General features: G+C 33.4%; 5 protein-coding genes and 2 long non-coding RNA genes across 9 annotated transcripts; 2 read left to right on the forward strand and 5 right to left on the reverse strand.

The window, feature by feature from the left end:
• Nucleotides 1-3,481: 3,481 nt before the first annotated feature.
• LOC126886273 (uncharacterized) lies at nt 3,482-5,947 on the forward strand. Its single transcript, XM_050653143.1, has 3 exons — nt 3,482-3,954; nt 4,016-4,151; nt 5,849-5,947. Exons 1-3 carry the CDS (start codon nt 3,749-3,751, stop codon nt 5,945-5,947), a joined length of 441 nt encoding a protein of 146 aa, XP_050509100.1. The 5' UTR covers nt 3,482-3,748.
• A 9,904-nt stretch (nt 5,948-15,851) lies between these two features.
• LOC126887112 (zinc finger protein 665-like) lies at nt 15,852-45,315 on the reverse strand. The gene is made up of 3 exons (XM_050654455.1): nt 44,975-45,315; nt 23,416-26,152; nt 15,852-16,747 (listed from the first exon to the last, which is right to left on the reverse strand). Exons 1-2 carry the CDS (start codon nt 45,192-45,194, stop codon nt 23,631-23,633), a joined length of 2,742 nt encoding a protein of 913 aa, XP_050510412.1. The 5' UTR covers nt 45,195-45,315; the 3' UTR covers nt 15,852-16,747; nt 23,416-23,630.
• A 31,273-nt stretch (nt 45,316-76,588) lies between these two features.
• On the reverse strand, nt 76,589-78,727 carry LOC126887124 (uncharacterized). The gene is made up of 2 exons (XR_007698962.1): nt 78,320-78,727; nt 76,589-77,756 (listed from the first exon to the last, which is right to left on the reverse strand). It is a non-coding gene; the product is annotated as an uncharacterized LOC126887124 (long non-coding RNA).
• Nucleotides 78,728-82,279: 3,552 nt separating this feature from the next.
• On the forward strand, nt 82,280-86,182 carry LOC126886274 (zinc finger protein OZF-like). The gene is made up of 2 exons (XM_050653144.1): nt 82,280-82,286; nt 84,540-86,182. Exons 1-2 carry the CDS (start codon nt 82,280-82,282, stop codon nt 86,180-86,182), a joined length of 1,650 nt encoding a protein of 549 aa, XP_050509101.1.
• Nucleotides 86,183-102,256: 16,074 nt separating this feature from the next.
• On the reverse strand, nt 102,257-138,461 carry LOC126887116 (piggyBac transposable element-derived protein 4-like). 2 transcript variants are annotated; one of them, XM_050654466.1, is made up of 3 exons: nt 138,172-138,461; nt 110,062-110,172; nt 102,257-104,107 (listed from the first exon to the last, which is right to left on the reverse strand). In XM_050654466.1, the coding sequence occupies exons 1-3, from the start codon at nt 138,281-138,283 to the stop codon at nt 102,324-102,326; spliced, it is 2,007 nt and encodes a 668-aa protein (XP_050510423.1). In that variant the 5' UTR covers nt 138,284-138,461; the 3' UTR covers nt 102,257-102,323. The 2 variants fall into 2 exon arrangements, with proteins under 2 accessions (XP_050510423.1, XP_050510422.1); XM_050654465.1 differs by lacking the exon at nt 138,172-138,461 and adding an exon at nt 125,548-127,861.
• LOC126887128 (uncharacterized) lies at nt 136,706-138,160 on the reverse strand. The gene is made up of 2 exons (XR_007698967.1): nt 137,739-138,160; nt 136,706-136,855 (listed from the first exon to the last, which is right to left on the reverse strand). It is a non-coding gene; the product is annotated as an uncharacterized LOC126887128 (long non-coding RNA).
• A 1,555-nt stretch (nt 138,462-140,016) lies between the features above and the next one.
• On the reverse strand, nt 140,017-219,691 carry LOC126887120 (neuronal acetylcholine receptor subunit alpha-5-like). 2 transcript variants are annotated; one of them, XM_050654477.1, is made up of 8 exons: nt 219,584-219,691; nt 215,922-216,115; nt 199,077-199,186; nt 194,515-194,749; nt 186,691-186,865; nt 181,626-181,778; nt 145,820-145,989; nt 140,017-140,317 (listed from the first exon to the last, which is right to left on the reverse strand). In XM_050654477.1, exons 1-8 carry the CDS (start codon nt 219,657-219,659, stop codon nt 140,099-140,101), a joined length of 1,332 nt encoding a protein of 443 aa, XP_050510434.1. In that variant the 5' UTR covers nt 219,660-219,691; the 3' UTR covers nt 140,017-140,098. The 2 variants fall into 2 exon arrangements, with proteins under 2 accessions (XP_050510434.1, XP_050510435.1); XM_050654478.1 differs by lacking the exon at nt 219,584-219,691 and adding an exon at nt 219,480-219,543.
• Between the last annotated feature and the right edge of the window lie 1,972 nt (nt 219,692-221,663).

A 221,663-nucleotide genomic window follows, 5' to 3' on the forward strand; every position in this document is an offset into this window, starting at 1 on the left:
GATAACTCTATTATAGTATAAAATATCGAAAAAAGTTATTTTAAAAAAATGTAGGCAATGATATTCTCCACGCTTGGAAAATATGTCCATTTCTACAGGGTGATCAGTAACTGCGTGGTATATCAAACATATAATTTTTTAAATGGGACACCCTATATATTTTTTCATATTTATATTCCCCTCATAATTCTTGTTCATATAATATGTGGTTTTGCATTACTATACAGAGTATTTAACAAGTTATGACCATTTTTATTTCGAAATCACTATGAGATTAGCACCCTGTATATAAAGAAGTAATTCGTAGACAATAATTTGTTTTATGTAATAAGATAAAAAATATACTGTAGTTTTTAAATTAAGTCCAATTCACATCATTGACGAATATTTGTATACAGGGTATAACTACAAAACCAAATTACGATTTTCTCTATTTTTTTAAATGGATCACCCTATATTTTATTTTTCAACATTATTGTATTTAATATACTCTTTCATTTTTATATAGCACTCCCTATATCTAAACTTATTACTTTCCGAGATATTTTTAGTTTTCTTCAAATTTCGGGAATACATTCAATTTTTTCTAGTAGAAATAAGTTAGTATTGAGTGATAATTAAACAAACTTATTTTTATTAGATAAATAACTAACACAAAATATAAACCATAGCAATATGCAGTGAATATACTAATAAATGTGATATTAAGAAATTATCATATTTCCGTAATATAAAAGAATCATAAAATTCCTACAAAAAAACTTTCTATTGTATATAATAATATAACAAGATAATTTTTATTAAATAAATAACTTACATGAAACATAAATCAAAACAATATAGCACTGATGTAACAGTTTTTAGATTGGTATATCAACAGCATTCTAAGCCAAGAATTTTTTAGTAGAACATTCATTTTTATAAGCACTTTTAAACTACAAAACCAAATTACGATTTTCTCAATTTTTTTTAATAGATCACCCTATATTTTATTTTTTTTTAAATATTGTATTTATGATACTCTTTCATTTTTATATAGCATCCCCTATACCTAAACTTATTAGTTTCTGAGATATTTTTAGTTTTCTTCATTTGCCGGGAATACATTCAATTCTTATAAATATAATAATAACTTAACAAATAAGTATTATGCAATAATATAACAAATATTTTCATTCAATAAATAACTAACAAAAAATAATAAACCATAACAAAATTTAATGAATGTACCAATTAATGTGATGTTAAGGATATAAGTCTAAAGTAAATGTTGAAAATGACCACTTTCAACGTCTATGCAATTTTGTAACCGATATTCAAATGACCGAGCCACATTTCTAACATTTTTGTAAGTCAATATTATTAAAAGCTTCTTTTATTCTATTTTTCATATAATCAAGCGTTGTTGGATGCTTCTGGTATACAAGGTTTTTTATATAGCCCCACTTGAAAAAAATCAATTTTGGAAGAACTGGAGCACCGTCGTATAAAAACCTGAACCGTCAAAAAATGTGGACCAATCACATAATCTCTAACAATATCAACAATATCACCTTAAACATTTATAGATCACCTAATTTGAGTGTTAACAAAGTAGGGATTTCTTGATGCATATTAATGAAATTTAATATGAAAATTATATTATTAATAACTGCGGGTCACAATCTGCAATTAGGAATGTGTTACTAAAAACTTCTTGGCTTAGAATGCTGTTGATATAATAATCTAAAAGCTATTAAATTAGTTGTATATTGTTTTGATTTATATTTGTGTGAGTTGTTTATTAAATAAAAATAATCTTGTAATTTTATTATACACAAGATACCTAGGTATATTTTTTTGTAGGAATTGTATGATTCTTGAATATTAGGGAAATATGATAATTCCTTAATATCACATCTATTGATACATTCATTGCCTATTGCTATGGTTTATATTTTGTGTTAGTTATTTATTGAATACAAATAATTTTGTTTAATTATCATTCAATACCAACTTATTTCTACTAGAAAAATTGAATGTATTCCCGAAAGTTGAAGAAAACTAAAAATATCTCCGAAAGTAATAAGTTTAGATATAGGGAATGCTATATAAAAATGAAAGAGTATAATAAATACAATATTTTTGAAAAATAAAATATAGGGTGATCCATTTAAAAAAATAGAGAAAATCGTAATTTGGTTTTGTAGTTCACCCTGTATACAAACATTCGTCAATGATTTCAATTGGACTTAATTTAAAAACTACAGTATATTGTTTATCTTACTACATAAAACAAATTATTGTCTATGAATTACTTCTTTATATACAGGGTGTTAATCTCATAGGGATTTCTAAATAAAAATGGTCATAACTTTTTAAATACTCTGTATAATAATGCAAAACCCTATATTATATGAACAAGAATTATGAGGGGAATATAAATATGAAAAAATATATAGGGTGTCCCATTTTAAAAAATTATATGTTTGATATACCACGCTGTTATTGATCACCCTGTAGAAATGGACATATTTTCCAAGCGTGGAGAATATCATTGCCTACATTTTTTCTAAATAACTTTTTTCGATATTCTATACCGTAATGGAATTATCGACCGATCCCGCACTAAAAACTCACCCTGTATGTTACAGTTCAAGTTGATTATCCAGTTGGAGTTGACTTTTCCTAGTTCGAGTCGACTCAAATGGCTGGTTTTAGTAAAAGTTGATTATAAATATAAAATGAAGATTTTTATTCAACTTTACTAGTAAAAGTAGACTCCAACTAGTTAAAGTATACTCTTCCCAATGCCATTTAGTAAAAGTTGATTCACACAAACAACCGATTCTAGAAATTAAATGTTACTGTATATTATATTCAAATCGTGATATTTATAGTCCTGGCTATATCGTCGCCCCTGTTAGGTAAATTATTCTAGTTCGATTCTTTTGCACAAACTTACTCAAAAAGAGGTCCTTATAACGAATCCACAAGGTGTCAGGTGGTACCGTAATCGAAAAATTGTTTAAACAATTTTTTTTTAAACAAATTCACAAAAAAAATCACTTCGGACATTTTTTTACACCATTTGGGTCATTCGGAGCAAAAGAGGTCTTTTGTGATTTTTCTGTAAAATTTATTGTTCTCGAGTTATAGGGTAAAACGCCAGTTATTGGACACGAGACAGTTATTGGACATTACAGTGTTAACTTACGATTATAAGATTTCTGCAAGTGCTAACAAGAGTATATTTCACTAGGTGGCACTACTCGCTTCTATATTACGTACATTCTTATGTCTATGTTCTGCCTTTAACGGGTTCTGTGATTTTGGCGGTAAATATTTTTAGGTTATGTGAGTGAAGTGGCATTTAAGCATTGTGTTAAGCATCTGCTCTGACTTTTTTTTTCAAAACTACGTGTTGTTTTTAAGGTAAGATTGTATTTTTATTTAAAAGCGTGTAGTTAAGACACTTATAGTCCCTAAGGTAGATCGCGTACAGTAATAGGGATTTTAATTCGGATTTAATTACGCCTGTCCAATAACTAAACTAGAAAACTTGCTGAATTCTATTATGGGACACCTGTCCAATCACTAGATAACTATACTTACCACATATTTCTACAATTTTCAACGTGTTTACGTATAATTAACTGGATATAGCAGTAAAATTAATTTAATAATCGATTTGACATTTATTGGACAGCTGTCCAATAACTAAATTTGGCCGTCCAATCACTAAATTGATTTTTAGGACTGTAGTAAAATGCCTAAACTTAGAAAATACGATAAGAATAAACTTATAGAAGCTGTTAAGGATGTCCAAAATGGCACTGAATCGTATAGAACAGCTGAAAAAAAATATGGAATTCCGAAGTCCACTATAGAATTTAAATTAAAACATCCGGAACATAAAGATACACTTGGACCGTCTCCTATTTTAACTTGCGAGGAGGAGAATACTCTGGTTAGGTACGTTCATTAAATTTATCTTGATCTATAGCATTATTTGATTTTACATTCAATATTCCAGATGGATACAAGAAACCGCTTCAAAAGGTTTCCCCAAAAAGGCTAACGATTTAAAAAGCAGCGTGCAAAAATTTTTAACCGAAAATCCTCGCCCCAATAACTTTAAACATAATCGACCTGGAGATGGATGGTTAAAAGTAAGTCGCCAAAAAAATGTATTTTAATCTGTATTTATCGTTTGATTTTTTTAGGGATTTTTGAAGCGACATCCAGAGGTTTCTAAAAGGACCAGTGAAGGTGTAACGGCAGCTAGCGCTTGTGTATCTGAACGAGACATCAAAAACTGGTTTAAAAATATTGAAACCTATGTTAAAGAAAAACATCTAGAAGAAGTTCTAACTGATCCATCAAGAATTTTTAATGGAGATGAGTCAGGATTTCAAATATGTCCATCTACTGGAAAAGTATTTGCTATGAAAGGTTCAAAAAATGTTTATAATGTTGAAAAAAGCTGTTCAAAAGAAAACGTCACTGTAATGTTTACGTTTTCAGCAGACGGTAAAATTTGCGTGCCTATGGTTATTTATCCTTATCAACGTATTCCAGAAAAAGTTGCTAAAGGCATTAATCCTAAATGGGGTGTGGGCAGAAGCGATAATGGTTGGATGACGGCAGAGACATTCTATCAGTATATTGCGAATGTGTTTTACCCCCACCTAATTGAAAATAATATTAAGCTTCCAGTTATTCTTTTTGTAGATGGGCACAAGAGTCACTTAAGTTACCAATTAAGTCTATTGTGTAATGAACTGCAAATTGAAGTAATTGCACTTTATCCTAACACCACAAGGATTTTACAACCATGTGACGTCTCTATTTTCCGTCCACTAAAAGAAGCTTGGCGGCAGTCAGTAAGAGAATGGGAAGAACAGCATCCAGGAGGGGTAGTCAATAAGGTTGTATTTGCTTCTATATTGGAGCAAGCTACAAAAAAAAGTTGTAAAACTGAAACAGTAGTAAATGGTTTCAAGGTTTGCGGATTGTTTCCATTTAAAGCAGATGCTATTGACTACACAAAATGTTTAGGTAAAGAAGTAGTAAGAAATTTAATCATTTCGGATCATCAAAAGAAACCCAAGATGGACTATAATACTTTCGTAAATATCTTAGGTCCTGAAAAAGTTCATAGCTTAGAGAATTTAAAAGAAAATCCAAAGAATAATCTACCTAGCGACGATAATTTGAATTTGTTGTTCAAAATTTGGAATTTTTTTTGAACATGATCCACAACATTCTGATAAACAAATGGTTCTAAAAAATAGAGACACAAACATTAATATTATTCAAAATATAGCTATCACATCTCCCGTTAAAAACACTGAAATAAAAACATCAGAACAAAGTGGTATTGAAAATGTAAATATTTCTGAGAGTAGTAGCACCAATGATATCCATATTCAACAATATAAAACTAATGTTTATGACTTACCCTCTACAAGTAAAATTATTGTTAAACACGAATTTTTAGGCAATTTTTTAACTTCTCCTACTGTACCGGAAAGAAAAAATAAACGTAACACGGAAATCCTTTTGCTATTACATCTGCACGATATCAAGAAATGTTACGAAAAAAGGAGGTTAAAAGAAGAGCAGGAAAAACAAAAACAAGAAAGGAAACGGAAAAGAGAAGAAAAATTAACCAAAAACCAGTGTAGCAACAAAAAGAATTCAAAAAAAGTCAAATGTTCTATTTGTTCAAATGATATTCAATCGAATAAATTAAAATGCGATGACTGTAGTCATTATTATCACGAATGTTATATTCCTGTTAAGCATAGACAGCATATACCTAACGATGGTGATCTATTTATGTCACAACTGCTTCAATCTGCAGGATAGTGATTCCGATGCTAATAACAGTAACCAAGACAGTGAGGATGAAGACATTGACGAACTTTTCACTCAATACAAAGAAGCACAGAAGCAATTATAAAATTTAATTGTGTCAACTGTACATAATAGGTACCCCATACCGCACAGAAATCTTTGGTTTTTCTTGTAATTTACATTTGTTTTTAGTTTTTTATTGTGTTAAAGCAGTTGTCCAATAACTAATTTTGAGTGTCCTGTAACTAAATAAACTGTCCAATAACTATAATTTTTGTAACTATTTTTAATAAATATATATTGACAAAAAAGATTTAACACTTTCTTTAAATCCTTTTAGCCATATTGTAATAAACTGTTTAGACTACGTTTTGTATAAATTTCAATTCAATCTGCAGAGAACAATGTGAATTACGAATTTTTAAAGTTGAAATTTTCTTAAGTGTCCAATAACTGTATGGTTTACCCTACGCGATTTGAAAAATGCGAAAATGACCATTTTTAAGGCTTAATAACTCAATTAAAAATTATTATTATGAAAGTCAGAAAGTCACCAAATCAAATTTTAACGACCCCCCTACAAGGTACTGAAGAAATATTCGGCTGTCAATGTGAGTGCGACTGAGATGCACCATTGGACGGTCGGAATGGAGGATCTTACTCGCACTCACATTGACGGCCGCCTCAATACGCTTTTAGCGCTCATTGTTGATAATTAAAAATAACCGCTTAGTAATAAAATAATGACAAAAATTTCTTCAGGATCTTGTAGGGGGCTTTAAACTTTAATTAGGTGACTTTCTGACTTTCATAATAATAGTTTTTAATCGAGTTATTAAGCCTTAAAAATGGTCATTTCGCATTTTTCAAATTTTAAATCGCGTATAACTCGAAAACTATCAATTTTAGAGAAAAATCGCATGAGACCTTTCTTGCTCCGAATGACCAAAATAATCTAAAAAAATTGTCCGGAGTGAAATACTTAGTTATTTATAAAACAGTACGTGAAGTATGCTTTTTTGCGCACGCACGCGATGTTTAGAGCACGAGCGGGCTGAGTGCTAAAAAACAAATAAAAAAAACTGCAACTCTTCGTCACTGGAATACATTCCTATTTTACAATTTTTTAGAACTTTGACATTTAAAAATTCAAACTTCTGTCAAACCACAAAACTGTCAAAGCTTTTTTTGTAATTTATTGCTCACATGCCATCACCATGACAAGGCGAAAGTTAAGGATATTTGATTATATGAAAGTGTGCTAAAAAACAGTGCGAAAAAGTAAATCCCATTTAAAATACATTATTACTTCAGGCACACTTTAAACCCTTTATGTACTGCTATCTATATTTACAATTTTCACACAATAAAAACTTAATGAGGTAGAGTAGATAAGAATTATTTTTGTGAATTTGGTTAACAAAAATTGGTTAAACAATTTTTCGACCGCGGTACCGCCTGACACTGTGTATTTGTTATAAGGATGTATTTGTTTGAGTAAGTTTGTGCAAAAAAATCGAATCGGAATAATTGACCTAACGGGGGCGACGTTACAGCCTGGACTAATAAGTAGTTGAAACGGTCAAAACAAAGAGACGCACACTCATCAAAAATGCACGTGAGATTATACTCGTATAAATTGTATAATCTACTTTGACTAACAAGGGTTATGAAGAGTCAACTTCAACTAGTAAAAGTTGATTTAAATTTTTCAAATCAACTTTTACTGCTCGTTTCAGTCGTTTATAGGCTTCTTCATAAACCAAAATGGGTTTTTTCCTACTCTCATACTTTATCTCATACTTTAATATATTACGGCTAAATACGGGGAGATTTTCATGATTTTTTTACAAAAAAAGAGGGCCAACTTTATTTTGAGCGTAACTCGCTTATTTTTAATGCTAGAAACTTTTATAAACAATTAAAATAAAGCTTTTTATAAACACTTTTCACCTTGAAATATTCGATTTGGAATTAGACGAATAAGAACGTATTTTTCATGAGCTCCAACTTTGTTTTTACTCGACTGATAGACTTTACTGATACACCATTTTTTTCTGTTTTTTATAGCTACAATTTTGCTAAGGATATTTTTTTCGATTAAATATTTACTTTTTGAGTTATTTGCGAAAAACTGTCTGAAAATGTAGTTTTTTTGTCGAAAAATAAACATTTTCAATCGCGAATAAATCGAAAAGTATTGACATAAAAAGCTCAATACAACAAAACTTGCTTAAAATCAGTCAATTCATCCATTTCCGGTATTATCTTGAATGTATGTTTTTTCACCCACGAGAAAGAGTGACTATCACCCCCCCCCCCCAAGTAAAAGCAACCAACGGCACAATTTCAACTTTGAAGTGGAGGGTAAGTAGAACCTAAATCCAAATTTTCATGCAATTCGGAGTTGCCCCTGAAAATTACACGGTATCGCCGTATTTCCCGTTCATTTAGGTACTGGGCTATTCGTAATATAGTAAAGAATGGCGGTATAGAGCCCAATTTGAGAAATTTGTTAGTATGTATGTGGAAATTGCTCTATAACTAAATACAATATTAAAAAGACGAGCCTGTACCGCCATTAAGAAGAACAAAAAATACACTTTCTTCAAATAAACTTTTTTAATCCCATGACTAGATTTTGTGTCATATTGGAACACTAAAAATTTTTATGTCAGACAAGAAATCGAACATATTATATAGGGGAGTGCATATAGATTTTCACTTCGGAAAAAATCAAACAAGATAGAACTTCTTGTAATTTTATTAAGAAATGTTTAATAAACAACATATCAAAAAGGTCTACTCGAGAAGTGGGTGCTTCAGTTTTTATTAAACAAATGAACTACGAAATTAAGGTAAACGTACCTATTATCGGCACCTTTAGCACGTTAAGCACAATGGAGCTTCATTTTAATTAGGTTAGTAACCAAATTAGCTGAATAAAGTGTATTCAGATTATTGTTTTGGCTAATAAAATCTATCACAATTGCACACAGAATATTTACTTTATCCTAAAACAAACTTATAATATTTAAAAAAATTAATAAAATAAAAAGTGTCGTAAGTCCCCATTATCGGCATTCTAAATTAAATTCATGCTCTAATTTTCGGCATATCAAGGATCCTTTTTTCGGCATGAACTAGATACCCAAAATTTGAATAATTATTGTATAAGATACTTACCTAAATATTTACTTAGATATCTACTATTGAAGTAAATAAATTATTGTATGTAAATACATATTATTTCTAACAATTATTAAAGCTAATTGGCTCTTCCCAAAGCCATAAATTCCACAAAACGAAGAAGAAGAAGAAAAAAAATTCCTACGCATTACTACACCCTTCCTCGAGGCACTTACGAAATTTTTTCAAAATTTCAAAATTTTTCATCAAGTTATCGCGAAAAAGGATAAAATGTGAGATTCTATCTAACGTCGAGACTACTCGCGGGTTAAACACAATTTATTTTAGTAGTCATTGACACAAGCATTTCCTTTTCATTTTCCTCTTCTGGTGTGGAAAACGGGCCTTGTGACATTATTCAATTTAATCTTTGTCTTGCGATTAGAAATTCTATTATTAAAGGTTTGTGCAACTTTTTTTTCTTTTCGTTTTCCAATTTTTTTTGGATGCGCTTTTCTTTCCGTTACATTTTTAGCTGTTCTTCTTGTTTTTCTTTTCTTCTATTTTCTTGTAATATTGTTGCCACTGAGATTGTTTGTATGTTCTAAAAAAAAGTCCTTATTTCAATATATCATTGAAACTGCCTATCCAACAACTGCTTTTTTGTTGCAGGAAATCCACAGGCTGCAATCCGAAATAGTCATGCTATCAGTAGGTTTTCTTCTTCTTCTGTTAGTGTGATACCTGGTCCAGATTTCTTCTTTAAAGAAGTTCTACCGTTTACTTTATCCTGTAGAGTCGATCTAGGTACCTTATACAATTTGCCAGCTGTTTTAAATGGCATTCCTGACTGAACAGTTACAACAGTTTTGTTTATATCTTCTGAAGAATATTGAATTCTATTTTTTTCTTTTACATTATTAATTTCTTAATTTTAGTCTAAAACCAAGAATTTCCAATTATCGGCACGTATAGTCATGTATTATCGGCAGTGTTATACTTGGTCAAATTATGGCTATTTCTAGTATAGATATGGGATGCCGAAAATTGGTACAGAGAATCATCGTTCGTTTTTGCTTATAATGACCAAACATTTGTCACAGTAAGTTAAAAAATGACGCTAAAATCAACATATATAGAGTATAATGCATATAACCAATTATCGGCACTCCAGCCGATGATTGGATCATCTGTTAATATTTACGTACCTATTATCGGCACCCTCAAAATACTGCAAAAAGCTATAGAAAAACAGTTTTTGGCCAACAAATAATCAAAATAAACTATTTCTCAACACAAAAAACTTAATAAAACGGTTATTCGAAATTTTAATCAGAAATTATAGCATTGTATAGCTTACCTGTTTCTTAACACATACAATAAGAAACACTTCCCATGAGAGCTTGGCGCCAACAGGCCAATATATTTTTAAATGTTGTGATTACAGTTTTCGTCTCACAATTGACATATTTTTCGTACGCGTGGATAAAGGTTCTTATAAATTAGTGAAATACTTTCGTTCAACAATCACGCGCAAGAATTCTTATTTTTTTCGATTATGTAGAATTACTGCCGATAATTGGGGTAGTGCCGAAAATAGGATCGTTTACCTTAGATGTTTTTTAAATACCTCCGAAAATATAAATTTTAGAAAAAACTGACTTCATTGAAAAATTCAGAAAAGTTTACAAAATAACCTTATTCGCGGTGTGCAAGTACTCGGAAGGGATACGCGAAACGATCGTGCGCGAATAGCGGAGAAATATTGCAACTTTCTTAAATAATTCATATTGTCAATTGAAATTGTCAAATTGACGTACATTTCATACCTATTGTCATTTAAGAAGAAAAATTATATATTGCTTCACAATATTGATATGATATGCAATTATTATATAAAGGTAAATTTATTTAATTGTATTTTGCTTGCAGTACTGCATTTTAATAACTAATTTTATTTACTACATATAATTGTTTACGTTTTACTAACATAACCTAAATCTTATTTTTCTTCTTATTATTTTTTTGGACTATGGCCTTGACAATTACTCAGTAACCAGGACCATATGATTGGCCAATATAATTAAAAGTGCGAATAAAAGTGCAGAGCGAAGAAACCAGGTGTCGCTTTTCCGAACTTGCACGGTCCCAATATAAAGAATTTTCTAAAATTAAATCTGTATCTTCTATAATTTTTTATTTATAACGCTAAAGTCACCCTTCTCACAAACATTGGCGCACTGTAAACTAACGTACGGCGAAGTGCACGGTTGAGTTATTTTAATGTAATTCTTTAACTAATGGATCAAATGAAATTTTACAAGTTTAACATAAGTACGGTGTGGGCGGAAAGTGAGCCTTACATGAATTTTGTTTAAAAATGATTTAAAAATGTGTAACTAATACAATTTTTCTTATAAAACTCTTAATTTTGCACAACTTACCTTTCAAGCATCTTACTAAATGATGTTTTATTCAAAAAAATCTTAAAAATTTAATTCAAATGATATGACGTCTCAAAAAATGTAATTTTTGACATCTTCGTAGTTTTATAGAATTACCACCACTTTAAGACGGTATTACTCAAGTTTGAACAGATCTATTACAGTTTTATAAGTGCTCTTTTAAAGCTTAGGATGTACTCTTCAAAATGCACTAAAATATTTTACTTTAGAAATGAAATAAACTATTTCTTTTTAAGAAAATTAAGAAAGATAACAAAAATGTAATACAGAAACCGAAAATTACCAGCTAAAAAAATGTTTATACAAAATGATCAAAACTTTTTTTGTAAAACTTACCTAAAATACATTTAATAATAAGCTTTAACAATAATAAATGTTCTGCGTAACTTGGAACCTATTGATAACTTTTTTATTATCAGTTTTACGAAAAAAAGTTATTCTTTATAAAATACTCTGCATCGTATATAATCTAAGATGCAATCATCACATATCAAATTTAATTAATGTTATACGAGGTATGTCAAAAAATATGAATTTCACTCAAGAGTAAAGTACCTTTACATTTCACAATATCGAAAATTGTTATTAAGAAAAGTTGTTTGGAATTTAAAAATTTGTTTTAGTGTTCAATAACATCCTTCTAATTAAAATATTGTGAATAATAAAGTCACTTAACTCTTAAGAAAAATTCATATTTTTTACATACCTCGTATAAAATTAAAAAAGTTTGATATCTGGGTTGTATCTTAGATTTTAGACCAGAGAGAGCATTTTATGAAGAATAACTTTTTTTCGTAAAAGTGATAATAAAATAGTTATCATAATTGTAATAAAATGATGAGTATCCGTAATTTGAGAAAAAAGAATGTGTGTGTACTTTGTACGCACGTAAGAAGTTATAATTCTATTATATGATTATAAACGAAATTAATATACTTTTTATTTATATTTTATTTAAATATTAAACTAATTTATACTTACTACTTCTCAAACATTTTTATTAAAACAGTACCAAAAATTAAAATAATTAAAGAATAAACACACACAAACACATTAAAAATGCCACAAATGATTTCTGAACATTAATTGTCGGAAATTTTTTTAACTAAATACGTATTTTCTGAAAATAAAATTATATAATAAATATACTTACAATCATAAAATGTATAAAAAAAAAATAAAAAAATAAAAGTTTCTATTGGGATTCGAACCAACTTATCAGCGCGGTTGGTATTGGCGTTGTATTGGGGTTAATTCGCATTAAACGCTTCGCCACGGAGACAATGTGTCATTATGTGCGAAGATCGACTAACTAACCGGATTAAACTTTTGACATTTTTGAATTAAATCAAATTATTTTGATTTTGAATTGAAATGATTTAGAAATGAAAAAATACAACAAACCATAGAGTAAGAAAACAGTATATTAGGTGAATATTGATAGAAATTTTGATGGTAATCAAATTCTGTAAATAAAAGTATAACATACTATGTATTTTGGTAGGTTCAAATAGGTAGGTACCTATGATACATTTACAATTATTACGTACCTGTTGCTTTAAAAACTATTTAAAAGTCACTACAATTATAAACTTTTTTGTTTCTGTCCTCACAACAATAAAACTAATATATAATACATTTGTTTACCTTCATATTGAACAATTATTTATTATTGACAGATCATTTCAACACCCAATCAGAGCCCGTATAAAGACTAATACCATACTGTCGGTGTGCGCATGCGCGCAGATTAATATAAATTCACCCTCAATCTCAATCGCGCCTAAAGAAGTATAACTTCAAAAATTAAATTTTTTTTTTCGATTAGAATGATGTAATTGTATATTTAGACATAGTTTCTAATTTCAAAAAAATTTTCATAATAGCATTTTTTGATATTCTGGAATATAAAGGTACTTTACTCTTTAACGAAATTCATATTTTTGACATAACTCATATAAAATTAATAAAATTTGATATCTGATGGTTCAGTTTTAGATTTTTGACTATCCAGAGCATTTTATTAAGAAAAACCTTTTTTCGTAAAATTGATAATAAAAAAGTTTTCCATCTGGTTCCTAGCTACGCAGACACACTGTATAAGAGCTTCTGTATAAGAATTTTCAAATTGCAATGCCATATTCGGATTCAGCATAATCAAAAACAAAATAGAAACATATTTGATCACAGTGAAATGATGAATTTAACGATATTTTTAAAATTATTTATACAAAACAATAATTGTTATTGTTTAAAGAATTAATAAACAATTAGCGGCCAAATCTGCGAGTAGAACTTTTTACTTTAACATGTATATAAACTAACAAAAAAAGTTTTAGAAAAATATAAGCTTATTTGAATTTTTCCGAAACAATGCATGTTTTCGTTCTAATTGCACTCCCCTAATAACTAAATAACTGATTAGACAAAACATAGAGAAATAGCCACTGTCATTGTGACAAACCTGCATCAGATTTCTAAGTGCCTAAGGTAATACCACGATTCTCTTAATCTGTTCTTTTATCTTTATCGATATCTGTTCAGTGCAGTAGTGTAATATTTTAAGAATTCTTTAGTGTTGATCCATAGGGAAGTAGTGTTTATTTCATAATAGGGAACTTGCACATAAAAATATTTTTGCATAAAATTGTTAATTTATGTTTAAAAGTGATAAATTCAAAATATTACGTCTTAACAATTAATAGTGTACGTACAACAACTGATTATAATTCCGCGCCCGAAATTACCGTTTCAAACAACTTTAAAAGCGCGCGCTTGGGTCTGACGTCACCAACCATGATATTTACCACTGTTCTCGTTTGGCTACTACCTAGTGCCAGACGTGCACTCTGCAGATAATATCTTGTAAAGATTTTCATGCATTCATAATATTATTTTTAGTTTAGGGAAATACATTTTTATTTTACAACATAGGTATCTCAAATGCCAAATTATATTATAAAGTTTGAACAAAATTAAATACATACCTACATTAATATCATATTTCTTAAAAAATGTAAGTACATAAATACTACTAAAAAATTACTTATAAAAAGAAAAAGAAAGAATGTTTTATTATAATATATAAATATATATTTAGTTTAAAATATGAATTTCATTCTCACGTAAAGCAATAAAAAATATTTTATGGATGAAACTTTATTTTATCAAATTTTTATTCCATTTATTTTTAATAATTATCAGATCTAAATAGATGAGGGAAAATATTTACACTCCAAAAGTGCTATACTAATCAAACTGTCAGTAAGACCTGCGTCATATTCTATCCAAATATATGTAAATTTTGAATTATTTTTAAAGTGTGTATCTGATACGCAAAATCAACACTTTTTTTTTCAAATAGAAACATTATTTGCAACTGTACTTTTGCACTGTACATTGTAACATTGGTTATTTGGTTGTCTATTGGTTATTAAATGTTCCAAATATATGTACTTCTGGTCGTAATATTTTGTAATAAACAAAACTAAAACCTATAATTTATAAATACTTTAAATTCATAACAAAGAAGAAAGAAAATAAAAATAACTTAAAAATAAACAAAACTTTTAGTAATAAAAGTCAGAGTAACTAAAAACTATTGTTATAAGCAATTTAAACGTGTTTATTAGTAATACTTATAATAGGTACCTACTTATTTGCCTCCTCGCATTTCTCCAATAGAATAACTTTCACTGCTTTTTATAAAATTTGCCACCATGAAGAAATCAACTACTGTAGATTGTCAGATTAACTTTTTGAAAAACCCTAGTCAGTCATGTTATACATTTAAAAAACACTACTTTATAAAGTAGCACTCAAAATGATCAATTTCAGTTTGAAACTAAATATACTCATTATGGAACTATACAAGAACACAAATACCTTGGAATTTCCAATTAAATAATATGATTAAAATGGAATTAATACAATCCCCAAAACAACCTTTTTTTGAACTTTTATTTACAATCAACTTCTACATGAGAGTTTTAAGTAAACGTGAATGAATTTGTAAATAATTTCGAAATATCCTAGCGGTTTTGTTGTCGACTCATAGAAATCTAGCAGGTAGACGTGGGTCGTGACGTCAGACCCGTTTACGCGCCTCTGAAGAAATTTGAATTTTATAGCTTTTTCAATGTCTCGTAATAAGCCTATGGGTTAACAATATTTGTTTTTTTTTTGCATGCATGCGTTTTATGATCATGTTACCTTATATTTTATAATATTATTTTAATATTTAAAAATATATGCAAGTTCCCTATTAATTTATTATATTTTTGTGTAATAGAACTAAGTTGTTGGAATACCTGAAAAAAATAGATTATTGTTCATTGTAAGTTTTACTTACAGACAGGATAAGTACATTTACGTAAAAATTACGTTTTAGGATTTTTATTTAAAAATATTATCAATAGTTTAAAAAAATGGGAAAGTTCATTTAAAGTTCTATTTTAGAAAAAGGGGTTGAAACTAGTTAGAGTGCTTTTGGCGCTCTATGAACTAAATAAAATAAAACGGTTCTTGTTTGGCTTCACAACGAAATGATTATTTATTATTGTTTTATTATTATTTCATGCAAATGTATATGCTAATATAAAATTTTCACCCATTTTGGTTTATTTATATAAATATTTACTAATATTAAAATTGTTTTCTATTACTTTCATTTAGCGCGCCTATAAGTATATTGTCAAAAGGTTTGTTCCAACACAACGAAAACCGTCATGAAACGATCACGAAACTGCGCACAGATAGTAAAATAAGACGTTCCATGGGTTATTTTGTCTACTGTGCAGTTTCGTGATCGTTTCATGACGGTTTGTTGGAACAAACCTAAAATATATTGCCACTGTTGCCAAAGTTTCGCAGAACTTTCTAAAAAGGGTTTGATACTATCTCCTGAAGTTATATTGATGACGCGCTACTGTAGGCTCTTAAGGAAATGTCTCAAGCCGATAGGGATATTGAAAATTTATCCTGAAATTCATTTTAATAATTGTAATATTGAAAATATAAATGTATCAACAGAGTAATTAATTTGACCATATAAACTACTTAATTTTGCGTTACAAAATTAATAAATTTGATTTGAATATATTTTTTTTGCTGTGAATGACCATAGAAAAAATCATGTATACAATTTGCATTTAATTATCATTATGAAGCTCGTATTCTATACGAAACTCACCGCTACGCGACTCGTTTCGTGTCCGTCATATTTGCATCATAATGACCATCATTAAATGCTCGTTGCATAATATACTATTCTGTTTCCCCTTTCCGGTTTTCTCACTCTTACTCGTGGCATCCTAAAACAAACCAAACAGTTACACAAACTATGTTAACAATTTTTCCAACTTTTTTCTACAACTTAATCTACGTCATCTTACATGAACTTAAGGGGGTTATTAATAACACCACTGTTATTAAATTAAAATAGTGTTATTAATAACCAACCACTGGATATCTTAGTACAAAGTAAGATAATAAATGACGCAAAAGACTACCCTAGGGACAATTGAAACAATTTTCAATCATCGTCTATACTATTTTTTTTTTCAATCATCCCCACGGGCCATTTTTTTCTTAAATACTCAAATATATCGTCGGCTTACTGCCAAAACCAACTAACTCCACTTTTTAAAGTTTTGAGGAATCGACGTTTTAAACTTTAATTTGAAATGAAAAATCGTTTGAATTTAAAAATGATTTAATGACTGAAAAATATTAAAGTAAATAACATTAAAAACGAAACATTTTGTTAAAAACCTATTAAAATGAAGTGAAAGTTAAAAAAAGTACAAAAAACATTTTTTTTCGGCACTTGTCGGGTTTTGGCTGTTACAAAGTTAGTCAACTTCTAGGTAATAACTACATCACTATCCTCCATATCAGGCACTTGTCTTGTTTTGGCAGAACTAGAATATTGTAAATGATAAAATACTATTTTATTTAAACAGAGATGTGCAGACAACTGCACATATCTGTTTTTGGCTGAACAAATGTGTCATCATTGGAATTAGTTGTTTTGAGACCCTTCTGTTTCCCACATTTAAAATCTGCTTTGAAGTGTCTGGTTTCATCAGTACATTCTTTGATAATTATTAAGTACAAAGGCGTACTTAACTCAGAATCGACAAAAAGTGGAGTTAGTTGGTTTTGGCAGTAAGCCGACGATATCTTTTCACTCTAGGACAATACAAGTAGTAATAATTTAAACTGTCCCATCTAAAGAATAAATGCCAATTAAACTAATAGGTAAATAATTACACTTTTATAAAAAAGAACTTTTTTATAATAAAACGTTTTTATTATTTATAGGAGAGAATATAAAATAATTTGACGATATAAAATGCTTAAAATTCCAAAAATTACACTATAATAAAAAAGTACTTGTTATAACACCGTTTTGTTATACAGATTCGGCACTTTTTTAACTACCCTATGGGTTATTCAGTGTGTGGAATAAAGATAATATTTAATTGTGTGAATACAAGTGAGATGCAGTCACGATCTCGAATGAGTGGGTTTGATCTTGAAACAGTGTTGCTACGTTTCTGTTACATCTTTCCTTCTAAAATATTAGTGAGATACATAAGAGTAAAATAATATTTAATTTCACTAGAGTTCATTGTAAAATTAAAATTAATATTGTTGAGAGTATGGTTGAGAGCCAATCATGCTCTTACGCCATCTTACATGCATAGAATCGGCTTGGCAGATACTCCCAATTGTACTTGTGGCAAAATCGGAGATCTAACACATGTCATATTAGAATGTCATTTAAACATAAATAACATAAACGACCTTTATAAGGAATTAAAAGATTTAAAATGTTTTTTCCCAATAAACCTAAATACTTTAATATTTACAAATGATATGGAAATTCTTCATCTCATTTATAAACATGTTAAATTATGTAAATACAAGTTGTAAACGTAATATGTAATAAATAGGCATAATTTGTTAATGTGGTTTAAAAAAATTAAAAAAAAAAATATTAAAAAAAAACAAACTAAAATAATAAAAAAAAATAATAAACAAAAAAAAAAGAAAAGGAAAAAGAAAAAAAAGGAACAAAAATAAAAAATAATAGAAAAAAAAAGAAGTAAAAAAGTGTTTCGCACAAATTAAAATATATATTAAAAAAAAACACAGTAAAATAATTTAAAAAAAAAAAACAAAATAAAAAAAAGCTACACAATGTACCAATGTATATATAAAAATAAAATTGTAGAATGTACTTATGTTATAAGAAATTTATGACTATGAATCTGCAATCAATCAGAAACAAGTCTGGCTAATTGGCTCTGCCAAAGCCATTTTCAAAAAAAAAAAAAAAATTAATATTGTCACAAAAAAAACTTAAATAAAGTAGCAATGTAATAGTTATTTTCTAAGCGATTCTATTAATTACTTAATTAGTTAACAAAGAACATTGACTTAAGGAATTGATGCGTGGCAACTACGCGTTATTCCCCTCAATTCGTAGCAAAATAGGCCACGCCCGCCTGCCAAAATTAAACTTCAGTTCAGTCCGATATCCTCTGCCGGTGCGATATGTGACTTAAGGGTCTGCATCGCGCCAAGGGAACCGAATGAAACTAACTACTTGCACGATTGCAGCTTTCTATGCATATCTACGCGGTATTTACGAATGGATTCTTATTTTTATAAGTTTATGGATACGTATTTAAAACATATTTCACCTAAAACATTGTTCTATTTCTTCTATTGTTCTATCTAATAAAAAGTTTCTATTTTTTGTGGCATTTACTTATGTAATTTATTATTCTAAATGGGAAATAAGCCACAATTTAACTTAAAAAACTCCTACTTCGAATGTCGTTGTCAAAATACAAAATATTATCTAATAAATTGAACAAAAATGTTGTAGGTATCCTTCGCTTGATTTCTTCCGTCATGAGGTTTTCTTTGGCGATCAGGTGCCTAAGTATGTGAATTTGTCCACCGCTTTAAAGGTAGAGTTATCAACAGTGAATTGGTGACCGATGTTTCTGGCTCTATTGTTGGGTGTTGATGCCATCGTCTTAGTTTTCTCCTCGTTTACTTGCAGCCCTATATTTTTTGAAGCATTTGAGAAGGTGACATTTCTTCTAGCTTGCGTGTTGTCGGGAAACTAGGTCCACGTCATCTACATATGCCAACATTTGAGATGATTTATTAAAAATATTTCCTCTGTTGTCTATTCGGGCATTTCAACAGACTTTTCCAGAGCTATGTTGAAAATGAGACACACCAGCGCATCTCCCGGTCGCAGCCCAACATGCGTTTCAAACGCCATTGTTCGCCCTGTATTTCGACTTTACAACTTTACGCATTGTAGCCTTAACCAATATTATCAGTTTATCAGGGATGTGGAATTCATCCATGGCTTCATACAATTTAATATTTGTCCTTATTTCGTTGCATATAGGTCGTCGTCGAGATTTCCGTCCAGCATTTTCAACTTTAGATTTCGTAACTATGGATTTTTACGGGGTTGGGTAGTTAACCCAACGCCAAACCCCCTTTTCGGAGGGCCATTTCACCCGCTCTCGTCAGTTCCCGACCCAACTTTCCACCCGGGCTTGGATACCGGATCTCTAGGTTGGGTTGTTCGGTTAAGAGGGGACACCAACGTGAAGGTGAGAGTCGGATTTGAGTAGAAGAGGCTAATTGGAGTAAACTGGAATCAACTCCATGTTTTCGCATTCTACCCCTTTATCCCCAAAAAAAATTTTTAACCTAAATAACAAAATAAGTACTTTTTTTATAAAAATATAACCAACATAACAATAACAATTCTAAATAATTAAATTAAAATTAAAGTCATTTTAAAAAATATTTTTTATAAGAAAACCAACTGAAAAATTTATTCTAAATAATGAAATTAAAATTAAAGTCATTTTAAAAAAATATTTTTTTATAAGAAAACCAACTGAAAAATTTATTCTAAATAATTAAATTAAAATTAAAGGCTAAAACAATTCTAAACAAGTAAATGTTCGAACAAACCACCCTCTTGCAGTGAACAAAAACCGAATCGATCATACAATGACGATCTCATTGCATTCAGCTGATCTGGCTCTACCTCACTGCAGAGCTGAACAATTTTTTATTGTAATTCTGCTAAAGTGGTCGCTCGTTCAAATTCATGCTGATATATTTTGGATTTTAGCATACCCCAGAAATAAAAATCTAAAGGTGCTAAGTCTGGTGATCTAGGGGGCCATTCTATTGTCCCTCGAGTAGAAATTAATCGTCCCGGGTATGTTTGTTCCAAATAATTTCTGACTGCGGCTGAATTGTGTGCTGGGCAAACATCCTGTTGAAACCAGACATCGTCGAAGTTGGGCGCGACGTTTCGAATTGCGGGAATAATCTGATTTTGCAATAATTCTAGGTACTTACGTCCATTCAGATTTCCCATAATAAAAAATGGACCAATTATATGATCGCTATAAAGTCCAGTCCACACATTTAATTTTTTGGGTATTGTGTTCGCACAGCAATACTCAATCGTTTATTTTTCCTAGACCAATAGCGGACGACAGATGGATTATGACGTCTGTGGATGGTGAATGAAGATTCATCGGTAAACACAATATTTTTTAAAAAGTTATTGTCGACATTCGACTTCTCAATCATAGCTTGACAAAATTGCATACGTTTAAAATGATCGTCTGGGAAAAGTTCTTGTGTGGTTTGCACTTTATAGCACTTGTATCCATTTTGCTTTAAAATGTTCCTCACAGTGCTCTCCTTTAGGTCAACTTCGTCCGCAATTTGTCTGCTCGAACAAGGCTTTTCTTCAGCAGCTAAGCTTCGCGTTCGACAGAAATTACTTTCGGTCGTGGTTGATTCGCAGGACGACATTTTCTACAGTGATTTATGCAACCAAAATTTTCGAAATTTTTAATTATTGACCGAACTGTTTTTTTTTTGTTGGAATTGGGCGATTTTCAAAATCACCAATAAATAAATGTATTATTGTCAGAATAGAATGTCCCACATAATACCATTTTATCATTTTGATCTTTTCTTCTCGTTTATAAAAGTTTGGCATGTTAATTATTTTTAAATTTTCAACCTTATGTGACAACAGCTTGTAAATGTAAACAATAGAACCTGAAATCTGAAATTCGACCTGTTGAACGCGAAAATACGAAAAATAGAAGCAAATCATAAGCCCCGCCTAGCCTTTTAGGGAAATGAGGGGAATATTGCTGTCTGTCTAGTAAAGTTGCGCTGTTGTCACTCATCAATTTGTAAAGTGAGTGTTCTGTGTTAATTAATCAAGTAATTGATGGAATCGTTTAAAAAATAACAATTACATGACTACTTCATTTAAGTTTTGTTGGGACAATATTAATTTTCATTCGACAGTAAACTGTAACGGATTTAAATATTATTTTACATTCAATATCCGACTAATATTTTAGAAGGAATGATATAACAGAAATATAGCAACACTGTCGAATTGTCAGACTCGTTACTTGACTGGAGTGGGGAGACGATCCACAACATGAGTGGATTGTGTCTCACTCGCATTCAAACAATTAAGTATTATCTTTGTTCCACACACTGAATAACCCATAAGGTAGTTAAAAAAGTGCCGAATCTGTATATAGGACACAACATGTTTCGAAAGAATAAAATATGAATTTTTAGTAGGTGTATTAACTGCTAAAATTATAATTCCACAAATTACACTAGTATAAAAAGTACTTTTTATAATACCACGGTTGTTTAAAATGGTATATATAATATTTATATAATATAATAACTAACTTATAAAATACGAATTTTAAGTATATAAACTTTTAATTATTTATTAAAAAAAATAAAGGAAGATACGCAACAGCCGTGTTCGAACTAGGGAACTCTCGGTCTGCAGTCTAATGCCACTAACCCAACATCAATTTGTAGATATCGATTTATTAACGTACTTTAAAATATCATTGCATTAGCCACATTTTTAAAATAGTTTGAAACAAAAAAAATCGATTTATCCATTCAGGGTGATGATTAGTGGGGAAAAACTCCGTAGATCTGTTATAGTAATAGGTAGCAATAAGAGTTAATAACAAAAAGTGTAGCCAACTTTGATTACAGATTGATAATCAGTAATCGTAAATTGTCAGTTTTATTCAATTCAATCATGGCTTACCTAAAATTTGGAAAGATTTAGACCCGTAATTAATAATTTGCTCTGAAAAATGAAAATATCTCAAAAACTAATAAATTTAGACATAGGAATGTTTTATATAAATTAACGTAAGGTAATAGTACTTTTCGATAGTGATATAAAATACAGGGTGTTTCATTTAAAATGACTGAGAAAATAATGTACTTGCGTTTTGACTCACCCTGTATTCAATATAAAGAAAATGAGGACTATCAATGATTTATGAAAATTTTGGCAATAAGCAAAAAAATATGGCATCAATAAACCATTGCCGTTGTGCTTATTTTTATTTATACAAGGTGTTGAACTTGTTACGATTTTCATATAAAATTTGTTATAACTTTGTAAATACCCTGTATAACATACCAAACCTTTATATTTTTGAAATGGAGAAGTTATGAAGATTTCGAAAATAAAATAAAATATAGGGTGTTCCATTTAAAAAAACATAAGTTTGATCTGCCACTATGTTATCGAACACCCTGTAAAATTCTAACTAATTTTGTAATGTGAAGCTTAAAGTTGGCTACAATTTTTGTTATTAACTTTTATCGCTATCCGTTACTATAACGGATCTACGGAGCTTTACCCTACTAATCAATCACCCTGTATAATAGCAGTTAAATATATTGCATTGTTAGCTAGTTCAAAGCTATTCTGAAAATTTCAGTTACCTAAGTAGCCTAGAACTATTTTTAAAATGGATTACAAAATTTGCGGAGTCCGTGACACCGACCAAGCCAAGTATATAAAAACGTTTTAAAATAGTCGAAGCTGCATACTTACGTTCCGATATGTTGTGTGACCTTTTGTTGTGCGGTGCAGAAGTTTACTTCCATAACGGTAAATCACGTTAATGAGGATGCACACATGTAATGCAAACGATAATCAATGGCGATGCCGGGCTTCTAGTGGCGCTGCGTTTGGTATAAGCGCGCGCGGTTTCAATAGTGGAATACCACCAATATGGCGGCTGTTTTAATTGTCCCCGGTCTACCCTACTATGATTTTTCTACTCCATGTGTACGCATGTGCTCAACACATAGATTATTTGTACTGAATTGTTCACGACAAATATCACATTCAAAAAACTTTACTCCTGGGTGTATTGTCATCATGTGCTTCTTTAACTTGCATCTTTCAGTAAACGTTTTATGACAAATATTACACTCATTAAGTTTTTCTCCAGTATGGGAACGTATATGTTTGTTCAGGTTTCCTTTGTTTGAGTATTCCTTAAAACAAATAATACAATGAAATGGTCTTTCTCCAGTGTGACTCACTACATGTTTCTGAAATTCACTGTTACCTGTAAACTGCCTGGGACAATAATCACACTTTATAAGTTTTTTGCCTGTGTGGAGTCTCATATGTTTGTTGAAGGGATTCTTTGATCTAAATTCCCTTTGGCACAATTCACATTTATAGGGTTTTTCTCCAGAATGTATGCGCTCATGGTCTGTTAGTGAGTTTTTTGTAGAAAATATTTTTAAACATTTAATGCATTTAAAGGGACGGTTACCTCCAGTGTGGGTATGCATATGTTTAGCCAGGCTTGCTTTGGTTGTGAAGTTCTTGAAACAAACAACACACTGACAAGGTCTTTCTCCAGTGTGGCTTACTACGTGTGCCTCAAATTGAGTCTTAGCTGTAAACTGTTTGGGACAATAATCACACTTTATAAGATTTTCCCCGGTGTGCAATCTCATATGTTTCTTGAAGATATACTTCGATCTAATTTCCTTTTCACACAATTCACATTTATAGGGTTTTTCTCCAGAATGTATGCGCTCATGTTCTGTTAGGGCGATTTGAGAAGAAAATGTCTTTAAACATATAATGCATTTAAATTGAGGATTTTCTCCAGTGTGGGAACGCATATTATGTTTGTTCAGGCTGTCTTTTCTTGAAAACTTTTTGAAACAAATAATACACTGAAATGGTCTTTCTCCAGTGTGGCTTACTATGTGCAACTGCAAACTAGTGTTATCTGTAAACTGGCTGGGACAATAATCACACTTTATAAGTTTTTCGCCTGTGTGGAGTCTCATATGTTTGTTGAAGGGATTCTTTGATCTAAATTCCCTTTGGCACAATTCACATTTATAGGGTTTTTCTCCAGAATGTATGCGCTCATGGTCTGTTAGTGAGTTTTTTGTAGAAAATATTTTTAAACATATAATGCATTTAAAGGGACGGTTACCTCCAGTGTGGGTATGCATATGTCTAGCCAGGCTTGCTTTGGTTGTGAAGTTCTTGAAACAAACAACACACTGAAAAGGTCTTTCTCCAGTGTGGCTTACTACGTGTGCCTCAAATTGAGTCTTAGCTGTAAACTGTTTGGGACAATAATCACACTTTATAAGGTTTTCCCCGGTGTGCAATCTCATATGTTTCTTGAAGATATACTTCGATCTAATTTCCTTTTCACACAATTCACATTTATAGGGTTTTTCTCCAGAATGTATGCGCTCATGGTCTGTCAATGTGTTTTGTGAAGAAAATGTCTTTAAACATATAATGCATTTAAAGGGTTTTATTCCTAAGTGCGTCAGTGTATGACGATCTAAATTTCGTTGTAGTGGGAATTGTTTGAGATAAAAATTGCTTTGAAAATATTCTACTTTTGGAACATTAGAAAAATGATCTAATGCAATATGTTGGAAAGATTTTTCTTCGACATTTAAAGGCATATTTTCCATTGACTGATCAATTTCTGTAGGCATATTGGAATAACAACTATCAAGTGCTTTCTCTTCGAAAGGTTTCCCGTTTATATGTGTGCGCCTATGTACAATACAATTATTATTTTGAAAAAACAGTTTACAACAAATATCACACTCAAAAGGTTTTTCTCCGACGTGCCTAAGTAAATGATTTCTTAGGCTATCTTTAAATGTGAATTGTACAAAGCATATATGACACCTTAATTGTTGTTCTCCAGTGCGTTTTTGTATGCGGTTCTTAAATCTAGCTAAATCTGCGTGCCTAAATATATGACGTGTTAGATTGGTTATTATTGAGAAATGCTTATAGCAAATTCTGCATTGAAATGGTTTGTCTTTTTCTTTATTATGCACAAATGCACGTCGGTTAGGTTTTTCTTTAAGATGATTATCAAATTTGGTTTGTTGCATATGGTTTTCTTCAATATTGAAAAGGGTACTATGTGTTAATTCATCATTATCTGTGGATATATTTGAACTGTTTTTAGACGTTATAGGTTGTAAAGTCTTATCTTCACCATGGAGGTCTTCTTTTTGGGTAGATTGGTTACTTTCTGTTACAATACTGGAGCCACTGTGCAATTTCATATGTCTTTTTAACGTAGATTCTCCGTTAAAGTCCTTAAAGCAAACATCATATCTGAAGGGTTCCTCTTTTGTATGTGTTTGTCTATGTACAAGACATTGGGAATTTTGGCTGATTTTTTTTAAACAAATATCACACTCAAAAGCTGCAGCTGGGTGTTGCAGCATATCACTGTCTATATCATCTTTCTGAACAACCGAAGAAGGAATATCTAAAACATAATTAATAATTATTAATAATATTAAAAATGAACTACGAAATTATTTTATAAAAATAATTTATAAAAATTCTTTTATAAAAATTACACACTACTCTGTCTATTGTGCAAACCATTCAGATGGAACAGCCATCTACACTACGAGATAAAACACTACGAACTTGCTCCGTATAATATCACCAACAAAATTCAGAGTACTATTATAAAAGTACATGCGCTCACCAGTCCATTAACAATAGATTCTATCTACAGCCCACCACGCCACACCATGGCGTGGTGGAGGTATTCCTCAATCTGGAGGAATACAGAGAGTTTTTTGAACAACCAGAAATCTATTAAAAATCATACATTAACCTGAAATACCTAACAGCCGGTACCGCCACATACTGGCCCACTGATAACATCAAAATTCCTGATCTGTTAGACTTCGCCATAACTAAGGGAATGCCTGAAATACACCGCGACATCACCCCCAGTTTTGATCTACATTCGGACCACAGTCCCATCTTGATCACCTAAGTTGTTTAAGGTGTTTGTTTGTGCAATATTATTTGTATTTCACGTTAGTAATAAAAAAAAACAATCACTTTTGACTAAACTGTATTAAAATCAAGATTATACAAAGTAGAATGTTAAGAGTAGCGTCTTTTACTTGCAAGAGCCGAGAATGGAATGGGGTGAATGGTGAATGCCTTCGATCGACGTAAATACGTCCTCCCTTGGGCTTGGTACCTGCTCGCTGTGGAGACATCGCAGGGTGGTACGAAAAAATAGACACCGGCCGTGTATACAGGGTGCGCACAAAAATATTAAAAGTCTAAACTTCACAAAAATATTAAAAAGTCTTAACATAAGTATCAATATAATTTGGAAAACTCTTGCACCAAGGCTATGGGTTCCAGTTACACAAATTGGGTTGAATTCAAAGAAAAAATCAATGAAAAAATATCTCTAGACATTCGACTCAAACACAAGGACGATATTGAAGAAGCTGTGAAATATCTAACGGAACAAATACAACATGCCGCTTGGGAAGCTACTCCTGTAAAGGAAAAAACCATTGATGAAAGTTATAGTATACCCCTCCACATTAGAACATTAGTAGAAGAGAGAAGAACCCGTCTCAAATAACAAAGAACAAGAAACGCGATATATAAAACAAATCTAAACAGGCTCACACACGGACTTCATTCTGCTATCCAAACAGCCAAAAACGAATCCTTTAAAATATGTCACAAACCTTTCACTTGACGACAACTCTCTTTGGAAAGCTACAAAGAAATTCAAGAAACCCGTAGTAATGAAATTACCAATTAGGAAAAATGACGGAACCTGGACTCGATCAGATATACAGAAATCCAACAGATTCGCAGAACATCTAACAACCGTCTTCTCCACCCCACAGGCCAACGATATTAACGACGAGAAAATTAGAGACTTCCTTAATGCACTCTGTCAGCTATCATTACCACTAAAATATTTCTTACCAAACGAAGTCAGTAACGAGATCAACCTGCTTAACCCTCATAAAGCTCCAGGATATAACCTTATAACTGACGAAATCTTAAAAAATCTCCCAAGAAAAGGTGTCGTTTTAATAACAATTATTTTTAATACCCTCCTAAGACTATGTTATTTTCCAGTACAATGGAAATATGCACAAATTATATCGATACCTAAACCTGGTAAACCTCCAACTGAAGACTTTATCAAAAATGTTCGAAAATCTAACAATAAAACACTGAAAACGTTTGTTTTCTATACTTCCACAAAATTTATTACAACTAAGTGACTACAGCTGTTTCGGCAGAGTGCCTTTCTCAAGTGATATAGTTTACAATGTGTTTGCCTTTTTAAGTCTTTAACTGAAGAGGTTGAGGAGTGGGGAGCTGTTTGTCTCGAGTTGGTCATTCAGAATTATATCTGTATTTTTCAATTTATTCATTTCCATAGATTCTAAAAAAGATAGCTTAATGCCTTTATTTTGAATATGCAGAATTTGAAACTCTTCATTGAAAGAATGATTATGATCTAGAAGGTGAAGTGCGTATGTAGAAGTGTCTGTTTTTCTATTGTTGAAAACCCTTTTATGTTCTGCTATCCGTTTGTCAAAGGTTCTGCCAGTTTGACCGATGTAAGTTTTCGGACAGTCCCCACAAGTTAGTTTGTACATACCACTCTGTAGTTGCTTTCTCTTTCGGCTTCTATTGTTCTTAATATATTTGCTTAAGTTGTTGTTAGTTCTGAAAGCTGGTGTTATTCCTTTCTTTTTTATGTATCTGGCTATTTTTGTTGTTATCTTGCCAGTATATGTGAGAGAGCAGAAGGCACTGGGTTCTTTCTGTGGTGGTGGATACACTAATTTCAGGGCTTTCTTATGGAGTTTTTGGTTTAAAATTTTGTTAACTGTTTGTTCGTTATAGCCATTGTTTACTGCTATTTGTTTAATGATGTTTAGTTCTATCTCGAAGTTATTTTTTGTCATGGGAATTTCTGTCAGTCGATGTATCATGCTATGGTAGCCTGCTAATTTGTGTTGTGTAGGATGGGATGATGAATTGTGTATGGTTGTGTCAGTATGGGTAGGTTTATGATATACGAAGAACTCATGTTTGTTGTGTAGTCTGGTAATCGTTACATCTAGAAAGTTTATGGAATTTTTCTGTTCTGTTTCTATTGTAAACTCAATATTACTATGAAGTGAATTAATGTATGATAGAAATTGGTCAAGTTGTCTGTTAGTTCCTGTAAAGCATACACCAATATAAGAACTGTTTAAATACGGGATGTTTAGAAATTGTTGTTTCAAGTTGGTTCATAAATATATCTGATAGAAATGGGCTTAGAGGATTACCCATAATAAGTCCTGCACTATTGTTTGTGTATATTTGATTATTGAATTCAAAATAGTCTTGATTTATGCAAATTCCAAGAAGGTGTAAAATTTCAGATGCAATGATCGGATTTGTACTATTATGGTCTAAAAGATTTTTAACTAAAACAAAAGTTTCTGTAGGAGGAACACTAGGAAAAAGATTTTTTACGCCAAATGAAATTAGTCTGGAGTTGTTGGGTAATTGAAAATGTTGTATTTTATTAACTAGTTCTAGTGTATTTTTTACGGTGAATTTAGGTGAAAATTTAATGTATTCTGTAATAATATCTGTCAGTTTTTTTTGAAAGTTTATATGGCGGAGCTGTATAAAAAGAAACTACAGGCCTTATTGGGTGGTCAGGTTTGTGTAGTTTAATAAAAGAGTATAATTTAGGAGGTTGTGGGTTCATAATATTAAGGTATTTCTGTTCTGTTGGATTTATTATTGACTTTGAATTTTCAATGGCTAGTTTAATTTGTTTTCGGTATTTTTCTGTGGGGTCTTTGTTTAGTGTTATACTATTTTGGTTATTTAAAAATTGTATTGTTTTATTATTATAGTCTCTTTTATCTATAGCAATGGTAGTGTTACCTTTGTCTGCTTTTGTAAATATTATGTCATGTTTTATTGATTTATTTTTAATTGAAACGGCTATTTGGTTCTCTTTGTAACAGGAATTATTAGTTTCACTACACACATCCGTAATAGATTTTGCAATGATGCTTTTTTCTATGTTCTTAGCAGTTTTGTTTAATGCTACTTCACATTCTACACCTAAATATTCTAAATTTTTTTGATTATTATGTTGAGGCAAGTTGTGTTTGAATCCTTTCTCTAAAAGTTCTATCTCGCTATTATTGAATTTAGTATCTGTTAAGTTTATAAATCTATTGCAAAAACTGTGATTTGAAATTTTTTTTGTATAATTAGTATTGAGTTTTTTACTATTGTCAATTAGATTATTTAGTTTTTTACACTGTGTACTAAATTTTTTGTCTATTATATTATCTACTTCTGTTCTTACATTAGAATCTAGGATGTCAAATTCTATATTATCTAATCTATAATGCAATTCTGAATGACATACCTTAAGGTAAACAGCTATAATATCTCGTTTTCTGTACTGGGTGCCCCTATCCCGTTTCAGCCATCTGGGCCCTGATTCTAAATCAAATTTCGAAGTAGAATCAGTAGAAACCAAAGAATACTGAGAGATATGTATTCTTTGGTAGAAACGATTATATTTAAATTTGGTAAATATAACTCTGCACGACCACGCAACTCGAAACACAAGTACGCAAACACGGTTGCGTGAAGCGTGGCTCGCAATCGTGAAATTTACGAGACTTGCTCGACCTGTAGATTCTTGTCTGTGCCAACACCACAGTACAAAACAAGACCAGGTTCTGTCCTTTACTGTGACCAAGGCCCTGATTCTAAATCAAATTTCGACCAAAAACAAGTCGCTTTCAATATGGCGACGGTTGAAATGCGATTGTACGAGCCTTGTGGATTTTAGTTGAACTAACGAAGTGACGTCATGAAATAGCGACTATCGAAATTAATAGCGACTTTAAAAAGGGTGTTGATATTATAATTTCGACTGTCGAAATTATTTGACACGGAGATGAATGAATATGAATGGCCAAAAGCGAGGTTAGGTTTATTTTAGATGTGTTTTGTTTATTTCTTGCAAGGAAAACTAAAGCAAAAGGTATTATAATATAGCTGGGTTTAATTGAAATTGGCTTGTTTTGAGGAATTAGATAGAATAGTATTAAATTAGAAATATAATAATTGAGAATGTCCACAACATGAATCATCAACTCAATGAAAGTAATAATCTGGGAAAATTAGTAAAAAACAAGGAAAATTAATTACCAGTTATTTTATTGCTGGACATGCTGAAATCAAATCTTAAGATTTCCTATATTAGTAATATAGCTGTGCAAAGTCCACAGAAAGTGTGCTATTTTGTTTATAAACAAATTAGCGCTCCGAAATCTTTTTTTTTATTATTGCTCTATAACTCCGAAAATTTTAACTTTAAACCAAAACACTCACATAAAAATTGACAGTAATTTAATTCTGCACATTGATAATTTATTCCAATTTCCTTCGACGGAAATTTTCCTCGGAAAATTCGGGTTTTCAAAACAAAATCTTTAATTTTCAACTAAAATTTGAGGGAAGTAATTATTTATCAATAATTAAATAATTTGGTGACAGTGACATAAATCTTTTTTGTTATGAGTGTCTTGAAGATATGAAAATTTGTATGTACAAAGAGGACCGGAATTAAAAGGTATCTAATGGTTCAACGATTAAAATCCTGTTGTTTATAACTCTGTCGCAAATGCCGGTAAAATTTGACCGGTTATACCTGGAATCAGTCCTCGCAATTCAATTTGTTTTTCTTCGAAAAGGACACAGCCCTTTTCAACAGCGTTAACTTAATTTAATTTAATCTAATATTTTCTGAGGGGTTCTATTTGTTTATAAGCCAAAAATTGTTTCTTTATAACATTCCTGAGACCGCTCAAATGGTCCAATTTCAATCCTGTAAGGTAGGTTGAATAGGTATAGTGTTTTTTTATACGAAAATCATAGTTATTCTGGTGTATCATAATCTTGCTGGTTATTATTTCGACCGAAATTTTTTAATCAACATTTTAATTATTGCTAAACTATTGGTTAGATTGTCGCCGGTCTCCTGATATACAGAGAGGGGCTAAATTACGGAATAAATTCATGTTCTCTAAAATGGACGATTTTAGAGAAAAATCCCGAAACAGGTCGATTTTTATTTTTAAATTAAATTTCTTGGCATATATTTCAAACTAGTGACGTCATCCATCCGAGCGTGATGACGTAATCGATTATTTTTTAAATAGGAATAGGGGTTCGTGTTGTAGCTCATTTACAAAGGCGTTCAATTCTCTATTCAGTATTATAAACATTAATATCATTATTTATCCAGGGAGGCCAAAAAAATTTTTGAATTAAATTAATTGACGCAAGAAAAAAGAATGCATGTAATTTATTTAACTCAAAATACATTCTATTGCTGTCAGAAAATAGAAAAAATGTTTATTTTGCAAATAAACATTTCTTTTAGCTTAAATTAAATGTTCAAACTGCCAATAGGTAGGAGGGAGGCTGTTTGTGATTTAATTTAAGCGAAAAGAAATGTTTATTTGTGAAATAAACCTTTTTTTCTATTTTTTGACAGCAGTACAATGTTTTTTGAGTTAAATAAATTACATACATTCTTCTTTTTGCGCCAATTAATTTAATTCAAAAAATTTTTTTGGCAACCCTGTATAAATACCTAATGATATTAATGTTTATATTACTGAATAGAGAATTGAACGCCCTTTCAAATGACCTACCACACGACCCCTATTCCCATTAACAAAATTATCGATTACGTCATCACGCTCAGATAGATGACGTCACTAGTATAAAATATATGCCAAAAAATTGTAATTTAAAAATAAAAATCGACCTCTTTCGGGATTTTGCTCCAAAATCGTCCGTTTTAAAGAAATGAATTTATTCCATAATTTAGCCCCTCTGTATAATCTACTATAATAAATCTTTCATGTCATCAATTATTTAATTATTGATAAATAATTAGGTATACTTCCCTAAAATTTTAATTGAAAATTGCAGATTTTTTGGGAAAACTCGGATTTTCTGAGTAAAATTTTTGTTGAAGGAAATCGGAAAAAAAATAACTTTGTGCAGAACTAAATTACGGTGAATTTTTATTTGAGTGTTTTTGGCTCAAAGGAAAAATTTTAGGAGTTACAGACCACTAATTGAAAAAAAAAGAAGATTTAGGAGTGCTAATTTGTTTATAAATAAAATAACACACTTTCTGCGGACTTGTCATACCCCATATTACTAAGATATGCAATCTTAAGATTCGATTTTAGCAATAAAATAGCTGGTAAATAATTTTTCCTAAAAATGGCATTTTTTCGATAATTTTCCCAGACTATCAACAAACTCCAATAAACCGAAGCGCCAACCCGAATTCTGAGCAGTCTCAACATGATAAGGTTAATATCCCCAGTTGTAACTAATATCGAAATGAATAAGAATCGCTATACTCTGTGGCTGTCATGGCGGTGTCGAAATGAAATTGCGACTGTCGAAATGAATTAGAATCAGGCCCCTGGTTTGGCCCTGATGGATACCTGCGAGGGCAGCGACACTGCGGTTGTTGGTTTTTAACTTTATGTATTTCGGGAACACGTTGTTTTTCACGCACATGTTAAGAAACCAGATATTTTGTGTTGTTAATCTACGCTTTAAAAGCAATCTTGAAAACAATATGGTCAATAGCCCTGTATTGGCTTCCTTTAAATAATTGATGGATTCGACCGTTACTTGATGGAAGTTCATTTTATCTAACAATAAAACACTGAAAACGTTTGTTTTCTATACTTCCACAAAATTTATTACAACTAAGTGACTACAGCTGTTTCGGCAGAGTGCCTTTCTCAAGTGATATAGTTTACAATGTGTTTGCCTTTTTAAGTCTTTAACTGAAGAGTTTGAGGAGTGGGGAGCTGTTTGTCTCGAGTTGGTCATTCAGAATTATATCTGTATTTTTCAATTTATTAATTTCCATAGATTCTAAAAAAGATAGCTTAAGGCCTTTATTTTGAATATGCAGAATTTGTAACTCTTCATTGAAAGAATGATTATGATCTAGAAGGTGAAGTGTGTATGTAGAAGTGTCTTTTTCTATTGTTGAAAGCCCTTTTGTGTTCTGCTATCCGTTTGTCAAAGGTTCTGTCAGTGTGACCGATGTAAGGGCTTTCAACAATAGAAAAACAGACACTTCTACATACGCACTTCACCTTCTAGATCATAATCATTCTTTCAATGAAGAGTTTCAAATTCTGCATATTCAAAATAAAGGCCTTAAGCTATCTTTTTTAGAATCTATGGAAATTAATAAATTGAAAAATACAGATATAATTCTGAATGACCAACTCGAGACAAACAGCTCCCCACTCCTCAATCTCTTCAGTTAAAGACTTAAAAAGGCAAACACATTGTAAAATATATCACTTGAGAAAGGCACTCTGCCGAAACAGCTGTAGTCACTTAGTTGTAATAAATTTTGTGAAAGTATAGAAAACAAACGTTTTCAGTGTTTTATTGTTAGATAAAATGAACTTCCATCAAGTAACGGTCGAATCCATCAATCTTCGAAAAGTTAATCCTTGACAGAATAGAAACAACAATGCCTATAGTAAAGCTGATCCCAAATCACCAGTTTGGTTTTCGCTCAAATGACTTAACCATACAACAGTGCCATACATTAATCAACAAAATAAAAGAGAGCCTAGACGGGAAACAAATCTGTATATCAGCATTCCTCGATATACAGCAAGCATTTGAGAGAGTGTGGCACGAGGGTCTTCTCTTCAAAATAAAAACTCAGCTAACTAACCAAATCTATCTCCTCCTTAAATAATATTTTTCTGACAGATACTTCCAAGTTAAATACGATGGAACCCTATCCAACTAAAACCAAATAAAATGCGGAGTACTTCAAGGCAGTGTACTTGGCCCATTCCTTTACCAAATTTTCACTGCTGATATTCCTATTAGCGAAAATACATTAATGGCAACATTTGCGGATGACACTGGTATACTAGCATCAGGCATTAGCATTTAACAAATTACAAAATCATCTCAATCAACTCAATCTTCAAACAAAGACAAATATAAATATGCGGATGATGTTGACATAATAAGCCGCAATAAAAGAGTATTAACCGCAAAAGCTATAGAACTGAAACGGGAAGCTGCTACGTTTGGTTTATATATAAATGAAAGTAAAACAAAATATATGGAGTGCACAAAGTCGAACCATCTGAAGGTAGACAACCATACATACGAATATGCCTCCACTATTCCCTACCTAGGGCCAATAATAAATGACACGGATTCTTAGCGGTGATGAGTGCTTTTATGCATACAAAGACTTAATGAAAAGCAAGTTACTGAATCGTGAGTCTAAGCTGAGAATCTACAAAACAGTAATTAGACCAGTGGTCAACTGTGGATATGAAAAGTAGAGCCTGTCAACCACTGATGAAAATCAACTGAGAATATTTGAGCCCAAAATACTAAGGAATACCAACCGATTACAGCGATGGTTCGTGGAGAATTAAAATGAACCACGAGCTGGATGAACAGCAAGCCCTCCTCGAAAACCCGACGTTTAGACAGGATTTTTTCCGCTCGGAACTTTGGTAAATTCCAAAATTTATGCTTAACCTCTGAGTGGCACTTTCTTTCTATGGACGTGGACTATAATTTCAGTGATTTTTTGAATAAGCTCGTCTATATCTTTAGTAAAGCATTTCCTTTAATTACAATAAAGCCAAAACATCGCAGATCTTTAACTACCAAAGGTATCTGCATATCAGCCAAGAAAATGCCTTCACTACTGTATATTAAGAAATTTACTACCCATGTCTCTGTCACTGAATATATCACCAAGTACAGGGCAACCTATTTAAAACTTATCAAATCAGTTAAAAAGGTCTACTATCAAAATCGTCTGGGAAGCTCTAAGAGTGTTGCAAAAGAAACTTGGTCTATAATAAACGATCTTTGAAATAAAACTCACACAGCTCAAACATTTTCCTTCCTGACCCTGAAAATCTAAATGAATACTTTGTTAATGTAAGTAAAACTATAACATCAACTATTCTGCCACAACAAGATCCCAGTTCCTGTCTCCCTAATTAAAGAAAGGTCTCGAATTCATTCTTTATAAGACCAGTTGATAAATCTGAATTGATCCAAACAATCAATAGTATCAAAAGCAAATCTTCCTGTAGTACTGTTGGACTATCCATAAAAATTTTATCCAGAGTAATTTTCCAGAGACAGCCATCATTATTCCTTTTCATAAGGGTAGTGAAAAATCGAATGCCTGCAATTATAGACCTATTGCATTACTACCGGCACTCTCCAAAATTCTTGAGAGACTCATAAAAACCCGACTTATGTCCTTTTTAGTTGTCATTTTATCACAAAATCAGTTGGGATTTTTAAGTAATGAATGTACTCACTGATGCCATATTTTCTGTACTAAATGAAGTTTATCAAGCACTGAACAAAAATCTTCACACTGCCACTGTTTTTGTGACAATGCCAAAGCTTTTGATTGTGTAAAGTGTAAATCACGACATTTTGATGAAAAAACTAAACTACGGAATTCAAGGTATTTATTTGAATTGGTTTCAATCTTACTTGGATAATAGGAAACAACTGGTTAGAGCAAATGATACAGACTCTAGTCTCAAAGACATTGTCTGTGGAGTACCACTAGGTTCAGTATTGGGTCCTCTACTTTTCCTTATCTTTATTTATGACATCACTAGTTTAAAAATCGATGGAAATTTTTTTCTTTTTGCTGATGACACCAGTATTACTTGGAGCAACTCAAATATTGCAACTCTTCATGCTACTATAACTTCTGATCTACTAACAATAATAACCTGGTTCAATTATAATTTACTCTCTATTAATGCAGATAAAACAGTAACATTATCCTATAAAGGAGTTCTTCAACCCTTACCTCTTAAATAACAACCAGATCAGTATTGTTGATTCTGTAAAATTTCTTGGTATTTTTTTAGATAGCAACGTAAATGGTCTCTTCATATCGATGTGTTAAGAAATAGAAATATTTATTTATCCTTTAAAGACATTCTACAAAAATGTATAGGACAAGTCACAGAGATGATTCTACATTGTAGAACAGTAGTTACAGGCTGAACATTGTTCAGCGACAATTTTTATAATAATATAACATATTTAGACATATACAAAACAATTTATACATAAAAATAAGATAGTGGTTTATACAGTATCTTTAAGAAATTCTCTGACTGAATAGTAGCATTTGGCTAATAATAAGTTTTTGATTTTATTTTTGTAACTGTTAAAAGAAGCAATCTCCTGCACTTCACCAGGAAGTTTATTGTACAATTTCATTCCCATAAATTTAAAACTATTTTCTAATCTTGATGTTTTATACTGGGGTATTTGGAGCTTATTAGAATTTCTTGTATGGTAATCATGTCGATGAGCATTAGTTTCAAATTGATTGAAATTTTCTTTGACAAACAGAAGAGTGTGGTAAATGTACAGACTATAGAATGACAAGATTTTGTATTTTATAAACGTTGGTTTACAAGTTTCCCGAAATTTTAGCCCGAATATTTTTCGAAGAATTTTTTTCTGAGTTACAAAAATTTTACAGCTGTCAATAGAATTTCCCCACAGTAGTATGTTGTAACTCATGTGACTGTAAACAAGGCCGTAATAGATATTGATCAGTGCTGATATCGGCATAGTATCTTTTATTCTAGAAATAGCATAAAAGGATTTATTTAATTTTGTATTTATTGCATTGACTTGTTCAGTCCATCTCAAACGGCAATCTATATTTAAACCTAAAAATTTTGTAGTTGTAACTGACGGAATAAGTATATTGTCAAATTTAAATGATAATGAGTATACATTGCTAAGAACATTTTGGGAGTGAAAATATAAAAATTGAGTTTTATCAACGTTTACCATTAATCCATTTGCTTTGGACCAATCTACAAATGACTTAAAAACACCGTTGGAAAATGATATGTCCCTCTTTACTAGGCGCAGAAATCGCTAGTGCAGTATCATCTGCGTAAATAGTAAGAACACGAGATTTAATGTAATCAGGAAGATCATTCATAAAAAGAATAAATATAAGCAGTCCTAAAACAGATCCTTGAGGGACTCCTTTGTCAATATTGTAAACTGTCGAAGTAGAATTCTGATATGAAACTAACATTTTTCTATTGTTCAAATAGTCTACTATCCAGTCCAAGAAATCTCCTCGGAAACCTAGGTTGTAAAATTTATTTTTAATAAAATTAAAATCCAGACAATCAAAGGCACGGGACAAATAAAAAAAGAGACCTGCCACATGCCTTCCCCTGTCAAGATCTGTATATATATAATTAAAAAAATGACATACAGCAGTCAACGTTGACTTCTTTGACCTAAACCCATGTTGATGCGGGGATATAATATCGAATTTGTCGAGAAAACAAACCATTTTATTATATACAACCTTTTCAAAATTTTTTGATAAAACGCTCAGCACTGCTACCGGTCTATAATTCGAAATTAATCCTGGATCATCTTTTTTGTGTATAGGAATAACTCTTGCGCTTTTAAGTGCGTCAGGAAATTTGCCATTAGCAACCGATAAATTAGCTCAAAAGTAGCTCAAAGGAGCAGAGAGGGAAAATATTCCCGATTTTACGACTTTTGTGGATATATTGTCCAAACCAGTACTGGACTTGTTTTTAAGATTTATAATTGCGTCTTCAACGTCTTGATATGTAACGGGTGTAAAGAAAAAGTGCATTTAGTAGATCTCGACAACCCAAAATATGATTCAAGATTATTTTCAGTTACAGTTGCAAAATATTCAGCAAAAACATTAGCGATATCCTCAGAAGATGTAATATCGCCACCGTCAGAGCTGAGAGTTATATTACATTTTTCTTGCTTTCGACCTGTTGCTTTATTTACCAAATTCCATGTTGTTTTAGATGTGTTATCTGATTGTATGATAAGCTGTTCATTAAATTTCTTTTTTGCATTTTTATAAGTTTATTATAATTCCTTTTGGCTTCTTTATAGGCCTTTTGAGAATTACTATCTTGAAGTTTTTTAGATAACCAATATACATTTCACAGGCGTAGCCAGGTTTTAGTTTCGGAGGGGGTTCAAAAAAGCTAAACGACTAAAACTACATAAAATAACCTTTATATTCATAATAAAAATTTGAAATATGTTAATATCTTAACTTTTCGGGGAGGGTTTGAACCCCCAAAAACCCCTCCTGGCTACGCCCGTGATACATTTTTTACATGATGACCGGCTTTCTTTACTTCTGCGGTTACCCATTTATTTTTACGATTTTTAGTACTACTTTTCCGTGTTTTCACAGGACAATAAACATTCATGTTAAAAGAAACTATATCTACAAACTCGTTCACGGCCAAATTAATGTCATTTTGACTATACACTTCATCAAAATTAAGTAAAAACAATGCATTTTGAAACTGAAATAAGCAATGATCCAATAAATCGCGATAACAATCTATCCTTCTTTCTGTTTTACGTAAATTTACATCATTGAGTTCAATTGAAAGTGTAAATATTTTATGATCGCTGAAATGACCCTCGTATACATTAGATTTACAAAAATCAATATTAACATTTGTTAACACGTAGTCAATTTTAGTGGATGATGTATGTCCTAATTTATTTGTGAAAATCCTCGTAGGGTCCACAGAAGTAATGCTCAAGTTATAACTAACTATAACATCATGTAAGATTTGTTTCTGCACAGAATTTGATAAATAATCAACATTGAAATCTCCGCATACGAAAAGGTCTTGATAAGAATTGCTACAAAATTCCAAAATATTTTGTAATTTAATAAAAAATTGATCAACGTTACCCCCTGCAGGCCTATAAATGCTTATCACACACACTTTGCGATTTGAACTCACAAAAGCTAGGGCACAACACTCACAAATCATTTCCTCACTAAAACGAGATATATCTACCGGTTGATATTTAAGCCCACTTTTCACATAAATACAGCTTCCTCCATGAATATGGGTTGTCCGACAATAATATGAAGCGTTTACGTAGTCATCAAGAACCATATATTGTATATTATCTTCTGAACACCAGTGTTCGGCTATACTTAAAATGTCAGGTGATTCCTTTAATACCAATAGTTCCAAATTTATCATTTTGTTTGTAAGGCATTGTGCATTAAGCTGCACTATATTTACGAAAGATTTACTTTTATTGGAAAGAGTCTCTCGTGGATTTAAACTTCCAAAAAAGAATTAGGTTGTCCCTGTTGCACAGATGTTTTCTCAATCTGATCCCCTAGAAACCGTTTACCTAACCTAAAATTAAATCGTTCAAACGAAATGTTCTTTGGCCAAAAGGCAACGTCATATATTTGTTCTTTTAGCTCTGGTTCAACTCCTATCATAAACGATTTATTGTCTTTTCTATTACTAAGTGTGGGAAGTGATTTTATTTGCGGATCAGTGGAGTTTGCATGTTTCTGAAGAAATATCTTAATGTCATCTGCAGTTATAGAGTCAGGAATATTGGATATGTATAACCATATTTTGCGGTTTTTATTTTCTTCTTTGCCATAAAACATAAGTAAGAAACTATCCTCAACTTGCTATGCAATTAGATCTGTTTCGAAGGAAATCAATTTAGCCTCTTCCAAAATAGCATATTTTTCTTTGTTCGAGTCACCTCTTCGATATGGTCTTCCTTTTTGGGGTTCTGGCACAGCTGCCCAATCCGATGTTATTTTTAAATTACAAAAAAGAGCAATAAGATAACTGCTTGGCCTCAGAAGAATAACACATTGAAGAAGCTACTTCAAAGATCACGGGATTTTAACACTTCCTTCTTTACATAAGCTAGAAACTGTTTGCTTCATTCGTAAACATCTACATGTCTTTCCAGCAAGACCTAATCATGACTATTCCACCAGCGATTCTTCCTTTGTTGTCTATTTACTGATGTCGTCCACTGAGTTAATAAAGAAATCTTATATTCTGCAAAAAAACTATACAATCATCTCCCTCTGCAACACCTTTCCCAAGTTTCGTAAAATGACAAAAGCCTATCTATCTGAAAGACCATATTTATTATTCAGTAGAAGAATTTCTTAATCAATAACTAAGAAATTACAGACCTCTTGCGTAAAAGTAGTAGGTATTTGAAAAATTCCAAAATATTTATTTATTAAACTGTAAAACCTTTTTTTACAACCATACATAAAATACTGAAATATTTGGGTATCATATGTAGCAGCTTAACTTATTAACTTATTAGTTCTTAAGGTTGATCATTTGCAATTTATTTAAATTTTACAATAGATTGTTTTGTTTTACTTATTTGTTTTTTTTAATGTATAATGACGATTTATGTAATTTTAGTAAATTGTATTTGTTATTGTTTTTTTTTTACTGTTTTTAAGATTTGTCCATAAAATTGTACAATTTTTGGGTCTGTTATATGAAACCAACACTATTACGATTCAGTTAAACGACTGGAATCATTTCAGCATAAATTCTTTAGCTATATTGCATTTATACATGGATATGCTAGAGGTACATATACTTACGCAGAATTACAAAATCTTCTGAAACTTACATCTCTGGCAAACCGTAGATTGTCAGAAGACTTAATTTTTTTGATTAAAGTTATATCCGGAATTGTTGGTTCAGAAGAACTGTAATCCTTGTTTAGATTTCGTGTGCCTTTAAGAGTTAAAAGGAACAATGTTTTGTTTGCCCCTAATAGTCATATAACCAACTACGGATACGGACAGGTGGACAATCTACTAATTTGACTGTTTTTTGTGTTTTTATTTCTCTTATTGTTTATGAATCAATATATAGTTGTGACATTGTTTTAAGTAGGTTACATTTATTTAAGTAGGTTAAATATTTTATTACTTTATTTTTACTTCTATTTGTGTAATTTTTATTACTTTTGACATTTGCAAATATCAAATATTTCTATATGATCCAATTTAAATATTTTTGTATGTTCTATTTCAACTTTTTACGTATCATTGTAAAACAAGGTTTTACCATTTAATAAATAAATAAATAACAATTTTTATGACAATAAAGCTTATTTCTATTTTATTCTAACTAATGCAGATTTGTAAAGTCACAAAGACTAAACTGATTTCAACGAATTTCAAAGTTATTTCTTCCCACCAGTGAAACAGCATTTTTATGGCAACTAATCAACTCGCCTAATTCGACTCATTTGGACCTGTTTAGTTGCTAAGTCAGTGAGCTCAGCTACATGGTGGGAGGTGGTACTCGCCCGAAAAAAATGTAGAATAAAATAGATCGCCTAAACTAAATTACTTACTAGTCTATTTGACTAAATTTTTATCATTCAGACATGTTTCGTTACTAAATTACTCACTATGTGACTAAAATACTAGCATAGTGCGAACGAGGCTTTACTTATCAGACATTTCACAGCCTCACCTAGTTATGAATTTTTTTATAACTCTATACAGTAAAACCTCCATTAACCGAAATAATTAGGGGGAGGCAGTTTCGAATAATAAGAATTTTGGTTAAAAATAACATTGCTTTTTGTACTCTTTTTGTATCAAATTACATATTAGGTACCTGTACAGCTTACATAGGCTACCTCAGGTAGCCAAATATACCCCTCTGAAGATCTCTAACGAGAGTGAAACGTACATAAGGGCATTTATGGAGCTCTTTGAAAAAACTGAAATATAAGATGTCTCTTAATTTCGTTTTACAGCGAATTATTTTATATTATAAAACAATTCGCAAATTATTGAAATTCAGCCATTTCAGTTAATGGAGGTTTTACTGTGTGTTCAAATGACATTGGGATCGGTAGGGATCCTGGAATGTAAAAATGTAGGCGGTTTGTAGCTGCATTGGTGTTAGTTAACCCCTTAATGTACATTTTTTTTTTAAAAAGACCTGCAAAAAAAATCAATTTATTTCTAATGTAAAAAGCGATCCTAGTGCGCAGCTCAGCCCAACTAGTACATGAATTTATCTGATTACTGAAATAATCGTCACAAAACTGTCACTGGACAATTACAATTTTTGTTAGAATAATCAAAAGGATGTTGATGAATGATAATTTTTTTGTTGGAACATATTTTGTTTATTGCGCAGGAGCGCCATATATGTAAATATATATGTATTGAAAAATGAGCTAATCAGAATATGCATACGCAAATCTTTCAGAAAGCGGCTCACAAGGAAGAGATAAGTCGTAAGTGATAAGTAGAAAAAGGATTATAATTTATACTTTTACAACCTCATGTAAATGATAAATATCAATAAAACAATTGCTTTTTTTTGCTTTCACATTATTATTATTTTTTTTTGAAAAATGGCTTTGGCAGAGCCAATTAGCCAGATTTGTTTGTGATTGATTGCAGATTCATAGTCATAAATTTCTTATAAACATAAGTACATTCTACAATATTATTTTTATAGATACATTGGTACATTGTGTAGCTTTTTTTTATTTTATTTTTTTTTTAATTATTTTACTGTTTTTTAATATATATTTTAATTTGTGCGAAACACTTTTTTTTACTTCTTTTTTTTATTCTTTTTTTATTTTTGTTTCTATTTTTTTTTCTTTTTTTTTATTTATTATTTTTTTGTTATTATTTTATTATGTTTTTTTTTATATAATTTTTTTTTAAATTTTTTCAAACCACATTAACAAATTATGCCTATTATATTACGTTTACAACTTGTATTTACATAATTTAACATGTTTATAAATGAGATGAAGAATTTCCATATCATTTGTAAATATTAAAGTATTAAGGTTTATTGGGAAAAAACATTTTAAATCTTTTAATTCCTTATAAAGGTCGTTTATGTTATTTATGTTTAAATCATTCTAATATGACATGTGTTAGATCTCCGATTTTGCCACAAGTACAATTGGGAGTATCTGACAAGCCGATTATATGCATGTAATATGGCGTAAGAGCATGATTGGCTCTCAGCTGATTAATGGTCTTTATAAAATGTCGTGTTATATTCTGTGTAAAACCATCTTTTTAAGAATATCCTAGGGTTACAATGAGTAAAGTTTGAGCCAGTATTACATTCTCTGTAATGCAATTGCCAATTATTTTTAAGTTTTTGTCTGCTAAAAGTATCAATATCTGAAGCTGGAATTAAATTTTTGTTTATTTTTTCTCAGATCACATAAGCTGATTTAGCAAAATTGTCAACTATTTCATTGCCTTTTATTCCCGAATGACCCTTAATCCAAGCAATTGTTACATTTACTCCTAATTGTGTAATTTCAAACAGAGTTTTAAGTATATTCAATTCAATGTGGTTTATGTGTTTGACTGTTTGAATGTTACTTAATCTGTCCACCACGCTTTTACTGTCAGTAAATATAACATAATTGCTAGTTGGATTCAGTAGTACATACTGAACAGCAAACATTACTGCTATCATTTCTGCTGTGTATATTGAGCATTCAATAGGTAGGCTATATTGATGATGGTAATTTTTATTTTCGTGGAATACTGCACAGCCCATTCCATTTGCGTCTTTTGACCCATCCGTAAATATTTACTGAAAATTTGACCATTTTTCTCTAATAAGTGTATAATAATAATAATAATTGCATTCCAGTGTGAAAAATTGTAGTAACATAAACTACAACACCGCTGGAATTGGTTAAATCACTCAGAACATAATGCTAATAAAGGTATAATGTCATAATGGTAATAAAAAAAGCATTCAGGCAAATGTCCAGATATCTTTTCAATCCATAATAATGAAAAGGCCTTCACCAATGTAACAAAAATTAAAATGATAGGAATTCATTAAACAAAACAAGTATCCATTCAGCTTTCCAGGTGAGGGCTACTTCAGGGGAACACCATTATAGGTGAGAAAAATCAGGATATGATCTTGGAAATCTTACAGATAAGAGTATGGAGTTAGTAGATGCACTTTAACGAAGGAAAGTACGAAACAAGCTGCTTGCATTCAAGAGACAAGTGGAACATATTGGTATTATTGCGTTATTGGTAGAATGTTCTCTTTGGACTACCCAGGAAGGAAGCCTACTACTCGTAGGGTTAAAGGCAAAGAGATTGGTTTAATTTTTATAAATTTGTTGTTTGAACTAGAGGACAACTTCAGTAAGTACCTAGTTCTAATTTTAAAATAAAAGCTGACAAGACAATGATTGTAATTCTTGAATTACAAGGGAGTATTAATTTGCTTACCTGTTTCAGTTCCTTCTGCAACTTGTAAGCCGCAATCAATTTCCAAATTATCAGCAAACGCTACACGATAATCTGCTTTATTTGCAGGGATGACTTCAAAACACACATTTTTTTCACATTCATTTTTAAACAAATCAGCAATATTGACTGTCTCTGGTTTATCTTCATATAGGTATAGGTCCAGTTCGTAGTTTATTTCAGGTAAATGTTCAAATTCCATTTTGTTTTAGTATTAGTATGTTGATTATAAATGAAAGAATTTGCTTTGCAGTTTTGCAGTTGCAAGAAGCGAAAAAAAAAACAAACAAAAACAAAAATTCACTGACACTTATGACTTATGTCAACTTATTTCACGTCCAGTGGTCCAGTAGTGCAGAGTTGCCAATTCTATGAAATATCAGAATATTTAAATATGTCAGGATTTATTGTCATTCATCATTTATTTATCATCCAGGAAGAATCATATTCGCTTATTCTGTGTAATTCACATTTACATACAAAATTAATTTACGTACTATGGTTTAAAATTTTAAAATACAAAAAAATTTCAAATCGCAAAAAAATAAGGACTCCAAAATAAGTTTTGATTGCATACCGAAACCTGTCTAGTTCTATAGGGCATTCAAACATGCTGTCCAAATTAAATTAATATGGCGAACGGGAGGTACACGTATATGGTATTCTATCAGTTCTTATATTAATAATGTGTTTTAGATCATTTTAGTTGCGTTCTTTGTATATACTTTTGTTTTGTACAAGGATTAATTTAACATTTTCACTGGAAGAATTAATTTAATTTTTTAATGTTTTTTTTATTTTTTTTTTAATTTAATCAGTTAAGCCCATTTGTACCTTTCGGTGATGGGCTGTGTACATCTAGTTCAATACCTACACTTCAATACATTTTAATAATTATTATAAAATACTTATTTTAACAATACAATTTTAATGAATATAAATTACTTATTTGACACATCTTTCTGTCCATATAGTTTTGTGGTGCTTTTGATACTTCTTTTCCATGCTGTTCTATTTTGAGCTAATTGTTTTACCATACTCCATTGCAGTCCTCTCTTCTCTGCTTTCTGTCTAACTTGTTCTTCCCATCTCATTCTTGTGCGGCCTACTTTATTTTTACCTTGTACCCTGACTTCATATACGTTTTTTGTTGTTCTCATGTCCTTCATTCTATGGATGTGGCCTAGCCATCCTAACTGTCGTTCTCCTGTAATTGTCTCTATGGGAAGAATTAATTTAAAAAGATAATATGCCTCATTTCTGTTGTGTTTTGAAGTGTGGAATGCGAAGTAATCATGAAATTAAGTTTTATCGGTTACCATCAGTGCTACATTTTAAGCATAAACAACTAGATAAGCTATTATCTGAGAGACGTTACAATGTTAAAACAATGGTTAAATGCTATAAAACGGCCTATAAAAATGCTAAAAATAACTAACTATGTATGTCCATGTTACTTACGCTTGAAAAACTGGCTAAACCGTAGGTTAACTCAGACCCCTTGATTGTAAGTGAACCTATATTATTTATTTTGCCAATCTTTTCCTTGTACCTAGTAGCAACATAAATATTGTTTACCAACAACTTTTAATTCTATTCTATTCACTCATGTTTATTTATTCACTGCTTCATCATCATCAGTAGCTCGACAACCCTTTTTGGGTCCTGGCTTGTTCTAGGATTTTCCGCCATTCTGTTCTGTTCCTTGCTTTGTTCTTTAAGTGGGTAATCTCAAGTGTTTTCAGATCTTGTTCCACTTGTTCCATGTATCTAAGTTTGGGTCTTCCCTTTGACCTTCTCCCTACTGGTGTTTGCTTCATTATGTGTTTTGGTGTTTCGGTCTCCAACATTCGTTCAACATGGCCCATCCAGCGCAGACGTCCGATCTTTATGGGTGTTATGACGTCGGGTTCGTTGTATGCTGCGTATAGTTCAAAATTATATCTTCTGCGCCATACATTTTCTTTCACCCCCTTATATATGTGTCTAAGGATTTTTCGTTCAAACGTACCTAATAAGTTCTCATCGCTTTTTGTCAGTGTCCATGTCTCTGATCCATATATAAGGACCGGTTTTATCAGGGTTTTGTATATTTTGCATTTGGTTTTTCTCGTGATGTTGTTAGATCTTAGATGTTTAATGAGTCAATTATATGTTTTATTAGCAATATGTATTCTTCTCTTAACTTCTTCGCTGACATTGTTATCTGCGGTAACTAGTGAACCTAGATATGTAAAATTTTTTACGCTTTCGATGTTATAATCTCCTATTGTCAGATTCTGTAGGTTTCTTTGGCCTGTCGATTTGCTGGCCTTCATGTATTTGGTTTTTATTTCATTAATATTTAGGCTACTGTTTTGTTCCGCTCTTTCTATAGCATTAAATGCTTCTATCATTTCTCTTTTGCTTCTAGCTATGATATCAACATCATCTGCAAATGCCAATATTTGTACACTTTTTGTTATTATTGTTCCTCTGGTGTTGACTTTTGACTCTCTAATTATTTTCTCTAATGTGATGTTGAATAGAATACAGGATAGGGCATCTCCCTGTCGTAGGCCCGTTCTAACATGGATTGTATCTGTTAGTGCGTTTTGAATTCGAACCCTGCTGTGTACTTTAAGTGTTTCTTTTACTATTTCAATGAGATGAGTTGGGATAATAAACTCTTTCAGGGCGTTGATCAGAAATTCTCGATGGATACTATCATAGGCACTCTCAAAGTCAATGAAGAGATGATGTGTTTCTATATTAAATTCACTATATAGTATTTTCCAAGATTTGTCTCAAAACGAAGATCTGATCTATTGTGGACTTCTGCCTGCAGAAACCACATTGATATCCCACAACTATTTGTTCCGCATATAGTCTCAATCGCTCAGACACAATATTTGACAGTATTTTATATGCCACAGTCAGTAGCGTTATTGCCCGGTAGTTGTTACATTGAAGCTGATCTCCCTTTTTATGTAGTAGAATGATTACTTCGGTATTCACTGCTTAAAACTAAATTTAATAAAGTCGTTCAAGTACTTCTTCAAAGTCTTGGAATGGCCTATTTGATACATAGACATTATTAAGGGTAGACAAGGCATACTGAGCAAAAAAGCGTAACGCGCATGCAGTCGATCGGTGGTCTGTCTATCTCTTTTTACAAAGCGATCCCGCGCATGTGCCAGACATAGATGGCTAGACCACTAAAGTGAATATTGTCCATTGCTATTGGCTTTACACCTTGATGCACAAAGCGGCCCATACCTTGCCTGGTCTACCCTTTATAGGGATTTTCAACAATAGTAATTTGTTTCGAGCTTCTGTCATATGTTGTATAATCTGTATATAATATTCGTATACACTATATGATTTACAACGGAGAAGATGATTTACAACAGAAGATGATTTACAACGTATATTGCACCAATTTAATATAGCTAGAAAATTTAACATGTTAATTTCCCCAATAAAGACCAAATATACGGTTATATCAGCAAATCTAAAGGCCGCGTCTCACCATCAAACAATTTGATCAAACAGTTTGAGCAAACTCCGGAAGTACGTCAAAGTGACGTCACAATTGCAGTTTTTTTGAAATTCTAAAAATCTGTGCTCTCACTATCAGTCTAGTTTGATCAAATTGTTTGTATTGAGTTGCCTAACTTGTTTGTACTTTATTTAAAATTAAAATTTTTCATTATTATCCACAATGAACACTCAGGATGTGACGTCACTAACTGTCACTTTCAGTTTGCTCAAACCAGTTTGATCAAATTATTTGATGGTGGGACGGGGCCTTTATAGGGTGTAAATTAGAGCTGGAGGGTCAGATAAAGAACACGTCAGTGAGTTTAAATATCTAGGCATCACACAATGTTGTAGTTACGGAAAGCTCGAAACCGAAGTAGAAGATCAGGCGATTAAAGCAAACAGAGCCGCAGGCTGCCTGAATGACACATATCGGAAAAGAAGTGAAAGGCAGAATTTACAAAACAATCATCAGACCAATAATGACATACGCGGCAGAAACACGACCTGATACAGAACAGAAAAAAAGAATGCTAGAAACAGCAGAGATGAAAACACTTCGAAGAATCGATGGTTAGACACTATGGGATAGAGCTAGAAGTGCAGATATACGACAAAGATGCAAGTGGATACGACATGAATGAAAGAATCAGAAAAGTAGAATGGAACGACCACATAAGCCGAATGACAAAATATAGAGTAGTAAGGACCGTGATGCCATGATACTATAAATAAAGAGATAGTATTTTCCCGTAGCTCAAATACGTCCGAGTTCGCGCATTGATTACGTAACTGGAGACCGGAAGTTGAATTTGAATTCTTGTTAAAGTTAAAAGGGATTTGTATGCATTATGTGATGAAATTATTCAATTAGCAAAATAACATTAAACTTCAATGTATTCGAAAAGAATTTAGTGTCGAGATTCCAGTCAAAATAACTGTCAAAGATAAAATATAAAATACAACCGCGAACAATTCAAAGTAATCGGATATTACGAATGATTACGAACCATTACGAACTTGCCGGTCTCCAGTTACGTCACGACTTCCGGATGTGCAATATATTATCTTCTTATTTATAGTATCATGCATGATACATGCGTGACGTAACTGGAGACCGGCAAGTTCGTAATGGTTCGTAATCATTCGTAATGTCCGATTGCTTTGAATTGTTCGCGGTTGTATTTTATAATTTTATCTTACAGTTATTTTGACTGAAATCTCGACACTAAATTTTTTTCGAATACATTAGGTTTGTTCCAACACGACCGAGAACCGTCACGAAACGGTAACGCTTCTGCGCAGTAAACAAAATCCGTTCCAACAAAAATATGATCGTCATCGGATCGTCCTTCCCACTGTTCCAACAAGAATTGTGATCTTTCGGTGACGGTTTCGTGATGATCATTTCAGTAATCGGGCAAATGCATAATGTGCTGGTTGGACTGACTTGCGCACTAGGATTTAATTCTTTAAAGTTTTTGAGCCTTTGATCGACTTAAAGCACACAAGCTGTCACCAACAAAAATTACAAATATATGATTACCGTCATGGGACGATAACTGGGCGATACAATTACGAACATGCGCACAACAAACGGTACAAGTAGTTTCGTGACGGTTTCTGGACCGTCCAAAAGTTCATGTTGGAACAAACCTATTGACAGTTATTTGATCAAACTTGACAGTTAGTGACATTTATTTATTTATTTATTTATAGTACTATACAAATGACCTGGCCTCTTGTGACTAATCCAGGTCGTTTCCTGATGGGATTACAGTAGTTTATCTTTACATTATTATTATTTTAAGAATTTTCTATATTTAACTAATTAACAATAGCCCTAATCTACTACTAATTATGAAAACTACAAATTGTAAACAATTCTAATAAATAATTCTAATGAACAAATAATAACAAATAAACAAAAACCAATAAACAAAATATAAATTATTATTTTTTTTTTTTTTGAACATATAATTTTTATAAAAGTGCTCCCATTTCTCATTCTCAGATGAGAAATGCCAGCATTCTTCATCTAAAAATAGTCACGAATAATTTTAAGTGCAGGTCTAATCGACTTTATGATATTCTTAATGGTATTTCGGTGAGCCTCAGACCATTTAGTTTTAAAATTTCAGGCTTTTAGTTTATTTTTTTTTTGTTTGATTAATAATTTTTTTATTTTTGATTTATTTTATTTTATATTTGATATTAATTTTTAATTTTTTATTATATAAATATTTATTTAATTATTCCAATATTTTATTTTATATTTTTATAGGTAATTTTAATTTTTTTTTTGTATAATTTCTTATTTAAATTCAAAGAGGTTGGATATTATTTACTTGATTTCTTCTTCGTCTAATATTATATAATTCTAATTGTTTCTTTGATATTATGTCCGCTAAATTGTTTAATGTATTAAATAATTCTTCATTTTGTATTATATTTTTTATATTTATGCCAAGAAGGTCTCTTCTCATTCTTTGTAGTTCTTGTGTATTTGTTTGTCTTTCGCAAATAAATACTATGTGTTCTGGTGTGCCTATTTCTCCACATTCACAATATTCATTGTCTTTTAAGTTAAATCTATGTAGGTATGTAGGGTACGGACCGTGCCCTGTAAGAAAATGTATTAATCCTTTTTTTGGGTTAAAATAATTTGGTATATTATTTAAATTTGGAATGAAATTATAGAGACGTCTTGCTTTAGGTGAATTATTCCATTCGTTTTGCCATTTTCTATTTAATATTTCTTCTAATTGTCTTTTTGTTCTGATTTCTATTCCCATTAATTGCATTATTTTTTCATAATTTTCTTTTCTTTGCCAATATCTACATGCACGTTTTTGTGCTTCCAAGTGCATGGGCATTACACCAGTCAAGACTGTTAAAGCTGATGTTGCTGTAGTACTGAAGGCTCCTGTCATTCTAACAAGGAAACCTCTTTGTGCTTTATTCAGTTTTTCAATATTTGTATTATTTGTTAGTCTGTGTGCCCATACACTTGCACCGTACCCTACAATTGAGGCAAGTATCGTACTCAGGTATACGCGCATATGCTGGAACGGAATTCTATATTCCCTTTGTGCTAGGCTTGCAATGCAATGCATGACTTTCGCTGCCTTCTCACAGACGCTATTTATATGGTTTGTAAAGAGTCTTGGTTCATCGATTATGATACCAAGATATCTAGTTATTTTTGTTCTTTTTATTGCCTTTCCCCTTATTTGTATACTTGGATTTCTTTCAAGTCTTCCTTTTATAAGGCTATATGTTGTTTTTGTTTCTGATATAGTTAGTTTAACTTTTTTCATCCATTCATTTATGTTTTCAAGTACTCCATTTGATTTTATTTCTAGTTCTCTTCTTGAATTAGCATCTATGATAAGCAGCAAATCATCCGCATACGCTATGCTCCCTAGAACTTCAGGATCCACAGCTAACCGTTCCAGCAGTTCTTCTAAAAGTATGTCCCAAAAAATAGGTCCACACACTGAACCTTGTGGACAACCTTTAGTTATATGTCTCGTCTTTTTATCCATTGGACAACTTAAGCTGGCATATCGGTCTTGACAATAGTTTCTGAAACTCCCGTACAAGTTTCTGGGGCAATGCATCTGTCGAAGTCTTTCGAATAATGCCGGCCACCATAAATTGTCAAAAGCTCCAGAAACATCTATAAAGATAATCAAAACATACTTCTTTGTGCTCCCCCCAATGATATTAAAAACTTTATTAATAGCATCTTCTGTTGATTTTCCTTCCCTAAAGCCATATTGATTTGGATGAAGTCCAGTTTCGTGTCTTATTTGATTTAGTCTTTTACAAAGTAATTTTTCATGTAATTTCCCCATTGTGTTTAGTAAGCATATTGGTCTATAAGATTTAGGTAAAGTTGGATCTTTATCTTCTCCTTTACTTATAATTATAACTTCAGCTTGTTTAAAGTTGTTGGGAAACTTTTGTTGTCTTAGACATTCATTATATAAAGAAGTGAGTATTGGTATTAAGTACTCTGAAAGTGCCTGAAGAATTTCTACATGAATGTTATCTGGCCCAGGAGCCTTTTTTCTTTTCATGTTTTTCAAACATTCATATATTTCTTCTTCAGTAAATTCTTCTAACTGTCTTTCTTCTGGTATCTCATACTCTTGTATCATCAGTGTTCTAATATTTTTTTGTTCTATTGTTTCATTTTCTAAGTCGTCAGGAGGTAGTAATACATCTAGTAGTGTATCAGCTGAATCCTCCCAACTTTTTGTATATGAACCATCTGCTTTTTGTAAAGTAGAAAGCATTGTTGGACATTTAAGTTTTTTAGATACAATTATATAAGAATTAATTTTATTAATAATAAATAAATTTAAATTATTTATTTATTATTATTTATTTATTTATATTTGTTTTTAATTTTAATTATTTATTTTATTGTTAATAATAGAATTATATATAATTAAATATTTTAACATAGAATATAATAACTTTATCCTACTAACTTAATAAATATAATTAATATTTTTCAGTTAGTGACACAAAATGACAGTTAGTATATATAGTTTGTGTCACTAACTGTCAAGTTTGATCAAATAACTGTCAATTATTTGATGGTGAGACGGGGCCTTAATGTTACTTTGCTAATTAAATAATTTCATCACATAATGCATACAAATCCCATTTAACTTTAACAAGAATTCAAATTCAACTTCCGGTCTCCAGTTACGTCATCAATGCGCTAACTCGGACGTATTTGCGCTACGGGAAAATACTATCTCTTTATTTATATCATGGTAAGGACGGCGAGAGACGGTTCCCCAATAGGAAGACGATCAGTGGGAAGACCACGAAAACAATGGAATGACAACTTACTGGAGGCACATTGAAAAACAGACAGTCATGTCTACAGAAAAAGATGAAGAAGACGAAGATGTTCGAAACAAATGACAATCGATGAAAAGCCCTATTATGTCTATGATTTAATATAATTTTGATAGTGCTCTATCGTTAGGTTTGTTACAACACGGCCGAGAACCGTCACGAAACGGTAACGCTCCTGCGCAGTAAACAAAATCTGTTCCAACAAAAATATGATCGTCATCGGATCGTCCTTCCCACTGCTCCAACAAGAATTGTGATCTTTTAGTGACGGTTTCGTGATGATCATTTCAGTAATCGGGAAATAGGATTTTTCATTGATTGTCATTTGTTTCGAGCTTTTGTCATGTGTCACATAATATTAATATATCTGCGGCACACGTCTTTAGCTTTTATCATGATACTAAAATAACAAGATAATATATTGCACATCCGGAAGTCGTGACGTAACTGGAGACCGGCAAGTTCGTAATGGTTCGTAATCATTCGTAATGTCCGATTACTTTGAATTGTTCGCGGTTGTATACTACATTCGCTCTCGCGAGATTTTTTTTGAGACATTCGGAATAGGAAACGTACAACACAAAAATTCCTAACTCACACTATTAACTGCTAAAATCGACTCAAATCAACTTAATCTTTCATTAAAAAAAGAAGAATTATTAGAAATAGTGGGAGTGTCTACTAATCTCATAAAATTTTGTGAAGTTTATTTCTACAAAATATTTTTATTTTGTACAATAAATAATTTTCTCATTTGCTATCAATACATTATAATGGTTTAAATAAATAAATAATGATTGGCGTAAGGTTTATGTTATTTTTATGTCTGTTTACTATTAATAATATTGGATATGAGCAGGTGCGTTGGTTTTGTAGTAATTTCCAGTCACTTCTGACAACTGAATTTTTCAAAAAAGAAATTACTAACGTCAGTGTCAAAAAAAATCTCGCGAGAGCGAATGTAGTATATTTTATATTTTATCTTTGACAGTTATTTTATTTTGACTGGAATATCGACACTAAATTCTTTTCGAATACATTGAAGTTTAATGTTATTTTGCTAATTGAAAAATGTCATCACATAATGCATTCAAATCCCATTTAACTTTAACAAGAATTCAAATTCAACTTCCGGTCTCCAGTTACGTAATCAATGCACGTACTCGGACGTATTTGAGCTACGGGAAAATACTATCTCTTTATTTATAGTATCATGGCTTTTATCATTGGATATACCAACAACAATATACATATTGATAGATAAATCAGTTATCAGTCAGGTAACCGTTCCAACATCGGTTTCCAAATTACCGTCATGGGACGATAACTGGGCCTAGATTCCGTGCACTGTAGATATCTACATGTCGCTTTCTATCGATATTTGAATATCAAAATATATGAATTTTTAGCTTTAATTGAATTATTTTCTAGTTTTGCTCTAGTTTATCAATTAGAGTATCTTCTTCTAAAAGTGCCTATCTTCTAGAGATGTTGGCGACCACATTGACCCATCTTATTCTATTTACGGCAGCTCGAAATAGATCAGTTGACGTTAGACCAGTCCACTTCCTAAGATTGGCCAGCCAGGATATACGTCTACGTCCAGGGCCTCTCCTGCCCTCAATCTTGCCTTGTAGAATCAACTGCAGCAGTCGGTATTTTTCATTACGCATAATGTGGCCGAAGTAAGCCAATTTTCTGTTCTTTACGGTGTTAATTATTTCTTTGTCTTTTCCTAGCCTCTGGAGAATAGTTATATTAGTTGTGTGGTGTATATATGAGACCCTCAACATACGTCGGTAGCACCACATTTCAAACGCCTCTAACCGTTTTATGGCATCTTCTGTCAGGCTCCAGCTTTCAACTCCGTATAGGAGGACACTAAAGACGTAACATCTAAGAATTCTTATGCGTATATTGATACTTAAAGACAAGTTGCAGAGAATTTTCTTAAGACTGTTAAAAGAGCTTCTGGATTTTTCAATACGACTTTTTATTTCGTAGCTATGATCCCAAGTATCCTTAATGTTGCAGCCCAGGTAGCATATTTTCTGTACTCTCTCTAGAGGTGTATTGTTTACTGTAATTTGGGCGTTTATGTTGGTGTTTTTACTAATGATCATTATTTTTGTCTTCTTACAGTTTAGTTTTAGGCCGTATTTGTTACATGCTTCTACAACATTATCCATGATCCTTTGGAGCCCCTGCGCACTATCCGCCAGCAATACTGTATCGTCTGCATATCTAATATTATTTATAAGTTGTCCATTTACTGCAATACCATCTTCTGATTCGTCCAAGGCCTCTCTAAAGATGTTTTCAGAGTATATGTTAAATAATGTTGGTGACAGTATGCAATTAGAGTATAACCTAGCAAAACTAGAAAATAATTCAATTAAAGCTAAAAATTCAAATATTTTGATATTCAAATATCGATAGAAAGCGACATGTAGATATCTACAGTGCACGGAATCTAGGCCCTGGGCGATACAATTACGAACATGCGCACAACAAACGGTACAAGTAGTTTCGTGACGGTTTCTGGACCGTCCAAAAGTTCATGTTGGAACAAACCTGTTGACAACCATACATATATACATAGATTAGGTAAGGTACGAAAAATTAAGATTAGGCAAGAGTTCATCGGTGGTCTATATATCTCTCTCTACCGGCGCTTAGCTTTCTCTCTCTAGCATATGATGGCCGCTGTCGCTGTACTTTGTCGTTCCATTCTGTCTGTTTCGTTCCATTACTCCCACCTCTTGGTAGATACGCTCACACCCCGATGCATTGAGCGGCATATACCTAGCCTGATCTATGGTTAATATGTCTATGTTGACAGCACTAATTATCGTATGTCAACTGTCAACGGTTTTTTTAATAATGACCATTCCAAATCACGTGAGATAATATGGCCGGCGAGTGGGCAAAAATTTAATAATATAGGGTTTACATCAGTTTTTGTAAAGAATATTCTGTTTGGTTTTGTTTTTTATTGTTAATTGTGCACAGAAATTGTGATAGCAAATAAATATAAACTAGTTTATCGCCTACATAACTGAATTATCTCATAGTAGTTATTGACACAAACTGGTAACTAATATGGGATAATTCAGTTCTGTAGGCGATAAACCACTTCATATTTAATTTGTTATCACAATTTCGCAAATTTCCCTACACAATTAACATAAAAAAACAACCAAACAGGATTTTCTTTACAAATTAATGTCGATGTAAGGTTAGATTTAACGGCTAGCGCGGGTGCGGGTGGGAATTTGAACTGTGAGTAGAGTTCTCCACGAAACTTCACCCGTGACGCATTGACTAATAACTCTAGCACGAAAAATAACTAGGAATTAAGAACAATGAGTTCAGATAGCGAATTAGATGATGAAATGAAAAGGAGAAGGGAAGAGGAGGAACATCCCAGCAAAAAATCAAAAATAACAGCTAGAACATCACAAAAAACAGATGAAGATAACATAAGTGGAATGGAACAAATGATGAAAATGATGAGGGAATTAGCAATGGATATAAAAGACATAAAAAAAGAACAATATAGATCTGGAGACGAAATCACACAACTAAAGAATGAAATTAAAGAACTGAAAGATCAACAAAGCGGCTACAAAGATGAAATAAAAAAGCTGCGAGAAACAAACGAAAAAGCTATAAATCAAATAGGTCAATTAGAAAAAGAAATTAGTATAGCAAATGAAAAAATAGAGAAATTGGAAAGAGAAAGAAAGAGAAAAAATGTAATAATACAAGGAATAAAAATTGATACAAATGATCAGAAAGTTTTACGAGGGGCTATGGAGAATTTTATGGAAAAAGAGCTACAAGTTTCAGTAGATGTAAATGGAGCAAGGAAAATAGGAGAAAATACTGTCATAGTGGAACTCAACAGCGTGAAAAACAAAATAGAAGTAATGAAAAATAAAAGTAAATTAAAAACCAAAAAGGACGAAAGAATCTATATTAATGATGATATGTCAAAAGAAGAAAGAATTATTCAGAAAGAAATTAGAAGCAAGGCTATGGTAGAGAGGCATAATGGAAAAAATGTAAAAATAGGATACCAGAAGCTAATCATTAATGGTGAAATATGGACATGGAATAACAGCCAACAACAACTCATAAAAGAGAAAAATATACAACCAAAAAACTAGCAATACAACGAAAGCAGACTGAAATAACGGAGACGACATGGCAAAGTACAGGTACACGAAATAGACAAAATGTACAGATTATTAATGAAAAGCAGCCCATAAAAGAACATATATTAGTAGGAACATGGAATGTAAGAGGAACATACGAAGAAGGAAAACTGAAACACCTAGTAGATGAATGTAAAAAATATAAATTCGAAATAGTAGCACTACAAGAAACGAAACAACTAGGCCAAAACTCAATGGAAATAAATGACTATTTATTTTTCAATAGCGGAGGCGAAAATAGAATGTTAGGCACAGGATTTGTAGTAAACAAAAAGCTGAAAGATCTAATCGTTGACTTTAAACCAATTTCAGAGAGAATATGCATACTAAGAATAAGAGGAAAATACCAAAAAATAACATTTATAAACATACATGCACCGACTGAAGAGAAAAACATAGAGATAAAGGAAGACTTCTACAGTCAAATAGATACAGTATTCGAAAATATTCCCAAATACGATATAAAAATAGTACTAGGTGATGCTAATGCCAAAATAGGAAAAGAAGAAATATACACACCCACCATAGGAAAATATAGTCTGCATGAAACAACGAATGAAAATGGTCACCTCTTAATAGATTTTGCAAAAGAAAAAAACATGATCGTTATGAGCACGTACTTTCAACACAAAAGAATATATCAAGGAACATGGAGATCACCAGATGGAAAAACCATAAATCAAATAGATCATGTGCTCATCGAAAAAGACATGGAAAAATGTATAAAGAACATAAGAACATATAGAGGACCGGATGCAGACACAGATCACTTTATAGTCGGAATACAACTTAAACAGGTTATACCAGTTCTTAGAAATCAACAGAAAAAAAGGTACAAAGTAACTAAACCTATTAGACTACTGTCAGAAGAAGAACAAAGTAAATATGAAAGACTAGTCACTAGAGAACTGGAAAATATTGCAAAAAATGAAAACATCGAACAAAAATGGACGCAAATAAAAGTATGTATGACCAAAGCAGCGCAAGTAAGTAATAGAAATATAAAAGATGGATTCAAAGAATGGTTTGATGAAGAATGTAAAATAGAACTGGATGAAAGAAATAAGTTAAGACTCAAAATGATGCAAGTGAAAACACCAGAGATGGAGATACAATACAACGAACAAAGAAAACGAACTAAAAGAATCATAAGAGCAAAGAAAAGAAAGTACAACGAAGATAAATTGAAATGCATAGAAGAAAACTATAAAAATGGAGAAGTCAGGAACTTATATCAAGGAGTAAAAAATGAGAAAAAGGGGTTCCAAAGAAAACCTGTACACTACAAAAGCAAAAATGGAAGGAATTTAGTAAGCGACGAAGAAATACTGAGCAGATGGAGAGAATACTTCGAAGAGCTTCTAAATGAAATTCCCACAACAGAATATGCAGAAGAAGAAGAAGAAGGACCGAATGAAAATATTGATCAAGAAGAAATACAGGAAAGACCGCCTAATGAAAAAGAAATAAAAGAAATAATAGAAAAACTAAAGAAAAACAAGAGCCCAGGTAAGGATGAAATAACAGCTGAAATGTTTAAATATGGAGGACCAGTACTAATTAAGCATTTGGAAAAGCTGATAAAAGAAATTTGGGAACAAGAACACATACCAAAAGAATGGACTGAAGCCACACTGTGTCCAATTCACAAAAAAGGCGACAAAAGTTTATATGCCATAATTACAGGGGAGTAGCCCTACTAAACGTTGCATATAAAATACTTGCAGTACATATAAAAGACAAGATAACACAAAAGATAGATAATGACATAGGAGAATATCAATGTGGATTCAGAAGAGGACGCAGCACGGTGGATCAAATTTTCCTGCTGCGTGAGATACAAGCGGAAAGCTACGAATACGGAAAATCTACAATGGCCCTATTCATTGACTTTAAACAAGCTTTTGACAGAGTTAAACGAAAAGAAATATACAAAGCACTATGTGAAATTGGAATTAGTAAAAAATTAATAAAGATGGTAAAAGTTACACTCAGAGAAACAGAGAACAGGGTTAAAATAAATGGAAAGGAAACAGATAAGTTTAGGGTCGGTGAAGGGGTACGACAAGGAGACCCACTGTCATCACTGTTGTTTAGTATCCTTCTTGAAATAGTCATCAGAGAAGCCGAAATTAACAGGACAGGACTTGTATACCAACGAAAACACCAATGCTTGGCATTCGCTGATGACATAGTAATGATAGCCAGAAGCAAACAAGAATTAAAAGAAATACTAAAAAGACTAGAGGCGATAGGAAGAAAGAAAGGGTTATACATAAACGAAGAAAAGACTAAATATATGGAATGGACAGAACGAGAATACACACAAGGACAATACCTGACAATAAACACAGAGGCAAAAATATATAAATTCGAGGAAGTAGAGAGATTCCAATATCTAGGAGCGACATTCACTAGGAGACCAAATATAAAAGAAGAAATCCAAGCGAGAATTATGGCTGGCAATCGTTGTATCTTTGCTCTAAACAACTTATTGAGAAATAAGAACATATCTAGAGGGGCTAAGATAAGAATATACAAGACAGTGATAAGACCTATAGTCTTGTATGCCAGTGAAACATGGACGATGAACAAATCCGAGCAAGTCATGCTTAAAGTATGGGAAAGAAAAGTCCTAAGAAAAATATTTGGCGGAAAGATATGGAATGGAATGTGGATAAGAAGACCAAATGTGGAATTGGAGAGGATGTATGGTGAACCAAACATAGTAGGGATCGTAAAATCACAAAGACTGAGATGGTTGGGACATATCCAAAGGATGCCAAACACGAGACTTCCCAAAAAAATACTAACGGGAGGAATAGGAGGAAAGAAGAAGAAAGGTAGACCGAAAACCAGATGGAAGAAAGATGTTGAAAAAGACATAGAAGAACTGAAAATCACAAATTGGAAAAATAAAGCAGCAAATAGGAGAGATTGGAAAGGAATAGTAAACCAAGCCATGGGCCTTCTAGGCCTGGAGAGCTAAACTATATATATATGTAAGGTTAGATTTTGCCCACACCCGGCCATGTTTGACGTTTCATTGGAATGCCTAATTGATGTAGATTCCATAAGTAGGCAACCAATTTTACTACATCAAATTTTTGAGATGCATATCTTTTTAATTATTTTTTTTGATATTTGTTTTTATATCCTAAAATATTAAAGCATATAAATGTGTATTAGAAATAATTTAGAAAATATTGTAATTTCCTGTATCATAAGATAATAATGATAAAATACTGAAATATTATACAATTTAATAAAATTGGCAACTCTGTACTAGTGGTAGTGTAGCACAGTGTAGCATTGCATTAGATTAGTGAGTGTATTTTTGCTTTTGCACTTTTGATTTACTTACTGCAATAATTATTTGTTTCATACTTTCATGTATAAAATTACAAATACTGAAACAAAATGGAATTTGAACGTTTACCTGAAATAAAATGCGAACTAGAATATGAGGATGAACCAGAGCCAGTCGATATTGCAGAATTGTTTAAAAATGAATCTGAAGAAAATGTGCGTTTTGAAGTCATACATGCAAATGAAAATGAAGCAGACTATCAGGTACCGTTTGCTGATAATGTGGAAATTGGTTGCAGCTTACAAGTTGCAGATAAATCAGAAAATGGTAAGCAAATTAGCGTTTCCGTATTACAGTTGTTATCTTGCAAACTTATTTTGTAAGGACCGGTTTTTCAGTGATTTGTTAACACTAGAAGCACCAGAGCGGTTATTTTGACTGCTTTCAATTTTTGACCCTCTGTATTACTTATTCAAATTCACAGTTATTTGAGAAACTTGATAACATAAGAATTTTCCTGGATCTAGTTGACGATTGTAATTTCTCTACAGCTACTTAGTGCAATTACTTTTTGAGATATGTTAATCTCTGCCTAGAAGCACCAGAGCCGTCATTTTGGCTGCATTTTATTTTTGACCCTCTGTATTACTTATCCAAAGTTATTTATGAAATTAGTTAGTGTAAAATTAGTGTAATTACTTTTTGAATGTGTTGGTGTCTTATCTAGAAAAAAAGAATGTGTGTGTGTACTTTGTACGCACGTAAGAAGTTATACTTCTATTACAGTAGAACCCCAATTATCCGTGCTCTTCGGCACTGGATGTGGCACGGATAATTGAAAAGCACAGATAATCTGAACATTTATTTGCGAAACTACAATATTATATTTATTTAATTTATTCACCAAAACCAAATCAACTTAAACCCAAAAAAATTAGTATGAATAGGTATTTCGAATACCTTTTAAACGAGGTATCACTTGCCATAGGGTCCCATTTAAAATTATCGGTCACAGTGGCTCTGTAACGTCATCTATCACTATTACGTCACCTGTCATGACTAGTTAAGAAGCTTACGACCGTTTATTTCCTCCTTCCAAATTTCGCTATTATAACATATTCGCTAAAATAACATCACAAAACATTTTTGACACATTTACTTAGCGAAAAATCGTACGGTGGGGTAGTAGTCACATTTGTTTTTTTTAAGTATTAACTTAGTTTAGACGTTGTTTTGACTAGAAATTTTTGATTTGATTCGTATGCATATCATTGATGACGCATGGGTATTCTTTCATTTTTCCACTGTATATTATTACAATGACATACGATAAATGTCATTAGAATATGAATATTTTTCCCTTATTCCGCGACGATGTGCTGGCCAAATACCCAAGTAGATGGAGCCCAATAAACTAAAGAAGGAGAAGAAGAATATACCTAAATATAACCATAAACATCAAACGTCAAACAGGGGTTTGACCGGGTAAATCACAGGATTTTAATCAATAAGTTGAGAGGTCTGGGTATTCAGGGTGAACTTTTAGAATGGTTGTTATCCTACCTATCTGAAAGAATACAAATAGTAAGTGTTCAGGGTTTTCAATCGTTTGAAATTAGGGTACCTTCGGGAGTGCCACAAGGATCACATCTTGGACCCCTTCTATTCAATATCTATGTTAATGATATTGCCTCCTGTTTCCACTTTGCTTTTTTCCTAACATTTGCTGACGATTTAAAATTATATTTGAAAATCGAGAATGATGGTGACTATCAAAAATTACAATCTGACTTGGATCGGTTGAGCTATTGGTGTGATAGCAACGGAATGGAACTTAATGTTAAAAAGTGTCACTTAATGGTTTTTGGTCGAAATAGAACTCCTACAAATCATATCTATACTATTAAGGATTGTCCTTTAGACTCTGTATCTCAGATAAAAGATCTAGGTGTTGTGCTCGATTCCAGCTTATCCTACATTCCCCATATCTTATCTATTGTCTCAAAATCACTTCAACTTTTAGCGTTTATCAAACGTTGTGCAAAAGACTTTCTAAATATCCCATCCATAAAAGTATTGTATTGTTCACTTGTGAGACCTCACCTAGATTACTGTTCATGTGTTTGGTCTCCACACTATAACACCCATATTCTAGCTATTGAGAGAGTTCAGCACAAGTTTTTAAGATTTGTTGCATTTAAACAAAACCAGAGGGTTGATGAAATTAACTATCCTAATATAGAAAAGTCTCTCAACATATCCTCTCTCCAAATCCGACGCATGCATAAGGATCTCACAATGTTTTATAATGTACTACACTCCAATAATTTTGGTCCTCAACTATTGGAGAAAATTAGCCTCCATGTTCCCAGTAGACAAACGAGGCTAAATCAACCTTTTTATATTAGACCCCATCGCACTAACTACAGACACAACTCCTTCATTTCCAGAACACCTAGGTTTGCTAACCAATATTCGGAGGGTTTAGATTGTTATAGTTTTCCAAATGAATTTAAAGCTCAGCTTAAAAACTGTATGTGATAACTTGATATCCTTGTGTTTTGTACATTTTTTGTTAATGTTTGTTATTTATTTAATGTTCCTAGTTTGTATGATTAAAATTTTTAAATTTACTTTAGGTTAGGTTATAAATCTCTTGTGATTAATGTTTACACTGTATTTTAATTGGGTGATTGCCCGTTGATAAATAAATAAATAAATAAATAAATAAATAAACATAATCTAGTAAAACTATGTGACATCACGGGTCTTATGAACTGTTTTAAATCACAGAAGATTTTAAATTTTTATTTCTAAATTATTATGGGTTTCTGAAGCATGAAATTTTGGAAATCTCATTTTTAAACAAAACTGAACATTATTATGTAATAAAAAAGAATGTGTGTGTACTTTGTACGCACGTAAGAAGATATTCTTCTATTATATAGGTAATTTAAACGAAGTAAATATACTTAACAGGTTATTTGTATTTTATTTAAAAATTAAACTCACTTTCAAAAAATTTTTATTAAAATAACGAAAAATAAAAAAAAGAATGAATCGTCTAGGATTAGAACCCGCGACCTTCCGTGTGCTTCCGTTCTCTGTCCCACCGCTCTGCCAACTATGCCATCGAGCCACTTGAATTGACACGTAAGTTTTGGATATAATTACACAACACGGCGACAAACTGTAAAAATGTTATGCCTACATATTTTATTATTTTACTACAGGGAAACACAAATCCAAAAGCACAAGAATTAAAATAAATAATCTTCTTCTTCTTCTTTAAGTGCCATCTCCGCGGCGGAGGTCGGCAATCATCATAGCTATTCGTATTTTAGAGATGGCTGCTCTGAAAAGTTAATTTGATGTACATCCGTACCACTCTCAGGTTGCGCAGCCACGATATTCTGCGTCTTCCTATGCTTCTCTTTCCTTGAATCTTTTCCTGCATAATCAATTGGAGCAAACTGTATCTCTCTCCACGTGTAATATGTCCGAGATATTCCAATTTTCTTGTTTTGATGGTACTTAGGATTTCCATTTAATACAATCAATTCCATTTAATACATTTAATAAAATAAATAATACATTTCCTAAAACCACTAATATATTCTTTTAATGACTTATTTGCACGGTTACAGATACATACATACCTATCTTGAAAGATTAGCAATGAACTACATACTGTCAGTGTGCGCAGGCGCGTGGTTCATGTACAATTTTACCCTCAATCGATTCGCCGTTAAAGAAGAATATCTTCAAAAAATCTGCAAGTTCCCTATTATGAAAGAAGCCTGCTAGCAGTGTTGGAACAATAAACCGATCAAGAAAAGATAGTCTGCCGTCAATTAAAAACCAAAAGATGGAATTATACAAAACAAACATTTTCAAACACAAAGACTTGACGCTAACTGTGTACCAGGGAAAAACAATCAAAAATGTTCTAGTGCTGAGTTCTCTCTACCCTCAAATAATATTGAAATAGGCACTGAAACCATTACCTACTACAACCACACAAAATATGGAGTGGACATTATAGATCAGATGACCAGACAGTATTCAACCAAATCAGCTTCAAGAATATGGCTGCTACAGGCTTTTTTTAATATTTTTGATATGGTAGGAATAAATGCTTGGATTCTATATAATGAAGTTACTATCACTCAAATATCTAGGCAAACTTTCTTACTTCAGTTAGTAGAATTGCAACAAGATCATATGATTAAGGGCAGGACAACATCAGTGAATACAAATCCAAGAAGAACAACACACCAATCAAATAATAAACGTAGGTAATGCTAAAGAGGGAACTGCAACAAGAATAAAACATAATTTGTCATAAATGTAAAAAATTTGTGTGTGGGTCTTGTACAAGCCAAATTGGAAAATTTTGGTTCACTCAATATAGGTTTTTTCAAGTAAAAAAGATAGATAATTCTCATACCCGTCATTTTGACCGCCCCATTGCTTCTAGGTACGCAAAAAAGTTGGTGCTTCTGTAACAAACTAATATAAAATACTTATATATCACTACAAGTTCTTGTATGGTTTTGTTAACCAAGGATGGTTAATGTTAACTAATGATTGTTAACAAAACCATCTTGTAACAAGATCTTGTACTTTTCCACTTAAAATTTCTCTTGAGTAATCTTTATTATCTAATTATTTTAACTATACTAATATCCAGCGACTAATTTACAATGATTAATGGGGGATGTTAAAATATGCTGCTTTTGCAATTTCTTAAATATATATTTCATATACCAAACATTGTCACTTTGTTGCGCATTCTGACGAAGTTCCGTTTCAACTATACAGGGTGTTTCATTAATAATTGTCCATATAGTAACTGGAGAAACTGTAACCTGTTAGAAGAAGATTTTCTGTTGGAGTGAATGCACAGAGAGTGATAAACTCCAACAGAAGTAGGAAAAAGAAGATCTACTTAATGTAGCCAAAGGAACAAAAATGTGTGGCTTCTACGTTGGAAGAAGCTGAAGTAACTAAAATACTACTTCGCAGTAGTACTTGTATGGGAAGATGTAAAGACAAAGAGTATAGACTTGATATAGGACTGGAGATGGAAAATTATGAATAGATAGATGTAACTTGAATAGCTAGCTCAATATGCAAGAGAATGGCCACTTGACACTCAAGGAAGGATTCGGCCAATTTGCACGGCTATTTCTGGCTGGACAATAAATTAAAGGAAATGACAATGATGGCTAGAAAAGAAGATATTAAGACACTGTTCACAAAGTAGATAAGGTAAATATAATAATATAATGAAAATAGAATAAATTTTTGGGCGCCAGAAGAAGGATAACTGGGTTAACCCTCTTCCAGGTATTCTACGCTGCTATAGAGTATATTAAATTTGTAGTACAAGTAGGTTAAATGTTATTAAAGATTATTAAGTTATAAAATATATTATCAAGATAAAGGAGTAATAAGAAAAAAAATCACAATAAATGTATATTTATTGAATGTAACTACCAGATTTTCACAATCTCCGAGTTAAGACAAGTAACTAGTATGTAACTCTAACATGACAAAAAAAAATACTAGTGAAAGTCATTTACAGAATTACCTTACAAATATAATCTAAGAATAATCTTAATAAGGTTAGAAAATCTGAATAAGGGTACCTCTAATACAGAAAGTACAACTTACACTTGGTTAGCAGTAACTACCCTCACCCAATAACAATGGTACGAATATCATACGTACACTTAATTCAATACTACCTGATAATATGAACAAGATATTTAATATATGTATGTACAACTCAATGAGTTGACGGGTACCAAGTCCCTAAGTGAACCAACGGAGTTCTGGATACCAAAGATCCTTTTACCGACTCGTGGTTCTTAATAATAATGGCAAGTAAAACTAGTACCTTCCTGAGGGGATGGGTACTAGGGATTTATTCGAATTTAATATAAAAATTAATAGTTAAAGTTAAATAATTTGAATAATAGAAATTTTTAATGATATTTGAAGTTAATTTGAAAAATTTAATTTAAAATATACTAAAATAATTAAAGGAGTTTAAATAGTTATATAAAAGGGAAACAAGCCAAAGAATAATAAAAAAAATATAAGAGTACCAACACTATTGTATGGGAAAGTATCTGAGCTCAGAGATTCTCACCATGGAGGTTACGCAGCTTTGGGGAACGCTATCAATTATTATACTGTTCTGTAATACTATAAAAATCTTGAAAAGGGAAAGGTTATGTGCAATAAATTTATAAAGTACCTATATGAATAAACTAAGTATCCTGAAAATCACAAAAAACAGTCTAAATTTTTACTTAGAGCAAACCGAATGTTCATCAACACAAACCCCTTTTCACAATCTTCCAATGTTCCTTGCGGTGCGTTCCTTGCTGTGTATTCCCCAAATTGACCGGGATGCAATGAGCACAAGGGGGTGCTAACTCCCTCTTGCAACTGTCCTGCTGGAGGTACAAGAAAACAGGTGGAAAAAAAAACCAGTTGAAGGTACAGGCGAAAAAGATAGATATGGAGATCTTCCAGGCTGGTCTCCTAGTGACCGTCTCTCTAGAAGTGGTCTACCTTGGTGGTCTTAGGTTTTCTTTTTTTTTTATGATTTCATAGTGGTGGCTAAAAAAACACATATGGTATTACTACCAATCCACCAATGTGTCAAAAAGAAGCAAGAGAAACGAGGAGGTGTTTTTATTCCTATGGGAATAAGAAGAAATAGGTCATTAAGTCCAAAAACTTGAATGACTAGACAGCTCGACTCTTTATTAAGTTGTTATCAGATGACCTTGTTCAAATAACACATGTGATTTTCAATTTGGCTACAAGATATAATTACTGTGAAAAAATATTTCATTATAATATATACACAGGTATATAGATATATTATACAAGGATGAAATATAGTATGATTAGGCAATGGATACTTGTTTGATCATGGTTCAAAAGATAGGAGATCTGTAGACTTGAAAGGAATATAAAAAAAAATTGAGTTTAAATTAGCTCTATTTTCCAACAGAAAGCACAAATTAGCAAAGAATATTCAATTATCTCTCGATGATTTTGATCCATGAAAATAAACCATAGAAACCATGAACATAGACGACATGAAACTTAATTAGCAAGTTAGTCAAGAAAATTTCAATATGGCGGAAAATAAATTAATAAAATTTTTTATTTACCAGGCCGGAACTCATTTTAAATCTGCATTCAAATTCTTCAACTTCGTATTCACTAATAACTTTATATTCCCTAATGCTGGATGGATTCAATCTTTAATTATAATTTGGATCTTGAAATTGTGGGTAAAATATCAAGCTACCGACCTGCCACTCCGACACACTTCTAGAAAGCCAATGTCCTCTCGTTAGCTGGCTGACGATCTCCGTGGGCAATTCAATTCCCCTCTCCCATCGATACGCTGTCAAACGCAAGCAAACCAATGTTGCCACACTTAAAATGTGACGTCACAAGCATTTAAAATTCTGTGATGGTGTTATGTTATATTTTAATAACCATTGAAAGAAAATAATTCTAAAAATAATGAAATAATATCTTCCCATCAATAATGGATTCTATAAGGGGCGGAACGTCACATTCCCTTTTGACCACGAGAAAAAAAAATTTAATTAAAATTTTTTTTTTTTTTCACATATTAAACTACAGTAGTAGTACTTAGTGTATCATTCCCCGTTGATTCGCAAGATTACAAATAATCACAACTAATAATCAAGGGAAAGCAGGATGGTCACTGCAGCAACTAACAGGAATTGCAAAAGATGACCCGAAGTCCTAGTAAACGTGACTGGTTTTTTTTTTTTTTTTTTTTTTTAAAAGCCAAACAACCTACAGATGAGATTTAATTTATAATGACAAATAAGTGTCGAATTGGCAGCAAATCCAAAGTTGTACTATCCCTGGACATCAGATTTATAAAGGGTATATCCAAGGACGAACAACCAGGCAAAGGTGTGAGCCAATTCATACCCTAACGCAAGTAAATATACTAAAGTCACCAAATAAATCAATAACTAAAATTAGTGAAGAATAATCGAACACTCAATCCAAAATTGGAATAACAATGGACACCAGATTTGTAATGGCATATCCAGAGAAGAACAATCAGGAAGATTTATGGAACAATTCTCACCAATACCGAATAATACAAATAGTAAACATACCAAACGAATCCAAACACATTAACCAAACTAAATGTGGAATTGGACACTCAATCCAAAATCGGACTATCAATGGACACCAGATTTATAAGAGCATATCCAAAGAAGAACGATCAGGAAAATTTATGGACCAATTCCCACTAATACTAAATAAATAACTAAATTAGCTCTACATCTTCCCTCATTCGGTAATATGAGCCTATCTAAACTAAATAATAAAAATGAAGGGTAACTTATAAGTACTATGACTCTATGGTAAATACAAAATATGACGGGAACGAGCTCCCAATTTTTTTTATAAGACTGTATATTCATTTGAACATACATAGGATTATCCAGGAGATATTCCTGAATCTAAGCAACAACTAATGCCTGAGGATAGAAGAGGGAATCTACTAAAAAGAAAATCAATAATTTGTCCCGACGGGTTGATCACTAACATTACGACTCTACGTATATGGATAATCAAAGCATCAATATACTATGAACTAAGAGACATAAAATAAGCAAACTAAACTTCCCTATTATCGTGTGAAAACGTGCCTGGAATATCTGGACTAATTACACAAGAATGGTTAGGAAATGTTGCGCACCGTTTCCCGACCGGAAATATTATCATGCATAAACATCCGCATACTCAACCATGAAAGACATGGATTACGAAATCGGATAGCAGTGATCAGTTGCTGAATTTCGAACCCACGTATTCACCAACTTTGAGCATTAACAGACTAGTTCATAAGAAGAAATATGAAAGACTCAAGAATTCATCTATAAACCAAAATTCCAAACTCATTCCAGAATTATACTGTGGAGAAAATAAGGATCTGAATTATTGTAAAGTATCTAACATGTCCGTGACAAATGTCAATAGCGTAACCCAATAACAAATTAAAAACCCCATCTTTCCAATATGGCAAATCCAATACTTACATGATATAAAAATAATATAAAAAAATAATAATAAGTAGGTAATCAAATATCCAAAATATAACACATAATCTAAGATATGGTAGTGTAACATAGTTCCATTTCTATTCAGCAAGAATACTTGTATGAGCCGACATATCCAAATATCTAATAATCAACAGCCCTTTTATTATAAGAGGTTGAGTACACAAACTAAAAGTACAAGTGGGGATTATCAACTTGGTAATACTATTGGCTGGATTAGTACTTGAGAATATTTGTCCATGAATTAAAATGCAATTCATAATACAGAAAAAATGATAAACTCATACAAGCGGTATTACACAAGAATTCGGTACCTAATAAGTAACTAATAAGTGAGAAGTCATCAAACCATGCCGAAGGTTAAAAATTATGCTATGGTCCTGCACTCTCTGGTGATTAAAAATTTAGACTAAAATACTATACCATAATAAAACGAGCTAAAGGCAAACACAGGAAGATATTAGCTTAAACAACCCTAAGTTAATCTTCTTCCGATGAAGTTGAAGAATCAACATCGTCCATGGTATTGTCAGGCAGTAAATCCTTTACATGAAATTGACCAATTCGCTTATTAGTCAAATTGTCCTTTAATTCATAAATCAAAGGAGATATTACCCTTAAGACAGTACATGGGACATACTTCTGGCAAAACTTTGCAGAAATGGCATCACCCTTACTGGATTTGACAAAATTGCGCTTTAATACTCGATCACCAACAAAGAATCGCAGATCTCGTTTCCTCAAATTATAGTGCTGCTGGTTCCTTAGGTAAGAAGTTTTTAACTTCTTCCTAATGTCTGCGAAAATATGAGGTAACGTCTGGAGATCATCTAAGCGATGAAGTTTCTCAGATATTTGAGGAAGATTTTCGGAATTGTCTGAAATTACACCAAAATAATCACCTGATAAAGCAACATTCCTACCAAAATTCAGATATGCTGGAGAGCACTGGGTAACTTCATGGACAGAAGTCCTTATGGCTTGAGCTATGGAATGAATATATTGATCCCAAGCTCTGTGATCTGGGTATGTATAGGACCTTAGAGCTGTGACAATACTGCGATTTACTCTCTCAGTATGGTTTGCTTGTGGATGGTAGGCAGCATTATAAAAGGTCTTCTGAACCTTATATTTAGCTAAAAGATCTTTAAAGGCCTTTGATACAAACTGAGGACCATTGTCACATGACACAATTTGGGGAACACCGTACACCAAAAAGACTTGTTCCTCCAAATATTTCAAAATTGCTGGAGTTGTGGCCTGACGAAGAGGACAAACTAAAGGAAATTTAGTGAAATAATCCACAACTACCAGGCAATAGGTATTACCCTTGTAGCTCCGAGGATACGGTCCAATGAGATCCATTGAGATCATCTGCCAAGGAAAATTGATGTTTCTGAAGGAACCCATAAGTCCAGCTTGTGGTAGGTTACTTGGTTTGCAAGTAGCACAAACCATGCATTTAGAAATGTACCTTTTAATAGACTTCCGCATGCCAGGCCAATAATATAATTCAGCAATGCGGTGATATGTCTTATAAAACCCAAAATGACCAGCTGTAACTTCATCATGAAACATATGCAGAATATTTTCCCTATTTGGCGTAGGCACAACTATTTTCCACTCCGACATGTTGGATAAGGACTCTATCGGACTAAAGGTGTGTTTGTACAGAACATTATTCTCTACCTTAAAATCAGGATATTTTTGTGGGTCTTGAGTAACCCTATCAATCATATTCTGATACCACACATCAGGGGTTAAAGAAGACAGATCTAGGACATTAATATCGTGGACACGTGAAAGAGCATCTGCAACCACGACCCCGTTTGCCTTTCTATGGACAATCTTATATGAATAGGCAGCCAGTTTACATATCCATCGAGAAAGTCTCTGAGAAGGGTTTTTCATACTATGAAGCCATACCAAGGAACTATGGTCCGTAATTATAGTGAAATTACGACCTTCCAAATAATAACGAAACGCTTCTAACCCATGGATGATAGCTAAGAGTTCTTTCTCTGTGGTTGAATAGTTTTTCTGGGCCTTATTCAACTTCTTACTAGTGTAAGCTATTGGGTGTTCAGAGCCATCCTTCAACTGAAATAATACGCCACCAGAAGCAGTATTAGAGCAATCTGTCATTAGATAAAAATGCTCATCAAAATTAGGTGACATCATGACCGGAGCGCTCGTTAAAGCATCTTTAACGCGCCGAAAAGCTTCATCGGCCTCAGGAGTCCAAGTAATGGTCTGTCCCTTTTTCCTGTTCTTCAAAAGATCAGTAAGAGGAGACAACAAGGTAGAGTATGACGGTACAAACCGACGATAATAGCCACACATTCCCAATATCCTACGGACTTGGGTGGTGGTCTTAGGTATGGGAAAATTTTTAATAGCTACTATTTTCTCAGGATCAGTCCTTAGCCCCTGGTTATCAACAACATAACCCAAGAACTTAAGACTAGGACGACAAAACTGACATTTATCCAAATTGATCGTCAGATTAGCTTCCTTAAGACGTAAAAATAACTTATCTAAAATTTCCATATGAAGGGAAAAATCGGGAGTGACAACCAAAATATCGTCCAAATAATAGAAAACATAGGGCTCTAACTGTGGACCAATGACTAAATCCATCAGACGACACATTGTCTGAGGAGCAGAAACAAGACCGAAAGGCATGGTGACAAACTGGAATAATCCTTTACCACTGACAGCAAAAGCAGTATACTTCTTGCTCTCTTCACTCAGTGGGATCTGTAAGAAGGCCTTAGACAAATCAATAGAAGAGATGTATTTGGCATTCTGAAGTTTGCTCAAAATCACATCTATTCTGGGGATAGGATAAGCATCCCTGTTCGTTGTGATACTGTTTAGTTTTCGACCGTCAAAGCAGATCCTGAAGGATCCATCCTTCTTCTTCGTTAACCAGAGTGGGGAACAATAGGACGACGTTGAATGTTCTATGATATTTAAAGCAAGCATCGAATCTACTTCTTTTTCTAAATCTGCCTGCCAGGCTTGAGGTATGGGATACTGATACAACCTAAAAGGAGTGGGATTTCCCACTTCGATAGTGTGAGATATTAACGACGTACGACGTAGTTTGTCTTTTGAAGAAAGAGTAGTGAATTTAGAGATCATACTCTCTAATTGCCTTTGTTCGGAGCTTGATAAACTAGCAAAATCATGAATAGCACTAAGGGTAGATAAATTAAATTCAGATATGGAAAAAGAAAAATCAGAACAACTTAAGGTGCTATTGAAAGCATTGAAAAAGTCCATACCTAGAATTATAGAATTCTGCACGGAAGGAATAACATAGAATGTAATTTCTCTACATAAATCGGCCACTGTGATTTCAATTTGGAGTTTGCCTGTAATGGACTGAACTGTACCATCTGCAGTAGATACTTGCAAAGATGAAATGGGCATAATGGGAATACTAGAATTTTTCAATAAATTTAATGAATGTGCCCCTATCAAGGAAATATTAGAGCCACTATCTAACAAAGCTAAACACGATTGTCCTAGAATTTGAATAGGGAGATATGGCCTATTATCATTTTGTTTCCTAACTAATAAAGAATTAATATCTAGATATAAAGTATTTGGTTGTCTAGAACCGTTATAGGGAACTAACCTAGACGTATCATCATCATTAACAAAACTAGAATCTAATATAGATAATGGAACTACATCACTATCACAATTATTATTGTTACGTTGAACACTACCAATCAAAGAAGAATTTGTAAATGAACATCTGTGATCATTTGAATCAAGCGAATCTAACGTATCATCTATAGAAATTAATTTCTGGTTTAATTTTGTTTTGTGGTGTGTGCTGTTTTCTTGAACGACACCCCTTTCCCTTTTCGTGAAGATGGGTTTGGGTTGCTGGATGTGCTTGGTCCAGCAGTTTCGTTTGACGATGGGGTTGGATTCCCTGATTGGGTGTTGGACGGAGAAACGTTCAGGGGACGGACCTCCGACGTCTCGTTTCCCGAACACTTAGAACAATTCCTTTTAAGGGTGTTCTCTCGGCCACAACCATGGCAGAAAATACGACTTTGAGGAATTGCACAATTGTAAAACGGATGACCTGGCTGATCACAATTCCAACAGACAAGAGAACTAACAACCGAAACATTATGATCATGGCCCTTATTTGGCCAAGAACGTTGCCTAAAGGAAGTTGGCTGAGAAGAAGAGTTAGAATAGGATCGAGATGTGGATGGAGGTTGCGAAGACCAGGATAAAGTTTCCTCCAAACGTTTGCACTTTATAGTAAGGTCATCAATGTTCTGAATGTCCATAAGAGCTAATTGTTGATGATAAAAGGGTAATAGACATTTAAGGATGATTTTAATTTTAGCTAAATCTGACAAAGGAGTGTCTAAACGACTACACATACCTAATATAGTATTAATAAACATAGTAACAGATTCCCCAGGTTTCTGCTTATGATTCTTAATTTGATCTAGTAGGTCGTCCTGGAACGAGTACGGAAGAAAATCTGACTTCAACTTTTTAATCAGATCAGACCAACAAGAAAAATTACCCCTATTATTCCTAAACCAGGTAAAAGCTGTCCCGGTGAACAGTTCAGCAGATGCAGCAAACAAATCCTCTTCAGAAACACCTCTAGATACTCGAAGACATTCAACCCTTTCCAAAAATGACATCACATCAGTGTGCTGTTTTTCACCTGAAAATGAAATACCCCATTTGTGTACTTGCACAGGTTTGGAGTAAGTGAAACTAGATACATTGACTGGAGCATTAGGAGTAGAGGTAGCTATGGGGTTAACTCTAGAATCAAGTTCACCCTCTAGTGTTAATATTCTAAGAGAAACAGATTTCTTGAAAGGTTCCTGTTCTTCGGTAGGACAGTGTAACAAGTGTACACGGGCAGAAATATGGCCTAGACGAGATGTTAATCGCGCATACTCTGTATCCTTTACAGTTCCCCTAAATTTTTCGATTTTTTTAGACAAGCTGTCCAATGTTTCAGAGATTCCTTTCTGTTGTTCCTCAAAAGGGATGGATACAGCTGATATTTGGAGAAAACTCCTATTGCCAGCTTCTTGTTTCAAAGCACCTCTCAGAACATTGCGTTTTTTATCGACAGTTGTCGACTCCTCTGGCATTATGTCCCTAATCTTTAATTCATAATCCAGTTCATCCACCAGAAGATGTTCAGCTTTAAAAGCACACATGATGAGAGCAAAATTCTTGACAAGTAGTCCAAAGAACAGAAGTATGAAAGATACCTAAGTTTGCACGCAAAATATATATACCGAGAAAATATTCGCAACACACCACCAAAATCAAAATGGCCAGCAAAAAATATATATATATATATATAATGAAGTATATAATCAAATAAATAAGATCAAATAAATATATAAGATCAAATAAATGGATAAATAATCCAATAAATAATGTATACTCAAGTAAACCTACTACCTAAATACTGGAAGTAAATTTTTTTTTATATGTAACTTACCACCACTTTGGAAAAAATATATATAATAATAATCAATGCTTAGTTGTACCTCCAACTATACCACTATTGGCTGAAGGAATAAAAATTACCTTATATGAATTATATTATTAATAGCAATATTAAATATAAGTTCCCAATAAAAAATTCAAATTTAACCCAGAATGTAAGTTGCACAAACCTATACTATAATGAGGTCCCAAAATATAAACAAAAATCAAAACAGCGTATAAGAATACCTGATATGTATCAGAAATTAAAAATAAAATAAATAAGTAACAAGATGTGTATAGAGATACCAAACGGAAATAACAAAGAAACTTGAGATAAAAAGAGAAGAATTGACCTAAATAAATACTGTCTCAGACCAAAAATAAGGCCACCACGTTGGGAAGCCGATGTAACCTGTTAGAAGAAGATTTTCTGTTGGAGTGAATGCACAGAGAGTGATAAACTCCAACAGAAGTAGGAAAAAGAAGATCTACTTAATGTAGCCAAAGGAACAAAAATGTGTGGCTTCTACGTTGGAAGAAGCTGAAGTAACTAAAATACTACTTCGCAGTAGTACTTGTATGGGAAGATGTAAAGACAAAGAGTATAGACTTGATATAGGACTGGAGATGGAAAATTATGAATAGATAGATGTAACTTGAATAGCTAGCTCAATATGCAAGAGAATGGCCACTTGACACTCAAGGAAGGATTCGGCCAATTTGCACGGCTATTTCTGGCTGGACAATAAATTAAAGGAAATGACAATGATGGCTAGAAAAGAAGATATTAAGACACTGTTCACAAAGTAGATAAGGTAAATATAATAATATAATGAAAATAGAATAAATTTTTGGGCGCCAGAAGAAGGATAACTGGGTTAACCCTCTTCCAGGTATTCTACGCTGCTATAGAGTATATTAAATTTGTAGTACAAGTAGGTTAAATGTTATTAAAGATTATTAAGTTATAAAATATATTATCAAGATAAAGGAGTAATAAGAAAAAAAATCACAATAAATGTATATTTATTGAATGTAACTACCAGATTTTCACAATCTCCGAGTTAAGACAAGTAACTAGTATGTAACTCTAACATGACAAAAAAAAATACTAGTGAAAGTCATTTACAGAATTACCTTACAAATATAATCTAAGAATAATCTTAATAAGGTTAGAAAATCTGAATAAGGGTACCTCTAATACAGAAAGTACAACTTACACTTGGTTAGCAGTAACTACCCTCACCCAATAACAATGGTACGAATATCATACGTACACTTAATTCAATACTACCTGATAATATGAACAAGATATTTAATATATGTATGTACAACTCAATGAGTTGACGGGTACCAAGTCCCTAAGTGAACCAACGGAGTTCTGGATACCAAAGATCCTTTTACCGACTCGTGGTTCTTAATAATAATGGCAAGTAAAACTAGTACCTTCCTGAGGGGATGGGTACTAGGGATTTATTCGAATTTAATATAAAAATTAATAGTTAAAGTTAAATAATTTGAATAATAGAAATTTTTAATGATATTTGAAGTTAATTTGAAAAATTTAATTTAAAATATACTAAAATAATTAAAGGAGTTTAAATAGTTATATAAAAGGGAAACAAGCCAAAGAATAATAAAAAAAATATAAGAGTACCAACACTATTGTATGGGAAAGTATCTGAGCTCAGAGATTCTCACCATGGAGGTTACGCAGCTTTGGGGAACGCTATCAATTATTATACTGTTCTGTAATACTATAAAAATCTTGAAAAGGGAAAGGTTATGTGCAATAAATTTATAAAGTACCTATATGAATAAACTAAGTATCCTGAAAATCACAAAAAACAGTCTAAATTTTTACTTAGAGCAAACCGAATGTTCATCAACACAAACCCCTTTTCACAATCTTCCAATGTTCCTTGCGGTGCGTTCCTTGCTGTGTATTCCCCAAATTGACCGGGATGCAATGAGCACAAGGGGGTGCTAACTCCCTCTTGCAACTGTCCTGCTGGAGGTACAAGAAAACAGGTGGAAAAAAAAACCAGTTGAAGGTACAGGCGAAAAAGATAGATATGGAGATCTTCCAGGCTGGTCTCCTAGTGACCGTCTCTCTAGAAGTGGTCTACCTTGGTGGTCTTAGGTTTTCTTTTTTTTTTATGATTTCATAGTGGTGGCTAAAAAAACACATATGGTATTACTACCAATCCACCAATGTGTCAAAAAGAAGCAAGAGAAACGAGGAGGTGTTTTTATTCCTATGGGAATAAGAAGAAATAGGTCATTAAGTCCAAAAACTTGAATGACTAGACAGCTCGACTCTTTATTAAGTTGTTATCAGATGACCTTGTTCAAATAACACATGTGATTTTCAATTTGGCTACAAGATATAATTACTGTGAAAAAATATTTCATTATAATATATACACAGGTATATAGATATATTATACAAGGATGAAATATAGTATGATTAGGCAATGGATACTTGTTTGATCATGGTTCAAAAGATAGGAGATCTGTAGACTTGAAAGGAATATAAAAAAAAATTGAGTTTAAATTAGCTCTATTTTCCAACAGAAAGCACAAATTAGCAAAGAATATTCAATTATCTCTCGATGATTTTGATCCATGAAAATAAACCATAGAAACCATGAACATAGACGACATGAAACTTAATTAGCAAGTTAGTCAAGAAAATTTCAATATGGCGGAAAATAAATTAATAAAATTTTTTATTTACCAGGCCGGAACTCATTTTAAATCTGCATTCAAATTCTTCAACTTCGTATTCACTAATAACTTTATATTCCCTAATGCTGGATGGATTCAATCTTTAATTATAATTTGGATCTTGAAATTGTGGGTAAAATATCAAGCTACCGACCTGCCACTCCGACACACTTCTAGAAAGCCAATGCCCTCTCGTTAGCTGGCTGACGATCTCCGTGGGCAATTCAATTCCCCTCTCCCATCGATACGCTGTCAAACGCAAGCAAACCAATGTTGCCACACTTAAAATGTGACGTCACAAGCATTTAAAATTCTGTGATGGTGTTATGTTATATTTTAATAACCATTGAAAGAAAATAATTCTAAAAATAATGAAATAATATCTTCCCATCAATAATGGATTCTATAAGGGGCGGAACGTCACAAAACCTTAGCACAAAATACGAAGATTTAACCTAAAACACTTAAATAAAATGTGGTTCCTTACTGAGTTACAGGGTGTTTTATCTAAAAATTAAAAAAAACTATTTTTGCTCAGCATTTTAAAACTATTCGACGTATCCTTTTCATACTAGGCAGAAAGTGCGACTACTAGACACTACTAAATTATGATAAACAAACGTTTCTAGCTACTACCAGAGGCGTACGACAGGGGATGGTGAATGGTTGACCCTTCTCAAATTCTACGCCACTGGAGGAATTACTATTTTAGTGCTATTTTTAGATTCTACAATACTTTCTACGTAAATAATATACTCTTCATTGGTAACGATACAGTCATTAGTTTTCGAGATATTTGAAATTAAATATGAAACGGCACAGTTATTTTGATTAATTATATTATTTATGATAATATGATTCATATGATTACAATTTAAAAATTATTTGTATCCAGTACTTTAAAACTATTTGGTGTATCCTTATCATACGTGGCAGAAAGTGTAGGTACTGTACACTAGGGTGGAGCGAAAAAATCGATTTTCAAATAATAATTTGCCTATATGCGGAAAAGTGGTCTAGGATTGAATCCCTACTTGTGTTAAAATCTTTGCTCAATCGGATGTTATTTAGTGGTGCCCCCACCCACATTTGTGAATATACGCTTTCTCTTGCTTAGTAAAAATTATGCTATAATTTATTAAATCTGACTCATTTATATCGGTAATTCAAACATATATTTTACATTTTAAAGTAGAAGACTTTAAAATGATATTGCCAATATTTATGAGTTGCGTTCCTGGGACGACTTTACTGAAAGATAGTTTATTCGATTACATGAAATCAACCCCAACTAAAGAATATCCGTCGCAAAAAACATAGCATGTGATCTGTCCTTAAAAAGACAACCAAATGCAACGGTGACAGTAAAATTCTCATGAATTAAAATTAAAATCGTTATTTTAGTTAAATTGTGGCTTATTTCCCATTTAGAATAGTTGATTACCGAAGAACATATTGTGTTAGTTTCAGAACCAAACTGTGAGTATATTGGATATCTTACTTTACAATCTGGTTCAGCAAAAAATATTGCAGACAATTTATTCAATTTCTTAAAATCGAAATGTGACTTTTCTACTTGGGTTGCAATTAGATGCGATGAAACAGCGGTAAATACTGGCGTTCACAATGGTGCAATTCGCAAATTATAACTTCAAATTAAGAAACCATTACGGTGGTTCTGTTTGTCTTTTACATGGAAACGAGCTACCATTACGACATTAGATTAAGTATTTAGATGGAGAAACCGCAGGACCTACCGGATTTTCGGGTGAAATAAGAAAGCTTTTAGAAACTTGTGAAACCCTACCTGATTTTGAATTTCGAAAAATTCAAAGTGAACTTCCTGAAGTAGATATTAATACAGTAAGTACAGACCAAAAATATTTGTACGAAATAAGCAAAGCTGTAAGTAATGGTACCGTATCAGAGAGCTTAAAATATCGACAACCGGGAAAGATGGCACATTCGAGATGGATTACAACAGCAAACAGACTTTATGTAGGAACTTTAAATCCGACTTCCGATTTAAATATTTTTTCAACTTATCTGCAAAATGTGTATGTTCTCACTAGGTTTTTAATCAAAGTAAAGCCAGAAGTTAAATATGGGCCAATTCATTTATTTAATATGATTCAATGCTCGCAATATTTTGCACATCCAGAGAATATTCCCGTAGCCATGTTGGGTGATAAACGACCCCATATATGAGAGCTAGGTTTGAGGCGCATAATGAAGTCTAAGAATGGACAAGAAACCAAGGAAATTCGCTAGTTTAAAATTCCAACTATAAATTTTGGAGCCAAAGAGTATTTTGACCTAATTAATTGGCAAACTGGTGTAATATCAGAACCACCAATAACAAATCAATTGTCGACAGATGAACTTAGAAAAATGATTGATGACACGACTTCAAATAAATTTGAAATTCCTAAATTTCCCTTTTTCCGATTTTTTTCAAACTTTACAGTAAATAATTAAATAAACTATGTTGCAATAAGTTCCGAGTTGTACACAAGCAAAAACAACATTAATGTAAAATAAAAAAATTATGTTTTTTTTTCAATATTTTTTTTTTAATTTGTCAATTTTTAAAGTTCTGGGGGCACCGGAAGATATTGTTCTATTAATCCCAAATTTTGGATAACGTTTTGCAATAATATCTAACCACTTTTCCGCATATAGGACATATCAATTTGTAAAAGAAAATTTTTTTCTTTGTTTTCGCCCCACCCTACTGCACACCCTACTAAATTAAGATAAATAAACGTTTCTAGCTACTACCAGAGGCGTACGACAGGGGATAGTGGCTTGTTGACCCTTCCCAAATTCTACGCCACTAACGAAATTGCTATTTTAGTGTAATTTTTTGATTTTGCAATAGTTTTTATGTAAATAATATACTCTTCATTCGTAACGATAAAATGATTAGTTTTCGAGATATTTGAAATTAAAAATGAAGCGACACAATACACTGATCAAAATATCCGTGTCGTTTAATTTTAACTTCAAAGATTTCGAAAACTAATGACTTTATCGTTACGAATGAAGAGTATATTATTTTCATAGAAAGTATGGGAGAATCCAAAAATTGAACTAAAATAGCAATTTCGCCAGTGGCGTAGAATTTGGAAAGGGTTAACCATTCACTTTCCCCCGTCGTACGCCTCTGGTAATAGCCATAAACGTTTGATTAACTTAATTTTTAGCCGTAACTCAGTAAGGAACCACATTTTATTTAAGTAATTAGGTTAAATCTTCGTATTTTGTGCTAAGGTTTCTCCAGTTACTATATGGACAATTATTAATGAAACACCTTGTATAATGAATCTAACTTCCTGAAATCATTATTAACAAAAGGCCCATATCTGTTAGTTAGCAAGGTTCTGAAACTGTTTTCTTGTGGCATGTTTAATCTAGTACTATTTTTATATAGGATTGAGCCACAATCATTGTTGGTGTAATGAAAATTACATTTCTTAACACGTTAAGCGCCATGGACGTCCCTAGGGATCGATATAGGAAGTGCCCGATACGCCATAGAGGTCCCTAGGCACCGCAGTGTATTGACTTGTGAAATTCCTTTTTTCAATATTGTGTCTGGCGCTTAACGTGTTAATTAACTATTGTTTGACGTCTCGAATTCCTTCCCGGAAATCGTCCTCAGAAAGTTAAAAAGAAAATTAGGTTTCAAAATTCTGGGAAAATTTTATAACTTTTTAGGTTATGTGTACTTTCCATACACATGAAATTTTGGTCTCGATCTTATGGATCCTAACAATCTGTGGTTGAGAAAACATTGTTTGAAATGGTGTTACTGCCATTAGGAGTATAAAATTCTGACTGTTTTTGTGTTAGTTTATTTGTGTAATCTGAATCGTAGATGTGATTGTTGAAAAAAAATCAAACTTTAAATTAAATTCCATTATAAATTTTTTAAATTTAACAACAATATATCGATGGCCTAGAAGCAATGCCTCGTAAGTGCATTTGTCAAAATGTGTGATTTTTAACAAAAAACTGTGTACCGATGGTCTAAAAGCAATAGGTACCTTGTAAGTACCAAATAGAATTCAAAAATCACGCTTTTGGCGCCGCAATACTGATATAAACCTTTTCTACCAATCACCAGATTGGTAAACTATATAGTACAACCTGGCAAAACAAATTTTTACGCTATAACCGCCATTAACGACGTTCTACACCTTCGGCAAAGAATTAAGGATTTGCATGAAATTTTAGTATGTTATAGTTTACTTAAAAAAACTAAGACTTGATTTTTTAAAAATTGTTTTACCGTGCCGTTTAATTACTATTAAGGGTCAAAGTGAAGTTTTAACACGGGCTCTTACGGGAATTCTTAAAAAGTTAATAACTTTTGACCCAAATTTACGATTTTTAATTATTTGTGTTTAAATTAAAGGTTTTTTTGTAAGGAATAACATATTAAAAAATGAGGATTGTTTACCGTACCATTTATTTTTAATTTATGTATTATAATTAATTCCGTAATTTATTCCATAATTATTGTAATTTATTATAATTTATTTTTATAAAGTATTCAATACTGAAACATATGATTTGAGTATTCTGCTTTAAAATGCATTGTTACCAACTTTCGCCTGCATATAAGTTTCCCCCCTTTCCCCTGAGAGGCATACCCCGCAACGAAGGTGTAGAACGTCGTTAAGTACCATAGCAAAATAAACACACACGAGGTATTGCACACAAAATATTTTGGGCGAGGTATTGCCACATGATCAAAAGTACGATATTCATTGCTTTGCGCCTTTATACTTTAGTGATTGGTAGAAAAGGTTTATATCAGTATTGCGGCACCAAAAACGTGGTTTTGAACATTTGGTACTTACGAGGTATTGCTTCTAGGCCATCGATATTGAATAACAGGATTGTAACAATAATTTGTATAATCAAATTCAAAATTTAATCTTTTGTTCGGAGTTGTGTTGTGTGTTACATATGCATTGGGTATGAGACTGTCGATGGTCCGATCTTCATTCCTCTTGTTGGTATTTTCTTGTTCTTGACTTCTTCTTTAACAATAGTTAATTAAGAAATGCAATTTTCATTACACCAACCACAATCATTATTGTGGCCCATATAAACATAATATGTACTAAATATTTATTGTACTCTTATTTTGAAAAATTTAAATAATTTATTTTTCCTATAACCTATACAAATTTTGTCACCCCCTGAAACATGCCGCGTGGTGCACGTGCTCCTAGTTCCGGCCTGGACTCAACACAAATAAAATGTAATAAAATCAATGCTTTCCACAGACTAATATCAGTTCTAAAAACAAAAAAAATCGTAATACCTGACATGCTTACAATTTTAAAGGGCATTTGTAATATACCCTATTCCACGAATATACGACTGTTTTGGATTATCTTGACAATGAATATTTCACTGTGCAAAATATGAAGAAAGAAAGTAAATTGCAAATTAAATTGTTGTTTATTGGAATAATTATTAGAGCCATTTACTTTCGTACTTCTTATGTTGCACACTAAAATATTCGTTGTTGCGATAATCCAAAACAGTCGTATATTCGTGGAATGGCCCATACATGAATATTTTCAGTCAATACTCAAATGATTTTCTCAATTATGTGGGGTTGCATTCAGACCTCGTCCCTCGACCCTAGTGTATCCGACGATATGCTATGTCTGGCTGAAAAATTAACAAACTGTATGTTAACTCGTATACTCGTAACTAAATAAAATATTTTCATATTTAATTATTAATATTTGTCCTTTTCATGAGCATTTTTCAGTGCGTAACAAATGATAGGAAAAAGGGTAAGTCCGTGATAATACACATTTATGACATTTATTCTAACATGACATTTTAGTTAAATTTGACAGTTGTCACATTTTATTTTCAATTTGGAATAAAAACAAATCAAATGTGTTTCTTGCATTTATAAAATGGTATTTTCTTTGATTTGTATAGTCTTATAAATTATACAGATTATATTTGTAATAATATTATCTAATTAAAAAAAAATTATTTTTTTTATTATGGCGCCATCTATCGACAACTATAATAACTAGAATAAATGTTATAAATGTCACCGACGAAATGTAATCACCGACATGCGTTTATTTCTGTCACATACAATTTAATGCGTTAGAAAGAAATCGAAAAACTGACGCACTGAAAGATGATCATGAGAAAACGAATAATAATTAATAATTATGTTTTAGGTTTTCCTTCTTCACTTGCTCAGAAAGATGATATAAACAGTCATATGCTGCAACATCCAACGGGGAAATCACTCCAACGCCAATATAAAAGTGCCAATAGTTCAACAAAAAAGTTTGATGAAAAAAATCAATCAAAACAAAATATGACTGTAAATACTGACAAAAAACAGATTGTTACTAAAACCAAAAAGAGAAAAACAAATTTGTCCTCTGAAAAGTCGTTTTCATGTAATGTGTGTACAATGAAATTTACTGCCAAAAGTAGCTTGACAAAACATTCACTTACGCATGTCGAAGAAAAACCTTTTGAGTGCGATATTTGTCATAAATGTTTCAGCCAAAATTCCCAATGTCTTGCACATAGACAAACACATTCAAAAGAGAAACCCTTCAGATGTGGTGTTTGCCTTAAGGGCTTTAAGGGAGAATCTACCTTAAAAAGACATATGAAATTGCACCCTGGCTCCAGTATTTTAACAGAAAGCGACCGATCTAACCAAAAAGAACACCTCCATGATGAAGATAAGACTTTACAACCGATAATGTCTGATAATCATCTTAAAGAAAAACCTAACCAACGTACGTCTGTGCATAGTAAAGAAAAAGACAAACCTTTTCTATGCAGAATTTGCTATAAACAGTTCTCAGTAATAACCAGTCGAAAACGTCATATATTTAGGCATGCAGATTTAGCTAGATTTAAGAACCGCATACAAAAAAGGACTGGAGAACAACCATTAAGGTGTCATATATGTTTTATAAAATTCACTTTTAAAGATAGCCTAATAAATCATTTACTTAGGCACGCCGGAAAAAAACCTTTTGAGTGTGATGTTTGTAGTAAACTGTTTTTTCAAAATAATCATTGTGTTGTACATAGGCGTACACATATAAACGGAAAACCTGTAGAAAAGAAATTACTTGATAGTTATCCCAATATGCCCTCAGAAATTGACCAGTCGAAGGAAAATATGCCTTTAAATGCCGAAGAAAAATCTTTGAAAAATGTTAAATTAAATCACGTTTCTAATATTTCAAAAGTAAAATCTTTCCAATGCAAATTTTGTTTCAAACAGTTCTCACTACAACAAAATTTAACACGCCATGTACTGAGACACTTGGGAATAAAACGCTTTAAATGCAATATATGTTTAAAGAGATTTCCTGCAAAAGTCACACTAAGAGAACATGAGCGCATACATTCGGGAGAAAAACCCCATAAATGTGAGTTGTGTCCAAAGGAATTTAAATCAAAGTATGTCCTCAACAAACATATGAGATTCCACACAGGCGAAAAACTTATAAAGTGTGATTATTGTCCCGAACAGTTTACAGAGAAGACTAAATTTCAGATACATGTAGTAAGCCACACTGGAAAAAGACTATTTCAGTGTGTTGTTTGTTTTAAGAAGTTTACAACCAAAGCAGATCTGAGTAAACATATGCGTTCCCACACTGGAGAAAAACTTAGTGAGTGTTATGTCTGTCATAAAAAGTTTACTGAAAGATGCAAATTAAAGACGCACATGATGAGAATGCACCCTAGAGAGAAGCCTTTTGAATGTGATATTTGTCATAAACAATTTATTACAAATAAACAATGTGTTGAGCATAGACGTAGACATGGAGTAGAAGAACCATAGTAATGTGAGATTTGTGCCAAGATTTAACGTTTTCTTGTTGTGCCACTTCTAGCGAGAGAGTGGAAATATCTTATTTGTAGTGCAGCCAAACGACTTACTCAAATTTCGTAATGGTGTCAGTCTTCTACGGCCTGGATTGAACAATAGTTGTAACAACATATCCATTTACAAGTGGTTATTTTTATGTTTTATTTTATTTTACAACTGTTTTAATATGCTGAAAGAGACAATTATGACTCAACAAGTTTCTGCTCTTACAATGTACAAAAGCATCTTCGAAACAGTACTATGTGTTACTCTTTCGAGGTCATATCGAACCTTTGGGGAAACACTGACGTAAATGCAAATTTGTAAATTGTTGAGAAAACGCATTTAAAGTTAACAACGCATTAAATAAGGTTTGTAATTAGTGTAGGCCAAAAATGAGATGCAAATTACAAGAAAAAGTAGAAATGTATTGTTCACTGTTTTAGTTATTACTGTATACTATAATGTATATGAGTTTTTTAGGATTTTTCTTAAACATCCCCTCTTGTCGTTTGACGTCGTCCAATAGATTATCATTGAAGGGTTTTATACTAATAGATGCTTTTGTGGCAATAAAATGGAAAGGAGAAGAAGTTGTCAACACATATGGGATGAACGAAGGCTCCGTTGCTCAGAATCGGTTAGAGGTGTGGGGTGGTTCTTTATAGTTTCTTATTAGCTGGGAAATATATGAATAATAGACAAAAAAAAAATTTAAAAAAAGGAAAATAGCTACTAGAGCTAAATTAGGACACAATGGACAAAAGGATTAAATAAACAATGAATCAATATTAAGCCAAAAGGGCGCCACTTTGATCTTTTAGTTTTAAAAGGGAAGACAAAGAAAAACTCTTTAGATAAAACAAACAACAAATTAAAAGGCAACTAAATAAAAATAATCTTTTCAAGATAAATATAAAGTATATAAAGAAAAAAAGATAAATAAAACCTACCTGGTTGTTTCTTACTCACTTGACCAGAGAGAAGGGAGATGGATAATTATTTACAAGCCAACATTATTAAAAATTAATACTATTTATTTAAATAAATTAGCAAATATGTCATTGATTCTTCAAAAATTTCATAACTTTGTCATTGCATACTATAATGTTATATCACGCACAACTGACAATTTGACTTTTACGCCAGTCACTGAGAGCAAGAACAGGATATTACCTCCGAATTCTATCCTACTGCATGGATTTTAATGAAATTTTGGGAATAGCCTCTACTTATCTCCTAATTCAAAGTCTACCCTATATACTAGGGCGCTTTTATCTTGGGGGCGGTTCCCACTCCTTCACAGGAGTGGAAAATTTTTTGGTTAAAATAAACACGGAAGTAGCTAGAGAATCTACTTCTAAGCAAAAACTGTTCTATAATTTTTTTTTGAAAACTCAATAATTTTTGAGTTACTCGTAGTTGAAAATTGGCCATTTTCGTTGAAATATAACACATTTTCGAACGGTTTTTTGCGAATGCCTTAAAAACAATGCATCCAACTAAAACATTTTTATAGCTTATAAAAAACAAAGATGGGTAGCTCAGTGCGATAGTCGATCGGATAGCTCAGTGCGACTAGCGGCTGACCCACACTTCACTTCCATGTAAGTTCAAGCCCAGCCCAGGCCATCGGAAAAACAAAAAAGGCTAACGCGCCAGTATAAAATTTTAAATATGAATCTAGCGCTTAGACTGGATTATTCGGGCATCTGATCGACCTATGAGAGAGCAGTACGGCAAGGGATAAGGGCTTGCGGCTCGGTGATACTCCCCCATAAATCCCTACCGAAGGGCGTTGACGCCTTAGAACGGCGTAATACATACAAAAAACAAAGAGATTCGTTCCTTCATAAATCTTCTAGTATAATACAAAAAGAGATAATATGTTAGGTGAAATGAGTTTGTTTTTTTGGTGCATGCTCAAATCGGTGTAATCAACTTGAAATAACAGAGAAACAGTCGATTTTAGATGTATAATGCTACCAATACTTTTTGTAGTGCTTGAAAATACCTTTAAAAGATTGTAAAGACTGAAATGGTTTTTGTACACATTTATGACTACTGAAAGACAGGGAGAGAAGAGTACTTTTAAAGTGTGTAAATCATTTAATTCCTAGCTGTTATAACTAAGCTAGGCTGTTACATTCCTAGCTAAGAGTTACAGTTCTAACTTTGTTTTCCCAGACAAATACTAGTATTAGGAATACCGTACTGTTGATAATTAAATTTGTGAAAAATTTACACGTGCGTCAGTGTTTCCCCAAAGGTGCGATATATGTTTTAGAAATTTACATAGTATCCTTAGCGAGCTCTCACACCAAAGCAATATCCCTACATCACATAACATACATTGCGGAAAGATACGCACTGAGTGTCACATCTGGTTTTCGGTGAACGAAATTCCACCGAAAGTCACCGAAAACCAGATGTGACACTCAGTGCGTATCTTTTCGCAATGCATGCCGCCACATGCGATGTAGGATATTGCTTTGGTGTGCGAGCTCGCTTGCGTATATTGGTAAAAATCTGATGCAACAATAGTTTTAACAACATATCTATTTGCCAGTATATATTTTATGTTTTATTTTATTTTGTAACTGTTTTAATATGCCCAAAAAGACAATTACGATTCAACCAATTTATGTTCTTACAATGTACAAAAGCATCTTTGGCACCGAGGTCATATGTGTTTTATGTTTAGTATAATTGTATATTGGTGAAAAACCGATGCATCATTAGTTGTAACAACAGATTCATTTACAAGTGTTTATTATAGGTTTTATTTTATTTTCTATTTGTTTTAATACACTCAAAAAAGCAATTAATTGAACAAATTTCTGTTTTTACAATTTTAAAAAGTAGTTTTGAAACACTGCCATGTCTTGTGTTATCGTTTAAATTACTAATAAATGTGGTTTAAAGTTTTTAAAAATGAGTATTGTCAATCATCATTCTCTTTGCCTTATCCCTATGCGGGGTCGGCTTCCCTAATTGCATTTCTCCATACAATTCTATCTTGGGTCATATCAATATTAATCCCCTTTACCAACATGTCCTGCCTAATCGTCTCCCCCCAATCGTCTCTTCTTTGGTCTTCCTCTCCTACTCCTTCCAGGAATCTGCACTTCAGCAATTCTTCGTATTGGGTGATTAGCGTCTCGACGTTGAACATGACCAAACCATCTCAACATATGCTCTCTCATTTTGGCATCAATTGGTGCCACATCTAGACTTCCCCTAATATACTTATTTTTAATTTTATCCTTTTTTGTCACTCCACTCATCCATCTAAGCATTCTCATTTCCGCCACATGTATTTCGTCGTTCCTCTTTCTTTTTCACTGCCCAACATTCAGTTCCGTACATCATAGCCGGTCTTAAGGCTGTTTTATAGAATTTTCCCTTCAACTTCATTGGAATTTTCTTGTCACACAGCATACCACTCGCTTCCTTCCACTTCATCCATCCAGCCATAATTCTACTGCATGCATCTCCATCTTTTCTCCATTACTCTGAAATACCGATCCCAGGTACTTAAAACTCTTGCTTTTTACAATCAGTTCACCATCCAAAGATACCATTTTATTTGTAGTAACTCCATCTTTAAATGAACATTGCAAATACTCTGTCTTTGTCCTACAGAGCTTGTCTCCACTGTTCCAGTTTTTGTTCTAAGTCTCTTTCACTAGTTCCTATTAACACCACATCATCAGCATACATTAAGCACTATGGAATGTTACCCTGTTGTTTCGCTGTTATCTGGTCCAAAACGAATGAGAATAAATACGGACTAAGCACCGAGTCTTGGTGCAATCCTGCTTTCACATGAAATTTATCAGTCTCTCCCACACCTGTCCTAACACTAGTGGTTACTCCTAATACATATCCCTCACAATCTTTACATATTCATCAGGGACTACTTTCTTATTGAGTGCCCACCACAGAATCTCTCGAGGAACTCTATCATATGCTTTCTCAAGATCAATGAATACCATATGAGCGTTTGTTTCTTTACTTCTGTATTTTTCCATCAACTGCCTTATAATGAAAATTGTATCTGTTGTTGATCTGCCCTGCATAAAGCCAAATTTATTCTCGGATATTTCGGTCTCTTCAAGTATCCGTCTATCAATTACTCTTTCCCATATTTTAAAAATGAGTATTGTAACTTTTCCAATCTAGTTAAAAATAAAACTTGTTTAAGCTTGGTTTCTGTACGAATCTCGACATTGCGAAAATGCGATTTTTTTTAATATATATGTTACCGGCCAAACCCGACTTCCGGACAAATTAGTTTGGCCTAGGCCAAACTAGTTTGTCTTACACGCGATAGGATAAACTTACACGCGATAGGATAAACTAGTTTATCCTGATATTAATACGGACACTGCAGGATAAACTAGTAAGCCCTTTATAATATACCTACAATATCAAAATAAATAGATAAACTTAATAAAATACTCTGTAATTGGAAAATACTCATTTTTAGTAAAAAATAGTGACTCGTCATTAATATTAATGGACAATTATCGGTAATATAATCATATTATAAAAAATAATCGGTGTTTTTTTATAAAAGCAATAATTATAGCTCAATAATTATAAACATTATTTATTTTTCCATGGATTGTTTTGGTGACACTTAGAATTGCGGATTATCATCGCCTTCTTGCTCTTGCATCTGTTTGTAAAACAGTTTTTGTTGAAGCTACATTTTGACAAAACCTTGTCCTGATCCAACTGAACCCCTTGTAGCTGCAACCCTTAACGATATTTCAGTGCCTTAATTTATGTCTACTACCTCTAAAAAGTTTGATGGCAAATGTCGAATTCTGATCTGGTGTTAATTTGGTAGATTGCCATGATACGCTGCAGGGTTGGTATGTCCAGTTGAAACACTGACTCTAACTTAACTTTATTTATGATTTACAACAGCCATCAACATAAGGTTACTAATATGTTGTTTCGCGGGGTAGTCCTTCAGGACACCCTTCTCGCATGACTGCTAACTAGTATAGTAACGATCTTAATCTTAATATGAAATAACAATACTATAATGCCAATATTAATCCCTCTGTGGACTATTTATATCTCCTTATAATTCGGACTTTGAAAAGTAAACGATACGTGAGTCTCTGCGAGGTTACACAAACAAACTCCTTCAATCAACCTTCGTTTTGTTTGCGTATGTAGAAACAACATTTTTTGTAACAACCTAATTACTTAAATTATATACATTTTTTAGATACATATATTATATAGTAAGGGTTTTTTCCCTTACTGTACACTGGAAATAATTAGTAAAAACCTTTCAGAGACATTAATAGCCCAAAAAATTAGATAAATTATCTCTAAAATATCGCTATTATAAAAGTATTACAGATACGAGATATTCAGTTGGATCGGACAAGGTTTTGTCAAATGCAACCGGAATAAAAACTGTTGCGTAGACTGATGCAAGTGTAAAAAGGCAATTATACTCCGCAATTCTAAGTGCCACCAAAACAATGCATGGAAAAATAAATAATATTTTTATAATTGAGTTATAATTATTTCTTTTATAAAAAAACCCTTACTTATAATTTTTTATAATATGATTGTTTGTGTTAGCCAAATAAAGACCTATGAGTTTCATAGTGCAAATTTTCAAACACCATTGTTTGTGAGTTTTACAAAATGAGACTAAAATGAAGATCACTTAACCCGCGAGTAGTCGCGCGGTGAGATATAATCTCAATTTTTATCCTTTTTCGCGATAACTGAATGAAAAACTTTGCAATTTTGAAAAAAGTTCGTAAGTGCCTCGAGGAAGGGTGTAGTAATGCGTAGGAATTTTTTTTCTTCTTCTTTTTGCGAATTTATGGCTTTGGGGAGAGCCAATTAGGTTTAACCCGCGAGTAGTCGCGCCGTTAGATAGAATCTCACATTTCATCCTTTTTCGTAATATGTACAGTAAAATTTGTCAGTAACAGCCACTAAAAATGAAAGAACTATTGGCCGATATAGAAGGGTGGACGGTATTGCCAGTTTTTGTAGTCTACATATAATTGGTTTGGGAAATTTTTAAACTGGCCGTTAGGACAGGTGGCCGTTAACACAGGTTTTTTTAATAAAATGGTTAGAAATATTTATTTTCAATATAAAAAGTAGATAAAAATAGTACAAAATAAAAATTTTTAAATTCGTATTTTGAGATAGCATCTCACACGCGACTATCGACGTTACAGAAGTGAGCGCGACTACTCCCGGGTTAAGTTTGATATGCTATAGATGCAGATGGCAGAAAAAGATGTTAACTGTCACCAAGCTGTAAGTAATAAGACTGAGTGGAGAAATAAGCTTAGGGAAGCAAACCGTGGCACCAATAATAATGATGAATACATACTATATTTTAACTATATCACTTTGTTACCAAAGCAAATTTACGTAGATTTAGATACATTTATTAAAGAGGCTATAGGTATTTCTGGCGATTATGTAAATCAAGCAAATTATAAAATATATTGTAGATAGCGTAGATTTAAAATTATATTATGTAATAAATTTTGTTATATGGCACAAACAGTATTTTTATTTATTAAACCATTTATATTTTGACACTCAATGATGTTTTGACCCAATTCGCATAAATTACATATACGTCAGATGCTGCAGGACTATCATATTGTGTTTTTGTTTGATTATTATAATTTATGGCAATAAGAATGGCACTCATTTCTAACTTTATCGACCCAGCTTAGTTTTAGTAGTTTAAGCGATTAAGCTTTTAAAACATATGTAGGGTTACGGCCGGGAGAATCTCTGGCGTGTCTTCTTTTAATATAACCACAGTATATAGAGGTTCCACAGTAAAATCACTCCTCTGTCGGCGCTTTGATCTCAAGAAGTAATACCGGTAGTACGCAATTGGTAATTCACCAGTGGTAGATGCGGGTTTTCCCTGTTAAAATCCGTACGTTTCTATACGACTTGCAATGCGAGAGTGGAGCAAAAGCGACTGCCAACATTGCGCGGTCGCCATGCGCGACTACAGACTTTACTTCCAATTTTTCGGAGAGTGGTTCTACTGTCCCTCTTTATACTGTGATATAACTTTAGAAAAGACTATTGAGATTTGATCGCACGTACATGAGGACTTAAAGATATGGTTTCCACCTTCTTAAAGGCCGCACAAAATATTTATTTTATTTATTTATTTATTTAACCTCCTTTAATACACAAAATAATTGTTATTACATTAAAAGAGTGCTTACTACTGCTAAAAACTAATTCCTATATTAAGTACTCAACCTAAACAGAATAGAACAAGTAAAAAAAACAGCACAAATACATCTAGACAAATAAATACATCTAAATACAAATAAATACATCTAAATAAAATTTTACGACAACTTTTGTTGACTAGAAATTTGTTTCAGAAGCAACTTTTATTTGTTTCACAGAAGAATTTAAAAAGTCTATATCACAGTTAATTATCATATGGTTACATTCTTCTAACATCTTATTTATGGGTGAACAATCAGTTTATTAGTTGAGAACAGTCGTTTGTTATTAATTCTTAAATGTGTTTTTGGAACATGAAATTTAATATTATTTATAAAAAAGCAATCTTTATATTTAATGTGATTTACAACATAGTATACAAAAAGAGCTGAGTGAAAATGTCTTCTATTATCCAGTCGCTGAACTTTATAACACGTTAGCATAGCATTATAGGAAATCATGTAGGGATAGATACCAAACTTTCTGACGTAAAGCAATCTCAAGAATCGTTTTTGAACCTTTTCAATCAGATCAACATTGAATTCAGCTTGTGGTGCCCATATAATAGAGGCATACTCCAAGTGAGGTCTTACCAGAGTGCATTGTATAATATTAGAGTTTCAGTTCTTTTAAAAAATTTTGAATTATGAAGCCAAGAGTTCTGTATGCCTTTCCAATGATGATCCGATAATGTTCACTAAATCTCAAATTTTGCTGAAACATTACTCCAAGATCTTTGCAAGTGTTATTTCTTCCGAGTACAGTGTTAGAAATTTTGTATTGGTTCTCCACGTATTGTTTTTCGAGTGATAGTAAAAACATGACATTTAGAAGTGTTTAGAAACATTTTGTTGTCATCAAACCATTGACTTACTGAGTTCAGCATCACAGCGTTCAGCGTTTCACATTGCAGCATCTCACGAGTCCTGTAGAGTTGAAATTTCTCGAAAAATCTTAAAATCATCTGCAAATAGCAGGCTTGTCGAAAACTTCACACAGTGAGGCAAATCGTTAATAAATATAGCGAACAGAAGAGCACCCAAGTTGCTACCTTGTGGTACCCCTGATGTTGACATAAATGGCTTAGATAAACTGTTCCCTACTTTGACTTGATTTAACCTATCAGAAAGGTATGACCTCAGAAACATACATGCTTCTGAATCAAAATCAAATTTGCTTAGCTTTTCAATAAGTATAGAGTGATCAATCTTATCAAAAGCTTTGGTGCAGTCGGTAAAAATTACATCCAGCTGAGTTTTATTATTTATGGCCTCTGCTGCAAAACTTGTAAAAACACACAAATTTGACACAGTGGACTTCCCTGGTAAGAAACCATGTTGTTCTGGACAGAACCTATCTCCAAAGTAATTCAAAATATTGTTATAAAGCACGTTCTCGAATATCTTAGCAATTTAATTGATGACAGATATGGGCCTACAGTTCTCAATGTCACCAGCATTACCTGATTTAAATATAGGTGTTATAACTGCATGCTTTAAGCTATCTGGAAATTTACTTTGCTTAATGAACAAATTAAAAATTAGTGTAATAGGGACAGAATATGGGCCTTAAAATAAACGAGGAAAAAGTCCAAATGTTGGCATCGATTCCAAATAACAGAAATTGAGCTAGAAACGCCGATCAGAATTTCAGCGTAGACCACTATAATGTTGAGGTAGTAAATTAGTTTTACCTAGCTACGTTCTCTTATACTTTTTTTTCCAGATACTTTGGAAAAACCAGGTCGATTTTTATTTTCAAATTGTAATTTTTATGTTGCACATCTAATATTTTTCTGTTGTACCTATTTGCCGAAGTTATGGCGTCATCAACTTTTTTTAAATTAATTGAAGAAATGAATAGTTATTGCAGAGACCAATTCAACGGTATAGGGTTTAGATATTCTTCTCTAATTACTTGATGAAATACTACAGGAATTATTTTATAATATGGCAAAAAAAAGCAATGATATAGGAATGAAATTTTATTAAAACAAATAATATTTAAAATGATCACATTAACTCTCTGTCAGTGGCTGATTCAATGTCTCAATGCATCGGTAGCATTAGCCACTAAATATGATTAGTAGTGATGTTTAAAATTTATTCTCTAATGTCTTGTTTCCAGCACTGCAATAATGTTTGGCCTATTTACATATATTTTGCTTTCTAAATAACCCCACAACCATAAGCATAAGAGGGTTAAATCCGGAGAACGAGGTGGCCATTCAATAAATTCTTTTCTACGGAAACTTCTTGAAACTAGATGTTCATCCCGATCGTTTTCATTCAGAAACATTACCTACTTCTAAGGATGCTATAAGGTCAAAACGTAAAAAGTTGAAGTAAACATGTGAATAGTGATGTTAGAAGAGAATATTCTCGGCCAGAAAATTCTCTCGAGAATATTCTCGGCAAACATTTTCTATATTTTCAAAAACCGAAACAAAAATAAAAACTAGATACGGGTCAAATTACGATAATTTAAAAAATATGTAGGTATATTGTTTTTGCCAATCCCATGAACCACTAGCAAGGGTGTTGACAGTGTCAATATTTATTGTTTTGGTGCAATATTAATGTGCAAATATTTGTTACTTTGCAAAGTCGACGTCATTGTCTTTGCAAAGAGACGCTAATTGTATCCGAACGTCTGCGGTCCCTCCGGTGAGTACCGATCCCACAAGGACAGAAACTATTTTCTTTTAATTAATAAATGAAAATAGTTTCTGTCCTTGTGGGATCGGTACTCACCGGAGGGACCGCAGACGTTCGGATACAACTAGCGTCTCTTTGCAAAGACAATGACGTCGACTTTGCAAAATAACAAGACACTTACTCAACACGCACACACTACACATTACACCTGAGTTAGTGATAAGTTATACAATTACATGGCTAAAGGTTCTAGTTCTAAACCAAGGCCAGAATCAGAGAAAAAAAAATTTAGAATGGTGTTCATTTTAAGCAGAGAAGAACAAGTTGAGGAAACTGAGTTTGTAGATAATTTAGCAACTTTAAATGTGACGAGTCGGCTGAAATAATGGCAGATTTGGCACTTTATTGGTCTAAGGAGGGATTTTTTGGAAAACCATACGTTGTAAAATCAATTGAAAAACTAGACTTAATCATGTGGTGAAAAGGTACATGTTTCGGAACAAAATGAACTAAAATAGTATAGTTGATATATTAAGCATGCCTTCATCCAGTGCAGCGACTGAAAGAAGTTTCAGTACTTATGGTTTGTTTTTATCCACTCCTCTAAAAGAAACCGGCTCACTGCTGAACGGGCTCGTAAGGTAACTTTTATTGCTCACAATTTAAAATTGTTGGACGTAGACCAATCCATGACTGAGCTGGCCACTCGTGAAAAACAAACTCCCACAACTCATCAGTATATTGAAATGCAGATTGAATCTTAGGTCTCATCTTTTATCATACCACATCGATTATTTGCTGTTAAGAAGAAAATTTAATTTTTTTATCAAAGAGATTTTGTGTTTTCTGTTGTTTTTGTATTTTTTTATATACAAAGAACACTGTTGTTTCGTCTCATAATTTTGTATATAAGATCATGATTTTTAAAACCCTATTTTTCATCTTCAACAATATTCTTAAGTGCGTCATGGGGTTCATTCTCAGAAAATTCTCCATATCGAGAAAATTCTCCGATTTTTCATTCTCGAGAATTTTCCAACACTACATGTGAATTCAAATTGCAATGGAAAAATATGGAGCCAAACATTAAACTTTTGGTGACACTTCCTACCTACCTAGGACGTACCTACACTTGGTGTAGGTATACACTTTCTTTATATCCATCGATATTTATTCCTTCATTTTTAATTTCCAGCGATTTCAAAGCATATTCAAGTAGGCCCTTCGTCCACCTTCGCAACGCAACTATAACTCAACTGAGATACAACTATCGCCAATGAATCGCGTATTTCGTCCACCAACGAGACTGATTTGTAATCAGATACGTTCAAGATGTCGAGCAGCTCAGATGACGGTGTCGTAGTAGTGATGCGGTATCACTATTGGTACACATAAAAATTTAAAAGGAAACGAAATTGGTGGACACATTTCTTTCCCCACTTCCATCCATACCTTTTCTACGACATCTTTTCGAGAATATTCCGTCAGATTATAATTGTACAGGCAGGCATGCTTTTCAATTATCTCTACTAATTTAACACAGAAGTCTTGGTCTGTTATAATAATAAATATTTTAACATAATTACAATAACCACAAAATAATCCATTCAAAACTCACAAATTTATTTTTATTTATCGTATGGCTTAAGTACATCACAGAATATATTTAGATTTATGCATTATACAATGCATCACAAACAGATGTCCAGTTTTTTTATATATTCGATTGACCCTTCGGTTGCCATTACAAAATCTATAGGGTCGCCTGTGTATGCTCTGCGTGGGCAGTCCTGAACAATGTGTCTGATCGTCTGTCTTGCAGCGCCGCAGTTACAAGAAGGCCAGGGAAGTTTACTCCATCTGTAGAGAGAGTCGGCGTATCTTCCACAGTTTGTTCGAATTCGATTAAGGGCTAACCAAATCTTACGGGGATGTTCAAATTCGCCAGGTTTTTCTATGATATCCGGTAGACTATGGTAATGCGGATCTGTCTTACTTTCCCAATCTTCTCTCCATCGGGTATTTAAGTCAAAGTCGGATTGCTGCAGCGCTTGAGCAGATTGTAGAGGGGGTAACCTGGATCGGAGACGGTTTCCAAGAATATCGGGGATGTCGTTGTAGACTAGAAGCTGGCGACTGTCCATTATTTTGATATACATATTCTTTAACCAATGCATGTTCGCGGCGTAGGTTGGGTGGTGCTATATTACTAAGGGTAGGTAGCCACATTGTAGGGGTGGGATTAATTGTGCCTGTTATGGGTATGCCTGCTATTTAGCCACACTAGTGCACAGTATTCTGCCACCGGATAATCAGGCCAAGAGCAGAGGATCTTAGAGTTGATGATGTGGACCCTCATGTAGTGCCGAAGAGTTTATGTATTATATTGTTGCGTGTTTTAAATTTTGCTGCTGTTTTCGTCAGGTATTCTCTGAATGTAGCGTTCTGTCTAGAGTAACCCCAAGGTATTTCGGGTATTTATTGTGTTTCAACAGCTTGTTATTAAAATGCACTCGCAATTCTGTTTGCCAGCTTGTTGTTGAGATGAAAAGCTGATACTTTAGTTTTTGTAGTACTAGGTTGTAGTCTCCATTTCTTAAGGTATTCGCTGAGGATGGATAGGTCAAAACTCACAAAATATTCATGCAACGGTTGTATTGCTATTGACATGCCAGTTGCATCGCGATCAGTTGCCAGACAATTCGTTTTAAGTCTCGTTGCAGTTGCTTTGCTGAGCGAATTTTGTATTAAAATCCGTGTCCGACACAATGTTGACTATGTAGCAACTGTAACGTGACTAATTTTGCTGTCTAGTTGCAGTTACATTGCGGCGGTTGACGAATGGCCGTACAGTGATGAACAACTTTGGTGAAATTGTATTTCTCTGTCGAACACCTCGCCTGATATGTATCTTAGCGGTAGGATCGTGCAGATTTGTACTTGTAACAGTCCAATATGGAATATATTCTCTTCTAGCCTCTAGCCTTTAATAGTGTGGTTAGTTTGATAATATCAAACGCTTTATAGAAATCTACAGAGGTTAGAACTAGAGGAACTATAGGTTCTACAAATTTTTCAGGTTTAGACTTTTATGCACTGTAGGTGGTCATTTGTAGTGTAGAGCGTAAACCATTATCTTTGCAGTTATTATTCTGGTGTATAGTTTCTAGAGAGTATTGATGATTGATTGGAAAAATTGGCATGTGATTCTCTAAGTTCATGTTGCCACCCTTTTTATGCAGGAGGATTCTAATGAAGCTATTTCAACGTATAGGGATTGCTTGACTATACAAGCAGACATTGAAGAGGTCTTGTATTTTCTTCAGAAGAGAAGTTTCGCCAACTTTTATTACTTCTGTAACATGTCATCATGTCCCTGATCCCTGTTGTTTTATTTTTTTGAGTGCATATTATATCTGATTTTGAGTAATTTCTGGAATATTCTCAGACCGTTAGTTTTGTACTTTTTGTCTATCGTTTTGACTGATGTCATTGTTGATTTGTTGTATTTATAATACAATCTTTATGTCTGTCTGTCTGTTGTTACATCACACTTTTTATCCCTCCGCTGGAAATTTCGTCGCATTACCTTCATACTTCTTAGTCCTTAGTGTACAATTTTTTCATGTTTAAAATTTCCTCTTATAGTCCAAGTAATGAAGCTTAAAATAGGACAAAACCTCGCAATTTTTACAGAATGGATCGATTTGCTCAAAAATTTTAAGAATAAGTAGTGGATAGTCCAAGGATCAAAATCTATATGATGCCGAAAGGCGCTTTTACCATGGGGGTGGTTGCCACCCCATCTCGGGGGGTGGAAATTTTTTATTATATTTTGACTGCAAAAGTTGATAAAAACATTCATTCTAAGCAAAAAAATGTTCTATACATTTTTTTGATAAAATTCACAGTTTTCGGTTTATTCGCTATCGAAAGTGTTAGTTTTATATCGAAAAAAATCAATGTTTTTAGTAATTTTTCTGCTAATAACTCCAAAAGTTTTCGTTTAATCAAAACAACTTCACTTAACAAAAATGTACCTTTTAAAAAAATAAACAAAACCGTTTTTTTAATTTTCTTTAAGAACAATAGTAATCGAGATATACTTTATTGTATGTTAGCTATTATTCGTAAAATGCTAAATATTGTAGTTTCAAAGTCAAAAGACGGGAAAACTATGCATTTTTCGAGGATAACTTGTTCAAACTAATTTAAAGTATTTAAAAATATCTATCCACAGAAATAAAAAAAAGTCTGTAGCTTAAAAATTAAGTGACTTATAATGAAAAGAATGTCAGTCCCTATTTTTTTAAGCGAAAAAGTGTTTGGAAACAATCCCCTAATCACCACCCTAATTGAAATTAGTCATTGACCTTATTTTGTCTTCTTTATTTATGTATTATTAATAGGTTCTAGAAGTTTGACCGGTTTAGAATGATTAGTTTTTAAAAAAAAATGGAGTTAAAAGCGAATAACGAATTTTTGGTAGTTTGGAAAAAAATGGCCTTTTCTTCAGAATAGAACGATTAGCATCAGAGATACGAAAAATGTTTAAATACAAACATTGTAGCTTGTTTAATTCCCAAGAACCTGGTTTGCAAAAATTAAGTGAGCTATTGATAATTAAAACTTGTAATAACATGCAAAAACTACCTTTACCGACCCTTTCAAAGACACTTCTTTTTGCGATTGAAGATTTAAAAAAAATTTAATATTAATGGACTTATAGATCTTGTAAAAACCTACAAAATTCTTTTTTACCAAACTTTCTAAGATAAAAAATAAAAAAGTTACGGTTAAAAATCAGTATATTTTTTTGGAGAAAAAAAGGAGAAATCAAATTGGAAGCATAATATTGTAAGTCAGCGGTGTTTTTAGTCATTGACCTTATTCATTCTCATTTATTTATGTATTATTAATATATTCTGGAAGTTTGACTGGCTTAAAATGATTAGTTTTTAAAAAACTGTAGTTAAAAGCGAATAAAGAATTTTTGTAGTTTGGTAAAAAATGCCATTTTCTTCAGAATAGAAAGATTAGCATCAGAGATACGAAAAAATGTTTAAATATAAAATTGTAGGATATTTAATTCCCAATAACTTGGTTTGAAAAAATTTTTTCTACGGCAAAAATTGAATGAATCGTAAATAAGTATATTATCGAAAAACATTGATTTTTCGATATAAAACTAACACTTTCGATAGCGAATAAATCGAAAACTATTAATTTTATTAAAAAACTGTATGCAACATTTTTTGCTTACAATGAATGTTTTTATCAACTTTTGCGGTCAAAATATAATAAAAAATTTCCACCCCCGAGATGGGGTGGCAGCCACCCCATGGTAAAAGCGCCTTTCTGCATCATATAGATTTTGATCCTTGGACTATCCACTACTTATTCTCAAATTTTCAAGTAAATCGATCCATTCTGTAAAAATTGCGAGGTGAAAAGCTTCTGTTCCTGGACTATTATATTATGTTATTACAGCTTTCCACATGTCTCTACCGATTGCCATTATGCGTTGTATTTCAATGCACGTATCACTATGTAACTGCCTTCTGTCTATTATTCATCTCGTTTAGTCTTTGAGTAAAATTGGGCCTGTGCTAGTTTAAGTGCTACAACTATTTATTTGTACAACTCATCTACACCATTTAGTATTATGCTGCGTCCAAGAGTTTTTTTGTTAATGTACTCTCAAATTACTGATTCGTCTTGTGGGCGTGTCCAGTAAAATTATTTCTTCTTTTGTTACATATATGAAGCTCCCATCTAGATGGGTTGAGATCTCAATGGTCGCTCTAACCATCATACGGTCTGTATTTATTGAGAATTTATTAAGAATGGTGACATCCTTAAAAATGTATTTTTGTCTGTAATAAAATAATCTATTTCTTTGCTTCTTCCCGTACTCTTGCTATAATATTGTAAATTAAATTGACTAGGTATGTACCTCCATATTTACAGCGTTCTGTAGGGTTTCCTCAGTTCTGTTGCTATTAATTTTCCTTTTTTTAATTCTTGTTATCTTTTCATGTTTCCCGTAAGGTTGGGAAATGCTCCCAGAATCTCAAGGTTCAGTAATCATTTAATGAATTGGAATATTTACAAAATTCGTCAGTTATAAAATTAAATAAATTTAATACTTAACAATTCAGAAGTCAATCTTGTTAGTAAAGTTTTTATCATCACTCATTCCCATTATAGCATGGGGAACACATAAACACCGCATGTGAGAGACAGATAGCGTTATGACACTTTTTGCATTCATATTTGGATAGTCTTCTTAGGCCTGTCTCAGAAATGCATGTTTCACATCTTCGTCTCTTAGACGGTATTTGGGACTCTTCATTGTTTTGCTCATTAGGGGCTACATCGGGACTACAGAACCTTTTCAGTTTTCGTTGGAAGTGTAATGACAAGCCAATTGTATTTGTAGATCGTCGAGCGAGTTGTCCAAGCACAAGTTCGTGAGAGAGTTGTTTCAGAAACACTCTCCTTTTTAAAAATTCTGATCGGTTTCCAATATGTATGACATGGGAATTGATTCCACCAATGTTTAACATTGCAAAAAATATTACCATGGGCCACCGTGATATGTTACGGGTTACACTGTAAGAAGCAATCATCTTGTCTACAGTATCTACTCCTAACTTTGTTGCATTATAGTATGTAATTATTTCTGGTTTAAACTTCTCACCAGTATTACGATCAATTGAATGATCATTATGCAGTGTCGATAGAAGAAGGATATTTTTACCTTTTCTTGGAATATAGGACACCAAAGTGACACCATCATCACTGAAGCCAAAGATACTAGAATATTGTGCTCTATTTTTGGTAACAATGAATTCCTTTGGTAGCTGTTTTCTATTTTTCTTGATTGTACCAACGTAGGAGAGTTTTCTCTCTTTCAATTCATTCGCCAGACTTACTTCTGTAAATCTGGTATTAGCTGTTATGTTTTTTCCCGAACCAAAAAGAGGTTCAGCCAACCTTTTCACTACATCAGGTGTCTTGTTACTTACACAAAAAGGTCCCTCGTTTTGCTTCCCTGTATAAATTTCCAAGTTATAAGAATAAAACGTTTTGGCATCTACAAGAGCGTAGACTTTTATTCCATATTTACTGAGTTTTGATGGAATGTATTGTCGAAAAGGGCAACTACCTCGGAAAGCAACCAACATTTCGTCAATCGTAACGCTTTCACCAACATAGTAACTAGCTTGACAATTTTGAACAAATTTTGTGAAGATATCACGTATTGGTGCTAGACGATCATTTTCTTTTCTGGAAGATCTTGTTTCGAGATCATCGAAAGAGAGACATCGCATAAGAAACTTAAACCTCTTAATGCTCATTACAAGACTAAACTTCTCTATGCCGTCGTCATTTTTCCCCCAAAGTTCCTCAAGACTTATTCTATTTGCTTTGTACGCTCCAGCCAAGTAAAGCAGTCCTACAAAAGCTCTTATTTCAAGCAAATCTGTATTATTTACATCCCGTTCTCTGGAAAATCTTCCTTTTATGGCATCTATATACTGATTAGTGTACATCACGATATCATTTAGAATATCATTTGTAAACAAGCAATTCCAGCATTCAACAGGAGTTTTTGCTAACTTCGCTTCTCCAATAACTCCAAGTAATTGAGTAATGTTGTTATCGGACACTCGAGGCACATTTCTTTTCTGGGCAGTCCTATTCCACTTTGTAACTTTATCTTTTCCCAAATAAAAGATGTTACTTTTTTCAAAACTGTCTTCATCTTCGTCAGCACCTTCTTGTTCTGTGTCTGATCCCTCATCTCGCTCTTCTACACCATCTGAATAAATTTCGCTTTCTTCTCCGCAACTTTCACCCCTGAAATCGTCATCATCTTCATCAGACGCCGCAAATAATCTATTAACTTCTTCAATATCTTGGGGGTTAGTTAAATCAAAAGTTTTTTTTCTTTTTTTCCTTTTGGAGCCTAAAACCAAATATACAAAATGTAGAATATTCGTTACCTAGTAGAAATATTTAATATGTTTGAAAAGTTAGAGAAGTAGCTGCTGGTCTTTATCATAAGAAAACTCCACATACCAGTGGCGGCTCGTACCACTTTAAGAAGGTAGTGCCAGAATTCGGACAGCCGCCAAATTTTTTAGTGACGGGTTCACGATATTGTCAAAAAAGTTATAATACAAAAATTAAAAAAAAAATAGGCGCTGATACTTTTACCTTATGTACCTTATGTATCTTATGTATATTTATCTGAGGTGCCAAGAAATTGTTCAAAATTTATCAAAACAGTTCCGTAAATTCATTAACAATAAAAAACTCTCAACTTACAACCATTATTTACTGCTAATATTACTTAGCTTGTATTACGATTTATTCTGTATTTACAAAATTATAAAAATAATACTACATATTTCATTATTTACACACAGGCACAAAGTTGTGTTAATACCACTTTTAAAGTTTACGATACATCCTTCTTGTTTTTTTTTGGTTGCAAAGTTTTCAATGACTTCATTATTAAAATTATCAATACCATTTACAAAATGCTTTTCTGCAGATAACATACCTTTCATTGTATTTTTAACTAATGTTTTAATTCGTTTTCACATCAAAAAACAGCGTTTTGCTTCAGATATTGATATAGGAATGGTAATTAAAATGCTTAAAAGTTTAATAGTTTCTTCCAATGTGCTTTTTAAACCTTCCTCATTTAATAAAACTCATAGTGGAACAGCCCCAGAGGTAGTACTTAAGGTGATACAGTAGCGATCAACAGGTAGCCAAAACGCGTTCCAAGATTGCGGCTGTAATTTTGAATATTTTTTCGAGATATTTGGCACACGTATTTGTAATATAATAAAGAATGGCTCTGTTTTAGTAGTTCCAAAATGACACAAAATCTAGGCATCGGATAAAAAAGTTTATTTGAAGAAAGTGTATTTTTTTGTTCTTCTTAATGGCGGTACAGGCTCGTTTTTTTAATATTGTATTTAATTACAGAGTAATTTCCACATATTAATATATTTTTCAAATTGGGCTCTGTACCGCCATTCTTTATTATATTACGAATACGTGTGCCAAATATCTCGAAAAAATATTCAAAATTACAGCCGCAATCTTGGAACGCGTTTTCGCTACCTGTTTGATCGCTACTGTTTCCTCTTAATTCGTCTCACTAATACTGTTTTAAACCGAGTTTTGTTTAAAAATTAAAATTGTCTCCATGTTTCATTAAAAAATGATTCGGGGAACCGACGCTTGTAAGCAGAAAACTTCTCCGACATAAATAAATTAGAAGCAACTACATGTCAGGAGACGGTAGACCTGTGAAAGATCTGGAACTTTAAATATTATGAACCTTTAAGTCGTTGTCTAATTCAGCGCTAAAATTGACCAGTTCCTTAAAAATATGCCTCTATTTTGTGAATTTTTTTTCGTCGTGACCTCTTTAAGCTAACTCGAAAGCTCCATAAAACCTTATAAAATTTGTAAAGAAAAACCACCAAAAGAGTTTTTTAAAATACTAATCTGATTAATTGTCAATTAATAAATTAAACTTAAGAAATAATCAAAATATTATGTGTACTACACCCACGATCATGATGCACTAAAAGTTTAATAATAATATTATAAATACAAAAACTTTAACAGAAAATAGACATAACAAAAGCGACAAGCCAGCACTTAAAGACACTCAAATAATAGATACCTTCTCGTGCCCGGCACGAGATTGTGACGAGATTCTCATTTAAGGTATACTAAATAGTCCAATATAGCTCTTTCTCTGTCACTTATATAGGATGCTCGTAAAAGCTTTCTCTTTTCAGCCGTGCTGGTACCAATTTTGGCTCGAGATTCTCCAGCCGAATAATCTCCGCTGTAAGTGGCAGCGATTGTACTACGCGCACAGTTGCCAGATTTTATATAATTTATGAAGATAAAAAGAAATACACACAAAAAATTAACAGGCATGAAAAGATTTTAAAAATAAAAAATATGCTTCTGCATAGTTAGGAAGGTAGTGCCATGGCTCTATGGCACTACCTCACGGGCCGCCACTGCCACATACTATAACCGATTCGTTGGGAACAATGATAATAGTCAGCGTTTCTCAACCGGTGGGTCGCGGCGTGGCTCTTAAGCCGACGCCGCACTGTAGGATGCTAGATGGTCGCTTGGAGGGTGGATTTTAAAGGTGGATGGTGGAGGGGCACTGCATCCTGGACGCAGTAAAAGAGTGAAATGAAGTCAGTATCCAACCGTCATCCAACTGACTGCTGAGGAATCGTTTGTTTCATTTGTTACGTTACATTTGGTTTGTTTTTTTTTTAGCATATCGTCCTATTAGAGGTAAAACTCACTAACTACACTTTTCAGAAAGTGGAGAAAAATAGACTTAAAGGTACAAATTGTTTTTTAAATTCACCTGACTTGAATATTGGATTTTTTAATGCAACTGCAAAGAATAAATAAAACAGATATTTTAAGCCATGGTTCGTCACATAGCGGGTCTGCTGGGTCCCAAATTGCCCTTCTTTTATACACAGCACTTATTACGCTTTCCTCTATAGCCAGGATACCCGGATGGAATATCAAACACGACTGATATGGGTGGATAGACGCCTGGCGAACCACCGGATGGTTAGATGGTAGTGGGAAGCCACTGCGGCTACCGTCGGTCGTTTTGTTATTCGTGGTATAAGTAGCTAGATGGTCGCCAGGCAGGTATCTACCATCCACCAAACTTCTTACCAAGCATCGGCCTTACAGTAGCTGCGTAGCGTACAGACCGATTTTTTCCCAGGCGCCACTCTGCGTTTTCTTCCACTCGCTCTCTTACTCTATATCCCAAATACCGGGTTTGTTCTCAGCCTGGCTCTCGGAATTCGGTATTTTCCCGAGTAATAACATACGACAGTAGCTTGACACCATTTCTAGCGTTGTTTTCGTTTAAAAGCAGTGAAATTTTCACTACTTTTTAGACTATTTAACGATGGAAAACTGGCTGAAAAGTGGTTCTTGTGTTAAGAGAAAACTGCAATCTACTGGCGAAGGTGAGTTTAATCGTCCATCTACTAGCAATGACGCTAAAGAGCCTCAAGTATTTTCAAATGTTGAAAGGGAAGAAAAGATTACGAAAATATTGTCCCGAATACCTTCAATACGGATTCACGTTCATAGGTACGGAAGAAGAACCTATACCCCAATGTACCCCTTTGTTTCGAAATTTGGCCAACGAAAGTATGAAGCCTTCAAAAACTAATTTCAACCACATTTCAACTAAACACCCTTAAATAAAATGAAGTTTTTTCAAATAAATGACTTAGACTCGGTCGAATATGGAGAATATGGCGCCGGGGCAAGGTAATAAATAAAATTGCCATGGCCTCTTACCAACTGTCTTTGCTAATAGCAAAAAATAGCGCTCCGCACACATCAGGTGAGAACTTTATTTTGCCTGGGGCAGAAATAACTTCGTCACTTCTGTTTGACGAAAAAGCAGTCAATAGATATGTAAAATACCCTTATCCAACACTACAGTGAAAAGTAGAATCGAGGAAAAATGTCTGTAACGTAAAGGAGAGTTTAATATCTGCTACGAAAGAAACTGACTATTATTCTTTATAATTAGACGAAAGTACAGATATTGCTGACAAAGTTAATTTGTTATGATTAGTAAGATTTAATTTCAATGGATCAGTTGAAGAAGAAATGTTATTTTGACACACACTAATCACCACTACAACTGGCCAAGACATTTTGGATTCCTTGGATAGTTTTATTCGCGAAAATGGAACTAATTGGTCCAAATGTGTCAGGCTTACACTTACAGCTGATGGAGGTGAGGGATGGGTCGCGAATATGAAAAAACATCAGAAGGTGGGTCACCAGACATAAAAGGTTGGGAACCACAGAGAACACGAAATTCGAATAACCTGGTATAATTATATAAATTAATTGTATAATGATGAAAGACCCGAAGAACTGGAGACTTTAGATGAAGGTGAAGGACCAGAAATACTAAAATCAGAAATACTACATGCTATAAAATTGGCAAAAAAGAAGAAAGCCGTTGGTCCTGACAACATACAGATAGAGATGCCAAAGCTCATAAATGAGGAAAACATTGGGATATTGGTCAAACTTTTCAATGATGTGTAATATCCCTGAAGATTGGTCAAAGTCCGAATTCATAACCCTACCAAAAAACAACGCCCGAAAAACTGTAGCGATTATAAAATGATAAGCCTTATGAGCCACACTTTGAAAATATTTCTACGTATCATCCACAGTAGAATCAGAGATAAATGTGAAGAAGACCAGGATGAAACACAATTTGGCTTCAGAAATGGACTGGTACCCCGGGACGCACTCTTTGCACCAAATGTATTATTGCAGAAATACCGATATCAAAGTAAAGACGTCTTTGTTGTATTTATTGACTATAAAAAGGCCTTTGATCGAGTACAGCATCACAAATTTATTAAAATATTAAAGGGGAAAGGAATTGATAGTCAACATGTACAAATCATAGAAAAATTATACTGGCGTCAAACAGCGACAGCTTGCATAAATAGAAAGTAAACAGAAATATGTAAAATACAAAGAAATGTCAGACAGGGTTGTATACTGTCCCCACTGTTATTCAACTTATATTCAGATAGAATATTTAAACGAGCGTTGTATAATTTGGAAGTTAACGGAATTCTGATAAATACAATCAAATACGCAGACGATACAGTTATTTTAAGTGATGATATGAATGGATTACAATGTCTTTTAAATGCCATTGACACAATGAGAAGAGAGTTTTGCCTGAACATAAACTGTCCAAAAACAAAACACATGGTATTTAGCCGTTTGGCCCATCAAGATTCATGGTTATATGTTGATGGTCATATAATTCAAAGAGTACCCAGTTTTAAGTATCTTGGTTGCCATATTACTGAACAACTAGATCAAGATAAGGAGATAAAATAATGAATAGAGATAGCCCGCACATTTTTAAAAATGAGGTCATTTTTCTGTAATGACAACTTGACACTTCAACTTCGAAAGCGTATGATTAAATGATACATTTGGTCAGTCCTCTTGTATGGTGTCGAAGCATGGGCATTAAAAATATCTACCATTAATTGTTTGGAGGCCTTTGAAATATGGCTGCACAGACGTACACTGAAAATACCATGGATGGCTATGGTGACAGATGTGGCAGTCCTTAAGAGAGTAAATGCTGCCCGCGAGCTGCTTGATAACATCAAATATAGAAATATGGCCTATTTTGGACACGTAGTAAGGGGAGACCGATATAATATTAATAACTTCAACTTATTATGATGGGGAAAATCGAAGAACGCAGAGGAATTGGTAGAAAGCAGGCCTCTTGGTTGAAGAATATCAGGGAGTGGACAGGAATAAAGAAAACAGAACAGCTATTTAGAATAGCTCGAGACAGACAGTTTCGCCATGTTAATCGTCAACGTCAAGGGGACTTGATATGGCACGTTAAGAAGAAGTAGAAATATCTGTTATATTCGTTTCACAATCTGTGATAGTTGATAATTATATTTTTTACTAATTAAAATAAAAAGGTCGTAGAAAAAATATAGTATTTTACTCGCATGCAACGGCTATTACTCACTCTGATGAATTACGATTATCGCCTTTAGATCCTATCGCAAACTTCAGCATCGCGAGTAATAGGCATCATTAGGTACACGCTTGTTGAATAATATACTTACTATAAAGTAATGCCACTAAACGTATTTAATATATTTATTTCCTTCATAAAAAATTCTTAAAAGCTTGCAAAAAACTTAAGTGACTTATATTACTCAAATACTCTACTCTATATTACAAAAATTAATGTAAGGGATCATATAACATTTGTTAGTATTTATGTTCTATTATTTGTCTCACCTGAGTATTCTCCTTCTGGTTCATTCTTAATGTTTTCAAGATTTAGTGATGTTGACAGCTGGCTTTTACCATATCTTTCGTCATGTTTCCCAAACTCTTCGTTAATGTCGACTTGAAATTAAATAACTAATAAATGAATAGAAATTTAATATACAGAAAAACAAATATTTTTATTTATGTAATGAAACACAAGGGTACATAAACATTTATGAATGTGTTTGATTTGAGAATAAAATCAGACATCACTAAGAACTATGTACTAAAATTTACAAACTGATATTATTAATTCGCGATGTTCAGTCACAATGATGACCTCTTGTGGATGTTGGCTGAACTAGCTTCTTGGAGGTTCTTATGCCTGGTTGCGCCAACAGATCTTAAGCTTAAGACGTGCTTTAAGCTCAGCTTACGAAACATACGCATTGCACCATCGAGTTTTAGATCAATTTTCAGCTTGCCACATGGACTGAATTGATACGAATCGAAAATTATGGTGCAACGTAAGTGAGACTTAAATCGGCCCTATTTATAAGCTGAGCTGGGCTAAGCTGGAGCTTTAGATTTGTTGGTGCAACCAGGCACTAACGTCTTTTGAAATTTCAAATGCATGAAAAAATATTCATTATTTATTTTTACATATTTTAAATTAATTGTTGGGTAATAGAAAATTATTAACATGGAATCTTCATCCTTTGCAGGCCTGGTATCGCCAGCCTGTTTTCAGACATTCTATTATCAGTTTCTCGTTGTATTTCATAAACAGCCATTTGAAAAACAAAAAAAAAACTGGTGTAGTACCATATCGATGGGGGTGTAGCGATGGATCGCCTCCACGTGGTGCACCTTGGGTAACGCCAAATGATCAATCACTCCCAATCCTAAGGTGTAACACCATCGTGCCGATGGGATGCATGGTACAGGGAGTAAAGTGTATCTGAAGCGATGCCCTAGAGAGATGGCGAACTCTAGGGGAACATAGCCTTGGTGCGGTAAGGGCGCACTGCCGTACTCGACATTTATTTCGACCCTACTCGTGGGAACAATCGTGGAACCAAAGAGAAATATTAAACAAGCGGAGAGGGACTCAGAAATGAGCGACCTCTCCGAAGAAACAAGAATGGAAGCTGCGGGAGCAGCAGACCATATAGAACACACGGACAAGGGAGCTGTGGAAACAGCAGACCATGTCGAGGAGAGGGATATGGAAGCTGACCAGCTAGAGACAAGCCTCGAGAAATTAAGCCTCGGGACAAAAAAGCTATCTGGAGCTCAAAAACGAAGGCTTAAGAAAGCCGAAAAAATAGCTGCTGGGACGTGGGTTAAAGACAACCCACATAAGACCAAAGGCCAAAAGGGGAAAAGTGACCAGACCACGGGAGTGCAAAGGACCCGGTCTGACGGCTCGACCCCAACAAAAAAACCCCGAGGCCAAAAGACCGAAAGGAATTACGAAATAAGTAGCTAACAACGCGACCAGGAGCGGTAATACGCAGACTGGCACAGTTGCTAGCGCTGAAGAGGTAAGGGGCGGTAAAACGCAGACTGGCACTTACGGCGAAGTGACGGACAAATTGAGGATGGCGGTGGTAGACAGACGCTATCCTGAGGTAAAACTGAACCAGGAACAAGCAGACCTGGTTCGAACAAAATTGGAAGAGGCAGTGGATAAGGCACCCGGTGGGAGTTAGAATCCACTGCGCGAATGAGCCTACCAAATCTTGGCTGGAGAGGACGGTAAGAGAGCTTCGGGATCTCTGGGAGTCGGCGGATTTGAAGTTGATCGAATTCAAAGACTTGGAGAAGACCGATTGTTCTTGTGCACGTGCCTGAGACCGGCATAAGCGAGAAAGTGATCAGGAGTCGCTTGGGCAAGCAGAATGCAGGGCTCAATACGACAGACTGGGCACTGAAAAGCCAGAAGGTCGAGGGGCAGGGAGAAATCCTTGCGTACTCGATCGACAGGATCTCCCTTAGGGCTTTGAAGCAGACCCAACTCAAGGCCTTTTATAAGATGTAGAAGCGTAGCATTCAGGATCGTGCGGGAGACAGATGGAGATGGCAAAGGTGAGAGTGATCCAAGCCAACCTTCAGCACAGTAAGGCAGCTTCGGCAGAACTTGCTGTGGCGATGGAAAGGTTTGATGTTGCTCTCATCCAAGAACCCTGGGTAATCCAGGGTAAAATAAAAGGTCTCTCAGGGATAAGTGGAGAACTGATTTACAGTAGATCCACTGAAGTACCAAGAACGTGCATAATAACTAAAAGAAACATTAAAGTACTGCCGTTAACTAATTTCTGTTCTAGGGATCTAACAGCAGTACAACTAAAAGTTACAGAGGGAGATAGAATGAAGGAGATAATACTCGGATCAGCCTACCTGTCCTACGATGATCCTCACCCACCACCACCAAGGGAATTGGAGGAGTTGATGAGAGACTGCAGAGGCAAAGGATCACAGATAAACGTCGGTTGTGACTCCAACTCGCATCACATCAGCTGGGGGAGCACCGGAAACAACGAAAGAGGTGAGCACTTACTACAATTTATTATGGAATATAATTTAGACATACTAAATGTAGGCAACAAACCTACCTTTGTGACTGCAAATAGGAAAGAGGTTATCGATATAACGATGGCGACTGCATTTGCAAGCAGCATCGTTAGGAACTGGCATGTGTTTGATGAGGCGAGCTTCTCAGACCACAGACACATAAACTTTGAAATAACGGGCTATGAGCCCGAAACAGAGAATTATCGAAACCCCAGGAAAACTGATTGGGAAGCGTATCAAGAAGACCTGACATATAGTTTTCGTGGGGCTATAAAGAAGATAAGGAACACAATAGAGCTAGATATGGCTACTGAACAATTTCAGAATACATATAGTCATAGAAACATATAAAGATAACTGTCCCGTATCAGCAAGGAGCTCCAACAGGAAAGTGCTCTAGTGGAACAATGAACTTGCTAAAAGAAGGAGAGATGCGGGAAAATAATTCAATTCTGCAAAGAGATCAGGCGAGTGGAGCGAATATCGCAAAGCTCTGACTGAATATAACAAGGTTCTAAGGAAAGCCAAAAGAGAATCATGGAGGAAGCACTGCGAGGAGATAGAACAGACTGTAGAAGTGGCTAGACTCCAAAAGGTTCTCTCGAAAGAACCTAAGAGCAATATCGCCACGCTCCAGATGGAGTCACGCGACTACACACAGACCAGTGAAGAGACGCTGAGGGAACTCTTCAATTTTCACTTCCCTGGGTCAGTCACCAGAATGATGGCACCAGAAGTTCTACAGCAAGAAGGACCAGTTACCATGAAATATGGAAATAAGGGAAGCTGGAGAGCTGCAAAAGAGATGGTGACACTAGACAAAATAAAATGGGCAGTAAGTTCATTTAAACCATATAAATCACCGGGAACGGACGGGATTTATTCTGTACTTTTGCAAAAAGGTATCTACAGAAGCAATGTACAAGCAAATACGTATAATACTTCGTGCGAGTATTGCGCTGGGGTATGTACCAGTTACTTGAAGGTCGACAAGGGTAGTATTCATACCAAAGTCTAGTAAGGGTGGACGTATGACTGCAAAGTCACTTAGACCAATAAATCTGATGTCCTTTGTACTAAAGACATTGGAAAAACTGGTAGATAGACATATTAGGGATGGAATATTGGTTGAAAGACCAATAGAACAAGACCAATATGCATATAGGCCAGGTGTATCAACAGAAACAGCACTGCGCCATCTAGTATAGAGGGTGCAGTATGTTCTGGAAAACAAAGAGGTGATGTTGGAAGCCTTTCTCGACATAGAGGAAGCCTTCAACAACACCTCATTCGATGCTATCACAAAGGCCATCCGGCTGAAAAGAGAGGATGAAATAAGCGGCACGTGGATAGAATGCATGCTTAAAAGCCGCGTGGTATATTCAAAACTGATGGGCGAGACCAAGTCAGCACGGGTTGCCAGAGGATGCCCACAGGGAGGTGTATTATCTCCGTTAGTGTGGAATCTGGTTATGGATGGACTGACTGGAACGCTCAACAGGAAAAAATATAATGTCCTGGGCTATGCAGATGATTTTGTCATTCTGGCACAGGGCAAGTTCAATACAACGGTCACGAATAATATGCAACAGGCCCTGTAGGTAGTATCAAAATGGACAAGTGAGGTAAGCCCTCACAAATCCAAAATAGTAGCCTTCACCAGAAGGAGAAAATTAGAGGGAATAGGATCTATGAATCTCATGGGGATTTTTCTAGAGGTGGAGAGATAGGTAAAATATCCCTGAGTCATAATAGACTCAAGGCTTACCTGGAATCAACACCTATAGACAAATTCACTTGTAGATTTCAGCGTTGGCTCTTAGGGACAATGTTAATCAAATGGGAGAAAACGCTGCGCTGTTGCTAGTTCATCATCTGCCGTACCGTGGCAGAGCCGGCTTCGAACTTGAAACACTCACGGCAACGTCGCTTGTCATAAGCGCTGTACTGAAATCTTCTCGTGCATTTATCTATAGAACGAATAACCAAAAGAGCGATGGCCACTTTAATGGTGACCAGACGCACACATGGCAGAACATAGGGACTTGATGTATTGGATATACAACATGATGGTAAAGCCCACAATAACGTATGCAGCATTGGTCTGGTGGCCAAAGGTGCAGCAGAGAAATGCTATAGAGAAGTTAGACAAGATACCAAGGCTTGTCTTTCTCAGCATAACAGGTGCAATGAGAGGCACACCAACTGCAGCAATGAAAGCCTTACTAGACCTTCCTCCCTTACACATCATAGTGAAGGGCGAGGCAATGATGGGGTTACATAGACTGCAGGGAAATAAAAGCAAAATTGCAGTGGCAAAGGACACTGCAGTATCAAAGATATATGCGGGGATCCGATATGGGAGATGATAACAGACCATTCTACCCCCAAATATAAAATGGAAATGCCTTTCCAGGTGTAAATACACTCCACGAGAAGTATGGGAAGATCCTGATAGACATCTGAAGTATGAGGGCCACACCTGGTATATAGATCGGTCCAAGACAGAAGATGGTTCGGGATCAGGAGTATATAGTGAGGATAGGAACTATAACGGTTCCATCCCACTAGGAGAATATACCTCTGTATTTCAGGCGGATATATGCAAACCTGCACTGTGCACAGATAAACAGATTGAGGACTTATACTAATAAGAGAATCAATATCTGTTCAGACAGTCAAGCGGCCTTGAGGGCTTTAAAGCACCCAAAGATAACCTCAAGGCTTGTATGGTAATGCCACGAAAAACTTGACACCCTGGCGGAACATAATGAGGTAAAATTCATTTGGTTGCCTGGACATCAAGGGATCGCTGGTAATGAGAAAGCTGACGAACTTGCTCGACGAGGATCAGCAACAAGATACTTCAGTCCAGAACCGGCACTGGGAGTGCCCAAAAGCACACTCAGAGACCGATTAAGAGGCTGAATACGAAGGCAGCACAAAGAATACTGGGAAGAAATTCCCACGCGAAAGCATGTGAAGAGATTTATACCTCAGATATGCGCAAAAAGAGCTGAAGAACTGTTCAAAATGAACAGAAATCAGCTCAAAATCACTACAGGTTTCTTAACTGGACACTTTCCAGTAAAAGGACACCTACACACGATAGGACTATATAACGGAGATCTCAGTTGCAGACTATGTAATAGAGAGACCGAGACGGTCAGACATTTATTGAGAGGCTCTGGACAGCAAGAGACAAGCAATATATGGAGACTTCAGACCAAGTCCGACAGTATATGGCACTAACCCAATGGACCTTTACAGGCTAGTGAAGGGCACTACTATATTGGATTGGGCGTCATGAGAACAAATGGAAGAAAGCACAATAAGCTGAAAAGCTGAAGTGCTTGCACTGACGGCTTTCAGGAAAAATAACATATTTATGCCTGAGAAGCCAATCGGTGTAAGTCAATAAGGGTTTAAAATGAGATAATAAGATGATTTTCAAGTCAAGTCATTTATTCATGTAATATACAAAAGTACTTACATACGTCAAAAAATAGTGTACAACTTTGGTTCACAGATATAAAATACAAATATAAAATCACAAGGCATAATATGAAATAATACATACATACATTCATTTTGTGAAAGTAGCTGCACAAAAATAAAGAAGTTATTAAAAATAAATAAACTGTTTTTATTTATCATAATATAAGGATTATATTTATAAATACAAATAAGGAAATTATAATATTATTACATATATAATATTGATGCCTCAGAAGCGAACCGGTGTAAGTCAATAAGTGTTTAAAATGTTTCTGAAAGTAGTTGCAGAAATATAAGTAGTTATTTAAAACAAATAAACCGTCTTTATTTATCATAATATGGGTAACATATTCATAAATACAAACAAGTAAATGATAATATTATTATATATAATAATATGTCTTACATCTCTTAGGTTATTTTTAGGGAGAATGTGACTTACACCGTTTGACTTCTGAAGCATCCATATAACATAAATATGATATGGTACTATCTTTTTCCAGTGTCTGAAATGATGGGTTTGACAAAACAAAATCACAATAATTAAGAATTGTCTACAGCATATTTCAAACATGTGATGCAGTGTACAAGGATAGCCCTATGTTAACTAAATTATAATTCTCTTGTAAAGGTTGCTGCTCTTCATGGCAGTGGCCGTGAATGGTAGTATTGGGCAGGTACTTCTAGATGATTATTTATTTATTTATTGTTAATAAACGGGGCAAGCCCATTGACAAAAAATATACAATTAAGCAACATTTATAAACATTACAAACAAATACTAAATAAAATACAAAATCATAAAATAAATATGTATATAGAATTACAATTAAATTTAACGCTTCAGAGATTGTTTAAAGGCGCTTAAGGACAAGTTAAAAAAATCTGTCTCATGAGGCAACCGATTAGCATGAACAAGAAGTCTGGCCAGACCTATATTCACGGAATAATTAGTTCGACGAAAAGGAATATGAAATAGTGTATTCTCACGAAGTACACGGGAAGGAATGTGGAAACAAACCAATTGAAGCAGTCAGGTGAATGTATCATTCCGTTAACCAATTTAAAAATGAAGATGAGATCGAAATTAACTCGTCTAGTAGACAGAGGATCAAGTTCTAAGTATCTCATCATATCAGAATATGAATAAGGTCGGTGTAATTTAAAGGCACATTGCATAAAGAACCGTCTTTGCACTCTCTCCAACTTTTGAACAGAGGATTGGACAAAGGGAGACCAGATTATAGTGGAATTTTCAAGCTGAGATCGGACCAGAGAACAGTATAAAATTCTCAGCGAAGAAATGTTATGAAAATCTCTTGTATGCCTCTTAATAAACCCTAGATGCCTGAGAGCCTATTACAAATAAAGTCAATATGCAAATTAAAGGATAAGTCTCTCTGAAAAATGACACCAAGATCCTTGACGCTAGTGACTCTCTCAATCAAAAAACCATCCAAATTGTAATCAAAATCTAGCATTTCCACTGATCGATGAAACTGGATAACCTGACACTTGTCACGATTAATGACTATCTGTTATTATCACACCAATTCGCAAATAAGTCGAGAGATTTCTGTAGCCTAGCACAATCAGAGTAATCCCGAACAGAACAAAACAAAAAAAAGATGATGTTTTCGATCCTAATAGCATTATTAATAATATTTAGAAAATATTAAAATATTACTAAAAGATTTTTAAATCGAAAACTTATTGGTCCATTTCCTTAGTAACACCTCCAAGGCTTTTAAAATTTGCAAGCCAAATGGATGCTGAAGCGAAGAAGACAAGAGGGAATTCAAAAAACTTACAATTCACGACCCCGTCTGTTCAGCTGGTAAATTCCAACAGAAAATGGACCTAGTTACTCGAAGGAGTAAAGACCAACATAAAAATAAAATAAAATTTTTTTATTTTTAATTCAGTTGCAATGCGAAGGCAAAACAATCTTACTTTTCAATTAGAATACGGAGCGCAGTCCAGTCCCTTGAATCGCGATTTTCGGCTCTTATTGGAGCCTCATCGGAAAGAACGTAGGGTTGTTCTCCATATCCCAATTGATCCGCACTGAGAGGTTTTCCCACCCATTGCAACTGAAGTGAAAATATTAGGTGACTAGCGTCATCTGGCAATTAAAAGATGAAGTTTTCGATCCTAATAGCATTATTAATAATATTTAGAAAATATTAAAATATTACTAAAAGATTTTTAAATCGAAAACTTATTGGTCCATTTCCTTGGTAACACCTCCAAGGCTTCTAAAATTTGCAAGCCAAATGGATGCTGAAGCGAAGAAGACAAGAGGGAATTCAAAAAACTTACAATTCACGACCCCGTCTGTTCAGCTGGTAAATTCCAACAGAAAATGGACCTAGTTACTCGAAGGAGTAAAGACCAACATAAAAATAAAATAAAATTTTTTTATTTTTAATTCAGTTGCAATGCGAAGGCAAAACAATCTTACTTTTCAATTAGAATACGGAGCGCAGTCCAGTCCCTTGAATCGCGATTTTCGGCTCTTATTGGAGCCTCATCGGAAAGAACGTAGGGTTGTTCTCCATATCCCAATTGATCCGCACTTAGAGGTTTTCCCACCCATTGCAACTGAAGTGAAAATATTAGGTGACTAGCGTCATCTAGCAATTAAAAGATGAAGTTTTCGATCCTAATAGCATTATTAATAATATTTAGAAAATATTAAAATATTACTAAAATATTTTTAAATCGAAAACTTATTGGTCCATTTCCTTGGCAACACCTCCAAGGCTTCTAAAATTTGCAAGCCAAATGGATGCTGAAGCGAAGAAGACAAGAGGGAATTCAAAAAACTTACAATTCACGACCCCGTCTGTTCAGCTGGTAAATTCCAACAGAAAATGGACCTAGTTACTCGAAGGAGTAAAGACCAATATAAAAATAAAATAAAAATTTTATTTTTAATTCAGTTGCAATGCGAAGGCAAAACAATCTTACTTTTCAATTAGAATACGGAGCGCAGTCCAGTCCATTGAATCGCGATTTTCGGCTCTTATTGGAGCCTCATCGGAAAGAACGTAGGGTTGGTCTCCATATCCCAATTGATCCGCACTGAGAGGTTTTCCCACCCATTGCAACTGAAGTGAAAATATTAGGTGACTAGCGTCATCTGGCAATTAAAAGATGAAGAAAAAAAAAAATAAAATTTTTATTTTATTTTTAGAACAAAACAACTTTATGTCATCGGCATATGCCAACACTTCGCAGTCAGTCAATGATTTAATAGCATCGTCAATAAAAACTGCAAACAATAAAGGTCCCAAGTGGGACCCCTGAGGCACTCCTGAGAGTGGAAAATACTCATTAGAAGTGAAACCATTCAGTTTGACACATAAAGACCTGTCCCGCAAGTAAGTTTTCAACCAGCAAAGAAGTTTACCACTCACACCAAAATATTCCAATTTATGCAATAAAAGGCAATGATCTACCTTGTCGAAGGCTTTGGTCGGATCAGTATAAATGAAATCCACCTGTAAACCGTCCACGAAAGCATTTACAATATGATCCTTGTAAAGAAGAAGGTTGGTCGAAATAGAACGGCCAGGCAGAAAACCATGTTGAGCAGTATGTAGTTGATTTTTCAAATTATCCGTCAAGAAATTAGTGCAGTCACTGAAGGTTTTCACCTACGATTTCATTTAAACTCCATCGATTTTTATGAAAATTGGTAACTAGTTAGAGGATACCTCAAGGAACAAAGGTGACATGATGCCAACTTGCGCTTTTACCCTGGGGGTGGATGTCACCCCTTCTCGGGGGTGAAAATTATTTCATTAAAAATAATACCATAAATCGATAGAGGGACAAATTATAAGCAAAATGTGTTATGTAAAGTTATTAATATCAATCAATACTTTTTGAGTTATTAAAGATCAAAGATTTTATTTTTTCGTAAAAAAATGCATGTTTTAAAGCTGTTTTTCACGTATAACTCAAAAACTATAAGCTTTTACAAAAAAGTTATTATTACCAAAATTAAAGATAATAAAAAATTGAATACATTTCTTATTTAAAGAACTACACTAATGTTAATTCAAAGTAAGTTATGGGTAATTGAAGGTATATTTTTTTCGACGAGTACGCAAATCTAAGTATTCAAGCTTAAATATCGGGAAAACGATGCATTTTATAAAATATACCTACTAAGCACTTGTCAAAGTACTTCGGAATACCTATCAAGTGAGCTTCATAAGACGTTAATAGCATTATAATTAAGCAAGTTATGATGAAAATAAGAGAACCCTTTGGATTCTTTTTGGAAAAAGTGAAAAATAAAACATCGCCATTTCCACAAAAATTAAGATTTATAGAAATCCTTACAATAGTTTCTTTATATTAGCATAAGTAATGATTTCAACAATTTTAACCGGTTTAGAATGCATATTTTTGAAAAAAAGATATAATTTAAAAAAATCAGAATTTTTCAGATTATCGTAATAATTTTCATTTTTTTTAATAATAACTCCAAAAATACTCAATATACCAAATGATACATAATCAAATGATACATAATCAAATTTTAGTTTTTTTTATATCAAATATTTTTTTTACTATTTCTGTAGGGTACAAAATAACCGAGATAGAAACGTTTTAAGCTTAAATTTTGCCTGCGAGAACCATGTAACCGGGCAATTTAACCTATCATTTTTAAAAAAGAAAGGGGTTTAAAAGATTAAATTCAACGTGGTTTAAAAGCCTTTAGTTTTAGCTTTCAAATGGTTTTTAGACGAATCTCATGTCTTAAAATTAACGGAGTTATTAAAAAAAAAACAATAACATTTTTTGGAAAAATTTTTAAAAGATAACTTTTGAAGCATTTTTGGAGCATAAATTTTAATGCTATCAACTTGTTCGTGGGCTCATCTGATAAATATTTTTAAATACTTTGACAAATGTTTAATAAGTTTGTGTTATAAAATTCATAATTTTCCCGTTATTTAAGCTTGAATACTTAGATTTGGGTAGTAGCCGAAAGACATATACATTCAATTACCTATAACTCACTTTTAGTTAATACTAAAAGGTTTTTCTAGTAAGGAATTTACTTCATTTTTTATTATCTTCAATTTTGGTAATAATCACTTTTTTGTAAAAACTTAAAGGTTTTGAATTATTTATAAAAAATCGGTTAAAAACATGCATTTTTCTCAGGAAAAATTAAACTCTTTAATCTTTAATAACTCAAAAAGTTATGATTAATTTCAATATCTTTATATAACAAATTTTGCGTCCCTCTATCGAATTATGGGGTTATTTTTAATAAAATAATTCCCCCCCCCCGAGAAGGGGTGGCATCCACCCCCAGGGTAAAAGCGCAAGTTGGCACCATGTCACCTTTATTCCTTGAAATATCCTCTAAACACTCACCAATTTTCATCCAAATCGATGGAGGTTCAACGAAATCGGAGGTCATAGCTCATATCCACCTTCAGTGACTCCACTAAATCAGTTACCAGGAATTCAAAAATCTTAGGAATGGCAGAAAGAATAATTGTTATGGAACGGTAATTACAAACAAATTACTTATCACCAGATTTGTGTATGGGTTTCACATATTCTTTCTTAAAGTGTGATGGAAAATGGCCCTCAGCCAGGGATCTGTTAAAAATAAGCCATAATGGTCTACACAAAGACAATGAACAATTCCTTAAAAACAAGTTCGATATCATATCAGGGCCAGGGCCTTTACTAGTATCAAGATTATCCAAGCAGTCCAAAACTTCAGTTATTTTAACAGTAAAAGAGTGAATAAGGCAGCGATTGCTATCAGATGGATCATCCCAGTCATCATGGTAAGATGTGTTAAAGTATTATAGACAGTGCTGAAGAAGGTGGCGAAAGCATCAACAATTGACTGAGGCTCACCATAGACAGAATCATTCAACTTCATACAACCAGGAATATCAAAATTACTCCGCATAGAATTAACCAACCTCCAAAATGGTTTTATATTTTCATTAAGTAATTCCTCAGTACTTTCAACAAACTCTGCATAACAATCTCTACTTCTCTGCTTACACAATGCTCTCAGAGTACAGAAATCGTCATAATCATCACAACAACCTCTCTTTTTAAATCTGGAATGATAGGATTTTTTCAATGAGACAAGATGCTTCAATTCGCCATCAAACCATATAGGGAATGTGCTATTCCTGACAGTGATTGAAGGAACATACTGGTTTATATAACCATACATAACATGATACAAGGCATCCACACATTCTTCCGCATTTAAGTTCAAAAATAAGTAATTGAAGTTCATTGATAGAAAGAAACGCGCTGTTTAACCTCTCGTACTCCGCATGTAAGAAATCGTATCTCACCTCACTCCCACTCATGCAATCAGGTGCATCCAGAGACATTTCTATAGTAAGTGCAGGATGGTAGCGATCACATGGAACCAGAACATCATGCGGAACTTTAACATTATAAATAAAGCTATTACTGAAAACTAAGTCTAACATTTCATTATAAAAATTCGGTATTGTGTTTAATTGATAAAAATTAAATAGTGAAAAATACTCAACAATAACATTGGCTGATGAATCACCCCCAACAATGGTAACTCCATCAATATCATTAGTCCAGGAAATGCCAGGCAAGTTGTAGTCACCCACACAGTATATAATATTATCAGGAAACGTGTCACATACATATTCCAGTGATAAACAATGAGCTTCATATACCTCCGTCCCAGAGCCAGGAGGAATGTAAACGCTGCCAATGCAAAATTGATTCTGTACAGTCACCCACAGTTGTTCACAGTAAACAGCGGTATCAGGAATGTCAATCAGTGATGAGTGAAAGCAGCTCCTCACCACAATTACAATGCCCCCATCACGTATTTTGCCAGTAGCTGCAAGGTCTCTATCCTTTCTAAATATGGAAAAACCATTAAGGCCAAGTTCAGTGTCAACAATTTCCTGGCACAGCCACGTTTCCACCAAAATGATAATATCATATGCGTCTGAAGCAGCATTATTACACAATAGATTTAGTTTAGTCCTAAGCCCTCGCACATTCTGGTAATAAACAGAGAGTTGTTTCTTGGATTTTATAAAAAATCCAAATCCAATCCAAAATTGGGGATTGCTTGTAAATTCTCTAATCCTGACCATGCTAGGCCAAGATGACGAACTCAACATAGCATCAAACATGCTTTCACGAACAGAACACCAACTCTAAAGGAGCTATAGTAATCATTAGCAGTCAGCTGCTTTATCAATACATCCAGCCCTTTGAGACTATTTTTCTTAAGTATATAGGCTTTAACATCTTCGGGAGTTACACCGGGAGTATCATTGTTAACATGCAAAAATCTCATCCTTTCTACTCCACTAAATTCAGCATTGGCATCAGAACAAACCATGTCAGTCTTTCCCTTAGTAAATCTGGGCGATTTCCTAGTGTGACGAGTATCAGCGTTATTGGTGCTCGCAGGTGTTCCATTAAGCAGTCTAAAAGAAGCAGGAGCAGTTGGGGTGATGGTGCCCCCTGCAGTAGCTGCAGAAGTTGCTGTAAGATTAGAAATAGGCAGCCTATCCTTATGAACATTCACAGTTGGTAAAATCCTGTTAGCAGTTTTGGCCCTGTAACTATCACAATTGGTTGGCAAACTACCAAAGACATCAGAAGTCCCGCTCACATTATGAGGAAAATTAGCAAGCATATGAACCAGTTGAATATTGCTTTCTCTCAACAAAATCAACTCATCACCCAGCGAGTTTATTTATTTATTCACTTCAACAGTAGAACCATTTACAAAAGAATACAAAAAAAATGGTAAAAGTAAAGATCATGTACAAAAAACATCAAAAATCAACGAACAAAAGACAATTAAACAATAAAATTTGTAAAATAACACAGTATATCAAATCACAGATGAAAAATATCACATATTTAAATCATTAAACTCCCAAGCTGCCTTTTGAAGATATTAATGCTTGGACAGAATGGATCAAGCAGCATGTCATTGCAAAAGCTGAGTATTCTCGACAAGGGAAAATGACGAGCATACTCAGTCCTATGAAAAGGAGTTAAGGAGTTAAACTTACTCTCTAGATTATCCAGTTTCTTTGCATGATCAGCAAGAAATGAAGTATTCAGAGAGGATATTTCAGCTTTAAGAGAAGAATCAATCTTATCTTCTAGTCTTCCAAGATATTTTTTAAACAAATTATCAATAACATGTTCAACATTAACACCTTAATCTGCACCAGAGAGACAGCCATGGCATTTATAGGTAATTGAGGGGCTCCTCTTCTTTAAAGCTACAGTGCAAGCCTCGGTTGAAGTCAACTCAGCACTCTTTACATAATTTGTGCGAGGAATATCACACAAAAACAACGGATCATCCTTATTATCAGTTTTACCACATTTAAGGCAACTAACTCATTTTAAATTGATCTTCATACAATTAAAAATGTTTCTGTACCTATATTTACTGGACTATTTATTTTCAGGAGTCACAAAAAAGGAACAATTACCGGCTAGATGTTAAGCGTCATTTTCACGCTACATCTTATTGTATGTATTGTGTCATGCAAAACATACGACAAAACGTATGTTTTGTCCAGTGTATAACAAGAAATGAAATGAATCGAAATGAAATCCAAGGTCTGTCATACGTTTTGCATGACACACAAAACATACAATAAAACGTAGCGTGAAAACGACCCTTTAGTGGTTTTTTGCTAAATTTTTTGTTGTCAAACTTTTAAACACACAAAAGTGGATTATTGATGAAACAGAGCCACTTTAACAGCACGTTTTGTTAATGACTTATAGTTGTTAACTTAATTGTAGTTGTTAACTGCTATGGAATACTAGAGGATTTATTTACATATGATAATTCACAGAATGACAAACCAGCTTGCAATATACGACCGAACTGATTCTAACATTTGAAACAGAGAGTAGAATTACGGCAAAGACAAAATTACATGTTAGGCACTCAGTATCCGGTACACCTGAAGAGTTAAACCTATCGGATGTACCTGATAGTGTATGGTGGGAAAAATAGCCTCTCAGGTGACCTGACCCGCCACGCACTATCAGGTAAACTACCTGAAAGAGCAGTGTATCTAGACAATGATAATAATAATTAGATTATGTGATGACGTTAAGTCTATGCAGCCTCTCCACACTTCGACCTATACAGATTTTTTGTACATAATTATAATAATAATAAAAGGGAGAAAAGTGAAAATTTGGTCTTGTACTATCTCATACAAGCCCTGCAAATGTTGGGTTATTAGTAATACATGTCATAAAATCTACAATAAGATACATTTTCCAAAAAATAAAAATTCACTATTATATTACTTAAATTGCAAATTAAAGTAAGGGAACTAACATCACATTTTTCAATATTCTTAGTATCATAATATTATTTTATCTCACCTGAGTACTTCTCTTCTGATTCATTTTTATAGTCTTCAGGAATTGTTGATGAGGATAACAAACTATCCACATATCTTTGGTCATATTCTTTCAACTCTTCTTTAATTTCTTTTTTAACTTCCATAATAAATAAATTGAACGAAAATATTTAAAACAAAACAAAACTTGTTTTGTTTATTATAACCTTATTATAACCACAACGTTCCATGCGCATGCATTCTGTGACTCTGTGTCTGTCATAGATTTATAATACTCTAGATTGCGCCTTACGATCTTAAAATGGGTGACGGTTGCGACAGAGATAAATGAGCCTATTTGGTCGGTAGTCTCTTTCTAATTCAAGGGGAGTATCGACGACGTCACTATCCTACTCTGTCGTCGAGTATTTTAGATGGTTTGACAGTTCGAGCGCATGGCGACGAGAACTGGTCGTTTGTCTTCGGACGTGGATAATCCTGGTTCGAATCCCATACCAATCATTACTTTTTTTATTTTTTATTTAATCAATATTGCGTTTATTAGATATTATTACATCTCTAAAATAAATATATGCAAAGAAATATATAACAAATAAGAAAAACTGTGTAGGTACCTATAGATTTTTAAAAATATAAAAGCCAATGTTATTTTTTTTAATAAGTTAATGGTAGAATAGTATAAAGTAATTAAAAATATTCGTAAAAAATTACCAATAATTAATATCAACATAATGTACCATCGATTTATTAATTGAATCGGTCATTTCAAAAACAACACGAGTCACATATTCCTAATTTTACAGAAGAGCAAAGAAAACTTAACTATATAGTCGAAAGATGGATGAAATGGATGACATCAAAATTCAGAGTTATATTGTAGTTTTGTTCCTAATGTTTTTACTGGACTGGTGTCGTTTTTGCACACAACGTTTATCTTAAAGGAGTCTATTCCTCTCAAAAAGTTAGTTTCTCAAAATTGTGGACTTTGCTGTTTTTGAAATGACCGATTCAATTATAAGTAATTAGACATTATTTTTATTTATGAAACTATTGTTACAATTTTTTAAAAAAGTAGAAGCAAAACAAATATTGTTCACTTCACATCATTCGAATAAGGACGAATTTATATTAATAACGAATGACTTATTTTACTATGCAGTTCACAAATTATGTATTCCAATATTAACTTACTATACATACGTACATTTATTATCTGCTAGATTTACTTAGGTCCATTTTTCAGATGTAAAAATATCTAATAAACGCAATATTGATTAAATAAAAATAAAAAAAGGTAAAGTTGGTATGGGATTCGAACCACGATTATCCATGTCGGAAGACCAAAGACCATTTCTCGTCACCACCCGCTCCAACTGTCAACACATATTACTCGATAAAGTGGGATAGTCACGTCGTCGATATTCCCCTTAAATTAAAAAGAGACTACCGACCAAATAGGCTCATTTATCTCTGTCGCAACGGTCACCCATTTTAAGATCGCAGGGCGCAATCTAGAGTATTATATATCTATGGTGTCTGTATATCGTGCATCGTGCGTTCCATGGGTTATTCTGTTTACTGCGCAGGACGGTGATCGTTACATGGACGGTTTCTCGTTGTGTTGGAACAAAGAGGCTTTGCAATATTTTAATTTTACCATTAGCGAACGTACTAAATTACTAAAAAGCATCCACATGTCCAAAACCAAAAGTCGTTTCGATGCCATCCATCGGAAAACACTTGATGTAACTGCGACATCGATTTTTTTGTTTTTGTCACCGCGACTAAAAATCGCAAGTGTAGGGCTAGCTTTAAATGTGCCTACTAGACTCATCGAGATAGGAGTGGAGTAGACTAGATCTCTGTGGGTTTCCCTCTCATTTTTATGATGAGTCTCTTTTCGAGGTTATTTTTTAAATGATTGAAGTGTTTTCAAGTATGTATCATACTTCAATTCAGTCGAATCCGGGACTAGGCTGAAAAAAATCGCTGTGTATAGGTACACGCTAACGTGTACGCAAATAAAAAAGTTGGGTACACGCGAATTATACTTCATCAAGCCAGTGACGTCATTATTTAGCGTGCGCAGTGACTGTATATTTTGGTACACGCTATTTTGATGTTTAGTATTTGTTTGATAGAAAAATATTTGTTATTATGGGAAGGGGAAGGGAAGCAGAACTATTCGGATGTTTCAAGTTTCAAATTTAATTGTAGTAAAGCAAATGTGTATATTGTCCTTTTCATGATCATTTTTCAGTGCGTCACAAATGATAGGAAAAAGGGTAAGTCCGTGATAATACACATTTATGACATTTATTCTAACATGACATTTTAGTTAAATCTGACAGTTGTCACATTTTATTTTCAATTTAGAATAAAAACAAATCAAATGTGTTTCTTGCATTTATAAAATGGTATTTTCTTTGATTTGTATAGTTTTATAAATTATACAGATTATATTTGTAATATTATTATCCAATTAAAAAAAATTATTTTTTTTAATTATGGCGCCATCTATCGACAACTAGAATAATCACAGAACTAGAAGTAATCGCCGACGTGCCTTTTTTTCTGTCACATACAATTTAATGCGTTAGAAAGAAATCGAAAAACTGTGACGCACTGAAAGATGATCATGAGAAAAAGAATATCTTGTATAAAAGTATATATCTATTCAGGAATTCAGGTTAGCAAAATAAATGTTTAGTTGACATGACATGTACAAAATACTGTTAAAATATTTTTTATAAGTAAGTTAATTATATAGTCGGTTCGCTAAACTCAGACACAACTGGCTAGTGATTTTAGTCTGTAATTTTTTTGTTTTTTGCCAATTTTGGCAAAATTACAAAATATTTAGTAATTATTAACTATTTAGTAATTTTTTTTTGCCAATTTTAACAAATTGGCAAAAAAAAATAATTACTAAATAGTTAATAATTACTAAATATTTTGTAATTTTGCGAATTTTGGCAAAATTCGCAAAAAACAAAAAAATTACAGACTAAAATCACTAGCCAGTTGTGTCTGAGTTTAGCGAACCGACTACACCAGTTTATAAACCACTGCTGTTGTGTTTATTTCTATTTATACAGAGAGTTGAACTTGTTACGATTTTCATAGAAAATTGGTTATAACTTTTTAAATACCCTCTATAACATAATAAACCTTTATATTTTTGTGATGGGGACGTTAAGAAGATTTCGAACATAAAATAAAATATAGGGTGTTCGATTTAAAAAAAAACGTAAGTTTGGTCTGCCACTATGTTATCGAACGCCCTGTAACATTCTGACTAATTTTGTAATATAAAGCTCAAAGTTTGCTACAATTTTTGTTACTAACTTTACTATTGAGCTTTATAACACTAATCAATCGCCCTGTATATTTTATCTTAACACTTCTGCTACCCACGAATTTTTGTCTCTTATCTTTTTCATACTGTTTTAAAATGTTGTTAAATTAATTAAAAGAACTAAATAATTGTCCACATTCCATAATTAATTTAAAAACAAACACTAAACAGATAAAAAATAAAAAATATCTTTACTAATCAACACTAATTTACTAATCTCTTTACCACTCTGACACTCGCGGTATTCTCAAGTTAGTATATATGCAAAAAAAACAGTAACAGTGCACACTAAATAGTAACGTCACTGACTTGATGACGTTTCGCGTGTACCTAACTTTTTTATTTACGTACACGTTAGCGTGTACCTAGACACAGCGGAAAAAAATACCTGAAATCCGGGACTTTTCAATGGAAATCGGGCTATTTTTTTCTGAAGACGGTAATTAAAATACAGAAACGGAAAAAAGTCCACCATTTTAGTTTTCGTAGAACTATAATATCACGTTATAAAATGCATACGTTTTGGATGTGATATTGGGATAAACCGTAATCGTACCCCCTCCTAACTGCCAAAGTGTCATGGCCGCCGTCGGGACCTATTGTGCTGACATTTACAATGTTTACATATAGAAAAGTTTGTTTTTTTCTGCTTATAATGCCGTTTTCTAAAGATATTAGTGAACAAAATCGATTTGCTAACAATATTTAATATATTTTAAATGTGCTAAAATTGGATTCAACAGCAAAAGTCGCATAAATAACATATAAATAACGAATTTGTTTACCTATTACAAATGGGGTTATGTGGTTGTAACTGTTTATTTTGGGAATAAAATGAAAATGATCAATTAAACGACTGGAAAACTGTAAGTATTACAATTAAAACATGTTTATCCTATCACAAGAGTTCACTTCATTTTAAGAAAGCTAATTATTATTATACAATAGACATTTATAAACTGCCATGTACTTTTAAGGTTACTTTTGATCTGTTTTCAAAGCTTATGATTAAATGTTACCTACCTCTTTATTAATTAGATTTGCCAACAAAAGATGCATGATTAAGGCCAAATGCAATTCCTTTGCTAAAGTCATAAAAAAAGTACCAATACAGTTAAAAAAATTATTTTAAAAAGGTCTCTCAAAAGACATGAAAATATACAACAACTTAAAAAACTAGAGAATGTAAAGAAAGCCAGGTTATTGGAAATGGAATTCCTGTTTAATTGAAAGCCAGTAAACTATCCAAGACTTTTCAGAATCAAATGTGTCAACTTGTAAAAACGATTCTTCTGACATTTTTAGTAAAAACCAGATTATCCTCAAGAAAAATTCTGTTTAAGTGAGACTCGAAAGTCATATTTGTGAATGTGTCATCTTTGAATGAAACAATTTTTTTACCTAAACAATTAAATGTATGGATCTAATTAAAAACAATGCTGAATCAAGTACAGTTACAGAAATACAATCCTTTGAACTTCTAAATGTGATTGTTGAAAGTGTCGAAATAGCTACTGCATAGGGATTCGAAAGGGATAGACTTGTTATGAACGCACTTGATCATGTACTTCTTACTGTTATAAAGTTGAAACAAAACTTATTTTATGCTTTTTTATCAGTCACTTTTAATTGTGTATCAACTTTACGTGGTATATCGTGCAAAAATTGCTAAAAATGCAAACATTATATTTATTTTCTGTGTTACATTGGATAGTATGATTGAATGTCTTCCTCTTTTAGATAGTGAAGTGAAGAACATCTTGAAGTTCCAATGATGTTTCAAGATGAGGTAAATCGACATAATTGTATGTTAGAAGGACAGAGAATATGAAGAAATGTTATTGCTGCATATTTAGTGTAGTGAAATACAAACTTCAAACATTATAATATATTTTTTGATTTCAAACATTTCATATGATTATGAAAGAACATCTTTCTTTTTAAAACAATGAAGAAGTGAAGAACATAATAAAGTTCCAACGAAAATGATTCCAGATGAGGAAAATCGAAATAATGGTTGTATGTTACGTGTATAGAGAATACGAAGAAATGTTATTGCTGCAAACTTAGTGTAGTGAATTAAAAACTTATTGTCAAATACAAATCAATTTATTTCATACTTTTATAATATATAGTGATATAATTTTATATGTGTTCAAATAAAAATATTAATAAATAAAATACAATAAACACAAATCATGTATATCTTACAATGAATTACAAAATCAAAAATTAATTACAAAAATATCAAAATAAATCTAAAATATTAAAAAGTTACATATAATTTTTATAGTACCTACATACTTTGGTTGGTACTCTAATAATTTGGAGATCCATTAAAGTTTGTAGATGGAAATTGCAGGTATCTAAAAAATATAATAATATAAAGTAACTCAACAATCTCTTTTTAATTAGGGTAGCAGTTGATAAAGATGATCCTTGCTCAGGAAATCAAATGTATCTAAAAAAAAAATTAAGTAACAGCTTTCGAACAAAACAATGACTGCGTTCACCAGATGCAAACACATTCACAAATGTTTGCGCTTTGATTCTAAACTTGTTGACAGCGAACTGAACGGTTGGTTGTTTAGGTTAAAATTTGACATTTTGCTTGCTTGGTTTGAACGTAACCTAAAATAAATTTTCTCAATAAATACGTTTTTGAATTTATTTTTTTTATTAAAGGAAAAAAGAAAATTTATTTAATAGATAATAACGTAGCAGAATGTCTTCAGTAGCCTTTATTTTATATATAAAACCCTTATCAATATATTTTACAGTATATACAATTTAAATTCCCGCCATATTTCAACACGTTTGCAAAGTTCAACTTAAATATCTTATGTTTGCAAAAATGGCGATCGCTTTCCAAACATGTTTGACGTTAGCAAGTCGTTCAGAACCATAAAGCGCAAACTGATTGCCAACGTTTGCATCTGGTGAACGCGCCCAATCTTGGCACTAAACGGAAACAAAGATACTGGTAAGTATTAAAACATTTTTTGAAAAATCTTTCTGAAAGTGAAAATAAAGACTACTCTCTATGGGAACAACTAAAACTGGGCATGTTTTACAAAAAAATGTATCCAGAACAAACTTCTTCTCTATAAGGCAATACTACGACAAGTCTGGATGTACAGGATTTAAATCTGGGGAACTGCCAGTAATACAAATATGCAAAAACTATTAAGATTCTAATCCGAAGTCTTTTATGATGTCCGATGTTTTTAGTACCACTACCAAATATCATGCTAAACTAAAAATTATAGGGTAAAAATCTGTCTGATCACCCAAACTTTTAAAAGCTGGATGCTTATCTGATCTAGTCCAGAGGCTGGTTTCGGTATTGCAGCTATAAAATACTTAAATAGTAAGCATGGAAATTTTTATTATGGTCCGCCTTGAGGCAAACTAGGGCACTAGAGGGTTAAGAAAAGTTACAGATCTCTACACCACTGGGAAGTAGATAGTAGTTACTAATTTGTAAAAAAGTCAGAAATATGGTAATGTAGACTAAATTAATATAAATATGTAAAGAGTTCTCACCCCTGAGTGTAGTTCCCACTGTGTCATTTTTTATATCTGTCATATTGTTATCATGATAACAGATTGCATTAAAGTTAAAATAAAAAAGAATTAAAGAAGTTCATAAAAATACTCTATTTTTGAAAAAATATTTAAGTGCTTAAATACTTTTTTAGATAAAATATACATAAAATTTATTTTTTCTACAACCGTGTTAAAAATGCAACTTTCAGCCTTCCATACAAGCGTTAAAAATGCTACCTTAAGGCACTAGTGCTTTAAAATTTTTATGGCACTGCAGTTCGTATTGACTGTATAGGCAATTTTGATGTAATGTCAAAAAAATATAAAAATGGAATGTCAGTTCAAGTAATAGTTATTTATGATATAAGTGTTAAAAGTACACGTTTAACCCTTAAACGCCCAACCTTTTTTAGGTCCCATGTATGCCTAAGGGTGGGTAAAAAATGTCCACCTTGAAAATAGCTAATATATTTATTGAGAGTTGTTGGAAATGGATTAAACTTAAGAATCTGATGCTTAAGAAACACAGCATCTTCTAAAATATTAATATAAACAATTTACAAACCTTAAAACAAAATTACAATATAAATAAAAATTAACATACCAGTAACTGCCATTAATTCAAATTTGTCGATTTTCTCCACATTCTTCCTTTCAGCCTCCTCATTGGCGGAGAATTATGTCGATAATGTAATTATACGTCGATAATTATATGGATTATGTTCCTACCAACGAGAAATTATAGAGAAACCTTTAGTAACAAGTTTTACAAAAGGTGTACTTTTTATGACCACCCATATTTAACTCAAGATATTACTTTTATTTTCAAAAATATCGGTAAAACCAAATTAACATTAGATAAAGGGCTGTATTTGTAACAATAAATAATTTTTGAAAAATTTTTACACATGTACCTAATAAATAAGTTACAAGGGAATACGCATTAGGTGGACATTTTTTACCCACCCTTGGGCGTTTAAGGGTTAAGGCACGCATGTGAAAGTTTGCAGAATGAGCGATAGCGAGTTCTGCAATTCACATGAGTGCCTTAAAAATGTACTTTTTAACACGCATATCATACAATATTTTTTCTACAAACGTAATTACAGGACAATATCTACAAAAACTTTTACTTGAACTTGACTGACATTCCATTTTTATATTTTTGTGACATTACATCAAAATTGTCTATACGGTCAATACGAATTGCAGTGCCATAAAAATTTTAAAGCACTTGTGCCTTAAAGTAGCATTTTTAATGCTCTTATGGAGTGCTAAAAATTGAATTTTTAACACAGTTGTAGAAAAAAGTTTTTGTAGATAGTATTCTGTAATTACGTTTGTAGAAAAAATATTGTATGATATGTGTGTTAAAAACTACATTTTTAAGGCACTCATGTGCAGACTTTCACATGCGTGCCTTAAATGTGTACTTTTAACACTTATATCATAAATAACTATTAAAAAACTAACAGAAAATAGTAAAAATATTTGAATGAGCATAAGTAAAAAAGTCACTCTCTCAACCAATAAACATTTGTGATTAAAATTAATATACTTAATTGATTATAATATGAATGTGTTCTTGTAGAGTTTCATATAATAATTTCCATTTGACTAAAGAGACACAAGCTGGAATACTTAGGTCAATAATACTTAGGTATGAAACACCCTAAAAAATATGAACTTTTGCATTTGATAATTCAGAGAAAGATCCAAGGTAAATGTGGTTCTGGTAGAATCTCACAATCATAGCTGAACAATCTAAGACCATAGTATGGAAAATCGACTCCATCATCATTAGTTAGAGCTGCTGTCAATAAAGCCACAATAGCGAATATGGTAGCCAATATGATATCCAACAATTGATAACAGTCATGGAACTAAAAAATGTATTATTTCAAAGTGTTTATGGGATAAAATTAGTAAGAGTGACATGATACCTAACAAAAATTTGATTCAGAAGATTTAACATAAAACTTGTAATTCTCTTATACTAAACTCACAATAAAGATGCACCAGAAATAAACAACCCAAGACATGTTGAATGATACAAATAGCACTCCCGAATCATGATTTACAATGTATAAACTTTGTAAATCATGATTTGTGAGTGCTCCTCATAACATTCATCATGTCTTGTGTTTGTTTCTTTCTAGTGCATCTTTATTGTGACTTTAGTATTATAATTATATACAGTGTGTCCACGGTTGGGGTGCCCAAGAGGAAAAACTTTTTTATTTTCAATTTTAGCGAAAAATGTCATTATTGATAAAAAGTTTTGCTTGTTCTAAAACCCCATAAAACGAAATAAAATTCAAGTTTTTAAATCCTGCTTAATTTTGTAGCCAATTTTATGTAAATCCCTATTTTATGTAAATTTTTGCACTAAGTTTGAAATCTTAACAATAATCTAGTGTTGCCAAGCCACAATGTAGCTTAGTAACTATCAACTTCGATAAATAATTTGCGAATTGTCAATTTTTTTGACAATGTTAAGCGTTCAATAAAGAATTTATCTTGTGATAAATTTCATTATTAAAATTGTTGTATTAATAATTATTTAATTAATAAATAATTGGATGATTCAAGGAGAACGACAAAGTCTGGCTTCGTAATCCAGAGAAGTGAAAGGGTTGTTCTCCCAAGTTATTATTGTTACAATTTCGAACTTAGTGCAAAAATTTATAGGGATTTACATAAAATTGGCTATAAAAATAAGCAGGATTTGAAAAACTTGAATTTTAGTTCATTTTATGGGGTTTTAGAACAAGCAAAACTTTTTATCAAGAATGACATTTTTCGCTATAATTGAAAATAAAAAAGTTTTTCCTCTTGGGCACCCCATCCATAGACACACTGTATTACTATTTTTATAATAAAAATATTATAATTTATAAAATGTGATGCTGTATATGATTTCAAATATTAATCTTTTCTATTACCATATAAAAAAATATTGTCTTTACTCAAAAACATTTTATTTATCATAAAATTTTTAAAGATATATTTAAAAAGTTCATAAATATTAATATTAATTTATACAAAAACATTAAATATTTTAGTTTTACTCTGGTTTATGGCTGTAAGGTGTCTCTGAATATTTTTCACTCTTTTATAAGATGTTTCGAAAATTGAAATATCTCTGAAAGTTTTTAATATTTAAAATCAGTTTTCATAAATTTATCATCGGTTAATATTAGAGATCTTAAGTTCACAGTGGCACAAACAACTGAAAATATCTTCTGCAAGTGGAAGAAGACTAACATACATTTTACATACATTAAATGTTTTTATTTATTTCGTTGGATATATCTATGTGTACTCAAGCTTTAGCTATCTTCATTGTAAGAATTTTAAGTTTAGCGTGATATTTGGTAGTGGTACTAAAAAAATCGGACATCATGAAAGACTTTGGATTGGAATCTTTGTAGTCTTTGCATATTTGTGTTACTGGCAGTTCCCCAGAATTAAATCCTGTACATCCAGACTTGTCGTAGTATTGCCTTATAGAGAAGAAGTTTGTTCTGGATACATTTTTTTGTAAAGCATGCCCAGTTTTAGTTGTTCCCATAGAGAGTAGTCTTTATTTTCACTTTCAGAAAGATTTTTCAAAAAATGTTTTAATACTTACCAGTATCTTTGTTTCCGTTTAGTGCTAAGATTGTTTTGTTAGAAAGCTGTTACTTAATTTTTTTTAGATACATTTGATTTCCCGAGCAAGGGTCATTCATCTTTATCAACTGCAACCCTAATTGAAAAGAGATTGTTGAGTTACTTTATATATTTTTTAGATACCTGCAATTTCCATCTACAAACTTTAATGGATTTCCAAATTATTAGAGTACCAACCAAAGTATGTAGGTACTATAAAAATTATGGGTTACTTTTTAATATTTTAGATTTATTTTGATATTTTTGTAATTAATTTTTGATTTTGTAATTCATTGTAAGATATGCATGATTTGTGTTTATTGTATTTTATTTATTAATATTTTTATTTGAACACATATAAAATTGTACCACTATATATTATAAAAGTATGAAATAAATTGATTTGTATTTGACAATAAGTTTTTAATGCACTACACTAAGTTTGCAGCAATAACATTTCTTCGTATTCTCTATACACGTAACATACAACCATTATTTTGATTTTCCTCATCTGGAATCATTTTCGTTGGAACTTTATTATGTTCTTCACTTCTTCATTGTTTTAAAGAGGAAGATGTTCTTTCATAATCATATGAAATGTTTGAAATAAAAAAATATATTATAATGTTTGAAGTTTGTATTTCACTACACTAAGTATGCAGCAATAACATTTCTTCGTATTCTCTGTCCTTCTAACATACAACCATTATTTCGATTTATCTCATCTTGAAACATCATTGGAACTTCAAGATGTTCTTCACTTTACTATCTAAAAGAGGAAGACATTCAATCATAGTATCCAATGTAACACAGAAAATAAATATAATGTTTGCATTTTAGCAATTTTTGCACGATGTACCACGTAAAGTTGATACACAATTAAAAGTGACTGATAAAAAAGCATAAAATAAGTTTTGTTTCAACTTTATAACAGTAAGAAGTACATGATCAAGTGCGTTCATAACAAGTCTATCCCTTTCGAATCCCTATGCAGTAGCTATCTCGACACTTTTAACAATCACATTTAGAAGTTCAAAGGATTGTATTTCTACTGTACTTGATTCAGCATTGTTTTTAATTAGATCCATACATTTAATTGTTTAGGTAAAAAATTTGTTTCATTCAAAGATGACACATTCACAAAATAATATTTATATATATGACTTTGAGTTTCACTTAAAACAGAATTTTTCTTGAGGATAATCTGGTTTTTACTAAAAATGTCAGAAGAATCGTTTTACAAGTTGACACATTTGATTCTGAAAAGTCTTGGATAGTTTAGTGGCTTTCAATTAAACAGGAATTCCATTTCCAATAACCTGGCTTTCTTTACATTCTCTAGTTTTTTGAGTTGTTGTATATTTTCATGTCTTTTGAGAGACCTTTTTAAAATAATTTTTTTAACTGTATTGGTACTTTTTTTATGACTTTAGCAAAGGAATTGCATTTGGCCTTAATCATGCATCTTTTGTTGGCAAATCTAATTAATAAAGAGGTAGGTAACATTTAATCATAAGCTTTGAAAACAGATCAAAAGTAACCTTAAAAGTACATGGCAGTTTATAAATGTCTATTGTATAATAATAATTAGCTTTCTTAAAATGAAGTGAACTCTTGTGATAGGATAAACATGTTTTAATTGTAATACTTACAGTTTTCCAGTCGTTTAATTGATCATTTTCATTTTATTCCCAAAATAAACAGTTACAACCACATAACCCCATTTGTAATAGGTAAACAAATTCGTTATTTATATGTTATTTATGCGACTTTTGCTGTTGAATCCAATTTTAGCACATTTAAAATATATTAAATATTGTTAGCAAATCGATTTTGTTCACTAATATCTTTAGAAAACGGCATTATAAGCAGAAAAAAACAAACTTTTCTATATGTAAACATTGTAAATGTCAGCACAATAGGTCCCGACGGCGGCCATGACACTTTAGCAGTTAGGAGGGGGTACGATTACGGTTTATCCCAATATGAGTATTAAACTCTAGAAATTGTCCACTTTTTTTCATCCCACCAATTCAACTTGATGTGAATTCTTAGAAGAATAACGTATTCAAAATAGAATCTTACCAAAACGTTGAAAATTCGGATGGCCCGGAAGCCTTGTCCGAGACGCCGGGACACGACTTCGTAATTCGGACCATGTCCCGGATTTTTCGGGCTGGTTGGTCACACTAATCATAGATAAACCATAGAGTTATATATTAGCATAGAGAGGAGAGTGTCATTCAGAGCGAAGTGACGACACCATCTTTTTTATTTGGATTAGTGCTGTTTCACTCTTACGCATAGTAAAGCTGCTACAGTTGTCCTCCTCTTCCGTGCCTACATTCACACTGAATGTCATCATAGATTTTCGATACAATGGGTGCATTCAGCAGACGCAATCGCTAACTAATCGATTAGTAATCGATTTGTGATTTACATGCTAAATGTCACAATTTATGTGGCATTCAGCAGAAAATCACTAATCGATTAGTTAGCGATTGTGTCTGCTGAATGCACCCAATGTGTTAGAAAGAGATGCAGCAAACCAGTCGATGAGATCTTGTCGTCAGGAAGCGCGGAAGGTAGGCTCCCTCTATGTTAATATATACCTCTATGAGATAAACGTGTATTTCTCATGGACTCCGTTAAAAAATAATTAAGGAGGAATGAAAAGGAGATTCTCTAAAGAAATATAACAATTGTAAGTTAGAAGTTAAATCTGAACTACTTAGATAAAAGCAGTTATGGACAGGAATCTAGATGAGTATTTCTCAAATAAAAAAGCATGTGTTGATTCATATGCTTATGTTGGATCATAAAAAAGTTAGGTAGTTTAACAACTAGGCATGTTCGTCATCAATACAAGGTGTTTCTAAATAAGTGCGATAAACTTTAAGGGGTAATACTGCATGAAAAAATCGTAATTTAAAAATGCCAAAAATCATAATTTAAAAATCGAATCACTTTTGTATTTTACATTTTTTTCTAATTCTGTAAATAAAGCAGTTTACAATGTGGTCAAAATGTAGTGAATAACCCTGTACATTCATTGGGGCCGACCGACCGGCTCTGTCCCGTCATACAGCTGACCGACTATAATAACTTTTATTTATATTTAATTTAGAATGTGTATACTGATTTTTAGCTTTAGTAAATGGATTACCCTCTCAGTAACCCCTGTTCTACGTTTCGCTTGACCGACTGCAGTATGTTTCTCTACACAATCACAATAATCAACTGTGAAAAATCTAGGTTCGGAGTGGTTTTAACCACTTCGAATTTTTGATTTGTTCAGTTTAAAAAAAAATAGAGCGGCACATGTTTTTATACTACTAAATAACTTATAAACTAAATATAAATTCCGAATTTTCAATTCTTGACTGGCTTTAGAGTGGTTTTAACCCCGTAACAGTTTATTTGTTCAGTAGGTATTTCAGAAAAATATTGTGTGCCACATTTTTCTATGGTAAAATTAGATATACAATAGGATCAGAATTTTTTATTATTGACTGAAATTGAATTGAAAATTAAACTAAAATTAAATAAAATTACATAAAATCAAATAAATTTACGAAAATTAAATAGAATGGCATAAAATTAAATAAAATTTGAAAAAAAAATAAAATTGCATAAAATTAAATAACATTAAATAAAATGAAATGTAATGAGATAAAATAAATTAGATTAAATAAAGTTAAATAAAATTGAAAAAAATTAAACAAAATTATCGAAACGAATTGAATTGAATCGAATCGAATCTATAAGGAGTATTCACTTCTTTCGGCACTCCGCAAGAGCCACGTCTCTTTTTATATTAAATTTTTAATAAAGAAAAATTTTCTACCCACCTCTGGGATTCGAACGTAAATAAAATATTACAAATTAATTGTGTTTTTAGTGCTACGACACTGTAAATTAAATAAATAATTAAAATACACCGCTTATTTAATGATAAAATGTTTTTTATAATGTAAATATTAAAAAATAATGCAAATTAAAAGATCTTTGGCTAATTCCTTAAACAAAAATATCCTATTATAAAGAACAGTGAAAAGGATATAAAAAATATTCTATCTATTGCAGCAGCAAGCAAAATCCAGTCTTCTTTATATGATATATTGGATGCAGATTTGGTAACGTAATAATTGTCTTCCCCATTACATAAGTGAACGAAGTCGTGGTTTCCATGGTCTGTAACCTCTTCAACATTCTTATGGGAACTAGTGGTCTAAAAAAAATTAAGTTACATAACAAAATCTAATATTTTCGACTTTAAAATTAAAGGCAGATTTTCACAGTTCGATTTTAATTGACCGTCAAGTTTGTTGTTCACACATTTCAAACAAAATTGATGAAAGATGAAAGTAGTTTTAATAAAATGGGGCCAAGTGTAGTTATACGCAAAAGTGAAGTATAAATATTATTCGTAGTTTACTGATTCAGCAAATCAGGAAAATTATGTTAAAACGGAACAAAGATCATAAAAAAAGTTACATATAATATTTAATGCATTTTCTCTAAAAGTGATAGGTAACAAACAAATTGAATGAAATTATTCCATTAGCAGAACAACAAGGTTTTAGGTCGGGAAGGTCATGCACTGACGCTATATTTATAATGAGGCAAGTTCAAGAGAAATCGTTGGAATACAACAAATCGTCATATTTATGTTTCGTGGACCAGGTGGACATTAAGAAAGCATATTTGACAGGGTCACATTAAAGGACGTTATCCATTTGTTGAACTCGAGGGAGGTACCTCTAGGAATAATTAAAACCATCGAAAACATCTATCAGAACAACACAATAAAAGTAAAAGTGGAAGATGAACTAACTGACCCAATTGAAGCCGGCAATGGGATAAAACAGGGGGATTCCTTGAGTCCTTTATTGTTCAACCTGATCATGGACGAAATAATAAAAAAGTAAGAAGTAAAAAAGGGATACCAAATGGGAGAAAAACAACTTAAAATAATCTGCTATGCGGACGATGCATACTAATCTCTCAAAGCAAAGATGATTTACAACGTATGCTGCACCAATTTAACATAACCGCCAGAAAATTTAACATGTTAATTTCCACAAAAAAGACAAAATGCATGGTTATAACAGCAGTTTGGAGACAAATAGGGGAGGCCTATGTCCAACAGTGGATTGAGAGAGGCTGATGATGATGATGTAATCACGGACATGCGCAATTAGTCTAATTTTGATTCACTCACATGTGCTCACACTTTACACATGCTTCACACTAAATAACTATTTATATCAAATAGGTACATTTACCTTTGTTTTGGTTATTTTGTTGATTTAAGTACATATTGTATTTTAGTGTTTTATACTTTTTTATAATTTATGAAATAATGAGTGACAGTGAATATTTATGGAAGTGAAAATTTTATTGGAAGATAGAATTCGTCCTAAAAATAGTTAAAAGTTTTCGTCTCCCTCGTTTTCCAGAATGCTTACTTCTTCTTTCTTTTCTTTTCTCTGGGCACTGCTCTTAGGCAACTTGCCAGCTCGGTAGAATATTGTTCCAACAAAAATCACAAACTAGTTCGCGGCTGGTTGAATTCGCACATGCGTATTGTGCGGCAGTCAGAAACTGGCATAAACTAGTTTGTGATTCCTTGTAGGAACAAACCTTTTATAATTGTGCATGCTCACACAAACAGTATGTAGTTCGTTGCTAATCTTTTAAGATAGGTATTAGTATGGTATAGTTAGACCCAAACCCAGACATCCAAAGTGAAAGTTATCCTCCAACACCAAATTGTTCTATATGGTCCACATAATGTTCAGAAAAAAGTCACACCATTTTGAGCGTCGGGTTTGGGGGGGGAGAGGGGGGAGAAATCTACAAATTCGTAGTTTTTTAGGTTTTTCGTCAATATTTCTAAAACTAAGCGATTTAGCATGAACAACCCTCTATACAAAATTGTTCTACATTAAATTTTAAATAAAAAAGGCCCTATGCATAACCCTTCTAAAATGAGCGGTTCCAAAGTTACGGAGGTAGTATAGTATAATTGGTCCAAAAAAAGGCCTAACCCAGACATCCAAAGTAAAAGTTTTCCTTCAACACCAAATTGTTCTATATGGTCCACATATTTTTCAGTAAAAAGTTACACCATTTTGAGCGTCCGGTTTGGGGGGGAGATGGGGGAGAAGTCGGTAAATTAGTAGTTTTTTTTACGTTTTTCGTCAATATTTCTAAAACTATGCTTTAGCGTAAGGAATGTTCTATAGAAAAATGTTCTACATAAAATTTAAAACAAAAAAGGTTCTATACATAATTGTTATAAAATCAACGGTTCCAGAGTTACGGAGGGTGAAAAGTGGAGGTTTTCGATACTTTTTATATTTACCGATTTCTCCCCTCTCTCCCTCCCAAACCCGACGTCCAAATTGGTGTGACTTTTTTCTGAACATTATGTGGACCATATAGAACAATGTTTTGTTGGAGGATAACTTTCACTTTGGATGTCTGGGTTTTTGGTATAGTTATATCATAAATATTGCCCAAAAAATATAAAAAGTATCGAAAACCTCGACTTTCACCCTCCGTAACTCTGGAACCGTTGATTTTTTTAACAATTATGTATAGAACATTTTTTCTTTTAAATTTCATGTAGAACATTTTTGTATATAATATTGTTTACGTTAAAGCATAGTTTTAGAAATATTGACGAAAAACGTAAAAAAACTACTAATTTACCGGCTTCTCTCCCATCTCCCTCCCAAACCGGACGCTTAAAATGGTGTAACTTTTTACTGAACAATATGTGGACCATATAGAATATTTTGGTGTTGGAAGAAAATTTTTACTGTGAATGTTTGGGTTAGGCCTTTTTTTGGATCAGTTATACTATACTACCTCCGTAACTTTGGAACCATTCATTTTAGAAAGATTATGCATAGGACCTTTTTTATTTCAAATTTAATGTAGAACAATTTTGTATATAGGGTTGTTCATGCTAAACCGCATAGTTTTAGAAATATTGGCGAAAAACTTAAAAAACTACGAATTTACCGATTTCTCCCCCTCTCCCCCCAAACCCGACGCTCAAAATGGTGTGACTTTTTTCTGGACATTGTGTGGACCATATAGAACAATTTGGTGTTGAAGGATAACTTTCACTTTGGATGTCTGGGTTATGCCATCTTTTGGATCAACTATACTATACTATATGTATAATATGTTACCGGCCAAACCCGATTTCAGGACAAACTAGTTTGGCCTAGCTAGTTTGTCCTAAGCGCGTTAGGATAAACTAGTATGGCCTAGGCCAAACTAGTTTATCCTGATATAAATACACACACTTCAGGCCAAACTATTTTATCCTGATATAATAAAGACTCACACTTCAGGCTAAACTAGTACGGCCTAGTCTAAACCAATTTAGCCGAGTCAAAAGAAATTTAGCGAACATGTATGAACTTTTACATGCGAGAAATTCCCAAATCACGTTCCAACAGGGATGGCAAAAAAATATTCATCGATATATTGTATCATATTATGATACATCGATTGAAGATATTGATACATGCTATAAATCAATATATTCTTGTATAATTAAATAATATAAAAAATAATAAATAAAAGGATGAGGTTTTCTCCAAAAATTAAAAGAAAAGATGCACTTACGAATAAAATCGAGTACGAATTAATGTTGTTTTCACAAATTTTGAAAAAATGTGAAAATGTTGAATTATCCACGTCCATCTGTCCGTCCGTCCGTCCGTCTGTCTGTCTGTCCGTGAACTCAACTCCTCCGTCATTATACCAGGTAGAATGACAAATGAGGTGTCAAATGAAAGCTTATAAATCCAAGGATGGTACTAAAGGTGAGAAATTTGACCTAGTCTGTCTGTCCGTCCGACCGCGAATATAACTCAATATCAATGTTTGTTTGTTACGAATAATTATAATTTTAATAAAAATGATTATTTTTCCGACAAAAAAGTATTTTATTCAATTTATTATTTATAATAAGCCGTACTAGTTCGCTGAATTACTTTCTCCTTTTTGGCTTTTTCCCGTTATGAGTTTGCCGTTTGCGTCTTCCATAGCACTCTGTTTTCCCAGTCGCCATCTCTGAGGTTGTGGTATTATAATATCACCCTGTACAAAAGATGTTTTATTGAAAGTAAAGCATATCATTAATCGTCCGCCCTTGACCAAGGCCGGCGCGTGAGGTTGCAATAGTTCATCCTATATATAAGTAAGTGAACGCCCGATGATATGGATATTATTATTATTTGTAGTAGTCAGTATTTAAGTAATGTGAAGGTAGGTCGTTACTGTTATATGTAAACACATTGTTATGGTTAATCGTTGATGGAGGTGATTGTAAATATAATGTATTTGAACCAAACAATAGAGTTTTAATTAATTGGGACCAAAGAGGCATTAACATCACACTATTTGCGACAAGGTCTCTATATATCAGAGCATTTCCTATGTTAGTTTTTCATCTCACAGCAGGTCTTCCTCTACGTCTTCCTCTTCGCGGGTCCCAGTCCAGTAATCTTTTCGGCCACCTGTGCTCCGGCATTCTTTGTTCATGCCCGTACCATTTTAGGGCTCTACTTTTACTATCAAAACTTTTTTGTAATTGAGCATTCTACTTGTATTCTGTTTCATATTTCCTCTGTTCTTATTCTATCCTACCTGGTAATTTGTAGAAATCTTCTCATAAACTCCAATTCAACTGTTCGTATTTAATTTCGTATTATTGTTGTCACTGGCCATTCTTCCGCTATTGTAGCGTAATCTTCAGCACTATGCCCTGAAAAATCCTTTTTTGTTGTCTTTAGTTAGAGTGTTCTTCCATATCACTCCATGGAGTGCTTTCGTGGCTTGTTTTCCCCACACTATTTTCATTTCTATATCTTTCATACAAGTGCCATCTTGATTTGTCATTTACCTAAATACTTAAAACTCTTACAACTCTTAATAGTGTCTTCTAAACTTAAGTTTAAATCAGCAACCAATCTGTAATCAATTACTTTCGACTAGATTGAATTGGTTTAGACTAGGCTAAACTAGTTTATCCTGATGTAAAAACATACACTTCAGGATAAACTAGTTTGGCCTGAAGTGTGTGTCTTTATATCAGGAGAAACTAGTTTGGCTTACGCGCGATAGGACAAACTAATTTGGCCTAGGCCATACTAGTTTATCCTAACGCGCTTAGAACAAACTAGTTTGGCCTAGGCCAAACTAGTTTGTCCTGAAATCGGGTTTGGCCGGTAACATATAAATATATCAGCGCAAATAAGTCATTAAAAGAACATATTAGTGTTTTTAGTAAATGTATTATTTATTATAATTTTTGTGTCTTTGGATTTGTCTTCCTCGGTAGCAAGATAATAAAATATCTAGGTATAACATTTTTATACTTCACTTGATCTATTTGTCACCGTGTTGTGTAATTATATCTTATACGTCACTTTCAAGGGGCTCGATAGCTTGGTTAGTAGAGCATTGGACCAGAGATCGAGAGGTCCCGGGTTCCAATATCGGATGATTCATATATTTTTTTAATTTTTGGTTGTTTTAATAAAAATTTTTTGAAAGTGGTAGGCAAGAACGTTAGTTTAATATTTAAATAAAATACAACTAACCTGTTAAGTATATTATTTATTTCGTTGAAATTATATAATAGAAGTCTGTATAACTTCTTACATGCGTACAAAGTACACACATTCTTTTTTTTCTTACTAACCTGTTTGATATATTCGCCTAATCCCAGTAAACGGCCAAATAATCCCGTAAGCGGTTTTTTGATGATCCAGGGTAGAGGTTTTGCTTGATTTACTCGTGAGAGACTGATCACTAAAGCTGATTCAATCATAGAATATCCACTTATAAATAGAAAGTGCACATAAAATTGAACTAAAAGAGAAAATATATTTAAAATATGAAATAATTTGTAATAGCTCATCCAGAGCAAAACTCGAATATACAGAGTGTTAGTAAATAAGCATGACAAACTTCAGGGAGTAATTCTGTTAAAAAAAATGATAGGCTATTGATTATATTCAAAATAAGGTAGCTAAAAGGAACTACAACGTTAACGGGGTTTTATTATTTCATATGGTCAATGGACATCTATATATGAAAAAACCGCGGAGTGCTACCATTTAAAGGGGTGCGTTTTTGAGAAATGGGTGAATTAGTCCCTGGGCACAGGTTACATAAGGGTGAGTTCTATGCACTTTTGGTACAAACATATCTACATAAAAATTGTTCCTGGTTAAATTTCCTATCTAAATATCACATTTTAAAGTCAATGATACTTTTTTTTACAAAAATATATTCAAAAGAAAAAGCACAAAGAAACCCAAAAGAAAGAAATTTTTTTGTCCCATAACTTTTGTCCACGAGGATATAGGTATAGACATTACTTTACAGAAAAAAAACCTACATATTTCTTCGTTAAAATGTTGTTTAGTAGAGCTAATTAGGATTTATAGTTTTCGAAATATGATTTTTCAAAGTTCGCCACTCACAGCAATTTTGGGCAGTTTTCCTTGTTATTTCGCAAATATTGTTCTGTAACTTTTTTCTACGTAACTTTAGGCATATGTAATGGTACATGTAAGAGGAATAGAAATCAATTACCTTTAAAATGTTCTACTGTATAATGTTGTACGACTTCTTTTAAAGAGGTTATCTTTTTCAAGATTTCTACTTTTAACTATTTTTTATAATATAATTTAAAAATAAAATAATATTATTATATAATATATTATATAATATTATATTATATATAGTATATATAACATAATATTATATTATATATTATATAATACGTAATATAAAAAAATATTATTTTTTACGATGATTTTTTAAATTTCTCATTATAACTTATTTTTTCTTGTACATGGATATACTATATTATATTGCTCAATAAAGAGGGCTTACTTTCTGTTCTTTAAGATGGTGTATCATCTATATTTAAATAATGAAAACCAAGTGATTCTTTGATATTTTTGTACCTGTATTATTTAAAATTATTTCTTTTACAAAAATTACATAAACATTAGTCTTAGAAAACATCACTTTAGTTAAAATTATTTAAACGTTGACATTTAAAACATTTTCAAAATCAAAGTCCATCTTTTCCTTAGCATTAGCTTCAATATCTTCCTCTGACACCTCAGTTATCTTAGAGTTCCCACAATTAGTAGATTAGTACCCATGCACATGCACCCTTTGCAGAATATTGAACAACTAATTCCTATCTTCCTACAACCGCAGTTTTTTGTACATCCTTTGATACATTTACATGCTATTTTTTCAAGCAAAGCTTGTGGTGCAGGAGTTTTGACAGTAAATATTGGAATTATTCCATATTTTGAAGTTTGCCCGGCCGAGTCAAGTGGATCCAAAGTATTACCTATAAAAAATAAGATTCATTCATATAGTCCGTTCGCTAAACTCAGACTCAACTGGCTAGTGATTTAAGCTAGTAATTTTGCCAATTTGATAAAATTGCCAAAAAAATTATTACTGAATAGTTAATAATTACTAAATATTTAGTAATTTTGCAAATTTTGTCAAAATTGGCAAAAAACAAAAAGTTACGTACTAAAATCTTTAGCCATTTGCGTCTGAGTTTAGCGAACCGACTATAACACACAACCACATAAAAAAGTTATATTAAGAAATTGAAAAAATAATCCTAAAATCAAAAATCGTTGCAAGTACTTATTACATTTTGAAAAAGCATATCTTATTCAAAAATAATCCTAAAATATTTTATAATACACCATTTTAAAGTAAACGTAATAAACTTTCTTTTTTATTATATAAAATATATGGTCCAAGAGCTGTGAGACATTTTTGAGTAGGTATTTTAGGCAAGCTGAAAATTTTTCAGGTGACTCTTCCATGATAGCCTAATACAAAAATGCCGGTCTGGCTGGAGGGTAGCGGTTATTTTCCCCAAAAATCCCCCCCAAAGTTAAAAAAAGGGTAAAAATTGTTATTACAAAAAATATCATTGACGTGACTTTAAAGTAAATTGAAATATTCAAATATTAAGAAAATAAACAAGCCAGGTGATTTGAAGGCGATTTTAACTCTGCAAGATACTTGCATGGGCGTCCCAGGATTATTTTCAGGGGATGCATCTGAACTTCAGAAGATTTCATCTGGATCTGTACATACTATTAACGAGTATAAAATATACAACTATACATGCATAGCTACAGTCGGAAAAATGAAAGAATACCCATGAACGAACATATAAAACACGCTGTATTTTCCTGTCACCGTGTCACAAAGAAAATTGCCCAGCGCAAGTACATGTAATAATAATAATTACATGTACTTGCGCTGGCCAATTTTTTGTGTGACATGGTGACAGGAAAATACAGCGTGTTTTATATGTTCGTTCATGGGTATTCTTTCATTTTTCCTACTGTATGTATATTCCTTCTGGACAGGGAGGTGCAATTGTTATTTTGACAGGGTATTTTTTAATATTAAAAATAAATATTCTAAAAAAGGCAGGTTTTTTGGTGAAATTTTCCAACCGCCATGTGATCAAACAAATTACGCGTTCATATAAATGAAAAGCGCTATAGGTAAGCAGCAGTGTGAGAAAGAGCGTATACCGATAGCTGTTTGCGTCCTCTGTTCTAGCGGAGTGAGTCCGTTCGCTCGAGAAAAATCACGTGACATGGCGATACCCATGTTGTGCCTCGAAACGTTAGAGTAATTATTATATATTATAGTTTTTGAAGTAAGTTTTTCTTAATTAAAGGAAAATAATACGTACTATACAATAGATTTTGCAAATATGATAGGAAAAGACAAATCTATTATTATAAATATATAGGTAGAAAAGTATAAAACTATAAACTAAATAAATTCTGTGTCCGAATCTTGTACTTCTTCTTCAAACTCTTCATCTGAGCTTAAGTATTCATTCTCTTCTTCTTCGTCAGACTCCCCTCGAGACTCAGATTCTTCTTCTACATGATCTGTAAATAGTTGTAGTATGCATTTAGAATTTATTAAAAATTAATTAGAGATTAATTAATTGAGTTGCTACGTATTCTCTGTTATTTTATACGGAGTCGAAGCCTGCACAACCACGGGCGCATCTGAAGAAAGACTTGCCATTGTTGAGATGTGGTGTTATCGAATAATGTAAAAAAATCATGGACACAACACGTAACAAACACGGAAACATTAAGAAAGATGAAAATGGCAAAAGAAATACTCAACACTATGAAGGAAAACTGAGCTACTTTGGTCATATACTAAGAAATACAAAACCTGATGTGATTGGTTATACATACCTATAAGGAAAAGTATTAAATATTGGTTATATATTAAGTATTGGTTATATAAGTAAGAATACGTAGCAACTCAATTAATTAATCACTAATAAATTTTTAGTTAAGTCTAAATACATATTATAACTATTTACAGATTAGGTAGAAGAGGAATCTGAGTCTTGAGGGGAGTCTGACGAAGAAAAATAGAATTAATATTTAAGCTCAGATAAGGAGTTTGAAGAAGAAGTACAAGACGCAGAATTAATTTAGTTTATAGTTTTATACTTTTCTACCTATATATTTATAATAATACATTTGTTTTTTTTTCTATCATATTTGCAAAATCTACAGTGATGAGCGCGCTAATAGCCGGCAAAATAGCTCAAAAGATGGAAAACATAATACATTGCGAAACAAAAGATGAAAAGAGATGAAACTCTTTTTGTTTCGCAATGTGTTATGTTTTCAATCTTTTGAGCTATTTTGCCGGTTATTAGCTTGCTCATCACTGTATTGTATAGTATGTATTATGTTCCTTTAATTAAGAAAAAGTTACAACAACATGGTTATCGCCAGGTCACGTGATTTTTCTCGAGCGAACGGACTCGCTCAGTTACAACAGAGGACGCAAACAGCTATCGGTATACGCTCTTTCTCACACTGGTGCTTGCCTATAGCGCTTTTCATTTATATGCACGCGTAATTTGTTTGATCACATGGCAGTTGGAAAATTTCACCAAAAAAAGCCTGTCTTTATATTAAATATTTATTTATTTAGAATATTTATTTTTAATATTAAAAAATACCCTGTCAAAATAACAATTGCACCTCCCTGTCCGGAAGGAATGTACATAGCTATGCATGTATAGTTGTATATTTTATACTCATTAATAGTATGTACAGATTCAGATGCAATGTTCTGAAGTTCAGATGCATCCCCTGAAAATAATCCTGGGACGCCCATGCAAGTATCTTGCAGAGTTACAATCGCCCTCAAGTCGCCTGGCCTGTTTATTTTCTTTATATTTGAATACATAAATTTATTTTAAAGTCACGTCAATGATATTTTTTGTAATAACAATTTTTGCTCTTTTTTAGCTTTGGGGGGGGGGATTTTTGGGGAAAATAACCGCTACCCTCCAGCCAGACCGGCATTTTTGTATTAGGCTATCATGGAAAAGTCACCTGAAAAATTTTCAAGTTGCCTAAAATACCTACTCAAAAATGTCTCACAGCTCTTATACTAATACCTAAATGTAGAAAAAAATAGTTATAATGGAAAATTTAAAAAATAATCGTAGTAAAGAAAAAATAATCGTACTAAAAGTCGCACACCCAGCACAACATCTAACTATAATATATAATTAAAAGCTACATTAATAATTAAAATAACATCACCATATATAATTAAATTAAAATAACATCGCTATACAGGGTGTAACGAAAATACAGGTCATAAATTAAATCACTTATTCTGAGACCAAAAATAGTTCGAATGAACCTAATTTACCTTGGTACAAATATACACATAAAAAAAGTTACAGCCCTTTGAAGTTACAAAATAAAAATCGATTTTTTCGAATATATCGAAAACTATTAGAGATTTTTTGTTGAAAATGGACATGTGGCATTCTTATGGCAGGAACATCTTAAAAAATAATTATAGTGAAATTTGTGCACCCCATAAAAATTTTATGGGGGTTTTGTTCTCTTAAACCCCCCCAAACTTTTGTGTACGTTCCAATTAAATTATTATTGTGGTACCATTAGTTAAATTCAATATTTCTAAAACTTTTTTGCCTCTTGGTATTTTTTCGATAAGGCAGTTTTTATCGAGTTGCGTCTTCTTTTTTAATATGTTTACATAAAAATTTTATGGGGGTTTTGTTCCTTTAAACCCCCCAAATGTTTGTGTATGTTCCAATTAAACTTTTAATGCGATACCATTAGTTAAACACCGTGTTTTTAAAACTTTTTTGCCTCTTTGTATTTTTTTGAGAAGGCACTTTTTATCGAGATATTACTTCTTTTTTAATATGGTTCAAAATATACCTAAAAATGTAAATCATAAATAAATTTTCATATTATTAACAAGTTTCCATAATCGTACTTAGCCATATACAAATATGTAGTGGATTTGACAAATATTCAAAATATCTCGATAAAAACTGACTTTTGGTACTACAATAATAATTAAATTGGAACGTACACAAAAGTTTGGGGGGGGGGGGGTTAAAGGAACAAAACCCCCATAAAATTTTTATGGGGTGTCCAAATTTCACTATAATTTTTTCTTAAGATACTACTACCATAAGAATGCCACATGTCTATTTTCAATAAAAGATCTCTAATAGTTTTCGATATATTGGAAAAAATCGATTTTCATTTTGTAACTTCAAAGGGCTGTAACTTTTTTTATGTGCACATTTGTACTAAGGTAAGTTAGGTTCAATTGAACTATTTTTGGTCCCAGAATATGTGATTAAATTTATGACCTGTATTTTTGTTACACCCTGTATATAATTAACAAATTAGACTATCGGTTTAATGTCGTATTTCCCTACTAAACCCCTCAAGACCCCACCGATGTTTAGTTAATATATTACATTGAAATCTTTCCCTTCACCAACCATCCCTCTAGCAAAGTGCACAGAAAAGTATGATATTGAATACTACTACATTCTTCCCTTATACCGGAAAGTAAGTAAATATATATCTTATACTTGACATACTTTTGCTTGCCACTGCACATGAATGCGTGCATGTTTGTGAGTATGAGGATTGTACACCATGCGCACATACATGTGGGTATTCATGTACATGCATGAACATATGTACTTTGATATTGGCTGTATCATTAAATTTTATTTAAACCAGACCACCTAACTAACTCTGGTTTTTTGTTGTTTGTAGCATTTGATTTTACTTTAACCGGACCTGATGATGCTGTACAAATTGTAAACAGCGAAACCGGTCGTCAGTGGTAAAATAAATTGTTTGTGAGAACGTCTCTCTTTTCTTTACTACAATAGTATGGACTCACACATGCAATCCATTCATTATTTAAAAAATAATCGTAAAAAATATAAAAACTTGTTAAAAGTATAAAATTTTGAAAAAGATAACCTCTTTAAAAGAAGTCGTACACACAACATTATACAGTAGAACATTTTAAAGGTAATTGATTTCTATTCCTCTTACTTGTACCATTGCATATGCCTAAAGTTACGTAGAAAAAAGTTACAGAACAATATTTGCGGAATAACAAGGAAAATTGCCAAAAATTGCTGTGAGTGGCGAACTTTGAAAAATCATATTTCGAAAACTGTAAATCCTAATGACCTTTACCAAACATCATTTTGAAGAGAAAATATGTAAGTTTTTTTTTTATGTGAAGCAATGTCTATACCTATATCCCCGTGGACAAAAGTTATGGGACAAAAAACTAAATTTCTTTCTTTTGGGTTTCGTTGTGCTTTTTCTTTTGAATATATTTTTGTAAAAAAAAGTATCTGTGACTTTAAAAAGTTATATTTAGATAGGAAATTTAACCAGGAACAATTTTTATGTAGACGTGTTTGTACCAAAAGTGCATAGAACTCACCCTAATGTAACCTGTGCCCAGGGACTAATTCACCCATTTCTCAAAAACGCACCCCTTTAAATGATAGCACTCCGCGGTTTTTTCATATATAGAGATTCACTGACCATATGAAATAATAAAACCCCGTTAACGTTGTGGTTCCTTTCTATAGTACCGGGTGATCAGTTAAGGGTAGCGAGCGGCCATATCTCATAAGATATTGGTCGTATAGAATTGAGAAAAAAAATCATGGTAAAAGTCGCCAAGAGAAATTGCTGGAAATTATTTTCGAGTTTATCAAACGTCCGCTAGAGGGCGTAACAACCAACACAAAGTAGAAAAATGGGATTTTTATAGAATTTTGTCCAATGAAAGTTTATCGATGATATCATTTTCATATTAACAGACCATTTCCCTACATTTTTTGTCTAAAACGTTTTGTTCTATCTATCAAAATAAAGCGGTGGGGGAAGTTCAATTGTTTTTTTAAACAAACCAAGATTTCTTCCGTTTCTTTTGACCGATTTTAGAAAACTTAGGCTCATATGAAAGAGCATAATTTGCACTACAAAACTCTTATTTGGTTTTTAATTTTTGACGTTTTCTGTCGCCGCTAGATGGCGTTAACTGAAATGGTAGCAAATTTTTGAGTTTTTTTCAAAAAAAACAAATGTAATGATATATTAATTTTTATATATTTTAAAAGAGGATAAATTTCTCTATAATTTAATGAAAATAATTTATTATCTACCTTTTTTTGAACCGTTGATATTGACCAAAATATAATTTTATTACATTAAAAAATGGCACGCCACTGTTTTTTATCAAAATAAAAATCAGTTTTGTAATCTCTTATTAGTTGCTAACAAAAAGAACCTCTTGACTTTTTTTCGTTAGACAAACGGTTTTGGATTGAAAAAATAAAATAGGTTTACATACTGATAATTATAAGGTTCAAAATTATTTTTAAATATTACATCTCACAATAATAAAATTATTACCTATTATTTTTATCATTAATAATTATTTAATTAGCGAGAGAATGCATTAGTTCATAATTTATTAATAATAATTATTATTATTTCATAAATTAAATTAAAAATCAAACTTAACTAACATCGCATTTAAGCGAAGCAGGCCATGATCTACGAAACTGAAAATAAAATGAAAGAAAACACCAAATTGTCAATCACGCTGATATTTATTTTGACAGTTCCTGCCATTGACATCTAATTTAATGTTATGTAAAAAGTATTTTTACAACAAATCATGCCTTTTACGAATGAAGAAGCCTTTGATATGTTGAGAATTTATTTTCAATGTTTTGAAAATGCGGCGATTGCTTCTAGGCAGTATGCACTGCGTTATCCCCTCCGTAGACGGCATTCGAGAATGGTTTTTCGTCGTTTAGCCTTACGTTTAAGGCAACATGGCCAAGTGCAACCAACTCCAACTTTGAGAAGAAATCGTAGAGTAAGAAGAGAAGATAACATTATAAATGTGTTGGCTTATATTCATGCAGACCCCCATTTAAGCATAAGAGAGATCTCCAGATATTTAGGAATATCCTATGGCTCAGTGCAAAAAATATTAATGGATTTTAAAATGCATCCGTATCACGTCGTGATTCATCAATCCTTAAAAGAGACTGACTTTGAACGTAGGCTCGATTACAGCTACTGGCTTAGAGACTTCATTAGGGAAAACCGTCTTATTTTGTCACAAATATTATGGACAGATGAAGCATCGTTTAGCAGTAATGGCAAGGTAAATCTGCATAACATGCATTACTGGTCGGACACTAATCCACACTGGTTACGTGAAGATTATCAGCAGGGTCGATGGAGCGTTAACGTCTGGTGCGGTGTTATTAATGGTACTATTATCGGTCAGCACATATTTAATGGCAATCTAACCGGTGACATGTATTTGAACTTTTTATTGAACGATTTACCAGGACTCTTAGAAAACGTGCCTTTAGAAGTAAGAAGAAACATGTGGTTTCAACAAGACGGATGCCCGGCACATTATTCTCGAAATGTGCAAGATTTTATGAACAGACATTTTCCTAACCGTTGGATTGGTAGAGGCAGCCTATTTTTCTGGCCACCACGGTCCCCTGATTTAACCTGCCTTGATTTTTATCTATGGGGCCGAATAAAGGATTTAGTGTATAAAACTCGACCAACTACTCGAGAAGACATGATAGTCCGAATTCAAAACGCGATAAATATTATACCAAGAGCGGAAATTGAGGCAGCTGTCAACTCCACCCAGAAGAGATTGGACCAGTGCATTCAAAATAACGGACAACATTTTGAACATTTACGACAAAATTATTAATTTAGTTTTAACGTTTATTTTTAAAGTTCTGTGTTCTTGTTTTTAGTGTTACTGCTCTTGCTGTTGTTGGACAGTTTTATTAAGATTTTTTTCCAAATATGTAAATTAGTATGTTTCGAGATATGGGCGCCCCATGTAAACATATCTTATTTTTTCAATCCAAAACCGTTTGTCTAACGAAAAAAAGTCAAGAGGTTCTTTTTGTTAGCAGCTCATAAGAGATTATGAAACTGATTTTTATTTTGATAAAAAACAGTGGCGTGACATTTTTTAATGTAATAAAATTATATTTTGGTCAATATCAACGGTTCAAAAAAAGGTAGATAATAAATTATTTTCATTAAATTATAGAGAAATTTATCCTCTTTTAAAATATATAAAAATTAATATATCATTACATTTGTTTTTTTTTGAAAAAAGCTCAAAAATTTGCTACCATTTCAGTTAACGCCATCTAGCGGCGACAGCAAACGTCAAAAATTAAAAACCAAATAAGCGTTTTGTAGTGCAAATTATGCTCTTTTATATGAGCCTAAGTTTGCTAAAATCGGTCAAAAGAAACGGAAGAAATCTTGGTTTGTTTAAAAAAACAATTGAACTTCTCCCACCGCTTTATTTTGATAGATAGAACAAAACGTTTTAGACAAAAAATGTAGGGAAATGGTCTGTTAATATGAAAATGATATCATCGATAAACTTTCATTAGACAAAATTCTATGAAAATCGCATTTTTCTACTATGTGTTGGTTGTTACGCCCTCTAGCGGACGTTTGACAAACTCGAAAATAATTTCCAGCAATTTCTCTTGGCGACTTTTATCATGATTTTTTTTTTCTCAATTCTATACGACCAATATCTTATGAGATATGGCCGCTCGCTACCCTTAACTGATCACCCGGTACATAATCAATAGCCTATGATGAGACTTTGCTATAGGGCTTTTCATCGATTGTCATTTGTTTCGAGCTTCCGTCATGTGTCGTCTGATATTAATATATCCACGTCATACGTTATTGGTATATATATACTAATGATACAAACCAAAGACGCATGACGTAGATATCTTAATATTATACCACAAATGACTGAATGAAAAGCCCTATTCGCTGCGTCCATGAGCATGACATTTGTGAAGTTGCAAATTATTAATATGTAATCAGTTTTTAACGATATTTTTCCAATTTATGAATAAAATGGATATAGTAATTAGAACCGGGTTTCCAAATATTCATCATAATTTATCTGTTCGACCTCAAACGGAATAGAAAGGGGAAAATTTATCCTTGTTTTTAAAATAGGGAGAGTACCTAATTCAAATTTACCGCTCTGTAATCCTTATTTGTAATTGGTCCAACCGCAGGCAAGTTTACTCCACTAAATAATGAAATTTTGACACTATTGACATTTATGAAATTTTGACACTATTGGCGTTATTCATAGGTTAATTAAGTTATTTCGACGATTTTTTGTGTTTTCTGAATTAATCCTTTAATTTTTAGATTTGTAATCTGCATTTATATAAAAATGTTGTTTTAGAACTCTTTAGTGAATTGTTATTAGTTTAAGGTATGTGCAGGTAATAACGCCAGCTTGGTAATATCGCCAACTCGTGATTTCTCAGAAAGTACGTTTGCTAAATAATAAATGGCAACATGGATATGTTCCTCAGAATATTCGAAATCACGTGATCATGTTTGCGATGGCCTTAGATTCGCCAGCGGTGTTTATGACAGTTGAGTATCAGTCAGTGGCGTCTTAAGCGGGGGTGCAAGGGGTGCACGGCACCCGGGCGGCAGGTTATAGGGGGCGGCAGCTGGATCATAACGAATGACAAGTTCCATGTTTACATACGCATATGCACAAACGCTTTTTTACTAAGATGTACCTACCTACACTTAATATGCTGTATATTATATAGCCTACTTTAAAGTGTACGCCACTGTCTCGGCGTGAACAAATCTGAAAGTTTTTAGAAAATACTCAATTTAGGAAGCTTCTTAGAACTGAATCAACAGGGGGGCGTCTGTGAATCTTAAATGTGTTCGAGCGGAAGTTGTTACCAAAAAAAGGTCAATCCTTCTCGGTAAACCTTTGAAAAATGGTAAAAAATCTTTTGTATTAAATATCTATTTACGTAGAATAGATGACGTTGATATATTTTCTCTCTACGAAAATTAGGAACCCTTTAGATGGGAGGAGACATTTTAACAATTAAAGAAATAGGAGTCCCATTGGTTTAATGGGGAAAGGACCGCCTTTCAAAGTTTATAAAAATCGGTTTTCTTAAAAAATTTTTCGTTTCTATCTGAAATTTGAATTTAAACCAGTGACTTCTTGAGTTCCTGCTTTACATTATTTTAACTTTACTTGATTAAATAGTACAGTGTCGTGAGTTTTGAAAAACCGCAGAAGTGCCCATAGAGATACAGCATCGTCAAACTCAAGGTAAGAATGTTATTAAAGTTACTACCTATTAAACGAGGACTGTAAAACAATTCTTTTTGTACATTAATGAAACTCACGTCTGGCTAGAGGGTTGTAGTATTTTTATTTATTTTTTTAAATTATTGCAGATGGCTGATGGAAGACAAAAACTTTCTGGTTTCCAATATCGGAAACGGAAACTGGAAAAAGAAGAAAAAGTGAAAAAATGCACGAGTTCTATAAGCAAGTTTCTTCAGAAAGTTCAACCAGGACCATCAACAAGTTCAGATATGAATCCAGTTTTCGAAAAAACTGTTGAAGATACAATGATGGGTGTTACTGAAACTTCTACTGATACTCCGATGGAAGAAATTTCAGCAACGTCAGCATCGGAAGCAACATTAACACCGACCGCAGCAGCCTCGGTAACAACTACTGCATTTTCTGATCATATCAGTAATAATTCGAGTTCAGTAATGAATGCGAATATCATCGATTCATTGACAGATCCTGCCCTTTGGCCACAAAGTATTTCAGATAATGTCAAGCTCTCACTACTTGAAATAGGTCCGGTACAAATAAAAAATTTTACATTTCCATTAGATGATTCTAATCGATCATTTTCAACTACGTATTTTCTTAAGAAACTAGGAAATAATGAAACGGTTATACGGGACTGGCTCGTTTATTCTAAATCTAGTGATTCTGTGTTTTGTTTTTACTGTAAACTATTTAGCAGTGCAATAAATGCTTTTAATGATGAAATAGGTTACAAAGATTGGCGTCATTTATCGAGAAATATAGAACGAAAAGTGTAGCACATTTTCAAAGTGTGAGACAATATGTTGATTTAAAACAAAATATAATGAAAGGAAGAACTGTAGATTCGATTAATCAGGCCCAAATGGACCGTGAAAAAAAAAGGTGGATGGCAGTTATTGAAAGAATTATATACATTATTCAGTTTTTGGCTAGACAAAATTTGGCTTTTAGAGGGCATACAGAAAAGATATTTCAAAATGATAATGAAAACTTTTTAAAACTAATAGAAAGTGTTTCAAAATTTGACAATGTTTTAGCAGAGCACATTAATCGCATTGAAAAAGCTGAACACCGCAATATGCCTCATTATCTTGGTCATAACATTCAAAATGAACTGATAACTGTAATAGGAGAAAATATCAAAAACACCATTGTTAACACACTGAAACATTGTAAATATTATTCTATAATTTTAGATTGTACACCTGACATAAGTCATGAAGAGCAAATTACAATAATTTTTAGATTTGTTTATCTTAACCCCTTAACAAAAAATGTTGAGATAAGAGAGCATTTTCTTGGATTTTGCTCTGTTACTGACACAACTGGACAAGGATTAATGACGTTTTTATTGAATTTTTTGGAAGGCTTAAATATTGATATTAATGACATGCGCGGCCAAGGCTACGACAATGGTGCCAATATGAAAGGCAAAAAAATTGGCTTACAAAAAAAATTTTTGGATATAAATCCTAGAGCATTTTATGTACCATGTGCAGCGCATAGTCTTAATTTAGTTGTAAATGATGCTGCAAAATGTTCTTTGGAAGTTACAAATTTCTTTGCCATTGTCCAAGAATTATATGTATTTTTTTCGGCATCAACATCGCGCTGGCAAGTCTTAAAAAAAGAACTGCCTACTTTAATTCTAAAATCACTTTCTGATACACGATGGGAAAGCCGCATTGATGCTGTGAAAGCCCTTCGTTTTAATTTAGAAAAAATTTATGATGCTTTGTTCTTTATTTATAGTGATTCAAATAAAGATAACGACACAAAAAAATTGGCATATTCTTTGATTTCAAAAATAAAGTCGTACAAATTTGTTTGTTCCTTGGTAACTTGGTATAATATTTTATTAAAAATTAATACTGTAAGCAAAATTATGCAGAAATCTACTGTGATACTTCCAGAGGCTGCTAAAATGTTAGAAGAAGTAAAAAAATATTTAACTGAATGTCGTACAGACTTAGCTTATAAAGAAATGCTTAATGAATCAAAAATTATTGCTGAAGAATTAGACTGCGAAATTAGTTTTCCAGCAGTTGGCACTGTACGACCTAGAAAACGAAGACCTATGTTTAATTATGAAGGAAGAGATGACGCTATACAAAATCCAGAGTTACACTTTAAAGTAAATTTTTACTTTTTTTTATTAGACACTGCCATAACTAAATTAGATGAAAGGTTCGAATTGTTAAGTGATCACAACAACTGTTTTTCGTTTTTACACAACCTTGATGCTTTTAAAAATTTAAATTCAAATGATAAATTAAAGTATTGCGCGGATTTGCAAAAAAAATTGAGAGATTTTCAAACTAAGCATTCTGATATAAATGCAGTCGATTTGCTGAATGAAATTGAAATTTTACCGACCTATTTAAAATCTACCTCCTCTGCAATTGATGTTTTAGGATATTTATTTAAAAATAACTTGATTAGCACATTTCCAAATTTGTCGATTGCTTTACGTATTTATTTAACATTACCGGTTACTGTTGCTGAGGGTGAAAGATCATTTTCCAAATTAAAGATTATAAAAAACTATTTAAGGTCTAGTATGACACAAGAAAGGCTTTCAAATCTAGCTATAATAAGCATTGAAAATGATGTTGACATAGATATTAATGACATTATAAAAGAATTTGCTATCCGAAAATCTAGAAAAATTGATTTTAGCTTTTGAAAAATATGGTCAAACATTAAATAATACCTACCTATTTCAAGATGTGTATTATTATCATAAGTATGTATTCGGATATAGGTATAAGTACGTAATTTTTTATAATTTGTTTTTACATCTGGTACATAATATGTATATACATATGTGACTTACTTTTCATTTAATTAAATATATATCTGATGTTATTAAATTGTGATATAACTAAATAAATAAAATTGTTTGGTTTATTTTAAGAATATTTCTCTACATATCTAGCTTCCCTTATGTCGTTCACCTTCTTCACGGTATATAGGAAATAAGTCTTATTTTCTAGGCTGTAACCTCCTTCAACTTATCGCCCAGAAGGGGCGGCACACAAGAGTTTGCACCCCGGCGGCAGGTGAGCTAGAGCCGCCCCTGGTATCAGTGTTCGGTGTAGAAGGAGTACCGTTTATAATTTTACATCTTTTGTGTTTATTAGATTGGAGCGGCGTTATTGATGAGAATATTATTATTTGATTTCAGTGATTTGTACTTTGTTTCCTAAGGAATCAGATGATGCATTCAGATTTTTAAGATAGTTTTGTTTATCTTCGAAAACAAAATTACAAAAAAATTATGTGCATGTCGGTAATATCTCCAAGTCCAATGGATGGTAATAACGCCTTGGTGTTACCATCCCTTCATGGAGTTTTGGTGGCCTTGGCAACCTTCTCCAGATACGTCGAAGGTTGGAAAATTTAAAAAGCGCTCTGCCGTAGAGTCATCGACCAGCAACAGTGATTCTGATGATATAGAGTGAGATGGAGATTAAGTGAGATGGAAACATCAGATGAAGAAAAACATGACACTTCATTTTCAGATATGCTAACCACTTCAGATTATGGTACAAAAACGTTATTGTTCTTAAATACTTACTTATTGTTATTTTTCAGCAAATATATCATTTTGAAGTATAATTTTCAATTGTTACACCGTATTGCATTCGAAGTAATAGGTTGGCGATATTGCCAACAAGGGTTGGAAATATGGCCAAAGATGACTTTTTTTTAAATTGTCCAGTAAATGTGTAAAAATACCCAAATTATTTTTTTAGTGGATTCTACGTAATTTTAAGTAGTTCATTGAATAGCTCAAGTTGTGACACCTTTTTTAATATGACCCACTATGCAACAAAAAAATTCTAAACCTTAGCTCGGCGATATTACCTTCAGATACCTTATAAGTTGTCCGATACTGATTTCTGAGTTACCGTCGAAGACCGACATGGTCAACCAAAAACGAAGATAAATCTAGTGATTTTTATAGTGACCTTATTTGGTGTGAATCTGCCTTTTGAGTTTACTCCTTTTATACCCTGTTTTTAAACTAGGAGGAGTAAACTGAAAAGACATAGTCACGCATAATACTGTTACTAAAAAAATCAACAGATTCATCTTATGTTTTAATTGACCATGTCAGCCTTCGACGGTAATCCATTAATCGGAGAACTTATAAGACTAATACTAATAACACTAATACGTCGCTAAAGAGTTCTAAAAACCACAGTTCTTTTATATAAATGCAGACTAAAAATCTAAAAATTAAACGAATAACCCAGAAAACACAAAAAATCGCCGATATAACTAAATTAACGTATGCATATTAAATGTTATTAGTGTCAAAATTACATAAATGTCAATAGTCTCAAAATTTCATAATTTAGTGGAGTAAAGTTGCCTACGGTTAGACCATGTATAGAACCGTCTATAATGTTCTAAGGTCCTACTAAGAAATAAGAAAAGTCAATTACCTTAAATCTACGACTTCCGAAGTCTCAGCAAACACACGAACTGGTTGACGTCCTCTGCGATGGCGATGGGACACCACCTCTAGTATCCGCCACTGTCTTACTGCTCCCGGGTCCCAGCTAATCCGCCATTTAGTGTTCCAAGTCTACACTCTAGACGACAACTTCGGACATAGTTAGTACGGTATTACGCGAATTCGTATTTTTTTCCGCCGATCACTAGTAGTTCCGATCGCACCCCTTTCCTCAAGGAATTAATCCGTAACAAGAAAAAAAATTACCCTTCGTTCGCTTACACACACGCCGAGCAAAACAAAACATTCCAATCGTCTTTTATTTTGACCGTTCTTCGCAGCGCACTCCCCAAAGAACAAAATAACACTGCCATAAAATCCTCGAATCTGTTTTTCTCTCGTCTCTTAGAAGTTTCAACACCCAACAAACGAAATCGTAAATCCCTTTTACTATCCTCCAAAATGCACCTGCTCCTATCGCGTGTCATAAACATTTCCATTCTCAGCCGCTGACGAAAAACACCTCCTTTTACACGGAAAGAATCTGTTACCGCGACCAACAATACAGGCACCAGGCTGACGGCCGTAAAACCAGGGACGTTACATCACTCCCCTCCACATAAAAAGATTGCCCCAAGGGCAATCCTTTTCAATCCTCTATACGATATCTAAGGGGTTTTCGCCTCTCTCGCTGAGGCCGGCCTCCTCTTGATAACCCAGGTTCCTCCACGGTTGCTTCGTTAATTATGTCTAGGATTTCCTCGTCACCCGAACTTTCCCCTACTTCTGCCGCTACCATCTGCTCTTCTTCACTGCTGGTGTCCGCAAGCTGCTGCAAGTCCCGCAGTTCTTCACTGAGACCGGAGTCATCTGTCCAGAACTCACTCTCGCCAATTCCATCGGAGGTTGGAGTGTATCGCTGTGGAGGCCTTCTCGTTCTTGGGGCTATCACTCTCGATTCGTCCGGAACGTCTCCAATATCTGCCGTACCCCCTAAGTCATCGTCGTCAACCTCTGGCTCTCTTGCATAACCCCATACAATCTCTCCTTCCTCGTCGCTTCCCTCGTCGTCGGTCATCCTGGGTCTCTCCTCTACTCCATCTTCTATTATTCGCGGAAGGGATAACGTAGGTTTTGCTTGGTTGCCGATTTGTTCTTCCGATACGTCTGGATCTTCCCAGGCTTTATAATATTTTAGCCGATCTATGTGGTAAGTTTGGGTCTTACCGTCGCCCTTATCTACCACGTAGTTCACAGCCCCGCGTTTTTCTATGATTTTGTATGGCCCACTCCATGGTTTGAAAAACTTCTTACTGACTCCGCTGGGCACGATCGGATTTTGAATATATACATAATCACCCTCCTTTAAATTTCTCTCGTGCCTTCCCCGATTCATTCTCTCGGCATTAGTTTGTTCTAGTTTCCGCGCTTGTTCTGCTGCTAATATATAAGCCTCGTCCAGTCGCCTTCGCAGTTCCGCTGGGTAGCTTAACTCTCCTCGGTCATCTATTCTCGGTCCCACGTCACAGTCAAAAGGAATATGTACTTCCCTCCCAAAGGTTAACCAATTTGGGGTGAACCCCGTAGCATTATGTTTCGCACTCCGGTAAGCCATTAGCGCCAGTCCTATATGTTCGTCCCAGTCCCGTGCCTTACTGTTCACATAATGCTTCACCATTCCAATAAGTGTTCGGTGCAATCGCTCCACCCGTCCATTTACTTGGGGCCGATACGCCGTGGTTTGAATCTTCTTGATTCCCAATAGTCTACAAACTTCTTTCATTAGCTCCGAAACAAAATTTGTCCCTTGATCCGTCAGTAACCGCTCCGGCGCTCCATGCCGAAGAACGACCTCGTTCACAAAAACACGCGCCACAGTTTCGGCCGATAAGTCTTTTATGGGTATCGCCTCAGCATATCGCGTAAAGTGGTCTACGTACGTCAAGAGATATTTATTACCTCTCTGCGTTTGTGGCAAAGGACCCACTATATCCATTCCTACCATTTCGAGAGGTCTAGACGTATGGTATGGTTCACAAATGGGCACCCTATTTACACTTTTCGTCCGTCCACATTCTCTACAGTCCTCAACATGCTTTCTTACGTCCTTTTGCATGGTTTTCCAGTAAAACTGTGACTCCGCCCGCTGAAGTGACCGCTGTACCCCACAATGTCCCGCACTCGGTTCATCATGTGTCCGCTTCAACACCCGATTTCTCATTTTCACGGGTACTACGACTCGCCACCTACCGTCCGTCACTTTGTATAGTATGCCGTCCAAATCCTTTCGATATTCCTCGCTCCCACTGTTGACATAACGCTGGCACTCGTTATCAGACTCTTGAGTTCTTTTGATCCACTCCCGATCTATTGAGTAATCTTCATCGCGCCTAACATTTGCTACGGCTCTACTTAAAGCGTCCGCGTTTACGTGTCTCTTTCCCGGCTTATACACTACCTCATACTCGTACTCGGCCAGTTTCATTTGCCATCTCGCTAGTCTAGACGACGGATCTTTCACCTGCAACGTCCAACGTAACGGCGCATGATCGGTGATTACGCTAAACCTCCGCCCGTATAAGTAGCACCTAAACTGACCGATTCCCCAAACCATCGCTAAAAGTTCCTTCTCCGTTACCGAGTAGTTTCTTTCCGCCGTGTTGAGTTGCCTTGAAGCGTAGGCTATCGGATGCTCTTCTCCTTCAAGTCGCTGTGACAAAACCGCACCCAAAGCTAGTCCCGACGCATCAGTCGCTAGAATGAATGGCAGTTCAAAATCTGGATAGCGCAATACGGGGTGTTTCGACAAACTCTCTCTTAGTCGGTCGAACGCTTCCACTCTAGTTGGGGTCCACTCAAACGTAGTTTCCACTTTTATTAGTTCTGTTAGCGGCTTAGCTATTTCCGCATACCCTTTTATGAATCGCCGATAATATCCCGTCAACCCCAGAAAGGCGCGTACTTCTCGCACAGTCTTCGGCCGCGGATATGTGCGTATTGCTACAACCTTCTGTGGGTCAGGTTTTACACCTGCGCTGGTGACTAAATGACCCAAATATATTAGTTCACTCATCATGAACTGACATTTCTTAAGGTTCGCTTTAACACCTACTTCACGTAGCCGCTGTAAAACATTTCGCAACCGCCTATTGTGTTCCGTCTCATCCGCTGCAAAGATCACTACGTCGTCCAAGTAAACATAGCACTCCGTCCCCTTTATTCCCATTAGTACCGCGTCAATGAATCTCTGGAACGTTGCTGGTGCTCCTGACAGTCCAAACGCCATCCGGTTATATTCATAGTGTCCATCAATCGTATTGAACCCAGTCTTCTCTCGGTCCTCTGGTCTGATCTCAATCTGATGGTACCCGCTGGCTAAATCAATGGTCGTGTACCACTTGCATTTTCCCAACCGATCCAATGTTTCATTTATGTTGGGAAGGGGATAGGTGTCCGCCCTTGTCACCGCGTTCAACCCCCTAAAATCAGTACAAAACCTGTACTTTGCCTCCTCCCCCTCCATAGCCTTTTTCTTTACCAACACCACTGGCGCTGCCCACGGTGAAGTCGACGGTGCAATTATACCCTTGTCCAGAAGATCCTGTATTTGCCGTCTCATCTCGTCCTGCAAACGGAAAGGTACTCTATAAGCCGATTTAGCTATCGGGGCAGCATCCCCCGTGACGATCTTATGTTGCACCTGATTAGTACATGAGAATTCCCCCTCCGTCTCTGCATCCATCACATCGCGGTATTCAAGCAATATCTCCCCTATATTTTTTTCCTGCCCCACTGACAAGTGGGCCAACTTCTTGTGAATTTCCTCTGTGAAGTCGGACCCTTGAGATTCAGCTCTCACCTGTCTCACCATCTTCGTATTATCTCGAGCGATTATTGCCGTCTTTCCTACGACTCTTCCCGAACTTAGCTCCACGGGTTCCTGGTTACAATTTATGAACTTCACCCATACATTATCTCCCATTCGCGTTGCCATCACTCGGTTCACTCTAACACCTGATGGTAGGTGTCCAAACTGCTCGACAATTATTTCCTCCGGTTGGTTCGTTCCTCTAATTTTGGCTTTTAGTATAGTTTCGCTCCAGGCTGGCAGGTGGGCCCTACTTTTTAGTACCACTTCAGCTGGCTCCCAATTTTTCTGACAGACTCCGCCGCAAATTGCTCTTATTCGCCGATCCTTTGGTGCCCGCTGAATCTCGCCATCTATTACTTTAAAATACTCTCCTTCATCCATATGATCTCCCTGAATCTGAATCCTCTGCAAACACACAAATTCGTCTCCCTTGCTCCTTCCATTTTTCCTTGTTTCTTTGAAATATTCCCGTACAAACGCGACATGTTTCTTTTGGTTCTTTCTATGCTCGTTGTTTAGGTGAGAACGTATTTTTTTGAAATAATCCCGTATAAACTCGACATGTTTCTTCTGGTTCTCTCTATGCTCTTCGCTTTGGTGCGAAATAATGGGGATATTTTCCTCCTCTGCCTCAAATAACTTAAAGCGATTCTTCAATTCTATTCCACCACGTATCCCACTTTCATCAGATGTACGCTTTATCGTTTTCTTTCGCTCCCTATTCGTTTTGCTTTTGCTCGCTGTACGCTGCTGTGCATTTTCTTCCATCACTTCTTTGATTACTTCCCAATATTTATCCCGCATTACATATTCTGTCAATGCTTGCATCTCACAGCATCTCTTGTCGGGTTGCAAGACCTCTCGAATCCTTTCTGCTAACTTAATCTTTCCCTTAAGGTTAAAATGGAATCCCTGCTTGGTATAATCGCTTCTCCTTGTGCCGCTGTATATATCGACCAGATCTACATTCATATGTATCTGCATCACCATTAACAAGTCCAAATTATGTTGACGGACGTCTTCAACAACAGTAGAACTTGATACTACGTCGAATCGTTTTGGTAGATTGCAGAGAATAATCTTAGGTTTTTCTGTCTTCACAAATAACCTCGCTCTTGCATCATTTGCTTGCTCTTGTTGTTTCCGCCGAATATCGTTGGTGCCCGTTAGCAAAACGAGACAATCATTAGTTCCAAGTGTACTCGTCCGTTGCTGTACCCCATTAATAATATCTACAGTGCCATGACCTGGCCAAACCATTTCCTCGATTTCCCATTCATCTCCAATCCATCGCTGAAGAAGTGGTTTCAGAAAGCGTCCATGACTATCCGCTGCGATCACTAATGTTCGCCGAGCAGAAGTTTCCTTACGGTTAACCCCACTACCGCTATTTCCTAGCTTTTTCATTGTTGTCTCCACATGATACTCCTTGATTTCGTTTCGCTGTAAATCAAATGTTACTTTTCTCCTTTTATCTCCCAGTATCTCGTGAGTGACTTTCCGTATAACAGGTATCATGGCCTGCTTCGTCCGCAATTCATTTCTATTAACGTCGATTACCAGTCCAAGTCGTTTCATCAGATCGAGTCCCAATATACCTTCAGCTCCACAGTCCACATCGACTATCCATACCTCATGTATGGCTGCGGTATCACCGATGGTTACGTTTAGCTTCTGCTTACCCTGGATGCGTTGACATACCCCCGTCACCCCCGTAATGGTCTCGCTTCGGCCGGTGATGACTGGTACACCCTCCACAGCTTCTCGCAGTAAGGTTACATCGGCTCCCGTATCCACTAAAACTTTTCTATTAGCCCCTTGAAAATCGGCCGTAATTATCAAGGATGTTACTCCCCCTGCGGTTACGGTCGCTTTCCCAATATATCCCCCTCCAGTTTTCTGGGCCATCTCCAAGCTAGGGGAACCTGGAGGGCCACCTAGTTTGGGGAAACGCTACGGCTTTCAGCCCGTCTTCCGGCTAGGCTCGCATAATCTTCCACCTCCCTGTCTGACTTATCTGATTCCCATGACCGTTGTCGCCGCGAAAATGAACCCCTCCTCGCGGATGTTCCAGTATTTTGGCACTGTCTCCACACGTGACCGCCATATCCACAATTATCGCATATGGTCTGTGGACATGTGTTTATAAAATGGCCCGGTCGCCCACACTGATAGCATTCTTCGTTGCTCGCCCTTTTCCCCAACCGTGTTCGTTCTTCCGGTTTCCAACGTGAATCCCCACTCTTCTGGTTGCCCAGATGTATCGTGCACTCCCGTGTCCAGTGACCAACCTGTCCACACCTCCTACATGGGGTATACGGTACCCTGCGCAGTGATCTCTGCCGCTCTCCTTGCACTTCTCCAGCCGGATTCGCCCTATCATGCCATTTACTTCCGGCCGCTACTATAACCTCTGCACGGTCCATCTTTACAAATCCTTCCTTCTTCTCACCTTCTATCCGCCGAATTCCTCTTCGCTCGCTGCTATTGCTTGCTACCGTCGCAAAGCTCTTCTCAGAATCGCTGCTGTTTGCTTCTTCTTCCTCTAGTTCCTTCCTCACCTTCCTTACTCTTTTCCGGTCACCTTCCTCTCCTATGTCCTTCAACATATCTAATACTGCCGTCAGGGTATTTACTCCCTTCCTAGCCTTCACCACACGTCGTACCTCGCTATTTAAACCCTCCATGAATACTCCCAAGATCATTTCCTCTCGAATCTCATTCGCTACTTTCTTTTCCGCTTCTTTCTCATATTCTTTCACAACATAGCGCGCCGCTGTCCTACACCTATCAGCGAATCTCCGATAATTTTCCCCCTCCTTCCGTCGGATGTTCATTAGTTTCACCATTTCATCCACTCTGTCTTTCTTCACCCCAAACCGCTGCAATAGCAGTCCTTTTATCTCCTTCCATGTCCATCCCTCTTGCTTCTCACTCGTCGCATTTCGCAAAAATTCCGCCGCCTCGCCAATCATCCTTCGTCTCACCAAATCAGCTGTGTTCTGCTCAGTCCACCCATTAATTTGCTGCAACATCTCTACTCTCTCAACAAACTCCTCTACACCCATCTCTCCTTCGCTTCCACACCATTCTTTTACCTCTCTAGCACCTATCATTTCCGCCCTCCTACTTCCGGCCATTCTCAGTTCTTCCATCTCCTTTCTCAAATAGTTTAGTTCATTTTGGGCGACTCTCTGTCTCTCATCTTGTAACTTGCATACTTCCTCTCTCGCCTTTTCTAACTCTTGTTTCAATCTATCTACCTCGTCACCAACTTCCGCCATGGTTTTTAGAGGCAAAACAAAACCCCAGTCTTACACCCGTCGGCACCGTGCCCTTCGCTTGGTTCTCGTCACACCTATACCCCGAGTAGACAGCCCAATGTCCACGACAACTAATAACTAATCTATCCCACCGCTGCCACCATTGTATAGAACCGTCTATAATGTTCTAAGGTCCTACTAAGAAATAAGAAAAGTCAATTACCTTAAATCTACGACTTCCGAAGTCTCAGCAAACACACGAACTGGTTGACGTCCTCTGCGATGGCGATGGGACACCACCTCTAGTATCCGCCACTGTCTTACTGCTCCCGGGTCCCAGCTAATCCGCCATTTAGTGTTCCAAGTCTACACTCTAGACGACAACTTCGGACATAGTTAGTACGGTATTACGCGAATTCGTATTTTTTTCCGCCGATCACTAGTAGTTCCGATCGCACCCCTTTCCTCAAGGAATTAATCCGTAACAAGAAAAAAAATTACCCTTCGTTCGCTTACACACACGCCGAGCAAAACAAAACATTCCAATCGTCTTTTATTTTGACCGTTCTTCGCAGCGCACTCCCCAAAGAACAAAATAACACTGCCATAAAATCCTCGAATCTGTTTTTCTCTCGTCTCTTAGAAGTTTCAACACCCAACAAACGAAATCGTAAATCCCTTTTACTATCCTCCAAAATGCACCTGCTCCTATCGCGTGTCATAAACATTTCCATTCTCAGCCGCTGACGAAAAACACCTCCTTTTACACGGAAAGAATCTGTTACCGCGACCAACAATACAGGCACCAGGCTGACGGCCGTAAAACCAGGGACGTTACAGACCAATTACAAAAAAGCATTCGAGCGCGGTAAATTTGAATGACTCCTAGTTTAAAAACGAGGCTACTCACGGCATGGTCACGCACGAAGCGAATATACAGTCGGAAAAATGAAAGATTACCCATGAACGATGAAATCAATCACTTATTTTGTGAAACAGAAGCCAGAAAGCAGTTTATTAGCGAAAAGTCTTGGATTTAAAATATTGTTTATTATATTTTTAATTTCAATTATTCTAATTGTTTAAAAAGTTAGTCTAGGCGCCAAATAGAGGTCACTGTGTCATTTTCAATTCTGATGGACAAACTCAACGGTTTCTTATGGATTTTTGGCTGCTGATTACGAATTTCGAGGGGGGATTTCGATCCGAGTGGTCAAAAAATTGTTATAAACAATTTAATTGTTTATAAATTGTTTATAAGGCTCTGGCTCATAAACTAAAAGAGATTAAAAAAAAATGTTTTAGATAAAATTTGTTCCTTAATAAAAAACGAAGAAATATCCGTTTACTAAACTTAAATCCGACAATTAGAACTCAAGATATTGTAAAATTACTGCACAATGCAAATTGCAAATTGCAAAATAAGTATTTTTCTAAGCTTTATCTATCGTAAATCGGCTTATACGCATGCAAATGAGCCTTATAAGATGTCCTTTTAAAGCTTAATTAAGAGGCTTCCAAACAAAGTTTGTTAAATTATTTGATCTTCATTTGTTTTAAAGTTATACCCGTTTGAAGTTATAATTTTCTTTAAAATATTGTACATTCATTTGTTTATAAGGGTTTCAAGCAAATTTGAGCTATAAACATTTATACTTAATTAACAATAATGATAGAAAAACTCAAAAGGAACAATTTGAGCTTATGAAACTGTTCGTTAGTTTATTTTTGGCTAAGATGTCGGTATTTTAATGGCGCGCTATGAGGCGCAAGATTGGCTCACAGCGTAAAGGTTCACGCGCTAAGATCTCGATGCAAATTATAATTTCTATGTATATATACGTTATCTTCATTTTTCATTTTTGAAGATCCTAATAAAATTTTATCATATACTTCTTATAATTAAATCATCATACTGTATCTCGTATCACCTTTCATTCTATTTAATTTGTCTTCTATTTTTTGTACTAAATGAGAAAAAAACACATTAAAAACTAATATTTAAGAAATATAACTATAAAGTAAGTTGATATTATTTATTAATACTATTTTTACAAACATTATCTTTCATGCATCTGCATCGAGATATACAGAAAATCTCAGCTTTTTTTACATCTGGATAAGTACTTAGAGCAATTTTTAAAGTTACATGGTGGTACTAAGTCTGTTCTTGTAGGCAGTAAAACTAAAACTTTCTGGGGCTTCAGAGTCTAATTATCTATAATATGATATCCATATAAAGTGGATCTAGTTCTTTTGCAACAACATCAAGGCACGTCAATTGTGTGTATTCTGCCACAACATAAATGCTCGTCTTATATGCAATGATGATGCTGTAAAAGAACTAGATTCATTTTTATATGGATATCATATATTGGCTCACTTGCATGCGTAGAAGTCGAGTTACGATCGATAAAGTGTGAAAAATACTTACATACTTGACTGTTAGCCAATTTTGCGCTTCATAGCTCGCCACTAAAATATCGATATCTTGACCAAAAATAAACTTACGAACATTTTAAAAAGCTCAAAATGTTCCTTTTCAGTTTTTCTATCATTATTGTTAATTAAAGTATAAATATTTATAGCTCAAATTTGCTTGAAACCCTTATAAACAAATGAATGTACAATATTTTTAAGAAAATTGTAACTTCAAACGGGTATAACTTTAGAACAAATGAAGATCAAATAATTTAACAAACTTTGTTTGGAAGCCTGTTAATCAAGATTTTAAACGACACCTTCTAAGGTTCATTTGCATGCTTAAAAGCTGAGTTACGATTGATAAAGCTTCGAAAAATACCTATTTTGCAATTTGCATTGTGCACTAATTTTACAATATCTTGAGTTCTAATTGTTAGATTTAAGTTTAGAAAAGGGTTTTTTCTTCGTTTTTTATTAAGGAACAAATTTTATTTAAAACACTTTTTTATCTCTTTTAGTTTATGAGCCAGAGCCTTATAAACAATTTATAAACAATTAAATTGTTTATAACAATTTTTTGACCACTCGGATCGAAATCCCCCTCGAAATTCGTAATCAGCAGCCAAAATTCCATAAGAAACCGTTGAGTTTGTCCATCAGAATTGAATATGACACGGTGACCCCTCTGGCGGCGCCTAGACTAAGTAGTAAACTTTGTATCTGGGGCTTTTCCTCGTATTTCCTCGTATTGCGTCTCAAAAGGTGGAATCATTGCATCTCAATAGGCAGGGTTGTTAATGTTTGTTTCAGGGTTGTGACTGCATAGCTCCACCGAGGACGCATGGGATGCAGAAATAGCTATCTGGAGATGCTGGTCCAACTCTGAATCAAATTAAAACAAAACTGCCGTTATCTCTCTATGTCACTTATTTTGTATTTGCTGTCTTTTCCTATAAATAACAAACGTTTGTTAAAATACAGCAAAAACGACAGCAAATACAAAATAAGTGATTGATGTGATCGTTCATGGGTAATCTTTTATTTTTCCGACTGTAAATAATGTGTGTCCTCAAATGCTTCGTTCGAATAGGTGTTTTGAAAATTTACTGAATCACAGTGATGCAGCCCTTTAAGGGATATTTTAAATAAAATATACCTTTTATGAAGGATTTTAACTAACTTTTTGGGGTTAATGGTATCTATGTATACAGCCGACTACAGGAAATTCTTGTTCCTTGTGGATTTTCTAAAACAAATGTTCAACAGGACTTCCCTCAAATGTGACAGAAGATTCACCTCTTCGTCTCATTGACTGTCATAGTTACGCAAATATTCCTGGTATATTTCTTATTGTCTCTGTCTCACAACCGGCTATAATTCGATTCCTCGGGTTGTCAACATTTTTAATAAGAGTTGAATAAACAAGAAAACTCCAAATACAAAAATCTAGAGAATTTAAATCCGGAGATCGAGAAGGCTATATTACTGTTCCTTCTCTACCTATCCAACGATTTGGATATACTGTATCTAGGTGTAGGTGATCACGTACATTAATGCTAAAATGGGCTGGTGCACCATCATGCGTGAACCATGAGTCTCAGCTGTAGAGGAATTTCTTAAAAAAGAACAGGCAACTCTTCATGTAGGATCCAACTAATTTGCCTGTTAGTCGTTGTGAGAGAAAATATGTATCGATTAAATGATCATCAATTATTCCAATCCATATATTTATTAAAAACTGATGCTGAAAATTAGCTTCAAAGATTCCATGATGGTTTTCCTCAGTGCATAAGTAATTAAATGTTATTTTTATATGGGATTAGCCACAGTTAATGCTATATTAATGTTAATGCTACATATAATCAATGAGAGACTAAAAACATTCCTTTAAAGAGAAATTCCACAAGAGCAAACAGGATTTACCTACCAAAGGTAGAGGTACTGGAGAACACCTGTTGAATATAAGACAGGTAATCGAAAAATCTAGGGAATTCAATATTCCACTGTACATATGCTTTATAGATTATCGTAAGGCGTTCGACAGGGTCAAGTGGAGACACTTATGGAGAATACTAAAAGAAGTAGGCGTACCCCAACGCCTTATTTCGCTTGTAACAACTATACGAACACACTACTGGATCAGTTAAAGTGCTTGACACACTTTCAAACGAATTTCATCTAGAACTTGGTGTCAGACATTGCATGATTTATACTCTGATTTATACACTGATTTATACCACAATTATTCAATATATATGGAAAGCATATTATGAGAAGAGCACTTGAAGGATGGGAAAAAGGCATCTCAATAAATGGTCATAAAATAAACAACCTACGTTTCGCAGATGACAGATGCAAATAGTCAAGCAGAGCTGATTGATCTTATACGACTGGTTGAAAACGAAAGTCAAATATTTGGTCTGCAATTAAACATATCAAAGACAAAGATCATGATATTGGATAGACTACATAAACAATCATCCACACATAACCACAATTGATCGGTTTGAGGTTGTGAGCTCATACTTATATCTGGGATCATTAATCACAAACACAGGGTCACTACAGGAAGAAATAAAACGTAGATGTCATCTAGCAGAAGTCGCCACAGCAAAAATGACCACAATATGGAAGGACTGTCAAATTTCAAGAGCGTTAAAGATGAGGTTGATCAACTGCTTAATATCCCTAATACTGACCTACGGATGTGAATCTTGGCTCCTGAGAAATTCGGAAAGAAGAAAGATAGACGCCACTGAAATGTTCTGTTGGAGACGAATGCTACGAATTCCTTGGACCGACCATAGAACAAATAATTCAATTTTAAGAGTGCTAAAAGTTAGCCAACGACTCTCCAGTAAAGTCCATCTCCATCAATTAAAATACTTTGGACATGTTATGAGAGCAAACACAGAAAACATGGAAAGACTCATTATACAAGGAAAGGTGGAAGGCCGAAGATCACGAGGAAGACCCCCAACAAGATGGATCGATCAGATTACAGGAATATGCAAAAGACCTATGCATGAGTTAAAAGAAATGACCAGAGACAGAGATATCTTTGGAGACGGACAATACACGACATCACGTCGACCACTACACTCCCTCCGGGGCGTCAGGATTGAAGAGAGAGAGAGAGCCACAGTTATGTTGTAGTGACAATTACGTCGATGTCAAAAGATATAAAGAACAATAATTTTACCTATGATGACTGTAGGCAACAGCCAGCTATGGCTGGAAAGGTATGATAGTGGATGTTTTTATGCTCTGTGATAGATCAAATTCTGATTATATTGTGTATTTGTGCAATAATTCTGGGTGTTATGTGATTCTGTGTTTGTAAGTGTTCGTAATAATTAGTTTTTGGGGAAAGTTAGATTTATGTATTGTGTGTTGCATATGTGTAAACATAACATTTAACGCAAAACATGCCATAAGTCAATAGTTTTAGAACCTTAACATTAGTGCTTGTTATGGTAATTTCGTAATCGATGTCGTCCAAAAGTAGACTCGTCAGTAAACAAAATGCTATTTGAAAATTAGCAACTGAAGCAATTTGATCAAGAATCCACTGGCAAAAAAATAGGCGCGAAAAAGTCTCTAAGTAGTAGAGCTTGCACATATTTGATATGAAACAGATATGAAATCATTACCCGTATGTGGGCTAATGATAAATATAAAATTCTTAATTGTATGTCAAAAAATGCGCAATAACTACCTCTTAAAACCCACTAAATAATTTGTCAGTTTGTAAGAAAAATTTCAATATCTCGTATTTCGGAAACGAAGCATTTGTGGATATACGTTTATATAGCAAACTGTCATTATTTTTCTTACGCAAAATTATCCCTTGATTTACTAATACCCTGTATAGTGAATATTAACCAGTTACCGTTTTGTTCCACTAGGAACACTCCTAGTGGAATAAAATGGTACTTAAATTAATAGTGTATTGTATACTTAGTTATTTTCAAAAAGTTATACACCCATACTTATGTGGCTACAGTAGCGCGTCATCAAAAACGGAAAACGCGGTCCAAGATTGCGGCTTTAATTTTGAATATTTTGTCGAGACATTTGGCACACATATTCGTAATATAGTAAAGAATCGCGGTACAGAGCCCAATTTGAGAAATATGTTAGAATGTGTAAATTACTCTATAATTAAATACAATATTAAAAAAGCGAGCCTGTACCGCCATGAAGAAGAACAAAAAAATACACTTTCTTCAAATAAACTTTTTTATCCAATGCCTAGATTTTGTGTCACATTGGAAATACTAAAATTTTTTATCTCTAACAAAAAATCGAACATATTAACTAATAACTGATTAGGCAACATACAGAAATAGTCACTGTCATTTTGACAAACCTGCGTCGGATTTCTAAGTATAATAGCACGATTCTCTTATCTGTTCTGTTATCTGTATCGATATCTGTTCAGTGCAGTAGTGTATTATTTTAAGAATTCATTACTGTTTATATACAGGGTGATTGATTAGTAGGGTAAAGCTCAATAGCTCCGCTATAGTAATAGATAGCAATAAAAGTTAATAACAAAAATTTTAGCCACCTTTGAGCTTCACATTACAAAATTAGTTAGAATGTTACAGGGTGTTCGATAACACAGTGGCAGACCAAACTTTTGTTTTTTTAAATGGAACACCCTATATTTTATTTTAAATTCGAAATTCTGTTAACTTCTCCATCACAAAAATATAAAGGTTTGTTATGTTATACAGGGTATTTACAAAGTTATAACCAATTTTATATGAAAATCGTAACAAGTTCAACTCCCTGTATAAATAAAAATAAGCAAAACAACAATGGTTTATTAATGCCATATTTTGTAACGTATTGTCAAAATTTTCAAGAATGGTCGATATTGCTAATTTTCTTTATATCAAATACAGGGTGAGTCAAAACGCACGTACATTATTAGGTCTGCCACTGTGTTATCGAACACCCTGTAACATTCTAACTAATTTTGTAATGTGAAGCTCAAAGGTGGCTAAAATTTTTGTTATTAACTTTTATTGCTATCTATTACTATAGCGGAGCTATTGAGCTTTACCCTACTAATCAATCACCCTGTATATATATATATATATATATATATATATATATATATATATATATATATATATATATATATATATATATATATATATATATATATATATATATATATGAAAGGAAACGGCAATTGCATTTTATTTCACTTCGACCACCACCGATATTCTACACGACGTGTTTCGAGCTCATGTCAAGCTCTCGTCAGGAAAATCTAGGTGGATGGTCGAGGTGTAAGAAAATGCTTTTGGCCTTTCTGGTAATAATAAAATAACCAGACTTCAGTACACTTGGTACGACATCTATATTAATTAAACGAAAAGATTTCTCTGGTATACAGAAGAAATCTTTTCTGTATAGAAGATCTGTATGAAGATTTCTTCTGTATACCAGAGAAATCTTTTCGTTTAATTAATATATATATATATATATATATATATATATATATATATATATATATATATATATATATATATATATATATACTGAACAGATATCGATACAGATAACAGAACAGATAAGGGAATAGTCTTTTGAGTCCCTTTTACTTTTCAGCTTCGGGACTGGCACTTCTTTTCACGTGTGTACAAATGTTGACCATTGTTTCTTGTTGTATGCTAATCTGCTTGCTTCTGCTATTGTTCTTCCCTTGCTTTGAATGACTTTTGCGACTGCTGTATCGCAATCTTCTCTAGATCTTCCTCTATTTTTTTTCTTTTGTATCCTAGCTTCCCATATTTTCTTCACCGGTATGTTGTCTTTCATTCTTTTCATGTGTCCCTACCAGCTTAGTTGTTTTTCTTCAATATACTTAAGTACCTACTGACTTCGTCGCGAATTCGTAGCGAATAACGTGGCTTTGTAGACAAATCTGTGACACAAAGAGGTGTCTTTTGTCGTTCATCGTCTTTTATGAAGACTTTGAAATTTACATTTTCACGTCCGCTACGGAAAAGATTTCTTCTGTATACCAGAGAAATCTTTTCGTTTAATTAATATAGATGTCGTACCAAGTGTACTGAAGTCTGGTTATTTTATTATTACCAGAAAGGCCAAAAGCATTTTCTTACACCTCGACCATCCACCTAGATGTTCCTGACGAGAGCTTGACATGAGCTCGAAACACGTCGTGTAGAATATCGGTGGTGGTCGAAGTGAAATAAAATGCAATTGCCGTTTCCTTTCATATCACGGTTCTTCTCCGTTATTGACGAATGTGTAGCGAATAACGTGGCTTTGTAGACAAATCTGTGACACAAAGAGGTGTCTTTTGTCGTTCATCGTCTTTTATGAAGACTTTGAAATTTACATTTTCACGTCCGCTACGGAAAAGATTTCTTCTGTATACCAGAGAAATCTTTTCGTTTAATTAATATAGATGTCGTACCAAGTGTACTGAAGTCTGGTTATTTTATTATTACCAGAAAGGCCAAAAGCATTTTCTTACACCTCGACCATCCACCTAGATGTTCCTGACGAGAGCTTGACATGAGCTCGAAACACGTCGTGTAGAATATCGGTGGTGGTCGAAGTGAAATAAAATGCAATTGCCGTTTCCTTTCATATCACGGTTCTTCTCCGTTATTGACGAATGTGTAGCGAATAACGTGGCTTTGTAGACAAATCTGTGACACAAAGAGGTGTCTTTTGTCGTTCATCGTCTTTTATGAAGACTTTGAAATTTACATTTTCACGTCCGCTACGGAAAAGATTTCTTCTGTATACCAGAGAAATCTTTTCGTTTAATTAATATAGATGTCGTACCAAGTGTACTGAAGTCTGGTTATTTTATTATTACCAGAAAGGCCAAAAGCATTTTCTTACACCTCGACCATCCACCTAGATGTTCCTGACGAGAGCTTGACATGAGCTCGAAACACGTCGTGTAGAATATCGGTGGTGGTCGAAGTGAAATAAAATGCAATTGCCGTTTCCTTTCATATCACGGTTCTTCTCCGTTATTGACGAATGTGTAGCGAATAACGTGGCTTTGTAGACAAATCTGTGACACAAAGAGGTGTCTTTTGTCGTTAATCGTCTTTTATGAAGACTTTGAAATTTACATTTTCACGTCCGCTACGGAAAAGATTTCTTCTGTATACCAGAGAAATCTTTTCGTTTAATTAATATATATATATATATATATATATATATATATATATATATATATATATATATATATATATATATATATACTGAACAGATATCGATACAGATAACAGAACAGATAAGGGAATAGTCTTTTGAGTCCCTTTTACTTTTCAGCTTCGGGACTGGCACTTCTTTTCACGTGTGTACAAATGTTGACCATTGTTTCTTGTTGTATGCTAATCTGCTTGCTTCTGCTATTGTTCTTCCCTTGCTTTGAATGACTTTTGCGACTGCTGTATCGCAATCTTCTCTAGATCTTCCTCTATTTTTTTTCTTTTGTATCCTAGCTTCCCATATTTTCTTCACCGGTATGTTGTCTTTCATTCTTTTCATGTGTCCCTACCAGCTTAGTTGTTTTTCTTCAATATACTTAAGTACCTACTGACTTCGTCTTAAGGTCTGTCCGTATATCTGTGTTTCTCATTCTGTCTCTCATTGTCACTCCTCTAACTCTTCGTAAATACTTCACCTCTAGGGCTTGTATCTTACTCTTTAGTCTTCTCGCTAATATCCATGATTCGCATCCGTATGTAACATGTTAGTGTTTATTTATAATTAATTTATTATATTTTTCTGTAATAGAACTAAGTTGTTGGACTATTTGAAAAAATAGATTATTGTTAATTGTGAATTTTACTTATAAGTAAGTAGGTATATTTTACGTAAAAATATTTCGAATTCTAAATTCAAATAAAAAAAATCAAAATACACGCTTTTAATAAATTTTTCACCTATTTTGCTTTATTTTTATAAATATTTATTTACTAATAATAAAATTGTTTTCTATTACAGTGGAACCTCGATTATCCGTCAGGGCACCGGACCAAGGGTATGACGGATAATCGAAAAGACGGTTAACAGAACATTAACAAAACTTAATTGATCAAACGACTAAGTGACACAATCAATGTTCGAATTTGAATCAAATTTAATTATTGTGACACACAGATATTGACTGTAATAATATTATTGTGTTGTGCATTTTTATTTTCGGCATGCGATTCTAAAAGTAGAACTCTAAAAGCACGGTATCATTTATCACCTATTTAAATTGAAATTTAATCCAGAGCCCTGAATAAGAACAAAAATTATTTACATAAAAAATGCGGTGGTGGCATAACTGCACGTCTACATTTCAACGAATTTCGTTTGGCTATTTGGCTTATCGCAATGCTCAAACAAAATGAATTGATGACTAAATTTTTATTACTTATGTAGTCAATATAACTTACCTATGTAGTTATATGGACCCTGACGGTTAATAGAGAGACGGATAATCGAGGTTCCACTGTACTTCCATTTAGCGCGCCTATGAGTTATGGGTGCGTTCGGACGACCACAGCGGCTGGATAGCTGAGCCAGCAGTAGCTGTCAGACGTCACCGCTGGAAGCCAGCCGCTGAGAGATTTACTAAGCTTTCCCTATCACGGCTGGATGCAACCACTCAGCCGATTTCTGCTGCCAGCCAGCCGCTATGGTCGTCCGAACGCACCCAATGTCACAATATTCAAGTTATGTCAAATAATCCCGACGCACTGTTGCCAAACTTTTGCAGAACTTTCGAAAGAAGGTGTGCTACTATCTCCCAAAGTTATATTGATGACGCGCTACTGTTGGCTCTTTATTTTAAAGGGCGCTTTACAGCTTGCAATTCTACCTGCAAGACGCAAGAAAGTTGCCTAAAGGCATGCGCAGTATGTCGTCAGTTGATTATTGCATGCCACTTCTTGCAATTGCGCGATAATCGGTTTGGTGCCATTTTTTCTGCAAGTTTTCATGCAAGTCTAGGGGAATTTGATTTTTCCACAATATCAAATGTCATTGACGACACGGATTCACGAATACCTGCCGATCAGCTGTTTTCGGCTTGTGAAATATAATATTTATATCAACGATGGAAATGAATGAATAATGAAATGGCACTTTCTGAGATTCCATAATTATTGTAAATTGTATATTAAGTTACGGAAGCCCTCTCTCCTCTAGCTAAGTACCTTAGGATAATAATTAATTTGTGTTTCGCAGAAATAGTATTTCGAAATATAGATTTCTTTGTAATTGTTCAATTTTTCCCAAGAGTTTATTAAAATGTACATTCATTCCTAGAAAATTAGAGTCATTTTCATCATCTACTTGGATAAATTCTTCTGTTGGAGATACATTATTACCCCTCTTCTTGTTCAACTAAGATCTTACTCACCATCTCCGATCTCGGCGTTCTAAATTAGTGACTAAAAGGCTGGCTGCAGCAATAATAATACTTAAAGTTGCTGCTACCGCCTTTTTCCTTTTATATTTGGTTATTTCTGATAGTCTTGGCATTTCGAAATTTACCAAGTTAAATAAACAGCAATAAAGTAAAAAAGTAAAGTAAAAAGTAAAGTAAAAAAACAAAAGTTTATAAGTTAGGTCAAGTTAGGTTAAGGGTAAAACTTTCAAATTGCATGCAAGCCGGGTTGCAAGCTGTAAAAGACCATGCAATAGACTTGCATGAAAGTCTTGCATGCAAGAAATTGCAGCAAGTTTTCTTGCAAGCTGTAAAGCGGTAAAGAAAATATTTTGAAAAATTTATTTATAACTTATAGTTACATTTATTTACCTATTTGTGGTAATTCATCTCCCATAATTGGAATCTTTTGTGTAAAATATAGTAGAAACAGGGATACTATCACCGCTGTACAGCCATTTAAGATTACTTTTTCACTAGCCTGAGGTGGTAACCAGAAGCTCCATAAAGTTAAAAGGATTACCACTGAAAATTAAAAATATATTTAAAACACATATTACAAAACACATACAGGGTGATTCATTAAGAATGTCCAATCTCTGAGTTGTAGATTCTAGACCTCAAAATATTAAGAGGCTACAGTAGCGAGCAACAGGTAGCAGCAAACGCGTTCCAATATTGCGGCTCTAATTTTGAATATTTTGTCGAGATATTTGGCACACATATTCGTAATATAATAAAGAATGGCGGTACAGAGCCCAATTTTAGAAATATGTTAGTATGTGGAAATTACTCTATAACTAAATAAAATATTGAAAAAAGGAGCCTGTACCGCCATTAAGAAGAAAAAAATAATAAACTTTCTTCAAATAAACTTTTTTATCGCATGCCTAGATTTTGTGTAATCTTGGAACTACTAAAATTTTTTATTTCTAACAAGAAATCGAACATATTATAACTAAATAACTAATTAGGCAACATAGAGAAATTATCAGTGTCATTTTGACAAACCTGCGTCAGATTTTCTCTAATTTGTTCTGTCATCTTTATTGATATCAGTCCAGTGCAGTAGTGTGTTAATTTAAGAATTCGTTATAGTTGTTTCATAGGAAAATAGTGTTTATTGATAGTTATTTATTATATTTTTGTTGTTGTTGTATAAGTTGTTGGCCTGTTTGAAATAATAGATTGTTGTTAATTGTGTTTTAGTTCAGTTCTATGTAGGTAGGTAAGTATATTTTACGTAAAAACATTTCGAATTCTAATGCGAGTATAAAGATTTAGGAGGATATTTTATTTTTAACATATTATCAATAGTTTAACGAAATGGGAAAAGTTAATCAAACGACAAATAAAGCGAATAATTCCAAGAAAAAGTCCATTAAAAGCCGTGCCAAAATTATGAGAACATCGAAATTGGAGCCACCACAAATTTTAACAATGTAAGTACCTATGAGAAGTAATCTACTGTTGTCATACATAAAAAAAGTGTGAAAAGTTGTTTCCCATGAAAATGAAAGTAGATATTCATAGTCCTGTCGCCAAGGGGGTACAACGGCCTCCTTTATTCAGATGGTCTTACCCAAGATTTTTTTATGTATCTTGACCCGTAGAACACGAATTTGTTGGGTAACAGTTGATCCGGATGTCGATAAGATTGTTATAAACAAAGAACTTGAGGAATTACATAACAGCGATTTCTCGCAAAACAAAACATTTTTTTTGTATTTTTTGGGTCATTCTAAGCAAAAACTGTTCTGACAAGTTTTTTCGTAGGATGCATAGTTTTCGAGATAAACGCGGTTGAACCTAAAATCGAAAAATTGCAATTTTTGAACCCGAAAAAATTTATTTTTGCTAAAGGTGAGACAGTAGCGATCAACAGGTAGCAAAAACGCGTTCCAAGATTGCGGCTGTAATTTTGAATATTTTTTCGAGATATTTGGCACACGTATTCGTAATAAAATAAAGAATGGCGGTACAGGGCCCAATTTGAAAAATATATTAATATGTGGAAATTACTCTGTAATTAAATACAATATTAAAAAAACGAGCCTGTACCGCCATTAAGAAGAACAAAAAAATACAATTTCTTCAAATAAACTTTTTTATCCGATGCCTAGATTTTGTGTAATTTTGGAACTACTAAAATTTTTTATTTCATTAGTAGTTCCAAAATGACACAAAATCTAGGCATCGGATAAAAAAATTGAAGAAAGTGTATTTTTATAAAAGTGCAGGAGCTAACAATGCCGAGGAAGATCTATCAGGCTGCATCTCACTTCCCGCCTGTCCAGCACGTAAAATTCCAACAAAGCTTAGTTCCGAATACTCAGATTACGAGTAGAACTAATTAAAATAATAAATAATCATTCCATGAAGTACGACTTAACCTGGTAGATTTCCCTCGGCCTTCTTAGCTCCGGCAATTCGTTGGCTTGCAAATTTTAGAAGCCACAAGCCACGATTGGTTTAACCAGAAGACTAGTTCTAAGTTTTATTTTATTTTTGATATTGTTAATATTAGAAGTAAAACTTTCGTTCGTCTTTAGCAGATACCGCCACGGCATTCATGCCACGGCATTCATGCCATCATTGTGAACCGATAACGGTAGCCCGAATTTTAGTAGTTCAAAGAGAATGAAATATGTACCTCTGATGGGACCCTAAGAAGGGTTAAAGGGTGTTCTAGAGTGCCTTTGGCGCTCTATGAACTAAATAAAATAAGACTGCTCTCGTTTCGCTTCACAATGAAATTATTATTTATTATTATTTTTTCGTACAAATACCTATGTTAACATAAAATTTTCACCCATTTGGGTTTATTTTTATAAATATTTATTTACTAATAACAAAATTGTTTTCGGTAACTTCCATTTAGCGCGCCTATGAGTTAAATTGTCAATAATATTAATCTTACATAATGTCAAAGATTACCAATGTTGCCAAAGTTTATGATACTATCTCCCGAAGTTATATTTTATTGCTACCTGTTGATCGCTACTGTTTACTCTTAAGATTTAACCCAAATCACTTATATAAAATATGCCTCCTTACAGAGTTACAGAGTGTTCTATTTAAAAATTTAATAACAATTTTTACCCAGTACTTTAAAAGTATTTGACATATCCTTGTCATACTTTGCAGAAAGTGTAGATGCCATACACCCTACTAAATTATGATAAACAAACGTTTCTGGCTACTACCAGAGGCGTACGACAGGGGACAGTGCATGGTTTACCCTTCCCAAATTCTACGCCACTGGCGAAATTGCTATTTTAGCACAATATTTCGATTTTCCAATACTTTCTATGTAAATAATATACTCTTCATTCGTAACGTTGAAGTCATTAGTTTTCGAGATATTTGAAGTTGAAAATGAAACTTTACAGTTATTTTGATTAATGTATTGTGCCCCTTCATTTTTAACTGCAAATATCTCGAAAACTAATTATTTTATCGATACGAATGAAGAGTATATTATTTGCATAGAAAGTATTGGAGAATCTAAAAATTATTCTGAAATGGCAATTCCATCAGTGGCGTAGAGTTTGGGAAGGTTCAACCATTCATTTTCCCCTGTACGCATCTGGTAATAGCCAGAAACGTTTATTTAACATAAATTAGTAAGGTGTGCAGTACCTACACTTTTTGAAAAGTGTGATACGGCAATTTCAAATACTTTTAAAGTACTGGGTACAAATAATTTTTAAATTTTCAAATCAAACATCCCTATTACATAAATATTAACTATTTGTATCCAGTATTTTAAAAGTATTTGACATATCCTTATCATACTTAGCAGATAGTGTAGATACTGTACAACCTACTAAAATATGTTAAATAAAACTTTCTGGCTAGTACCAGAGGCGTACGACAGGGGAAAGTGAATGGTTGACCCTTCCCACATTTACGTCACTGGCGGAATTACTATTTTATTGCAATTTTTCGATTCTCCAATACTTTCTATGCAAATAATATACTCTTCATCCGTACCGATATAATCATTAGTCTTCGAGATATTTAAAGTTAAAAATGAAGGAGCACAATACATTAATAAAAATAGTTATGCCGTTTCATTTTCAACTTCAAATATCTCGAAAACTAATGACTTTAACGTTACGAATGAAGAGTATATTACTTACATAGAAAGTATTGGAAAATCGAAATATTGTACTAAAATAGCAATTTCGCCAGTGGCGTAGAATTTGGGAAGGGTCAACCATTCACTTTCCCCTGTCGTACGCCTCTGGTAGTAGCCAGAAAAGTTTATTTATCATAATTTAGTAGGATGTACAGTATCTATATTTTCTGCCAAGTATGACAAGGATATGTCAAATAGGTTTAAAGCCCTGGGTAAAAATAGTTATTAAATTTTTAAATAAAACACCCTGTAACTCAGTAACGAGGTTACTGAAAGATTGGACATTCTTAATGAATCACCCTGTATATATGCAGGTTTATTAAATTCTATGGATTTTTCCGCTATCTGTCTGATAACAAATATTGCATCAATGGTACATCTATTTTTCCGGAAACCTTGTTGTTCTTCCCGTATGGTTATAGTTTTGTCGATTTCTTCCAGTAGGTATAGTTTTTGCGAATGCTTTGAGAGTGCTGTTATAAGCAGTGTTATTCCCCTATAGTTTTCTGGATGTATTTTCTCTTCCTTTTTTAAAATGGGTATTGTTATGCTGTTTTTACATTCGCTCGGTATTCCCTGTTCTTCTATAATATTCTTAAATAATAATAGTAATTCGTTCTGCAATGTTTTCCCTTCGTTTTTAAGCATCTCATTAGTGATATCGTCTGGTCCAGGGCTTTTTCTGTTCTTAAGGGACTTTATCATGTTTCCTATCTTCTTGTTTGTTATCTCAATGTCATTGTCCTCCTCATATCCATTTTGCATCTGTTCTAGGTCTTCACTTTTCTTATATAGATTTTTAAAATATGTTTCTCATAGCTGTTTTGTAATTTTATTAGTTTGTACTGTATCCTTGACTTCAAGCTTATTTCTTCTTAACATTTCCCATACTTTCCTCTGACTCCCATACATGTCTCTTTCCATTTCTTTTGTAAATTTCTCCCAATTGTTTTCTTTTATTTCTTTTCTCCTTGCGTTTACCTCGTTTCGTTCTGTTCTGTAGTTGTTCCAATTTTTCTACTCCAATCTTTCCACTCGACGGGGTTTATCCAATGACGTTGTGTTTATCGACCACGTGACTTTTCCACTGCTGCCGATTGGATAAACTCCGCCGATTAGAGAGAGATGCCTATCCTAAATACAAACACTTTTCTCTGTTGCTCTGGGGGAACCATTTTAGATTGCAGCGCGTAGTCTAGGTATGTCTAGGTATATATCTATGCAGAAAAAGAAGTGGTTACATAAGCTTAAAATCGTGTTTTATAAATTTCGATGAAGATATAGTAAACTTACATAATATAGGCGCTACTAAAATAATTTTATAGGCATCTGAAACTCTTGATATAGTTAATTTAACGCTTACATAAGGATATACTTCGTCAGGGCAACACTCATATTCTTTTTTATCCACATACTGTATAGCTTCTACAATTTTCCATTCTATGTCTGTGTCAAGAATCCTCATCAGCTAAAACAAGTAAATGACTAATTGTTATTACATTTTATATTTTAATTCCATTTAAAAATAGAACAAAAGGATATAGAGAACAACAGGGAACTTGCACATAAAAATATTTTTGCATAAAATTGTTAGTTTATGTTTAAAAATGTTATATTCAAAATATTACGTCTAGGTCTAGACAATGAATAGTGTACGTACAACAACTGATCAAAGTTCCGCGTCCAAAATTTCCGTTTCAAACAACTTCAAAAGCGCGAGCTGGGGTCTGACGTCACCAACCATTGCTCTCGTTCGCCCGTTCGGTGAGTTATTACATTGAATGTATTTTGCCATTGCTATGTAGTTGTGGGTGTCGAATAACTGTGTTGTTTTTTTTTTGAGTGAATTTGATGGCCTTGGCCGAGCCAATTAGCCAGACATTTTGTTATTTTAAAAACAAACAAATTTGATTTTTCAATCAGAGGAATTTTTTCTGTATTTCTAACTCTAAATACATAACAAACTAACATTATTATCTACAATTATTATCTATATAATACTCTGTTTTGGTTGTTCATTTTTTTTTGTAAATTTTTATTTTTTTTTTTGTATTTTTTTTTTTGTATTTTTTTTGTATTTTTTTTGCATTTTTTTTATATTGTTAATTTGTTTTTTTTTATTAATTTTTTTATTGTTATTTTTTATAAATTGTTTTTTTTTACTACGCTAAGACGTAAACCCGATTCATCCTGTGTTGTTAAACTGTGTTGATAAACTGTGTTGTTTGCTCGGTGTTTACATTATTGTATTTATTATAGTACCTTTTTAGCGTATAATATACTTTATCAAAATTGAAAACAAATATGCGCAACATAAGTACTATATAGTGCCGGAATGCCAAGGAACAACTGTCAGAACATCCAAAAAACATTTTTTTACTCTACCAGTAGAGCCAAAACGTCGATTAAAATGGCTAAAGGCATGCTGGCGAGATAAAAAGGATATTTCACGAAGTAGCAAATGTCTTTATGTCTGTGAGGATCATTTCGATGTGAGTATTTATCTAATTAGGTACCTAATAAGACATTTTCTATTTCAAGAAGAAATATTAGTTGTGGTTTCCTGAAATGTGCCTACTTAAACTTGATTATTGGTTGAAGTTAGAACAAGAACAAGACATGGATAAATTTATATAATTCAAGATTATGGGTGGTCCCAAAATTATTAAGTCAGGGGTTGTCCCGCACATATTTGATTATCAACCAGACAGAAAACGAACTTTTTCTCCGCCTGTGACGAAAGCAGCCCTTAAAAGGGTTAAACAACAGCTTCTTGAAGATCCCGCTTCTACATCTAAGTCTGTTCTAGAGGACAATGATGATAAGAGACAGTGTGATCCTAATTTCACCTAAACCAACCAGCTTTACCTCAAAAACGGTATCTCAATAAAGGTATTCGTGTAAATGTCAAAGGAGTGTTACAGTCGGGTTGTCGTCATTGAAAATACATAATAAGCGGAATGGGACGTTTCATAGCCGCCGTTTCGATGCCGCCGGTTCATCGCCAGTCCATTTCATCGCCGTCATATCTCGCATTTCCTAGAATTCCTAATTAATACTAAAAATAAATAATAATTGTAACTGTCGAAAATTCGGAAATATATCAGATAGCGATTAATTGACTGGCGATGAATCGGCCGGCATCGGCATCGAACTGGCGGCATCGAAACGGCGGCGATGAAACGTCCTAGACCCCATAATAAGGATGCAGGAACTTCACCTATGAAAGACTTGAAACATTATTTGAAGATACAAAAAGTGAATCAGGAAGTTCTGTATTTGAAGATAATAGTAAATATAGTGGTAGTGATGACTACTGGTACAATGAAAGTGATTATGTATCTTGTGATGAAGATGCGAAAGAAGAGGATGCAAAACAATTTAAAAGTTTGTCTCTGAATTTTACAGTGATGAAGTTTCAATACAGACCTAGATTGTATACGTTTTATTTTATACGTTTTAGTTAATGGAAAATATTGTAAAACACAAACAATGCATCTATTTTTAACTCTAAAAAAGATAAGAACAGGACACACATTTATATGTCTCTTGGAGATCATTTCGCCATATTATAGCCATAAGCGAAAGAAATGCTTCGAGAATATTTGCAAAATCTGTTCCATTAATAAGTAAATATACTTATTTAAGATCTTGTATTTTTAATCCCCAAGTTAGTTCAATTAAATTAAACTTACCCTTAGCATTTCAATTAAAGACGATTAAAATGTACTATACAATCCCCAGAAAAACCTCTCAGAAAATAATATTCATCTACACCGCCACGTGTTTTTCGTATATCTTTCTAAAATAGTATACTATTGTCGCCCGTATTACTCCTTTCCAGTCAGATATGATCACATTTTGATGATCTCTAGTTTCTGATGTCGGACATCAGAAACTCATAGAACTCTTAAAAGAAAATAATGTGGACAGTCGAGATATACGGGTTATTGTCATATCAATCTGTACTGGAATCAAAAAGCGAAGGTAGAATCAAAAATGTCGAAACATAAACTATATAAATCAAAAAAGGTGTTAGACAGGGTTGCCTGTTGTCTCCATTGTTATTCAATCTGTACAGCGAAGCTATTTTTAAGGAAGAAATATCAGAGGAAGAACAGGATATATCAATAAACTGAAAAATCTTGAACAACATCAGATTCGCAGACGACACCGCTATTTTTGCAGACAGTTTAGAAGAATTGCAACGATTAATAAATAATAGATTACATCAAGTCAGTATAAAATATCACATCAAATCATGAACTTGTCATGATTATTTCTAAGCAACATACAGTGGGAAGGCTAGATATCAAGTGAAAATAAGTAGAAAGAGTGAAGAACTACAAATATCTGGGAACCTGGGTAAATTAAAATAATGACCAAGGTAGAGATATCAGAATACGCATTGAAATTGCAAGACAAGTATTTATAAAAATGTTTGTTAATCGAAACCTTCCTCTGGAGCTGAGGATAAGAGCAAGACCTTGTAATTTTAATGTATGTCCTGATTTCTCTACCTTGAACATTGTTTTCATTTACCCAGGTTCCCAGATATTTGTAGTTATTCACTTTTTCTACTTGTTTTCCTCGATATCTAGCCTTCCTACTGTATGTTGCTTAGAAATAATCATGAACTTGGTTTTCTTAACGTTCATTTTTTGTAGTCAATATTTTATACTGGCTTGTTGTAATCTATTTACTAATCGTTGCAGTATTTCTAGACTGTCTGCAAAAATAGCGTTGTCGTCTGCGAATCTTATGTTTTAAAAAAATTTTCTGTTTATCCATATACCTATGTTCTTCCTCTGATATTGTTTAATTAAAAATAGCTTTGCTGTACAGATTGAATAACAGTGGAGACAACATGCAACCCTGTCTAAGTCTAACACCTCTTTTGATTTCTATAGTTTTTGACATTTTCGATTCTAACCTTTGCTTTTGGATTCCAGTACAGATTGACAATAACCCGTATATCTCGACGTACAATACTCGATTTCACACGATTGCCTATTCGCGGTGTGCAAGTACTTGGAAAGGGAAACGAGAAACGACCGTGCGCGAGTCGCGGAGAAATATTGCAACTATCTTAAATAATTCATATTGTCAATTGAAATTGTCAAATTGACGTATATTTCATACCTTCTGTCATTGACGCAGAAAAATTATATATTGCTCCACAATATCGATATGATATGCAATTATTATATAAAGGTAAATTTAATTAATTGTATTTTGCTTGCAGTACTGCATTTTAATAACTGATTTTATTTACTACATACAATTGTTTACGTTTGCTAAACATAACCTGCATCTTATTTTTTCTTCTTATTATTTTTTTGGACTATGGTCTTGACAATTATCCAGCAACCAGGACTAATATAATTGGCCAATATAATTAAAAGTGCGAATTAAAGTACAGAGCGTAGAAATGGAGGTCGCTTTGCCGAACTTGCACGGTCCCAATAGTCAGAAGCAGAGAGACTTGCACTTTTACGTGACATCTATTAATATGTGTACCAATGGCAACAGTATTGTATAATTAGTATACCTAATCGATAATTTTTTTAGGATTACTTTAATTCATAGACCAAGTAATGGCCTATAAACAGAGATGGTCACGAGATTCTTAAAAAAATATAACCAAACCGTTAATCTTCTCCGTCGTATAAGACTGATTTTGGCAGCCTTCGGCATGTTTAACCACATTTTCAAATCGTCCGACACACCAACATGTCTTAAACGAAAAACTTTTAATTAGTGTTTTGCCAGTGTTGATTTACGGAGCGGAAACGTTAACCATGGCAGGAAGAACAGTGCAAAAGATCCGTGTGGCTCAAAGCGTGATGGAGCGTGCTATGTTGGGCGTTTCACTGCGAGGTGCGAGACAAGATCCCAAAACTCCAGCTACGACGAAGATCAGGGGCCGGATTACGAACACTCGATACGAATCGTATCCGCCATGTTTTTCCATAAGGCGCTACGGTAAAACATGGCGGATACGATGCGTATCGAGTGTACGTAATCCGGGCCCAGGAGTGGCAGCTCATGTGACTCGAATGACAGATAACAGGTGGACAAAGCGGGTACTGGAATGGAGATCAGGGCCCTGATTCTAATTCAAATTTCGACTCAAAACAAGTCGCAATCAATATGGCGACGTTGAAATGCGATTGTGCGAGCCTTGTGGATTTTAATTGAACTAACGAAATGATGTCACAAAATAGCGACTTATCGAAATTAATTGCGACTCCAAAAAAGTGGTTGATAATATAATTTCGAGTCGAAATTATTGTGACACGGGCATGAATGAATGGCCGAAAGCGAGGTTAGGTTTAGTTTAGGAGATGTGTTTTGTTTGTTTCTTGCAAGGAAAACTAAACCAAAAGGTATTAATATGGCTGGGTTTTATGGAAATTGGCTGGTTTTGGAGGAATCAGATAGAATAGTATTAAATTAGAATTTAATTCATAATAATTGAGAATGTTCACAACGTGAATTATCAACTCAATGAAAGATGTAAGGTAATAATCTGGGAAAATTAGTATAAAACAAGGAAAATTATGTACCAGCTATTTTATTGCTGGACATGCTGGAATCAAATATTAAGATTTCATATATTAGTAATATAGCTATGCAAAGTCTGCAGAAAGTGTGCTGTTTGATTTATAAACAAATTACCGATCCGAAATTTTTTTTCAATTATTGCTCTGTAACTCAGAAGATTTTAACGTTAAACCAAAAACACTCACATAAAAATTCACTGTAATAATTTAATTCTGGTTTTCCAAACAAAATCTTTAATTTTCAAATAAAATTTTAGGGAAGTAATTATTTATCAATAATTAATTAACTTGGTGACATAAATCTTTTTTGTTATGAGTGTCTTGAAGATATGAAAATTTGTATGTACAAAGAGGACCGGAATAAAAAGGTAATGGTTCAAAGATTGAAATCCTGTTGTTTATAACTCTGTCGCAAATGCCGGTCAAATTTGACCGGTTATACCTGGAATCACTCAATTCTATTTTTTTTTCTTCGAAGAAGAAGCCGTGCCCTTTTCAACAGCGTTAACTTAATTTAATTTAATCTGATATTTTCTGAGGGATTCCATTTGTTTATAAGCCAAAAAATTGTTTCTTTATAACATTCCTGAGACCGCTCAAGTAGTCCAATTTCAATTCTGTAAAGTAGGTTGAAAAGGTATAGAGCTTTTTTATACGAAAATCAAAATTATTCTGATGTAGATATCATAATCTTTCTGGTTATTATTTCGACCGAAATTTTTTAATTAACATTTTATTTATTGCTAAACTATTGGGCGCTAATAACCGGCAAAATAGCGCAAAAGATGGAAAACATACTACATTGCGAAAAAAAAAAACAGATGAAACTAGTGGAGGTGGACATTATCGTTATAAATGTATAAATTAACATTACATTACGTACCTAGTTTCCCACCTTTAGACGTATCAGAAAAGTATGACAACTGTCACCGTGACAGTAGAATTTTATAAAAAATACTCCTGTCAGAGACGTCTAAAGGTGGTAAACTAACTATGTAATGTAATGTAATGTTAACGTTTATAACGATAATTTCCACCTCCACTAGTTTTATCTCTTTTTGTTTCGCAATGTATTAGTATTATGTTTTCCATCTTTTGCGTTATTTTGCCGGTTATTAGCGTGCTCATCACTGTATAATCTACTATAAAAAATGTTTCACATCACCAATTTATTTAATTATTGGTAAATAATTACTTTCCTAAAATCTTAATTGAAAATTGCAGATTTTTTTGGGAAAACTCGGATTTTCCGAATAAAAATTTTGTTGAAAGAAATCGAAAAAAAAAATAACTTTGTGCAGAACTAAATTGCGGTGAATTTTTATTTGAGTGTTTTTGGTTTAAAGTAAAAATCTTAGGAGTTACAGAGCACTAATTGAAAAAAAAGAAGATTTAGGAGTGCTAATTTGTTTATAAATAAAATAACACACTTTCTGCGGACTTGTCATACCCCATATTACTAATATTTGCAATCTTAAGATTCGATTTTAGCAATAGAATACCTGGTAAATAACTTTTCCCAAAATGACATTTTTTCGATCATTTGCCCAGACTATCAACAAACGTTGCGGTGGTTGCATAACCAATAAATCCAATAAACAGGAGTACCAACCCAAATTCTGAGCAGTGTCAAAATGATAACGTTAATATCCCCAGGTGGAACTAATATCGAAATGAATAAGAATCGCTATAAATTACATCTGTCATGGCGGAGTCGAAATTAAATTGCGACATCGAAATAAATTAGAATCGGGCCCCAGGAGATGATGCCTACCGAAGCAGAGGATAGTAATTCGATGCAAGTTGCAAAAGATCTAAAGAAATGGAAAATTTTTAGGGAGATCTATCTATTATATTATGTTATAATTTATTCTATTTATATTCGCTCCGTGCGTGACCATGGTGGGGATACACGAAACTATGCCAGCGCCCGTAGCGGCGAAATATGACAACTTTGGCGAATAATGATTGAATAATAATTTTTTCAATAGATATTTCGCTTACTTTATTATTGCCATTTTGATTTTTATTATTTATATTTATATTTTCATACTGAGTTTCTTTGCTTCTCCGATCTGGTGGTATATTCCTATCATCAACTATTTCCATTTTGTGTTACACATACACCAAAAAATTAATAGCTCAATAGACTTAGCTAATGTTAATATCTAGTATTAATAATTCCCCCTGCGCCTAATTGCTTTCGATGTACACTTAATTAATGTTAACACCGAAAACTAAACTATAACGAAAAAGTGAAGAAAACGCCTTAAAATTGATATTTTCTTCAGGAAACTTCCACATATCCGGTTTTTAATTTGACGTTTATTTGACACTCGAACTTATTGTTCGTATAATAAATTTTATCAAAAATGGTAAATAAATATTACATTAACGTCAAATATGTCATATGTGTATCATATTATGTTTAACGTCAAATTGTGTTCGCCAAAAATATCATTCGACTACTCTAGGTATGACGTCAGTCACGCACGGAGCGAATAGTAAGCTTATATTTAAAGAGCAGAATAAAGTAGGGGATGTATCTTACCTCTACGATAACTGAGTTATTATCTTTGCCATTATAATTTTGAATATCTATCTGTTCACCATGGTGAGTCCACGATCCAAACATTAAATAACATTCTTGTGTATCAAACGGCCAATATTTTAGATGTAACTGACAAAGGGCATTTAACTGTACTGGAGGTACCCATAATACTTCCCCATTTGGATATACCAAACTGTGAGTATTTCCGTATTGATTAACTGAGGCGCTCAACGCACTAAAAACAATAAACAATTAACGTTATTTATTATTTTAAGATGATATTGTGCTAATAGTTCATAGCTACCTATTTTATTTTTTTTGTTCTCTTAATAATAATAATAAGATTCTTTTGAATGAGATATTAGAAATTAATAATCACACTAAATTTTCTCTTAGTTTTTCACCCCTGTAACTTATTAAAATAAACATTATAGAAGTTTTGATGGACTTTCTGCCCTCGGTAATAACGTAATCTTTCATTCTGCGTTTAAATTTTTCAAAAATACTTATTAGTTTTCTCAGGATTCGAAAAAAATGAATCCCATTTAAATAGCATTGAATCCGAAAGTTCGTACACATCCCCTTAAATACTGATTTTTTTATACCTACTCTTATTATTTTTTATATTTTTTGTTCTTGGACATAGATAGTCTATTAATGTTTTCTTTTCTTTAGTACTTTCGTTATGTATTTAGTTGTGTATGTTGTTTGAACGCTGTTCTAAGTACAGTCTGAGATCCGAAAACCACAATCTTCAAGGCTTATTTCAGATTTTTGGGAAAAGTGCGTGGGTGAAAATCAAAGTAAATCTATATGAGTGCTATCGAGGTGATTATTCATCATCATTCTCTTTGCCTTTATATCTACAGGGTTACATTTCTTCATTAGTTTCTACGTTGGGTCATACTAATATCAATACGCTTTAAGCATTTTTCTCATGCCTTCTTTGGTCTTCCTCCCCTACTCCTCACAGAAACGTACAAATAAGCAATGCTCTCTGATTCTGGCATCAATTGGTGAAACCCTTAAACTTTCCCTAACATACTCATTCTTAATTTTATCCTTTTTTTTGTCACTTCACTCATCCATCCAAACATTCTCATTCACGCCATATGCATTAGTTATTCCCTTCTTTTTAACAGTCCAAAACTTAGTTCCGTACATCATTGCTGCTCTTGTGTGGGAGTTGTACAGAATTTTCCCTTCAGTTCTATTGAAATCTTTCTGTTACACAACATATCACTCGCTTCTTTCCACTTCATCTTCTTCGTGTGCCATCTCCTCTAAAAAGGTCGGCAACCATCATGGCAATACGCACTTTAGATACCGCTGCTCTAAAAAGATCAGCAGAAGTGCAGTTAAACCAAGCTGTCAAATTGTTTAACCAGGAGATGCGTCTTCTTCCACGACTGCTTCTGCCCTGTATTCTTCCTTGTATTATTAATTGCAACTAGTTATAGGCCTAATGCCTAGAAATTGTCAAAACCAACTAATATTCAGGAGTTCGAAAAATATATTAATAATACATTGAAAGCTACAACAACAACGGACATTAATATATTGAATAAACAAATAATCACCACAATACAACAGGCTCAAACTAAATATTGTCCAACAAACCAAAAAGATGAAAAACTAAGTCAACCTACTAAAACCCTTATAGAACTAGACGACAGATAAAGGGAGATAACAGTTCCAGCAAAGAAGCGCTAAATCAAATAAATAAGACGATCACAAAGGCAATAAGAAAAGACATAAGAAACTACAATGTAGAAAAAACAAAACAAGAAACAAGCAATAGAGCAAAATAAGAACATGAAAGTTTTGAAGAGAAGCGTACAAAAAGGAAAATATATAGAAATCAACAAACTAAGAAACAGAACTGGAGAAGAAAGAAGAAACTACAAACAGAGAGGAAATATTAACAATAGTCAAAGAGTTCTACACAGAGTTATACAAATCAAGAAAGAAAGATGACAATACGCAACTTCCAATTACAGTAAAAACTGGGGTATTAAATCAAGGATCAGATGTAATGCCCGATATAACACAATCAGAAATCAAAGAGGCTCTGAAGAAAATGAAAAATAATCGAACCCCAGGCCCCAGGCGAAGATGGAATAGTATCAGAAGCACTAAAAATTGGATGAAATATAAATACTACTTGAGAAAATTAAACTATGTATTTTTCAATATCTGCCTTAACAACGCCAATATTCCAACAGACTGGAACAACGTTACTATGATTCTATTACACAAAGCAGGAGACAAAGCCAATTTAGAGAATTACAGACCGATTAGCCTCCTCAGCCATTTATATAAGTTATTTACGCGAATAATAGTTAAGAGAATGGAAAGAAAGTTACATAGATACTTATCAACCAAGAGAACAGGCAGGATTCCGAAAAAGTTACGGAACAAATGACCATCTACAAAGTATAAAAACTAATAGAGAAAGTAGTGGAATACAATAAACCTCTAGTTCTGGTTATTATCGATTTTCACAAAGCCTTTGACACAGTTGAGCTTAGCAACATATTACAGGCGCCTAAAGAATGCAGGCTAGATTATAGGTATACAAAATTATTATACAAAATATACTTACAGGCAACATTACCGTCAAATTACATACTAACAGTAATCGTATAAAAATAGAACGGGGGTTTAGACAAAGAGACCCAATGTCACCTAAACTTTTTAATACGGTCTTAGAACATGCTTTCAAGAGTTTAGATTGAATGACAAAGGGAATAACAATAGATGGAGAATACCTAAACAACTTACGTTTCGCCGATGATATAGTCATAGTAGCTGAGGATCTAGGTATGGCAAGAGAGATGGTACAACAACTCGTTGTGGCTACAGAAAATGTAAGTTTAAATATAAACATCTCGAAAATAAAAATATTGACAAATTTGGTACCCAACCAGAACATCAGTATTGGTGGGAAATAAATAGAACTCACAGATAGATATAAATACCTGGGACATGAAATTACGATTGGCAGGGATAACCAGACTCATGAACTGAAGAGAAGAATCGGCCTTGGTTGGGCAGCATTTGGAAAACTGAGAGAAACTTTTAAAAGTGAGTTGCCCACATGCCTAAAGAGAAAGGTATTTGATCAGTGCGTCCTCCCAGTCTTGACGTACGGATCAGAAACACTTACTTTAACTAAAGCCTCGGCTACCAAACTAAGAGTCGCGCAGAGAAGAATGGAGCGGTCAATGTTAGGAATAACTCTGCGAGACAAAATCAGAAACGAAGAATTCAGGAGAAGAACAAAGGTGACTGACGCCATCGAAAGGATAGCCAGGTTGAAGTGGAGATGGGCAGGACACATAGCCAGAATGACAGATGGGCGATGGACAAAGAGGTTGTTAGAATGGAGGCCAAGAGAAGACAAGAGAAGCGTCGGTCGACCGCCCACAAGATGGACTGAAGACTTAAGAAAGCTAAATTAAAACTGGATGAGAGCGGCGCAGGATAGATGGGGTTGGAAACGAGGGGAGGAGGCCTATGTTTAGCAGTGGACTTTTGAGCCTGGATGAAGATACCTAATGCTCGCCCCTCATGACATGTCCCAGATATTGCAGTTTTCTAACTTTAATTGTATTCAAAACCTCTCTTTCTTTTCCCATTCTTCTAACACCTCTAACATTCATGACTCTATCCACCCAACTTATTCTTAATATCTTCGTGTGGGCCCATAAGTCGAAGGTTTCTAATCTGTCCGAAACATCTTTCTTTAAGGGGAACGGATCAAAATGCAAAATTTTGACGCATGTCAAAATTTTTAATGTGTTTTAAATGTATTAATTTTTTTCGAATCCTGAGAAAACTAATAAATATTTTTGAAAAATTTAAACGCAGCATGAAAGATTGTATTATTACCGAGGCCCGAAAGTCCCTGAAAACTTCTGTAATGTTTATTTTAATAAGTTAAAGGGGTGAAAATAAAAGAGAAAATGTGTGATTTTTAATTGCAAATATTTCATTCAAAAGAAATATACTTCTTTGCTTAATTCCTTTTCTTCTTTACGTACCATCTCCGCGACGGAGGTTGGCAATCGACATGGCTATTCTGATCTTAGATGCTGCTGCTGTGATTATGAAGTTCGATTGATGTACATCCCTATCATTCCCTCAAGTAACGCAACTATGAGATTCTTCTCCTTCCTATACTTCTCTTGCCCTGGATTTTCCCTTGTATAATTAATTGAAGTATGTTGTATCTCTCATTATGCATAATATGCCCTAGGTATTGCAGCTTTCGTGTCTTGATGGTTTTCAATATTTCCATTCTTTTGTTGACTCTTCGTTGTTTGTTACATTCTCGGTCCATGATATCTTCAGGATTCTCCTATACACCCACAGTTTAAATGCTTCCAACTTTTTAGCAGTCGACGGGTTATTTGTCCATGCTTTTATCCCGTAGAGCAGAGTGGAGAAAATATAACACCTTGCCAGCCTAACTCAAGTTATTTATAGTTTAAGTCAGTTTAAGTCAAAAATTCCTTTTACAGTTTATTAATGCTTATCGTGTATAAGGTTTTACTTACCTATTATATAAGTAAATGTCGGGTTGCCAAAATTCATGTTCTGCTAACCGTAACACTGAAAGATTGCCATAGTTTGAAGCGTTCCATTTTAGCTTGTCATCATTCCACACCTGCGTAAAATTAGCTATATTAATTACTAAACAAACCTCAAACAAAAAATTAATGCACAATGGACTATTGGCTGACACAACTGCTCACTGGGCTTACACCATTGATTCCGGTCATACGTTAAGCTTCATTTACATTTGGCAAGCTTACTGGCTGAAAGTACTTGCAGCCACTAAACTTGCACTTGCTAGAATTTTCCTGTTGTTTATATATACATATGGCAGGTTTAGTGACCGCAAGTACTTTCAGCCAGTAAACTTGCCACATGTAAATGAAGCTAAGCGTTACGGAAAGTAGGTACACCACAGACTCTTGTCTGAGAGACGTGAATTATGAATGTTCTTGGGAAAAACACTTTTTTAAAAACTGAACTTCACAATTAAAAACTTTTTATTTCGACAAACAAAGGTTTTAGTTACAACTCAATAACTTAAAATCAGACTTTACTTTAACATTTAAATCAGACTTTAATTTAACATATTTAATCAGACTCCTCTGAGTCCTTAGATTGAATCAGAGCTAGATTAGAAGATAAATTAAACACAAATTTGAATAGATTAACAGAAAGATTAAAATAATTTAGAAATATCTCCTCTAAGTCCTTAGATTGACTTTAGAGCCAGATTTAGAAACTTATTTAAAGAAAAATTTGAATAGCTTAATAAATACTAAATATTAATAAACATAGAGACTAATAAATAGGAAATAAGTAAGTTAAGATTGACATTCATAATTGGCGCTGAGTCAGTACGGAAGTGGAAGAGTCTTTATAGATACTTATCACTTTAAAGTGTTTGTCCACTGTTCCAAGAACCAGCCCCAAGGAAACCGTTTGCAGAGTTCGCCCGAAGGAATTAGCAGTTAGAAATAGAAGTTAGAAGCCTTCAGGAGCAAAGGAATGCACATCGGCATCATCTTTATCCTGTAAGCGATTTTTATTATTACTTAGAATTAAGAAGATTAAATTTTGAAAGAAATATTATTAAATCAGACTTAGTCCTTAGATTGAATCAGAGCTAGATTAGAAGATAAATTAAACAAAGATTTGAATAGATTAACAGAAAGATTAAAATAATTTAGAAATATCTCCTCTAAGTCTTAGATTTAGAAACTTATTTAAAGAAAAATTTGAATAGCTTAATAAATACTAAATATTAATAAACATAGACTAATACAGCGGTTCTCAATCTTTTTTGGTGACGGAACCCTTTTGGAAAGCAAAATACTTAACGGAACCCTACAATAAAACAATAGTTTTTAAAAGTGTATTTTTTATTAATAAGCATAATCAAATTCCAATGTAACAGTTACTTATTACTTACTTACATAACAAGTATAATAATAGAATATAATATTAAAATAAAAAAAATCTAACTAATGGGAGGTATGAAACTGTTTTCTTATTTTTCATCAATTGGTTGATATCAGGTTTGATAGATGACATTAATTTGAAGTCTCATATCAGGTTCGGCGTCCAGTCTATTGCGGTATTTTGTTTTCGTGGCTGCATATGTTGAGAATCCTGTTTCGCATAAATATGTTGTTGAGAACGGGAGAAGAATATTCACAGCCATTTTGGCAATCATTGGATATTCATCACGTATCCTGCACCAAAAATCTTTGGGAGGCGTCGTTTTAAACAATGACTCCATAAATGTGTCTGATGACATTTCTAAAAGAGATTCGTAGGTATATCCCGTTTGACATATTTTCGGGCTTTTGTAAGTTGGGTTTATGAATCCAGTTTCATTTTTGTGTTCTGTTCTTCGGGAAAATACATCAAAAGATGCACGCATGGAAGTGAGATATTTGACCATTTCTTCAAATACATCATCTTGGAACATTTCTGAGTCCGTATCGCTAACAAACTGAATGATGTAAAGCTTTCTATTTTTTTCTTTCTGACGCAAATAATTAAAAAATCTAATTTTATTTTGAACCCAGTTATTTTGTTACAGGCCTGGAACACTGTTGTCTGTTTACCTTGCAATGATAAATTTAAATCGTTCAGTTTTTGAAAGATATCCGCCATAAAAGACAGTCGAAACAACCAAGTTTTATCATACAAACGGTCTTTCAAATTGAAATAAGTATCTGAAAGAAACATTTGTAACTCGGCTCTAAGTTCAAATAGCCTTGTTAAAGTTTTACCTCGAGACAGCCATCGCACTTCTGTATGGAGCAGCAGTGTTTTATATTTGCTGCCATAATCTTCACACAATAATGAGAACAATCGGGAATATGGTCGTGATTTGATAAAATTAATTCTTTTTACTGCATAGCAAGTGCTTGTCTATGCAGGATATAATGGCTGGAGCTATAATTAGGAGCTTTATTTTTTATTCGTGACACCAATCCTGCTGTTTTACCTATCATCGCCTTGGCCCCATCTGTACAAATTTCAATGCAATCGTTCCAACTGAGATTATTTTCCTCAAAAAACATAATTATTTTATTAAAAAATTCCTCTCCGGTTGTGTTTGTGGGCAGCGGTGAACACATAAGCATGTCTTAAGATATAAGATAGCCAGACTAGCAACATCAGTAGACTCATATATTTGCAAGGCGAATTGTGTTTTTTGTAGACGTGTAACTAGGTAGTTCTTGTTTGACGTAGCTGGCCAGATCATGAATACGCCGTGAAACAGTATCGTTCGATAGCGGTACAGTAGAAAGATGCTTTCAGATTTTTGATTTTTCATCGATCATACATTTTGTTATGTCTAACACACACACACACACACACACACACACACACACACACACACATGATTTTATTAAATTCTCAGCGATATTGTGCACTTCACCTGTTTGTGCAATTCGATAGCTAACTAAATAATTTGATGCCTCTGTGGCCTTTTCATTGAAAGTTTTGGTTACAGTATTATAGTTTTTTGACTTTCCAATAACTGCTCTTTTTTACGTGTAAAAAATTCTTTATTCTTGTTTTTAGACTCGGGGTGTACAGTTTCTAAATGTCGGCGCAACTTAGCAGGTGCCATTGGAACTATTAGGAAACAGTTTACTATATAAAATGCAGATAGGTGAGCCGTTGGAATCAACACATCCGAAACTGTGTCATCCATCATACTTCCTATTTTTCCCCTTCGAAACCGTGGAACTGACGTCGTTGCATAATCGTCTTGACCGGTAATTGCTGTATACTCCGCGCGTACTGCTTTCGAACATTCGGCTTCGGTAGAAGATATTGTTGCAAAACGTTTAACGCCTTTAAGCCAACGTTCCATTCTTCTTTATTAAAAACCACAAAATAACGTAAAATCACAAACAACAAAAGTACAAAACTGATACAATCTGAATACAGCAGTAGAAAAATAAACACTTTTTTCTAGCAGGTAGGTACTCATCTTAGACAAGGAAAAAAGAGAGGACGGGTAACACTCATTTAAAACACACGTTCCAAAAGTGAAGCCAGTTTTTGGTTTGTTTGTCACCAGAAACATGGCGGTCACGTCAAAAATAACAATGGGTTGCCAGTGGTGGGTGTTCGTTGAAGGTTAAAATTTCATAAAAAATAAAGTAAATCATCATCTAAAATTCGTAATAAAAACATATGTATGTATTGAAACATATGTACGTAATATGATCAACTTAATAAAACATTTACCGTACACAAATTCTTCATTTTAAATACATTTCATGTTTTTATTTTAACTACTCAATGCATAACAATACCCCAAAGATACGTCGATGATCAAAATCTCTGGTGTCAGTTTGGCTTCACTTTTGGTCAAGGATTACTCGTCCTCTCTCTTTCCTTGTCTAAGGTACTCATCGCTCCGAACCATAATTGTCGACTGACTGCTGACAGTACTGACTAAGGACTAAGTCACCAAAGAATACCCCAACCAACCAAGTTGGTTGGGGTATTCTTTGGTCACACCAAGTCGTGTATCAGCGGTGACAGGCTAGTAAAATTGTATAAGACAACAGGAGGCAACTAAGTTCGACCTGTGGTTCGACCACGCCTCATGAATCGTGCTATATACCGAGTCAGAAAAGTCGAAGTCGAACAGACAGAGGTGTTTTGAATTTTTTTCTAAATTCTCGCGGAACCCCTACAGGGGTATCGCGGAACACACTTTGAGTATCGCTGGACTAATAGATAGGAAATAAGTAAGTTAAGATTGACATTCATAATTCGTGGCAGAAGTCAACTTGCCCATGGAAGAGGAACTAACTCCAGACAATATAACCGAGAAAATGCTAGAGAGTGAATACAAGCGGAAAGTGGTACAGGTAATAAGGCGGTATTTATTATATTAAGGTGGTTTTAGCAATAAGGCGGATCATGCCCGGTAAAAAAGCGAAGAAAAACAAAGGTAACGCGACTTAGCTAACAGAGAAAAACATAGAGACAGCCAAAAGTATCTAAAGTTGATGGATTCGACCCAGTGGCGTAGCTGACAGGCCCGCAAGGCGGGGGGGCCCGACGTTAGGAGGGGCCCCTTAAAGCCTTCAAGCTTAATACTTCTACTTTCTTTAAATTGGGAACCAAAACATATTTTGTTGTTTTTATTCAATAATTCTTGATACCACTCAAGATATTTCAAAACACGATCAGCTGAGGTTTATTTTCCGGTATGTAAAAATAACTTGCGATGAAAATAATTTACCTTCCAAAGCAGAAGTTGTTGAAAGTGTTTTGGGATTTATTCGCATATTAGACCAAATTGCAGAAAGTCTTGTAAATTAAATTTGAAAATTTATACAAGCAAAGCACCTTTCCGTACACAACTGTAGGGGAAAGGGTGATGATGGGACGTTATGAGTGGTGTATATTCAGGCATACAAAGGTGCATAACTGACATTGAAAAAACAGCTTTCTATGTTCATTGTGCATCCCATACTCTGAACCTAGTGTTAAATGATGCCTTTGATGGTGTACAGGAGTTGTTTTTTTAGGATATACCTAATTAAACGATTAGGTTTTTTAAAGTTGTTCTGAAGCTATTTTCTTGTGGCATTTTTACAATTTTTAGCATTTTTACAGATAGTAAAAAGAGAAAAATCAAAGAAGCGGCTCTAATTATGCTAAACGAAACCAATTGTGTCGCAAATTCCTCGGTGGAATGCAGTAGGATGTGGATACCCATACTGAAAGAGGAAGTCAATAGAAAGAAAATACCACAATTAGTAAGTCAATAGTCGAGTTAGTACATAATTTATATTTTAGTATTACTTATATATCCATGTATTATTGATATTATTTATAATTTAAACAACATTATAGTAAAGTCAGAATTTGGTATTAATTTTGAGAGTAAATTAAATGTAAGACCAAATACTTACGATGTCGGGATAGTATCACGAGGTTTTTCCTGGTTTTCCCTCGTGATTTACTATGAGATCTCTAACGCGAGAATTTTAATGTCACCGTTGCATGTGGTTGTCTTTTTAAAGACAGATCACATGCTATGATTTTTTTGTGACGGATATTCTTGAGTTGGGGTTGATTTCATGTAATCGAATGAACTATTTTTCAGTAAAGTCGTCCCAGGAACGCAACTCATAAATATTGGCAATATCATTTTAAAGTCTTCTACTTTAAAATGTATCATATGTATCTAAATTGCCGATATAAATGAGTCAAATTAAATAAATTATTAGAAGAATTTTTTTACTAAGCAACAACATTTTTGTTTATGTTAGTAGTATTTTGTATTTTGACAACGGCACCCGACTTGGGCGTCGAAACGTTAATAAAAATCATTTTTTAATAATATTGTGGCTTATTTCCCATTATAAATAGTTAAAAAGGTTTTTTAAAGGCAAGTATTAAAAGATGATATGTACCGGGTGTCCCAATAAGAATGGCTCTCGGCCATATCTCAGAAACCGTTTATACTACAGCTTTGGGAAAAAAAATTTTATAACAAAAGTTGCCCCGAGAAAAGCCTGGAAATTATTTTCATAATGGTAAGTCCACCGCTAGAGGGCGTAATTGAATATCAAAAATTAAAAAATCGAAATTTTACAAAATTTGCCTAATTAAAGGGCACTGGAAGTCCAATAATCGTATTCTTCATACAATTCTGTGCATATTTTATTTCACAAGTTTAAGTCTACCTGTGCAAATAAGAGGTGGGGGTGAGTGGAAACCTTGTTATGAAAAAATCGCTGTAAGTCCGGTTCTGCTTAATCGATTTTTACAAACTTGATCTTGTTGAAAACAGCTCTTTTTCGTCAATATAATAGTTATAATTTGGAAACAGCCTATTAAGTAATACGCCGGCTAGAAGGCGCTATTTATTTTTTTTTAGAAATCTAGTTTTCTTTGGAAAATATTAAATACAAGTATGTATTTTTTTTTCCTGTATTACAACATTAGACCAACTTAGCAACAGAATACCGAAAGCCGCATGTCGATACCTTTTTTCTATCTCGAGATATCTTAAGAAACGTGTAAATTTTAAACATAACTTTTGCTGTCATATAAGTGGAAATATAGGAGCACGTAGTGTGCTATGGAAAAAAACAAAGGAACATTGTCCAGATGTCACCGTATATAATGAATCAAAACAACAATAAGACAAATAACACTATAAAATATAACAAAAAAAGAGTTTGTGTACTTTGTACGCGAGTAAGAAGTTATACTTCTATTATTATCTTCTTCTTCTTTAAGTACCGTGCCCAAATTTTTAGGCGTGGGTAGCTTCCATAACAATTTGCCGATATCGTTCTCGATCTTGTGCGGCATGTAACAATTGATCTGCTGATAAGCCAGTCCATTGACGAAGGTTTCGGAGCCATGAATATTTCTTTCGACCAATTCCTCTTTTTTATTATTATGATTTTAATTTTTTCTTCTATTATTATGATTTTAACGAAATAAATATATTTTAAACAGTTTAATTTTATTTTTATTTAAATATTACAATAATTTTAATACTTCAAATAATACCAAAAAAATAGCGTTAATATGTAAACTTTTATGAATTGTTGCCTCCGCGCATTTGCTTTTCTCTCGATGAATCGTAGAAAATGTAAAACGTCAGATTTTCTACACAAATTTTTAATTTTTATTTCATTATATTTTAATATCAATTATCCTATTCCCAATTAAGATAAATACATAACTGTTATTGTCACCGGTAAACTAAGTTAAGGAAGTCAAAGTGGACATAAGTAGTGTGCTATGGAAAAAATAGAACTATTAGAAGTATTAACTTCAAAAAATCATCATGTGTCAAATTATGTGCCAAATGAGTAAAACATAAAAATTTGTTCATTGATGGTTTGTTGCGGTTTGTTTCTATTAAATTTTATATGAAATTTATACAGAGTGAAATTCAAGATGATTCATACAAACTAAGAAGCATTTGACATGATAGCCACATTATTTGAATGCATAAGAAATGCAACTGTTGCGGCTAGAATGTATGCAATGAAATATCCCCAAAGACGTCACCACAGTAGTAGAGTTTTTCATATTTTGTTTTGATTTATTATATACGGTGACATCTGGAAAATGTTTCTTTGTTTTTTTTTTCATAGCACACTACGTGCTGCTATATATTTCCACTTATATGACAGCAACAGTTATGTTTAAAATTTACACGTTTCTGAAGATATCTCGAGATAGAAAAAAGGTATAGACATGCGGTTTTCGGTATTCTGTTGCTAATTTGGTCTAATTTTGTAATACAGGAAAAAAAATACATACTTGTATTCAATATTTTCAGAAAACTAGATTTCTAAAAAGAAAATAAATAGCGCCCCCTAGCCGGCATATTACGTAATAGGCTGTTTCCAAATTATAACTATTACATTGACGAAAAAGAGCGCTGTTTTCAACAAGACCAAGTTTACAAAAATCGATTAAGCAGAACCGGACTTACAGCGATTTTTTTATAACAAGGTTCCCACTCACCCCCACCTCTTATTTGCACAGGTAGACTTAAACTTGTGAAATAAAATGTGCGCAGAATTTTATGAAGAATGCGATAATCGGATTTACAGTGCCCTTTCATTAGGCAAATTTTGTAAAATTTCGATTTTTTAATTTTTGATATTCAATTACGCCCTCTAGCGGTGGACTTACAATTATGAAAATAATTTCCAGGCTTTTCTCGAGGCAACTTTTGTTATAAATTTTTTTCCCATAGCTGTACTATAAACGGTTCCTGAGATATGGCCGAGCGCCATTCTTATTGGGACACCCGGTACATACTATGTACTATTATGACTTTGGATTCATCGCGTTTGCCAACACTTAAAAGGTGAAACCCGGTGGTCACCCAGACATGATACTGTTATGGCCTTGCGTCGAGCTTTTCGACAAGTGATGAAATTTTTAACGAAAATTTCATTGCTATCTAAAAAACGATGAAAAATTAGAAGCTAATGCATTATTAGAGCATATGAATTATTTTGAATTTGTCGTTAATATTACTATTCAATCTAAAATACTTAACTTTTAGACCAGTAAGGATCTGTTTTTAGGTGGATGTGAGAGGTGGCATTCAGATTTTTGCGGATAAAGTTAGGTGATAACTTCGTTAATAATAATTGATTTATGCTCCTTCTCAAATGTACCCGGAACATTAATAAAAAAAATAAAATATTTAAAAATTTCAAGAAATTTCGCTTTTTTTTCTAATTTTTTTGCTTATAACTTTAAAACAATTCATTTTGGAACAAAGTTGTATAGGAATAAAACAAAAATAATTAAATTTTTCTATCAGATGGGATTGGTTAAAAATGTCTTAATTTATCACCCTTGCTGCAAAATAGCAATAAATATAAAATAAGGGGGCAAAACAAGCCTGTCTTTATTAAATGATTTTCCATCACTTAGGTTACACTTAAAACCTTCCTAATTCGCTTAGAAAATTGTTTGTAATGTGCTAAAACCGTACACCAAATTTCAATAAAATTGACTTACTAGATTTTGAATAATAATTTTGCAATCTAAACTTTTTTAAAAAAATAAAATTTTTTAAAATCTTGCACAACAAAAACTAGAACATACAAAGATTTGTCAATTTTTTATCATATAAAGAAGCACTCCACCTATCTAATGCACTTTACAGAATTGAAATCGGATTGTTTAAGCAGCCTCAGCAATGTTTTAAAGTTAACAATTTGTTGGCTTATAAAAAAATTAGTGCGGTGGCCAGGAGGGGGTGCTACGGGCTCCTTTATTTAGATGGACTTACCCAAGATTTTTATGTATTTTTTGACCCGTAGAACACGATTTTTTTGGGTAACAGTTGATCCGGATGTCGATAAGATTGTTATAAACAAAGAATTTGAGAAATTACATAACATCGATTTTTCGCAAAATAAAACATTTTTTTGTATTTCTTGGGTAATTCTAAGCAAAAAATGTTCTTACAAGTTTTTTCGTAGGATGCACAGTTTTCGAGATAAACGCAGTGGAACTTTCAAAAAATCGAAAAATTGCAATTTTTGAACGCGAATAAATTTTGATTAAAAAATAAAATAGCAATTCTGCTGACAGCATTTGAAAGTCTTAGTAAAATTATACCGGTTTTAATTATTTGCATTGCTAAAAATTAATTTTTTTATTATTAAACAAAGCTATTTGTTTATAAGCCAAAAAATTGTTTATAAGTTTAAAACATTGCTGAGGCCCCTTAAATAATCCGATTTTAATTCTGTAAAGTGTATTAGATAGGTAGAGCACCTCTTTATATGTAAAAAAAAATAGACAACTTCTAAATGGTCTACTTTTTGTCCAGAAAGATTTTAAAAAATTTGAACTTTTTTAAAAACTTGAAAAATTGAAGAATCTCAGATGCAGAATCCACCAATTTAATAAATTAAAATGGTAGATAGTATTTTAAAACTGAGATTTTTCGTGTTTGAAAGTTCTTACTGGTACATCCTTAATCTGCGACTTTTTCAATTAATAAGACAGCAGACGACGAATATAGAAAACGAAAGGGAAACGATCACATTTCGCTTTCATTCGTCTAGGAAAAACGGACAGCAGAGGAACTTTCAGTACTCAAATCCGAGTAAAGGAAATAAAAATAATAAATGATGGTTTTGCTTGTTTTCGATTCAGAGGGTTGCACACCAGCTAGACAGGCCCTGTTTCTACCCTTTCAGGCGTCATCAGTAGCTTTCGAAAGTGTGCCCACCTCTGAACCGAAAAAAAAAGCTCCACCATCATTTTAAAGGGAATCTGAAAAATAATTCAAATTTCCCATCAGACGCGATACAGCGACATCTACTAAAAAATTGAAGAATCTCAGATGCAGAATCCACCAATTTAATAAATTAAAATGGTAGATAGTATTTTAAAACTGAAATTTTTCGTGTTTGAAAGTTCTTACTGGTACATCCTTAATCTGCGACTTTTTCAGTTAATAAGACAGCAGACGACGAATATAGAAAACGAAAGGGAAACGATCACATTTCGCTTTCATTCGTCTAGGAAAAACGGACAGCAGAGGAACTCTGAGTACTGAACAGATCACTGAGTACTGAAAGTTCCTCTGCTGTCCGTTTTTCCTAGACGAATGAAAGCGAAATGTGATCGTTTCCCTTTCGTTTTCTATATTCGTCGTCTGCTGTCTTATTAATTGAAAAAGTCGCAGATTAAGGATGTACCAGTAAGAACTTTCAAACACGAAAAATCTCAGTTTTAAAATACTATCTACCATTTTAATTTATTAAATTGGTGGATTCTGCATCTGAGATTCTTCAATTTTTTAGTAGATGTCGCTGTATCGCGTCTGATGGGAAATTTGAATTATTTTTCAGATTCCCTTTAAAATGATGGTGGAGCTTTTTTTCGGTTCAGAGGTGGGCACACTTTCGAAAGCTACTGATGACGCCTGAAAGGGTAGAAACAGGGCCTGTCTAGCTGGTGTGCAACCCTCTGAATCGAAAACAAGCAAAACCATCATTTATTATTTTTTAAAAACATTTAGATTGCAAATTTATTATGCAAAATCTATTAGGTCGATTTTAATGAAATTTGGTACACGGTTTAAGTATGTTACAAATAATTTTCTAAGCGAATTACTAAGGTTCTAAGGCCACCAAAGTGGTTAAAAACATTGAATAACAACAGGCTTATTTTGCCCCCTTATTTTGTATTTATTGCAGAAAAGTTAATACGTTAAGACATTTTTGACCAGTCTATATCGTAAAAAATTCAATTATCTTTATTTTATTTCTCTACGACTTTGTTGCAAAACGAATCGTTTTAAAGTTATAAGCAAAGAAAGTAGAAAAAAATCGACATTTTTCGAAATTTTTAAATATTTTAATTTTTTTATTAATGTTCCGGGCATATTTGAGAAGGAGCATAAGTCAATTATTATTACTGAAGGTGTCACCTAACTTTATCTGCAAAAATCCGAATGCCACCTCTCACATCCAAAAATAGACGTTTTTTCACAGATCCTTACTGGTCTATTTATTAATCTAACATCAAGACTTTTGCAATCTCAAATGGCAGAGTAGTGGGGTATTACATCAAAATTTAAAAATAAACGGATAAAGTATAAAAAATTTTACGATGAGCTCAGCTGAGACGCTGAGACGCTGAGACATCAAGTTTTGAAGTTAACGTTTTCAATGTACCCCCCCCCCCCCCATCTTAACTTATTTATTTTTAGCACATAATCAAAACGGTCGGACAGGTCGATTTTTAAAATAATCACAGTTTATTATAGCATCAATGTTTCGAACTTTACGCGATCCCTCTGCAGGTGAGTCATAACTTTGATTTTTTAAATGGGAAAGTAGGTACATCATGTGACACCTCTTTTAAAATCTTTTGAAAAATTCTGATTACAAAAATGTATAATACTTGAGCAAAATTTCGGTCCAATGCTTTTTAAATGCATTAATTTTTTTTAATCCTGAGAAAACTAATAGGAATTTTTGAAAAATATAAACGCAGAATAAAATATTACATTATTATCGAGGGCCGTAAGTCCATAAAGACTTCTATAATGTTTATTTTAATAAGTTACAGGGGTGAAAACGAAGGAAAATTTAGTATGATTTTTAATTTCAAATCACTCAAAAGAAACTTTTTGTTTATTCTAAGGGACTGCTGACACTCGGTAATAATGTAATCTTTCATTCTGTGTTTACATTTTTAAAAAATACTCAGTGTTCTACTAGTTTTCTCACTGTTCGAAAAAAATTAATGCATTTACATTTACATTATTGCATAATACATTTTTGTAATCAGTGTTTCAAAAGCTTTTAAATGAGGTGTCACATGATGTACTTTCTCATTTAAAAAAATCAAAAGTATGACTGTTACCTGAAGAGGGATCGCGTAAAATTCGAAACTTTGATGCTATAATATACTATGATTATTTTAAAAATCGACCTGTCCGAGCGTGTTTGTCGGATTAACATGTATAATAATAGGTTTTCATGTCTATTCCCAAAAAAATCTAAGTATTAACACTAACTGATGAAGGCCAAATATTGTCATTTACACATTTTAGTATTATACTGTTATTAGTTGTCGTTATGTTTATAATACGGAGGCCCACAAAAATTTTCGCGGGGCCCCTCAATCTTCAGCTACGCCACTGATTCGACCGTTACTTGATGAAAATTCATTTTATCTAACAATAAAACACTAAAAATTTTGTATTCAATGGGTTGTCACTGGTATTAAAAGGTTGGTCACTGGGTTAGGAGCTACTGCATGTTTTGGTGCAATACAAGAAATGCCACCCATGACGTGAAAAGTGTGGTATCCGTCGATTGTATGTACGTTAAAATCAGCGTTATTGTTATTGTACACCTGCTGTGTAAAGCACGGCAGGTCAATTTTCTACAGATCGCCTGCGAATGCTGACACTTCCAGGCGAACAGCTTCTGTATAGGATGAACAAAACCCCAAAGAGGAAACTACATTAACCTATTTTCTTGAGCCGTACTTTTTGTAGAGAAAACGGCCAACCCGGCAAGGAATGGTGAGACGAATTATCCGGACCTTAGGCCTTTTTCATACTTTACGACTTTGCTCATCGGACTTTCACACTTTACGACAGTATTCATTACTGTCGTTGAGAGCACAGGGCGTAGAATGAATCGGGAAAAAATTTATTATTTATACATAATTATTTATACGTAGAAAAAGTTCTTTGAACATCTGCAGATGTGATTGGTGCGTATTTAAATTTAGACAAATGTGCCGGTACTATTTTACAACAATATAATAAATTTGGACTTTCTGCAGACAAATATTAGTTTATTACATGGCAGGTATACCAATTTGATTTTCCGCTTATCTCCTAAGCCTAATTATGCCTGGTTGCACCAATAGATCTTAAGCTCCAGCTTAGCTAAGCTCTACTTATAGATAGGGCCTCCTTGAGTATCACTTACGTTGCACCATCATTTTAGATTCTTACCTTATTATCAATTATATATATTATTATATTATGGTATTGTTATTGTAATATATTATAATTATATTATATTAATTATTATAATATTCTCGACTTAAGCTTAAGATCTGTTGGTGCAACCGGGCATTATTAATTCTTATGATTTATTGAATTTATTAGAGTTTTATTATAGCTCTGTATACTTCATTGAATTTTGCTTAAGATAGGAAGTAACATGAAATTTCACTATAGTGTATCATAAGAAATAAAATAAACAAAGATAAGCAACATATATTTAAAATAAGCATTTTTACTAAAAATCCTAATTATAATATTTTGTAATTAAATATCATAAAGAATAATAATTGTTCTGAAGCTATTTTCTTGTGGTCTCTTATGAAATTTACTATTTTAGTTGGGAAAAAGCCATAATTTTATTTTATGATTAAGCTTATTTGACGTTTCGATTTCCACTTCGGAAATCGTTATCAAAATACTTCTTCTTCTTGTCTTTATCTTTATGCGTATTACATTACATGCCATAATTATTTCAAAATATTTTATTAGATTTGTACTTTATGTTCTGTTTAAAATAAAATGTAGCAATAAAAATGTTATTCAAGTAGTGATACATTAAAAATAATACAATTAAAAATGTTGCGTTTACATAACGTTGGAAATTAATGGACTAAAAAATTCAGGTTTGTAATCTACAAGTATACTTTAAATGTAAAATAAAGTAAGTACAACTTACCAAACTTAGTTTTCTCATGGTCCTCTAAGTTTTCAAAATCAGGGTAACCTCCACTAAAACTTCACGCCATGCATTCCTTGTCGCATTTCTGTCTTTATACACATCCAAAGTTTTGTCCCACAACACTGGTCTACTTTGTACCAGTGCAATTAAAAATTCCCCATCTATATTGTCTGCCATTATGTACGTGCCACTGGATTCACTGGTACTACACGACTAACTGTCATTAAGTATGGAAGCACTAATTTATGCCCGTGGTTCGCTGATAGCATGGAACGACACGACCGTCGTACATTGCAGTGACATTGGACGACAGGAGAGGAGCAACGGCACGACAGTTAGTCGTGGTCGTCCTGTGTGAAAGGCTCCGTACATTGCTGTATTGAACTAATGGAATGTACGAGTAACTGTCGTGACGACCGAAGTCGTAAAGTATGAAATAGGCCTTACTGTCGCTACAAGACTTTGAGCAAGCGCGTTGCTTGTCTGGAAGTGTCAGCAATCGCAGGCGATCCTCAGAAAATTCACCAGCCGTGCTTTACACAACAGGTGTACGATAACGGTGATTTTAACGTACATGCAATCGACGGATACCACACTTTTCACGTCATGGGTGGCATTTCTTGTATTGTACCAAAACATGCAGTAGCTCCTAACCAGTCCATTCCATGGTTAAAAACTAAATCCGCTCCTAAGGTTTATGGAAGTCAGGGAGCTGTTCAACTAATACATTTTGAAAGGACAAAACCTCAAGGTTTATCAGAAATCAAGATAACATATCCGAAGGGAATGTTCACATCAACTGAAACTGTGACTCCATCTGTGCCTGATCTTCTGTGGCTCTAAGGGAAAAGCAGAGACATTCCCGGCCTCTTATTTAGGATGGAATGGATTCATGGAAGCTGTTACAAGATACATACCATATTCATATTATGAACTAACATTTATTATTTCTACAGAACACAAGGAGAAATTTATCAAATGACAGCATTCTAATAAAAACTAAAGATTTGGAATGTAAAAAGTGGGTTTCGCCGAGACCGTTAAAAATTGGCAGTTGTCAACTTGCACTTTAGACCGAATGGTTCGTCTTAAAAGAAAGTAAATAGTGATATTTGTAGAGAATTTTAAAAGTAAAAAGACTAAGTTTTCACTCTAATGGCATATAAAACAACATAATGCTATTCTACATCCCACCAGAATGAAAACAATGGGAACCTTCTCTGGTTACACCTCCGAGGCTTCTACAATTTGCAAGCCATACGGATGCTGAGACTAAGGAAGATGAGGGAATTCTACAATTTACAATTCACGTCCCATCTGCTCAGCGCGGTAAAGTTCCAACGAGAATGGTTCCCTTCATACTCCACACAGAGTAAATGTAAATCAAAAATGAATAACCATTTTCAATTTGGTTGCAAAACGAAAATACAGCCGAACCATATTCTAGTCCAATCAGAGAGTGCCGCAAGCACCTCTACCGGTTTCGAAACTTATTAGTCTCTCATCAGGAGGCACATATGCTGCTCTCCCTGATCCAACCAAAACAAACCCCAGCGTGCAGTCCCGGATTGCAACGAACGAAATGGCATAGATGCCCTAGCGGCAACTGCTAGCAAAAAGACTAAGTTTTCACTCTAATGGCATATAAAACAACATAATGCTATTCTACATCCCACCAGAATGAAAACAATGGGAACCTTTTCTGGTTACACCTCCGAGGCTTCTACAATTTGCAAGTCATACGGATGCTGAGACTAAGGAAGATGAGGGAATTCTACAATTTACAATTCACGTCCCATCTGCTCAGCGCGGTAAAGTTCCAACGAGAATGGTTCCCTTCATACTCCACACAGAGTAAATGTAAATCAAAAATGAATAACCATTTTCAATTTCGTTGCAAAACGAAAATACAGCCGAACCATATTCTAGTCCAATCAGAGAGTGCCGCAAGCACCTCTACCGGTTTCGAAACTTATTAGTCTCTCATCAGGAGGCACATATGCTGCTCTCCCTGATCCAACCAAAACAAACCCCAGCGTGCAGTCCTGGATTGCAACGAACGAAATGGCATAGATGCCCTAGCGGCAACTGCTAGTAAAAAGACTAAGTTTTCACTCTAATGGCATATAAAACAACATAATGCTATTCTACATCCCACCAGAATGAAAACAATGGGAACCTTCTCTGGTTACACCTCCGAGGCTTCTACAATTTGCAAGCCATACGGATGCTGAGACTAAGGAAGATGAGGGAATTCTACAATTTACAATTCACATCCCATCTGTCCCATTACAGTTACATTATTATAAAATGGGTATTTATTTCTGTTAACAGACCATTTACTAAAAGTTAATAGTTTTCCAGGTTTCAGCAAAAAAGCGGAAAAAAGCAGAAAAGTTTCGCTTTTTTCTCGATTTTTTCAATGTTCCGTCAAGAAATTTTGTCCGCAACCTCATATTCGGATTCAGCAGCCCAAATCCATATATAATGAAAGAAATCAGAACTACCCCAAAACTTTCCCACTAGGGAGCTCGTAGAGTACAAATTGACTGAATTACTTGTGGCTTAATGCTATATAAACATGATATTTAAAAGAATCGTTTTAAAACTTACCATTTTTAACATTCCATGTACTGTTAAAGTAGATTTAAATTCTTGTAATTCAACATGAGTAATGCTTATTCCAAAACGAAGTTTCGTCGTGTTTGAATGATGTGATGGTCGTGAAAACTTATCATAATTCAAAAGTAGATCGTGACGAAGTTTGTCGCATTGTGTTGCAGTCCACATTGAGAGAGTTCCGATCTCTACAAAAAGTTGATTACAATCAAATATGTTCTAAGAGAGTTAATTTCTTTATAAGTAGGTAATATATGTACAAATCCCATCCCCAATAAGAGAGGAGTTAGATAAGAAGTAATACAGTCGAACCCGCTTATTGGGATAGTTTTCGTACCAAGCAAAAGTATTCCTATAACCGGGATATTCTAATAACCGATCATAAGTGGCTAGTAAAACCATTTCGAGACCTCAAATTTTTATTCCTTAAACCGGGATAATCCCCTAACCGGTATTCTAATAAGCGGGTTCGACTGCAAAACTTTTTAATCTAGCCCTGGAATCTTCAAACGGCAAAAAATTGGTCAACATATGGTATTAATGTTATTAACAACAAGTTAAACCACCTACGATTTGCTGACGACATCGTGACTATAGCGAGCACATTCGATGAACTACAAATTATGATGGAAGAACTCGCAGACAGCTCTCAATACGTCGGCCTAATAATGAATATGACAAAAAACAAAAAACAATGAAAACACAGATGATCTCAGACGTAGGCATAACTATAAATGGTAGTGAGATATAACAAGTCCATGAATATAAATATCTACTTAGGCCAAATTCTGAAACTTGACAAAGAAAACCAAAGTGCGGCAATCGCTAGAACAGCGGTTCTCAACCTTTTAGCACTGGCGCCCCCTTTGAACACTGAAGATAGCTCACGCCTCCCCTCCAGTCAATAATTGGTTAGTTCAAGTTAGAACAGTGAAATTGTGAAACTGACGATGCTAACTCTACGTTAGCAAAAGCTGGGATGCAAAATAAAAATCCAGATATATTTAAATACGAAAGTTTATTTGATGTCTCATTAAACATAACATTGTTTATTTATTTTAGAAAAAGAATAATCAAAAAATCAAATACGCATATAAAGTTGAAAGTCTTATATGAGTGTTTTTGCACTTTCAATGAGAGGGTTGGCATTGTTCTGTTCTTGACAAGTTTTTCGATAATCGGTTGAAACTGTGTCAGAGCACACCTCAAGTCACTTTCAACGTCCAGCCTTGTACGGTATTCTGATTTTATATACGCCAATGCAGAAAAACCAGATTCGCAAAGATATGTGGATGAAAACTGGACTAATAACTTCGCAGATACTAAAGCCACTTCTGGGTAAACAGAATATATTTTCCTATTTCAATTTAATAAATTGTTTATTCTCAACCTGCGGGCCTCCTGTTATAATTTTGGTATTTTTTAAGTTTCCAAATACTATGTCGGTATTACCTACCAACAGTGACGGCATTACACCAGTATGGTGGGGAATGCCGACACTCACTAATCTTTTTTTAGTATGAAATAACTTATGAAAATGTGAATATAAAATTTTAATTTACACATATAATTAGCTAATTAGTGCAGCAATATAATGCATTATTTATATCTATATATTTACTTTTCAGTAATGTGTTATATCAATATATAGGGTGAGGCAGATAATTGGCCTATTAGAAATATCTCGAGAACTAAAGGCAATAGAATCATGAAAATTGGACTGAAGGGGTTTTGAAGGATGATCTATTAAATGAAAATATTTTCATCTCTTTGAAACTTCCGGTTATACCGGAAGTTGCTTATAACTTCGTTTTTTTAAATGGGATACCCTGTATATTTTTACATTTTTGGATTCTCCTCAATATCTTCTTTCTTAAAATATGAGGTTTTGTAATATTATACAGGGTATTTTAAAAAATATTTACGTTTTTTTAATAATTTCGTAGCAACATTCACACCCTGTAGAATTGTAATAGTTTAACGTTAATAACTCTGCTTACGTTCAAGTGATTTTTAATATAGTCTATTATTGTTAAGAAACATTAGTATCGCTAATTTTGAAATTTTAGTATGCAGGGTTAGTCGAAACTCGGAATGAATATTTTCTTAGTTTTCTTAAATGGAACACCCTGTATTTTAGTATTGTAATGAAATGATATTTCATGGTACTTTTTAATTTTCTAAGTATTCCCTATACCTAATTGCTTTAATTTGTGAGTTATTGGTGATTCAAAGTAAACATTAATTGCAACAAAAAATACGTAAAATTTTATTAGGTTGGCCGTGAAAAAATTCAATCACAAATAATTTTTCAGAAATAAATACATATTAATCCAGACTGATCCTTAAAATTACCAATAATGGTTTAGCTATCAAAATACCTACGTAGTTAAGACTGTTGGTGCGATTAACAATTAAGCACAAATTAAAGCAGTTAGGTATAGGGAATGCTTAAGAAATAAAAAAGTACCATAAAACATCATTTCATTTCAATACTAAAATACAGGGTGTTCCATTTAAGAAAACTCAGAAAATACTCATTCCGAGTTTCGACCAACCCTGTATACTAAAATTAAAAATTTAGCTATACTAATGATTCTTAACAATAGTAGACTATATTAAAAGTCATTTGAACGTAAGTAGAGTTTTAGATGTCAAACTACTACAATTCTACAGGGTGTGAATGTTGCTACGAAATTAATAAAAAAACGTAATTATCTTTTAAAATACCCTGTATAACATTACAAAACCTCATATGTTCAGAAAGAAGACATCGAAGAGAATCCAAAAATATAAAAATATACAGGGTGTCCCATTTAAAAAAAAACGAAGTTATAAGCAACTTCCGGTATAACCGGAAGTAGCAAATAGATAAAAATATTTTCATTAAATAGATGACTCTTCAAAACCCCTTAATTCAAACTTTCATGATTCTGTTGCCTTTAGTTCTCGAGATATTTCTAATAGGCCCTTTATTTGCCTCACCCTGTATAGCTTAAGGTGTCGCCATTGTCCCACCTTCCCCTAAGTTACGTTTGAGAGGTCGAAAAAATTTCAAGGAGAAACTTCATGTCTTGCACTTTTTTTCCAATTACTGCTATTTTTAAAACAATAAACATTAAATTTTTAATTTCTAGCGAACCAAATATTATGTACAATTAAAAAACGAAAGTTTTACCGTGTGGGTAATTTTTTTATAGGAGGTACATATAGTCGGTTCGCTAAACTCAGACACAACTGGCTAGTGATTTTAGTGGGTATTTTTTTGGTTTTATTTTTTATTTCTATTTATTTAGTAATTATTAACTATTTAGTAATTATTTTTAAAATGTATTACTTACTAAAATCAGCTAGCCAGCTGTGTCCGAGTTTAGCGAACCAACTATACCTATACCTATAATTGTTTTTGTTGGAGCAATATTTTTTGAGTTATAGGCGAAAATATGGGCACAGAAAGCAAAAATTCTCGATTTTTTCAGATTTTGAAAAAATGAGACTCCTATCGAAATTTTCCAAGTCAAAACAGATCCTGCCTGGACTATACAAACTTACCTTACATACAATTTCTTAACTAATCAGTTTCTTATTGATGTCAATAACACACAATGTCAATGTTTTGGCACGAGAAATAAAATAATTATTGTCTTATTTCTTACCTGAAGACAATCCATAAACAACCGTACATATTGACAAAATTATCAAAACGCGTATCATTTTAGCAGTTCTCTTCATACACGCTTTAGCAGATCACTTACTTACCAAGTAATTTGTAATTTAATAAATGTTTCCTGTTGTTTTCAAATTATCTTTTTACATTTAAATAGTTCAGTGAGGGGGAAGAACTAAATTCAATTGATAGCAATAAAACTGATTCAAAGTTTGAAATAACTTTTTTTAACAAATGGAGACAAAATTTACTCATTTCATTTTATTACACCTAAAATAAGCTACAATATTTGTTAGTACCTACTATTTTGTTAAAGTTGCTCAAAATAGAGATGTTCTTGATTCTATGGTATTTTACCACTTTACATTTGCTTAGGTTAGATCTTATTAATTTCTTCTACTTTAAGTGCCGTCTCCCAATGAGAGGTTGGCTATCATCATCACTATCTTTACTCTATCTACAGCTGCTCTGAAGAGTTCTATAAAACTTTCATTTAAACCAATTAGACCGGACTGTATCGTCGCCCCCGCTAGCGAAATTATTCCGATTCGATTTTTTTACAAAAACTTACTCAAAAATAAGTCCTTATAACATATCCACAGGGTGCCGGGCGGTGCCATGGTCGAAAAATTGTTTAAACAATTTTTTTTAAACAAATTCACAAAAATAATTTTTTTATTTCGAACAATATTTTTTTAGATACTTTGGATCATTTTGAGTAAAAAAGGTATCTCGTCATTTTTCTCTAAAATTGATTGTTGTCGAGTTATATCCGATTAAAAATTTGAAAGATTCGAATATGGCCATTTTCAAGGTTTAATAACTCGATTAAAAATTATTATTATAAAATTCAAAAAGTGACCAAATCAAGTTTCAAATTCCTTCTTCAAGGTACTGAAGGTATTTTTGTCATTATTTTATTACAAAGCTGCTATTTTTAATTATTAACAATTAGCATTATAGTCCAACTGTATCGCCGCCCCCGTTAGCGAAACTATTTCGATTAAATTTGTTTGCACAAACTTACTCAAAAAGAGATCCTTATAACACATCCACAGGGTGCCGGGCGGTGCCGTGGTCGAAAAATTGTTTAAACAAGTTTTTAAACAATTTTTTTAAACAAATTCACAAAAATAATTTTTTCATTGCGAACGATTTTTTTTTTAGTTAATTTGGGTTATTCTGAGCAAAAAAGGTCTCTTGTGATTTTTCTCTAAAATTGATTGTTGCCGAGGTATAAATATGGCCATTTTCGCATTTTTCAAATTTTAAATCGCAACAATCAATTTTAGAGAAAAATCGCAAGAGACCTTTTTTGCTCAGAATTTGTCCCAAATTATCTTCCCGATTTTTTTTTTGCCAAAACAAAAGGGACAAACTTTATTTTGAGCGTCACTTGCTTAAATTTAATGCTAGAAACTTTTTATAAAAACAAAAATAAAGCTTTTTTTAACACTTTAAAAAAGTTATAATCGGTTTTCCCCAAAAATTGCTTAAGTGTTTGGATATTTCACTTCGAAACATTCTATTTGAAATTTGGTGAATATGAATCTATTTTTCATTGGCTATAACTCTGGTTCTACGAGGTCCAGAGACCTACCGCGTACACCATGTTTTTTACTTTTTTACATGCTATATTTTTGCTAGGAACGTTTTTTTTCGATAACATACTTACTTTTTGAGTTATTTGCGAAAAACCGTCTAAAATGTAGTTATTTTGTTGAAAAATAAACATATTCACTCGCAAATAACTTGAAAAATGTTGACTTGGCGAAAAAGCTCTATAGAACAAAAGTTACTTAAAATTAGTCAGTTTATCCATTTCCGGACTTATTTTGGACATATATTTTTTCACCCCCAAAAGGGGGTGAAAGTCAGCCCCAGGGGAAAAGCACACATCGGCACAATATCACTTTTTTTCTTTTACATGTAAGCTATGCGTATGCCAAATTTCATATCAATCCAAGCGGTTCTTTAAAATTTAGAGCAAAAACCGTGAAATAATGGACTATAAGTTACAGGGGTGAAAAGTAAGAGAAAAAAGAGTATGATTTTTAATTTCAAATATC

The sequence above is a fragment of the Diabrotica virgifera genome, chromosome 6, assembly GCF_917563875.1.
Source record: "Diabrotica virgifera virgifera chromosome 6, PGI_DIABVI_V3a".
In the NCBI taxonomy this organism is placed as follows: Eukaryota; Metazoa; Arthropoda; class Insecta; order Coleoptera; family Chrysomelidae; genus Diabrotica; species Diabrotica virgifera.

Excerpts from the sequence above, each read along its gene's own strand:
- LOC126886273 (XM_050653143.1), top strand. The coding sequence starts at position 3,749 with ATGCCTAAACTTAGAAAATACGATAAGAATAAACTTATAGAAGCTGTT. Across the intron at positions 3,955-4,015 it reads GAGGAGAATACTCTGGTTAG|ATGGATACAAGAAACCGCTT; the intron begins GTACGTTCATTA and ends TCAATATTCCAG. Across the intron at positions 4,152-5,848 it reads CTGGAGATGGATGGTTAAAA|GATAGTGATTCCGATGCTAA; the intron begins GTAAGTCGCCAA and ends TTCAATCTGCAG.
- LOC126887112 (XM_050654455.1), bottom strand. The coding sequence starts at position 45,194 with ATGGAATTTGAACATTTACCTGAAATAAACTACGAACTGGACCTATAC. Across the intron at positions 26,153-44,974 it reads TGCAGAAGGAACTGAAACAG|ATATTCCTTCTTCGGTTGTT; the intron begins GTAAGCAAATTA and ends ATTATGTTTTAG.
- LOC126887116 (XM_050654465.1), bottom strand. The coding sequence starts at position 125,671 with ATGGAAGTTAAAAAAGAAATTAAAGAAGAGTTGAAAGAATATGACCAA. Across the intron at positions 110,173-125,547 it reads ATCAGAAGAGAAGTACTCAG|TCGACATTAACGAAGAGTTT; the intron begins GTGAGATAAAAT and ends TTTAATTTCAAG. Across the intron at positions 104,108-110,061 it reads ACCAGAAGGAGAATACTCAG|GCTCCAAAAGGAAAAAAAGA; the intron begins GTGAGACAAATA and ends ATTTGGTTTTAG.
- LOC126887120 (XM_050654477.1), bottom strand. The coding sequence starts at position 219,659 with ATGAAGAGAACTGCTAAAATGATACGCGTTTTGATAATTTTGTCAATA. Across the intron at positions 181,779-186,690 it reads TTTAGTAGCGCCTATATTAT|TGGTAATCCTTTTAACTTTA; the intron begins GTAAGTTTACTA and ends TTTAATTTTCAG. Across the intron at positions 145,990-181,625 it reads AGATGAATTACCACAAATAG|TTCAATTTTATGTGCACTTT; the intron begins GTAAATAAATGT and ends TTTCTCTTTTAG.